Source organism: Acomys russatus, chromosome 21 (assembly GCF_903995435.1).
Source record: "Acomys russatus chromosome 21, mAcoRus1.1, whole genome shotgun sequence".
In the NCBI taxonomy this organism is placed as follows: domain Eukaryota; kingdom Metazoa; phylum Chordata; class Mammalia; order Rodentia; family Muridae; genus Acomys; species Acomys russatus.
The window spans coordinates 60,104,716-60,393,073 of NC_067157.1; the positions used below are offsets into that span (position 1 = coordinate 60,104,716).

At 40.0% G+C, this 288,358-nt stretch overlaps 3 protein-coding genes and 1 pseudogene across 3 annotated transcripts in view; 3 read left to right on the top strand and 1 right to left on the bottom strand.

Moving 5' to 3' along the window:
* Positions 1 to 53,715: 53,715 nt before the first annotated feature.
* Positions 53,716 to 75,069, top strand: LOC127205186 (ERBB receptor feedback inhibitor 1-like; annotated as a pseudogene).
* An 8,837-nt stretch (positions 75,070 to 83,906) lies between these two features.
* On the top strand, positions 83,907 to 102,966 carry Riok2 (RIO kinase 2). Its single transcript, XM_051164368.1, has 11 exons — positions 83,907 to 83,912; positions 84,296 to 84,655; positions 86,315 to 86,453; positions 87,763 to 87,879; positions 89,440 to 89,615; positions 91,608 to 91,696; positions 92,727 to 92,918; positions 93,414 to 93,506; positions 94,653 to 95,177; positions 98,998 to 99,094; positions 102,779 to 102,966. Exons 1-11 carry the CDS (start codon positions 83,907 to 83,909, stop codon positions 102,941 to 102,943), a joined length of 1,959 nt encoding a protein of 652 aa, XP_051020325.1. The 3' UTR covers positions 102,944 to 102,966.
* Positions 102,967 to 114,052: 11,086 nt separating this feature from the next.
* Positions 114,053 to 168,527, top strand: Lix1 (limb and CNS expressed 1). The gene is made up of 6 exons (XM_051164489.1): positions 114,053 to 114,438; positions 138,256 to 138,419; positions 154,373 to 154,513; positions 156,804 to 156,899; positions 165,666 to 165,743; positions 167,926 to 168,527. Exons 1-6 carry the CDS (start codon positions 114,357 to 114,359, stop codon positions 168,211 to 168,213), a joined length of 849 nt encoding a protein of 282 aa, XP_051020446.1. The 5' UTR covers positions 114,053 to 114,356; the 3' UTR covers positions 168,214 to 168,527.
* A 57,743-nt stretch (positions 168,528 to 226,270) lies between these two features.
* Lnpep (leucyl and cystinyl aminopeptidase) overlaps positions 226,271 to 288,358 on the bottom strand; it is an 82,555-nt gene continuing 20,467 nt past the window's right edge. The window contains exons 2-18 of the mRNA XM_051164570.1: positions 267,119 to 267,959; positions 261,498 to 261,636; positions 260,204 to 260,335; positions 256,059 to 256,179; positions 255,304 to 255,458; positions 251,748 to 251,861; positions 250,052 to 250,183; positions 242,991 to 243,122; positions 241,779 to 241,939; positions 241,481 to 241,569; positions 234,279 to 234,462; positions 232,870 to 233,026; positions 230,202 to 230,386; positions 229,242 to 229,403; positions 228,008 to 228,148; positions 227,304 to 227,385; positions 226,271 to 226,703 (exon numbers count right to left, since the gene is read on the bottom strand). Coding sequence (XP_051020527.1) covers positions 226,572 to 226,703; positions 227,304 to 227,385; positions 228,008 to 228,148; positions 229,242 to 229,403; positions 230,202 to 230,386; positions 232,870 to 233,026; positions 234,279 to 234,462; positions 241,481 to 241,569; positions 241,779 to 241,939; positions 242,991 to 243,122; positions 250,052 to 250,183; positions 251,748 to 251,861; positions 255,304 to 255,458; positions 256,059 to 256,179; positions 260,204 to 260,335; positions 261,498 to 261,636; positions 267,119 to 267,959 — 3,059 coding nt within the window. The 3' untranslated portion in view covers positions 226,271 to 226,571. The remainder of the gene's footprint in view (positions 226,704 to 227,303; positions 227,386 to 228,007; positions 228,149 to 229,241; positions 229,404 to 230,201; positions 230,387 to 232,869; positions 233,027 to 234,278; positions 234,463 to 241,480; positions 241,570 to 241,778; positions 241,940 to 242,990; positions 243,123 to 250,051; positions 250,184 to 251,747; positions 251,862 to 255,303; positions 255,459 to 256,058; positions 256,180 to 260,203; positions 260,336 to 261,497; positions 261,637 to 267,118; positions 267,960 to 288,358) is intronic.

Here is a 288,358-nt window from a genome sequence, read left to right on the forward strand (position 1 = left end):
GTCATACAATAATTATACCAAATTATCCTAATGGGTAAACATTTTGTATCAAAAAATAGCACTGTGATATGTTGTTTGTGTACGACTCCATTTAGTTATTTTTTTCAGCTTAGGAATATTAATATTTCATAGACTAGTTTATTCTATGTATTGATGATGGGTGACAATAGCACATGTAACTGTGATAGGCTTCATTCAACAACTATTCCTTTAAGTGACCACTATCAGGGTCAGTAAGATGGCTCCATGAGACGAGATACCTGCCATCAAGTGTAAAGAACTGAGGTCAATTGGCAAACTACATGGCAGAAGGAACGGTCACAAGTTGTCTTCTGACCTCCACACTCACACCATGACATGCACACCCATGGACCCTCTAAATAAACAGATAAATATAAGAATGTTTCCATTGTGACATTTTGATGATGGTAATTTCTAGCTGCTAGAAGTTTAATTTTTTTCTTTTAAAAATTATGTTTGATTTACTTAGTTGGAGAGCACATCAGAGGACAACCTTCGGGAGTGGATTCTGTCTTTTTACCATGTGGATCTCATGAACTGACCTCAGGTCACGAGGCCTGGCAGAAGGCACTTTCCCTTTTAAAAGTCTTTCTTGTTAATGCTTTGTTTTTCTTATTGCCTTTCTTAGACTTTAGAAGAACTGGTAGCGGTTTCATAAAACTGTTTCATTAACAATATTCACATTATAAAAAACAGAGGTTAAAGTATATTAACATGGATATAGCACGGATTGCAGTGATAGTAGTCATAGCAATAAATGCTTTGGAACTTCTTATTACTATTTAATTAGTAGTAATTTATTTATTGTTCATTATGAGCAAAGTGGAAGTTTCTATTCCTTTCTCAATGGTGCATTTAATCTACATATAAAAACCTTGTCTAACATGAGGAGGCAGGGTGAAGACAGCTTCTTTAATTCAAAAAGGTACTTACTGAAGAAATAAAGATTTATGTAAATGAAGTAAATATCTCTTGTCCCTTTATTCTTTAAAGAATATTGTTAATTTCAGCTGGCAAGTGGGTATTTGGTGTTTTTTAGATTACATCTGCCAGGTAGCAATCCATATCAAATAACTCTGTTTGCAGCTTCTTCTTTACCTGCCCCTCCCTCTATACCACTAAGGCTACAGTCCAGAGCTCAAGTGTTGCCAATATTAATAAACAGTTCCTCTTAAACTGCTGAGGCAGGAATAGAACCTAGCTTTACATGAATTAAATAGAATATATGGTGCTAAACCAAAAAATAAAAAATAAAAGTTATTCTATGCCTTTGCTAGAATGAGCTCAGATAAAAACAATGATCTGTAGGGCTGCCCAGAAGCTGTGGCGTCATGAGATGCAGAAAGCAGAGGCTGCTGTAATAGCCTGGTCATCCTGCTGACGACACTGCGTAAGCTCAACAGTCTGAGCAATTTCATCAGTCATGACACCATTCTCCTGTGACAGCAGATCTGAGCATGTCATTGCTTCTTAGCTACAAAGGTAAGGGGAAATAATTGCCCATCATGAATAATCAGAGTGGAAAATGGGTATCGCCTGGCTGAAATCTGACTCATTTAAAAGCTGAATGAGACTTTGGATATCCAACAACACATGTTCAGTGCAATTCACTGGATTTAGCATCAGTCATGGCTTCCTTCCTTGCCTTTCTTCTCAAACATATTCATGGAGTTCAGGGAAGAGGGAGGGAGAGAGGGTGGGACCAGGAGGAGAGGAGGGAGGGAGCTATGATTGGGATGTAAAGTGAATTACATACTTAATTAGTTAATTAAAAACAAAATAATAAAAATAAGTGACTTTGACTTGGCATTTAAAAATCTAATGGATAACAATGACCTATTAAAAGGAAAACTGAGGAAGAAACATCAGAATGCATTGTATGCGAGATTTGTGAAACATGTCTCTTTTCTGTGTGCCTATGTGCATGCCACAATGCGCGAATGTGAATGCAGCAGTGCCCCCACAAAGCTTTTCACCAGTTCTGTGACTGCTGTGCGTCATTGTGCGGAACCAACACTACAGATAGTTTTTAACCCAGACCGGCACAGTATGAGATGGGCATATCCTCGCTACATAACAGGCGGTGTGAATCCTTCACATTCAGCCACTATGAGGAGCTTCTTTCCCTTTGCTATGATAAAATTCCTGATGAAGGCAACTTCATCTGTCATGGTGGTAAGGCAGTGTGCATTTTAAGAAGATGCTCACAGTCAAGAAACAGAGAAACTAATGTCTGCCTCTGTTCAGCTTCTTTCTTCGTGTGTGTAACCTAGGACCCCCCGGCCCAGGAATGGTCCCATGCACAATCAAGACAAAACTTTCCATGTCAATTAAGGTAATCAAGGCAACCCACCACCAGCTGTCCAGAGGGATCCCTAACCCAGATAATTACTCACAGGTGTGTCTAGATGCTTTTTCCTATGGGTGATTCAAATAAGAATAGGTGTGGAAGTAGGCTTGGCTATTTAGGGGGGAAAAAAGTCCCCTAGGAAAGTAAATAGTTTCTTTCTTGACTTAAAAAAGCCAAAAAATACCCTTGAGCCTCTTGGTAAACTCTCCTTTTGGTAGAGGCTATAAATGCCAAAAAAGTGTTTCGGGGCTCTGATCTCATATCTGGCTTGTAAAATAATTTTAGGTTACTTCTCTGGAGGGAAGGATGTAACAGTTAAAAAAGAAAAAAAAAAAAGAAGCCTCCTCATCAAGAAAATGGATTCCACAGATCCTAGATGCCAGCACAGATCACAGAACAACCAGGACTACACAGTGACCTAAAGACCAAATGGAAAGTTACAAAATGCAAGTGCTGATTCCCACATTGTGTGGCGCACAGGTGGGTCGGACCCCTGACAGCTAACCCACAGAAAAGTTCCAGGAGGCAACCCGCATTCGCCGCCATCTTGAGAAAGACTGTAAGACACCTGTGCAGCTTTGGGCTCTCTCCACCCATCTGATGCTTACCTGTTCTGGGACACAGAGAAGACAGGCAGAGCTGAGTCCTGGAGCAGGCCACAATCCACATTAACTGCCAGCTTGCGAGCAGCTTCGGGCTTGGATCTCTCTCTGCCAACCAGCTGCTTACCGACCTAGATCATCTGAGCCACAGTGCAGATAGGCAGAGCCGTGCCATTCAAAAAGGCCTGTGGAGCACCAGAGCAGCTGTTGGCTCAGATCTCTCTCAGGCCCCCAGCTGCTTATCAGCCCGGCCCAACCGTGACGCAGAGCATACCCGCAGAGATGAGTCCAGGTGCTGGCCACAATCCACATTACCGGCCATCCTGTGAGCAGATTCAGGCTCAGATCTCTCTCCACCCACCTAAAGCTCATTGGCCTGACACAGCTAGGACACAGAGCAGACAGGCACAGCTGAGTTCTGCACAGGCCACAATCCACATTAGTTGCCACCCTGCCAGCAGCTTTGGCCTGGAGTCTCTCACTAATCGCCTGAAACCTACTGGTCTGACGGAACACTGAGAAGACAGGCTGAGCAGAGACCTGCATGGACCACACTCTCTCTACATTAGCTGCCACACCAAGAACAGCTCTGGGCTCAGACCTCTCTCCACCGACCTGCAGCTCATTGGCCTCGCCCATCTCCATCACAGAGCAGAAAGGCTGAGCTGAGACCTGCACAGGCCACACTCTACATTAGTTGTCATTCCTTGAGTAGCTTTAGGCTCTCAGATCTCTCTCTGCCCACCAGCTGCTTACCAGCCCAGCCTATCTGGGACACAGAACAAATAATCAGAGCCCTGCCATCTGGAAAAGCCCTGTGGAGCACCCCACAGCCTTGGGCTCAGATGCCCCATGTGGGACAGAGCATATAGGCAGAGATGAGTCTGGCATGGGCCACAACTCACATTTGCTGACATCTCAAGAAGGTTTGTGGGGCACCCGAGCACTTTGGGCTCAGATCTGTCACAGCCCCCAACTGTTTACTGGCCTAACCCATCTGGAACACAGAGCAGATAGGCAGAGCCTGGCCATCTTGAAAAGGACTGTAGGGCACTTGAGCAGCTTTGAGCTTGGAACTCTCTCAACCTACTCCTCTCCTGCCTGACCCAACTGGAATACAGACAGTGAAACCAGCTGATGTGGGTGCAGGCTCCAATATCCACTGTCCACCATCCTGAGGAGGCCTCTGGGGAGCCCTGGCAAACAACTTTTGGCTTGGAGCTCTTGTTGCTTGCTCTCAACCTGCCTGGTCCACATGGGACACAGACAGTGACCTGATTGGAGGAACCTCTAGGCCTGCTAACACCAGAGACAACCAGATGCCTAGAGGCCAATGCAAGAAGACTAGCAACAAAACTCAGACCACATAACACCACCAGAAACCAGTGGCCCTACCACACCAAACCCTGGAGATATGAACACCCATGAAGTACAAGAAGAAGACTTTAAATCTAAGGTGATAAAAATGATAGAAGCCTTGAAAGAGAAAAATAAATCACTCAAAGAAATTCAGGAAAATACATTAAAACAGATAAAAGAGTTGAATAAATTGTATAAAGAAATACAGGAAAATTCAAACGGGAGAAAGTAATGAATAAAACTATTTAAGACTACTTACTTTTTCTCTTCTATGTCTGTCTCTCTCTCACTGTCTCTGTCTCTCTCTCTCTCTTTCTTCTTCTTCTTCTTCTTCTTCTTCTTCTTCTTCTTCTTCTTCTTCTTCTTTCTTCTTCTTCTTCTTCTTCTTCTTCTTCTTCTTCTTCTTCTTCTTCTTCTTCTTCTCCTTCTTCCTCTTCTTCTCTACCTCTGGAACCCTTCCCCTTTTTCCTTCTCCCCCCATGCTCATTTAATAAACTCCTCTATAACATAAAAACACTATTCAATACCTAAAGAGGGAATTAAAATAAACATTAACAAAAACACAAGGTGATGAAATCTTAGAGTTGGAAAACATAAGGAAGAGAGCAAGAACTGCAGACACAAGCAACACCAAGAGAATACAAGAGATGGAAGAGAGAATCTCAAATGTGGAAGATACAATTGAAGTTATTGTTATGGCAATCAAGGAAAATGTTAAAGCTAAAAAGTTTCGGAAACAAAACACCCAAGAAATCTGGGCCATTATAAATAGACTAAATCTAACATAATAGAAATAGAATAAGGAGAAGACCCCAAACTCTAAGGCCCAGAAAATATTTTCAACAAAATCATAGAAGAAAACTTCCCCAACCTAAAGAAAGAAATGTTCATAAACATACAAGAAGCCTACAAAACTCCAAATAGATTGTACCAGAAAAAAATTCTCCCACAACATTACAATCAAAACATTAAATGTACAGAACAAAGAAAGAATATTAAAAGCTGCAAGAAAAAAAAGGTGAAGACACATAAAGGCAAACACATCAGAATTACACCTGACTTCTTAACAGAGACTATGAAAGCTAGAAGGGCCTGGATAAATGTCATACAAACAGTAAAAGACCACAGATGCCAGCCTAAACTACTCTACCCAGCAAAACTTTCAATCACAATATATGGAGAAAACAAGGTATTGCATGAGAAAACTAAGTTTAATCAGAACCTAGCCACAAATCCAGCCCTACAGAAGGTACTAGGAGAAAAACTCCAACTAAAGGAGACCAATTGCACTCAGAAAACAACAGGAAATAAATAACTCCACATCCACAAATGCAAAAGAAAAGAAGCACACACACTCTCTACCACCACCAACATCAAAATAAAAGGAACTAACAACTACTGGTCATTAATATCTCTCAACGTCAATGGTCTCAACTCCCCAGTAAAAAGACACAGGCTGACAGGATGGATGCAAAAACAAGATTCACCATTCTGCTGCATACAGGAAATACACATCAGCAATACAAATAGACATTATCTCAGAGTAAAGGAAAACTGTATTCCAAGCAAACAGACCCAAGAAGTAAGCTGGAGTAGCCATTCTAGTATCTAATAAAATAGACTTTCAATCAAAACTAATCAGAAGAGATAGGGAAGGTCACTTCATCCTCATCAAAGGAGAAATATGCCAAGATGATGTCTCAATTCTGAATATCTATTCTGCAAGTGCAGAAGCACCTACATTCATAAAAGAAATGCTATTAAAGATTAAATTACACATTGAACCCCACACATTAATAGTGGGAGACTTCAACACCCCACTGTCCCCAATAGACAGATCATCAAGATAGAAACTAAATGGAGAAACAAGGAAACTAATAGACATCATGAAATAGACCTAACTGATACCTACAGAACATTCCACTCAAACACAGAAGAATACACCATCTTTTCAGCACCTCATGGAATATTCTCCAAAACTGAACATATAATTGGTCACAAAGAAAACCTCAAACAGACTCAAGAAAACTGAAATAATCCCTTACATCTTACCAGTCCACCATGAATTGAAGATGGAACTCAACAACAAAAGAAACAACAGATTGACTGAGAAAAGACCTTCACCAACCCTACATCTGAGAAAGAGCTAACATCCAAAATGCATAAAGAACTCAAGAAATTAAACACCACCAAACCAAACCCAATTTTAAAAATGAGGTACAGATCTAAACAGAAAATTCCCAACATAGAAATCTCAAATGGCTGAAAAACACTTTAAAAAATGTTCAACATCCCTAGTTATCAGGGAAATGCAAATCAAAAACTCAGATGACAACACATGCTGGTGAGGATGTGGAGAAAAGTGAACATTCCTCCATCTTGGACTCACTTTGTAGATCAGGCTGGCCTCAAACTTGCAGAGATCCACCTGTCTCTGCCTTCCCAAGTGCTGAGATTACAGGTGTACACCAACACACCCAGCCATGGAATGCAAATTTACTTGTGGCTTAAGTATAAGCAATTTAAGCGCAGAAATGACTTTTAAAACTCATTAGCTGAGGTGTTTCAGAAATTATTATTTGAAAACAACAATATTAGAAAACTATAGTCCTCTTACATTAGGAATAATTACAGTGTGGTATATGCTCTATTTTTTAATTATTTGAACAGCTGGTGGATTTGAATTCCAGGCTAAAACCCAATTAAATCCCAATGTTGGTCTGTAATAGACACATTCTTTAAGTATGAGCAAGAGATGATCTCTAAAACCACATAGGTCTAGAAAATGGTAAATTTTTTGTTTTATATGTATTATTTGTTTATATTGTTTTATATTTATAAATTTTGTTTTATATTCACTATAAAATATGTTGAACTAAAGAGTTTATTGAGTAAAGTCTATAATCATCTATTAAAATTAAGAGCTGTAACAATAGACTGTGGCACTTTAAGAATTTAATTTAGTAGAAAAACATAAAGAACTGAAAAGAGAAAACCAAATAAAGAAATTCAGAATGTAGTGGATATGAGTAGCAAAGAGCGTCCATGACAAAGGTGAGAAATAAAGTAAGATGTAAATAAATGTAACAAGAGAAGAACCATATAATTTCATGAATAATTATGTACTATTATGGATATAAAGGAAAATTAAGATGTGTATAAAGTTGCCATCTAAAAACATAGCATACATGTAATATATAGAGAGATATGGGGGAATGAAAGACCAGGTTTTATACAGTTTAATAACAAGAGAAAAGCTATTTAAAACTACATATAGGATTCTGAGAGAGATAATTGCAGAATCTCAAATTATTTTTTGTTTTACTTTTTTAAATTTTTATTATTAAACTTTATTTTTTACATATACATTTATATTATTAGATATATATACAATAAAATACCAATAGCAAGAAGAATCATGACACAATCAGGAATTAGACAAATGTTACATTCTTAGTGTTTTGACAGCCTTGAAGAAAGCATCTTTTCTATCTTGGTGCATCTAAAATTCTGAATGTAAATCAATATCTATCACATATCAACATTATCAATTTTAAACATCTCTCTAGGCTTAAAACCCCTATTTTATTGCCTTCAAAGTCCTGAGATTATAGGGTGCACTGCCATACCCAGTGAAAATGTTATGCCAATCCTGCTGTAATATATTATACTAGAAATTATGTGTGTGTGTGTGTGTGTGAAAGTGTGTGTGTGTATATTCAATAGCATACCATATAAAAAGTTTATCCCATTAATCTCTTTCATATGTCTATATATTATCTATTCAAATACTACTCAGTAAATATTTAAATTTATAATGTACCATGAGAGAGACATGGTATAGAAGACAAAATTAAAAGGGCTCTTAACTTTGAGCTTTCAGCACAGTGAGACAGACTGTTATTAGAGAAAATGACACGTAAATACATATATAATTGCTAACTGGTGTTAAATAGCATGAATTCAAATTTTAACTTACAGAGAAATTATGATTGTCAAATCATATATTTGCTATGTACTAAATCTTTATTATTAAAATACTCAAGCTCATATTTGATATTCAGTGTTGGCCTTAATTAGAGAGCTATTTTACATTTAAATTTTTAATTGCAAACTATTTTATTTTTATTGGGAAATTTATAATTCAAATTAGCAGGAACAGGTCATGCAGATGTCCTTTCAGAAGAGGCCCACAGCAATATCCAGCCTTTGCTGTCACTAAAGCTTTATAGTTCCCTACTCAAAAATCTGCCTCCCACTTTGGTTATAAACTAATTGAGAGCACTAAGTGGAACTTATGTATTAGTACATCTTTAATACGTAACATAATTTCTGGAATATCAGAAGCATGATAAAATTAATGGATAAATAAATGAATAGATGATGACTAGCAGGAGAAAATTTCATGTTTTTAATTTTCAGTCTTTATCATCATCATTAGATAACTATGACTATAGATTGTGAATTGTTAGAATTACTAGATTAAAAGGAAAATTAAAATATAGTACATAGCCTCAAGGAACTTACAATTAGCCAACATGGAGATACGAAGTACATAGCTTTTCATGTTGTGCTCCTGTACTCACAACTGGCAGTTTTTCTTATCCACATAACAATCAGAGAGAAAAGGAGAGCAGACAAGGGCTTCAGAGTTGACCTATAACAGGAGGATGATGCCTCTTCCAGACACCACGGGCTAACAAATGAGTACCCCAGTGTCAGGACTGAGTTACTGCTTCTGGACATATTGGCTGGTAGAGTCTCATAGAGCCCCTAAATGTTATACGCTGTTGGCAATGCTCTGGGTGACCTTCCAGATCTTGGCAACAAGACCTTATTACTGAAGACCCTATAGTCATATAACATGGAAGAATCAAGCTGGTGGTGATCTGGAAACCTCATCCCTATCAGCTCTCTTTAATGGTCTGGGAACAGCTAACACTACCGGAGGAGAAAAGTAGTTGCCTATCCACCCAGCTGTGTACTCTGAGCTACAATGCCTGGCCTATCAAGCCACACCCACTGATGAAATAGTGGGATTAATGTCATAGAAGTTTCCAGTGGTTGCTTGGTTAAATTTAAGGCCCATTCTCCAAGATTAATTCTTGGAGCCATTAAAGGGGCCAGAGCCCCAGATTAGGTAGGTCATACGCCCTAGGAAAGAGTCTATTACCATAATGCTAATAGAGACATAGTATTAAAGCAGCCTCTCGACACTTACTATTATATTCATAATATTAGTGCAAAAAATATTCCGTTGAATGTTTTGGGTGGGCTGGTGACTCACTTGGCTACTACAGACTCCTTAACCCCAGTTTCCTGTACCAATGAATTTAATGCTATTTCCCATTATTCTTCTACGAGTATATTTGGTATATCCAGCTTTATGTTCAGGCCTTTGATCCACTTGGACTTGAGTCGTGTGAAGGGTGATAAATATGAATCTATTTGCATTCCTCTACACGCAGAAATCCAATTAGATCACACCATCTGCTAGAGTGCCTTCCCCCGCATAATTGTATGGATTTGTCTTCTTTATCAAAACTCAGGTGTTTGTAGGTGTGCGGGTTTATTTCTGGGTCTTTCATTCAATTTCATTGATTTAATTTATGCCAATATCATGCAGTTTTCATTACCGTTGCTCTGAGTACAGCTTGAAATCAGGGATGGTAGTGATTCCAGAAGCTCTTTTATTGCACAGGATTGTTTTAGCTATCCTGGGTTGTTTCTTTCATATAAAGTTAAGAATTACTCTTTCAATGTCTGTAAATATTTGTGTTGGAATTTTTATGGGAATTGCATTAAATCTGTAGATTGCTTTTGATAAGATGGATGTTTTACTATGTCAATTCTCCCAATCCATGAACATGGAAGATCATTCCGTCTTCTGATATATTCTTCAATTTCTTTTTTAAGAAACTTGAAGTTTTTGTCTTGTTAGTCTTTCACTTGCTTGGTTAGAGCTACACCAAGATATTTTCTATTACTTGCAGCTGTTGTGAAGGGTTTTGTTTCCCTAACTTCTTTCTCTGCCAGTTTATTGCTTGTATAAAGGAGGGACACTGATTTTTTTGTTAATTCCATATCCAGTCACCTTGCAGAAGGTGTTTATCAGCTCTAGGAGCTCTTGGTAGTGTTTTGGGGTCATTTACTGTCATATGATCTACAAATAGCGATGCTTTGACCTCTTCCAATTGGTGCCCACTTGATCTCCTTTTATTTAACTGGCTCGTTGCTCTAGCTAGAACTTCAAGTGCTATGTTGAATAGACAAGAAGAGAGTGGGCAGCCTCGTCTCGTCTCTGGTTTTAGTGAAATTGCTTTGAGTGTTTCTCCATTTGATTTGATGTTGGCTATTGGCTTGTTGTATATTGTCTTTATTGTGTCTAGGTATGGGCCTTGTATCCCAGATCTCCCCAATCCTGTTAGCATGAAGGGGTGTTGTATTTCGCCAAAGGCCGTTTCAACATCTAATGCTATTATCATATAGGTTTTTATTTCAGTTTGCTCATATTGTGGATCATATTGTGGATTATATTGTGGATTATATTTGCTCATATTGTGGATTATATTGTGGATCATATTGTGGATTATATTGTGGATCATATTGTGGATCATATTGTGGATTATATTGTGGATTATATTGTGGATCATATTGTGGATCATATTGTGGATTATATTGTGGATCATATTGTGGATTATATTGTGGATTATATTGTGGATTATATTGTGGATTATATTGTGGATCATATTGTGGATCATATTGTGGATTATATTGTGGATTATATTGTGGATTATATTGTGGATCATATTGTGGATTATATTGTGGATCATATTGTGGATCATATTCATGGATGTTTGTATATTGAGCCACTTCTTTATCCCTGGGATGAAGCCTCTATGACCATGGTGGATGATGTCTTTGATGTGTCCTTGTACTCGGTTTGCGAGTATTTTATTGAGTATTTTTTCACCAATGATCACTAGGGAGATTGGTATGAAATTCTCTTTCTTGGTTGAATCTTTGTGGGTTTAGTTATCAAAGTGTCTGTGGCCTCATAGAATGAGTGTGGTAATGTTCTTTCTGTTTCTATTTGAGGAATAGTTTGAGGAGTATTGGTGTTAGCTTTTTTTTTTTAACTCTGGTAGAATTCTGCACTAACACCATGTGGCCCTGGCCCTTTCGTTTGTTTGTTTGTTTGTTTGTTGGGAGGCTTTTAATGACTGTTTCTATTTCTTTAGGAGTTATAGGACTATTTAAGTAGTTTACCAGAACATGGTTTAACTTTGGTAAGTGGTATCTACCTAGAAAGATAAACCTTTAAAATTTGTTTGTTTTCTATCCTAGTTCCTCTTCTGTTTTGGGTGGGGGCGTTGTAAAGAATCATTAGGTTTTATTTAAAAAACCTGTACTCCACAGAATTGGAAAATATAAATTTTCTAGTCAGGCTATTATGATTTCTGAGACACCATGTAAGAAGTTAAGAAATTGCTAGGGTTTCTTTAATTCTATGCCTCCCTGTGACTTTCCACAAAAGTCAGCCACAGTGTCAAGACTCAACGCACAGTCAGTAGAGGGTCTGGATCACAACTCAAAATGAAGACATGCATGTGGAAATACTTCAAAGAATGAGACAAAACTAATCCTGGAATAAGGACAGATATGGAGGAAGAGAATGGCAAAGGAAAAATTCAGTATCTCTACCCTGGCCTTCCACTAGGTGGCTTTTCTCTCAGCCTACAGTTTTTACCTTTAAATATCTGAGGCAGTGACTATGCACATGCTAGCATAATTCAATCTAGTTGTAACATTACAGATGTTACATACAAACAGATATGTTCGTGTCATTTACATTATGCATACAAATATTTTGGACAAATATCAGGTTCCATCAATTATTTATCCTTCAAATACCTGAACTTCTAAGCAGCAGCTCTGGGTACAGACACTGCATTATGAACACACACACTATATCAGTGTCATGTTTATGTGTATGCATTTTGAATTGATTAAACAAACCATTTATTTCTCATATTTTTATTTAAATTGAGTAAAATTATCAAGCTCCTGATATTTTCAGAACTGAATATTTTAAATACACAAGTCAATACAACATGATAAAAATGAAATGCTTGACATCCGGAGCTGCCAGGGAAATGCAGAACCCAAACCGCAGTGAGATATGATCTCAGACTTGTCAGAAATGCTGCCTTCCTAAAAGCAAAGAGATAACAAATGCTGGCAGGGATAGAGAGAAATAAAATTTTTTAAGTTTTAACTTCATTTTTTAGTGCGGTAGAGTCCAAGGACCATGGCCTGTTGTGGTAGAGACATGGCAACTTTATTGAGGCAAAGTTGTTCTTACTTTTGTTTCATGGCAAGTCCCAGGCTAGCTGGTCCTTGAGCATCTTGGTAGCTCTCTAGTCTTTAACTCCCATCTCATTGTCGGAGTGCTGTGACCCAGGTCACTGGCTGCCATCCAGCTTTTTACATGAGTTCATTAGGTGCCCAAACTTGAGTCATCAGATTTACACAGCAAGTTACTTACCTACTGAGCCATATCCTTTGTCCTAGAAAAGAAAAACATAATCATTACAGCCATATGAAAAAGAATGGTAGGGTTTGTTTAAAACTAAACCCATGTCTACCATATGATTTATATATCCCTCTGGTGGGTATATATCCAGGGAAACCTGGACTCCTCTGTCAATTGCCATCATTCACGATAGCCAATAAGAAAACACTGGTGGATGAATGGACAGGAAAATGTGGCATATACACAGAATGGAATATTACTCAACACAGGAAAGAATTATGTCCTGTCACGTGCGGAACAATAGAACTGGAAAATATTAGGTCAATTACTGAAGTAGGACAAACACAAAAAGACAAACAACTTACTCCCCTTGGGGTAGAGGCCTGGTGGCACTCAAAGAAAGAATAAGCAGGCTACCAGGATGAGACTTTATAGCCTATGACCGTATAGTGGGGGAGGAGGTCCCCCTCGGTCATAGACCTAGGGGAGGGGAATAGGATGAAAGCTGGAGAGAGGGAAGAATGGGAGGATATAAGTGATGGGTTAACAATTGAGTTGTAATCTGAATAAATTAATAAAATGTTTTAAAAATTGGCAATTATATATATATGCATTTTAAATGGAAATTAAATAACTATAATGTTGTTACAGATTTTTTTAAAAAAAGCGTCAGGAATAAGGAATTCCCAGGGGATGCCCATAAATTCCAGGAAGACACTGAAAGAAAGGGTTTCCATCCATGTGGGAATTGGATGTGCGGCTGCCTGAAGGGATTGCTCCTACAACAAGCTCCTACTACAAGCATCAGGCAATGGGGGGAGGGGTAGAATGGTTTGTAAAAGGATTTGTTTGTTTATATTCATAACTGATGGTTCTAACTGAATACTGTTTAGGATAATGATGATGAATATTATTAACAATTGGTTATTCCTATATCGGCGATTATCCCCCTAAATAACCATACATGGTTATTTATGATTTATTCCAAAGCTAAACACAGAGCTGAGCCTAGTCTAATCTGCTACCTTATTATCTATTATCTTCCACCCATTCAAAGTCCCCAATATTTGCAGATATTATCTTCTCTGGAATCCGTCTTTTTCCTCCCTCCAGCATCTCCTTTCCTCTTCCTCTCCTCCTCTCTCAGACCCTGCAACCTTCGCTCTACCTCTTCTCTCCTGCTCAGCCAGTGCGAGCACTCTATTGGCCAGCCAGGGATAATTTGGAGAGTGACATCACACAAAGGCCATTTTGGTTACATGAGGAATTGCTCTTAGAACAGCAGGAATTTCAGAGAGCAAGCAAGTAACATCTGAATACATGGTGGTTCTAAATCTATCCCCATGGGATAAATCTTGGCTTTTTTGACTTTTTTTCTAATCACTAAATTCAGCCCTCAAATGATATTTTTTTATCATCCATATAATCACTCTAAAATAATGTGCTCTGTGAAACATTAAAAATAATTACTACTTTTATCACAAGAGAACATAAAACTATGATATTTTTTTTTTAATTTGGCAGTTCAAGCATTCTCATAACCTGAGTGTTGTGAAACATATTCCATCCCCAGCTTCATAAGAGCGTGGGTCATCAGTCTCAATACGCATACCAAATTTTGAGTTAGAGGATATTTTATTCTGTAAAAGAGCATAAAATGTCATTATAGTTCATGGAAATAGAGGCATACGGAGGTGTTGGTAGATAGGTCTTTTCTCTATACAGAACTTCTTGATTTCTAAATGTAGGTTTGAGTTTCACATGTTTGATGACTAACTTAATTTCCTGCATTTGTGGCTACTCACGTTCAGAGTGGTGATGCAGCCATGAGGATGCACCGGCATGTCCTGCCCCCATCAGGATAGGGACTGAAAACAATTCCCTCTGTCTACGGAGGCTGGATTCATTAGCATCACCATCAAAGACTTGAAAACTTCGATGTTTTGATTTATCCTTCTTTCCCATTTAAACTGCCTCCTTGGCTTGTACAGCTGGCAGGGTGACCTCAGAGAACAAAACTTAACCAGGTGGTGAGGGTGGTTGCAGCTGTTTCTTCTGTTTAGAGTCTTGCTGGGAAGTCAACAGAATTGGCACCCGGTACACAGCTTAGCTATGAGAAAAATGTCTTTTCTCTCCACACAATTTTTAAGTGTGGTTGGACAGAAACAGCTCATTCTCATGTACAATGAACAGACCGCACTTGAATGTTCACCTCAGTGAACTATGCCAGTTTTCTGCTCTCCTAATGTAGCTTGTGGAGATTATCGCACCATCATCCCATAGAAAATCTGGCCCATTGTACAAAGACATTGTTTTGACTGGACCAAATAAGGAAAATATGGAGAATACCTTTAGAAGACATGCCTGTGGTATAAAATATGAAATACATCTGTGAAAATGGAGCTTCGCCACATGGAGTATCTAGGAACGCAACACCCTAAAGCATCTCCAAAGTCCTTCCAAGGGCAAAAGACCAGTAGTTACACCTTTTATTGACTGTTGCTTAAAACATGAACATAAGGACTTATTCTCACTTAGTGTTGAAATAACATATAACCAAACTGAGTGCTTGTCCAACCCGTCAACTGAGAAGGCTGCTAAATGTCGGTGTGCTTAGAGAAGAGAGGGCTGTGTGATAGCGACGGCGCTTTACAAGCCATTTGCCACTCAGGGCATACGCCACAACAAACTTAGTGGCACTTCCAGTGGCAAATCAAGGTCTTCTACAGATTTCAGCATCCTGAAGGAAGGAGTAAAGTGTGAACACTAAGATTTTTCTGGAACAAAGCCATATCACTTTCTGGGGGGGGAAATCTGTTTCAAGATAAAACAGTGTGTATGTGTGTGTATGTTAATCAGTGTGTTCCGGAGAGGTATGAAATCTCCTACTTGCAGAAAAGACCAGAGTTACATGTTCTCATTCCAGTCAGCAATATTACTCTGTAACTATATCTCTCAGACGCCTTTGCTAGCAGGCCTGTCATTCGCTTATCTCATTAGGATAACTTATGGAGATGTTGTTAAATCTGAATCTCAGTCTTTCATATATCACTCAGAGTGAAAACATATTTCAATGCTAAGTTTGGTACATGGAATTTACTCTGTTGTCATTGTCCTCTAACTATATATGGAAGGTGGGGGCAGTGTGTATTTTTATTTTTAATTGGTAAACTTTGCAGTAAGTAAAACCCTCCATCATAACCATCTTTCAGTGTTCATTTAGTTCACTCATGATGCCCACCAGCCGCCATGCCTCTGTCTGCAGGAGGCTGTCATGCACCTGAGCCAGGTCTAGCAGTCTCTAATACACACCTTCGCTATTTGCTCAGCTGTTTTCTAGAACAACCCTGCCATATGTACATTTTACTGCTCCTGTAACTAACGGCCTACAATACTAAGGAGGCTTTAGCTGTGTTAATCTGGAATTGGACTGATTAGAAACAAATCATTCTTTCTCCAAAAAAAATAATACTATAAAGTTAAAAAGGATTAAATCAAAATTAAACCGAATACTGAGCATTTCAACTCTAGGTGTAATGTGCTGATTGCCAAATATATATATATATATATATATATATATACTCATGAAATTAACTGATTATTGCATAGTCTGCATGCTTAAAACATAAGTACTGTCTCCCTAGTAAAAGTCTTCAACATATCTATGTCATAAATTAAATTTAACCCTCTTCCACTGAGAAGCTACTATATACTTGAAACTACTCAAATCTGTCTGTCTCTGTGTGTGTGTGTGTGTGTGTGTGTGTGTGTGTGTGTGTGTGTGTGTGACCTGCGTGCATACAAAAAGAGAGAGGCAGAGAAAAATTCCATACATGAGCTTTAAAACATAATCTTAAATATTTTAGCCATTCAAGGTACTAACATCTCTGTGAATGCCAAAATTAGCAAATCACTGCAGAACTGCCTGAGTCTGGTTGCGATTCATTGCCTGATGAGTTTTCTTGGTCTGAAGCAGGGACTTCTGCAGCACTGGCTTGAGACACTGTTGTCCTGGGGCTGAGTTTCGGGGTTGGGGTTTTCCTTCTGGCATGCAGGTGTCTGTGCTGCTTGGTTTGATCCCAGAGGCACTCTTGTGAAAAACAAATGTTAAAAAAAAGGGGGAGATATGGTAAACAGTAGGAGTGAAAGGGAAGCTAATTGTGTCAGGTGAAAGGCCACAGAAATCTACTTTAGCAGCTGCAAAAGTATGTGGGTATTTCTACAACAGTCTCTGGGGATCTATGGGGGATGTCAATGTAAGATACACTACCATCCTTTTGGTTGCTTCTTCCAGCCATCTGTGGGTAATATGTTCAGAGAGTGGATGATCTGACAAAACAGGAAACACAGCAAATGGTAAGGTTTGGAGCCTTGCATAACCAAATACAAATACAAAACAAAGATCAAAGTCCCAGAGCAAACTGGGTGATTGTTTGGTTTTTCTAAAAGAACAGCCCAAAGCAAGGAAAAAAATCACAACTTCTAAGCAACCAGACTATCAGTAAAACATAAACAAAAGTATGTTTATCTTATACCTACCACAGAATTTTCTTGTGTCCCATTTCTGTTTAAGCCTTTGGGCAGCTGGACATACTACACTGGATATCCTGCTTTAATTTGCTCAGAGTGAGAGACTATTTTGAAATTCTGGTGGTATCTCCTATGTAGCCAAGTCCAAGGAAAAAAAGACCTCATATATGTAAATGTATAAAGTCTATGGAAACCCGGCATACAACGCAAAGAGAAGAAACACCGGAAAACAACAGAAACTCCAAATTTAGATTCTATGCTGATAAAGAACTTTCTGCCTTTGAAAAGAAAAAGTTGACTCTGCAAAGAAACTTTTGCCCACTCAGTTAGACTCCTTCCTCCATAAGCACATAGCAGAACATGAAATACATGTTTTTCCCAGCATTTCAGAAGTGTTCACAGCCAGACATTAAAATGCTTCACCGCCCAGTTTTTCTGCATGATTCCTTGAAGTCAAAAGAAGGTAGTAAGAATAAAACCGTGTTCTTTTATCAATTTATTTCTCCAACTTGATAAAAATTTCTGTCCCATCAATTCTATAGGAACTTTGAAAAATTACCTTGGTAGCCAGAGAACGGAACTCAAAGGGATTGACACGGTGTCTTTCCCACACTAAGCTAATGGTCGATAGTATCAAAGTGTTTCATATATTTAATATTGATCAACACAAAGAAGGCTGAAGCAGAAAACATAATGTGCAACTCAGCAGAAATTTAGAATTTAATATAGCATTACATGAATTACTAATGATATTTATAATCAAACTATATATAGAAGCAGTTCCACTTATTATTTTAACAATATTCTTACACTTTGAAAGTCCCCCCAAAAATCCATCCTTTACTACAATTTTTGAAATTCTTTAACATGGTCTTAGAAAGCTTAACATGATGTCATAGTTTTATTGCTGTGAAGAGACACCATGACCACAGCAACTCTTACAGGGAAACATTTAATTGGGGCTGCCTTACGCTTCAGGCTAGTCCATTACCATCATGGTGGGAAGCACGGTGCACATAAGCAGACATGGTGCCGGAGAAGGAGCCAAGAGTCTTACATCCAGATCACCAGGTAGCAAGAAGAGAGAGACACTGGGCCTGGCGTGAGCACTTGAAACCTCAAAGCCCACCCCCCAGTGACACACTTGCTCTAATGAGACCACACCTACTCTAAAAGGGCCACACCCTCTAATAGTGCTACTCCCTGGTGACCAAGCACATGAGTCTGTGGGGGACATTTCTATTCAAACCACCACACACAGTGTGAATGAAGTGCACATCCAATGAAATGACGACCTGGTGAATAGGAAGAGTAGCCGCATTAGCTCAGTAAGGAAAGAGGAAGAAAACCTTCCAACAAGCACTGGAAAATACTGTACAAGAATTGGTGACAGTTACTGGCAGAAAGGAATATGCTGAAAACACATCCTTTCTCTATTCAACTTCCTAATTTTCTTTTTTTTTTTTTTAAAGCCATTCAAGATCAGTTTAAGCACAGATACATACTTTTGAAGTGAAAATAGCCTTAAAGCTGTGACAGCTGCCCTTTTCTTTTCTTATCTCCTTCTTAAAAATGCAATCAGCTCCTTAGGTCAGCATTAGGCTGAACTCAGAGAGCAGCAACACACTCTTATAGTTTAAGCATTTCTCAGAGAATCAGCTAATCATAATGCAGGCTTCTGCCACTGTGTTTCCTGCCATGACACAAGCTTCGGGCTCTATGCAGAGAACCCTGCACTTGTCTTCTTGTACTGTACCAACTATGGGACTGATCCTTGCCACACATCTTCCAGAGAGATAAGCAGGTGTTACAAATATTCACTTTTTGTGAGAATTTCATCCTCAGAAAACCATTCTTTATAAGTTCATATTGCTGTGCATGTAATTAATATTTTTCAAAATATAAACCATCTAGAATGACATGTAAGGCATAACTCATAGCAGCCTTGAAGTATGGAATAATAACCATATCTGAAAGCTTACATAAGATATGCCAAGGAGGTACAGCTCATCCCTTGACATGTAAAAGGCCCAGTATAAAAGGAATGTTCACAGTCATCCTTACAAGCACCAATTCTTCTGTCCTTTAGATATGTCTGCTGATGAGGCTGAAGTGATTTCATGTCTCCTATGAACCTGACCAGATTGTCCCCACTACTCAGTCATGTTAACAAAATGCCTTTCAATTCCAATAAAAATTAATTAACAAATGAAAAGAGAATTAAGATCCTAACAACTTTACCAAATTTGGCAGAAAGAATTGTGGCTAAAGCTGCAAGTCTGGAGAAAAATCATGGGGGAGTAAAAAGTTATGTCTGCTGTCTTATACATATCTGAAAGATGCAGACTTTGATTATAGCAGAAAAGTTGTTTAGGCATTAGGTATTTGGCATTAAGAAAATAGTTTCTTCATTTTTTTTCTAAGTTGAGTCATACTTTCCAAACCACTGCAAACTATTTGGATACATTTCACAGTGCATACTTGTAGTTATTAATTCCATTTTATAGTTTCCACCACACAGTCTGCCTTGAGGACATGTACACCACCATACAAATATCTCAGCCTTGAAAAACCTTTTCTGGTGACGTCAGGTAATATGATGAATCAACAAGGCCCATAGAAAAACAAACATCATAACTTCCTGAATTAGAAATCAAATATCATAGGGATTGGAAAGTTGGCTCAGCAGATAAGAGCACCCAATGCTCTTCCAGAGGACCCAGGTTCAATTCCCAGCACCCACATGGCAGCTCAAAACTGTCTGTAACCCTAGTTTCAGGGTATCTGGCACCCTCACACAGACAAACATACAGGCAAAACACCAATGCACATAAAGTAAAAATAAATGAATTATTTTAAAAATGATTTTTAAAAAGACGTTAGATTTAAAAACAAAGAAAGAAATTGTATACCATAACAGGCTGCTCAAAGAAGCTTGCCTCCATCCTAGGATCTAGAAAGTTGCATCATCCTATAAATCCACTCAGGATCTAGAGAAATGACAACAGAGGTCATCTCCCAGGCTAGTCACAGCCTGATATGGAAGTTAAAGGGGTGCAGTTCATTGTGTGGTGAGGGAGTGGTTAGAACGCCAGGCATGGACAAGGAGATGACATTTTCCTGAAAGGATACAGAATCTCAGTAAAAAGGAATTACACAAAAACTACTCTTCAGGTATTGACATCGAGCCAAGATTTATTTTATTTTATTTTATTAGAATAGAAGAAAGGAAAATGCTAGCATAAAATAAAACGAATGTCACGAGTGAAGTATTGTATTCACATAAGCCGGCCAGAGATGGCACTGTGAGTGGTGATATGTTAAGTAACAAAGCTAAGTCAGTTGCTCTGCATTTGAGTCTAAACTTTATTGTCTTAGCACACCAAGCAAAGTAGTTCTCATTTTATAAACACCTAGAACAAAAAAATGTTCCTGAGCCAGGTGGTGGTGGCACACGCCTTTAATCCCAGCACTCAGGAGGCAGAGGCAGGTGGATAGCTGTGAGTTCGAGGCCAGCCTGGTCTACAAAAAGAGTCCAGGACAGTCAAAGCTACACAGAGAAACCCTGTCTTGAAAAACTGAAAAAGAAAGAAAGAAGGAAAAAATAAATGTTTCTGAATGAGCTAGGTCTTGTCTCTACTCCTAGAAGAGCATTTTGGCAGACTAAAAGAATAACAAATTTGGGATGCAAAAGGCAGGAAGTGGCTGGGATTTATTCTAATGGTTGAGGGTGTATCAGGGGCCATAAAAACACAGATCATTAGTAAGTTTAGAAAATAGTTCAGTTGTCTTATTGATGAACTCATACACTCAAACCTTGAAAGTGGATTACAACTTTCTATTACAAATATCAGAAGCCAGTATTAATCAAACTGGTTTGGTACTGTGAGGGCTGATTATGTATTGAATTCTTCAGTAACTGAATAAAACGTTGTCATTGTGTGTGTGATGGCATAAGATTATTAACCTTCTTTGTTTTGTGAAGATGTAGTTTAAATAAAATTACCTTGATTTCTCCTCTCAACTGAGAAAGTTGGTGACAATGTGTCCAGTCGGAAATGAGGCCTGGGAAGGGCTAAGTGCGGTGATAACGCAGACGGTGCTGTGGTGGGGCCGTTTCTCCTGTAGCCGTGAAGGAAGCAGCAAGGCGCAAAGCATGAGCAAGTCCTTCTTTGGAATCTTTGTTGATTCACTCAGTCGAACAGTTACTGAGAACCACTTTGTACCAGATGGGATGTGCCGCGCTGGTGAATACAAACAAAGCAACAAAGGGGGGAAATGCTGTTTCGCTCAAAGAGCTAGTCATGGAGCTGAAAGGGGGCTCAGAAGTGAAGAGCATACTTTGCTCTTTCAGACAACATAAGTTAGCTTCCTAGCACCCACATCTGTTACTCCAATTCCAGGGAGAGTCTGGTCTCTGTGGGTACTGCACTCACTGCACAAACCTACATTCACATACATGCAAACACAAACACACACACACACACACACACACACACACACACACACACACAAAGTAAATAAATGCGGATTTTAAATGTACCGCTCTGATCATTATCTTCCACTGTTAAGGCCTGCAGTGGCTCATCACTGTCTCAGTTAAAAGTCCCACACTTTATGACACTACAGAATCTGGTCCTGATCTTATCTCCCACCTCCATGCTCTTGGCACGCTGGGTTCCTAAACTAGATGTGCTGTTTCTTGTCTCTTTTGTTAACTCTCCTTAGAATAGTTGCCCCTCCCATCACATAACTGCCTGGCCTCACCTTTACATATGTGCTCCGGGAAACATTAGCTGTCCCTCCCCGTACACCTGAAGGCTTGAGGTGCCTCATGTCTAAGGTCCCAAACCACCCCAGGCACGAATCAATCACGGCAGGGTTCCAACTGTAATAGAAATGTGATGCACAGCCCCGTCTCTGCCACTGATCTTGAACTTTCTAAAACTGAAGCCCATTTCCATCCCTGCATCAACAGAGCTGCCAAGCACAGTGACCGAAACTGAGTAGGTGAAGAAATGATTGTAAATGAGTAAATGAAAAAAAATGAATATTTTAGTACTTTTATCTTTTACTAAATTTGTTCTTTGAAACATTTCATACATGTATATAATGTGTTCTGATGACTGCCATCCTCATACATGTATATAATGTGTCCTAATGACGGCCATCCTCATACATGTATAGAATGTGTTCTGATGATGGCCATCCTCATACATGTATATAATGTGTTCTGATGACGGCCATCCTTCATACATGTATAGAATGTGTTCTGATGACAGCCATCCTTCATACATGTATAGAATGTGTTCTGATGACAGCCATCCTTCATACATGTATATAATGTGTCCTGATGACGGCCATCCTTCATACATGTATAGAATGTGTCCTCATGACGGCCATCCTCATACATGTATAGAATGTGTCCTGATGACAGCCATCCTTCATACATGTATAGAATGTGTTCTGATGACAGCCATCCTTCATACATGTATATAATGTGTTCTGATGACGGCCATCCTCATACATGTATAGAATGTGTTCTGATGACGGCCATCCTCATACATGTATAGAATGTGTCCTGATGACAGCCATCCTTCATACATGTATAGAATGTGTTCTGATGACAGCCATCCTTCATACATGTATAGAATGTGTCCTGATGACGGCCATCCTCATACATGTATAGAATGTGTTCTGATGACGGCCATCCTCATACATGTATATAATGTGTTCTGATGACGGCCATCCTTCATACATGTATAGAATGTGTTCTGATGACAGCCATCCTTCATACATGTATAGAATGTGTTCTGATGACAGCCATCCTTCATACATGTATATAATGTGTCCTGATGACTGCCATCCTTCATACATGTATAGAATGTGTCCTCATGACGGCCATCCTTCATACATGTATAGAATGTGTTCTGAAGACTGCCATCCTTCATACATGTATATAATGTGTCCTGATGACGGCCATCCTTCATACATGTATAGAATGTGTTCTGATGACGGCCATCCTTCATACATGTATATAATGTGTTCTGATGACGGCCATCCTTCATACATGTATAGAATGTGTCCTGATGACGGCCATCCTTCATACATGTATAGAATGTGTCCTGATGACGGCCATCCTTCATACATGTATAGAATGTGTCCTGATGACGGCCATCCTTCATACATGTATAGAATGTGTTCTGATGACGGCCATCCTTCATACATGTATAGAATGTGTTCTGAAGACTGCCATCCTTCATACATGTATAGAATGTGTCCTGATGACGGCCATCCTTCATACATGTATAGAATGTGTCCTGATGACGGCCATCCTTCCTTCATACATGTATATAATGTGTTCTGATGATGGCCATCCTCATACATGTATATAATGTGTTCTGATGACGGCCATCCTTCATACATGTATAGAATGTGTTCTGATGACGGCCATCCTTCATACATGTCTAGAATATGTTCTGATGACGGCCATTCTTCATACATGTATATAATGTGTTCTGATGACGGCCATTCTTCATACATGTATATAATGTGTTCTGATGACGGCCATTCTTCATACATGTATAGAATGTGTTCTGATGACTGCCATCCTTCATACATGTATAGAATGTGTTCTGATGACGGCCATTCTTCATACATGTATATAATGTGTTCTGATGACAGCCATCCTTCATACATGTCTAGAATATGTTCTGATGACGGCCATCCTTCATACATGTATAGAATGTGTCCTGATGACGGCCATCCTTCATACATGTATAGAATGTGTTCTGATGACTGCCATCCTTCATACATGTATATAATGTGTCCTGATGACGGCCATCCTTCATACATGTATAGAATGTGTCCTGATGACGGCCATCCTTCATACATGTATATAATGTGTCCTGATGACGGCCATCTTTCATACATGTATATAATGTGTCCTGATGACGGCCATCCTTCATACATGTATAGAATGTGTTCTGATGACGGCCATCCTTCATACATGTATAGAATGTGTCCTGATGACGGCCATCCTTCATACATGTATAGAATGTGTCCTGATGACGGCCATCCTTCATACATGTATATAATGTGTTCTGATGATGGCCATCCTCATACATGTATATAATGTGTTCTGATGACGGCCATCCTTCATACATGTATAGAATGTGTTCTGATGACGGCCATCCTTCATACATGTCTAGAATATGTTCTGATGACGGCCATTCTTCATACATGTATATAATGTGTTCTGATGACGGCCCTTCTTCATACATGTATATAATGTGTTCTGATGACGGCCATTCTTCATACATGTATAGAATGTGTTCTGATGACGGCCATCCTTCATACATGTATAGAATGTGTTCTGATGACGGCCATCCTTCATACATGTATATAATGTGTTCTGATGACAGCCATCCTTCATACATGTCTAGAATATGTTCTGATGACGGCCATCCTTCATACATGTATATAATGTGTCCTGATGACTGCCATCCTTCATACATGTATAGAATGTGTTCTGATGACTGCCATCCTTCATACATGTATATAATGTGTCCTGATGACGGCCATCCTTCATACATGTATAGAATGTGTCCTGATGACGGCCATCCTTCATACATGTATATAATGTGTCCTGATGACGGCCATCTTTCATACATGTATATAATGTGTCCTGATGACGGCCATCCTTCATACATGTATAGAATGTGTTCTGATGACGGCCATCCTTCATACATGTATAGAATGTGTTCTGATGACGGCCATTCTTCATACATGTATATAATGTGTTCTGATGACAGCCATCCTTCATACATGTCTAGAATATGTTCTGATGACGGCCATCCTTCATACATGTATATAATGAATGTGTCCTGATGACTGCCATCCTTCATACATGTATAGAATGTGTTCTGATGACTGCCATCCTTCATACATGTATATAATGTGTCCTGATGACGGCCATCCTTCATACATGTATAGAATGTGTCCTGATGACGGCCATCCTTCATACATGTATAGAATGTGTCCTGATGACGGCCATCTTTCATACATGTATATAATGTGTCCTGATGACGGCCATCCTTCATACATGTATAGAATGTGTCCTGATGACGGCCATCTTTCATACATGTATATAATGTGTCCTGATGACGGCCATCCTTCATACATGTATAGAATGTGTCCTGATGACGGCCATCCTTCATACATGTATATAATGTGTCCTGATGACGGCCATCTTTCATACATGTATATAATGTGTCCTGATGACGGCCATCCTTCATACATGTATAGAATGTGTTCTGATGACGGCCATCCTTCATACATGTATAGAATGTGTTCTGATGACGGCCATCCTTCATACATGTATAGAATGTGTCCTGATGACGGCCATCCTTCATACATGTATAGAATGTGTCCTGATGACGGCCATCCTTCATACATATATAGAATGTGTTCTGATGACGGCCATCCTTCATACATGTATAGAATGTGTCCTGATGACGGCCATCCTTCATACATGTATAGAATGTGTTCTGATGACGGCCATTCTTCATACATGTATAGAATGTGTTCTGATGACGGCCATCCTCATACATGTATAGAATGTGTTCTGATGACGGCCATCCTCATACTCTCTTGTTGCCTTTCCCACCCCAATTATTTACCCCTTCTTCACAACGAGTCCCTTCCCTCATTTTTTGTTCAATAGAGTAGAATTTCTATGAAACAAATACATAAAATTACAATTGCTATATGGACAAGCAACAGAGGAAAGTTTCTGATACACAAACCTAACTGATAACAGACATATGTACAACCTTGTGTCCATGGAATTCAAAAGAAAAATATGAATATTTTTTTTACAAATATGCTTAACAGTGGGCTTCACCTGCATTTTGACTGCCTTGCTGCTTTCGATAGCATCGTAATCCTCAAAACAAAAATGTTCAGTTTTATTCATGAGATTCCTGGTCAAGCCAAACAGCTTGTGAATAGACAATATGGGAAATTGTCTTCCATGGTTCTTGCTATGGGCAAGAGCTGTGGAACCCTTATACAGAAAATATGAACTAATTCTAAAAGACACTATGAATGCAATGGATAAGAGATTCAATCAAAAGAAAAAGAAGTGTCCCTCGCCACTTCAATCTGTGGCTAAATGCCACAGAAAGCCTTCCTCTGATCTTTTCTGTGACCTTTTCAAATACTAATTAGTTTTTTTAATGTTCTATGAATACAAATACATGTTTGTCATTTCTCTTCCTATGATGCATTATAAGGCATTAGCAAAGCAAAATAAATTTGATAGTGAAGGTTTAATTGCACAGCTTGCACACACACTCCAATAGGCAATGCAAGCCTTCTCAGCAGGTGCACTATGAAATGAAGTGATTTTTCATGAATAATTCATTTTTATTACAAAAAGAGCACTTCTGGTAAGATACAATTTGCAATAATGTTTTCCAAGATAGATCAGTGAAAATCTGAAGCTGTCATTGTCAATTTGTTTTAGTTCAGATTCCAAAGGTCACCTACTTGAAACAATGCAAATTAAAAAATGCCCTTTTGTTTTTCCATGTCAGTATGTTACCTTCCTTGTTTTTTCTGTTGAGATATTTTTAAAACCATAACAGTAAAGATTTTTGCATTACCTAGTAAGAGATTTATGCTACCTCAAACAAAAAAGAAATTTATAAAACTCTCCAATAAGTCATGTTCAATTCAATTTTCTAAGAAAATAGAAATCGTCCCAGGACTTCCTGTCATAAAGTAACCAGGAGAATGCATATAAAAATGTATCTGCCTCTCCCAGAGCCCAGGGAGCTAGGATTCAAATCATGGTCGTCCACGTGGCATGCTATCTTTAAGATAGACTGTTTGAAATCCCAGCACTCAGAAAGCTGAGGCAGGAGGTTGACAATTTCCATTCCAGACTGAAACTACACAGTAAGGCCTAGTCTCAAAACAAAATACAAAAAAGAAAAAAGAAGAATCTTATGGCGGATTTTCTTTTTCCTGAGAGAAACATAATAACCTCCAGTCGGAATTTTTGCACACAGAGATTTAACCACCCCGCTTGCTGTTTATAGAAGGCAGAGATAGTAACAGTGTAACTGTGAAGGTGAGAATGCCCACAGCATAAAAGCTCTGGGCGATGCACTTAGAGATTTCCACTGAGCAAAGCACTAAAGTCAAGAATGTGAAACACCTTCTCCTAGCACTGCTGGTTGGGACAGACAGCAAGATGGCTGACTACCCTGTCAGGTTTCCTTTTCTACAATATACACTTGGATTGCAGGTAATAGATTCCATGCTATGTGCATAATGCAATAAGAAATGTGTTCTTCTTAATTTTTGCTTTTCAGAAACAAAATGAAGTCTGAGATATTGTCTGAACACACACGCTCCGAATGTTTTACTCCTATATAGGAAGTATTGTACTTCTTATCTCTCTCTATTCCTTACCTAACACAAGAGCATTATTTCCTAAAAGCTTAAGTGCTTTTAATCTCAGCTATGACTTAATAACAACATAAAAAAGTGAATTCTTAATCATTCTAAGCATAACAGTATAGATTTAAACTTTAAAAAGGTGAAGAATTCTTTCCAACATATCAAAACAGGAAAAGAAATGACCTTTGTTCTCTGTCAAGCAGTGAGTTAAGACAGTCTCAGACTATAGCATTTGTCTCAGCTTTGCCTAATTGGCCTGACAACAGAAACAGCATATGAGCCTCTGCTGACATGGAAGCATTTCTGAAGCTCTGCTTTCCTAAAGACCAGCAGGTTGCAGTGGTTGCTGACACTGCCCTCGTAGGATTCAACAAGGGACTGTTGAGGAATTGCCTGTGTCCAGGAAGTCTATAGGGCACTGTTCTGATTGAATGACTGATATAGGGGGACAACCTACTGTGGGAACCTCCATGCCTGGCCAGGAAGACCTGAGCTGGGTAAAAATGGTAGCAGAGACCCGGCCTGGGAGCAAGTCAGAGAGCAAGCCAGTAAGCTGCATTTCTCCATAGTTTCTGCTTCAGTCACTGCTTAAAGTCCTGTCATGACTTCTCACAATAACAGGTTGTAACCTAAAATTAAAAGGTGAAATAAATCTTTTTTAGTTTTAGGTTTTATTGAAGATAAAGAAAAAAATAGGTCATTTACAAAAAATGGATACAACTGGGATGATCATAGTGTAAATTAAGGCAGTCCTAAACAAATATCACTGTTTTCTCCGAAAGTGTATTGATTTTTTATATAGATACATAAAGTCATGCAAATGTGTGTGTGATATGACTTGAAAGTAGAAGTAAAACTGTTTAGGGGAAAAAGTACAATTGGGAACGGGGGAGCAGGAAAAGGGAAGGTAGAGAGATATGGGGGGTATGAGCAACATAAACTGTACACTTGTGTGAAAACTTAAACATATACCTTTAAACACTGTACCTTCAGGGAATCATGTCTCCAATTTACTAGACGCAAATCACCATAAATAACTTAATTACACATTCAGAACATTAGTAAGTTTTCTAACAGGTTATCCCAAATGCAAAATTTTATTCCAAGTTGGAGACTCAGTTACATAATTTAACATATTAATTGAAATATAAAGGATAAAGTCATATGAATTAATTAAGAGATGGAATTTACAATTGAATACTTGTTGGAAATAGTAAAAAATAATGACCAAAATCCATTTATTCCTCTTGGAAATTGTATCAATCCAAACTTTCAGTTCCTAACTTAACTAACAGTGAAACTTTTAGTGTCCAAGCATGGAGATCCTAGTCAATGCACCATCTATGCAGCTAGATGTTCAATCAACTAGATGTTGACTAAAACCATTTATTTTTGGTTTGTTTGTTTTTCTGGTGGAAATTTTTATTTATTATTACATTAAGGTGACTAGTCACAAACAACAGAACCCACATTTAGCATCTACAGACTCTTGAATGTGGAATCAGCATCTGAGAAATTTCTCATAGTTCTATGCGAACAATGATCCTAAAAATAAACTACTGGGCTCTCATTAAACTCCCCTTTCCTGTCAATCACTGCCATCTTTTAGCTGAGCTGAGAGAAGAATTAATGAATTCTGCACAGCATCTAGATCAATATATTTGTAATCTATATGCTCACATACTTGTCTACAAATATGTAGATTTGGTGACTATTGGATGAAGGTGTACTACATAATTCATTAAAACAGAGACCATCAATATATAATTCCTGTCTTTTATTTTTTATTTTCTTTTTTATTAATTTATTCATACTACATCTCAATTGTTATCCCATCCCTTGTATCCCTCTGTTTCTCCCTCCATCCTGCTTTCACCCTATTCCCCTCCCATATGTCTGTGACCGAGGGGGATCTCCTCCCTCACTATATGGTCAAAGGCTACCAAGTCTTTTCTTGGTAGACTGTTATACTTCCAGGCTCCCCATCAAGGAGACGTGGTCAAATATGGGGCACCAGAATTCATGGGAAAGTCAGTCCCCACTCTCCACTCAACTGTGGAGAATGTCCTGTCCAGAGGTGTGTAGGGATTCGATGTTTACTGCACATATTGTCCTTGGTTGGTGCCATAGTTTGAACAGAACCCCTGGGCCCAGATCAGCCCATCGTAATGTTCTTCTTATAGGTTTCTAGGACCCTCTGGGTCCTTCTATTTCTCCATTCTCCCATACTTCTCTCACCTAAAGTCCCAATAGGATGTCCTCACATTTATCCCACTTTCCTAGTAAGTGAAGACTTTCATGGGACATGCCCTTTGGGCTAGTGTCCAATTATAAGTGAGTATATATTTGAGTCTTTCTGCTTCTGGGTTAACTCACTCAGTATGATCATTTCTAGTTCCATCCATTTGTCCAAAATTTTTGGGAATTCCTTGTTTTTAATAGCTGAGTAGTATTCCATAGTGTAAATGTACCACAGTTTCTTTATCCATTATTCTACTGAGGGACACTTAGGCTGTTTCCAGGTTCTGGCTATTACAAATAAAGCCACTATGAACATGGTTGAGCATATGTCCTTGTTGTGTGCTGGAGCACCTTCTGGGTATATTCCAAGGAGTGGTATAGCTGGTTCTTGAAGAAGACCTATTCCTAGTTTTCTGAGATGGTGCCAGATAGATTTCCAAAGTGGTTGCACTAGTTTGCATTCCCACCAGCAATGAAGAAGTGTTCCTCTTTCTCCACATCCTTGCCAGAATGTGGTGTCACTTTAATTTTTTATCTTAGCCATTCTGATGGGTGTAAGGTGGAATCTCAGAGCTGTTTCAGATCACATAAATCTTTCGCTTTTTACCCTAAAACCATTTAAAAGCTGATCTAAAGCTGTCTTTTTTCAATGGTTTTCACTTTTTACATGTAAAATTCAACAAAATCAATACATAAAATATTATTACTATAATCCAAGTTTGCATGGGAGGGTAAAATAATTGTCAGATTATTATGAAGAAAAACTTGTGCATTAGAAAATATAGTTTCAGCTTAAGAACACGTGGAGAGCTTTGGATACAGCAATCACCATCTTTGTACTATGGGCATAGTAGTGAGTAAAAGAGACAAAATACCTGCTTTCTTGAAGTTTGCATTCCAATGAAATGGAGTACAGGGTAAACATTAATGGTAAGAAAATAGCTAATCCATTTTAATAACAAAAATTGGGGTATCTAGACAAACCAAACAGAACATTTGTGAAATTTTGTTGTTGGAAATTATGGGATGCTATTAGCAACCACAGCAGCTAAATAACAAGAAAACGTGCAGTAGATGAAGTTTTGTCATGAAGTCAGTTCATCTTAAATGAAATACAACTCCAGCCAACACATGGTAAAGTAGACAGTAGTAAAAGCAACATGGACATTTCAAAAAGATCAATAGTAAAAGATTTTAAGAAAAATGCACCTTCAGAAATCAAGACTGGGGCTGGAAAGTTTCCGCAGTTAAGAACACTAGCTGCTGTTCCAGAGGACTTGGGTTTAACTCCCAGTGCCCACATGACAGCTCACAACTCTTTGTAAGTCCGGCTCTATAGACTCCAACATACACAGACGTACGACCAGGCAAAATGCCAACAAGAGAGAGAGAGAGAGAGAGAGAGAGAGAGAGAGAGAGAGAGAGAGAGAGAGAGAGAGAGAGAGAGAGAGCGCATTATCATGCATGCGTACACATCTCATTATTCTCAGAGGTGTAAAGTTTACAAAATAATCTCAAAAAGAAAGACAGAAAGAGAAAAAGAAATCAAGACTGTTGACAAAGTGAGTGTTGCTTTAATCAAGGATAGGAAAGTCAATGGAATAGGCTACACAGTCCCTTCTACGCTTGAGTTTTATTTAACTTTAAGACTGAGGCCATACGAAAATAATCCAGGACAGGGACAGAGAGGTGGCTCAGCACATGCAAAGTACTTGCCAGAAAACCTGACAACCTAAGTTCAGTCCCCAGAATAAAAATAGCAGTTGCCTTCTGACCCTAACATGTGACATGGCATACACAGGCACACATGTACACATATGATATTGATAGACAGTAATCTATTTTTAAATTAATAACAGAAGGTATGGTTTCCATTCTACAAATAGATCCCAGTGAAATATTTATTTACATGGGAAAATGACTAGAAGTGTTAAATGTTTGTCCTCTAAGGACATATTTTATTTACTTTTTTGTTGCTGCCGTGGCCAAATACTTCACAAGAAGCAAACTAAGAAAGAACATTTTCTTCTTACCACAGTTCAAGGGTGTGCAGCCTGTTGTGCTGGGAGAGACTTAGAAGCAAGATTGTGAGGTGACACTTTATAGTTAGGAAACAGAAAGACCACAGCTCTATGGGCTGATAACCCTCACAATCAGTGTGGGTCTTTTCTCAGAACTTGAAGGCTTTATGGGAGACAGCCTCATAGACACACTCACAGATATGTCTCCATGAAGAGTCCAAAGCTACTCAAATTGATAATAAATATTTACCATAGCAGAGCATACAAAATATTAAACACAGACAACAAAGGGAAATGCTTGGTGCATTTTACGTCATTAAAATTACAAGCCTATGCATGACAGCAGATGTTGTAGAAAGGTGAAATGGCAAGGCCACCTACCAAGAAAATATTTAGAAGATAAAGAAGCTTTGGATCCTTCCCAGGCAAGACACACAAATCAACATAATAAACAATCCTATGGGAAAACGAGCAAATGAGGTAAACTGGCAGTTTTCAAATGAAGAAACATGAATGAAGAAAAGATGTTCATATTCACCAGTAGTCAGAGGAACTCAAAATAAAATAACCACCCAACTGAATATTTTAAATATATCCCAATAACAAGTGTAAGTAATAACAAATTACTTAAAGGCACTTGGAGATTAACTTAGTATTACCCATTAAACTTAAAAATATTCATCACTCATGACCCATGGATTTGTATTTTGTTGTTATTTAAAAAAAACTCAGAGCACATAATTGAAAATATTTTCATGGAATACTACAGTTTTCAATATTACTCTTACAAACTAAATTCAGAAAATCTACATGAAATAATAAAATGGGCTCTTAAAGCCTTTGAAAACAGTAGATAGGAATCAGTGGGAGCAAGCAGGTTAGAGCAAAGCATGAATCTGGTTCCTGTCACCCCAACATTAGGAGACTGAGGCTGTAGGATTGCTGTGAGTTCAAGACCAACATGGGGCATGTGTGGTCTGTGCATTATTCTGGGCTACAGAATCAGACATATTACAAACAAACAAACCAAATTCCATGCCAGCCACCTGAAGTTCCATTTCCACCATTTCCTCTGTCTGGAAAAGAAACAAGGCACCATTCTTTTTTTTAATAATTGTTTTTAGATAATAATATAACAATATCATTTTCCTGCAAAACCTCCCATGTTTCCTCTTTTATTTCTTTCGTGTTGTAACAAAGATAGATAGATAAATGGATGACAGATATATGATAGATAGATAGATAGACTGATTGATTGAAGAAGAATAGATAGATGATGATGACAGATGGATTGATAGATAGATGATAGATAGATAATTGTAGATAGATGATCCGTATATGACTGACAGATGCTGATGATGGATATAGATAGATATGATAGATAATAGATGACAGATGATAGATAGATACATAGATGACAGGTAGATAGATGATCGGTATATGATTGACAGATGATGATGACAGATATGGATATAGATAGGTGATAGGTAGGTAGGTAGAGATAGATAGATGATGGATAAATGCGTGTGTGTGAGTGTGTAAAATATGCTCATTCTATGTAGTATTAGGTGTGTGTTTTCAGGGCTGACCATCTAGTATGTGATAACCAATTGTTACAGTCTTCCTTAATATTATATATATATTAATATATAATAAATCCCAACCATTTGATTTTTACCAATGAAGACTCAGGAGCCAGATACTAGGGTGAAAAATTGCTAGTTCAGAGCGGCAGAGAAAGCACCAGCTGACCTTCCTACTCTGCTCAGAAGGAAAAGGCCAAAAGCTAAAGAGACAAAGAGCTAAAGGGCTCCTTCTTCTTCTCCACGCTGTCTAAATCCCCTTCTCTCAAAGCCCCTCTTTCTACTTACCCCGTCAGCTGGTTTCTTGCTCCGCCTCTTGACCTAGGGTCAATTTTATTAAATCCTCTGTACAGAAAGCTCTTAAATTAACGGTGTGTGGTAGGTGGAGCCACACCATAATCACTTGTTTACAATAAACAGAAAGTTCTTGGACTAAAGGTGTGTCTTAGAGCTGAACTACACCAAACAAAGACAGGTTTTTCTCAGGGTTCACAATGGGATCAAATATTCTGCAACAAATCCTTCACGATTAATACATCCCTATGCTTTTTAATTAGTATCAAAACTTGAGTAAAATCACTCTAATTTCCAGATCAATATTTGACATTTTAGCCACATGAAACTTTACTTGCATCTCTCATTCTGAGTTTTCTAGAGAGAAAGGACTCTGATTTTATTGTCTTGATTATTTCTGTTGTGAATAACATATTTCTGATAAAAGGTAGACATTGCTTTTTAAAGGTATTTTCAAGCACATTTATTTCTTCTATTGGGTTGTTTGTTTGTTTTTATTTTTTAATTATTTTGTATTAATTTATTCATATTACATCTCAATTGTTAGCCCATCCCTTGGATCCTCCTTTTCTTCCCTCCCTCCCATTTTCCCCTTACTCCCCTCCCCTATGACTGTGACTGAGGGGGACCTCCTCCCCCTGTATATGCTCATAGGGTACCAAGTCTCTTCTTGATAGCCTGCTATCCTTCCTCTGAGTGCCACCAGGCCTCCCCATCAAGGGGGTGGACAAGGTCAAAAATGGGGCACCAGAGTTCACATGAAAGACATTGTTTTTTTTACTATAAATCCTTTCTATTTTTCAGTTTATTTTTGCAAAAAGGAAAAAGACAGTAACATAAAAATAAACTTTTTTAAAGTAATGTATGATTACAGAAAGCATGCCAGAACCACGGGCCTGGTGGCACATGCCTGTGATCCCAGCACTACGGAAGCTGAAACAAGAGTCCAAAGTTTGAAGTCAGCATAGACTATGCAAGACGTTGGCTTGAAAACAAAAAATAAAAACAAAGGAAGGAGAGAGGGAAAGGGAGAAAGAGTGAGAGCAAAAGAGAAACTATAGACTACAAAATTAGAAAAAAAAAAGATTTCATGTGCTAATAATGATTTGCAGAGCTGTGACATAGTGTTTGTCTTTGTAGCATGTTGAAAGGTGAATTTAGTCATGTTAAAACTGTAAAGAATGTGTTGCAGAAGGCAACGAGACAAGCAGCACCAGCCATGGAAGGGGCTAGGGTGGGCATCTTTCATAAAATGTTACTGGACTGGAGACAAGGAAAATATATTATTATTTAAAATGAAAACGTAACATTTTGTCCCCGTTTGAGGCTAGCTGGTGGTTTCTGACTCTGATGGCTTCAGCTTCATGCTCCTAGAATGTTAGTTCAACTCCTGCTCTGGGTTGTTTCCAGCTTTTCTAGGTAGAGATAGGGGTACTAGGACTCCCTTAATATAATGCCTTCGTTAATTTTAATAAGAGCTAGAACTGAGGAAACTGTAGTGTTTATATCTGATTGATATGATGCTTTCTCTTCAAAGTGTATTTCAATAAAAATTATTTAAGTTCCAAGTAAATACACACTTGCCAAAAGTGAACAATCCAAAGAGAGGACACAAGCCCAGGGTCCTCAACGTTTCCATGCTACTCCACAGATAGACCAGTAGGTGAAGCATTTTTTTATTTTTTTGTTCAAAATCCTTGATTTAAAATTTAAAAATAATTAAAACCAAAAGTTTAATTTTACTGTTTTCAGAAGTTTAAATCATTCTGTCTGTCAAACTACATACAAAAAAATTATTAGAATATTTTAAAAGTCAAAATTCACAAAAGATCACTAAATTATCCCCAAAATATAAAGTAAGCTAATTAATGCCACCACCCATAATGCACTCAGACACAATGTGCTCAATAGTATTGTTTTAAAAGTAGAAACTTTAACATGGGTCTAATAATGAAATCTTACTTTGTTTCTCAAAGTTGATCAGAAATCTAATCACAGTGGCCACCAAGTGGACAAAGCCTGGTACTGCATCTCAATCTTTTCACGGCAGCTGTGGTTCACTGTGGGCGGCATGAAAAGATATATCTGAGAGCTTAGTAATTAAATAACGCATGTTATGCAATTCACGTGTACACCAGCACTGCAGAATAGAGAAACTATCAACTCAGAACCTATCAAAGTTCAGGACTCAGACGAATGGACTAAACGACCTTATAAGATAAATACACTTTAAATCAGTAGTTTCCTGATTGACAAACCTCTCTCGGCAAAACTATTTATATTGTGATTCATAACAGCAGGGAAATTACAGTTATGAAGCATCAACAAAAATAATTTTATGGTTGGAGGTCACCACAGCGTGAGGAACCATATTACAAGGCCACAACATTAGGAATCTTGAGGACCACTGCTTCAAACCAACTGATCCTATAATAATTTATAATACCGATAATTATTAAGTTATTCAAAACAGACAATAAGGCACAAGGTCACAAATTCTATAAATGTTGAAATATCCCGCATTAAGGAAAACGTCTGTGCCCACACAGTATTAAACACGGTAAGTATAGCACACAATAGGGAGCCAGGTGCACCGGGGCCGTGCCTGTTCCCGGGCCGGCGTGCCTGTTCCCGCGGCCGCACCTGTTCCGATGGGCCTCTTTAGAATCCTGTTGTTCAAGGCAGTGAGTCCTGTCTAGCCCATGAAGTAGATCTCCATGGCCAAAAGAATAATCCCACCAACAATATCTAATATCTAGTAGTGTTTCTAAGCACTTCATACAAATTAACTTATGTCTTCATAGTAATAAGCAACTGTGGTGGAGTGAATACTGTACAAGTGACACCAAATCCTCATTCCTAGACCTGGTATATGTTACCTTGTGACGGTAGAGAGTCTTTGCAGATGTTATTGAAGCATTGGATACGGAAACTATACTAGATGAGTTTACATGTAATTACAACTGTCTCTACAGGAAAGGGGCAGACGGAGGTAAGATATGCAAAGAAGAAAAGACACGGAGAAAGGAAGGTGATAAAAGGCGAAGGCAGAGGCTGCCCCTTGCTACAAGTCACCCTCCAACTTATTTTGTTCTGAAAAGTGGAGTTCTAATCAGTTAACTGAGTGAAATAATGTCACCTTATAGAGTATTCCCTTTGAATGCCAATAACTTCACATTGTTTTACATAACTTTTTTACACAATAGCCAGATTTTTTCAGTGATGCTGGGCAAATTTTTTATTGGTTTCTTTAATGAAATGTAGTTATTACAAAGTCATCAGATAAGATCTACTTTGCTTCACAGTACTGTAACCCTCTTCATTAACGATGGTACTTACAGGAGCGAAATGGGCTTGACCCAAACTAAGACAGAAGTTTCTGGTTTCTTTGAAGACGCAGTTGTGTCATGTAAATGTGTTTTTTGTTTTGGTCCCAAGTGTGGGATGTGGGAGTGTTTTTCCACGACTGAAAACAGACACATGAGAGGGTAAATGATATTTTGCTGAAAGCTGTCTAGTGTGAGGGACATGGTTTTTTCCAGCAGGAATAAGTCATTAGATCTTAAGTAGAATCTAATTACTAGTCAACCTCCTTTAGAAAGACAATTGAAATTTTCTACATTTAGTAATGGTATGCTCATGGTATATTAACTTCAAAACAATCAAAATACTTCACTATTTCTAAAGTCATAGAAGAGTTAAAGTTGAACAAGAACATAAGATTCATTTTCATTTTTATTTAATATGCAATGGTGTTTTGCCTGCATGTATGTCTGTAGGCATAAGGTTAGTGTGTAATTCAAATGTTGGTTTTTGTACCCTCCATATCTGGTTTCAAACATTGTTCTGAGACTCTCCTGTCTCAATGCTGTGTAAACACTGCTCCCCAATTGTGCCCTGGTCAAGAAAGCAATTTATAGCCGATTGTTAAGCAGGGGAGACAATAGGGCTGGACTTCCTGTGAGCTAGGGAAAGAGGAGTTAGAGGAGGAAGTAGGGGATTAAGCCATGGGCAGAGGTCCAGGAGAGACCAGGAGGAAAAGCTCAGCAAAGAAAGCTACAAAATGCAAGCATCTCTGGGACATATGCTCAACTACGTTCATAGCATCTTTATTCACAATAGCTAGAATCTGGAAACAACCTAGATGTCCCTCAACTGAAGAATGGATAAAGAAACTGTGGTGCATTTACACAATGGAATAGTACTCAGCTATTAAAAACAAGGAAATCTTGAAACTTGCCAGCAAAGGATGGAACTAAAAGAGATCATCCTCAGTGAGGTAACCCAGACCCATATGGTAAATACACACATGGTATACACTCACTTATGAGTGGATATTAGCCCAACATAGATGTCCTCTGAGAGACTCCAGCCAGCAGGGGATCAGGACAGATGCTGGGACTCACAGCCAGACTCGGGGTGGAGTGCTGGGAGTCATATGGAAGAATGGGGTAGGCAGGATGGAAGGACCCGGAAAGGTCAGGAGCTCCACAAGGAGACCATCAAGGCCTGTGGATCTGGATGCAGGATGGCCTCCCCAAACTGATGCAGCAACTACGGACAATGCATGCAGAGAACCCAGGCCCCCCCGTTCAGATAAGACCAATGGACATCTCATTCTCCATGGTTGGGGGCAAGGAGCGGGGACCGCCTCTGACATGAACTCTAGTGCCCAAACTGTGATCACTTCCCTGTGCAGGGAGGTCCTGTGGGCACACAGAGGAAAGGCAGGCAGGCTATAGAGATGAAACCTGATAGGCTGTGGGCAGATGATGGAAGAGGTGCCCACCCCAGGGAAGCAGGGCAGAAGAGGGAGGGTCGGAAGGATAAGAAAAGAACAAGGGATAACTGTCAGGATTAATATGAAGAAATTACAATAGATTTTTTAAATAAAAAAAAAGAAAACCATTGTTTCCATGAACTTTCCTCAGCCTGTTTTTTGTACCCTGCTACTTTGCTGAAAGTGTTTATCAGCTGTAGAAGTTTTCTGTACCCTGCTACTTTGCTGAAAGTGTTTATCAGCTGTAGAAGTTTTCTGTACCCTGCTACTTTGCTGAAAGTGTTTATCAGCTGTAGAAGTTTTCTGGTGGAGTTTTTCATGTTCCAGCATCAGTGAGGTAAGACGAGAAGATCATGAGTTTGAGGGCAGCATGAGCAACAGAGTAAAGCCATGTAAAACAAATAAATAAAGGTTAATACTTTGGGCTTTAAAGTCAAGCACAGGTGCTGGAGAGGTGGCTTAGTGTTTTAAGAGTACATACTGATATCGCAGAAGACCAGAGTTCTAATCCTACCATATACTCCACAGCTCACGAATACATATCCAGGGACTCTAATGCACTCATTTGAACACACACACACATCTAAAATCTAAGAAGTTTTCAAATTTGCTTAAATAGATTTCCTGGCCAAGAGTCACATAAGTTGCCAACTGGCAATGAAATGATTTTCCATTCAAATCTGGCAGCAAAAGGATTTAAAAAGAAAGCCAGGGAAAGGGCAGAGGAAGTAATATGCTTCCTTCCTCAAAGGCAGTTTTTAGATTCTTTGGTGCCATGGAGAAAATAATGTAAATTCTGTATGAGGACCCTCAGTATTTATATTTATCAAAAATCAAATGAGAAAAAATGCTCATTAACACCAGGGAAAAAGCATGTCCTTTTTATCACCTCTTTCTCATTTTGTGAAGTCCTTTTTGAAACCATCAGAATTTCTCCATTTGGGTACTCTCCTGCAGAGGAAGTGCATCCGGGCATTCTGGCTTGGAGTAGGGCATCACTTGACTTCAGTGAAACTATCAAAATTTATTTCCTCAACACACAAAATAGAAACCATCTTCAAAACAACTCATTTGCTATTTCCATCACTCTTGAGAGTCAAAGAAGAGAAACTGAGGCAACTTTAAATGGATTTTATTTCATCTTCTCTGAGCAGAACCACAAGTAAACTTATTCTGGTAATTTTTAACCAAGCCAACAAGCTCGCAGGGATGAAGATGACGTATGCCTCCTCAGAAAACAAGACTCAAAGGCACTAAAGAGAATCTCTTGTATCTGTGAATATTGCTGAATTACAAAACAGATTTATGTAAGTCATAAAATACACTAAAACGGGCCCATTTGTATCTTGTCAGCCAACAATATGTGGAGCACTGTCAACCTGGAAAACTGCTGGCCACAGTGGACTGGGAATCAGATGGAGACCCACACTCTCCTTCCAGTCCGCATTGGAAATTCTTCACTCTTTAGCCTCCATGTCCCCTGCTACTAGGAGTCTCAGCTAGAGTCAGCTGCCCCGCCTCCCGCGCAAGCTTCTGAGCTTGCCCTGTCGTAGGTCTCCAGCTTGTCACAAAGATGCCCCCATCCGCGGTATCTCTTCTCACTTTGTCTTCCCACCTCTGCTGTCCCCAAGTCTGGACTCCACCTTCATCTTTCTCACACCTTGGTCCCTCTCTTCAACCACTTCTGCTGTCTATTCTATTTCCCATTCTGAGTGGGAGTCAAGCATCCTCCCTTGGGTTCTCCTTGTTACTTTTCTTCTTTGGGTCTATGGATTGTAGTATGTTTATCCTATACTCTTTGGTTAAAACCCTCTTATAAGTGAGTATGTACCATGTGTGTGTTTCTGGGTCTACCTCACTCAGGATGATCATTTCTAGTTCCATCCATTTGCCTGCAAATTTCATGATTTCCTTGTTTTTAGTAACTGAGTGGTATTCCACTGTGTAAATGTACCACAGTTTCTTTATCCACTCTTCAGTTGAGGAATATCTAGGTTGTTTCCAGATTAGTGGAAAGAGAGGAACACCAACCCACCCACAAAACTTCAACCAAAAAACTTCAACATCTGCCTACAAGATGTTCAGAGATAAAGATAGAGCAGAGATTGAGGGAATGTCCAACCAATGCCTGGACCAATCTGAGGCCAACCCCTGACACTATTAATGATATGCTATGCTCACAGACAGAGCCTAGTACAGCTGTCCTTTAGGCTCCACCCAGCAGCAGAACAAAACAGATGCTGAGACTCACGGCCAAATACTGGACAAAGCATAGGGAGTCTTGTGGAAAGGTGGTGGGAAGGACAGAAGGATCTGGAGGTGACAGGAGTTCCACAAGAAGACCAACAGAGCCAACTAACCAGGGCCCAGGGGCGGGGTCTTGTAGAGACTGTAGCGCCAACCTAGGAGTATGCATGACCTGGACCGAGGCCCCCACACAAATGTAGCCGATGGGCAGCCCAGGCTTCATGGGGGTCCCCTAGTAAGAGGATTAGGGGATGTCCCCACATGGACATTGTTGTCTGCTTTTTGGTCACTTCCCCCTGGCAGGGCTGCCTCAACAGGCCACAGGGAAAGAGGATGTGCTCAGTTCTGATACAACCTGATGTGCTGCAGTGGGTTGCCGGGGGAGACTCCCCTTTTCAGAGGAGTAGAAGAGGGAGGGTGAGAATGGGAGGAGAGAATACAATAGTAACTAATTTTTAAAATTTCCTGACACAAAACATATAAGAAATCTGGGGTACTATGAAAAGATGTAACATAAGAAGTTTAAATCACACATCAAACCCCACACATTAATAACAGAAGACTTCAACACTCCTCTCTCACCAATGGACAGGTCATCAAGACAGAAACTAAACAGAGAGATAATAAAACTAACCAATGTTTTAAATCAAATGGACCTAACAGACATCTACAGAACATTCCATCTAAACACAAAGAATTTACCTTCTTCTCAGCACCTCATGGAACCCTCTCCAAAATTGACCACATAGTCAGCAGAGAAAGGAGGAAGGGAAGAAAGACAGACACTGGAGAGATATCATACTAGCAATTTAAAAACATACCTGAAAGCTCTAGAACAAAAAGAAGCAAATGCACCCAAGAAGAGTAGATGACAGGAAATAATCTCAGGGCTGAAATCGATAAATTATAAACAAAGAGAGCAATACAAAAATTAAAGAAAATAAAGAGCTGGTTCTTTGAGAAAAATCAATAAGATAGAAAAGCCTTTAGCCAAACTAATCAAAAGGTAAATGGACAGTATCCAAATTAACAAAATTAGAAATGAAAAGGGGAACATAACAACAGACACTGAGGAAATCCAAGGAATCATTAGGTCTTACTTCAAAAACCTGCACTCCACAAAACTGGAAAATCTAAACAAAATGGATGATTTTTTTGGTAGATAAATTAAGATCAGATAAACAATTTAAATTGTCCTATAACCCCTAAGGAAATAGAAGCAGTCACTAAAGTCTCTCCCAAACAAAAAAGCCCAGGGACAAATGGTTTCAGTGCAGAATTGGACCAGACTTTCAAAGATCTAATATCAAACTCCTCAAACTATTCCACAAAACAGGAACATAAGGAACACTACCAAACTCATTTTACAAAGCCACAGTCACCCTAATACCTAAACCACACAAAGACTCAACAAAAAAAAGAGAATTTCAGACCAATCTCCCTTATGAACATTGGTGCAAAAATACTCAACAAAATGCTCACAAACTGAATCCAAAAACATCCTCCACAATGATCAAGTAGGCTTCATCCCAGGGAGGCAGGGGTGGTTCAATATACAAAAATTCATCAATGTAATCTACTGTATAAACAAACTGAAAGGAAAAAAACAATATGGCTATCTCATTAGATACTGAAAAAGCCTTTGACAAAATCCAACACCCCACAGGGTTTATGTGCATGACCCTGACTGAGACTCCTAGCAGCATGGTTAAGGAGCCTGAAGTGGTCACTTCTGTATCCAGGTGGGACTTTCGTCAGAGCTGGGGAAGTTTTATGGAAGCCTGGGAGGAAGAACAGAGGGAGCAAGAGAGGTCAAGGACACCACGAGAACACCTACAGAGTAAACTAACCTGGGCCCATGGGGGCTCACAGGGACGGAACCACCAACCAAAGAACATGCATGGGCTGGACCTAGACCCCTACACATATGTAGCAGATGCTCAACTTAGTCACCATGTGGGTCCCCTAACAATGAGAGTAGAGTTTGTCTCTGACTCTGTTGCCTGCCTCTGGATCCCTTTCCCCTAGCTGGGTGGCCTTGTCGGTCCTCAGTGGGAGAGGATGTGCTTAGTTCTGCTGGGACTTGAGGTACCAGGATTAGTTGGCACCCCCTTGGAGGCGTCCTCTTTTCTGAGAAGGAGAAGGAGAGGGGGAAATAGTGTGATGGGAGTGTGAGGGTGAGACTGGGAGGCGGGGAGGGAGGGGGCTGGAATCAGGCTGTAAAGTGATTAAACAAATTTAATCTTTTTCTATATTCTGGAAAGCTTACCATAATTCTAAATAATTCCAGACAACAGTCTTTTATGTGACACTGAATTAATCAATGTCCATCCCCAGTTTTATAGACAATACATTTTGGACAGGTATTTTGCCACCAAAGAAAAACAGTTACAAGTGTATACTTTCTTGGAGTCCTTGCCTAGTTCTCTTTTTGTTGCTTTGATTGAAAACACTGACTAAAAACGACTTGGGGTGGAAACGGTTTCTTTGGCTTACAGGTCCCAGTCCCTCAGTAAGGAAAACCAAGGCGGACCATAGCACCAGGAATGAAGCTGTGAGCAGAGGAACACTTCACTGGCTTGCTCCCAGGCTTCCATTCAGCTATACCTCAGACAACACAGACCCTCCTCCCCAGGTGTTGTACCATCTGGAGTGAGCTCATCTCTCCATCAATTAGCAATCAGGGACATGCTAGTGGGGCAGTCTTTGGGGCAATTCTCCCACTAAGATACCCTCTTCTCAGATGTCTCTACTTATGAGAAGTTATCAAAAACTAACTATCGTAAGCTCTTATTTTAAGACTTATTTACCAGGTATACTTAATCAAACTAAATCTACATTGATTTTGTCTTGTTTAAAAGTATGCTTCATTGCACTTAGTATCATCGTTTAATTTCCATTTGATAGACGGCTTAAAATAGAAACCTCACATTAAAAACATCCCTCGCAACGTATACGATACACTGCAACTTGGAATATTTTAAAAGAAAATTACCTAAACAAAAGACTTTTTTTTAATAGCTAGACAAGCGAGTGTATTTGTGAAAAGAAAGCTGTAGGAAATGAAATAAAAAGAATGAACTCTGTTATAATTGCAAATTACATTTCCAAAAGTTTTGTGGTCATGATGCTGAAATAGTGATTAGATGGTTTCAATGAAGTACTGGAATTGTTGACTTAATGGAATTGTGCTTCTCACAGCCAGCTTTGCTTTAACGTCAGATCTTATATTGCATTAGCTATCTTAATACACAAAGAGGAAGTGCTGCCACTGATTGTTGAAGCTGTTAAAAGACAATATCATGTAATTTAAACATCATTTTTAGGAGACTCTATTAGCAACCAACACAGTTACTTCTCTCTACGTACTAGAGAGCATTAACTGCCATTGTACTAGAAAAAAAACCGCTCCTCCTGGATACCTTGAGTAATGAGGAGCGAAACAATGTTGCCAGACTTTGGTTGTGTTTTTTAATGTGTCCACTTGATGGAAACCATCTTTTTTTTTTTTTTTTTTTTTTTTTTACATTTTAAGCCAACAAAATCATATTAATTCCAAACTTGCTCCTTGGGAACAACTGGGAGCACTAGGCACGATTTTCCTCAAAAAGTGGAGATTTTTAAGAAAATGGGTCATATCTACAAATGTTCTGATTTCAATGTGTTCTGTAAATAATTTAGAACATAAGGAGACATCCCATGAGCCCTCCTGAGGGAGGCTCCTCCACCCTTCAGCTGCTCTCTTAGAGGGAAGCCCTAGGTACCACAGCAAGCAGACTTTTCTTGAGTAATATCCTTTTGCAATGTTCTGTGTTGAAAAATGTATCATACATGCAACTCCCTTTCGGGTGGCTCACAACTGTCTGTAACTCCAGTTCCAAGAGATCTCACAACCACTTCTGGAACTGGTAAACACACACACACAGACACACACACACACAGAGACACAGACAACAGACATACACACAGACACACACACACACACGCATATACACGTTAAGCAACTTACAAGTGCCTATAATTCCAGCCCCAAGGAACGAGCCACCCATTTCTGGCCTCTGTGAGCATTCACATGCATGCAGAGACACAAACTTAGACCTATATCTATACACACGCATTAAATAACCAAAACAACAATAACTTAGGGGTGATGGGTATGACTACGTTACCAGCATTTGAAGAACTGAAGCAAAAAGACCCTAAGTCACAGCTACATGGTGAGATTCTGAAAAGAAAGCAAACAAGAAAGACCTCAAAGAAAATTAAAGTAAATATAAAAATAGACCTTAGTAAAAAAATAGCTTTAATGATATAATAGTTTGCCTTCCATTTCTTTTTCAAAAAAGGGGGTTAAATGACATTTAATAAAATTTCAAAAATATCAACATAAAATTTTAAATATTTGTGCTAATAAGTGTGTGTTTTTTTATTTCCTATAGTTTAGTGGATTTCTCTGTGTGTGTGTGTCTGGGGGGTTGCTGTATATGAGTGTGCATGTGGGATCAGGGGTGGATGGGTGTTTTCAGAAGAAAACATGTTAAAATCCCTTTTTTATTTCCCTTCATTTTTTTGAGTCAGAGTTTCTCTGTGTAGCCTTGGCTGTTGTCCTGAAACACTCTGTAGACAAGGCTGGCCTTGAACTCACAAAGATCAGCTTGTCTCTGCTTCCCCAGTGCTGGGATGAAAGTGTGTGTCACCACTGTGCAGCTTAAAAATCTTAATAAAATAAAATTCCTTTCCTCTGGAATTCAATAATTCTGACATTTAACATAACTTTTTTAAATTTTTGAGACATCATCTACTTTATTTATGTTCAATCAACTTGTATTTGAGAACACAGGCCACCAAAGCATAGATGTCATGAGTTCCACAATTAGAATGTCAATCAACATGATGCTATCTCAGTACGTTCATTGTTGTTGTGAAATGTGAAATCTCTTAGGAAATATACTTCCCTCAAGAATATGAGAACTGTACATTTGTTTAAAACTTTTTACAATATACTTTCAAAGACAAAGACGTAGCCAAACATGTAGAAACTAACCTTTATCTAAAATTAACCTGTGAATCAAGCAGCCGAATACATGAATATGGTAAATAGACAGATGATGATTGATAGATAGATAGATAGATAGATAGATAGATAGATAGAGAGATAGATGATAGATAGATAGATAGATAGATAGATAGATAGATGATAGATGATAGATAGATGATAGATGATAGATAGATAGATGATAGGTAGATGATAGATAGATGATAGGTAGATAGATAGATGATAGATAGATGATAGATGATAGATAGATAGATAGATAGATAGATAGATAGATAGATGATAGGTAGATAGAGAGATGATAGATAGATGATAGATAGATGATAGATAGATGATAGATAGATAGATGATAGGTAGATAGTTAGATAGATGATAGATAGATAGATGATAGGTAGATAGGTAGATAGATAGATGATAGATGATAGATAGGTAGATGATAGGTAGATAGAGAGGTAACAGAGAAATAGATAGATGATAGAGATTCGTGTAGATCCTTCATTAATAAAACAAAGCAATCCCCCTGCATCATCTCTGTCAGCCCCCTGCTCTAAATAAAGGAAGCAAGGAGGAGGCTGCAATCAAACAGAAGGCAGGGCAGAGCTCTCTGGGTATAATGGTGACGAATACAAGGTCTGTCTGTGGGGTCATCCTTTCTATCCTCATAGCTGAATGACAAACTGTCACTTGAGAAAGGAGCTTTAAATGCTATCTGTAGGCTTTGGTCTTTTACAAGCCTACTTTTCTTGGGGTTCTTTAATGCCTATACCTCCCTTCCAACCCATCTACCCTAGATAGGAGAGAAAAGAGGCTAATGGGAACAGGAGAAGTAGACCTTTTTAGACTCAGTTCCTTGGAGCAATTCCACTCTTGGTCATCAGGATTACAGAAGACATGTTGAACAGCGAACCAGAAATTCAGCAAAGGGGACCGCAACTGCAGCAGCCGGAACCCGGAACCTCGAAGCTTTCTCTGGAGTATTTCTCTCTAGGAGCATCTCCAAGGCGAGCAATGAACAGCCAAATGATGCAAAAACCAAACGACAGGCCTCTGGTTTGGGGCTCATTTTATCTCCTCTCAGAGTCTGTACTAAGATGTTTACCAGCTGGGAAAGATCATGCCCCAGAAAGAGGCAGCTCTTCTTCTAGCAAACAACCGTCATGTGCCCTCTCAAAAGTCTGTTTCCAGTGGACAAACATCACACAGCCACACACAAATCTGTTTCACATCCCACACTTGGGATCAAAACAAAAACATGTTTACATCCACTACAACTATCCCTTAATCAAAGAGGAAAAATCCACATGATGTGATGCAGAAGTATTGCATAAGCCAACTTCGGGCTACCCTCATTAATTAAACCAAAAGAGAATTGTTTTCTTATCCAAAAAAATAAGAATCAAGATTTTCTTTCACAAATGTGAAGTTAAATTATATTGGCATTTTTAAAAATTGTCCTTGGGAGGGATAAGAAGGACAGAGAGAGAGATTAGTGGAAGACAGTTGGATTGGGGAGTGAGTGGGACATCTCTGGGATGCGCTAGAAACCTAGGACAATGGAAACTCCCAGGAATCTATGAAGGTGACCCTAGCTACGACTCCTACTAATAAGGAATATGGAGCCTGAAGCATCCACCTCCTATAACCAGGCAAGACTTCCAGAGGAGGGACTGGGACACCAACACAGCCACAAAACCTTAGACCCACAATCTTTCCTGCCTGCATGTTGTGCAGGGGTAAAAGGTGGAGCAGAATTTAAGGGAAGTACCAACCAATGACTGGCCCAGCTTCAGGCCCATGCCATAAGAGCAAGCCACCCCTGACGTTATTAATGAAAGTTGGCTATATGTAGACAGAAGCCTAGCAAGACTGTCATCAGAGAGGCTTCACCTAGCAACTGATGGAAACTGATGCAGAGACCCCCAGGCAAACATTAAACAGAGCTTACGGAATCCTATGGAAGAGGAAGAGAAAGGATTGAAGGAGCCAGAGGGGTCAAGGCACCACAAGAATACCTTATAGAATCAACTAACCTGGGTCCATAGGGGCTCATAGAGACTGAACTATCAACCAGAGAGCATGCGTGGGACAGACCTAGCCCCCCTGCGCATATGTAACAGTTGTGCAGCTCGGTCTTTGTGGGAGACAACCAAAGCAACAACGGGGGCTCTGACTACATTGCTTGCATCTGGATCTCTTCCGCTAGCTGTGCTGCCCTGTCTAGCCTCAATAGAAGAAGATGCACCTAGTCTTAATGCAAACCTGATATGCCAAGGCTGTCTGATACTAATCTCCTCTTTTCTGAATAGAAGGGGAGGAGGGGTGAATGGGGGAAGGGAAGGTGAGAGAGACTGAGAGGAGAAATGGGGAACATGTAAAGTAAATAAATAACCTAAATAATAAAATAAATAATTAAAATTGTTCTTGGATATTTTTAAAGAGTTTAAAATTTTAATAACTGTTTTCATTATTTTTGTTACATTGTGCCAATGTGGACCTCGCTCATACTAAGAAGGTAAATGTTGTAAGTGAAAAATAATTTTTAAACTGCTCTGTATCTCTCATCCAGTCCTACCTAGAGCCTGTTAAGTGAGTTGGCTGTATAGCCAGCGAAAAGTTCACCACATGGAAAATAGTAGACAGTACCCTACTGTCATCTATGGTCCTTGGTCAGTTAATGCTACTGAACAGCATGCCTCAGATCACAGCAGGGAGGATCTTGGACATGACACATTTAGTGACAAAGTAGAGTCTCTAATTAGTGAAGGTTTCTGGTTTGAAAGTAAAGGGCTTAACCTTTCTCGGGAAATAGAAAGCCAAACAATGTTTAAAGCTTCCATGGAAGGTTTCAAGCACAATGTGGTTGCTGAGAATTCTCTTACATCTGTGACTGACAGACACAGGTGACCGAACAATGAACTGTACAGTTGGCAAGGAATAAAAAAAAAAAAAAAAAAAAATTGACCTATGCTAGCATCCTCTAAGGTAGCATTTCTTTTTTCTTTTTTTTTTTTTTTTTTTTTGTCCCTGAATTAAGATGAAGTAGTTCCATAGGACATATTATTTAGCTGAGTTGCTTTAATTTTTAAAAATCTGAAAAGGTTTTGGGTTTTTTTTTTTTTTTTCTGAAAAAAAATTTACATATCAGTTTTTGTGTTAAGCAACATCTGGAAGCTTGATTGACCATCAGAAACAAGGTTCACATTAAAAGTAAAGTTCAATAGCAAACACAAACATTCAGTGGTGAGAATTATCTAGAATTATACCTAGAGCAAGAATCTAAAACTGAAATAAAGGAGAACCCAGCCTTTTATCTTCAGATGAAAAGCACTTCCCAGTGCTCCCAAGTTGTTTGTTGTATACATGACTTTTCTTTCTTCCTTGTTTTCCTTTTTCTTTCTTTTAACACCACAAATGCAGAACAGAAAATCAACTCTTTTTATTAAACTCACTGGAATGTGAAACGTACTTCTTTTTTGATTATTTATCAAAATAATATACATTATTTAACAAATAAAGTAGATAAGTATTAAATCAATGGTTCAGTTTTCCTACTTCACCCCTTCAGTGTGTTTGTTACACCACAATAGCTACTTTCCAGGATATTTATAAATAAACTGACACATACACTGTTTCTGAAAACACTAATGCTTTTCACACATTCTGATGAACTGCCTTCCAATATTTGTTTAGGAGCCATAAAAATTCTTGGCTCAGCAATAAAATACTAGCTGTGTTTTTGAACTATTCACACTCAAGATTGTAAACCTCAAATAAAACAAGCTAATAAATCACCAATAATAACCTTTAAGTGTAAGAGCTGGGGATCAAATTTCAAGTGAAGAATATTGTAAAACAAACATGTTTTGGGTGCATTACGCATCACTCACACAAACGCTAAGAAGTACTGAGTTATGAAACGTGTCTGTCTCCTAGGGTTTCATCTTAATGAAAACAAGGGGGAGTTGTATATTCATTTTGACAGCCAGGACACTGAGAATCAGGCTGATTATTTTCTCTAAGCTTTTGAAGAATAATGTGCAAAATATGCTACGTCCTTTCCTCCCCTTATGGGTACAGGCAACATTCTGCTCTTGTGGTAGAATAGTGAAGCTCTGCTTTGCTGAACTACAGAAAACCAAAGGCACGTTATCTGCTGCATCTCTTGTAAGATGATGGGTAAATTACACCCTGGCACGTGTTCAACAGTACCCTGACTTCCATCAGGAAGGTATGTCCAACATGGAATGTGGGTTCAGATTAACCAATGTCTTGATCAAATAACCTGGTAATTTTAAAAAATAAGCTAACAGATGTGAGCTACATTATTAAGGGAAATAGTACTGAATTTGAAACTCAAATGCTTATAGATAGCAAATATAAAGATTGAAGAGCATCACCAAGTTTCACAGTTATACAACTGGCTGCTATATCATTATTCATTCATTCATTCATTCATTCATTCATTTGCTTTACATCCCAATCATAGCCCCCCTCCCTCCTCTCCTCCAGTTCCACCCTCCCTTCTTCCTCCCCCCATCTCATCCCCTACTCCTTCCTCAGAAAAAAAGGAACCCCCATTCCAACTCACCCCAGCACATCACATCGAATCAGGACTGAGCACATCCTCTTCACTGTGGTCTGGCAAAGCAGGCCTGCCAGTGGGAAGGGATCAAAGGGCAAGGTAACAGACTCCATGTCAGAGACAGCCCCTGTTGCCCTTACCGGGGACCAACATGAAAACCCATCAGCTACGTCTGTGTAGGGCGCCTGGATCCAGTCCATGCATGGTCCTTGGTTGGTGTTTCAGTCTCCACAAGCCTCTCTAGTTAGTTGGCTTTGTTGGTCTTCCTGGAGAGCTCCTGTTCCCTCCAGATCCTTCTATCCTCCCTGCCCCCCCACATCCTCTACCCCACTTTTCCACAAGACTCCCTATGCTTCACCCAATGTTTGGATATGAGTTTCAGCATCTGTTTTGATTGCTGCTGGATGGGGCCTGTCAGAGGACAGTTATGCTGTAAAAAATAGCTGAATGTCATTAGTAGTGTCAGGGGTTGGCTCTCTCCCATGGGGTGGGTCTCAGGTTGGGCCCAGCATTGGTTGGACATTCTCTCAATCTCTGCTCTCTTTATGCCTGCACATCTTGTAGGCAGGGTAAATTTTGAGCTGAGGTTTTTCTGGGTGGGTTGGCACTCCCCTCCCTCCACTAGGAGTCATGTCTAGTTAGAAGGTGTCATCTTCAGTCTTCATGATCCCCACTAATAGGAGTCTCAGCTGGAGTCACCCCCATATCCTACTCAAAAGCTTAAACAGCAGTTCCTCCACCCATGGTTTCTCTTCTCTCTACAGGCCCTCAGTCCTCCCAAGCCCCCTCTGCCCACCGCCCCCGAGGTCTGATCTCCTTTCTTACCTTGTTTCCTTTCTTCAACCACTTCTGCTGTCTATTGTATTTCCCTTTCTGAGTGAGATTTAAACATCTCCCCTTGGGTACTTCTTGTAACTTATCTTCTTCGGGTCTGTGAACTGTAGTGTGTTTATAGTGTACTATGTGGCTAAAATTTGCTTATAAGTGAGCACGTACCATGTATGTCTTTCTGTGTCTGGGTTACCTCACTGAGGATGATATTTTCTGATTCCATCCATTTCCCTGCAAATTGCATGATTTCACTGCTGTTAATACCTGAGTATATTCCATTGTGTAAATGTACCATTGTTTCTGTATTGGTTGAGAGACATAGCGGTTGTTTCCAGATTCTGGCTATTACAAATAAGGCTGTTATGAACATAGTTGAGCAAGTGTCCTTGTTATATGGTGGAGCATCTTTTGGGTATATGGCCAGGAGTGGTATAGCTGGGTCTCGATGTAGGTATTTTCCCAAGTTTCTGAGAAAGCACTAGATTTATTTCCAGAGTGATTGTACAAATTTGCACTCCCACCAGCAATGGAGGAGTGTTCCCCTTTCTCCACACCCTCTCCAGCATGTGCTGTCACTTAAGTTTTTGATCTTAGACAATCTGACAGATCTAAGACGGAATCTCAGAGTCCTTTTGATTTGCATTTTCAATGAGCACATTTATATTAATCCAAGACTGAAAAGAACACAGGAACATTTTTAAACCGTTAGTCTCTTTATATCATCTAATTTTACTAAATTATTAAAACATTTCCTCCATCCAACCCTCCCATATACCTAGCCATCCTTAGTCTCTTTCAAATCCAATGGCGTCCTTTTTTTAATTGTTGTTAAATACATAACCGCAACTAGCTCAATTCATATAATGTTATTTGCACGTTTGTTTTCAGTATAACCATTTGGTATTTGGTAACTCTCTGGTATGACCTCTTCCCTGGGGAGACTGTTTCTCCACTCTCAGCATTCCTCAGTTACCAGTGTGCATCACTTAATCTTCTAATATAAGCCAGAGACCTGTGAGAAACGTCAGAATCACCTTTGAGTCTTCAAGGCCCGTAAGCCTCGGCATTCTCATCGCCAGGTTCGGAAGAAAGCAAAGGTGTATGCACCCCAATCCCAAGGTTCATTCAGATTAGAAGTGCTTCGGTTGCATCTTCTTGGAGTAGTATTCTCTAAATGGTATGAGTTCACTGGGTCTTCCCTGTGGAGATAGGCAACCCCACAGCAAAGACTATAGGGAAAAGATGCTGCAGGCTGGCAAACCACCACAAACTGAGCATTGTTTCATGGCTAATCATGTGACACTTTGTACTTTTCCAGAAACTCCTTACACGTGATATTCGAGAACTTTACTTACTTTCCACTGGGTTTCGACCACTGCATAACAACAATCTTAGATTTTGGGGGCCAAGGGGGTTTCAAGACAAGTTTCTTTGTATAATCTTGGCTGTCCTGGACTCACTCTGTAGACCAGGCTGGCCTAGAACTCACAGTGATCCCCCTGCCTGTGCCTTCCTGAGTGCTGGGATTAAAGGCCTGTGCCATCAGGCCCTGCTTAATCCTAGATTCTCAAAATAGTCACTACACCTAGTTATTATTTTATATTTTTATAGACCCAAAGACTAGGTGTGGCTAAAGCTTGTTTGGTGTGTCACGAAACTGAAGTAAAAGTTCTACCAGATGTTCATCCACACCTGGAGCTCGGGTCTATTCCCATAACTACTCGTTTTTCTGGTCTACTAGGGACTGCCCTCAGCCACTAGAGGCCACTGGAAGGTCATTGCTTTATGGCTCCCCTCCAGTTCAAAACATCAATAAAGACCTTTTCTTGAACAGAAAGCCTGTTACTTTTTCAATATACCTACCAAGCTTCTAGTTCTGATTTCAAGACACAGACTTAAAGAGTTCTCATGACTAAATGAGCTCCAGTAGAAAAAAAAAATCTATTCACAGAAGACATAAGGGCCTAGAAATATTTAGAACTATCATAGACTTTTGCCTATCATATAAATAATTCTGTATTTTCTTTTAAGGATAATGAAGTGGGTAAGCCAGATAAAAGAGATTTTTTACTGTTCTTTTAACGAATCTATCTGTTTTGTGGACATTTTTAAAAGAAGAGGTGGAAGATCTGTAAAGGGAAAAACAAGAGGTTGAAGAGAAGAAGAGGAAGAAAGAAGATGGCTATGGGCTTCTTCTTCCTCGGGGAAACACCAAATGGCGGATGCCGCCGGTGCAGCGGGAGGGCCCGGAGGACCCGGGGGCCCAGGATTAGGAGGGCGAGGCGGCTTCCGCGGAGGATTTGGCAGTGGTCTTAGGGGCCGCGGTAGTGGCCGAGGCCGAGGCCGTGGCCGTGGCCGTGGTCGAGGCCGCTGGGCTCGTGGAGGAAAAGCCGAAGACAAGGAGTGGATCCCCGTCACCAAACTGAGCCGCCTGGTTAAGGATATGAAGATCAAGTCCTTGGAGGAGATTTATCTGTTCTCCCTGCCCATTAAGGAGTCCGAGATTATTGACTTTTTCCTGGGCGCATCCCTAAAGGATGAGGTTCTCAAGATCATGCCAGTGCAGAAGCAGACACGGGCTGGCCAGCGGACCAGGTTCAAGGCTTTTGTCGCTATAGGGGACTACAATGGTCACGTTGGTCTTGGTGTTAAGTGCTCCAAGGAGATAGGCACTGCTATCCGAGGGGCCATCATCTTGGCCAAGCTTTCCATCGTCCCTGTGCGGAGAGGCTACTGGGGGAACAAGATTGGCAAGCCACACACTGTTCCATGCAAGGTGACAGGCCGCTGTGGCTCTGTTTTGGTGCGTCTCATCCCTGCCCCCAGACGCACTGGCATTGTCTCAGCTCCTGTGCCCGAGAAGCTACTGATGATGGCCAGTATTGATGACTGCTACACATCAGCCAGGGGCTGTACTGCCACCCTGGGCAACTTTGCCAAGGCCACTTTTGATGCCATTTCCAAGACCTACAGCTACCTGACACCCGACCTCTGGAAAGAAACTGTGTTCACCAAGTCTCCTTATCAGGAATTCACTGATCATCTTGTGAAAACCCACACCAGAGTGTCTGTTCAGAGGACCCAGGCTCCAGCTGTGGCTACCACATAAGGGTTTTTACAAGAAAAATAAAGTGGATTACTTCTGTTAAAAAGAAGAAGAAGAAGAAGAAGAAGAAGAAGAAGAAGAAGAAGAAGAAGAAGAAGAAGAAGAAGAAGAAGAAGAAGGAGGCTATGGTACAAAAGGGATAATCTAAAATGTAATGATAGTAAATATTATAACATTTATTACAATTATTTCACCAGTTTCTATAGCTATATTTAAAAGACTAGGCAAAAATTAAGGGAAACATATAAATAACAAGTCAGAGGAGAGAAATAAAATATTGAAACCAGAAGACAAAGAAAATTCTCTTGGGTTTTGTTTTAGTTGGCTTTTTAAATGTTTTGTTTCATAAGCATGTCTAGTCACAAATATGGAAGGTTAAGTGAAGCATATTTTAGGAATAGAGAAAATTTATTTTTCAGAAAATAGAACTCAGTTATAAATGAAATGTGAAGTATAAAACAAGCACCTTCTACACCTTCTTAGGAAACAGAAGAAAAGCCAAAGAAATTGTCCTTAAAATTCCAAATCAAATATTAGCTTATGGGAGCTGTAATCATCTTGGATATTTTCTTGTTCAAAGTCTGTCATGTTAAATGACTGTTTTGAAACAAGAGGCAGTGAGCCACAAGAACCACATCCATCCTTTCTGGAAGGCAACCTGGCTTCCCTGGTTTGGGATGCAGAAGTGGAACACTGCCCTCTAGAGGGACCAGTGCCTCCGCGCAGGTAGCTATGACAGCAATGCAACACAGCTATCTTCACACAACATCCATTTCAAGTAAAAGATTTTCTGTGAAGTATTGGGAAGAAATACAAAATAGATTACATGTAAATAGTGGAAATTGTTTTAATACTTTTAAGATTTTTTTCAAAACTTTGGTAAATTTTTCTCTGGAGGTACATGAAATTATATTTTCAAATAAAGTGCTTTCTAGATGTAGAGTAAGATGTTTTTAGGTCTAGATAGATGTTTTAGGTTGATAATGATGAGATATGATAGATATTGATTTATATTCAGCATTTAACACTCACCAATATAGGAAAGATGTTCTCTTCAAGGTTGCCAAATATAAATAGCCAAAACACTAGGAATGTAACTTTTATATGATTTCTGATTGTGTCATGTTTCTTCCGGCTGTAGGTATTTTATTGCACATATGTGTAATATATCATCTACTATAATCAGCTCAGATTCATCCAAGAGATGCAGGGATAGTTCAACATCTGTAAATCAATACATGTATTACATAAACAGACTCAAGAACAAAACCACATGGTCATCTTCGATGCACAAAAGGCCTTTGACAAAATCTAACAGTCCTTCATGATAAAGGTCGTGGAGAATATAGGGATACAGGTGACATATCTCAACATAATAAATATAATATACAACAAGCCAATAACATGTAAATGAGAAAAACTGAAAATATTTCCACTAAAGTTAAGATAGGTCCAGAATGTTTTCTCCCTATACTTCTGTTCAATATAGTGCTTGAACTTCTATCTAATAACAAGGGAAGGAGATGAGTGGGACTACAACACCAAAGAAGTCAAAATACCCCTATTTCCCAGTGATATGATTCCACATACAAAAGGCTCTGAGGATTCTGTAATAAAACTCTTGCAGCTGATAGACACATTCAGCAAATAACACAGAAATATCAGTAGCATTTCTATATTTGAAGGGCAAAGATACCAAGAAGATCACCCTCATTCATAAATGATAAAGATGTGATATGATAGATGGATAGATAGATAGATAATAGATGGATAGATAGATAGACAGACAGACAGACAGACAGACAGTCGTGGGATATATAAGGAAAAGAAAGACTTGTACAATGAGAACTTTAAGACACTGAGGAATATACCAGAAGACTGAAAGAGCTCTGATGCTCGTGGATTAATAGAGTTAGTATGTTGAAAATGGCCGCCCTACCAAAAGGAATTTTCAGGGTCAATGCAATCCCCACCAAAGTCCCAATGAAGTTCTTCACAGGAATTGAAAACATAATCTTAATTTTAATATGAAAACAAAAAAGACCAGGAGAGCCCAACAAATTCTGAACAGTAAAGTATTACTGGACATATATGTACACCAGTTAGCTTTTTTTCAACTTGACAAAATCTAGAATCATATGGGAAGCGAGATCCTTACTTGAAAGATTTCCTCTATTTGGTTGCCTGTAGGCAAATTCGTGAGGGCATTTTCCTGAATACTGATTGATGAGAGAGAGCCAGTACCCTAGGGACAGTGCCAATCCTACGCAGATTGTCCTGGTTTGTATAAGAAAAAAGCTAAGACAGCCATGGGAAGCAAAGCAGTGTACAGCATCTATCCATGGTCTCGGATTCCATCCTGACCCCAGGTCCTGTCATGCTTGAGTTTCTTCCTTGGCTTCTCTTAATGATGGTCTGACTAGAGTGTGCATGTCAGCCAAATAAACCCTTTATTTACCAAGTTGGTTTTGGTCACAGTCTTTATCACAGCCACAGAAAGCAAGTTAGGAAAAATACTATCCATAATTTCAAATTATACTATAGAGCTATAGAAATCTTTTTAAAAGGCATGCCAATGGCACAAAAAAAAAAAAAAAAAAAAAAAAAAAAAAAAAAAAAGACATAGTGATCAATGGAATAGAATTGAGGACCCAGATATGAGTCAACACTTCTACAGCCATCTGTTTTTAGACAAAGAGGTCAACTGTATACACTGGAGAAAATATAGCACCTTCAACAAATAGTGTTGGTCGAACTAGACAGCTATACATAGAAGGATAAATGAGATCATTCTCTCTCATTCTACATGAAACTCAACTTTAAATGCCTCAAGAACATCAACAAAAATATTGGATACCCTGAATTTTTTAGAAAATAAAATAAGGAATACATTTCAACTTACAGACACAGAAAGGACTTTCTAAACAAGACTGCTTTAGTGCAGACATTAAGATCAACAATTGACAAAATGAACCTCATGAAACTAAAAAGTTTCTGTACAGCAAAGAGGAACATTATTCTAGAGAAGAGAAAAATAAATTTACTAGTCATACACCTGAATATAAGACATACAAAGAGTTCAAACAGCTTAACACCAAGAAAACAACCAATTTAGTGAGATGGTTCAGCAGTTAAGAGCACTGGCTACTTTTCTGGGGGTCCTGAACTCTGGATGTCCCAGCAACCACATTCTGGCTCGTGGCCATGTATAAAGACATCTGATGCCCTCTTCTGGCATGAAGGTGTACATGCAGACAGAGCACACATACATTTTAAAAAATTAAAATTGTGGCAAGAACCTAAACAGATAGTTTTCAAAGGAAAACTGCAAATGGTTGAGAAATATTTTTAATATTCAACATCCTTAGCATCAAGCAAATGAAAATTAAAAATACCTTGAAATTTCACTTTACTCTAATCAGAATGATAATAATAGTAGTAACAACAACAACGAATGCTGGCATGAATATGGAGGAAAGTGAATGCATCCATTGTTGATGATGTAGCCACTTTATAGAGATTATTAAAATCAGTGGAAATAAATGATTGATCTATACCATTCTTGGGCATGTTCCTAAGGGATTCTGTCTCCTCTTTCAGAGATATTTGCTCACCCATGTTCATTGCTTCTTTATTCATAATAGCCAGAAAATGGAAATAGCCTTAGATGTCCATTAATTGACAAGTGAGTAGCAGTAGTGTGACACACACCAAAAAATGAATAATAGTCAACAGTAAAGAAAAACAAAATTGGCAGGTAATCACCCTGATTGAGATAACTCATGCATAGAAAGATGAATGCTACAGGTTCTCTCTAATATACTAGCTTTGACCCTTTAGATATGCATGTTTGAGATATTCTATTGGGAAGGAAACGTGGGGGTGGAAATAAGAAGAAATTGAATGGGAGGGAATGGTGGGTGCATTTGATCAAAACACATTGTATATGTGTGTGTGTGTGTGTGTGTGTGTGTGTGTGTGTGTGTGTGTGTATGAAATTCTCAAACAATTAAAAATACATAAATAATGAGGAAATAAAATTGGGAAAGATATCAGATGGGGTCCTAAGGTGGCTGGAGGAGGGGAATAATTGAGGTACATTGAGTTAAAAAGCAATACTAGAAATGTTGAAAAACATTTTTTAATGTTACAGTCCACCTTTTAATCCAAATCTTACCCATGGATTTTAAATATTATTTCCTTTATTATTTTGCACATGAGTGGTTTTCCTGTAAGTATCTCTATGCACCACACTTGTGTAGTGTCCTTCAGAGGCCAAAAGAGGGCATTGGTTCCCCTGGGACTAGAGTAACAAACAGTTCTGAGCTGCCATGTGGATATTGGGAATCAAACCTGGGACCTCTGGAAGAACAGCCAATGCACTTATAAGAATAAACTGCCCAACCTCAAGTATTTCCTTATAAGAGCCCCAACAGCTAAGGCCAAGGATAAGTACTATTCCCTACTGAGAAGCAAAGCCCACCTCAAGTTATTATTTTTATGTCATGACAATACAAACTCACAATTACTGGGTATTAATTATGTACTTGCTATAGTGTGAATATACACTCTATAACTCATGTGCTGGAAAACACAATCCATCATGTGACAGCACTGGAATATGGCACTAATATTTCAAGGATGATCTTGCATGCATCAATGTTATGGAGTGAGTTTGACTATCTTTAGATTAAGCTTATTATAAAAATTAAATCTTTGCCCTCTCACAAGAGGGAAAATCTCTCCTTCATCTTCCTCATTCTTCATACTTGCTCTACTCCTCCTCCCCTGTCTCTTCCTGTTCGTTCTTTTTTGCTCACTTTCCCATTCCTTTCTTCTTCCACCTTCTACCATAGGTGATGCAACAAGAAGGCCATTTACTAGCCCCATGCAAGCCCCTGATCATGGACTTTTAGTTCCCTAGAAATGTAAGAAATAAAGCTCTGTTCTATTACCTAGACTCGTATATTGTGCTAAGATAACACAAAGTGGAATATAATAGGCTGGGCATGGTAGCTCAGTGGTACAGCACTTGACTAACATGCCAAAGGTCTTGGGTTTGAGCCCTAGTACCACAAAAGAAAGGTAAAGAAAAGAACAAAAAGTATTGTAAAAAAAAAACACTGGCAAAGGCAATGTCACAGACTAAGAGAATGATTTATTTACACATTAACTAAGCTTAAAAATATGGTTATTGCTGGCATTTAGAGATGAGAAAAAGTAGTAAGCAGGTTTACTGATCTACCTAAATCAATAATTAATGAGTGACATAGCCCTGGTTGAAATCCAGGCTGTCAGCTCCAGGTCCTACTGATTACTGCTATGGTGAAATGCCTCCAAAAAGTCTAGCAGGAAAATATTATCACAAAGGTTCTTAAAATACTTCAGAGAAGAGCCCTCACCAAGTTACATTATAAGAGTTATGCATCATCAAATTAGTTTTCTTTAGAATAAAGGTAAATATTTTCTTCAAACATATCAAGAGAGGTTATACGTAAAACATGTAAAATACTTTGACTAACAACACAAAGAAAGAACATTTGAGTCATGAACAATGGTTCACTCTGGTAACCCTGGAACTCCAGCAGCTGAAACAGAGATTGCTGTGAGTTCAAGGCCAATCTGGTCCACAGAGTGTGTTCCAAGGCAGCCAGGGCTAGGTAGAGAAACACTGTCTCAAAAACAAAAAAAAACAAACAAGCAAACAAAAGCCCTGGTTGCTCTAGCCCTGTGCCCTGATTGGCTTGCATTCTGTAACATTTACGTTCATTCCACGGTCAAGGTTAAGAGTCTATTCTGGTTATCAATCTTATCTTAAACCAGATTTTCCAAATCTCATCCTGAGAGGTGAGGCAGTTTCTTTAACCGCCACTCCTTCTGGAAAGCACTTCAGGTGTGTGACGCAATCCCCTATTGACCTCTGGCTCTTTATAACTACAAACTAAATACTGTATTGACTTACTGTAATAGTTGCTACTCAACTGAATAAAAGAATGTATATAGTTTTGATTTTGATAATTTCTCCACACAAGTTTGGATCTCCAAAACTGGGATTTCCCAACAGACCTCTTAGTTTCACAGAAAGCCTAAGAGAAACTGCATGCTAATTTGTTTAGAGCTCTTGAAAATATCATAAATGTAAATTTGGATTATATTATTTCTGTTAATATTTAATTTTATATAACTTATTTTGCTTGCATACAATAACAGTCTTCATTCAAAACAACTCATCTACCCTCCCATCTTAAATTTTGTGTGGAAATGCACACCTATGTTTTGGAAGCAAAAATATGAAATTCAATTATTACCAAAATGTGATCTGATATCCCATTTTTTATTATGGGGCAGAGTAAAAGAATATACTTATTCCAAAATGTCTATCAAAAGCATACTTTTCTTTTACTCTGTGCCAGCCAAAATGATATTTTAAAAACATGAAAAGAAACTTTGGGGTTAAATAACTTTTGATTTAAACTCAGATAGTATATATTTACATAATAGTTCAAATTGACAGATATTTTTCATCAAACTCATAAAAGTAATGAAAGTAAAGTGTGAAGGAAAAGATATAATGTGAATGAAACTAAGTTTGAAGTAAAAAGAATTGACAGAAATTCTCCAAATAATATAATAATAAAGTGTTCCCATCAAACTATCAGTTAAACAAATGTATAAGGTCAAGGATAAAGAATCTATGCACAAGTGGGTCAAAAAATGAAAGAAGTCAAAATTACATCTGGAAACCACATATTTTGTGGGTATAGATAAAAAAAAATATTTAAATTATCCAAAAATGTAAGAATGCCATTTTGTGCATAGCACTCAAATAGCGATCCTCATTACTTCTTTACTTCTGCATGTTTTAGCAAAGTTAATACTTGACTTTTTAGCTACACTAGCAAAGTAAATGACTGTGGTATTTATTTATTTACTGTGTGGTTAATGTGATGAATAAAATATGCTCCAGCTGCACAGTACCCAGGCTCAAATATTTAACTGGAAACTGCCAAAACTATCCATTTTTTTTTTCAAAAACTGCAAGTTGGAAATTGTTTTATTTTAATGGAAATTTGGTGGAATTTTTTTTGTTGCTGTCATTAATGTCATTTTAAATTTCAAGGCTCTCAGGATCTGGTAATTGGATCCAAATTTCACAAGTCACATTCATAAGCAAGCATTCAGTTTGGAGGCTTCTATTTATGATTCTCAAGTTATCATAAAAGGCTTATTTTTTTTAATCTTCCTGATGTGTGATCATAGCAGAATGTCCTTACGAGTTACATTACTGCTATATTCTTCTAGAAGAACAGTACTGTGTTATCTTCCCCTAAGTCAGTGACATAGTTAGTTTCATGTTCATGGACACCTGAGCAGTGCCAGGCATGGCTTCTGTCTTGTGGAGTGGACTTTAAGTCTGATCAGATGGTAGCTGGTTACTCCCACAACGGTCTGCCATACTGTACTCATGTATGTTATAGGCAGACCACCACTGTAGATCACAGGGCTTGTAGCTTCACGGGTGTCCGCCTGCTTCCTCTGTTAGTATGGAGAGCGTCTTCCAGTCCCATGAGCAATAGTCTGTAGAGGTGAAGGCTCTAGGTAGACACCAGCTCACCTTCTCAATTTTCAGTGAGTCATATACATGTTTGCAGCAGTAGGGCCTTATCATCAGTTTGTAGGGAGCAAGCAATATCCTTGGCAACCGCCTGAGTTGTTTGGGGTCTTCCATGGGGCTTCTTTGGCCAACAACTCAATTTGAATTATCTCCATCAGCCATCGTTAGAGAAGCTTCCTGCTGCAGCAGATGGGAATTAATGCAGAGGCCAACACCTGGGCAATGTGTAGGGAGCGAGAGACCTTAGTACACTCTAATTGTAAGTGGAATGTCTTCATCAAATCTCTATCCTCCGGTCAGGGAATCATGCAGAAGAGGCAGGAAGATTATAAGAGCCAGGGGTGGGATGGGGGATGGGAGAGTAGGGAGTCAGAGAACACCTAGGAAAGAAGGCCTTCTTGACACAGGGGAACCTATGCACATATGAACTCACAGAGGCAGTGAGTTCGTGCACGGGGCCTACACAAATGGGGTAACAACATTGAGATAAGTAGACACAAACACTCATTCCTATACAGAAGCCATCTCTGATTGACAACCCTCAAAACTCACAAAGGAAAAATCAGTTTTCTGCAACTGACTTTTACTGCTATACAAACTATCCTAACAGCAGAGAGCCAACACAATGGATTCAATGCTACTTTTGGAGGTGGTTTTTGGTTTTGTCTTACAGTGCTTTGTCTGGGCATTTTGCTTTTTATCTTATAGAACTTTTGCTTGTGTATTATGGTCTCTAATTTTGTTGTTAAAGATTTTCTGTGTGCTAATGTGTGTGTGTGTGTGTGTGTGTGTGTGTGTGTGTGTGTGTGTGTGTGTATACGCATGTGTGTGCGCATATGTTTTTCTTGTGCCTTGTCTTTGGCTCACTTTTTCTATTGGTTTGGTTTTATTTAATCTTTTTATTTTATAATATCTAGATGCCTGTTTGTAGTCTCATGAAAGAGAGAAAGAAAGGGTGTGGGTTTGGGTAGGTGGGAAAAGGGGAGACTCTAAGATGAGCTGGGGGAGAAGAAAACATGATCCAAATATATTGTATGAAAATCTATTTTTAATTAAATACACTTTCCTATTACTTTTGTCTTTATTGTGTAAAATATCAAATGAAAGTCACATTTTATGGCCAGATCAATGGTTTTTGCTTCCTGGTAAAGAGTGTGGACTGTTTTTCCCAGGAAAAAAAGCCTCAATTCAAAACAAATAACTACTGATAAAGTAATGTTTAGCTTTCCGTTTGCTATAAAAATAAACAGACACAGGGATACCCTATGATAATGGGCCCAGTGTTGATTTTTTAGCCACGTATATACTCATACAAATCACTCAGCCTACAGTTCTTGAACATTCGGGTCTCATTTTATTATGGTGCATGACTTTCTCATCTGCATTTTAGCAGAGCACGTATCCCTTGTGTACAGCTTTCCAGTGCACTAGTAATGAGTAGACTTTAGATAGCACATATCATAAAGCAGTGAGCTAGGATAATGTGAGAACTGTTACAAAATGTAGCCTAAAGACAAAGCAGCTGCCGGGAAAGCAGCTTTGTCATCACCCCTCCTCTCAACAGCAGGTGCAATCAAGACTGCCATGCTGTTTTGTCTGTGGCTAGTCACAAAGATCTCAAGAGCAACTGTATCTGTTCTTCAGTAATGTTACATACTACAATGGTCCCGTATCATGTATAGTTTCCTCAAATTTGTCATCTTAATTTTAGAGAAGGTAACTCTATTTTTGTTCTAGTTACAACAAAATGAAGAACGCAATTTGGAATCTGGCAAGTGTTAGTGAGTCCGCTGGTGGTGATATGTAGCCCTTCTGTGAGTGCACTGTAGCTTCACAATTTCCCTCAATTTTTTTTTTTTTTTGTCATGCTCTGCATGACCAACAGGGAAGTCAAGATTTATAATAGTTTGCAAATACTGAAACTAAGGATAAGAAAATGTAAGCCATTTGATCAAGTCACGAGATCCGTAATGTATAGTAGAGAAAGAAGAAATAGTAGAGAAATAGTAGGCCAATTAAAGCGGACACTATAAAGAAGTGTTTGAGAATTCTCTGACCATTTGAATACTTTATTTCACGACCAGAAGTAATGGTCTGTGCTTATAGAAAGGAAATGAGCATGTTTTTTTTATTTGAACAAGAAAATTCTACATACTGCAACAAACTGATAATGATGAAAAGAATACTCCCCTCTACAATTTGAAATGTAAATATAAAAATTACTTTTTCATCCAACCCCTAAAGATGTAAACTGTTGGTTAAGCTACATGTGTTGGCACGTGCCATAATCTCAGTATTCCAGAGACTGACACAAACATCTCACAAATGCAAGGTTAACATGGGCTACATAGTGAGTTTGAGGCTAGCCTGTGCTACAGTCAATTAAGTAAACGTTAGTAGTCACAAGCCAAATACTAAAAACAGTGCATTTTAATTTAGTCTCTAACAGCCTAACTGAATGTTTGAAACTGTGGTTTGTTAAGGAAATAGTGAGATTTTTCAGGAGGATGATGAAGGATGGTGTGCTGTGTCCTACTCTATTCTCTCACTCCTCAACCTTTTATAATGCAACTTCTACTCATGAAACTAAAGAATAGTCTCAGCATCAACCAGCAATCTTTTTTCTGTAGCTTATCTTTAGTTCTTGCCTCACTTGAGCATTCAGCAGCCTACCACCTACTCTTACACACACACACACACACAAACACACACACACTTTTATTGAGAATAGTTTTTTTTTCTTGTACAATATAATCCTGATTATGGTTCCACACCCTTCTACTCCTCCCAGTTACTCTACACCTCCCCTCCTATCCAAATCCATCTCTTTTCTGTATCTCACTAGAAAATAAACATGTTCCTAAGGGAGTAGGGGAATAAATTCCTCTTAAGGACCTCTATTACTTTCATAAATGCTATTTTAAGGTTCTTGTCTTGTGGGTCAGCTCAGTTGCAAGTCTCAGGCCTCCTGCAGTAGTGCTGCTGGGCTCCAGTGGAGTCATATTGTCCTAGCTATTACTGATAGTGTTTTTATGCTGTCATCCAGAAATCTGGCTTAGGGATAATTGTAATTCTAAGTGCTGATGTGTGTCTTGTGTTGTTGGGTGGGTGTTTTTGTTCTTTGGGTTCTGATGTACTCTCTCGCTCTTAGAAGGGAGCAGTGAGTGGGTGTTGCCTCATTGGGAATTCTGGGATCCTGACAGATGTGGCCACTGGAGTTTACAGATAAAATTTATTTCTGGGTATTGGAAGCTAATACTTAGGAGTTGAAGGGGTTCCTGGGAGGAAGGAAAGAGAAGGGTGTTCTATCAGGATTTGCTTAATCCCCTGAGGACAGGCAGCATGCTGCAGAGCTGGGGATAAGACTGGGGAATTAGAGTTGGAGAAGAGGAAGAAGAGTTAAGACATCTGAAGTTCAACTGCCTTCTACGTTGGCTGGCCTGCTTGCTTCCCTGGTGGGTTCCCAGGGAATGCCTGCCGAGAGGGTGGCTTGGATAACAGGATGAGTAGGAAGGAAGTTTGGAGATCTCTGTGCTCCACTAGAGATTTGGGAGAGGGAGGGAAGGGGGCCCATTGAAGGTGGTTTGCTTCAGAGTTGGGGGTGAGCCTGGGAGATTTCTTTTGAAGGAGACTCATGGTGGTTAATTTAAAGGTATGGCCTAATAATGCTTATTATTTGCCTTACAATTATTATGGCGGTATTATCTAACCCTCTATCACAACCAATAAAGACATAGGCATGATGCATTCTAGAATAGCCTTAATTCACCTGGGGCCCCCATACCATGGCATCTGCTCTAATAATTTCTATCTGGGCTACCTCCTATCCAGAATTCCAAAATCCTCACTAATGTTCTTCATCTGGGTCATTTTCTTCCATCTATGCCAACCGGCCATGTGTTCTTCTCCACGCTAACCCATCATTCTCTCTGATACCTTGCTCCCAAGATCCCTCTCTCCCAAAGCCTGTGAACCTTCACCACGCCTTTCTCTGATCCTGCCCAGGTATTGGCTTCTGAATGGTCAAACATAAATAGTTTTTTAGGCCAGGATTACATAACAAGGATAAGTGTACATGACGGTGTGCTTGTCTGGGCAGCAACTAGATCCTGGGATATAGTAATTACCATCAGAACACATATTACCAGACCAGCCCCCAACAATTCTCCCTTTCTGCCTAAATAAAAAGGCCATTTTTATAGAATAACGTACAGCAAGAACAATTATAAAAATAACAATAAGTAAGACTTACATACATAATGTTTAGTCAAAAGATATTTGGAAACCTTAAAGCAAATATTATCTATTCTATCTTGATGAGCCTAAGGTTTTATACCTAAATTAATTTCTATCATGTCTTGTATCTAACAGATTAAAAACATCTATCCAGACTTTAAAACTTCTTCTGAAATCCTAAGCAACTAAGCTTAATTGTAAAATTAAAATTATTTGGTCTTCAACCCCATCAGAAACTTGAGAAGGTATAAAATTAATTATCTGAGTAAACAGGACAGCCAGGGCTACACAAGGAAACCATATCTCAAAGAACTAGACAGATAGATAGATAGATAGATAGATAGATAGATAGATAGATAAATAGAAAGAAAGAATTCATGGTTACTGACCAATTAAAAGAAAAGATTTCAGTAATTAACAGCCATAAATGGTACTCTGCACTATACCAGTATCTAGGAAGCAGTGGTGGAATTAGGGCGCACAGCCCTACTGTCCATGTACACCATCACTCAACTCAGCGAACAGCTACTCTGAAGGAAAGCAGGTTTACTGTGGTCAGATTGTACAGTTTTCCAGAAATTGAAAATGAATCTGTCTATATAAAAATTCTCCACTGCTAATTACTTGCCATTGGTCCCACTTTTCAGAACCACCCATGCAGACCAAAGAAAATGCACCCTTAGGCAAGATCCAACAATTAAATTGGCTACCTAAAATTCTGCCCTATATTTCTTTTTGACTCTTGTATATATTTAGGGATTCGGGATACAAATATTCAGATTAAATACAGCTTCCCAAATATCTGAAATGCTTGACTTTACTTCTCTGAGTGTGGCTTTCACAGGAGAAAGAACCATGATGCACATACAAAGAACCTCTGTACTTCACCCCCCATGTTCTCCCTTCCTCTCCCGTAGTTCTAAGAAACACAAGATGATCAATACTTCTACCCTCAGACTCCACTGAAATGGAAAAGATACCCTCTATTAGAAACACCGTATCAAAGATGAGCACCAGATTCCTGTCAAAATGTAAATGTACAAAATAGCTGTTGTAAGGTCGAGTCTTTTAAAATATTGTTTTGAAATGCTTCTAAAAATAAATGAAATTTCAAAAGGGTTATAATTATGGAAATACAAGAAGAAAAATGGGTGGAAAATCTCAGTTGTTTAAGAGCTGATTGCTTTAGTTTCCATCCTGTTAATTATCTTTGATTCATCACAAAATAAGTAGATATGGCATTTACAAAATAAGGAAACATCAGCCTATTCTTTTTTAAAAGGGTGAGTATAATTTAGTACACATTGAGATATAGCACTGCAATTATAATAAAAATTCTCTATTTAACACTACCCATAGCTGGAAAGATTATAGACTTGAGACATTTACCCAAACCAATATAATTTATAACTGTACTTCCAATGCTTATCCTAACACACAGATAAGTATATCTCTCACCTCTCATGAGAGAACCTACTTTTCTCAATAGATAGAGACTATTACAAAGACCCACAAATGGTCAAAATGCAGAGAGGAAAGGACTCTGGGGTGCTGAACACCAGCTGATACAGTTGCAATCCAACCCCTACACCTAAAGCTCAGAGAATATTATGGAGTAGGAGGAGTTTATGAGCTGAAGCTCTGGACACCTGTTACTAGACACTTTGACCTATGATTTCCCTATTACATGAAAAACTGTACCAATGAAATCTCAACACTATGGTTGTCTGAACAAGACAAGCATAATAAAAATAATAGTTAACATGTGTAAGCATGGAAAAGGGAAGTTCTATGTGGTTCCACCCCTAGATGAAGAGCTCTAGATGGCCATGGCTGCTGAGAAAAAAAATTCATTTTCTCCAGGCATGAACTCCTGCAGAAGTAGTCCATTCATAAGGGGTTAGCAAACTTTGATTACATCATAAAAGAAATGTTAGAAATATTAAAATAAAAACTATTTTGTGGGTCTCCAAGACTGTTTAAACTCAGAGATAGTTCAATAATTAAGAGTCCTGGTTGCTCTTATAAAGGGCTCCGTTTCAATTCCCAGCACCTACGTGGTGGCACACAACCATCATAAGTCCAGAGCACCAAGCTTGCATGTGGTGTACACACACACACACACACACACACACACACACTGATGATAGATGATTAGATGGATGGGTGGATGGATAGATAGATAGATAGATAGATAGATAGATAGATAGACAGATAGAAAGAAAGATAGAGCCGGGCGTGGTGGCACACACCTTTAATCCCAGCACTCGGGAGGCAGAGGCAGGCAGATCACTGTGAGTTCGAGGCCAGCCTGGTCTACACAGTGAGTCCAGGATGGCCAAGGCTACACAGAGAAACCCTGTCTCGAAAAACAAACAAACAAAAAAAAGATAGATAAATGATTTAAAGAACTCCAAGAAGAAAGTTAAAAGAACAAATTTTCTGAACCATCAATGCTTCAAGAGTCATAAGCTCCTGAAGAAACAAGATTTTGCTGTGTGTTGTGGAATTGTGGAATGAAGTTTAAATGTTACGAGGACATTTTCTGTTTCCAATAACAAAGCAAGATGTGGGTGTCAAGAGGAGGGCAGGTAGTGTAAACACCTTTCAAGACCTGTGATGATTTGTCATCTTTCTCAGGAGACTACAAGCTCTGTAAGGGTAGACAGAAGCCAGGGCAGTTCTATTCACCATGCCATACATAGCTCCTAACACACGGTTAGGTACACAATATTTTAATAAATGAGTAGAATTAAAAAGCACATTGGGTACTATAAATCTACTAAGTATAATAATATGAAATTTCTGGCTAAATAGTAGACAATGGATAAAGTCTTTACCAAGAAGAGGCAGAGTTAAAAATAAAAGGATGTTGAACACTGGCTGATGACTTCCTTCCTAGACAGCCCTCTTGAATACACACTCTCCCCTTCCGTTTCTACACTGTTTTGTGATACGTGATGAGGCCCCTTGACAGAGACCAAATGGATGCTGACCATGCTGGCCTGGTCTGTTAAGCAATTACTGTTAGGCAGTAACCTGTTTGTCACAAATTACCAGCCTTAGGCTACTCAAGAATCTAAAACAATAAGTAGTTAAACCAGACAGTGTTCTAAATCATAAAGGATAGGTAAAGCCTATAGCATAGCATGTGGTCAAAATGGTAGCCACCATAATTTGAATAAACAATAATTTTAATAAAGTAAAATCCATACCAGCAGTCTTTTTAGCTCACTCTTTCATAATTTAAATATCTTCCAGGGTTTTCAGTTTGAACTGCTAAGAACCGGAGAATAGTAGCAAAAATGGCTGTTAGCAAACTTTATTGCTAGCATTTCAGGAAACTAGAGTCCTTGTAGCATACTGGAGTCCTCTGCACCAACCCACAAGACAGAAACTCTTTAAAGAGTTCGTAGTTGGAAGGAAAAGAAACTAACAATAAACACAAATTTGTAATATATGTATGTCATCAGATCACAGCTACTCTCAAAGAGAAAGTACGCAATGGGGAAGATTTGGAGTTGAGTGTGGGTGAGGCGATGTAAGCATCCTTGCAAATTCAGCAATAAGAGGTCTTCTGGGAAGAGGTCATCTAGGGACATAATGAAAGAGAAGGAACTTTGCCATATGGATATAATTCTGTAAACAAATATTTAATCAATGTCAATTTTTAAATTAGTTATCTAATTATTTTAGTTAATCATTTATAATCATTCATCCTATTTCAGTCATATCAGAGTTTTATTAGATTAAAAATGGGTAATTCATGTGAAACAATAATCAAAAAGAAAGCTGAGGCTGAGAAAAGGTAGTGCCAGTGTCTCAGGAGACTGAGGCAGGAGGATGTTCTAAGCTCAGAAATTTAAATCCAGCCTGAAAAACATAGTGGAACCTCATTTTTAAAAACTAAATAAATAAAAAGTTACAACTGTCACTTAGTGAGCACTCAATAAATATTTTAAACGCGCACCTTTAACGAAGTAAATTAAATTAGCTTAAATTTCAGAGACCAGCTTCCATGTCTAGCAGAATCCATATAACACCAGTTTAAACTGCGGTCAGTATTTCACCGAAACATAAAATATGCCCACGACTCTAAACAGACCGACCCACATATCTGTGGTTCTTCTGAAGCAAAGCACATACGCTATATAGTTCCTATTTTTTAAAGGTATAATAAAAAGAGCTGACAAATAAAATTATTGGGAAAATTACATGGATTGTTTTCAGTACTCAGATTTGGTAGGTATTCCAAAATGAAGAAATTATACAACTATGCCAATAAAATAATAATTTAATTTTTTCAAAAGAAATAGAAAAAGAATAAAAACCATTTGACTAGAAATGTTCAAGAAAGAAAATGAATCATGTAACAGAGCACTGAGCTGTCGCCTAGTTCTGAAAAATGTTCATGTTGGATTGTAAAATAAACATCAAAATATATTTTTAATATCCTCCCTAACACATTTTAGTATTTCCCTGAACCAATTTTATTCATGTGTAATTTATGTTTCTATGTCAAGCACCTGCATGTTATAAATATATTAGTACAAAAACCTATTTTAAGGTTTTTATTAAATCAGAAATATGTATGAGCACACTTACAGTTGAAGAAGTTAACGCAAGAGTTGCTAGCTAGTTATGGTATAAACTGAGCCAAGGAAAACATTCACTTATTTATATACTGCAGCACCTGAAAATGTCTCATTTACACTGTGCCCAGAACCACAAAATTGATCAAATAAATTTCCATACCCCCAATCTAAGCAAGAGCCATATTTTCAAAGACACTGTGAAATTGACATTACACTAAAAATAAAACACTAGCACTATGCACTTGTATCCACACACAGGAAAAAAGAATGAGGTCACAGTCTACAAGCAATGAACATAACAACTTGCAGAAGAGTTTTATAAAGTGGGATAACAGTGAACGTTATTGAATATTTTATGCCAAAAGAAAGAAACACCACATAAAACAAAATTTAAAGATGAGAACGCCCAAATATTAAACCAACTGATGCTATTGTAAAAGAGGCTGCTGAAAACAGCTTAAAGGAGTTATTTATAGTAACTAAACCCAGCTGAGCACAATGGAGTGCACCTGTAATCCCAGCATTTAGGGAAGCAGAGGCAGGTAGATCTCTGTGAGTTTGGGGCCAGCCTGGTCTACAAAGCGAGTCTAGGTTATCCAAGGCTACACAGAGAAACCCTGTCTCTAAAAACCAAAACAAAAAACACACAACAAAAACAAAAACAAAAAAACCTGCAAATAGTCTTTTATTCTAGCATGGAAAAACTAACGTCTGACTGCTTCTATCAACTCCATTAGCATGTGGGACGTCCAACTAAAGGTCACTTTGTGATAATTCAGCACTGCAGACGATGTCACTTTGCTCTCTTGCCCAACTAGAGACATGCTGGGTTGCCATACTGGGGTAGAGAGGGAGGAGAAGGCAGTGCCACTGTATCTTGTTGACACAGACTAGGGCTATTGCTAAACATGCTATAGTAAACAGGACAGCCCTTAAGAAACAAAAGCAAAAATTAAAAAAAAAAAAAAAAAAAGCAATGGCACCAATAAATATCCAGCCTTGGATATTAGGAGCACCAAGTTTTGGACATCCTACGTCTTAGTTGCTTTTTTTTTTTTTTTAAGATTTATTTATTTATTATTATGTATATAGTGCTCTGCTTGCATGTACTCCGACAAGCCAGAAGAGGGCGCCATATCACATTACAGATTGTTATGAGCCACCACATGGTTGCTGGGAATTGAACTCAGGACCTTTGGAAGAGTAGGCAGCGCTCTTAACCACTGAGCCATCTCTCCAGCCGTCTTAGTTGCTTTTATGTGGCCGTATAATAAAATGCAACTTAAGGAGAAAGTGTTTATTTGAGCCCACTGTTCCAGGTTATGCTTCATCAGGATGGGAAAGGCATACAAGCAGGCGGGGAAGGCATGCTGGCAGGAACAGGAGGCCGGGTGGTAACATTGCACCCACAGTCAGAAAGCATAAAGTGAGTAGGAAGTGAGGTTGGGCTATAAAGCCTCAAGGTCCATCTCCTGTGATCCACTACCTGCAGCAAGGCTCCCTCTCATAAAGGTTTTCATACCCTTCCCAAATAATGTCTTTGTTTAACACACACACACACACACACACACACACACACACACAAAACCCCTTGCCTGAGAAAATCAACTATGACAAGAAATCCAAAGTGAAACAACGATATAATCTTTAGAAAGAAGTTCTACGCCAAGGACAGCATATAGAAAAGGACAGCATATAGAAAAGGACAGCATATAGAGAAGGACAGCATATAGAGAAGGACAGCATATAGAGAAGGACAGCATATAGAGAAGGACAGCATATAGAAAAGGACAGCATATAGAAAAGGCACGTCAACAAGGCACAGCGTACTGCTCCCAGCCACTCTCCATCCTTCCTACTTAGCTAAAAGTTAATGTACTCAACTCCTCTCTCTGTATTTCTGTTTTTCTTCTGATTGTGAAAATTCCTATATAACCACAAAATAAAATAATGTATCCACCATCCAACTTTAACAAGTGTCAACACAGTGTCATTTTTACAATCTATACTTCTGTCATTTGGGGAGTTGGTTTTTCTTGAGTATCTAAAAGCAAATGCCAGAGAACATATTCTATTACCAGCTGATATTTAAGAGGGTTTTTTTTTTCAATATTTACCTTTGAAGAAAATTGATCCGTATGAGCTAAATACAGGGCACAGGAGAAAGCTCCAGCAAAAGAGGGTTACTTCGATGAACTGAGGAAGAGTCAGCAAAAAACAGAGCAGCCATCCCAGATCCAAACAAATAGTACGGAAAGTCCTCCAAGAACCCGTGACACAAGCACAGGGCTGGACAGAAGGCTGTAGAGGCATTGGTAGCAGATGCACTCAGACATAAAGGCAAGATGTAAGAACTCTGGACAGAGAGGCAAAAGTGAGGCGATGCCACAGAGATGCAAATAATAAAAATTCTAGGTCAGGAATGTTAATAAACCCTAATGCCATCCCAGGTTTAACTATTTGAGAGCTGTGTGAAGTCAGACTATAAAACTGATACTCGGGCTGCGGAGTGAGATGCAGGGAGCGCGATCCGAGTGGGAGCAGGCGGGTGAGCTGGCTAGCTAGACCACAGGGAAGCCTAAGAGCTAGCAAAGAAGGCAAGAGAGCTGCAAGGCGCATGCGCGATGTTTGGGGTTTCCCCCCCCCCCAAACTTAGCGCTGAGCCAACCAGGAAGGATGTGCACTGGAAGGGCGCCATCGCCCCCTCTCCCCTAGGGGAAAGAAAGCTACAGGTTGACTTAAGACAAGCAGATCTGGGTCCTGGGGTCCACCTCAAACTAAGGCACCAGCCAAGGAGAATATAGGCAGTAAACTTCGAACCCCTACCCAGACCTAGCCGACGAACCACCGTTGAGTGGAGAGTGAGATCTGACTCTCACACGAACTCTGGTGCCCCTTTTCTGACCACGTCCCCTGGATGGGGAGGCCTGGCGGCACTCAGAGGAAGGATATCAAGTTACCAAGAAGATGTATCTCTGGATGAGGCCGACTGTGAGGTAAAAATTCTGACCAACTTAGACACAGACTTCCTTTTGGAAGACTGTGCACCTTCGGATTTCAAATACGATGTTCCAGGCAGGCGAAGCTTCCGGTCGGTGTGGACGGATCAACTATGCATATTTTAACACCCCGACGTTTCTGTGGCAGATCTCAGCTGTGCATCTGACCAGAGCAGAGTTGTTCCAGATCCAACTCCTCTCCCACCTCAAAGCCATCACAGATTAAGGAGGTCTCACTCGGGACCAGCTGGGTAATTTAACAAGCCAGCCAGCCGGATATCCAGCTACACACAGAGAGCTTCTCCTAGCTCGGATGGCTGGGTTCCTATACCTCCTAGGCCAGCAAAGCCAGATTACAGGTGGTCAGAAGTCACCTCCAACACGTACAGTGATGAAGACAGGCCTCCCAAAGTTCCCCTGAGAGAGCCTCTGTCCCGGAGTAACTCCTGTACCCCAAGTCCTAAAAGCCTTCCTTCTTACCTCAATGGGGCCATGCCCCCAACACAGAGCTTTGCCCGACCCCAAGTACATCAGCAGCAAAGCCCTGCAGGGACAGAGCAGCGAAGGGTCTGCCAGCAAGGCTCCTTGCATCCTGCCCATTACTGAAAATGTTAGTTCAACACATTATTATCTACACCTAGATAATAGAGACCACCGTCCCTAGACGAGTATGAAATGTATTTTAGGGAAGCAGAAGAAACAAACCCAAGCACTCAAATTCAGCCATTACCTGCTGCCTGTGGTATGGTTTCTGCCACAGAAAAGTTAGCCTCAAAAATGAAAATGGATGTTGGAAGTCACGTGAAACGCAAACACTCTTCCTACGTGGTTTCTCCATAAATATGGGGGTCATGGTTCAGCAGAAGTTACATGGAACGGATGGCTCCCAGTTTTCCAGTTTGAGGCTCACAGAACAATGTCAGGTTGCAGGAAGCTGGTGGACTCCGCCTTAAGGAGAAAGGCTTGGAGCGGCTGGGAGGTGCTGTCGCCGCTGGAGTCCTGACTTACCAGCGTGGGAGAAAACAGTCTGTAATTTAGAGTGCTAGAGGGGAGGGAAGAATGGGGAGACTTTGTCATTTGACTACACTATATACCTATGTATAAACGTGCTGTGTAACCACAGACCATAGCTGCAGGGTAGCCAATTAGTCATATCTTAGAGTAGGATATATTCAGACTAATTAAAAACAAGCTGGAGGGACAGCTCCTGATAGTGTGAAAATTGAGCAAATGGACGAAAGCAGTATTGTTAGATCAAATTATAAATTTGTTAAGTTTAAAGCTTCCTGGCACTCGGGCCTGCTCTGTCCTTTGTTTCCTTCTCCCTCTCCAGGCCCCTCCCCCACCAGCAGTCTTCTCCGCACAGGACAGGGCATGTTCTTCACCAGGCCTGGGCCATCTTGTTGAAATCATCCTGTGGCCTAGTACTTCCAGCTCTAGGGTTTTGTCTTGTTAAGAAGGAGAGCAGTTTCAGGCGATGTCATCACCTGTGTGTGTCTCATATCCTGAAAATTGACAGAATTAGTGAATAGCTTTTCCATACTATTCCTGCTTTTCCTGTCCACTGACATGGCCTGTTGTACCAAGAGGCTTGCAAGAGAGCAATGGTGTCATACTGCCGTCAGTGTTCAGGACACGAGTTTTATAGACTACTGCAGCGACTGGCTATGGGATTGATTGAGAGTTACTATGTGGGGATGTACAGTGTGTTTTTGTTTTAGACTTAATAAACAAGTACAACACAAGCTGGTCTTGTGTTGCTGGCTCCTATTCAGTATTTCCTGGGGATTGTTTGTTTCTTAACAATTAAAATTTATTATACAACCCAACTATCTTACACAAAAAGGAAAAAAGGTTAAAGGGAAACGAGAGTGAACCTTCCAGTATCCGTTCCAGAGGATGGCCTGTGTGCTGGTCCAGCCTGTTTGTTGATCCTTTTCTGATCCACATGCACTCAAGCTTGGTCTGAACCTGCTGCCCCTCTAGTCCTCTCTGCTTGTCTGTCTCTCAAGTACAAGGGATGGTCTCCTCCTCCCATCCAGGGTCAATTAGAAACACAATAATTCAGGCGGAGTCCCCCAGTCCGCTTCCTGAATTCCAGGCCCAGGATGGCTCCACCCAGTCTATCTCAAGGTTAATCTCAGGGAGTATCCACGGTGTGTCCAAGAGCAAAGCCCGCCAAGACCGCTTTCACCTGTGACAAAGCTTATACTCCTTCCTACAATTGTTTGCTTTTTTGTTTGTTTGTTTTGTTTTGTTTTATCGAGACAAGGTTTCTCTATGCAGCCTTGGCTGTCCTGGACTCACTTTGTAGACCAGGCTGGCCTCGAACTCACAGCGATCCACCTGCCTCTGCCTCCTGAGTGCTGGGATTAAAGGCATGTGTCACCACTGCCCAGTGGATTGTTTGCTTTTTAAGTGAAACACTTTTGACCAATAGCACAGAACGTCTTAATGCTAGAGGTCACTTCAGCATCTCCCTGCTTTGAGAACTCACAGCCGGCTGCTTCACTGCCCTGAGATTCAGTGAGACACGTAGCTTGTGTTCTATTTTTTTACATCCTCTGATGTGTTTATCTTGCCTAGGTCATCACAGAGAGAAGGTGCTTGCCAACAGAGGGACCATGCTGCGGTGTCCCACCAAGCTGTTCAGTTTAAACTGCTGAATGATGTAATTTGAGCTATTTGTAGCTTACTATATTTTAGTATAAACTAAATGAAGGTTAACACATGCCTTAGAAAAATGCACTGATCCCCATACTGTGTGTACAGTACTGCAAAAGGGATTTATTCATTGCATTGCATTGTTTTGAATATTGTCTTTTCATTTTAATAAAGTTATATTACTTCAAAAAAACCTGATACTCAAGGGAGGGGTAAAAATACAGAAGAGTGTGGAATGTGGAAAGTATCATACCTAAACCACAAGAAACCAGCTAAGGCTTCTTATTTAAGAACTGAAATAGTTGGCGCATGCCTTTAATCCCAGCACTCGGGAGGCAGAGGCAGGCGAATCGCTGTGAGTTCGAGGCCAGCCTGGTCTACAAAGTGAGTCCAGCATGGCCAAGGCTACACAGAGAAACCCTGTCTCGAAAAACCAAAAAAAAAAAAAAAAAAAAAAAAAAAAAAAAAAAAAAAGAACTGAAATAGTAAGTGAGTAAATAAACTAATGGAGAGGGGGAAAAAAGCTGAAATAGTAGAACTTGGTTTAGGACATCTACAGTACTCTCCTATCAGACTTGGAGAACACTGCAGAAGAAGGGACAGAAAGAATGTAAGAGCCAGAGCAAGGGGGTGACATGGGGTACTAGGGAGTGACACGTGACCATTTCATTCTTGAATTCACAACAGCTTTCATCTGTTGGGGTTTGGTCTGGGTGCTACCCAAATGAGCAGACTCACATATCACAAAATGATTTTAGCTTTGCCTAAAAACATATTCCTGTTTGACCAATAAAAAAAAAGCCAATACACCCTGACAGGGCAAATGAGATAGGTGTGGCTAAGGTTCCCAGGCTTGTGGGACAGAGAGGATCTTGGGAAAGGAAGCAGTCAGAGACCTGAACAGGATCTTGGGAAGAGGAGGAGGAAGAAGAGAAGGAAGAAGGCCGCCACCGTGGGTTAGGTGGAGTAAGAAGCGTGGCCAGTGTGGATGGAGAATTTGGCCCAGGTGAAGAATATTAGAAAAGTATCTGGGATAACAGATGGGATAGAAATGATTAGATGCAGATGGCATGGGATTGTGGCAGGGAGGTATGGGAGGTAGTTTAGGAGATTAATATCTGCCCTGCCCCAGGTGAAGCAAGGCTATTTTAAAATATAACAGTGTAGTGTTTTTTTTATTGATGGTGGGTTAGAAAATACTGTTGTAGAAATTATAGCCTAATAATAAGCACTTATTAGGCTATACCTTTAAATTAACTGCAACACTGATCATCTGCACAAGGGGCCTGCTAGCATTCTGTCATGGAAGTGGGAGGAGTCTTACAGGGTGCCCTCCTCCCTGAGGACGTATACACAACTAATGGTTGATGGGTTGTGAGAGACACAGGGTGCCCTCCTCCCTGAGGACGTATACACAACTAATGGTTGATGGGTTGTGAGAGACACAGGGTGCCCTCCTCCCTGAGGACGTATACACAACTAATGGTTGATGGGTAGTGAGAGACACAGGGTGCCCTCCTCCCTGAGGACGTATACACAACTAATGGTTGATGGGTAGTGAGAGACACAGGGTGCCCTCCTCCCTGAGGACGTATACACAACTAATGGTTGATGGGTTGTGAGAGACACAGGGTGCCCTCCTCCCTGAGGACGTATACACAACTAATGGTTGATGGGTTGTGAGAGACACCACCACACTCAGCTGTTTCTTTTCTAAAGAGAAAGAGAGAAAGAAAAAATGTAGTCTTAGGTTAGCAAGGAGGATCTGGGGTATTTGAGGGAGGGGAAACTGTAATCTGAATATGTTATATTAAAAACATATTTCAATAAACATTCTATTAAATTTAAAAATCCCATCTGTATTAGTTGCATGTGACTATTTTCATGTTATCAAGGTCTCTACAGTAGTACAAATATAATGCCTTTCTCTTTCTTGTGATGTTCAGGTAAGCAGGTGGAGCAAAATGAGAAGGAAGCCTCTCTATGAGGCTACCTAGGGATGAGAGTCCTACCTTAGCCTTCATGCATTGCCTTCGAATAGCTGCTGTCAGCTGCAGGGCTGAGGCTGGTTCAGCCTACAGGTGATTAGACTGAAACAGAGGGAAACATATGACAATTTTTAAAATATAACACACATGCTGTGCTTTTGTAATTTATACAGGCATGCCCTCAACAAAACTTAAGTACACGACCCAAAATTAACTCTAATAAGACTGGAAAAGATAGTCACTGGCTCAGGGAATATGTGTCCAGGTGGTAATCAGTAGCTGTTATTAAAAAAGGAAAATGAAATAATCAGTATTTGGTATAATTAGCTGATTCTGCCAACAATCATGAATTAGTTCAAAATAAAAAATGAGGGCTGGAGAAACGGCTCAGTGCTTAAGAGCATCGCCCATTCTTCCGATGTGCTGAGATCAATTCCCAGCAACCACATGGGGGCTCACAACCATCTACAGTGAGATCTGGTGTCCTCTTCTACAGATAAAGCACTCAATAAATAAAATACATAAGTATTTAAAAAACGAAATAAAATATGAATATTAAAAAGATATTGTGAATGTACTTCTCTTTATTAACATATATTCATTGCAAAAATGGTGACGTTGACTGATAAGTTTCTGCACATGCATTTATGTGCTTTAATTATAGTCATTGCCCATCACCCTCACTTATCTCCCTTCCCCGTCTTCTTCCCAAATAGGAGCTCTTCTGTTATGGGTATCTGAAAACTCCTGAGGCCCAAACAGATAGGATGGAGTCTTCATTGGCCACCAGTGGGACTGTCCCAAGCAGATTAGCAGGGAGCAGCCGTGAGTTCCATTTGGTTTGAGTTTTTAAGGGCAAAAAACCCCACAACTGTGTTATATACAGAAAGCAAGCATTGCTTGCAGAAGCTTTTTACAGAAGTGGATAGATAACAGTTAAGTGGTCAGGAAGTCGACCTTTAACTCTAGATGACACTGTATAGAAATATAGGATGGGTCCAGAGACAAGTTCACCTTAGGAATTTAGGGCTAGTTCAGAGACCAGTTTTACCTAACATAGTTTTAGCACTGGATGTATTCTTAGGAATATTTTAATGAGATGGCATGATTATAGCTCAGGAGCCCACTATACTACATCCATGTCTTTTTAGAACCAAGATTCAGCATGGATTATGTTTTTCTTTCTGGATCTGGACTATTTTGTTAACGTGGTGCTCTCCAGCTCCACTCATCTTCCTACAAATATAATGGTTTCATTCATCTTGGAGGGTGAATAATATTCCATCGTGTAGCTATGTCACGTTTTCTGTATCCATTGATCCATTGTAGGAATATAAATTTGTTCAGCAAGTTTCCTCAGAAAACTAAAGATAAAATATGATATGAATTACAGGGGTAGAAAACTGACCAAAGCAGAAACCATGAGAGTAAAGCCCAATATGGGTTCAATGTATTCACAAACAATAATCAGTGACTTTACAAGGGGTACAAAATGTATCAACAATAATATTTATAGAAATAGTGAAAAGCCTAAAAATGGCCAAGAATAGCTGGGTTTTGATGCACTCTACTGTGAAAGCTTTTATTGCATGTAAGCATATGCTGTATTTGCTTCTGTGAAACAAATCATCTCAACAAGAACTTCCTTGGCAAGCGTGCCCCAGGTTCAGAACTGGGTTTGGGGTATCGGGGTAATAGTGATGTAGGAAACTCCCTTCACTGGCTTAAAAAGCGGATCTCAACATTTGTAGGTGTCCTTTGAATGTTGACAGCAGCTTAACAGAGCTGATTGTATTCATTGAAGACTTATTGGAAAGGGGCAGTCACACTCAAAAGAAAAGTCTTATGAACCCATCTCAGGAACAGGTGCTTACAAAAACTAGCATGAACCATCCTCAGGTCTAAAATTGTTGCAGGGTATTCACAAGAGAGGACCACTAGGACATGGATTTAAGCAAATATAAATATTTATTACCTGGCCAGTAACTAGTCTGGGTGTTTAGGATCCCAGGGTAGCACTGAGCCCTTCTCAGAGTGAGCTTTTAGGCACACGCACACATCAACAAAACCCATGTTCTGAGTTGCATACTTCAGTTAACAGGAACAGCCACAAGTGGAGCTACAGGAGCTAAAACACAAGGTTACTATAGTTTGATATTTTGCTAGAACTAGATGGACTTGGATGAATTAGACCTTTGTTTTAGTTTTGGCAGGTAATGCATTCTAATGGCTGAGGGTTTGTTTTTTGTTTTTTGTTTTTGTTTTTTTGGTGTGGTTTTGTGTTTTGTTGTTTTGGTTTGGTTTGACTTGGTTTTTAGAAACAGGGTTTCTCTGTTTAGCCTTGGCTGTCTTGGACTCACTTTGTAGACCAGGTTGGCATGGAATTCACAGAGATCCGCCTGCCTCTTCTTCCCTGAATGCTGGGATTACAGGCCTGTGTCAGTGTGCTTGGCTACCTGCTGAGTTTTACAGCCTGAACAATACTTCCATCATGGAGTCAGTTGTGCTAAAGTTTGAGGCCCTGTTACAAAACTTTGTAGAACATTTTGGAGTTCCAGCAGATATTTTGAGGTACTTACAAACTTGCCTGGGGGGGAAACTGTACTATGTGGAGTTTTGCCATAGTGACTGCCTTTCATCAACTATAACTAGAAGCCTTTTTAGCACTTCGAAACTTAGAGAAAGTATTTTTGGACCAGTTATATAAAATGAAAGCTTGGGGGTGGGGCGTTTGAGATATGTTTTCTCTGTGTAGCTCTGGCTGTCCTGGAACTCAAGAGATTCACCTGCCTCTGCCTCCCAAGTGCTAGGACTAGAGGTATGTGCTACCATCGTCCTGCTAAAAGATTTTTCATAGATAATTCTGTAATAAAGTTGTAACCAGTCAACACAAGTGAATAGCTACATATTTATGATTGCTTTCAATAAACATGTTAAGGCACTGTTCCGGTTTTTGAATATCATTTAAATTTTGTCTGTTTATCTGGCCATTTATTACTGGATGTTTAATATTACATTTTATATGAAGTCTACTTCCCTCAGAACTCCTTGTGAACTAAAGTGGATTCTCTTGATTAACCTAATTGGACTTTCTGCTTCCTTCTTACACATACTTTAACGCTATGCTACTTCCTGCTACCCTTTAGTTTTTCCTCCCCTTTGGTGATTCCCATCTAGTTTTATAGCCTACATTCATCCATAATCACATTTCACACAATATACTATTTTAAATCCAGGTTCTGCGAATGAGACACTATGTGGTATTTGTCTGAATTTGGCTTATTTTTTCACTTAATACTTAGGTTTTTAGCCTAGTGAAAAATGACTTCGTGCTTCTGGCTTTAAGAACTATGGGAAAATCCATTTCTACTGCTTTGAGTCACAAATGTAGTAATTTATTGCATCTGATCTAGGAAATTAATATAAATAAAAATAATAAATGCTTCCCATTGTAAGTAGAATTTGAACCATAAATTACGATTGGGGAAATGTGAAGAGAACATTACAGGTGAAGGGGAGAGAGGTAGTGAGGAAAGGGAGTTGTACAAGAAAAAACAGACACGTTTACAAACTGATTCAAAGGGGTGTAGATTGTTGTTTTTGTTGTTGTAGTTTAAGATTTATTTATTTATTTTGTATACTGTGCTCTGCTTGCATGTACACATTTAGGCCACTCTGCTTGCATGTACACATTCAGGCCAGAAGAGGGCATCAGATCATGTTATAGATAGTTGTGAGCGACCATGTTGTTGCTGGGAATTGAACTCAGGACCTCTGGAAGAGCAGTCGAAGCTCTTAAAGTCTGAGCCATCTCCCTAGCCCAGCGATGTAGATTGTTAAATACACTGAATTCCAAACTAAAACAGTGGAACTTCAGACACTCAGGACCCTCACTTTATGAGCAGCAAGTGTGTATGTATGAGCTTGACTGAGGTAGAGAAGTCTGGGAAAAGGAATTTCAACATCCTGGAGTCCTTGGCTTTTCTGTCACACCTAGTATTTTCTACACTGCTCCTTCCCTCTAAGTTTTAGGGTTTGGGATTGAGTTTCCCCAAGGTCTAGCAAAACAAACAAACAAACAAACAAACAAAAACAAAACAAACAAACAAAAAAAAACCTGGTGTCTATATTTAATGAATGGTGAATGAGGTTAGAATAGGCTGTAAATTTAAGACAGTGGTTCTCAACCTGTGGGATAGACTCCCTTCCGTAAACCTGCCTCCAAAAATATTTACAATGCATAACAGTAGCAAAAGTACAGTTATGAAGTAGCAATAAAAATAATTTTATGGTTGGGGATCATCACAGTTTAAGGATCACAGCATCAGGAATGTTGAGAACCACGCATTTAAGTCAACATTAAGTATGGTGAGAGACGAAGATTGAATTAGAATCTTTTACTCATACATGACTGGATTACTAAAATAATTTTATTTTTTAAAAACACAATATTGAAAAGATGAGAAACCTGGACTCTGATTACCCCTGACATTCCAGAACTTGTACCCAAACCCACTCAATCAGTGGTGGCTCTCTGCAACATTGCTGAGAAGAGAAAGACTGACAATCAGTGCAGCTTCTTCAAACTTTTTGTTTTTATATCTTAATGTTAATGTAGAAAAACCCCGTTACGTGGAACAGTCTCAATTAGTTAAGTCTTAATTAGATAAGCCTATTAGAGTCCTGTATTCAAGTATGCAAGACCCCAAAGGTAGGGGCAGAAATGACAAGAGGACTGTTCTTTTGTTTTGATTCCGTGATTTCAGAGTACCAGCTACTTTAGCTGGAAAGACATGGGACCCGATAGCCTGCTGTCTGCCCCTAGTATATGCTTTAATTAAAGAGCTACATACTCTCGGCACACATTCTTGAAACGGAGTAATGAATACACTGGTTCTTCGAAACAGGAAGGAGTGGAATATGCGTGAGGGGGGACTCGAAAGTATCTGAATCCTAACATTTAAAGTGTACATATTGTGTATTCCGCCCCCCCCCCAAATGACACACCAATGGTTGGCAATCTATCAAGGATAAAGCAGATCATAACCCTTGACGATAATATGTAGAACCCACGCTTAACCTAAGAGTAGATCAAAGGATCTGTTGCTTAAAGTCTTAAAATATAATTAATTCGTAAAGTGAGAAACACAAATACTGAATGTCAGGTAAGTCACACTGTCGTTACCACGCTGCAGCTGTCGTGATGAAGGTAAAGATATAAACATATATATCTTGGGTACAGTCCCTCGGTTACCGGTGGGTAGGCATAGCGAGGAATGCAAGTCCAGTATGGGAGTCTCCCAGAAAGTCTTCCAAAAGCCCTGGACCCCAGGGACACCCAAACGCGCGCTTCCTGTGGAGGCGGACACCGGGCACAGGCGCTGACGGCGACCGAGAGGACGCGCTAGGTGCCCTGTCCCCGTCCTTCTACTGGCTTTGCTTGCCTGAGATACAGCTAGCTCAAGCCCCTCCATGGCTCTATAGTAACAGGCTGCCGCACTAACAGTAGACGTGCATCTGAAAGGACAAAAATCTGCCCCTCCCCTGACGTCACGGCGTGGCTTGCGGAAGCCGGACCTTATTTCCGATCAGGTCCTGGCAGCTCTGAAAAGCAACGTGGTATATTACGTGAAACACTTGCAACTCGCCAAATCAGTCGCGTGTAAAACTGCTACTGAAAGACTGAGTAACGACTTTCCCGAACCTTTTCGTTCTAAGACCAGAAAATACAACACTTTCCATTGCCAGCCCAGCGTGTGTTCTTACCTACCAGCACCCGTAAACCCAGAGCGCGTGCGCGGGCCGGCAGCCGCGGAAATCCCGCGAGATTACCCAGCTGCTTCGGTCTTCCGGGGGAGCCAGCGTAGGTGCCGGAGTTCTGCAAGCATGGGGAAGGTGAACGTGGCCAAACTGCGGTACATGAGCCGCGATGACTTCCGGGTCCTGACCGCGGTAAGGAGCGCTCTTTTCTTGCTTATCCTCTGGCAGCGTCTTCATCTTGCTCCTCTGCGGCCTATGGGAGCTGAGCGTGAGAGCCCTGGGGGTGTGAGTGGTCGCCGAGGCTGGGATCTGGTTCAAGGGTACCAAAGTCTAACTTTTTTCCTGTAGGGTGCAAAGCCTTCCTTCGTGCGTTTCCTTTTACTGTAGAAGCGCTCGCTTTTGTATGGCTTCCAATTTAGGGGAGAGGGTTTAAGTCCTCTAAGGAGGCCTGTTAGGCACCTAGTAATAGACCCAGTCGCCTAATGTTCCGTCTGACTCACTCAGAAAAGCACATTTGTTAGGTTTTACTCAAAATTTTAGGCTGTTCAACAGAGTGCAGAACAGACAAGGGGGTAAGGAAATCTGAAAGAACAATCGTTAATCCCTATCTTCTATTACCATTACCGGTTGGCCCAGCTCACTTACTGTTTTCATCTCAAAGTGCTGTACTAATTTCTAGTACATTTCTTCCAGGTTTTTAATTTGTATATTTTTACCAGATTAAAGTCCTAAATGTAACTTCTTATGTATCTCTCCCCTTTCGTTTTTTTGTTTTCCTTAGCTCTGCCTGTTCTGGAACTCACTGTGTAGGCCAGGTTGGCCTCAAGCTCAGAGATCCCACCTGCCTCTGCCTCCTGAGTGCTGGGATTAAAGGCGTGCCACTCTGTATGCCTGGCTTTCTTACGTATATCTCTTTTGCAAAAGCATCTTCAGAAGTTTCCCATTTTCCTTGGTGTAAGACTCCTTGCCCTTTTGTTTCTTAGGCAGAAGTGTTTTCTGGCCATATGTCAACTACTTCTGTCAGTGCTTTCTTACATAGATACCATTTCCAACCCTTTTTCTCCTTCGGTCAGTGCTTTGTGTCCTTTCCTTGCATTCACTCTCAGATGTGTCTACTTTCATGAAGGTCATCTCTCAGCTAGAATTCTTGTTCTGCCCTGAGCTGCTGCTTCTGGCTCTCCAGGGATAAAGACTCTCCCCCAATAACTACCAAAATCCATGTCTCCGTATTGTGCTTCCCCCGTGCCCCCCCACCCCACCCTCACTCCCACCCCCACCCCCAGACAGAGTTTTCTCTGTGTAGCCCTGGCTGTCGTGGACTCGCTTTGTAGACCAGGCTGGCCTCGAACTCACAGCGATCCACCTGCCTCTGCCTCTGCCTCCCGAGTACTGGGATTAAAAGTGTGCGCCACCACTCCCAGCTTCGTATTGTGCTTTCTTATTTATGCTTAATATCTGTACTTTTAAGACAGGAGTTTAGGTGTTAACTTCTCAAGAACTAAGAGTTTTTACTCTTGAGAAATAATATCACCGATTAACTCTTTATCAAGAACAAATTTAATATGCTGTGATTATAGTCATAGATCTGCCTTAGCCTTTTTCTTTGGCCCAGAACATGTGTTCAACAATAATCCCCTAAAGTCATGCTGTCTAGTGACAGCGTAGCCGTTTTAGTACCCAGTAGTACTTTGTAGCCTACAATTGCTTAGCAGTATATTTCTCACACTGTAGTTCCGTCAGGCCACACAACTATGACTATGGAAAAGTTTCAAGAGGCTGGCTTCTTAGCAAGGCTTTAATAGACATGGCTTTGTATTGCTTGTTGCGGCAAAATGATTTCTTTAATTTCAGGTTGAAATGGGGATGAAGAACCATGAAATTGTTCCCTGCAGCCTGATTGCGTCTATAGCCAGCCTGAAGCATGGTGGCTGTAATAAAGTCTTAAGAGAATTGGTGAAGCATAAGCTCATAGCTTGGGAACGTACTAAAAGTAAGTATTTTGTGCTACATTATCTGTCAATCTTCAGTTAATTTGCTTGCTGTAGAGCTGACTTTCAAAGGGCATGAAGTACAGGTTGCCTAACTAGTCAGCCAAGAACTGACACCTTCTGCTGTGTTGAATTAGTCAAAATCAGAGTGTTAAAGTATCTTTTATTCTCATGATTTGTCTCAGAGGCTCACTGCCTCCTTCTGCTAACCTAGGCCTAGTCCTAGAAGCTTCTAGCCTCTGTAGAATCTAACCTAGGCCTAGAATGTTTTCAGCCTCTGAGACTTACTGCTGAATAAACTCACCCTTTCTTGTTCTTTCTGAGCTCTAGCTGGCTGTTCTGGTTCAAACTCCTCTCCAAGCTGGCTTCTCTCTCAGCCTCTGACTGAATTGCTTTGTGCTTGACCTCATACTAACTCTAGCAACGTCTTCACCTGTGTGTGGCTTGTTCTCTCTTCACCTTCTATATGTAAAGCTCTCCCTGTAAAAAACTGCCTCTGAATTCCACTAACCGAACTGTCACGAGCTCACCTCCACTGCTCTGCCTTTCAACTCAACTGACCCAACCAAACTGCCTGAACAGCACTGACTAGCACTCAGAGGTCTGCACACCCGTCTCCTGAGTGCTGAGATTAAAGGTGTGAACCACCACACCTGAACCTAAGCTTTTCTTTATCTGAAACTTGCTCTAAACCAGGCTGGCCTTGAACTCAGAGAGCTCTGCCTCTGTCTCCTGGATTGAAGGCATGTCTATATTCCAGCCAGATCACACAGACCCAGAGGTCTTTGGATGTGATATCTTGCCTGAATAGCCATGTTCTAAATTAAAATTCCTCTACATCAGAGTCCACACAAATCAAAGAGCGCATAGAAAGTGGCAAGATCACACTGCAGGACGAATGAGATAGTACTACAGTTACCACCACCTTTGGAAAGTTCAGCACGTCACAGGACTCTAGAACATTGCTTCCCACGCCATCTGTGATAAGGGTTGAAGGTTTAAAAACCTGTCACAGATCTTTCATAACTATAAAAGAAAGTAAAAGTAAAGAGGATAATGACTATCTACAACAACAATTGAATTTATGGTCAAATCAATATACAATGGTTTGAGCTGTCTTGTCACAGGCTCTCACACTGGCGTACATACATGAGTCAGTCACACTATAGCAGAGAAGAAATTGGGACTTACAAGTCTGGGTGATCGATCTCTCTCTTCTAAGACTTCCTGTCTTTTAATGTTTGGCTTGTGTTGATGTGTCCTGGTTGCTACAGTACAGCTAAATAATTTTCTTACCTAATTTTTGTCCAGCTGTCCAGGGCTATCGGTTGACAAATGCTGGCTATGATTACCTGGCTTTGAAAACACTGTCTTCAAGACAGGTAATTGAGTCTGTTGGAAACCAGATGGGTGTTGGCAAAGAGTCAGGTATGTACTAATAGTATTGTTGAAAGCATTGTCTTTGCTTAAGTTTTTATTTTACTTTGAGAAAGCATTCTTTCATTTTGTTTCATAGTCCAACAAAACACTAAGAAAGTTGACTGTAAGCAATACAAATGAGGGACGTAGTGAGTTACCTCCATAAGTCCATCACTGTTAGTTCAGTAATGCCAAGAGTTAATTCCATCTGGTTTTTTGTTTTGTTTTGTTTTATTTTGTCATTCCTCCCAACTTAGGTGCTCTGGACTAAACCCAGGGTTCCTTCATGCTAGCACATGCTTTAGCACTCAGCTACACTTCAGGCCCTGATTTTCTTCTAATATTTTAAGTCTTTGGTAAATATTTCACTCTTGCTTATAATTACTCAGCAATTTTTCATAATTATACACTGTTACAGTGGATGTGTACTCTACAGTTTTGTTTGTTTTTTTTTTTTAACCAGTTTCTGAGCAGTAGTGATTTGAGTTTCATTCATTCTTAATTTTGAGTAGTAATGGAAGTCCCTATCTTTAGACAGATAGAAAATTTAGTGCTTTGGTGTGGGAGTTTTGTTTGTTTGTTTGTTTTTAGAGAAAGGATTTCTCTGTGTAGTCGTGGCTGACCTACTTTGTAGACCAGGCTGGCCTTCAAACTCACATCGATCCACCTGCTTCTGCCTCCCTAGTGCTGGGATTAAAGGTATGCACCACCACGCCCTGCTTGGTGTGTGAGTTTTTGAGGAACACAATTCAATCCATAACAGGATTTTTTTTTTAAGTATATAAAATTTGATATTAGGATGTTTCAAAAAATATATAGATTTATATTCTGTCAATAAGATATGAAAGCCTGTTTTTTAATAGAAATATGATTAAGATTTCTTATAGCACTGAGAACATGTTCTAAATATCAGCATTGTGTGTTGGCGCACATCCTTGAGCTCTTGGAGCAGAGGCAGGCGGATCTCTGTGAGTTGAAGGAAAGCATGGTCTACAGAGTTCCTTGACAGCCAGTGTGCTTAGACAGAGAAACCCTGTCTGGGTGGTAGGGGAAAGTGGAGGAAGAAAAACAAATAACTGACTTTGATAGTTGGTAAAACTGCTTAGGAAAATTACTGCTTTACTTCCAAGGTTATATTCTACCTTACAGGCCAGCAAAGCAGTTGAATGTGTTGAAACAGAAGGTGTTAAACTGACTCTCCTGGATGGAGGTTGTCATCTCAGTCATATGCAAGGCCTGTGTGGATCCCTAGCACAGAGGGTGCAGGGACATCTCTGATTTCACTAGAAATGCTTTCTCAATGAATTGAGTGGTTGTTTTGACATAATGGTAGGTGTAAGCACTGAGCATCTTTGAAAGCAATAGTACCCTTTGCTGAGTACTTCTCTGCTTTCTTCTACAGTTCCATATGAGCATGTACTGGGTTGTCATTTAGGATATAAAGTGTTTTGCTAAAGAAGTATTTCTAGGAGGAAAGAGAGTAGACACAGGTGAAGGCAAAAAAAGTTACAGCTATTTAACCGTTGGGGCCAAAGTATTCTAACAGTGCTTGTCCACTTTTTGCTCTAGATATTTACATTGTAGCAAATGAAGAAGGAGAACAGTTTGCACTGAAGCTTCATAGACTGGGAAGAACCTCCTTTCGAAACCTCAAAAACAAACGGGATTACCATAAGCACAGGCATAATGTTTCTTGGCTTTATTTATCTCGTCTCTCTGCCATGAAGGAATTTGCGTATATGAAGGTATTTTTACCCCTAAAAAAAAAAAAAGAAGAAGAAGCCAGGCGTGGTGGCGCACGCCTTTAATCCCAGCACTCAGGAGGCAGAGGCAGGTGGATTGCTGTGAGTTCAAGTCCAGCCTGGTCTACAAAGCAAGTCCAGGACAACCAAGGCTACACAGAGAAACCCTGTCTCGAAAACCAAAAAAAAAAAAAAAAAAAAGATGCCTGTAGTTTGTTTTAACCAAACCTTATAAAGACCATAAGGACAAGCATCTCTCTGACCCTGACTTAGTCCCTACAGTCAACATGAACTCTGTTGATTATGCTCTTTTCCTAGTGGCTTCCTCTTAATGAAGGCATTTTATTGTTATGCAAATCTGTGACTATATAAGCGCCCTCATTGAAATGTTATCTGGAAAACTTTGTGTTTCACAACTAAATTTAACAAAATAACATAGTTATTCTGTCTAGTAGTGTTTGTTAAAATTTACTTCATTTGTATTTACATTTTGACTGTGTGTGTGTGTGTGTGTGTGTGTGTGTGTGTGTGTGTGTGTGTGTGTGTGTGAGAGAGAGAGAGAGAGAGAGAGAGGGAGAGGGAGAGAATTTCCTTCCACCATGAGGGACTCTGGAGTGGAATGCAGGTCATTAGGTGCCTTTACCCACTGGGCCATCTTGATGACTGGACTTTTGTTTGGTTCCCCACACAACAACAACAAACTCTTTTTTTTCAGTTACTAGGGATTACTGTAGTGTAGAAGCGCTGCTTCTTGGGAGCTCAGCTTGTTTTCTTTGAGTAGTTCATTTAATCTGGCATTTAAATGTTAATAATGATGGAGAATTTCTTACAACAGTATAAATAAGCAATTCTGGTATTACATGTTACATTCTTTTGTACTATAAGGAATCATCTTGGCAGAAATCATTAGCCATTTCCTCTACACGATAGTGGTTGCTTTTTAAGTGTGTTCACATTGGAGATTCAGAGAGAACCTGGCTGCACAGAAGTGCTCTCTCTAAATGCATTGATATTTTCCCAAGAGGAAAAGAATAAGATAAAGTTTAAGCTGTGACTTGAGAGTTGCACTGTACCTGTACTAGGCAGCTGAATTAAAGAGAATTTTGAAAATTGATCAACAAAAATACAAACTTGGTTCAGGCTGAAATAAAATAGCTACATACATTGTAGATTTTTGTTTGTTTTGTTTTGTTTTTCGAGACAGGGTTTCTCTATGTAGCCTTGACTGTCCTGGACTAATTTTATAGACCAGGCTGGCCTCGAACTCAACAGAAATCCACCGCCTCTGCCTCCTGAGTGCTGGGTTTATAGGAGTGCACCACCACACCCTGCCATTGTAGATACTTTTAAGTTATGCATTGGCATAGCATCTGGTCTGATACTGGTCTGTGGATAAGGTGTGGTGGCATGGGATTGAACAATAGTAGAATAATCTTGCATAAGTGCAAAAGGTCGAATAGAAATGTTGGCATTCCAGCTATCAGGGAGAAGATGTGTGAATGGTCTAAGGCAACATCTGGCTCTGACTACCATGTTTGTCACTTATTTGCATCATATTGTAGTCTAAAGAGCAGCAGCAGCGATTTACAGACTAAAGTGCCTGACCTTCAGGACAACTTACTTCTTATGCCAGTAAACCTAAAACAAAGTTTGTTTTTATTTCAGTATTGTAAGCACATATCAACAAGTGACAGAAACTTAAATAAAAAGGAAATATCCTAAGGCACTAAAGTCTTACAAGACTTCTTCTATTCATTTTTGTGTGACTTAATCATAGTACAGAATACATAACAATTGTGCATTTAAAGAAGGAAAGCTAATTCAAAGAAACTTAAATGTATTTTTATGTTCAGCTGATTTTTGTAGTAAGTAAATCATGAATTAAATACCCTTAGGTTGACTAAAGTTTTGCAAAGCCTTGTTTTAGAAAGATAGATTTTTTTTTTTCTTTTAAAAATCATGATTTTATTAACATCTCATATTTTTCTGTTTCAGGCATTATATGAGAGGAAATTTCCAGTTCCAAAGCCAGTTGATTACAATCGCCATGCAGTGATCATGGAGCTTATCAATGGGTATCCCCTGTAAGTGCTCAGTAAGCTGCAAGCACAGGTCCTAATAGGTGAACTGGAGGTTCAGGATTTTTAAATAAAACGTTAAAATTGTTGAAGTGTTTCTGAGAGGTTAGAAATTTCTAAAGAGTTATACAAAAATAAATTGAGAACTCAGTTTCATTCAGACATCTTGTAATCTCTGCCATTTGTTCAGTATTTATGAAGAATCTGTTACATACAAAACACTTTCAAATTCGGCAGCATATCTATTGTATCAGTAAATGCCATTGATAAAGGTCAAGGAAGAGGCTCAAGGTGGAGGCTTCCAAATTAACGAAAGATAGTCACAGAAGTGCCAGTCACAGGGTGAGAGCTTAGGCAGAGCTGAGGCTGCGCTCCAGCCGTGGCTGGAAAGACAACAAGCCAGTATTTAGAGCATAATGGCTGAGGTGGATGGGCAAAGGGAGAGGGAGGTGTGGACAGTGAGATCTGAGGGGAAACGAGGGGAGATGAGTTAGGAAGCTTAGAGCAGCCCAGGCAGGACATGGTGACAGCTCTGATTACAGCGACAGTCAGAAGCATGAAAGGCAGTGTGTTCACAGGTAGCAACGTGAGTTCCTCCAGAATAGGATTTGAATGAAAGTGGAAAATCGATGCTAGTGAGGACTCTGCCTCAGTAATGGACAGCGAGGAAAGAAAGCCTGAAAGGCATGATGCGTGATAACTAAAGTACTTCAAGGAAAGGAAGGGGTCAGCTGACTAGAAATGGAAATTACTAAGAATTTAGATATAGCAGCATAGAGGAAATTAAGTCTTGAGTCGCTTTATTTAAATAAGCTGAAAGGAAGTCTGTTGAAAGTGGATCAGTCATTGGAAGTAGAATGAATGAAAATTTTAAAAGCCTGTGTAAAGAGAGTGGAGCTGTAAGGAAGAGCTGAGTGGAGCAGAGTGTGAGGAGAACGAGGAGGAGACGGGGAGGATCAGGGACGGGACCGTCACATAGCATTTCTATACTCATTGAAGTCAGGAACATGGACACACAGCCTATTCATACTTGCAGCTCTCAGGTGCGTCATGTTGAAGACCCTGCGTCAGTCTATGATGAAGCTATGGAACTGGTAGTCAAGCTGGGAAGTCATGGGCTGATTCATGGAGATTTCAATGAGTTCAACCTCATGCTGGATAAGGATGACCACATCACCATGATTGATTTTCCACAGATGGTTTCCACTTCCCACCAGAATGCTGAATGGTATATGCTAACCCTGCCGCTAGTTGCCATGTGTTTGTATATCACAGGGCCATTTTTTATTCATAATTCTCCAGTTTTCTATTTGGATCAGTAAATGGTTTCAATGATGGGGATTTGTTTTTGATTAAGGGAAATCTAACCACTAGACTTTTCCCTATGAGAAAATCTTTAAAGAAGAGAAAATATACTTAGATCCAGTTTTAAATCTAATCATTATGCTTATCCTATGTATTGGAAATCTAAATAGAACTGACTGTTCCTCTTATTTATACATAAACTACAATGTAGATAGCATTAAAAGAATTTGGACTTAACATTCAAACCCAGCTTCCTTAGCTGTGGAGCCATTTGTTCAAACAGGACTTTAAGAAGGAGTCTGAGTTTTAAAACCAGAGCTTGTTCAGAAGTAACTACATAGGGAAGATATGCACCCTCTAAAGAAGTAGATGAATGAACAGTAGATTGGAAAAATTAAATGAATGTCCACTTTTGCAGGTATTTTGACAGAGACGTTAGATGCATCAGAGAGTTCTTCATGAAGCGTTTTGGCTATGAAAGTGAGCTCTACCCAACCTTTAATGATATTAGGTCTGTATTTAGTAAGTAACAGGTTATTTCCTTAATTCTGAAGTTAATTCTTTAATCTGAAATAGTTTCCAGACACATAATTGCTATTGAGTAGCTAGAAGATTTGAAAATACATGCCATCAGACGTTAAGATACAATTGAACTTTTTGTGTTGAATTTATATTTTTATGAAGTCAATACCTTTAATTGAATTTTGAATGCTGTATCAAATTTCATAACTCATTTTTAAAAAATCAAGTAACTTAGTGAAAATGTTTTCTTTTTTAAGATTTTATTTTTTATTATGAGTATTTCTATGTGTTAGGGTTTCACTGTGATAAGACACCATGACCAAACATAGCTTGTGGGGGAAGGTTTATTTGGCTCACAGGGTACAGCTCATCATCAGGGAAGCTGAAGCAGGAAGTCAGGGCGGGAACTGAAGGAGAGTTCTGTTTGTTGCCTGGCTTCCCTGTGGCTTGCTCAGCTTACTTTCTTAAGCCGCCTTCTAGGAGGTGGCACTGCCCACAGTGAGCTGGGCTCTCCCATGTCAATCATGACGGGCTTGCTTACCGGCCAGTGTGCTGGGGACATTTTCTCAATGGAGGTTCCTCTTCCTGTATGACTCTAGCCTGTGTGAAGTTGATCCCCTAGAGCTGTGCTTGTGAGCCAACCCACATGGGTGCTGGGAACCAAACTCCCTTCCGCTAGAAAAGCAGTATATGCTAAGCCATGTCTCCAGCCATAAACGTGTACATAGTTATTCAAACGATGTGTATTTCTAGAGTTAATCTTTATTGGTTTTATATACACTTTTAAGATATTTCTGGGGTTCTTTTTTGCAGAGGTGGTTGGTTGGTTTGGTTTTGGATTTTCAAAACAGGGTTTCTCTGTGTAGTGTATTTACATATTTTAAAAAGCAGCCATTAACCCTTTTTTGGAAAGTTAATTTACTAAGTTAATAAAAAGTCAACTGGTACAATATTTGAATTATTGTGTTGCTTTTTAGTCATTTTATTCAAGTATCTTTTGTATCTGCATAGTTAAGTAATTAAATAATTGTTTAATATTAAAATATGGCAGGCCCTTAGAACTCAACTCATCATCTGTTAGTGTTGCTATTCATCTTTTTTCTGTATTACTCACTGCTAATACCTTCATTCCTAGGAGGGAGGGCTCCCTTGATGTTGAGGTCTCTGCCAGTGGCTACACAAAGGAAATGCAAGCAGATGATGAACTGCTCCATCCGGTAGGTCCCGATGACAGAGTTACTGAAACAGAAGAGGAATTTGACTTCTCATTTTCTGATGAAGAGATGTTAGAAAAAGCCGAAGTTTGGAGGTCAGAGACAGAAAAGGCACCAAACTCAGTAGATGAGTCTGGCAGCTCCTGTTGCCGCTCCCCTGCAGACGGCAAGCAGATAAAAGAAGATGGCGCCTCAGAGGGGAGCACTGATGGACCCAGCTTTGAAATGACCGAATTAAGTCAGGCTGTAGAAGAAATGAAACTGCCTGTTCTTACACACGGATCTGTTACTGAGTTTTCTGAGGAGAGCAATAGAACTGAAAGCGATACCAGACATGATGGCCAGACAGGTCAGTGCAGAAGCCCGGCTGGCTCTGAGGAGGATGAGGATGACTACCCCCATCTGATTGCCTTGTCATCACTGAACAAAGAGTGCAGGCCTTTCAGGTATAGATTTTCATTTGCCTTTTAATTTTAATCTTGAGATCAATGTCGTCTTTGATTGTGACAAGGGAGCATATTTGAAAAGGAACAAATGCTGTGATGTAATTGTGTTATATATGATAATGAAAGTCAGCTTACTATACTTAAAAAAATGTCTTTTCAGTTAAACTGATTCTCTGTAATCTAGCAACTAAATAGGTCTATTTTTAGACAAGGTAAATTGTTCTGTTTCATTAATACACTTCCTGTATGTTTAAACTACAAGTCATGTAAGTATGTGAGACATGCAGTAAATGTGATTTCTGTGTTAAATATCTACTGAGATTGATTCTTGGTGCTTTGGGCCTTTTTGTTTTTTGTTTTTTTTTTCAAGACAGGGTTTCTCTGTGTACATATGGCTGTCCTAGAACTCACTCTGTAGACCAGGCTGGCCTCAAACTCAGAGACTTCCACAGCCTGGCACTTTGGACCTTTGACTGTTTTGTTTGTTTGTTCATGTGCACTTAAAGATACATAAAAGGATTACATTTTAAGGCTTTTTTTTTTTTCTTGAAGGTGTTAAACTCAACTTAGCAAAAATTCTGAAATCTAACTTTAAGATTTGGAATAGTTTGTCCAGAAGCAAGCAATAGTTTACTGCAGTAGTGATTTTTATTTATTTCAAACATTAATATAACTAAGCTAGATCAGCAGAACATTGTTAAGCACTTGCTAGTGCATGTTCAGGGGTGTATCCCTTACTCTTTTTGAATTACTGTATTAACTTTTAAGTGTTCAATGACTTAATTTTTAAAAAAGAAAAATTTTATGTCTTTTTATATCATGACCTCAACTAATATTTTTCAAAACCTTGAGAAACTTTAAAAGTTACACATCATCAAAAAAGGGATCCTTTCTACACTCTTAGAAAAGAAAATTAAGAAGCTAAGAAACTGTCTCATTCTTTTCTCCACAGAAAGGTAATTAACCAGTTAACAAAATGGCTCTCTCTGTCTGCTCTGCTGTCTTCTGCCATGTCACTGCATGGTTATGTATGAATGAAGTAGACATTACTTAACACTGTCATTTCAGTAACTGGAAGCAGGTTGTTCCTCTGGGCTTTCATCGTCTTCTGTTTTACAGGGCGCCCATGGCAAGTTCTCAGCATAATCCCCGTTTCCTCCACCATGTGGTCACCTGCTGTTCCTTCTACCACAAAACTTCCCATTGTTCATTGGCCATCTTTATAGTGTTGCAGTTTACACAATGTCCAGACGCCATAGCTTCCTCCTCCATAATTGTCATACTAATTCCAGTCTGCTCTGTTGCCATGGCCAGGTTCACCACCATTTTCTTTTCCTCTGTTTCTTTCGTTCTATTTATTCACTTTACCTCCCTACTCTAGCACCCTCCCCTGTCTCCTCCTGGTCCCCCCCCCATCTCTACCTTCTGCCCCTCCCCCTCCCTCCCCTAGTCCTCAGAAAGGGAGAGCCCTCCTCCCCTACCTCTGACCCCAGCCAATCAAGTCTCATCAGGACTGCCTGCATCCTCTTCCTCTGTGGCCTGGCCTGGCCATCTTGCCAGGAGGAAGTGATCAACAAGCAGGCAGCAGCCCATGTCAGAGACTGCCCCTGCTCCCCATGTCAGAGGCTGCCCCTGCTCCCCGTGTCAGAGGCTGCCCCTGCTCCCCGTGTCAGAGGCTGCCCCTGCTCCCCGTGTCAGAGGCTGCCCCTGCTCCCCGTGCCAGAGGCTGCCCCTGCTCCCCGTGCCAGAGGCTGCCCCTGCTCCCCGTGCCAGAGGCTGCCCCTGCTCCCCGTGCCAGAGGCTGCCCCTGCTCCCCGTGCCAGAGGCTGCCCCTGCTCCCCGTGCCAGAGGCTGCCCCTGCTCCCCGTGTCAGAGGCTGCCCCTGCTCCCCGTGCCAGAGGCTGCCCCTGCTCCCCGTGCCAGAGGCTGCCCCTGCTCCCCATGTCAGGGGACCCACATGCAGACTCTAAGCAGCCTGTGGACTACATCTGAGCAGGACTAGGTCCTCTAGGTCCTCTCCGTGCAGGGTCTTCGGTTTCACCATTTCACTTTCCTAGCCAGAGCCAGCTCCAAAATTTCTACCTCCAAATCCTCTTCCAAACCCGTTATATCTGTGCATCTTAAGAACACCTTTATCTTCGCAGTTTTGTTTATGAGATGAAATGTAAGAATTGTGTCCTTTTGGGCTACTGCCATTAAATAAACTTGGAAAATTAAAGCAGAAGCATAAGAAAAAGTCAGCTTGTGGAAGAGTTAGCTGTGACACCAGACTGTGATCTGATTGGGTCTGTGTTCTTTCTCAAGGCCAAATGCAATGAATAGGAAATTTATTTTGAATAGTCTTACTTACCTTGGGCTTACGTCTTAATAAACCAGTCATGATTTGAAGGAAAATTTAAAGTGTGTTTGATACAAGTAAACTACCAAATACCATAGCCTAGAAACAGAATAAGGTGTGTAATTTCCCTTTGTGGTTGCATAGTCATTTAGATCTCTGATGGCTTTCCCAGCATCTCAGGGGTAGCAGTACCACTTAGCAACAGCCATGCTAACACTTCATACCGTTAAAAAGTTGAAAACTTATAAAATCAACCATATTAATTCTAGGATGGGCTTTATAAAGAATTGGCCTCAGAAATTCTATAAACTGAAGTGCCACATCTACAGTGAGCAAGCTAGAAACTCGGGACAGACAGTAGTGTAGATTCAAGAGACAGAAAAGTATGTATGTCCTGGCTTAAGCATAGCTGGGCACAGGGCATTCTCTTATTCTACCAGTATATTCCAGACTCAACACCTACCCACACTGAGAGGGCAGTTTGCTTTATTTGGTTTACCAGTTCAGAAGCGCCTTCTCAAATACGCCTTGAATTCTGTCTAGCAAATGCCCAGCATACAGCTATGTACAGTTAATAGTCTTATTAAGCAGGGTCAGGGTTAATGATTTGTTCTTACAAAACAAACACTGCAAGATTTTATTTCTTGAGTAGTCACTTAAGCAGAATGTAAAGGCAAAGTAGATGTTGCAGGGCCAGGGAAATGGAGCAGTAAACAAAGTCATGTGATACCAAGCCCGACCGAGCTCCTTCCAGGACCCACATGGTGGATGGAAAGAGCTGACTACTGCAGATTGTTCTCTGATCTCCACGTGCGCCTTGTGGCATGTGACATCCACACAGAAAGAAACATGTAATTTGACAAAATAGATGTTTCAGAAGAATATTGGCTATTAGATGTTAATGTTTTCTGGGTTCTTGTATATCGTGTATGTTAAAATATTGAGCACTAAAAGCATAAACGTATCCATATTATAGATTTTATTCTGACTCATACTGCAGTTTTCCGAGAACTGTCTCTGGCTGGGCGTCATGGCACATATTGGAAATCCTTGCACTAGCACTTGGGGGTTGGAGGCCTGAGGCAGGAGGATCAGCCGTGGCTGCAAATGCGACCTTGTCTCAGAAAAAGAATGAGAATATTTTATCTGTACTGTGTCTGCTTTTGTTCAAGAAAGACATGCAGAGTGTGAGGGACAGATTTGTATAATTTAGTGAAAATAACAAATGAATTGTGGGGAAATGGATACATTTCACTCATGAAACTTTTTTTTGGAAAGTTTGGTGGTGACATGTTTACAGAACATCCCTCGAATGTCAAAATTAAGTGGACTGAGTTGCAAGTGGTTTCACTTTTATTTTTGTAAATATAATTCAGAGGCATTTCATCTTAAACTTCACCACAAAAAATAATACAAATTAACTTAATTTTACATTATAAGAATCAACAAGATAAATGATATATTTCTTAAATTTTATTGTAGAGATGAAGACAGTATGAGGAGCGTTGCTCAACATCGAACAAGAACCCTGAGTGTTACATCTGCAGGCAGTATCCTGAGCTGCTCCACCATCCCTCCAGTAAGTACCGCACATGTGCCAGCTGTGGGCAGAGCCGTCAGCGGGAATCACGTATGGTAGTGTTGCAGAGTTGCCTGCCGAAGTTTAGTGAGAAGCAGGAGGACTCGCCTCATCTGGAGTAGGCAAAGATTCCAGCGTATAAATTAGTTTGAATTTGAGGCATAAAATGTTACGTATTTTGGATCCAGATGGAAAATTTGTAGTTTCCCATGTGATCCAGTCTTTAATTTTTTAACAAGGAAGGTTATTTGACTCTGCACAAAGGTAAGGCCACATTAATAAGGCTGAAATGTGAAGGAATACCACCCTCAGTACTTCCTACATTCTGGGAAATAGTAATTTTAAAATGTCTTTGGTATCAAATTTTTGTTGATTCCTCGGGCATTTAGCATTAGTGTCCAAACAGTTTACAAAAGGGACATTTTCTAAACAGGATAGTAAGCAAAATATTGCAGTCCCAACTAGGTTTCCAGCGTGTAAGCCAGCCTTTGTTCTGACCTGCCCAGAGGAAGAGTCGGGGTGGAGATGTGTCACATCACACAAGGCAAACCCTGTGGCGGGTGCTGCTCCAGCCGCACAGCCAGGCCTATGCACACGAGTCTCCTCATACCTGACTTTTGGAAAGAGCGGGGATCACAAGTTGTTATTTATTTCTCTCAGCACTCAAGCAAAACTTATGTTGGGTGTGCTTACTTTCCTGATTCTTTGGCAGTCAGTCACTGTGCCAGTTTGCAGCCCACCACCTACCTGCCTTATTTCAGTGTTAGGCAGTGCTTTGAAGACCACTATTTAATTGTGCTTTCTAAAAACTATGTTCTGTCAAACATAGTAAAATAATAGTAATTTATCAGATTTTCCATAAATCAAAGTCAATTTGTCATGTTGTTTTTTTCTTTCTGTGTTATTAAAGCTAGTTTTTAGAAATAATTTACTTTATACTGAAGAAACAAGGAAACAGTCTTGAAGAGAAGAAATGAGGAAATGAAATGGCCACATACAACGTAAATTCAAAAGATAAATAAGTTTGTTTTTCTAAACTTATTAAAAACTCAGATGTGTGAATTAGATGTTTACAATGTTTTGTTTTGGATAGAATGAAATGAGAGCCATTAAGAATAAAGTAAAAATTCAAGCTGGGAAGATTCCTCCATGAATTGTATCTCCAATGCCCACGTAAAAAGCCAGACGTGTAGTGGGTATGTCTGTAGTCCTACCACAGACAGGTGGGGGGGATAAGAGTGTTCCTGGAGCTTGCTGACTAGGTAGTCAAATAGTGAGCTCCAGGTTCAGTGTGAGACCCTATCCCCAAAAAATAAGTTTGGAATCTATTGTAAATATGTGTAATAATATAAATGTATATGTAAAAAGATAAGTTGGGGAGTGATGAAAGGAGACAATATACATGAACCTGTGACTTCAGTACACACATATACTCACGTTTGCACACCCTCATGCACACCTGCACACACACAAGGATGCATATGTGTACTATGCATGCATGTACACACAAGAGTAAAATAAAAAGTAATTAATAGAAGTTTAGCTAGGCACTGTAGCGCACGCCTGTATCCCAGTGCTTGGGGAGTCAGAGGCAGCCGGATCTCTGTGAGTTATAGGCCAGCCTGGTTTACTTAGCAAGACCAGGACCACCGAGGCTACACAGAGAAACCCTGTCACAGGAAAAACAACAAAAAGTAGTTTATATTATAGTTCTGGGGCCTTTCAGAGCCAACTAGAGTTTGCCAGACCAATAAAGGTAAAATTCTCATAATGTAATTGTCTTCATAGTCTCTTTCTGACGGTTGGGTAATTAACATGATTTTCTAGGTATAAAATTGAAATCTTTGAAGCATGTATTACATTAAAAGATAACAATGTTACTATAGAGTTCTCACAGTTCATGATAACCTTTCTGCTCTTGGTTTTTATACTTGGCTAGGATTTATTTGACCTCCTTTCTTTGATTTCTCAGTATCATAACAAAATGATCTAGGTTCTAATAGGTGCTGCCTTCTGCTGGGCTTACTCACAATTGTGCCTATTTAAATAGGTCTTAAGCTGCTCTGTTTCTTTTCTCTTTACCAGGCTCTCATAGCCTGAGGCTGGTCTTAAACTTGGGTTGTGGTTTCATTGTCTTCAAGTCTTTTGTCTTGAGCTTTGTAATACATGAACCTGTGTCCTAAGAAGGGGATAAGACTCTCAGCCTAACTCCATGAACGAGAAGGCTTCTGTGTAGACAAGGCTGGCCCCTAATTCTTTTTTTTTAATGGAAAATAATATTTTTCATACCATGTTATGATCACAGTTCCCCTTACCCCAGATCTTTAATTCTCTTGTATCATTCCTATTTACTGGCCATTTGCATTGCTAGAGGTCAAATCTAGGTCCTTCTGAATGTTATACATAAACTTTTTTTTTCCCCCCGAGACAGGGTTTCTCTGTGTAGCCTTGGCCATCCTGGACTCACTTTGTAGACCAGGCTGGCCTCGAACTCACAGCAATCTGCTATACATAAACTCTTAACAGCCACTAGTCATTTGTAAATTCTATTCTTAAAAACATACAACAGACTTGATTAAGGCATATTACCTTTTAATAAATACATATGTAGCTAGATCTAATGGGAGATTGTTTTTACCTTTAACAATAAATGAGATAATTTTCATTCTTTGTTTGGTTTTTTGAGACAGGGCCTTTCTATGTAGCCTTGGCTATCCTGGGCTCATTATGTAGACCAGGCTGGCCTGGAACTCACAGAGATAGTACCTGCCTCTGCCTCCCAGAGTGATGGGATTACAGGTGTGAGCCACTGCTCACGGCTTTTCATTGTTTTTTTACGTGGTAAAAATAACACGTAATATTTTACTTCATGTTGTGCCCAGGTTTTTCTTACACAAAAAAATTACCTTGTAGGATTTGTAAATTGGTCTGAAGTGGGGCTATAAAGAAAGAATGTTATTATGAAATTAATTTCCCAAAAAAAAAGGTGTTGGTTTTTTGGTTTTTGTTTGTTTGTTTGTTTTCAGTCATGTTGATTTGTACAAATGGCATTTAACTAATGAGTGACTTAGATTTTTGGTTGTTAACTCTAAGACAATATTCTGCATCTCTAGAAAACCCTATGAAGACTTTCCATGAGTGACTGTTGCCCCCAGTCTGTTTTCAATCTCTAGTACAACAAACAAGGTGTGGTTATGGTTCCAGCATTTGGAGGTGAAGGCAGGAGAGCCCCAAGGTTATCTGGCTACGTCTCAGTTTAAGGCCAACCAGGCACTAGGCTACATGAAACTTTGCATCAAGAACGAATGAATGAATGAACAAACAAACAAATAATTCATTACTAAATCATTTTTTTTACCAAAAAGAAATAGTTTTCATCTTGGTTTTTCCCTCCGTGTTCATGATGATCGCTAGGTGGCACTATGGTGGTTTATAATTTCAACTATTACACTATCTTGACCCCTTTTGTTGTATAATCTGTATTTCTGCAAAGAATATAAATTTTTAAATTTTACAACAGCTCCTGGTTTATCTACTAGTTCACACAGTATCATTAAGATTTTAAAAATTCATTCTCAACATGCAATTTTGAAATATATTAGCAGCATAAGGCTTTGTTTTAATGACTTTTCTGCTCCTTATCAGAATGATTATCAGTGATACTAATTTACAAAGTGTTTCCAGGACCTCGTGAAGCAGAAGGTGAAGCGCCAGCTGACAAGGCAGCAGAAGGCATCTACCAGACGCCGGCTGCAGAAAGGAGAAGCCAGTGTGTTCACCAAGCAGAGGAGGGAAAACATGCAGAATATTAGATCGAGTTTGGAAGGAGCCAGCTTTTGGGGAGACTAATACATTTCTGTGATATATGTATGTATATACTGTAATTCTATTTTCAGCCAGTATATTGGTCTTTTTTGGACTAAAGTCAATATATATGGAATAATTCTTTTAGACTACAAATTGGACTCATATGGCTAATTAATAGTAATTCTGCTAATTATTCTGTTTTTATTTCATTGTGATGTTTGGTCTCTACCTTAAACTTGGCTTCAGGTCCTGGGATTTACATGTAATAAATAATAATGAAACAATCCATAGTACGATCTTCCTTTCTTCTTCATTCCACCACTCTTGGGTTTTTTTTTAACTACAGTGATGAGTTGGTTTTAGGATTACATGAGACAGTACACAATTATTTGACCATTGAAGTGAACTAATTGCCTTCTGTTTTTTTAGACTTCTGTAGTCAAGATAAGTCAGTAATGGATAATTAATCAGCCTTAAATCTCTTCGGTGCTGTTTTCATTGGCTGTGTAGTCACGGGGAAAGAAACTTGAGACAGTCCTACCAGGATTTTGATAGTTGTTGGCGTTTCCCCGCGTTTGAGCAGAGATGTGGCTAAGGGAGGTGGAAGAGTGAGAGGGAATGAAGAGTGAAATGTTGTTCCTCACTTTCTTGAATGCATGACTCTAGAATGTGTTCCTACCTCAGTATTAAGAATACTTAGTCCAGGAAAAAAATAACAAGCCACTGTTCATTGGAGGTAAGTGTAGGTAGAAGATCATCTGCATCAAGAAATGACCACCAGATGGCGACGTCTGCCAACAATAGTCCTAAGGAAGGCTGGGGTGAGAAACAAGAAGAAAAACATCAAATTCTCTTCTACCTAAGTGAAATTAGTTGTTTCTTTAAGCTGAGGTACTCATTTTTTCTACCAAAAGTGTTTTTATAACAAACTAATGTTGAAGACAGTTTAATATCACAGAATGTTTATTTTGTAATACATTTTCATACATCCAAAGTGTTGAAAGCGAATTGGGAATAAAAGTGTATGACCTGATCCTTGTCTTTACTTGCCTGAGTTGATTTAAGTACCTGTTACATAGAAAGCTCATTTCTACTTGATAAAATTAGAAGACAGATTTACATGGATCTTATCCTTAATAGCTTAAGATTTCAAGTGACCTACTCAACAAATTCAAATCAGAAACAGGATTCAACCTAATGGACAAAGATTTGTAGTTACTAAAGCTATAGTACTAAGTGATAAGGAATTTGGTTTTGGGGGGAAGGGGATTATTTTGGAAACTAGGATCTAATTGCAAATACACACACACACTGTTGGGAAGATAGCCACTGGGGGCCGGGGCACTCTACAGACAAGTTCCAACCTACAAGTTTCAAAATATCCATAGTTAACCATGAACAATCAAAGCTAAACCTATGCCTAGTGCATCAAATCTATGCTGCGAGTATAAATTATTCCTTGGGGAGCCAGGATGTACAGGCCATGTTTGGTTCACAAGACAGGTTGGGGATAGACTAGTTTCCGGTTTCAGCTCTTTGCATGAAGTACTTTCTTTAGCCTCTTAGTTCATTTTGATTTGTAAAGGAGGAACACTTGGGAGTGTGGAGACTAGATGGAAGAGTATTTGTAAAAAGGACTAGGGATGTAGCTCAGTGGTAAAGTTTTTTGTTTTTTGATAATTCAGTTTGTGTATACACTCAAACCCTTAAAGTCCCAGGGTGGTGATGCTTTCCTTTAAATCCCAAGCACTCAGGAGGCATCTTGGTCTACATAGTGCCAGGAAAGCCAGAGCTATGTAGAAAGACCCTGTCTCAAAAGTAAATAAGCATGGTGGTACACAGCAGGAGGACCTCAGAGTTCTAGGTCAACCTGGTCTACAGAGCGAGTTTCCAAGCCAGCCAGGGCTACTCAGAGAAACCCTGTGTGGGGTGTGGAGGAACTTAATGTGGTGCAACAAGCAGAGTGTTACTTTAGTAGCCTAAATGACTCCTTAAAGTTACTAAAGAAAATTCAGTAGTCTAACCATCTTTCCTATTTCTTTCATACTTAAGTAGTGACCCTTTCTAGCCTTATCACAACTCAGACCAGATTGGCATAGTTGAAGCCATAGGTCAGTATCCTCCCAGGCCTGCACTCACCAAAACATGCCTGATAGAAGTTTTCTTTGCAGTTTCCTGAATAGTTAACTTTGTTCCCATTAAACTAGCTTTTTCCATGCAACATGTGGGTGATATTTGTACTCACCTGGTCTTGGTAGCCACTGATTGAGTCAGCATGCAGCTGCCTTTGAACTTGGCCCAGAACCATAGACTGTTTGGAGGGTACTAATCACAGAGTTAGTGTAGCTTAAAATAACTGTTCTTTTTGCCAAGTACTTGATAAGTTTTCTGACAAACAGCAACCCAAATAATCTCTCTGATGTTATCTCCAGGTTCACCATCCACTTTCAGGATGGGCAGAGGCTCATTAGCTGTGGTCTTTGTCCCTCAGAACATCTCTCAATAGAGCATTGGGCTATATCTTAATTTGCCATTGCTTTGCTATATGGAGCACTATCTTAACACAGCCGAATAAGAGAGTTGGAGGTTAAAAGAATGGACCTCAGAGTTGTGTGATAACCAAGAGTATGGGAATAGTTCCAACGCCCAGGGGACTTAGAAAACGAGCATTTTCAAAGATACTTGGTATAATTATTTTGAAGTCTTACACGTAGATAGTAATGTCATTAAAACATGTTAAATTGTTTTTTAAAATATAGTTATGTAGAGGATGGAAGTGGTTCATTGGGTAAAGTGCTAACTGTGCAAGGAAGAGAACCTAAATTTTGATCCTTAGTACCTGTGTAGGAAAGAAAAACACATACTGTGTTGCATGTCTGTAATTCCAGTGCTGGGGTGTGTGGATTCATTCAGAAGTAGGTGGGTCCTTGGGACAAGCTGGCCAGCCAGTTTAGCCAAAACAGCAAGCTTCCATCTCACTGAGAACTCTCAACAGGATGAAGAAGAATAGAAGACAGTGTTGACCTCTAGCTTACACACACACACACACACACACACACACACACACACGTGCACTCAAACATGCACACACAACAATTACATAACAAAATCAAGTTAGTGTCAATGAATTCCCTTAAAGTATACTTCATAATATAACTTTGTTGCTTGGTATGATTATCACAATATATGCCTCCCGTTAACATTAAGTGTTAAGCAGTGCTTGTCCTATATTAAGAGGTTAAAAACGTAAATTATTCCTATATGCATTTTTCAAAACCTTGGTAGTGTCAAGTTACCAGGAGAAATGGACACAGGTTTTTAGGATACAATGTGTAATTGGCTGATCACCTCAGCCTGATTAGGACTAAGCACACCAACCATGTGACAGAAGGAAGTCGGCCTGAGAACTGATGAACAAATCTCAAGGAAGTCTGACGGGTAGACCTGTGTTACTGGGGGAGGGGATCTGTGGAAGAAGGGTTTGGTTGGACAGATGGACTGGAAAAGACAGAAAATAAAGGAGGGAGTTGTGCAGAAAATTTGGAAGACAGAGGTGTAGTGTGATTGCTTTGCTGAGGTCAAAAGGGGCCAAGTCACAGAAGACTTTTGTGGAACAGGAAATGATGCCTTAGTGAAAAGCAACAGAGTTTTGAACAAGACGATGACTAATTTAGAGATATAGGTGGGGCTCAGGGGCACTTGCTAAGAATGATTTGCGAGGGATCTGGACTGAAATTTAAAAGGCAGAAAGCATCGTGGAACAGGGTCTTATTCTGTCATTCCAGAGCTACAGAGAGTCTCTATGACCTCATTTAATTATAGCTGTAAGCAAACATCTTTAAATGTCAACTTTCCTGCCCCAAGTCACAGACTGAGTAAGGTTAGGAGAGAGTTGATGGCAAGATGGAACTGATAAATAAGAAGGTGAATTGCAGGACAGCTGCATTTGAAATGGCTTGGAGCTTGCATCTGATTGGGAGCTCTGCAGAGTTACTGGGTACCACATCTGGCTTATCTTACAGGCCCTAGGAACTGCTAAGGAGACAGGCCACACAACCAGATTCTGATGCCTATCCTGCCATACCTCACTTTTGAGGAAGCACGGGCTTTCTTCTCTCTACATGTTCAAGAAAACCCATCCCAATAGATAAAAATCCCATTCTTGGTATTTGGGGAAGAGGGACACAGAAGGGAGTAAGATTACCCAAGAACTTTCTTTTGTTGTTGTTTGTTTGTTTGTTTGTTTGTTTTTACTCAAGTACTTTCATAGGAGCAGAAGAATTTATTAGTTTGTACTTTGGGCTTCTCTACTTTATAACATGGGAAAATAGGTCCCCTTCTGTGTGCAGTTTTCTATTCCTCCTTAAACCATATTTTTTTTAAGACAGTTCTTTGTCAGCAGAATGCTTGCTAAGTGCAGTACTCTGGTCATGACAGCGTATGAAGTATGGGGAAATTATAGTTTACAGTGTGAAATGGGAGGGCATGAGGCTTTTACCCTAATGTAATCATATCCATAAGGAGCTGGAACTGAGTTGTCTACTGATGATGCGATCTTTACAGGAAACTTCATCTGAAATAGAGGAAGCTGTGAGACTACTGGTTGCTGGGACCTGGCATCAACAGCTAATTTTATACTTAAGTCATTTGTCTGAAACCAATAAACATCCTGTGTTTTAACCCAGTTCTCATTCTCTCTCTCTCCCTCTCTCTCCCTCTCCCTCTCTCTATATGTATGTATATATATATATAATGAATATATGTATTCGTTTTAATTCATTCACTATTTTGCAGAATTTAAGCATTCTGCACAACCATACCTTCATAAACATGACTTTTAAAAATGGTGCCTCAGCCCCCAGCACACTCTTGAAAAACCCTGCCCTCTCCATCTCAGAAGGGGCTCAAAGACTGCAGGAGCTCAGTGGTCTCTCCACAGACACATCCCACTCCACAGCCACATCTTGTGTCAATTTTTTTCAGACAAGCAACTGTATAAACCCGAGTCCTGGAGGGGAAAGTTTGAGAGACTGGAAGGAGAGAAACTAACAATTAGATCAACTTTGAAGGTAAATATCATAATAAAAGCCACTGCCAAAATATACTCCATAAACCAAATTTTTTTTAAACTATCCTTTTCGAGACATGAATTGTTCTGGAAGTCAGCCAGCCACCATTAAAGTATCAGTTCAGGTCTCACAGATGCGTATCTAAGGACCAAGTGGCTTTACCTCATTATCTTCAATCTTATAAAATGCAACAGCCAAATTCTTCCAGATTTAAATAATTCCAAGTTTATTCCAAAAATGTTAACCTGTGAGCAATACTTTCCCTAATGATATGCTTGATCTGTAAAGTATTTTTTTTTTTTTTTAAAGAATAAACTGTGCTTCTTTTGGAGACCAAATTCAAAGATAGAGTTGAACAATTGGTCATGTTAGAAGACTACAAGGTAACACATCCATGCAGGGCCCTCAAATATGTTCACCAATCAAGAGGCTCTAGTAGGTGAAAACTTCATTTTTATTGTGTTTTCTGGATAGGATGGTGAACTCAGACATCCTAGCAAGGACAGAGGACATTTTTAAACTGCTTCTTAAGGGTATTTTTAATAAAAATGAAGCCAAATATCAATGGATGAAAGGCCTGTCGTAAAATCCCACCATGTTACTTGTTATTTTAAGCTTCCTTTATAGAAAGTGTCAGGAATTACCTTTTCATCTGTCTCTCATAAATGCCTCTATTTGAACATCTCCTTGTTCTCCTCCCAACAGACAATAAGTAGACTCTGGGTGATCCATTCACTTTCTTTAATTACTAAAGTTGCTGCTTAGCAGCCACTCATCCCTCCCTCTATTGCTGTGGTGAAGCAAAGCTGACGCTAAACCTCAACCTTTCAACTTCTGAGTCTTCTCCTTTCCCCTCCCACCCTTTCTAGGAAACACTGCCAACCATAGCTTTGGCCCTCTTTGGCCAGTTCCTCATGTGGCCCTTCCAGGTCCCCTGCCTGTCTTCATTGCAATCTGTCAGTCTCTGTAAACCACTCACTCTGTCTTAACACTTTAACTCTATGCTTTTTGATTCCTCTTGATTTCACCTATTTTGTCATAAATATATTAGCATAAATGCACAAGCTGGTAAGTGAAAAAATTATTTCAGGGAGGATAATTATCCTAGCTCTCACTCAGGAACTGCCTTCCCTTCCTCCCTCATTCAGTGTTCATCGCCTTCTCCAGGGCACAGCACACTAGTGGTGTGAGAAGTTTCTTTTTCATCTTTAATTCATGCTGACCCTTTGGTACATTTAGTGTCTCTCAACTCCAATTGGTGGCTCCCGTCTCCATACCATTTTTATAAATGTATAATGAGTTGAGTTTGTTTGTTTGTTTGTTTTGTCTATGCTACTAGGGAAATGAGCAAACTTGTTACCTCTCGTTCTCTGTGTTCCCCTTGGGAGCTTGGAATGTGTTTCACTGATTCGTTGTCTTCTTTCACCTTTGAGTGCTGAGCATGTCAGTTTGATGGCATTTCTCAGCCTTTACGATAGTGCTCTCACAGTGTTTGTTAGCACATCATTTTCTTTACTGTAAATCTCTTACCTTATTTTCATGTTTTGATTGTGCCTTTGGCATAACCTTCAGGTAGTTAATGCTCACAGTGGAGACTGAGATTTAGAATCCCTGTTAAGAACAGATCCATTGCACAATGTTTCTGTGGCCCTTTCATCCCCACCACTTGCTCTTAACATCAAAGAAAGTAAAGAAGCCACATAGTAGTTTTTCTGGCTGCTAATAACGGATTGTTGTTGTTTTGTTTTGTCTTTTTGAGACGGGGTTTCTCTGTGTAATAGAGCTTTGGCTGTCCTGGACTCACTGTGTAGACCAGGCTGGCCTCGAACTCACAGAGATCTGCCTGTCTCTGCCTCCTGAGTGCTGGAATTAAAAGCATGAGCCACCACTGTCCGACCTAAGAAATTTTCATGAGCATTCAAAGAAGAATGTGTAAGCAGAGGCTTCAGCAAACTGTTATTGAAAGATTGGACTTAATGAGGAAACGATGCTAACTGTGATGTGTAATCTGCCTTTACTGAAATTACTGCTTTCATTATTGAATGTGAATCATTAAAGACTGTAATGCTTCTTTGAACTGCCTTGGCAAATTTGCTTTGAAAGTTTTCTGAAGATGTTCATGGCTTTCTTACAAATTCCTATGTAGCACTGGCAGTGAGCATCTTTGGGGTCATCACATTGATAATAGTTGTCTCCTACAGATAAATGATTAGATTGACTGGCACTAGAAGTGACTTCTGAATATCAGTCTAGCATTTGTGAAAGGAATATATGGCTCTCTAAACACTTAGAAAGTCTGTGCTAATATTTGTGTTTATTTATAACCATAGAATCATAGGTGTTAGAACTTAAATGGGATATTCAGATTAACTCCCTGATTTTAGATGCATGAGAAATGTAAACTCAGAGGTGAATGGCTTTTCAGTTAGCTGACAAAATATAATCCTAGACTCTATTGAGCCTGCATTTATTGTTCCTTCTACCATGCTATTTTAAGATTAGAATATGAATCTCAAGAGATGGCTCAGTGATTCTCCCAGAGCACTGGCTGCTTTTCTAGAATATTCATATTAAGTCCCAACATCCACAGACACCAGGTACACATGTGGTGCAAAAACATATATGCAGACAAAAACCTATACACATAAAATAAGCAAGTGCATGTTTTAAAGAATTATTATTTTCAATTTAAATCTACAGGGAAAGCCCATTCACTGATCAGTCTCCAGGCATAGATCATTTCTGACTTTTCTGTTTCTTATTATCAGTGTCACTCCTTTGGGAAACCCGTATTATTTGCCCTGATTCTGTAATCAAAGCATTAATTGTTGCAGGATATTTGATCCTTTTGTGAACTCTGAGATTTTAAACTGTGAAAACCTATTTCTTGTTGGTGTGGTTCAGCCCTTACACACCTTTAATCCAAGAGCATCCTGTTTATTGTAAACAGATAATTATGGTGTGACTCATCCCTAACACACACCTTTAATCCAAGAGTTTTCTGTACACAGGATTTAATAAAGTTAACCCTGGGTCAAGAGGTGGAGCAAGAAACCAGCTGTAAGGATTAAGTAGAAAGGGGCGGGGGCCTTGAGAGAAGGGGATTAAGACAGCGTGGAGAAGAAGAAGGAGCTTTGGGCTCTTCAGTTCTTAGCTTTTATCTTTTGTCTTTTCCCTTCAGGAAGTGGGCTGCATGGGAAGGTGAGATGGGTGGTTTCTCTGCCCCTCTGAGCTAGCAGGTTTTCACCCCAGCATCTGGCTCCTGAGTCTTCATTAGTGAAATGGAACAGTCTGAGACTTTTCTTTCTTTATAACAATTAACTGTCTTGGTTTGTAATACTATGTCACTCTCAAAGTACGTAATTCACTCATTACACAGTCTAATCATTGTTTAACAGGACTTTTCTTTTTTCCTTTTAAAATTTATTTATTCATTTTAAATCCTTCCTCCTCTCCTCCCAGTCCCACCCTTTCATCCTTTTCCCCCTCCCCTTCGCCTCAGAAAAGGGGAGCCCCCACCCCTACCAATCCACCCCTGCACATCTACTCGCATCCTCTTCCTCTGAGACCAGACAAGGCAGCACAGCTAGAAGAAAGTGATTCAAAATCAGGCAACAGAGTCCGTGTCAGAGACAGCCCTGCTCTAACTGCTGGGGGCTCTCATGAAGACAGGGGTTTCTTCTTCCGTCACATATCCAGTTTACTTTTGATATTAGAAATTTATTTCCCCAAAATGAAAAATAAAATTTAAACTCTTGGATTACAGTAGCGTTAATTTTTTTGTTGTTCTGAAGTTATTTCTCAATGATAGATTGATTGTCTAGCCTGTGCAAGTCTCTCAGTTTGGTCTTTAACAACAACCACACGCGCGCACACGCGCACACACACACACGTATGCACACATATGCACCCGCACCGGCTCACAACTTTATGCAGGCCATATAAAGTATACCATGTGACCCAAAGCAAATCTCCTCACATTAGATTTAAGCGTACACATGAACTATACATAAGTCTATGTATGGCTTCATCTGATGTTTCTGTCCATGGGACCACGCTGAATTTCTTCCCTGGATGGCCTGTGCTTCCTAGGGGCATTTGCCAGGGAACAGTCATTACACTCTTTACTATTTACGTTATCGCTGCTACATTTTTCCTTTTCTCTTTTTAAATTAAGCCCACCCTTCTACAATTAACTGAAGAAACTGATCACATGAAAGACATTTTATTTATACAGTCTTTCTTATACTAAAGGACTGGTTTCATAATAATGAAATGTGAAAATAGGAAGGAACATTAGAAAACAATCCATGGTGAGTGCTGTGTACAAAAGACTTTAAGCAAAGCAAAGGAGCCCTGCACAGCTCCTCAACAGCTAGTAGCTTATACCCATTAACATCAATCCTTTCAGTTCTGATATTACATATTATTGCAAGGTGATCACATGACATATTTGTCTCTTGTCAAAATACTATTTTACACATAATTATGGATGTTGTAGAGAGTATATATAGGAAAGAATCTTATTTACTGAATTATTTTAATAACTTTTTATATTCTTTTTAAAGGTAGCACTTTTTGCTCTTGCTCACCAGAAATTCTTGTTGCTGTTGTTTTGGTGGTGGTGCTGGTGCTGCTGCTGCTGCTGCTAGTGGTGGGGTGATGGTGATGGTGATGGTGATGGTGGTGTGATGGTGATGGTGATGGTGGTGTGATGGTGGTGTGGTGGTGGTGGTGTGATGGTGATGGTGATGGTGGTGTGGTGGTGGTGTGATGGTGGTGTGATGGTGGTGTGGTGGTGGTGTGGTGGTGGTGTGGTGGTGTGGTGGTGTGGTGGTGGTGTGGTGGTGTGCTACCGCTGCTGCTGCTGGGTGATGGTGATGATGATGTGGTGGTGGTGCTGCTGCTGCTGCCGCTGCTGCTACTGATGATGATGATGGTGATGGTAATAGTGATGGTGATGATGATGATGGTGATAGTGATGATGATGATGATGGTGATGATGATGGTGATGGTGATAGTGATGATGATGATGATGATGATGTGGTGGTGGTGATGGTGATGGTGATGATGATGGTGATAGTGATGATGATGATGATGGTGATGATGATGGTGATGGTGATGGTGATGGTGATGGTAATAGTGATAGTGATGATGATGATGATGGTGATGGTGATGATGATGGTGATGGTGATGATGATGATGATGGTGATGATGATGGTGATGGTGATAGTGATGATGATGGTGATGATGATGGTGATGGTGATGATGATGATGATGATGTGGTGGTGGTGCTGATGGTAGTAGTAGTAGTGTCTGTGGTATATGTTCACATGTGTATGCAGGGGAATGCCAGAGGACGACAATGTAGGATTTCCAATGTAGGATTTCTTCCTCTATCACTCTCCACCTTATTTTTTTAAAACAGGGTCTTTCAGTGAGTAGGAAACTCCCCATTTCTGCTAAAGTGACTGGTAAGCAGGTTCTGTGATCCACCTGTCTGTCTCAGCTTCCCTACCCTAGCGTTACCTGTATACACAGCCATACCCTGCTTTTATATAGGTGCTGGGGATTTGAACTCAAGTCCTCTTGCCTTCACAAGAGTTGTTACACACTAAGCCATTTCTCCAGACCTTCACCCTAAGATTTTTAACAGAATAAATTATTATGAGTGAAGGATATCAGAATTATTTCAAGTCAGTCTTGGGAATGATTTGTCTTGGAGGGTAATAGAAGTAGAAATGTGGTCAGGCATGCTATAAAATAGTCCACCAGGTGTTGCTTGCCACTGATCACCAGAAGTGACTGTCGCTGGCGGAGGATTCTGATTTCAGACACAGAGCACCATCTAACTCCAATCATAGTCTTTATAGCAGCCCCTTTCCAAAGAAGAATTTAGATTATATTGGTTGTAGTGAGTACACAGTGATGGGAGTCCCAAGCCTTTCCTTTGTAATTTAGAATACTGTTCTTCTTGAGTCCATATTCCTGGGGCAGCACATTTGAAGACAGAAGACAGAAAGAAATGCCAAGTGGGAAAGCAGCACAGCATCCAGGCAAAGTCTGGCTGGAGAGGAACTCTGTTCCCATGGTTCGTGAGCTTCCCCAGCTAGCCTGTAGGTGGGTGTGTTCAGCAGAGTGAAGCAATGAGAGCCAGCCTGTCAGCCAGCCTTTCAGGCTAATTAGCTCAGCATACAACAAAGATAAGTGAGCCTGAGAGGAGGGCCCCCGAGGGTCTGTAGATTCTGGGAAATGTCTGATTGGCAGATGTTAAAAGGGATTCTTTGGTAATCCAGTGCATCAATGAGCTGCACAAATTCAGTCCAGAGCTGCAAGAATTCAGGCATGAGGACACTGTGCAGGAGGCTGGCGCAGGCAGACCCGAGATGGACAGAACCTTGGAATCTCTGAGGCACATCATTGCCCAAGCCTTGCCTCACAGAGACCCAGCTTTGGTCTTCAAAGACTGTAAGTACTGAAGGAGAAAACCTTGATTTTTTTTTTTTCTGACTCTTTAGAAAATAGTCCTAAGTGTGTAGTCACATCCTATTTAACTATGATTTCTGTTAGATCTTTGTAGTCCTGTGCTGTGGTCTAAGCGATATTTAAATTGTTCCCGACTTCAGTCAGGAGAATGATTTCATTTTACCTACATCCATAAGACAACTACTTTGTAGATTGACCCTTTTTCTAAACTCTAAAACCTGTCAAGTCTTAATGAACTTTTCCAGGTGCTTTTTAAATAAAGCAAAGCTGATTGAAATTTGATGGAAACTAAAAATAACTTGGAAATGATAATTTTAAAAAATGCATTGCTAGTTGTTAATTTATTTAATCTTCCATAACATAACTGATCACATTGAATCAAGTATTGTTTTTAATCTACAACTATTTGTAGCAAACAAATTTTAATTTTAAGCACTGAGACCCTAAATCTCAATGACAAATTAGAACTCCAATAAAATGAGATGCTTCTTCCAACTTCAGCCGGATTCCCCACATCCCCACCCCCACTCCACATGGTGTGGCAAAGTTATTTTTAATTTTTTTTTCTAAAATGATTGTGAAAAATAATTCAGTCAAGCTTTCCAATTCCAGCAATACTATTAAACCATTTGTCACATAACTTCACTTCTGGAACCAATTTGATTTCTCGCTGCTGCAACACAGGCTATCTTCACAGCGTATCTTATCTACAGTGGGGGTCGGATTACAAAGGGCTTCTGAAACAGAACTGTGCTCTGGAACTGCCCAAAAGGTGAAAATGCATATGGAATGTTTTTAGCCCACAATACGTTACAGCTTTCCTCCCTGTGACTCTAGTGATGTTTGTCTCCATCAAAGTATCAGTGGTTTGGATTCTGCTTTCTGATTAGTGAATAACGGCCCTTTCCAGATGTCCCTGCAGCTTATATTTCTCATATGTGTGATGAAAAAAGAGAGAAATGTCTGGCTACTTCTATAAACTTTCCCTCTTAGAAATGAAATTGTAACCAATCTGTCCTCTAAGGCATAAAAATGAAAGCTATTTTTTTTTTATTTTTAAAAACATTGTCTTTAAGCATCTGTCAATAGCTATGCTAGAAATAATAAAAATCACTTCATCTTCAAGCTTAGCCTGGAGTCTGTTCTGGCTTGGTATATTCCCCTCCGTGAAAGAGAAGGAAAGAATGCCTTTCTCCAACAATGCGTTCGATTCTTAGTGAAGGGTAAAAGGCTTTGGCGCGTCCAAAGCTGTGGATAAATTGTAAGGACTTAAGTCTAGATTTTGAAGACTAGAAGTTTAAAAAAAAAAAAAAAAAAAAAAAAGGAAGGAAGGAAAGAGGAAGGAAGGAGAGAGAGAAGAAAGAAAAGAAAAGAAAGAAAGAAAGGAAGGAAGGAAGGAAGAAAGGAAGGAAGAGAGGGAAAAGTTCAGATCTGAGGGTGCATGGTCCAGTTTTTAAGCTGAACTCTAAGAGTTTTTAAAGAAACAATGTTTGTCGCCAAGTTTTTTTTCCCAAGAAGACTTATTTTTTCTGAGACCCTTGTAATCCACACAGAAATGCTTTCATATGGGGAAAATCTGTCACTTTTCATGTATTTCATTCATCATCATCATCATCAACTCCTAACTTTGACATCTCTCGTTGCCCACTTACCCTGCAGTGACCTGCTGCTCTCCAGCTGCTGTCTCAGTGTGTAGAAATGTTAGGGTGTGAGATCCTCGCCCTTCTGGCTTTTCTAAAGTGGAAATAAAATGAATGAATGACCTAAGCTAGATGGCAAGTGTCTCACCAGTCTTTGTGGATGACTTGTTTTACTTTCCGAGTTCAGAACATTAGGTATCTGTCTGGGGACCAAGCCATACCTTGGCAACTGTGGGTGCCGCACATGTCAAAGTCTGGCTCATGAACCTTGTTTCTTTGGCACCACCATAAGTTGCTGCCACCCACACTCCTACTGGCAACATAAAGCTGCCACCAGCCTTAAGTGGCAGTTCTGAGAAGTCTCCTTCCTGTCCTCTTAGCTCACTCCAGGCTCTGCCCCTGCCACCACCCACATAGTCTCTGCCAGGAGGGACACATAACTGCTAATTATTTAAAAAGAATTGCTTCCTTGCTTTCCTGGGAGATGTAAAGGGACTTCAAGAAGTTACAAAACCCAACTCAAGTGAACAAAGGAGAACTGAAAAGACACTGTTGGGTTGTTGCTAAACTTCTGTTCTGTGAATGCAAAGTGGTTTTTCCTTTACTCTTTAGACACACAGCACAGAGAGAGAGAGAGAGAGAGAGAGAGAGAGAGAGAGAGAGAGAGAGAGAGAGAGAGAGAGAGAGAGAGAGAGAGAGAGAGAGAGAGAGAGAGAGAGAGAAATGACCTTCTGGGTCATTTACCACCCTCAGTTGGCTTTTGATTTGCTTACAAACAAGCAACAGTTGGTAAATTTTCTCTTCAAGTTGATTAGAAATGCACTCTGAGAGTTTTCTGGTCTGAGACAGGTCCATGTGGGAATAGTTACATTCACTTGAGGAAATAATGTTGAATGCGTTGCTCAACCATGGAGGCCCTTCAAGGTGGCACTTTACAGTATGCTAAGTCTGTTGTGGGTTAGATAACTTGCTCATCTATGATAGCTGTGTATTTTTTAAAGTGTTTTTCTTAAAAGGAAAGGAATCCCACAGCATTTTTCTTTACTTCCTAGTTGACATTCAAATGAAAGGGGTTTAGGATGCAGTGGCCTCCAAATCTGAAGTTTTCTCTTCTGCACAATAGAAGCATCCCTGCAACAGGCAGCACTGGATAGCTCCGGACGACCAGACAGGACCCGTTTGCAGACACACTGTGGCATATGACCACACTGTCTTCCATTCTGAGCTCTGTGCCTGCCATCCAGTGTCATGCCATGGGTCATAAGTCACAAACAAGGATGAGCTATCTTGAGAGCAGCCCCTGCCCTTTCTTGTGGAACATGTGCTTGTTATTTGTTTGCTACTGTTTGACTGTTTTTTGGGTTTCTCAAAAGAAATGAATGAATGATTTCAAGATGGCTGTGCAGCAGATTCTAACCCAGGCACTAATTCTTCATGTTCAAAAGTATAATATACTTACCTATTTCTAAGCATTACTTCATCCATTTCATAGAAACTAGGATGTGAAATGCTTATTGTACAACTATGCAAGAAACATTTATTCTTCATAGCAAGTCAGTAAATGTAGACTGTGCTGTAGTAGCACTGTAGGTTCTGTTGTTTTAAGTGAAGAAACAGAGGCAAATTGACCAAGTCTCATTGTGGTAGGGTGGTAATGGCAAAATCTGTTGAGAAAGCAGAGAGGGGATAGAAAGGAGCTTTTCTGGGAGGTGGGGGTGTCTAATAAGCAGTCATACCTGAGCAGAGTATGGCAGGGATGCCAACATGGGGGAATTTTCAGAGGAGGAGAAGCCACTGGGCCAAAGGCCACATACAAGAAACATGGATTGAAAGAGAGCAGAGTAACAGCAGATCTGTCTTTCTGACACACAGGCCATCAGGATGTTCCACTCAGCTATGATCCTAAACTATTTTTGGAAGTTTATGGCTTTGTGTACACTGGGACAGTGCATGGACTGTTGGAGGTGTAGGGACTGACGTAGGTATCGGCTGGGGAGAACTGCAGCTGTTATCGATGGGGAACTATTTGCCAAACCAGGCAAGGTATAATGGTAAATACGCCAAATCAAAACAACTTTCTCCAAGAGACTGTTTAAAAGCTATCCTGATTCTCATTTTAGCCACGAGAGTTAGTGGGTTACTGGGTTAGCTTTACAAAGTTATATGTTAGATTTCACTAGTATTTCTCCACATTCTATGATGAAAAGGTAAGATGGAGTCTTTGCTAAATGATGCTCAGTTAAACGCAAATTTCTCACATATTGGAGGTGCTTTACCGTATTTTTTGGCCTGTAAGACCCACTTTCCCCCCAAAGTAGGAAGGGGGGAAATTAGGGTGTGCCTTATGGTCCAATTGCTGCCCATCAGGCATCAACAAAGAGGTCAGTTACCTATATCTTCAGTGTGCCAGCCAAGGAACACACGCAGGGTTGTATGCACAGGAACAGGAAGAGGCATGGGTGGTATCCCTGAAATCCCTTCTTACACTGAGCTTGGTCTCCACCCCCACCCCCTACCCCACCCCCACCTCATCACTCTGATTTGGACTGAATGCCAATCTTAGCCTGCCAGGTAAACACATGTGTGTCAGCTTGCTGCAGGGAGCGCGGCAGGAGCAATAAGGAAGCTCTAGCTACCATTTGTCCCTCCTTGACTCCAGTGAGGCCACATTTTTGGGGTTTCCAGAAAACTAGAAAAGTGCTTGAGTCTCTAAGTCTTGGCTCCTGTTGAGTCACCACTGTTTAATATTACCGTATTTTGTTATATTTTAATAAATATTTTGTTATACTAGTACTGATTTGGTTCAGAATATTTTTTTTTCTCGGTTTACTGCTCTAAAAACTGGGTACACCTTATGGTCAGGTGCATCTTATGGTCTGAAAAATATGGAAACTTTTTTATTTGAAAAACATTTCTCTGCATGGCAGGATATATATATATCCAATAGGTGAATACTTAACATCAAAGAGCACATTTCTACCCTTTGGGAAACTCAGACCAGACTACAGGGCTATTAAAAACATCTTAGTAATCATGAATCTGGCAGTATAAAGCCTGGGAGAGCAAAAATTCTCAAGAGTCAAGTATTTTTTCCATCCCACTCTCTTTAGTGTAGTTACTTGAAATCTATAAATTTGATGATCCATTTATAGTTTTCACATTTCTCAGAAAGGGATGGATGTAAGAACTGTAAAATCCCTGCGCATACTACAGTGCATTCCACCATATAAACTGCCCTTGAAAGAACACCATTTCATTTCAGAGCAATGATTCCATCTTAATTGCAATAAAGTAAATGTTGATACTTTTCGTATTAAACTAGAAATGCATGTTTTATGGAAGCCTGTTCAAATGCCAGTTTTACTTTATTTGTAACAGGATACAATGACTTTTACTTCAATTTATACTGAGAGAATGAGAACTCAGCTCAGCTATCAGTGGTATAAAAGATGTTCTCCTTATTTTTTATCAGCAAATACTCATTTGGCAGTTAAAACATTGAAAGACAGCCCACGGAGAAAATATTTCAAAGTCTTTTAAAGAGGGAGAGTAACTCCTCAGCCACATAAAGGCCATATCTGCCTGAAACCCTTTTTACTCATATACAAATACATTTAAAAGATCAAAATAAAATATGATAGACACTTAGCCCATGAGATCAGTCCAGGGCCTCTTCATAGGCTGCTGTCCCATCTCACCAGAGGCTTTTTATTTTATTTTATTATTTTATTTTAACAATTGAGATTTGTTAGCTTGAACTCAACTTTAACAACTTCTGAAACTCATGTGCTAAGTTACAACCCTGAGTAGGATACAGCTGCCCAAGGGTGAGGTTCTAAGTTATGATCTTTTTGTTTAAATGGTATGGTTTTACTGATTATGTGCTACAGATTGATTTAAGAAATGTTAGACAACTTTAGAAGCCTTTCATAAAAGAATTTTTATTTAATATATTTCATATTGAAGTTTTAACCCCCAAAGGCTTTTCTTTCTTTTCCTCCATGTTCAAATGCCTATCTAAGTTTAGTCTGTAGAGGTATTTAAAACAATTCTACTTTAAAAGAAAAAGAATTCTATAGAAAGTTTAAAGCTAACAGAAGAGACAATGACTCCATCCTGTACTTCTCTCGACTGTCTCTCTGGAGTCAATGGCATGTTACGGTTCTAAGTTTTTCTTGGCTTTATTTCTCCCCCATGATGCGATGATAATCAGTTGATCCTTATGTTGACATCTTGCTGAGCAGCTGTGAGAACCCGTCAGTAACCTGGCACTCTGTTGGCACTTTTCCCTCTGAGTTTTTTGCCTATGCTTCTGTTATAATTTCTCTAGGTGGTTTTATCCATAGTTGTAAGTCCTTTTGTCACATGGCAGATGCCTTCTGCAGGGCCAGGGACCTGGAAGGTACATGACCCACCAGAGGGGAGGATGGGGAAGCTTTCCCGCTGTCAAGGAGTCTCACAAACGCCCCAGCACTCTTCTAAGCCTTACTCAATTAACACAATTATCAAAGAATAACTACATTTAGGAATGATTTGACATCAAAATAGGCATGAGAGACCATAAAAGAAGAGACCGAAGATAAAAAGGAAGCCATCTTAGAAATCTCAGCCAGGGGGCTGCCTCAAGCTAGCCTTATACTAGCGCAGAGTCACGCCATAATGTCTGAATTTACCATAGCTGTGTTCACCCTCCAGCTGTGGGTCACCAGGGCAGTTTTCTTAGGGCCCAATTCTATTTGTGCCTTACACACTGACCCTGTGGCAGTGTTTTCCTTTTTTTTTTTTCTTTTGTTTCTTCATACTTTCTTTTCTTTCCTTGCCCTTGCAAATATACATAAAATAAATGGATGACTTAAATCTCTATTTCAGGAGTAAGACATTATATACCTAAAACCATATTTTTATGGATTTGACCATTTTCATAAACCTGAATTGTGAGCCTGATCTTCAGCTGCTTATCTCACATCGCTGCTCCCATGCGTCTCAAATACAGTGCCATGCCAGTGCCCGAACATGGGGACAGTGCCATGCCAGTGCCCGAACATGGGGACAGTGCCATGCCAATGCCCGAACATGGGGACAGTGCCATGCCAGTGCCCGAACATGGGGACAGTGCCATGCCAGTGCCCGAACATGGGGACAGTGCCATGCCAGTGCCCGAACATGGGGACAGTGCCATGCCAGTGCCCGAACATGGGGACAGTGCCATGCCAGTGCCCAAACATGGGGAAAGATACATACTCCATGGCTGGTAAATGAGTTGCATCAGGTTTCTATTCCAGGCAGCTTTTAAACCTGGATGACATCATCTGACCCCTGCTACACAGGTAAACCACACAGGTGAGCTCACCATGCCACTGCTGCTGCTGTTTAGGAGCAGATACATACAATGACTTTATTTAATTTGCCTTTGTTTTCCTTTTGTTCCTTCATAATTTCATTTTCCTCCCTGTCCCTGGAAATATACATAAATAAGATAAATATCACCTTACTTTTCTTACAAAAAATTTTGAAATTCAGCCTTTTAAAATTCAAATTGTGAAAAGTAACACACACACACACACACACACACACACAGGAAAAAAAAGAAAGATAATACTTTTAAAACATTTGTAGACTTTCCTGAAAGGTTAACTATGTAAAACAACTCAAAGGATCTCTATTCCTTCAGAGAAATGTTTGGCGTGGGGGATGGAAGAGTAAGAAGGAAAGAAAAAAAAAAAAAAAAAAAACCAAACAAAAGCCAGCCAGCTCTCCTGCTGCTGACAGAACTGGAGTACGACCCTTGAAGAGTTGCCACTGCGGGGAACAAAGAGGGCTCCAACTGCCTGCCCCGCTGTGCCAGTGCAGCTACCTTAAAAGAACTTTTACACAAAGGGAAGGGGGTCAGGGCCTGCCCTGTGCTGCAGCACACAGGGGCAGTGTCAGTAAGAGTCCGTTGGTCTGGCCAAAGCCAAAGCTAGGGATCATTGAAAATGCCTGGACAGCTGGCATGGCTGGTCAGTTCCTGGGTCTCAGACAGATCCAGCACAAGACTCCAAGGCACCCCATTTTTCAACCTATTGTGCATGTACAATAAATTAATATATCATGAGTTTGTCTTTTATGTTATTTGAGGGTCCTTTTCCTGTTTTTCTTCAATAAAATTAGAAAATCTCACTAATAAGAACACGTTGCTGGAATAGTAGATACTATTTAACATTATGTAAATGTCACTTGTTAACAGGTATTTTAATTAAAGGTGATATTAAAATGTTATAAATCTGTCTGTTTAAAAGCAGAGAACCAATTTGAAAATATGCTAATTATCTCAAGAACTGCTTAATGATTTATTTGTAAACGGCAGCCTTTCCAATTTGTCTTAATTGCTTTTGGCAAGAGATATTTACACAGCTAGAAATTTTTCTGATATGAGGTTGAAGAAATTGGTTCGTTTTTTGGTGGTAAATTTTATAGCAGACTGTTACGATCCTTTGTGTGTATGTGAACAAATGGCCTCCTCTGGGACTTGCATTTTAAGCAACTGAACTGGGCTGTGAAATATATTGTTTCTTCTTTCCTGAGGTATATGAAGTCACTAAGTAGTCATTTAAAATAAAAGTTAATTCCTCTTTAGTTTTGGCTAAGAGATGATCCACTGCCTTTAGTATCCATCAGAAAATGAAAATATGGAGTACTAACACTCAAAATATTAAGACATGAAACATTTTATCCACTTATTTTTTTGGCTATTCTGAGTCTTAGTTAACCAGTGAATGTCTTTAATCTCTGAACTGCTCCTGTAGTTGGGCAATGCCTAGCACAATGTATTTAATGAGAGAAGTTTCAGACACGTAGACTATTTTTAGGGCATTTAATGATAAGGTTTCCAAAACTCTATGAGCAATTAGCTTCAAAGATGCAGTGTACAAACATATAATCATGTCTATCTTCGACATCTCTGATCACAATAGCTAAGGCACTAAAACTCAGCATTGTGGAACCCTGCTCTGAGCATTCCCCCCACCTCCCCTCTCTTCTTTTCCTCCCCCCCAACCCTGTCCCTTCCCTCCCTCCATCTCTGTCCCCCTCCCTCCCCCCTCCTTTTCCTTCCCCCTCGCTCCCTCCCCCTCTCTCCCACCTTTCCCCTCCCCTCGCCCCCTCTCTCTCCCTCCCTTTCATTGCCGCCCTCTCCCTCTCTCCCTCTTTCTTCCCCTCATCTCTTTCTTTTCTTTCTCTGTGTAGCTCTGGCTGTCCTGGAACTCACTCTGTAGACCAGACTGGCCTCAAACTCAGAGATCCATCTGCCTCTGCCTGCCAAGTGCTGGGATTAAAGGTTTTGTACCACTACCACTGCTTGCATTTTCTTTTTTAAGACACACTGCTTTCCTCAGATGAAAAAATTCTGTTTGGATCAGTTAGATATATCTTACTATAGTACAAACAGGATTCAAACCCAGGCTGTCTGAATCTGGAGCACAGGCGTCTAATTATTCCGCAACCGTCCACCTCTTAATAATAAAGGAGGAGACAAAACGTAGTACATAGTTTAGTATATCAACTAGTGCTTATCTTTCAGTGGACATATAAAACACACTTTACAATCCACAGAGCACATAAAGCCTCACACTTCCTTTCTTCCTTCCCTTCCTCTCTCCCGACCCCACCTCCATATCCATGCTTGCATATGTCTGTGCGTCTACATGTATCTATAGCCTCATCTTGTTCTGTTACCATGGTAATCTGGCTTTGTAATGAGTTTGGCAGTATCCTTCCTTTCCTCTTTATGGAACAGTCTGATGATCATTGATGTAAGGAGGGGGAATATTTTCTCCTCGTCCTCGTCCTCTTCCTCGTCCTCTTCCTCCTCCTCCTCCTCCTTCTTCCTCCTCCTCCTCCTCCTCCTCCTCCTCTTCTTCCTCCTCCTCCTCCTCCTCCTCCTCTTCCTCCTCCTCCTCCTCTTCCTCCTCTTCTTCCTCCTCTTCCTCCTCCTCCTCTTCTTCCTCCTCTTCCTCCTCTTCCTCTTCCTCCTCCTCTTCCTCCTCTTCCTCCTCCTCCTCTTCCTCCTCTTCCTCCTCTTCCTCCTCCTTTCCTCCTTTTGGTACTAGGTATCAGGCAAGGGCTGTGTACATGCTGTGCATGTACTATATCACCAAAACATTCTCACACCATGGTCACTCAAAAGAGGATGTGGCTTGAACATGCTTTATAACCCACTCTAGTCTCAAACTCAAAATTTTTGTGCTTTTGCCTCTAGGATTACAGGAGTCTGACACTGTCTTAGTCACCATTCTGTTGCCGAAAACACACCATAGTCACGGAACTCTTATCAATGAAATCATGTAATTAGGATGTGCTTACAATGTCAGAGGCTTAGTCCACTATCATGATGGCAAGGAGCATGGTGAAGCACACAGACAGGTGCGAGAGAAGGAACAGGGCTCTCTAGCTACAGGCAGCAGGGGGACAGAGCCACTGGGCCCCAAGGCAGCAGGGGACAGAGCCACTGGGCCCCAAGGCAGCAGGGGACAGAGCCACTGGGCCCCAAGGCAGCAGGGGGACAGAGCCACTGGGCCCCAAGGCAGCAGGGGAACAGAGCCACTGGGCCCCAAGGCAGCAGGGGGACAGAGCCACTGGGCCCCAAGGCAGCAGGGGAGAGAGCCACTGGGCCCCAAGGCAGCAGGGGGACAGAGCCACTGGGCCCCAAGGCAGCAGGGGGACAGAGCCACTGGGCCCCAAGGCAGCAGGGGAGAGAGCCACTGGGCCCCAAGGCAGCAGGGGAGAGAGCCACTGGGCCCCAAGGCAGCAGGGAACAGAGCAACTGGGCCCCAAGGCAGCACGGGGGACAGAGCCACTGGGCCCAAGGCAGCAGGGAAGAGAGCCCACTGGGCCCCAAGGCAGCAGGGGGACAGAGCCACTGGGCCCCAAGGCAGCAGGGGACAGAGCCACTGGGCCCCAAGGCAGCAGGGGAGAGAGCCACTGGGCCCCAAGGCAGCAGGGGGAGAGAGCCACTGGGCCCCAAGGCAGCAGGGGACAGAGCCACTGGGCCCCAAGGCAGCAGGGGGACAGAGCCACTGGGCCCCAAGGCAGCAGGGGGACAGAGCCACTGGGCCCCAAGGCAGCAGGGGAGAGAGCCACTGGGCCCCTGCTTGAGCGTTTGAGACCTCAGAACCCACCCCCAGTGACTTACTTACTCTAACAAGGACACATCTTTTAATCCTTTTAAACAGTGCTGCTCCTGGTGACTGAGCATCCAAATCTGTGCGCCTATGGGGCTATTCTCACTCAAGTCGCCACAGACACTCTATCCTTCTCAGCCTCAGTTCTTTCTCTAAGGGTCTGGTAGAATTTAACAGTGAATCTATCCAGTCCTGGGCTTTTCTTATAGGGAGACTCCTTATTAATGTTCCAATAGTATAGGCTGATATAAATATGGTTGGACTTTTTTTTAATCTCCTGGTTCAATTTGATAAGTCATATATACCTGAAAATGTATCCATTTATTCAGAGGCTTTTAAATTTACTAAATTAGAATTTTTCAAAGTATCCCCTATTTATTGCTTAGGACAAATGGTATCTGTTGTAATCTATCATGCCTAATTTGATGTGTTTTTATCTTCTCTTTCTTTAAGTTCATTTGGACAAGGGATTTTCTTTTTTCTTTTTCTTTTCTTTTTCAAGAACCAACTCCATTTCATTAGTCCTCTGTATTATTCTTTTTATTCTGATTTCATTAGTGTCAGCTCTGATCTTCATTATTTTTTCCTTCTATTTTGTATTTTAATTGAGTTATTCTTGATTTTATAAGATCTAGAAGTATATCATGTATTATTTAATTAAAATAGCTTTAATTTTTATAAGTTTGGGCATTCATGGCTACAAACTTTGCTCTTAGACATGCCTTTATTATGTCTCATAGGTTCTACCATTTTTTTTCTAGTAAACCTCAAATTCCCCTCTAATTTGTCCAGTTATCTACTAACTTCTCAAAAATACATTAGTTAATTTAAGGGTATTCTTATATTTGTGTTTTCCCTTGCTATTGATTTTTAGTTTTACCCAGTTATCATCTGATAATATGCAATAGGTTATTTTAACTTTTTGTATTTGTTGAGATGGTCTACAGTGTGGTGTGTTTTGGAAAGTTAAACAATACGCATTAAGCACATATATTTTACAGCTGTTGGGTGGAATATTCTGCAGTTGTCTGATAAGTCCGTTATTATCTGTGGTATTATCTGAAGTTTTAAAAATATTTTTATAATTTATTTATTTATTTACATGTACATGTGTGTATGCCCATGTATGTGCCTGGGGTTGGAGGAATCCCCTGGAGCTGGAATTATAAGCATTTGTAAGTTACCTGATATGGGTGCTAGGAATTGAACGCCAGTCCTCTGTAGGAACAGTACATGTTCTTAACCTCTGAACCATCTCTCCAGCTCCCTGAAGTTTTTTTTCCCCCGAGATAGGGTTTCTCTGTGTAGCCTTGCCTACCCGATTCAATTTGTAAACCAGGCTGGCTTTGAACTCACAGAGATCTCCCTGCCTCTGCCTCCCCAGGTGCTGGGACTGAAGTTTTGTTTTGTTTTGATTTGGTATTTGACTGAAGATTTTTAAATTGACTTTTTTTTCTGGATGATCTATCTATTGATGACAGTGATATATTAAAATCACCCACTGTCCCTTTTTTGCCTAAGGATTATGGCATTAGGTACCTGAATATTTGGTTTGTATATTTTTACAATCAGGTTTTCTTAATGATTTTCCTTCTATTAGTACTGTCTTATTTAGAGTTTCTATTGCTGTGATGAAACACCATGACCAAAGCAACTTGGGGGTGGAAGGGTTTATCTTGCTTACATTTCTACATGACAGATCATCATCAAAGGAATTCAGGACAGGAATTTACACAGGGCATGAACCTGGAGGCAGGAGTAGATGCAGAGCCGTGGAAGAGTGCTGTTTATTGGCTTGCCCCTCACAGCTTGCTCAGCATTTTTTCTTCTAGAACCCAGGACCACCAGTTTAAGATTGGCACCTCCCACTGTAGGCTTTGAAACCCACCTTATTCAGGGGTTCTTTAACAGCTTTACCTTCCAACTCACCTACCCTTGACAAAAGAGAAAGAAGGCTCATAGTGACAGTGGAGGTAGGCCTTCTTAGACTCAGATCCTTGGGGCTGATTTCAGCCTTTGTTGTCAGGATTTCAACAGTAAACACAGCCGTAGGAACAAGCAGCAGCGGGAGAAACATCAAGGACCAAAAGCAGCCTCTTAGAATTTTTCTCTGGAACATTTCTCTCAAAGTGGATTGATGAGCCGCCAAGCAACAAGAAGCATGAGAATTGATGCAGACGTGAACTGTATGAGTTTTGGGGTTATCTTATAGCCTCCCTGAGTCTTTAGGGATGTTTTCCAACTGGCAAAGACCACCCTCTACCCCCCACCCCACTCCCCTATGGAAGAGTTTGTATTTATAAGTGAGTTGGTATTTTTTTCTTTTAATATTCTTTATTTGTTATCTTGGCATTCTGGCTGCAGTGTAACCTGAAGAGGTTTTTTCCTTCTGGACATATCTATTTAAGGATTCTACATATTTTTATTAGTTTTTCTATGTCTTTAATTTTGTATCTCAACTCCTTCTTTTATGCCAAAGAGTCTTAGGTTTGGTCCCTTGATAATTTCTTAGAATTCTTAAAAATTATGGTCATTATTGCTTTTACTTCTTTATTGTTATTTGAATAAAATAATCACTCAATTTCTTTGTTTTTTATTAATTTATTCATATTACATCTCAATTGTTAGCCCATCCCTTGTATCCTCCCATTCCTCCCTCCCTCCCTCTTTCCCCCTACTCCCCTCCCCTATGACTGTGACTGAGGGGGACCTCCTCCCCCCTGTATATGCTCATAGGGTATCAAGTCTCTTCTTGATAACTTGCTATCCTTCCTCTGAGTGCCACCAGGCCTCCCCATCAAGGGGACAAGGTCAAAAATGGGGCACCAGAGTTTGCATGAAAGTCAGACCCCACTCTCCACTCAATGGTGGAGAATGTCCTGTCCATCGGCTAGATCTGGGTAGGGATTCGAAGTTTACTGCCTATATTGTCCTTGGCTGGTGCCATAGTTTGAGCAGGACCCCTGGACCCAGATCCACGCATCACAATGTTCATCTTGTAGGTTTCTAGGACCCTCTGGATCCTTCTATTTCCCCATTCTCCCATGCTTCTCTCACCTAAAGTCCCAATAGGATGTCCTCCCCTCTGTCCCACTTTCCTGGTAAGTGAAGACTTTCATGGGACATGCCCCTTGGGCAAGTGTCCAGATATAAGTGAGTATATACCATTTGACTCTTTTTGCTTCTGGGTGAACTCACTCATTATGATAATTTCTAGTTCAATCCATTTGTCCACAAATTTCAGGAATCATTCAATTTCATCTTATTCAATTTGCAGAATTTTTTGCCCGAGTTGTTTCTTTTGTTTGTTGGTTGTTGGGTTTCTTTGTTGGTTTATTTGTTTTCTTTTGTTTTTTCTTTCTTTTCTCTTCTTCTTTTTTTAATGTAAAATCTCTGGTGGCCCAAGGAAACTCAGACACCTAAGGATGACCCTGAACTCCTGACTCCCAACCCAACCCTTCTGATTTTACCTCCCAGGTTCTGGGGTTATTAGCATGAGCCACCCGCCGCTGCTCTCATCTAAGTCTTTGGATGTCATTCACCTCTTTACTTCACCCTCCATCTGCTTTATTGAATTCTCTTTGAGGCCAAAGATGATTTCTAAAGCTATACTTTTGAATTTTTTTTATCCAAAATCTTAACTATTTCAATATTATGGTATTTAGTCACTGAAGAGTTATGGATACTTGAAGAATCTGTATTGCCTCATTTTTTCATTTTTTTGTGTTTCTAAATCTCAACTTGCATATATTTTAGGATATATACATATCTATATTCCTTTATATGTCTCATATTTTATAGGAGAGACCTCTTAGTGAGTAGTGTTCTCTTGATGTGTGAATCTCCCTACCATCCACTGAATAGCATAGATCACAGTTAACAGCAGTTCAAAAAGAATTGGACTAACTAGGAATTTAGAAACTAGTGAGTGGAAATAATATTAATAATTAATTAAGAAGCAGTGGAGGAAGGAATAAAGAATCAGATAGGAGAGTGCATTTATTCCTTTTCTCATTTACGTGTGGCAGTACCTGAGAAAAACAAATAGAGAAAGGGAAGGGTTTATCTGGGATCACAGTTTTAGGGTACAGTCTACGTCAAAGAGAAGGCATGATGGGTGAGGTAGCTGGTCACATTGCATCTACAGTCAGGAAGCAGAGAGAGACTGAGAAGCTCGTGCTCTCCTTCTTTTCCGTTTAGAACCCCTCTAGCCTGTGTGGTGGCACCGCCTGGATTCAGGGCATCTTTTCTTTCAGTTAAACCTTTCTGGAAACAGTTCCATAGATACATTCAGAAGCGTAGGTCTGTAATGATTATAATCTACTGAAGTTAACAATGAAAATTAAAAATTATAGTGAGAATAAAAGCATATGGGATGAAGGTTTGATAAGATATAATAGATATTGATTTACATACAGGATTTTAGATGCACCAAGATTGGAAAGATGTTTTCTTCAAGTTGTCAATACAAATAGCCAAAACACTACGAATGAAACATTTATATAATTCCTGATTATTTTATGGTTCTTCTTGCTGTAGGTAGTTTATTGTATATGTGTGTAATAATATAAATGTATATGTAAAAAAATAAAAATAAAAAATGAAAGAAGTGAAAAAAGAGAAAAGAATAGTAATGCAAAGGATAAAACACAATAAAACCAACACAGAAGCCAAATGATTAAAAAATGCTGACAAGATAAATGCCAATGTTCCTCTTTGCCTGAGGAATTAGAAGATAGAATGTTTACTTTTTTTTTCAAATGTTTTGCCAAATAGTTCTGCAGTTTACTTAGCATGGAAGAAAGATGAATATTGAGTCATTTTTGCTCTAAAGTCCTAACTGATTAGACTAGAAAGGTCTTTTTGCTATGTAAGCCTTACTGTAGTACCCACAGTAGCATGGCAGTGAGAGCAAAGGCTGGGGTGGTGAGACCTGGATACCGTGTGATCCGTGTGCCTAGCTATGTAGTCTCCATCCTAACATGTATTGACACTTGATCTTGCCTCTTTTTAGAAGCCTTACTGCAGTTTCCAAATGTAGCCTTCCTCTATGTGTCATGGGCATGTAATCCTATATGCTGCACCTACATACATTCCCATGCACAAAGTAATTATTTGGTAGTTTTCTGTTTATCCAGTGCTGGCTAGAGGGCTTTGGACCGCAGAGATATAAGAATGCAAGTGTAGGGCCTTCTCATGCCAGAAGCTCACTGTTTGTTTGTTTGTTTGTTGTTTGTTTTGTTGGTTGGTCGGTCGGTTGGGGTTTGGCTTTGTTTTTAGAGACAAGGTCTTTCTGTATATCCCTGGCTGTCCTGAAACTCACTCTGTAGACCAGGCTGGCCTCAAGCTCAGCCTTCTGCCTCTAGAATGCTAGGACTAAAGGCCTGTGCCACCATGCCTCAGGTTATAAGCTCACTCTTGAGGTGGCTCCCCTCCATGGCCCTGGAGAGTAAGCTAGGATGTGCAGGGCCCTCTCCCCAGCATCTGCTCCCTGTGTAGACCACACATCTCCCTCCTTAAACTGTATTTTTGCAGAGTTTCAGATCATGTGTCTGAGGCCTTCCTTGCTCTTCCTTAAAGTGCTACAGAAAAGCATCCTCCTCTTTGCCACTACTTTATCTGCTGCTCAATGTTAAGAGCCATTGTTAACTTTTACAAATCTGAAGTTAAATCTTTCTGTGTTTCACCTGGCATTTGTCTACTGTTCCCAGTGTCATTCCTGTGCCTTTCTTCACCATCTACATTCCCTTGTGGTCAAGCAATCGATCATAATTTCAAACTTGTAAAGACGCCAGAAGCTGCCAGATATCTCCAGTCTACTTTCTTATCATCTTATGTAATTCTTTTTAAAATGAATAATTGTTTCTCTTCATTTTTTAACTTTAACATCATTGTTTCTGCTCTGAGAGTATAATTTCCCTTTTCCCCCAGTGTCTGTGTATCTCATTTCCCTAAGAATTCAGCATAGATTCTCCTCCTACATAGACTTTTCTAGAACTCTCGGCCCACATCCATCTTCTTGAACTTATTTAATTATGGTGCCATGGTTTCTTAAGCTTTAATATTAACACTCACTCTATTCAACAGTTGGTGTTCTAACATTTTTATTCACTAAATTATAAGTTAATATATTATTTCTCCAGACACACTGTAAATCTATGTGAGCTGAGATGCCTGTTTTGAAGTTTCTTGTATTTCAAGGTTAAGGGTCACACATAGACTGTGACAGTGCATAATTGCTTGTTAACTGGGATGTTCTGTTCCACTGATCTCAGAAGATATTTTTCAGTAGAGCAGTGCAAGCAGGGAACATAAATCAATTAAAGTTGGCACTCAAGACAAATGGACCCACCATCCCCATGCACAATTTCCTGAAGCCACAGTTAATAAAGACACAGCCTAAGTGAGGTTACTGCTGCTCTCAGTCGTGTGCTAATTCTGGCTAGGCGTCCCATTTCTCACTCACTCCACCATATCTAGCTGGGCAGGTTACAACTGTCTCAGCTGTGATGTTTTAGAACCACTAGGGTTCATATGTAAAATCTACCACAGAACTCTCCTGTTCCTTCTATTCTTCTCTCTATTCCTGTTCCTGAACTTTCCAAGAATCAATGAAATCCATTTACTCCCTGTACATTCTGGCAATTGCACAACTGCTCAGGCTATGCAGTGTTGTTTAGACACAGAATAAATGTCCCGACTGTTTCTAAGAGGACACGTCTGTCCTCTTCGTGAGTGCCCAAGCAAGGCATGGAGTAGAATGAAATGGAGTTTATCCCTTCATGGATCCCATAGTCTTCTGTGATTTAAATCACAGAAATCTGTAGTTTTATCCGAAGAGTTGTTACCGCAATACATTCCATTCTTCTAGCCAGAAGAAAGTCCAGCAAAGTCTGACTTGATAAATTTAGCCAGGAGCACCATATCCATTTTATGAGCATGGTTTATAGGAGATTAAGTGCTAAGACACAGGGCCACTAACGGAACAAGAGCTCAGGAAAGAAGACACATGTGCGCTACACTCAGTGAATAAGGTGTGATGCAGGAGGTGGGGTTTCTTCAGAAGTGTAGATGTAAGCTGGGGCAGAAATGTTCAAGGTAGAAGAGAAAAATTGAATTAAGCCAGGGATTAAAAAAAAAATAAGTCTTGTGAGTTCAAAGAAAAAGAGAATATTCATGCTGAAGCCAGGGAGGTTAGATAGCCAAGGTATTTTACACTGTTCATATTCTCTCTCTCTCTCTCTCTCTCTCTCTCTCTCTCTCTCTCTCTCTCTCTCTCTCTCTCTCTCCTCTCTCCTCATTGTTTGTGAAAGCTTCAATACTGGGTTTTATAGTGAAAACAGAAACCTGACAAAGAAGAAAAAGAAAAGCATGCTATGTGGAAGAGTATCTGGGTAGTCTAATTGCTACTCTAAAAACACAATTATTGTCAGATTTTATAATACATTAAAAGGGGATGATATTTTCCACAGTAATACCTAGAAACTGTATAGCAAATTGTTTTATTGATGTACAAAACATTCAAACTGCTGAAGAGATTTATCAGTATACCCAAGGAAACAATTCAAGGTAGGGGGACAGATTAAACAGTTTGACAGTTATTTCTTCTTCTTCTTCTTCTTCTTCTTCTTCTTCTTCTTCTTCTTCTTCTTCTTCTTCTTCTTCCTTCTACTCCTCCTCCTCCTTCTTCTGTCTTTTTCAAGACAGGGTTTCTCTGTGTAGCCTTGGCTGTCCTGGGTTCATTTGGTAGACCAGGATGTCCTCAAACTCACAGAGATCTACTTGCCTCTGCCTCCCCAAGTGCTCGGATTACAAGGGTGAATCACCATGCCTGGCTGCTTCCTTTCTTCTTAGACGCTCTAAGATGATAGAAGTTATGAAACAGCTTTGGATTTGCTATAATTTCTAGGATCACCTCACAGTTCCTCCACCTACTTCCTCTTACATTGTTGCCATGGCCATCAGACACCATACTTCTCCATGCAGCTGTATCATCTGGCATCAATTTCCTTGACAAAAACAAAAGTGCTTCTCTTTTGATTCCAGCATCAGCCAAACTGTCTCCTTGTGCTTTCTCTTGGTACCCAGCCACGGCTCACTAGCACACCCCTTCTCTTGGCTGTTGATAAAAACTGTTTTGCTCTAGTATCCATTGAGAGAAAGTAGAGTCTATAAAAGCAACCTTAGTAAACTTTGAGAGAAATAGTGCATACCTTCAAATAATGTGCCACAGACAATACCTCCTCAGACTGTTGTGCTGACTCCATGTGAAGTCAACTGAATGTGGAGGCTGAAAAAAAAAAAAAAAAAAAAAAAAAAAAAAAAAAAAACCATTGGCAACAGCAACATGTTTCAGATGCAATGACCAAAAGTTAATTTAAAACCAAATGAATGTTGAATTCAAGTTGCTTAGGGCACTGCTTGTTTATGTTGTATCACATAACTTCACTACAACCTTGGTTCACAACATGCATAGCTCACACTGTGTGTACTGTGCACTGTAAGCATAAGGTTATTATGTAGTTTAAATACTGATTTCTGTACCCTCCAATGTCTGTCAAGCTTTGTTCTGAGAATTTTCTGTCTAAATGTTGTGTGGACTCTGCTCCCCAATTATCCCCAATATGTCAATAAAGCATTTTACATCCAATTGATGAACAGGGGAAAGAATAGGGCTAGACTTCTTGCCAGCCAAGGGAAGATTAGTTAGAAGAACAAATATGGAAGCCAGGCATGGTGGCACACATCTTTAATCCTAGCACTCGTGAGGCAGAGGCAGGCAGACTACTGTGAGTTCAAGGCCAGCCTGGTCTACAAAACAAGTCCAGGACAGCCAAGGCTAACACAGAGAGACCTTGTCTCAAAAAAACAAACACCAAAAATAAAAACAAAACAACAATAACAAAAGAACAAGAAGAAATACGGGATTCAGCCATGGAGAGATGTCCAAGGGAGATCAAGAGCAAGGAGTTGAAGCCCGGAACCTACAAAGTGCAAGCAGTGCTGGGATGTTTGCTGGGAGTAAGACAAAATAGCACAAAGGGTTAAGAACCTACTTAAACTGCTCAGATTGTGTTGTGAAGCCTTGTATTACAAAATAATCTCGATTATCTGTATGATAGCTGGGTTAAGAAATAAGCTAAAAGAAACAAACACATAAAAATAACTTCAACAGTCTACCATCAGTCACAAGAGGAGATATAGACAGAAAAATGTACTGTCAGCTAAGAAGTCAAATAAATGAGGCCTGAGAAATCATGAATTGGGGGTATTTGTCAAAAGTCTTTCACGAAATAGTGCATAAGAAAGCAAGGACATCATGAGTAAAAAACAAAAGCAACATTAAGGAAGCAGACAGTTAACATAGAATATTCTTACTGGCAGCCTGACTATAACATGAAAACTTCAATAACCAATAGCCACAAATAGTTCCATGGCTGAGTGATATATTTAATTGATTAATTATCTTAATTCATTCATTATCTCAAACATATTTATGACAGCTGAGAAGCAGTAAGTAAAGAGTAAGCATTTAAAAAATAGGTCAAGAATATGACTAAGGAAACATTCAAGAGAAAGGGCATGGATCATTAGAGAGCTGGCACACACAGAGACGAGTCCCTAGTCACAGAGATGAGTTTGCACACTTGGTAGCTCAAGTTTATTCCATAACGTTGGAGGACAGGAGTTGGGCCTGAGGTATCTAGAGACCGAACTATGCAATGAATCCGTACCCTCTTCTTTTTTTATTTTTTACATATACATTTAAATTATTACACATATATACAATAAACTACCTACCAGCAAGAAGAACCACGAAGCGATCATGAATTTTATTCATGTTACATTCATAGTGTTTTGGCTATTTGTATTTGGCAGCCTTGAAGAAAGCATCTTTCCTATCTTGATCTATCTAAAATTCTGAATGCAAATCAATATCTGCCATATCTCATCACTACCAACTTAAAACATCTATCTAGACCTAAAAACATCTTAACCCCTAAACAACTACGTTTAATTGTAAAACTAAACTATCTGGTCTTCAACCCCGTCAGAGATTTGAGAAGGAATAAAATTAATTACCTGAGTAAACAGGAGGTGCAGATTAACAGAATCCCAAATGAGAAGATGACAGAGACAATTTGCTGCCTGAATAGCCACCCAAAACTCTCACTAACGTTGGAGCATCATCTTCAGCCTTCGGGCCCAATATATCTGACAGACATATTTGTGAGGCAGGAACTACTGAGGACTTGCCTACCCTGTGTTCTTTGCAATGGTTTATAACCCTTACTGATGCACCCTAAACAAAAAGGAAGCACGTGCTTTATTAATAGAGCACCCTCCGATACAACTGACCTTTAGAGTTGTAGACAGCAAGCGTTGCCCTTTTCCTCATGCACTCCATACGTCCTGATTTCCAGTTGCAAGAGGAGATACAGCTAGAAATAGGCGCCGTCTACGCACAGGCACACACATGTTGCTCTTCTAGGGGTGATGACATCTCCAGTGCTATCAAAGGAATCTTTTGTGGTTACATAACGAAAGGTTGAAAGATGTTCATTTTGTTCATGCAGAAAGCTAAATCTTTATTTTCAAGCTCTTTTGCTCAAGTAATTTGTTTATGTGGGCCAAAATTCCTGTGTGTGTGTGTGTGTGTGTGTGTGTGTGTGTGTGTGTGTGTGTGTGTTACCTAGATAATCCTGAGCCTTCAGTTCCCTACTCTAGCCAGAAGGGTAATCTCATTTGAAGATGAACGGAGAAGGGGAGGGTAATAGTCTCTGTTGACTAGTAGACCGAAAGGCTACTAGTTTCCATTTTAGGCTTGAGGCTTGAGTCTTCAGAGCATCTTTTGATGAATTCAGTGGCTCAATTGCACGTAAAGACATAAACTAGATTCTTCGCAAATCTTTGTCTTCTCAGAACTGGAAGACAGCAGAGGATGTGGGCAAAGAACAGCTGAACATATAAAAATAGCTAATTTCTACTTTGAGTTTTATCAACTAGTATAAAACCCTATTTTAAATTTGCAAATGAATTAAAAGTTCCATATTCACCAATCTTCAATTTAATTCCCTCCATATATATTAATCTACATTTCCTGTGTTAAGCTTACTTTTTCTAAATATTTCCAGAACACTTAAATACTAAACCAGTTTTGTTTTTTTTGTTTTTTTTTTAAGATAGAAAGGTATCCAATTCCTTGGAGAATCTCTGGAACTTTCCTTGTACACCAGGAGCTTATCAGGAATGTAAGGAGGAGGTATAAATGCCTGTAGTCCCAGGACCAGCTCAGAGCTGTGGGTGAATGGTGCTCTCGCTGTTAGACCAAACTCTGTGGCAAAACCGCAGGGCCTCACCTTGCCAGGCAAGCAGGCTGCCACTGAGCAAATCCACATTCCCTGGGCTGCTGCACTTTAAATTGCAAGTAAGAGAAAGCAGTTCAAAGGGGGCTTAAGAGAAAAGCAGATTAATTGTTTCAGATAACTCACTGTAAAGCAAGGAGCCTGGGTTGTGCAAAGGTGGATGAAGGTGCTCAGCCAGCAGCATTTAATGTCCCGTCTACTGTGCTGCCTTTCTCTGTATTCATTTTCCTCTCAAGCCATTTTTCTTTCTTGACTGGACAGTGCTGCACCTACCTCCTATTCCTCTAACACACACATTAAAAGAAGAGAATTTCCAGCAAAAGTCTTGGACTGTTGCCTCTAAATGTGTACGTTTTGGCCACATCCCCAGCCCCAACCATAAAGACTATATGATACTTCAAGGGAACCGTTTGTCCCAGTCACACACAAAAGTGAGCAAATACCCCATGAGCAACACTGACAGATATCCAGTGTTACCTTCTAGAAAGGGAGGTGGACCCCTTGCATTAACCTTAAAGGAAAGCAGAATGCAGCTCATTTTTCCACAGAAACATCAGCAATTGAAGATGTCTGCGTTGAGTGTGGCTAATGCAGGTACAGGCCAGACTGACAGCTGTTCCGGCAGCAGGGCTGGCAAGGGATTCCTGGATCGGGCAAAGCTTAGCCGACATGACTCATAAGGTCACTTTCGACTCCACAATTCTATTATCCTTGTTAATTTCCCCAATTTAATTTGCAGTACAGGATAAACAAACCAGCCTAATTTGATCTGGAACCTCTGCAGGCTATCACAGGTCATTTAATCCAAAACACATGGCTCTAGCCGATCCTGCGTTTTCTAAAAATCACCTAACGGACTTTGTCTCCACAAGACTCTGTGCTATTACATTCGTGCATGACTTTTTCCAGGCTCTTGATTGTTTGACAATTGCCTTTGGCTTTCCTTTAGATTGGTGTAGAGAGAACACAAGAGTTTTCTCCTTTCTGAATGTTTCTTAAGTCATATGAATTGTGAGCCCAGATTAATGTTACATTGCTTACATCTCTACTTCACAGTGTGGCTTTCTCTTTTCAAGTTCGAGTCTGAGAAATTGGATATGGCCTATACATAATCACAGGCCTGGAAAAATCTACCAAGGCAAAATTTCAGAGTTGACTGGTCAGATTTAAAATTTTGATATTAATATAATTTATAAAATAAATTTGATATACTACAACCTCATTAGAACTGGGTATTAAAACCACCTGAGTCTCATTATTGTGAAACATACACATAGGCCAGTCAGATGGCTCAGTCACCAAACCTGACAACCTGAATTTGATTCCTGAGTACCACACGATAGAAGGAGAGAGCCCCAAAGCTGTCCTCTGTGCTTTATACAGATGCCAACATATGCACATGCCCACACATACTCTCTGTAATTCATAAAGAAAATACAAGCATGTGTTAAAGTTATATTTCTTAACATTCTCTAAATATACTTAACTAAAGTGTCTTCACAGTTGAAAGCAGCTGCCACAGTGTACATATTCTGTTTAAATGACTACTGCCATGCTGCAAAATCCAGCCAAACAGTGGGCTCCTACCAGTGTACGTCCTCTCTTATAACTGACACTATTTCTTGTCTTTTGCAGTGAATGTTGTGTCAATGTTACAGGAATTTTGGGAAAGCAAGCAGCAGCAAAGAGCCACACTGTCCAGTGAGGGCCTGGTGGTCTATGAGTCAACGCCGTCCTCCGGACCTCCCTTTGTGAGCTATGTGACTCTCCCTGGAGGGAGCTGCTTCGGCAACTTTCAGGTAGGAGCAGCTGGCCCCTTGTTATCAAACGGTAACCGAGCAGAGTTGGCCTCTCACAAAATAGCTATAAGTTTTTTTAGATATAGCAGATAAAACTGAACCATATCCTATAACATATACTGGAAAAAATCAGCCCCAATTTAAAAAAGAAAGAAAGAAGAGGTTTTTATTGTGATGTGCCCTGATACTTTCCTACAGAAAACGAATTTTATAGCATAGCATTTCATTTCCAAGATACCTGTTGTTCTTTCCCTCAAAAATATTCTGGAGTAAAATGTATAGAACTAGAAAATAGTTACAAAGCTTTCCAATACGGCCTTTTTTATCAGTTGAAAAGCTGCATTACCATGACTTTGTTGTGATTAAGTATTCGTTAATTTGACCATCCTGCGGCACAGTCTTTAATCCAGCACTCAGGAGGCAGAGGCAGGTGGAGCTCTATATGTCCAAAGCCAGCCTGATTTACACATAGAGTTCTAAACTAGGGCTACATAATGCAACCCTGTCTCAAAACTAACCACTAACTAAGTAAATATTAAAATAAAAAAAAAAAAACTTAAGTCAATGTAATCAGTCTACTTTACACCAAAGCATAGACCAACAGCAGAGAGTTGAGCGCTGAGACCAAGTACCTACGCGTACTGCAGGCCCTGCCTCTGCCTACTTGTAACCCCTTGGAAAACTTATTTATGCTTCCAATTTTCCAAGCTTTGAGATAGGAAATACCCACAGGATTAGCCAGAAATCATAGCAAGTACATTTAGCATGACATATGTGCTACACTGCCGGCTTTCCAGGTATTATAACCCTCACCCACTAGGTGATACTCTTCTCTCTTTATGTGTAGATGTAGGCATATTTTAAATGCTCCTAGGCAACGGCGGATTCGCCTACATTATACTCAACATCTGGTTATCCAGTGAGTCTCTGGGAAACATCAAGCAGGCTGAGGATGTGTTCCATACCCTTAGGAAATCAATATTTTTTTAAGTTATGGTAATTATGGAGTTATATCTAAGGGTCACTGCAAGCACAAGCAAGGGAGCTTCTAAAATTACCGGTCCTCTTTACAAGTTCTCCTTAAATGCAGTAAACCATCTCTCATTCAGGGACTAACACTGTGGCTTCACTAACATGAAAAAGCATATACAGCCACGTTTCTTTCTGAGCCTTGGCAGCTAAGAAGCCTGGATGAAAAATGTCAGTGTATATATATTTATCATGTATGTGTACAGAACTCAACACTTTTAAAGCTATCCTCATACCTGGTGTTATTTTTATTTCTACTTAAATTCTCCCTTTGAATTAATTATATCACTCCACTTTATATTATTGCCTGGTATATCTGCTTTACACTGTCTCAAATGCTTTGTGTAATGAGAGAAGGGTACAGTGTTTTCAAGCTTTTAAAACTTTCAAAATACTGTGTGTGTGTCTGTGTATCTGTGTGTGTGTGTCTGTGTGTGTGTGTGTTCTTTCTCACTGTGCCATGCTGCTTGTGTGAAAGTCAGAGAACAGCTGGTGGGAGTCAGTTGTCTCCTTCCATCATGTGGGGCCTGGGGCTCAAACTCAGGTCATCAGTTTTGGCGGCAAGCACCTTTACCAGCTAAGCCTCCCCACGACCCCCAAAAAGTATAGTTTAATAAACAAACAGACTAACAAACCCATGCTGTGTAGATGTTGGAGATTATTGGGGGATGTAAATTGAAGCTGAGGTATATGGTTGAAGGTATCTTAGCCAACTGGGAAAGATAAAGTGTTCTCAGTATAAGGAATGGTGTGTGCAAAAGCACACCAAAAGAGGGAACCACAAACACTTTCAGGATTATCAAAGTGCAAGCTTGGAAAAGACTCATGGAAGATTACGTTTAAATACTTGGCCATCACATTTTACAAAGGAATATAGATTCCATACCAAGTAAGATCACAACCCTGAGTGTGAACAGTATATTCAGATGTGTTTCTGAAAGACTGCTCTTGTGGCAACGTGAAGACGCTTTAGAACTAAGCGAGGCTAAGACCGGCAACTCCAGGAAGTGAGTCCCTAACATCTATGGGGTGGAGCTGCAGCATAGCATGGTTGCCAAAGAACAGGGAAGGACAGAGGCTGGCAGCTGGGACGTTGGGAGGAATGCTCCGTTTTATCTTTAGCCATTGGCCAGGGAAGACGAGGCAGGAGCGGACTCTGGAAATCGTGGTCAGAGTCAGTGAGTAGTGCACTCTGCTTAACAGGTGTGCTGAAGAATTGTTTGATGCTGCGTTTGTCCATTAATCTGGTTTTTAAAATTATATTGAATATATTGAGTATATAGTTGGCTTTTGGGAAAACTTTAAGGTCACTGACATCAAAATAGGTCAAAATACAGCAAACTTGGTTAACAAAATACATAGTTCATTGAAAAGATAAATAAGAAAGACATCTTTGAAATTTCTGACTAATAAAAAACAAAGTAAAAATTTTAAGAGATGTTTCTCACTACTTAAGAGACAAATCATACACTCATAGGAGTGTAATACAAGCACACTACAAAATATCATTATGTTAAAAAAAACATAAGAGGTCTGTAGAAATGCCTATTACAAAGGACATAAGTTCAATTCTGTACACCCTCATCAAGTAGCTCACAATCACTTCTAATCCCATCTCCAAGGGGGTCTGATGTCTCTGGCCTCTAAGGGCCCCTACACACACACACACACACACACACACACACACACACACACACACACACACAAACACACACCACACACACCACACACACACACACACCATGCAAATAAATACATCTAAAAACCTACCATTTTTGGCTAGTAGGAAACTATATTATCTTTATAACTCCTCTCTAAAATTATTTCCAAAGAAAAAAGCTTGGCTAGAGAGGAGAACTGTCAGTCTAAGTCCCTCTGCGGCAAACGCCTGTTCAGCTGGCTCCAGCTCCCCTCCAGGCTTTATCTCCTAGAATCCTTTCTCCCACACTTGACGTTTTGGCATCACCCCACCTCCACCCCATGTCTTCATCTCTTCTAGTCACCCCCACACTCACGGTGAGACCCATTCTTCAGTGATCCTGCCCCGCCTTCCCGGTCTCCTCACAAGAATGTATATCCTCTGTGTCTTCCACTGGAAACAATCTACCTTTTCAGATTCCCCAAAGCAGTTATGTGCTTCTTCTCTGTTAGTGTCTAACCCGTGCGTGTGTCCGGTCTCTGTAATAAAACACACACACCCCAGAGAAGGGGCCCATAGCTTTACACCCTTCACAAGCTTAAGTACTGCTGTGTCACATAGTAACAGCCTAATACATTTTGTTGAAGCAATACCCAAAGGAATGAATAACAAACCCCAACAATAACTTTATGTCATTATCCTTGTATATAACCAATAATCTGCAAAGACATCCCACTACAAGGGCTCAGTACCCCTGGAATGAACCAACACTGTCTTATTTATACCTATGGTGAAAGTACTGAAAGTAAATCAATGTGAAATAATTCGTCTACAACCCCTTCATTTTCTCTGGATTTTATGACCATGAATAACCAATGATGGCTATGCTTATACCCAGGCATGCATTGTGTTTACAGTCAATAAAAGCACTTATTATAATCTATCTAAAATGGAATGCATTTGTCGTATAAAGTATATATATAAAGGACATGCGTCTAAAATTTCTAGTGCCCTTGTTTTTGTTTTAACTACCATGAGAATTGTGACTTTCCTTCTTGTATCATAAATTTTGACTCAGATGATAGGACTGCCTTTAGGTGGTGGATCCAACATCCTCTTTGTGGCCTTAAAAAAATAAAAGTGAAATCCATCAGCAGGGAGGCTCTGTGTGACTTCTCTGATCATCTCGAGGTCTCTGCTTCCTTATGTTTAAGTTGCCATAGTTTAAGGTTCTCAGGGGGATTGTTAATATTTTTGCTTTAATAGATCCAGAACTTCCTGAATTGAATACATTTTGAACAGTGTTTGGGTGGCTGGCAATCCAATCTAGCCCCTTAATCCATTTGTCCCTCCAAAATATTATTGGGAAAAGAAAAATTAGAAAAGAATAGAGGACTGAAAATTTCTCTAACGATGATATCTTACACATTTTCTTTTTCAGTTCAAAAACCATCTAAAATGCTTTTTTCACCATATAACATTTAACTATGTTTTGCCAACAGCTGGCCTATACACTTTGTCCTTCTGTGCATTTTCTCATAACCAAATGCCACCCGTGTACATAGCAAATCATCTAGTGACGGATTATTAATGCCAAGACCACGAGCTGGAGCGTGGAGAAGCCATTATGCCTGAGTAGGCTTCTTGCTACGCCATGGGCATCGCCTTGAGCGGTGCCAAGTAATGGGAAATACTTAGAGTACGGGCTACGCTTAAAGAACTAATCCCTCTGCTTTCAGCGATTTCATGAAAGCTGTAAGAAATTACACTCATTCATTTCTTTAAAACAGTGGTATTCAGAATAATCTTTAGTTCTCTGACCAGTAAAAGAAAAGCCTTCCAAGGCTTTGAAGGACAAAAACTAACACTGTTTTTTATGCAAAGCACCTCTCCTTGGAGTAAGAGGGAAGCTTGTGTCCATGAGGCCAATTAAGACATTTTCAGTTGATCTTGACACCATAGTCCTCCCTCAACAAAAATCCCATTAGATGGGGGTGGGATGGAGAGAAAGCGAGAGAGAGAGAGAGAGAGAGAGCAATCACTGTAGTCCTGCCTTTAGATCAGACCTTCATACATTACTACAGTATAGAAAAAGAGAAGTGCAAATATGGTGTTATTCTCAAATATCTAAACAATAAACAAAATAACCTATATGGATACAAAACTTTTCCCAAGAAATTATGCTGGAACACACCAACATTGCTTCTTTTAATTGAAGAAAACATCAAATATTATAAGCATTAAATAGAGATTCGTGCATTCTGAGCATATTTTCATTATCCCACTTGTGGGGGTGGAGCGTCTAGGCAGTTAATCCTCCCGTAGCCACACATCACAACCATGAAAGCCAGCAGCATTTCCCACATTTACCATAGAAACAAGCAAGGCCCCAGCTCATCTTCCAGCCCCGCCATGAATTCAGAAGGAATCCCACCCACTGTTCCAGCAGTTGGGTTTTTTTTTCCTAAACCCAAAAGAAAACTCGAGTATGTTATTTTATATTTTTATTTTAAACGTTTTTGATTTTTTTTTTAAAGGCTATCATGTGGTCTTCTGTATAAAATTGTCTAGGATAATTTGGAATGAGGGATTACATTCTTATCTTTAGTAAAAGCAAAATTTCCCTTACATATAGTACTATACTATGTAATTATTTACATATGTAAATATGATTAAAGAAAAATGGAAATATTGATGTGATAGTTTTACATATTTGAAATGTAGAATGTTTAACTTATTATGGTAGTATATCTTTCTTAACTATTGGGGGGCTATTGTTAAAAGTGTTACATAGAAAATAAGCATAGGTGTTCAAGGCTACAGTGTGATTCCTCGACTAGTCGTATAATGCCAGGTACGTGAGGTTGAAATATTCGGTATTTCTACCAGCGGACTTTTGATTGGTTCCCTCGACCCGTGTTTAACTCATCTCTGCTGTTGTACAATGGCCTGTACAGTAGGGAGCCCAAGAGAGACCACTTGGAGCAGGTTTGTCCTTGCAAAGCTCTTTCTCTTCATTTCATGGACTTTATTTTGCCACTCTGCTTTTCAAAGTCATTCCTTATGAAAATACCTAAGAAAACTACTTTTACAAAGATTATACTGAGTACAAGGAAAAGTGGAATGCTGTATGGAATTTCTTTCTTTTTTTTTTTTTTTTTTTTCTTCTTTCTTTTTTTGTTTGTTTGTTTGGTTTTTGTTTGTTTTGTTTTTTGAGACAGAGTTTCTCTGTGTAGCCCTGGTGGTTGTCCTGGACTTGCTGTGTAGACCAGGTCGGCCTCAAACTCACAGCAATCAGCCTGCCTCTGCCTCTCAAGTGCTAGGATTAAAGGTGTGCGCCACCACACCTGGTGGATTCTTTTACTTAAGGTGGTAAGCATGCTTTGCCTGTATAATCAGGCACAAAAACATGTTTTATACTTTTATAAATTGCTCGAGTCTTCTCAAAACCCAAGAAAGTAAAGACATATCTAAATCACAATAAAACTCAGCTTATAAAACTAAGAATTTTCTCCCCCACGAATGGGAGAATATTTGATAACTCACATACTGTAAACAGAACTGCAATGCTTTTTTGCTAGTAATCACATAAGCCCTTGCTTTCACATTCCACTCTCCCCAGAGAAGTGAAGGTCCTGCTGTATCTATGCTGCTTTAATCCTAAATATTTCTGTTTGAAAGAATTGTTGGCTTTTTCCCTGTCTTTGGTACTAGGCTCAGATGCACCCACACACTAAGTATGCATTTCCTGGTGGAAATCTGCACAGAAAAACATCCTAACCCTGAGACACAAAGATAGGAGGGTAGTCATGACCCCATTGCATTTGAAAGGCATGCCAGCTAATCCTCAGACTTAACTACTTGTATGTAGCTTGGAAGTGTATATTATTTTAATAAAACCCTTTATTCCTTTGCATTCTTCCTTAGTTCTAATCTGCTTCTGTTCTTATTAAACAAACTGAATAGAGAGATGTTCACCTCCAGAGAGAACAGCCGCATACAGAGAAAGGGAAGCTTAGAGAAGCCCATGGTCCAACAGGGATGTCAGGATATCTCCACAGGAGTCTCCTAGCCTTGCAATACACCGTGGGAAGATGGCCACTGTCTTACTAAGTTGCTGAGCACGGAAGATTGAATTCTCTCCATGACCTCCTCCCATCCCTCTCGTGTAAACCATGTACACCAAAACTACTATAATGAAATAAGCCAATTGTTTCTGGGAAGCAAAGGCAGACAGATCTCTGTGAATTCGAGGCCAGCCTGGTCTACAAAGTGAGCCAAGGCTACACAGAGAAACCCTGTCTCAAGACAACAACAACAAAAAATTAAACTCTTTTTATCTAAGTGTATGTGTGTATGTCTGTGTGAGTGTATGCTGTGTGAGCAGGGACCCTCTGAGGTCAGAATCGAGTGTCGGGTCCCCTGGAACTAGAGTTACAGGTGGTTGTGAGCCATCTGATGTTAGGGATAGGAACCAAACGTTGGTCGTCTGGAAGAGCAGTAGGGGCTTTTACGTGCTGAGCCGTCTATCTCTCGAGCCTCCAAATAAGCCAAAAATTTGAGCTTTGATTAATTCATCTCGTCTTCACTTTAACTTGATAAAAAGGAAAAAGGAAGAGAGAAAAGAAAAAAAAAAAAAAAAAGGAAAAAAGTCTGGGAGAGAGGGAGGGAAAGAGGAAGTGGGAAGGGAGGGAGGGAGGGAGAGTCCTAAAGGAGCACAGTAGAAATTAAAATTATAATGGTTACCAGGGACTGGTCTGGGTACATGTGTAGAATAGCGTTTCAAGCAGAGGTAAATGGGGGGGGGGCAGGTGGTTTATATTATGAAAATAACATTCTGACCCGCCATATGCCTCATATGCCTGAAATATTCCTCTAAGTTGACAGGAATTTGTGATTTTTTTTTCCCTGAATGCTGGACTCTCAAACCAGCCCCCTCCCCCCATGTCTAGTAAAACCCCTGTTCTTAGTGCACACAGAGCTCTGAATTGTCCTACACACTTGCCTCCGGCCTGACCTACAGAGATGATATTAACCTGAGTGATGGAGGCTCAAAGGTTGCCCTTTTCACATTACCATCTGGAAGGGGCAGATGCTAACACATCCACAACCGAATACACTGGAACACATGTGAATGCTCATGCTCTGGCCTGAACGCAGCAGGGCCTGGCTTGTGGAATTCTTTTTGTTGAAGGCTTGCTCACTCAGGGTGAAGCTGAGGTGTTGGTGACACTGACCAGAGCCCACAGGCCATACACACAAACTCTGAAAGTCACTTGCAGAAACTACAGGTTGCAAAGGCAAAATATTCTCGACCACTTGAAAGACAGACATTAAAACATTTAAGATTTGAACAAAAATTCTCACCTCTCACAGTCAGTTTGTTTCTTCACTTGTGAAATCTGAGTGCGAGAGAGCCCCTTGGGTACTGCACTGTTGAGTGAGTCGTTCCTAAATATCATTGTTTTGTCCTTAACCCCAGCAAAGATGCATCTTTAACTTGAGGTCTCACGTCCTCACAGTCTGTGGATTTGCTGACACTTTACAGTTATTCAGAACCCTCACTTGCTGAGCCTCTGCAGCCCCCCAGCCGGCATTCACATGCACGGAGCATGCTTGGTTTGGCTCTATAGGTTTCAGATCATTTTTTTGGCTCTATAGATTTCAGATCATTTTTTTGGCTCTATAGGTTTCAGATAATTTTTTTTGGCTCTATAGATTTCAGATCATTTTTTTTGGCTCTATAGATTTCAGATCATTTTTCTTAATCTTGAAGGAACATAGATGAGTGATTTTAGGAAGTCTGCTAATATGGAGGTGAGGTCCTTGTCTTGACGTCTTTCCACATGCCTTCCAACAGGACCTGCCACAGGTAGGACATATGTTCAATAAAATCTTGGGTATAAAAGTGGGAGAGTCAACACATGCGTGCCGCTTACTTTCTAAAACAAGTTATGGATGGAAATTAATCCACTGATAGATACTAGGAAAGTTACTCTCCATTCTGAATTGTGTCAGACTGCGAAGATGTCCTGGAAGGAACACGCCTACAAACAGGTTTTAAGTGTTCCATAAATTATTAAAAATGATACTAATTTCTTTTTAGGCACTTCTACTTAAAATTTGCCTATGATTACCAAATTTTATTTAAGTTATTTTAAGAACCTCCTTGCATTCTAAAACAAAACAAAACCACTGACTGGCTTTCATTTGATTTGTGGACAACCTACAAATTAATCTTAATCGTATCTTGACACTGTGTTGTTTGCCACAGAAGAAATGGAAACCCCTGAGAAGGAAAGCAGAACTTCGACGTAATTTAGAAAAGCCAGTGACCTTTAGAAGGACTGTCAAAGAACTCTTTATCCTGGCTATGGCGTTGACTGATTCTTAGATAGAAAAGTTCCTCCATTGAGAAACTAGCCCTGTTCTACGTTCACAAAGGAAGAGAAAGAAGCTTCTACATAGGACGACCGAAATATATTTTACTTGGAATTTTACGCTGCTTTTCTTAAATAAAGTTCATAAAATATTTGTAAGTCCCGGGCCCTACAAGACCTGACTCTACCTCTACCAATTAGAAATGAGACAGGCAGAAACAGGCCGAATTAGTGTTTTTTGTAAGAACAGGACTTCAGAGTCACCTGGAAGGATTATTAAAATGCCAATCTGGGAGCTGGAAGGCTGGGTCAGTTGATAAAGACTTTGCTGCATAAGCACCAAGTTGTGAGTTTGATCCCCTAAGACCCACATTTGAAAAAGCCAGGCATAGAGACATGTGCCTATGATCCCAGCACTGGGTCCTCGAGCTTGCTAGAGAGCCAAGCTAACCAAGTGGTCATGAGATCAGTGAAAGAGCCTGTCCAACAATGGCTTAGCAGGTGAGACTGCTTGTCTGATGCTAAATCTCTGGGACCGATGATAGGAGGAAAGAACCAAGTCTCCGTGTTTTCGGCTTCCCTCTAGGCACGTTCTCCCAAAGACTGTCCTCCAGGCATGTTCCATGGTGCACATGTGCCTGAAACCAGTACCTCCCACCCCAGATAGCATTCACCATGACTCACTCATCTAAAGTATTTTCACTCAATCAGTTTGGAGCCTGGAAATACACATATTTAACAAGTCTCCAAGTAACAGCAACATGAGCATTAAAGGTTTTGAACTACTGGACTTGAGTTTTGGGGGTAGGTTCAGTGGGGGGACTCTACTAGGTCATCTGTGGGCTCCTGATGACTGGATGATGACTTAAACCACCAAATAAAATACAAAGCCAAAGGGATTTGAGCTTGGGGGAAATTTCTTACCCAGCAGAATTTGGAAAGTTTAATGAAAATGACTTTTACTGTTAAAGAATTACCAGACACTTCTTAAAACTGTTGACCAATACTCACACTATACAATAGCACTTAACCCCAAGGTATCTATAAGGGCATATCCAGCAGAGACAGTGTTTCATGCTCTCTGGTCAAGCCATAGCTGACCCTTCTGTCTTTGCCTTCCCTGCAGTCCAGAAAAGCAGAGAACAGAAAAGAAGACATTAAGGTGACCGTCAGCACATTGCCCCCCGCCCCCACAAACAATGAGCTAGATTTTTGTTACAATGTATATCATTTTCTTCACTTTTTTTCTTTTAAGTAAAGTCAAGTTTGGGATCTTCTGTCAAAGTGATCCATGGAATAGCAAGTGAAAAATCTGTCTAGAGTACTACATGCGTTTAAGGAATGGTAGGTAATCTTAGCTATGTTTGAGTTAGCCTTTCTACAAAGTACAAAATAACCTGGTCAGATATACTTGAGGGAGAATCTTTATGTTTACTTCTTAAGTCACATGACTTTGGGACACATAACCTTTGCGAAATAAGGATAATAATAAAACCAACCTCAGAGGGCTGTTGTAATAACTAGACATGATACTAATCATAAAATATTTTGCACATTGCCAAAACACTCAGCTATGAGATCTCTGCTGTTAAGCTTTCCCCAATAGTGTGCTAAGAAAATTCTTAATTATCTGAAGCAAGCAATGCCTCTGTAATGGTTATCTTTTGCTGCATAACAAATTACCTCAAAATCTACAAACATGTTCAGGATCCTGGAATTAATTATCTGGGCATTTCTGTCCCACTGTCTGCTGGAGGTGCCAGCCAGGCTGTCAGATGAGACGCTGTCATCTGAAGGTCGCACTGGGTCTCCTTCCAGACTCACCAAAGTGGCTATTGACATAGGTTTCTTTTTCCCGTGGCCATGTGTGCCTTTCCATAGGGCTACTCACATGTATCATCCAACTTTTCTTCATGCAGGTAATCAGATAAAATACAAACAGGACCAAGTTGGAAACCACAGGTTTTTTTATGAACCAATATTAAAAAAATATAGTCACTTCTGCCATGTTCCATTGACTAACACTGGAGTGAAGATATGAATTCTGGGAAAATGGATGGATTGCTGAGAGCATTTTTTAAGCCTATCATGCTTTTAAAATGGTTTTTGCAACCAATACCACAATCTGTGTTTTTGTGGAGGGGTGGGTTACTAGAGGGGAGAATTTGTACTTGTTTTCCTTTAGTTTTAGAGGGCATTCCTGATTGTAATGCTTTACAATCTGCCAACAAATAAAAGGCAGCAAAGTAGCAAAACAAACACCTAAGTGGGGTCTTCTGGCCACTCACAAAGTGCCCACTTCCACATGGCTAAGAAGTCCACAGCTGACTTCGCTAAAGATTTTGACTGTTGAGTATTCAAGCTCAGAGCCTCCACAAAGTGCAGAAGATGGAAGCTGTCTCCGTGTATTAGCAAGTAAGCATGGTAAACACATGAGGCACAGTTACAGATCTGTGTTTATGATGAGGTGTTGAAGGTTATTTTTATATAACTGTTTTTGTTTCTCTTAGTTTCTCTCTGAACCTGGTTTTCACACAAATAATTAAGACTCTTTTGTATTTGTTTAATAGTAAGCTTCAAAGCACAAGAACTAAGCAGTTATTAATCTATTCTTAATGCTCTAGGCTAATGTGGCTTCCTCCCAGAGTACATCCCAGAAATACTTGCACATTGCACATCCAGCTCCTTCTCCTAATTTTTTTTTCTGGTCCTCTGCCTGTGGCTGAAGCTCTCATTTCCTCCTCTAACTTCTCCTCCCCTAACTGGGAGGATGTCCAGCCCTATTCTCTCTCCAGCTCAGCAACTGGCTGTAAGCTGCTTTACTGGCCTACAATTGGGGATCAGTGTTTATACAACATTGGCTAAAGAAATCAGCATTTAAATTACACAATAACCTTATGTCTGCATTGAGGTCTGATGGGAAAGTAACAAGAAGAAAACATACAGGGAAGTCTAATTCTAGCAGGAAGCTGCTCTGAAATAGCATCATCCTTCTCTTGCCTTAGCTGATGTTCTTGATAACCAGTTTGGAAAAACAATGAAAATACCCTGTTACTTGCCCATATTTTGCTTTCTTACAGTGGCTCTGAAAGTGACTGTTCTTACGGGAGCACCTAGGCCATGATTTCGACACCCCAGGCAGACTGCAGATGGGTAAATCACTTGCCCAAGTACGAACTCTTAGAGTGAAAGGTCCTGCTTAAAGCTCTCCAAAGCAAAACAGGCCTCGGTTACTGGCTGTGATTTGTAGTTTCAGCAGAAAGCAGCTGGCTAGCATTATTGGCACTCTGAAGTAGTTGTCGCTCAGAAATATAAAGAACAATAGGAAGACAAGTTCTTTGATGGCTCAGAACTGATTCTATTTTATGTACTTATTAACAGGTACACTTTCTCCCTATTGGAAGAGGGAAAAAAAGTATGCCAAAACAACAAAATAAGTAAAGACAGGTGTCTGATTTCACATCCGGTTATTAGCCGAGTCTCCCACCTTTGTCCAGGCTTCCCTGTCTGTTGCCTGCCTGCCTGTGCTTTGATCTGTGAGGCGGTGCCATCGGGCTGTAAATGTGCATGCTGCCTTTGATCTAGTACTTAGCTGCTCTTACTTAAATAGATAGCTTCTTTTAACTACACAGTGTTTACTACATCTCTCTCTCTCTCCCTCTCTCTGAAAGTTGGCTTAAATTTCTATTGTTCGGACAGAAAGATATTTCTTAAGAGTGCTCTGATCTGAATTTTATTTCCTACATTCGAAAATCCCAAAGCTCTGTTGTAGATTTTGTAAAGCTATTAAAATGAGCTGCTGTTACAGATATGTAATATTGGCAAAACCATTGCTCTTTAATAGGGAGCTAAGTTTTCAAAGAATAGTAAACATATTCAATACATTGGCAAAAATGCTCATATCAGAGTCTAAACACAATAGCTACTTATGAATATTAGCCCAGGGTTAATACATTTTCAGATTGCTGGATTGCAATGCCATATAAAGTATATAGGAATGGAACTTTTTAAAAATAAGAAGCATATATATATATATATATATATATATATATATATATATATATATATTCTTGAATTTCTTGCACATTTTATCAGATATTTTATGGATTTGTTACTGAGTATCCTATATTTCAGTCTGTTATTCATACAGTAAATCATAATAGGGCAGAGATGTAAAGAAAATTACATCACAAGTACATAATAAGGTGGGGACACAAAGTAGATTCTGTAACAGTCAAGGCAGGCAGGTAGGAGACAGCAGGCAAAGGCCAGCAAACAATTCCATTCCAGTGTGGCCAGTGCCTTCTGCCTGGCTTGAGAGTGGCGGGCAAAGCTTTCTGGAAGAGGCAGCATTTAGCCATCGCTAAAGGACGATGACTCAGATCTTCCGGCCCTGTATTTTCCCGGTCAAATCTACAGCTCAAAACAAAGCTGCGTGTGCAGAAACTCTCTGATTTAATACAAGTCATCTAAATCTTGGAAGATGTCTGAAGTTTGAAAGGCTTGCTCCCTAAAGCTATAACAGAAGCCTTGCTTGCCATCTAATGCTAAGGAGACACGACGTACCCCCCTACCCATGCAGAGTTCTTTACATGTACTTTAGAGCTTCAGCTCTATTCACTGAAGGCGTGTCCTCTTTACTATACCAAATATCCGAGAGAATCTACTTTAAAAGAATAAAAGTTCGTTTTTTGCTTATGGTCTCAAATGTCTATATGGCCTCAAAAAGCCCATAGCCATTGGCTGTTCTGTTTTGGGGCCCATAGTGAATCAAAATATCACAGCAGAGAACATGCGTGGTTGCAAATCAGGTGGCAAAAAGAGAGAGAAAAGGTGCGGGGGGGGGGTCCCTATATTTCCTTCTGGGGCATGTCTCTAATGACTTAACTCTTGATTCCACTAGGCCCCATTTCCTAAATGATACAAGGGCATGAGTGCCTGGGGACAGGGCAGAAAGGTCAGTAGGGGATGGACAGTGCTGAAGGCACACAGAAGGATTTGAGTTTTTCATGTTGGGGAAATAAAAAATTGCGGGCTGTGAAACTGAAAACTGAGATGTGACCCTTGCTACTGTCCCTCTCCTTTCACACCAGGCATCATTATGTTTCTGAAAGCCTCACATTTTAGGTAGAAGAAGCTGTGTATGAGGAAAAGCAGCTACCAAAGCTGAGGTGGACTAGATCTTAAGAGCCTGAGCTTCCTGGTTGCCCCACTGACTTGACTTGGGGCTGAAGTTTTCTTCATGAGACTAGTTTCTCACTAGAAGCCTTAGTGTCTATAGCTCAGGGTTCATAGGAGCCTTTTGGAGAATTGTCATCACACCTTGAAATCTCTAAACGCTCATTCTAGTTCTTACAGGGTTCTAACACTCTCTGGGCATCCACACCAAAGCAGAACTTGAAGAATAGGAACTTTTAAGGACAGAGAGGACAGAATGGAAGCAAGATATACAGACAAGCTCATGGGCACAGCGAGGGATGCAGGGACAGGGGCAGGGGGCTGATATTACATGAGAAGCACTGGAAAAATATTTTACAATATTGGGATTCAAACCCAGGCCCTTGTGCATACTAAGCAAGTACTCTTAGCTGAAGCCCCAAACTCCCTCTCTAGCCTAGGTTAGCCTTAAAATAACTACCTTCCTGCTTCAGCCTTTAAAGTGCTAGGATTACAGAGGCTTGTCACTGTGTCAAACTTGAAAGAAAACAAACAAAATACTTTTTTTTGACATTTTTATTGCTTTTTAAAAAAAATTTATTATTTATTTATTTATTTATTCAGATTACAACTCAATTGTTATCCCATCACTTGTATCCTCCCATTCCTCCCTCCCTCCCACTCCACCCTATTGCCCTCCCCTAGGTCCATGATTGAGGGGGACCTCCTTCCCCACTTTATGGTCACAGGCTACCAAGTGTCATCTTGGCAGCCTGCCTATTCTTTCTTTGAGTACCACTAGGGCTCCCCACCAAGGAGAGGTCGTCAAATATGGGGCACCAGAATTCATGTCAGAGTTAGTCCCTGCTCTCCCCATAACTGTGGAGACTGTCCTGTCTGTTGGCTAGATCAGAGTAGGTTTTTACTACTTGTGTTGTCCTTGGTTAGTGCAATAGTTTGAGCAGACACCCCTGCGCCCAGATCCACCCATTGCTCTGTTCTTCTTGTTGGTTTCTAAGATCCTCTGGATCCTTCTATCCTTCTGTTTCCCCATCTCCTATATTTCTCTTACCTAGAGTCCCAGTAGGATGTCCTAATCTCCGGGTAAGTGAAGACTTTCCTGGGACATGCCTTTTGGGCTAGTGTCCAATTATAAGTGAATACACACCATGTGAGTCTTTCTGCTTCTGGGTTAACTCACTCAGTATGATCGACAAACAGAATACTTAATGAGTTACTTAGCACAGGCTGTCTGTGACCTCTAACTCTAACCCACCCAAACTACATGAGAATGCAAAGGGCAATCCTCAAGAAAATCAGGATGCCACTGCTAGAAGAAAGGTGAAGAACAAATGCAGGAAAAGTCACAAGCAGTATGTACTGACTGTGGTACCCTTGCACCAACTGACACATTCTTACAGTATCATGATGGCAATGTATATACTGACATGCTTTTATGGAGCGTGACAGTGTATCACACGCCACGGTCATGCTTGGTGCTTTTTCCATATCAACTAATCATTTTCAACTCCAACCATACTATTATTTTACTAAGAAGGACATTGAGGCACAGAGAGAATTAATTAGTTCAAAGGCTTACATGGCTTAGAGTTGAACACCAAGAGTCTGAATCCAGAACTTGTGCAAACGTGTAAGTAGAAATGCAGAGAGGCTCACTGCTGCGGTGTTCGAATCGGGAGATGCTGACTCTTTCATAACGAGCTGCCTCTTTCTCTCTCCTTCTCAAGTGCTGCTTAAGCAGAGCTGAGGCCAGGAGGGACGCCGCTAAAGTGGCGCTCATCAACTCTCTCTTCAATGAGCTGCCCTCCCGAAGGATCACCAAGGAGTTTATCGTGGAGAGTGTCCAGGAAGCAGTAGCCTCCACCAGTGTGAGTATGAGCGGGAGGCGAGACATGTCCGCTATGAGAACCCGAGGGAATTTGAATCTTGGGAAATACTAAAGTAACCATAGTCCTCATTTCAACAATGCCCAGGTTAAAATTTTGCCCATTGACTCATTAATGCTCAGCAAAATAAATCCTCAGGTTGGAAATCCTGAAGGTGGAGCTGGCTCCCCATTGTGCGCCTTGCTAATACTCTTGACATCCCCGGACCGAAACCAATCAAGTTTCAGGCTGAGAAGGATCACATGGTCACAGGATTTCAATGTTTGCTTTTTGAGGAATATAGACATTCTCATGGTCCAAGAATGTATGCAATTGAAGAATGATTTACAATCTAGCGATAAACTAGTTTTACATTTCCCCAAACTTAATTATACTAATTATTTAAAATCCTAACTGTAAATCCTAATTCTCCAGCCAATTGCAGCCTTGCAAATCATAGTGTTGAGAAATTGTGGACTGCTTAGACAGCCCTATATGTAAGAATAATCAGGACTCCTAGCAGCTTACATATATATTTTGATAAGCTCTGAAACTTTCTGTGATACAATTAAATACTTTGATATGAAAATGCAAACAAAATGTGTCTTAGAATTTAAAGGGATATTTCTCAGCAATCCAGGGCTGGATATTTACTTGTCCAATGAGTGATTGAGGGTTCCTGCCCAATTTCACCAATTGTAAGCCACAGAGAAAACCTGGACCCCGCCTATAGCAGATATTTTTGTGTTTATGCTCAAGGACAGGAGTTTGAATCACAGAAGAGCAAACTTTGTCACTTTTCTCCTGTTTCTCTTCCCCATGCCCCCTCCCTTTCCTCTTCTCTACTCCCCCACAGTCTTCTGTCCTTTCCTTCCCCTCCTCCTTCTCCTCCTCCACTTCCTCTTCCTCTTCCTCCTCCTCTTCTTATTCTACTTCCTCTTCCTCCTCTTCCTCCTCCTTCTCCTCCTCCCCCACCCTCTGAGAAAAGGGTTTTACTAAGTAGTTCTGGCTGACCTTGAACTCACAGAAATCTGGCTGCTTCTGCCTCCTCAGTGCTGGGATTAAAGGCCATTGTGTCCCCCCAACACCACCCATTTTTTTTTGCCTTCTGAGCTGAACTGACAGGCTCTGTCTTTACAGGGACAGCTGCTGCTATAGAAGATGATCAGATTATCAGTGACCGGTTCCCCTTATAAACTCTCTCATCACTTAGAGAAGAGCCGTGACAGCAGGGCAGCAGGGCTCGTAGCCTGGCTGGGAGACGGTAGAGAGTTCTGCACTGTATCTGGGAGACGGTAGAGAATTCTGCAGTGGATCTGGTTTGAAGATAAAAGGAAGCTTTTATTTTCTGGCCCTGTAAATTTCAAGTGCCTTTGAGGAAGAGAAGTTAGGAAAATAATGCCTGATTTATATACATGTGGAATTTACTTAGGAGCAGGAAAGGGCGCTCAATGTAAATGTAATTTGTCATTTTTTCATGGAAATTTCTAAAGAGAGAGAATATATATGGCTTACAGGCTTCTGGGTGGATTTCCCCTAGGATATTTAAAAGGCCAACATAAATATTTCAGGAGCAGTGTGTTAATGTTATTGCATTCAATGCTATACATTTGCTGCTGTCTGATGCTGACAGTTGTTTGTTCAGTCTCACAACATTGCTATTGCCGACCATCCTGGGAGTCCATGGCCGTGGGATAATGAAGTCCTGAATGCCATTCCAGAGCTTCTGTTTGCTGCTTAGCATTGTTCCCCTCAACCAAGCTTTCACCTACATTGCTTCTTAAAGATTAAGTGGTCTGACAGTAAAAAATACAAACCGACACCCATGTTGCCAATAGCAGCTTACTATAAAAACTGTCCTTTAAGAGCCATGGCAGGAGGAAAGGGATGGGCCATACAATTGCACAGTTGTTTCAATCTCTATTATGCAGTCTGGCCTGGTTATCATTGAAATCAGGGTAAGGTCAATGTTGTAAAACTTCAGTAAGCCATGAAGAGCAGACACACAAGTATTAGTGCACCACTGTCAAGAAATTCTTAAAAAAAAAATACAGGAATTCTTGCTTTTGGATTATTATTCTATCAGCAGTTACACAATGTGCTACCATTTTAAACAAAAGACACATCCATGCTGATTAATCAGACACACTTTACTTGAATCACAGTGAGGTTAAATATCTTATCAAAGAGCAACAATGTATCAACACCATTAGATCAATGATAGGATTGGATCCCCATCCTTCACAGAAGGTGAGGGACTATTAGTGATGGTTTGTCTTCTTTCCTTCCCAAGGGCACTTTAGAAGATGCGGATGACCCCAGCACGAGTGTCGGAGCCTATCACTACATGCTGGAATCAAACATGGGCAAGACTATGCTGGAATTTCAGGTGCCTGATTCCCTGCCTCCTATCTGTTTGATGATCCAATCCAGAGATGTGCAATTCTTTTCATGTTATTTATTTATTTTTAATAATGTGAGTCTCTCTCTCTCTCTCTCTCTCTCTCTCTCTCTCTCTCTCTCTCTCTCTGTGTGTGTGTGTGTGTGTGTGTGTGTGTCTAAGTACAGGTGCTTGTGGAGGGTAGAGCACCAGCTCTCCCAGGAGCTGGAGTTACAGGACACACGCTCAGCTACTGAGCCATTTCTCCAGCCCCAAGACATGCAACTCTTATCATTAGTGCTAATGTCTTCTGCTTCAACAATCTGCTTAAATTATTTTACCCTTTTAGAATCCAGCATGGTGACTGCATTTTTCCACATTCACTGACCCAAATCAACATGTACAACCGTGTGCAGCCATGGTACCCTGCATTCACGGAGCTCCCTGCCCCAAAACTTCAGAACCTCCGTCTTACAACAAAAAAGGGGAAATATAAAGAGTCTATTTGGTTTTTTTCAAAACAAAACTAACCCAAAACGTAGATGACCATGACAAGGGGAAAGAGAATCGCACACAGACCTACACATGGCGTCTGTTCTTTTACAACTCTTAGAAACAGGCGAGCAATGCCTGTTTTACAACCCAATAGCACTTCATCGGCTCTTCAAGACTAAGATCTCCTTTAAACAAAGCCAGATTGTTAAAAATATTGCTTGTGGTGAGCTCTTTCTAATTTCCAGAAGTCGCAGATAAGAGTGTCCATGGGAGTACCTTTGAAAGCACTACTTCAGTTGTGATATTTCACCCACATCACCAACATGTCATCCACATCTGATGAGCAGTAGCAGCTGGAGAACCCTGTTACTTATCACACACAGTCCTCAGTTTATGATTTCCCACTTTTATGTTGGCATAAAAACATTGTCACTCCTTGTCTCTTTAGCATATTGCTCAATAAATCACAGAAGATATTCAATTCTTTTTATACATTCTTGCCGAACTGCAAGCCAATGTATGTATTTTGAACATGTTGTAGGTACATTCTTCTAGGCTGTGAGATTCACTGGGTTAGCTATACTATATATATTTTTGGCTTAATGATGTTGTATTCTAATTGCAATTACTTTATTATATCTGTATTTTTAAAATGAAAAATTACATTAATAACAACAGTATTAGTATCTGATTCCTATGTGATACTTTTGGGGGGGGCATAATATTGAGCATTTAACCTTTACAACAGCCATATAAAGTAGTTGTTGTTGTCAACATATTATAATCCAAGGAAGTTTATGTTCACTTAGCAAGCAACTGAACCCCAGCTTCAGGCCTATACAAGGCAATCTTTCTCCTTCCTCACACCTCTGACTCTCATATACTCATCTGAGTAGATGAAAATTCAGTAGATATTTGGCAGGAAATATATGCCCTTCTGACCAGCTAAATGTGAGTTAACTCAAATATCCAAAAACACAGAGTATCAGCAAAAACCAGTATATAATAGCAGAGCCCTACCCAGGTGTCTATTTTCTTAGGCTTGATTTCCAGAAATAATCAGACCTACAAACTTTTATGGACAGAAATGTTTATCACGGTAAAACTTAATCAGCTGAGGCCCAAAGCCACCAACTTTTCTCTGGGTGGACAAGGACACGTAGGACGGACTGGCTGGTTTTAGTCTTACCCTGTTCCTTACCTCTAAGTCTGTTCCTTCACTTGTGTGTAAACCTGAGGAAACACCACTACTGCCTTACAATGCCAGTGTGAAGGCCTGACAGGACCTAAGGAGAAGAGTCTAGACCAGCCTGGCGTGTGGTACGCACTTCGTGAACGTCACACATGACTCTGAAAGGTTGTGTTTCATGAAGTGCCAGCAGCTATTTGATGAGACCTTTATGTCTCATAAGCTTCAGGAGAGGTTAAGTAGCTCTCTGCAAATGCTTCATGCCCCCTGACAATAAAAGGGGGGCTGTAAAGGGCCCATAATGCTCCCCCACAATCTAACACCGAACAGAAAATAACAGGAAGAGAATGGCAGAAGGGAGAGAAAACATGGATTTAAAGCCATACAGAGCTGTGTGTAGGAGCTCATCACCTTACACCTGAGCCTGCACATTCCAAAGCTCTTCTAAATAAACAGAACAGTGCCATTTTGTAGAGCCAAAGACCTGGACATTTATAAATCAAACAGAGACAGGGTTTCTCTGTGTAGCCTGGCTGTCCTGAGCTCACTTTGTAGATCAGGCAGGCCTCAAGCTCACAGAGATCTGCCTGCTTCTACCTCCCGAGTGCTGGGATTAAAGGCGTGTGCCACCACTGCCCGGAATTTATTTATTTATTAAGTATACAGTGTTTTGCCTGCATGTATGTCTGCATGCCAGAAGAAGGCACCAGGTCTCATTATAGATGGTTATGAGCCACCATGTGGTTGCTGGGAATTGAACTCAGGACCTTTGGAAGAACGGACAGGGCTCTTACCTCAGAGCCATCAAGGAACCTTTTTTTTTTTTTTTTTTTTTAAGTTATAGAATAAATACTGCCACCTCTGTGGGGGGAAAAGTTCTATGGTCTGCTGGCCTTGCTGGCCTTGCTGGCCTGCTTTCTGTGTGGTCCGTAATAAGGTAGTTAAATAATCACTTAAATCACACTCTGGAAATGCTTCATAAAGAAAGCTGGGGGCAGGATAAGGACAAAGGGAAAAACCCAAATCCTCCCGCCAGGAGGGAGGACCCAGGGAGGCATGCACTTCCTTCTGCCTGCTTGCTGGGGCCTAGCGCGTTCCATGGGGCCCAGGCAGATGTATCCGTTTGTGTCTACACATAAAAGGGAAATGGATACAGACTCTGACTATTTGTGCAGAGGCACAAATCAGTGCCCCCTCTCAGAGTTGGGGGCTGTTAACAGACGAGTGTTTGGGTCTAGGAATGGACGACTATAGCGTAGGAAAACAAGGCTGGTGTCTCCTGCCTGCCCTCGGGTTTTTAGGGTCGGTCCTGCTGGGCTGAGGAGTCGCAGTAGGCTTCTGCTAACCTTCACTACTTGGGAGGGAAGGCGCTGCCTGTTGTGAGGTAGGCTCGCAGGAGAGAAAACCGCCTGCTGTTAGCAGGAGGGACAGGAGCAGCAACCAGCGGGCGCTGGGTCTTGTCAAGGTCAGATTCTAGGCAGAATTTGACTGAAGCTGGTTAATATATTTATTCTGAAGACTAATGCAAGCCAAGGAAGAGTTGTTTATTTACATCTGTGCTAAATTCTCCAGGTCGCCTTTTAAAGCCTCGTCCCATAAACAAATTTCCTCTTAAACTCATTCTCTTGGGTGGGGAGACGGTGCCCACCTGTTTTCCAAGTTCTCCATTTACAGTGTTTGTTTTTCTTATTTCTGATGAATCACAGAACCAAGCCAGTCTCCCAAACTTCCAGAAGAGGCAGTGAGCCTTTTCTCCCACCCAAAGTGGCTGAAAGGCCGTTGTCTCCCGTAGGTGAAGCCAGGCAGGCCGTTTCCAGGACAGAGGCCAGTTGTTGCAGGATTAAAGGAAGTGAATGACAAAGTACAGCAGGGAGCTGTGGGCTGCGGATGGAGAGCAGCAACTGCAATTTTCTCTGCAAAGAAAACACAGGCTTTATTCACCATTCAGTTTACAATTTACTTCGCTGGTCAAGACCAGTTATATAATTGGTGGGACCCAGTGCAAAATAAAAATGCAAGGGCCTTTGCTCAAAAACAATTAAACTGAGTATACAACGAAGGGCAGTGCCTCCAGACTAAGTAGAGCTCACAAATAAGAAGCCAGGCTTGATGCTGAGACAGATCCGAAAGGCCCAGACAAGGAGAGATTAAAACAAAACAAAACAAAAAGCAAACAAACAAACAAACAAATTGGCACGAAGTGAAAGATGCTTTAAAAAGCTCAGTGATTGCAATAGATATTATACTACAATATATATTAAGTTCAAAATGAACGCAAAAGGCACCCTAAAAACAGCAACAAAACTTCTTTTTGGAGACAAGGTTTCACTCAGTAGGTAGCCCAGGCTTGACTTGAACCCACAGAGATCAGACCCTGGTGCCCCAGTACTGGAGCTGAATGTGTGTGCTACAGTGCCTGGCACAAAATGCCAATTTTTTAAAAATATATTTTATTAATTTATTCATATTACATCTAAATTATTATCCCGTTCCTTGTATCCTTCCATTCCTCCCTTCCTCCCATTTTCCCCTTACTCCCCTCCTCTATGGCTGTGACTGAGGGAGACTTCCTCCCCCTGTATATGCTCATAGGGTATCAAGTCTCTTCTTGGTAACCTGCTGTCCTTCCTCTGAGTGCCACTAGGTCTCCCCATCCAGAGGACATGGTCAAATATGAGGCACCAGAGTATGTGTAAAAGTCAGACCCCACTCTCCACTCAACTGTGGAAAACGCCCTGTCCATTGGCTAGATCTGGGTAGGGGTTTGAAGTTTACTGCATGTATTGTCCTTGGCTGATGCCATAGTTTGAGCAGGAACCCTGGGCCCGAATCTGCCCATCATAATTTTCTTCTTGTAGGTTTCTAGGACCCTCTGGATCCTTCTACTTTGCTATTCTCCCATACTTCTCTCATCTAGAGTCCCAATAGGATGTCCTCCCCTCTGTCCCAGTTTCCTGGTTAGTGAAGACGTTCATGGGACATGCCCCTTGGGCTAGTATGCAGATATAAGTGAGTATATACCATTTGACTCTTTCTGCTTTTGGGTTAACTCATTCATTATGATCATTTATAGCTCAATCCATTTGTCCACAAATTTCAGGAATTCCTTGTTTTTAATAGCTGAGTAGTATTCCATAATGTAAATGTACCACAGTTTCTTTATCCATTCTTCTACTGAGGGACACTTAAGCTGTTTCCATGTTCTGGCTATTATGAATAAGGCTGCTATGAACATGGTTGAGCAAATGTTCTTGTTGTGTCAAAATGCCAATTTTTAAGAGATCCAGAACATTCATGAATCACTCCACCCAGTTCGAATCTTGCCTCACATACCTCACCCTAAGGAGCTAGCTTCTCTCTTTCCTTTTGAAGGGCCAGCATGAGCTGGATCGGAACTCTACTGTTCAACTTGTGGTGTTAAAATGCCAGTATCATCAGCCCTTAAGCCCCACTCAAGGATTTGAGATGGAACAACACTTGAGGCGGGAATGTGAGAACCAGACATTGATAGAAGGACGTGGCTAGAGTCATGTAGCCTCCATGAGCACCAGCCTGCCTCCACAGGCACCCACCCCTTCCCAGTGAGAGTCACATAGCACAGACAGAATTCCCCAGAAGCCTTTAAAAGAGCCTGCGAGCTCCCCCTTGGAGGAGTTGTCGCAATTTTGTACGGATGGTAATCCTCAAATGCAGGCTGTTTCCAGAGAGTAAATGCTGTTTGTTTTTAATATACTGTTTGAATTTGGGGTCTCCCTTCAGTGATTTTTTGGACCCTTGACTTCAGTCAGACTCCTTAACCAATGCTAGAAGTCTCAGCTAGGGTCACCTCTATAGACTTCCTGGAGTCTCCCCTATTCCAGAGATGGCCCCACCCCCACTGATTTCCAGTCTCTCTCTCAGTCCCGCCTCATCCTCCCCTCACTCCCCCAAACCTGATTCCCACCCCTGTTACCCTCCTCACCTCCTCTCCCACCCAGTTCCTTCCCTCAGTCTGCTTCCGATGTCTATTTTAAGTCCTCTTCTGGGTAAGATTACAGCATCCTCCCTTGGGTCCTCCTTGGCTTCTTTGGGTCTGCGGATGGTAGCATGGTTATCTTGTATTTTATGGCTAATATCCAGTTATACATGAGTACATACCATGCCTATCTTTCTGGGTCTGGGTTACCTCACTAAGTGTGGATTGTTTTAGTTTCATCATTTGCCTGAAATTTTCATGATGTCCTTGTTTTTAACAGCTGAATGGTATTCCATTGTGTAAATGTACCACAGTTTCTTTATCTATTCTTTGGTAGAGGGACAGCTAGGTTGTTTCCAGATTCTGGCTATTATGAATAAAGCTGCTAAGAACATAGTTGAGCAAATCCTTGTTGTATGGTGTAGCAGCTTTGGGGTATATGCCCAGGAGCGGTATAGCTGGGTCTTGAGGTAGATCTATTTCCAGTTTTCTGAGAAACCTCCAGACTGATTTCCACAGTGGTTGTGCAAGTCTGCAGTCCCACCAGCAATGGAGGAGTGTTCCACTGTTTCACATCCTTGTCAGCGTGTGCTGTCACCTGAGTTTTTGTTCCTTTCTGATGGCTGTAAGATGGAATCTCAGAGCCACTTTGATCTGCGTTCCTTCTGTGACTTGAGATGTCAGAGTGGGTGGGCGCCCCGTGGAGGGGGGGGGGCCTTCTCCTTCTCTGAGAAGAAGGAGAGAAGGAGAAATAGGGGAGAGAGCATGAGGGTGGGACTGGGAGGGAAGAGGGAAGGGGCTGGAATCAGATTGTAAAGGGAATAAACAAAGAAACATATGTCCAGTCTGTCTCTTTTGGTGGCCAAATTTACACATTGACTGTGAGTATAGATCAGTGGTAGGGGGCTTGCCAAGCAAGTGCAAAGTGCTGAGTTGGATCCCCAGAACTGAAAAAAAAAATTAAATATAAAACCTACAGATTTGGGTTTTGTGAGGGGTCCATTGAAGAAACAGAGTGGCTTTTTTTTCTTCATTAAAAAAAATAAATATAGGGCTGTAAGGCTAGCCAAGGCTAAAGTGCTTGCACACAGACAAGACTTTAACTCTACCCTCAGCATCGACACAAGAAACCAGGTATTAGGAAGATGAAGACAGGAAGATGCCTAGGGTTTGCTGGGCAGTCCAACCGAGTCAGTGAGCTCCAAGTTCAGTGAGACTCTGTCTCAAAAAATGAAGTGGTGAGCAATTGAGGCGACCACCCACTGCTAACCCACTAGACTTACTCATATCCATGTACACACCCACTCACACATGCACACACGTAACAACACACACACAGAGTGCAAAACTCAGGCAGATTTTTATGTGAAATCAAATTTCAAATATTGGCCTTCTATTACAACATAGAGCATAGAGAATTCATATTCATTTTTGTGACCTCAAAGTATTGCTTGTGTGGGTTTGAAGGGAGCACTGGAGAGAGTAGCAGAAGTTTACTCTCCTGAGCAGCTGGAGATACTTTGAAGAATGGGTTGACAGGCACAGTGACAAGAGCCCTATTAGGCAAAATTTAGTCTGTTGAAATTCTCCAACTTTTTCATATTAGTGCAATGATGTGCTGGAGTGAAATTGCATGGGGCCAGGGAGAAGGGGGCTGTAATGGGGCAAGTCTCTGGGCATTTGACTTGGGATGCTGGACAGTGGAGTCTTTGTTTGGCATGGAAGGAGAAATTTGGCTTATATTTGGTTTATATTTAATTGATGGAAACAAATGGTTTTGCTTTTACTTCCAGCTCAGTGTCTCCTGGGGCACTCATTGTATGAGACAGACAGGATCTCAGGGTGAAAAGCTGTGGCACAGACCCACAATGGCAACCTTAGTGTAAGAGCAGCGCTGCCATTCCTCCGCTAACCCTTCATTTTGGCTAATTTTTGTTTTGTTTTTGTTTTTTTTTTTTTTGGTTTTTCAAGACAGGGTTACTTGGCTGTCCTGGATTCCCTTTGTATACCAGGCTGGCCTTGAACTCACAGAGATCCGCCTGCCTCTGTCTCCTGAGTGCTGGGATTAAAGGTGTGCACCACCACCGCCCGGCTGTGTTCGGATAATTTTAACATGCCTACAGCATAAGATCTTTGTGTACCTTTCAGAACAAGAACATGTTTTTGAGCAAACAGAAGTAAGCACTGATTTATGGTATTAATCCACAATTGATGTCTAGCAAAACAAAACAAAACAACAAAAGCAAGAACCAAAACAAAATCTCTGAATAAGTGAAACATAGATGATATCAGTGGAAAACTGTTCAGCCTGCTGGTCCTCTGCTCACCTTGACATCAGGCAGGGAAGTGGGAACAGAGCTGACATGTCAGTGTTGTGCTTACCGGGGGCTGAAAACAGAACACAGAACCCTTCATTTGCTTTGAGGCGAATACAACCACCCTGTCCATATTTTAAGGCATACCTTTTGTTTGGTTGGTTTTTTGGTTTTGGGTTTTTCGAAACAGGTTTTCTCTGTGTAGCCTTCACTGTCCTGGACTCGCTTTGCAGACCAGGCTGGCCTCGAACTCACAGCGATCCACCTGCCTCTGCCTCCCTGAGTGCTGGGATAACAGGCGTGGGCCACCACGCCCAGTTCTTAAGACATTCTTAGAGCAGAGGGACTTACTTCTCTTTTTGTGCTGGCTAAGATTCTTTCTCCCCTCTCTCCGATCTATCTCTCTTCCCTCCCCTCCCTCCCTCCAACCCTCCCTCCGTTCCCCCCCCCCCCCCCCCCCCCCCCCCACACTACCCGCCCAAAGCAGGGCAATGAAGACTCTACTTCTGGAACCTCAGGGTTCTATTCTTTGCAAAGTGCCAAAGTTTCTGACAATATCGTATGCCTGTTTCCTTTATTTCTTTAGGGGTCAGGCTTATATCTGCTCAGCTCTTACTGACATGCACTTCGGCTTTAAGATGAATGACAGCAGGTGGCACACGCCTTTAATCCCAGCACTCCGGAGGCAGAGGCAGGCAGATCACTGAGTTGGAGGCCAGCCTGGTCTACAAAGTTAGTCCAGGACAGCCAGGGTTACACAGAGAAACCGTATCTTGAAAAACAAACAAACAAAGATGACTGACAGATGTTTGGGTTTGTAGGAACTGATGACCGTTTTCCAACTACTGCACTGGAATGGAAGCCTAAAAGCGCTCCGTGAAACGAAGTGCTCTCGGCAGGTGAGACTCTCCAGCTGAGACAGGTTAGGGTGCGGAGGGCGGGGCCAGGAGCTTACCGAATTTTGAAGAGGCTTCCTTTATTCAGATTCTTCTGTGTATAGTTTACACATATTGACTGAAACCTCCATTGTTTATGCATTTCTTTGTGTTAAATTTATATTTACCTGTTGAGTAAGAGCAGGGGCAAGTGAAGGAAGATCGGCAGGAGACCGCCACACACTAGGGATGTTGACTTTGCATAATAAAGTTGATCTGAATGCCCATTACACTGAATGCAGAGCTAAAAAGCCACTAAGACAGTGTTGGACTCTCTGCGAGGTACTGACTTACCTTGTGCATCCGACCTGCTTACCTTGGCTCTGCGCACCCTTGTACTCTCCAGCAAAGAAGATGAGCTACTTCCAAAACATCCTTATTAATACAAGCAGAACTGTTACAGCAAAAGTTATTTCTCAACCACAAAAAGTTCCTCAAAAGCAGAAGAATGGATCATGAAGTTGGACATGCTGGAGTTTAGTCACCTTAGTTTTTTATTTAGGAGTTTCCTCTTTGTTTTCCACTAAACTCTGTCCCCGTGTGTTTAGTGCTCCCCCCCAGCCCCCCCCCCATTGTCCTCTGAGATGTAGTGTTTCCCCACCCACCGTTAGAACCTGAAAGACAATAGTTAACTTTTGAGAATTTCCTAATAAGAATTTATATGAATGAGGTCTCTAATAGTCAGCAAGATGAGGGCAGAGGCACTGCAGCCCCAGTAGTTTTCAGTTGTCCTTCACTTAGAAAGTCTGGCTCTCAAAATGTCAAAAATGGAAAAGAAATGAGTAGCTGACAATGATTTTGGCTATTTTTTCCTTCCCTTTGATTTTATGAAAGTCCTTTGAAATATATTGGGTTGGTTATAAACACTTTTCCATGATTGTTTTTAATTTGTTAAGGTCATAAATAAATACCATATGTTCTTTAAAATAAAAATAAGCAATGCATCCATTCTCCATGATCAAACATATATATGACAGCATGATGGATTGATTTTTTTCACAGAAAAATTGAAAGGAGTGGTTAATTTTTAATTGTTTGCAAAAGCAAGAAATTGTGTATCATAAAAGTGTCATTGTGATAGGAATGATGATAATTGCCCATTCCACAATACATTTTTGAAGTTTTCTTTTTTTTCCTATGCTTATTGTGAGCCACTTGTGTATTTGTCTTCCTTACACTAATAAAATGTTTACCGGTCTAAAGGCAGTGAGACCAGGGAGAATGGAGCCAATTCATGAGGTAAACTAATGGAGCCAATTCATGAGGTAAACTAAAGTCACTTAAAATATCCACTTTATTCAGAGCATCAGATAATTTCCACTCTGAGAGCTGAGAAGAGTCACATGATTAATGCATGCAATCACTGTGGCAAGCCACACATGGCAGACAAGCCACACATTTCAAAAACATATTTTTCCCTAAGAGCCACTTGTAATGAATAATACAAAGCAAACTCACTCCTATCCATTATACCTAGAAGGAACACGATAACACATTCTAGGAATGATTTTTGTGTTTTTTAAGAAACTGAGGTCACAAGGCCCTTCTTTTTTTTTCCCCCCCTCGGAGTTTTCTCACATGCAATCAACATTTTCCTCACAAGACCACATTCTTGGATTACGTTCCAACAACAAAGTACAGAAGCTAGGAGCAGAGTGTTGGGCTTCAAAATCTTATTCTAAAGTCCCCTTGATTGAATGCATCCTTGATTGAATGCGTCCTCATTCCTGTAATAGGTGCGTCCAAACCTCATTCTACCTCAACTGGTGAGTCTAGTGCCTTCCCTCTTTCTGTCTGGTCGAAGACAATGGTCCTGGGACCAAGAGCCCAGGGAGGAATTAAGCCCTATTTACAGCAGTTGTTACAGGAACATGTTCTCAAGGGCAGGCTTGTATTTTCCAGAGCCTTGTTTTGTGAACATTGTTGTCATTCCTCGTATTATGTTTTGACTCCGCCTGGAGGGAAATGATTTGCAGAATCAGATTAGTTCATCATTTCTTTTTCAGAAGTATATGCGACTAGGTTTCAGATTTCAAAAGGTAGAGTTGTTTGAAGACTATGTGGCTGGGGAGGCGTGGAAGGCCTTGCACACACATACCTATGTTCCCCTTTATTGACACTCTGAACCGTTGTTTCTTGGTTCTAGGAAGTCATCTCCTACTATTCCCAATATTCTTTAGATGAGAAGATGCGCAGCCACATGGCCCTGGACTGGATCATGAAGGAGCGCGAATCACCGGGAATTCTCTCTCAAGAGCTACGTGAAGCCCTGGGGCAGCTGGAGGAAGCCAGGAAGGCAGGGCAAGAACTACGATTTTACAAAGAAAAAAAAGAAATCCTGAGCTTGGCTCTGACTCAGATCTATAGTGACCCTGAGCCTTCCTCGCCTGGTGACGACCAGCTGAGCCTCACTGCTCTGTGTGGCTATCATTAGCGAGGTCAGTCATCAGGTTAGCTGAGGACTGTCCCATCAGGAATCTCCTTGGAAGAATTTGTTATAGATTTTGGCATGATAGTCAGTACTCAAAGGCTGTTCACAGTATGGGAGGGTAGGATTGACTGGTCCTGACTCCAACTTCCCACTTCACGTATCTTTTCAACTATGTCCTTAGCGGGTCTACTTCAGAATGAAAGAATGACAACAAAACTGCTTAAAAAGTATTATTCAGGATTGATCCGGTCTAAAACCTAGATGACATGTGCCTTGCTAAATTTTATTGTTTCACACAATGGGCCAGTACAACAACAGCATCCAGGACAACAGCTAGGACTAAGGAAAATAGCATGTTCATACTTTTTATTTTAATGAGAGGGTTCCTCTGTGTAATCCTGGCTGTTATGGAACTTGTCTGTAAACCAGGCTGGCCTTGAACTTTGTGATCTGCCTGTCTCTGCCTTCTGAGTGCTGGGATTAAAGACACTTGCCCCCATCACCTGGCTGATGACAATTTTTTAAATACTTAAGGTTAAATAAATAGTACAGGTTTTGAAAAATGTACAAGTCAGCAAGTTCTTGAACCCTCCTGAAAATTACTGTATTCTCACCATATATTTTGAAATTAACTTTAATTACAAAAAATCATTACATATCATATTTCTCAGACAAGAGGAAATTAAGCTACGCAGCTGCCCTATTCCAACATCCTAAAAATGGTAACAGTGTATAATGTCAAATGGATTTCATTTTAAAATGTTATTTTACAAAAATCACATCACTTCCCATAATGAGGCTAAATGCCATCTAGAAGAAACCTTTAGATCTTCTGTAACCCTGAAAAGGAGCTAGGATTTTTTTGTTTGTTTGTTTGTTGAATAAATTTTTAAATGAAAGAAATTTCAATTTATTTTTTTTCATAAAATCCTTGTCATTTCAAATCCAGCACATTTCCCCATGTTGACTGTTGCCTTTATATGCAGCACACCTCTACTGTATTTGCAGCCTTTAGTAACGTTCACCGTAGAAGGATGGATGTCTAGACACAAGAACAGCATCCAACTCATCTTCTGTCTTGTAGTTATGACACTATGCAAATTCTGTGAAGTGATAATTGTGGACACTGCTCTTTCTCTTGGAATATTCCCAGAAGCTTCAGAGAAAGTGACAAAGGCCATGGCTGGTCCCACCTCAGCCAAGGTGTTGTGCACAGAGCATCACACACTTCTGTAACCCTGGCTCAGAGAAGCGCAGGTGAGGAGGAAACCAACAGCACCTCTGTCTTGCTCTCGGTTCCACACCGTGGAAAGGGACCAGAGTGAAGAAGCCTCTTGGAATGTGCAGCCCTGAAGCTGGCTGCTGTCGTTACAAACTCCTGTAAGAAGCCGGAGGCCACAGACCAGCTCATAGCAAAATATAACCATGTCTGAAAATATATGGACCCCATTCTAAAGTTTATGGATTGTCCTGGAGCCCTTAGCTTGGAGGTCACAGTTTTAAAAGCATATAGTCTTACAAGTCACACCTTAGATCTAAGCCATAGACAACCTCCCCCAGCTTTTTTTTTTTTTTTTTTTTTTTTTGAGACAGAGTTTCTATGTGTAGCCTTGGCTATCCTGGACTCATGTTGTAGACCAGGCTAGTCTTGAATTCGTAGAGATCTTCCTGCCTCTGCCACCCAGAGTGCTGGGATTATAGGCATATACCAAGTGCCTGGCTCATAGACCCTATGTTTAAGACTACTATCATAATTCTGATAAATAAAGGATTGCACTGTTTGGGCAAAGAAGTTTAATTTTTGCAAAATCAAAATATACCACGTTATGAAAAAACAAACCAAAACAAACTAGTCACTAAACTTGGGCAACCATCTCCAAGGATTACAGATTTAATAAAATCCCTATTCCTTCAATATTCTGAACTTGGCTACCCATTTTTTTTTTCTAAATTTACAGTACACATATGCTTTTGCTTGTAACATCAACTGTTTCTAGCAAAGGAAAAGAACAGATCCTTAGACAAGCTCTTCACTGGGAATCTGATCACTTCAATCTGGACATGAACGAGAAAAACCCAAAAGCTTATAATTCTTCTTTTTCTTTAGGAAAAATGTTTTCAGCTAAAATAATTGCTGTAGCTGACTATAGTGGAGATGCTTTAGACTTCTTATTTTTATTGCCTTTCTTTGTAGCCAAAGCCCAAAAGAAGCCAGACTATCGGTGTTTTCCTTACCTTTGACCATGCTCATGGGTAAACGCTAGTCCAGATATTGTCAACTACTGTTTTTGTGGTGTGCACAGCCTTCTTCTACGCTGAACCTTAAAGTCTAGAGTACTGATGCCGTTTTCATCTAGCATTCTAGTGTAGTAGAACTTGTTTTCTCTTACTTAGTGTTTTTGTTTATGCACGTAAAATACCCAAGGAACTTAAAAATCTTAAGTAGTCAGATGGATACGAAGCTGATGAAACCAGACTTCTTGGGTGCACGGTCCAGGCATCAGCATTGTGTCTGTTTCATCAGACAGTTTTAATGCATAGCAAAGCTGACAGCTACTGCTTGCTTTTTGTAGTTATCACTGACTTAAATCCATTGTCTAACCTATAGAGCCGCTGCCCACTTGATCTGGAACCATCTTGGCTACACAGGAATAGCTACTTTCTTTGGACATGTTTTCTATGTAACCCAGAACTAAAACAGGGAAAGTGTGCACACGCGCGCGCACACACACACACACACACAGGGGTGGGGTGGGGTGGGGTGGAGTAGTTTACATTATGACAGCTAAGAAACAGAAAGAAGGAGTATAGGAAGACGCCATGGCAAAATACAACCCCAAAAACGCACGTTCAGTGACTCCCTCCAGCCACTGTACAGACGCACGTTCAGTGACTCCCTCCAGCCACTGTACAGACGCACGTTCAGTGGCTCCTCCAGCCTCTGTACAGACGCACGTTCAGTGACTCCCTCCAGCCTCTGTACAGACGCACGTTCAGTGACTCCCTCCAGCCCACTGTACAGACGCACGTTCAGTGACTCCCTCCAGCCTCTGTACAGACGCACGTTCAGTGACTCCCTCCAGCCACTGTACAGACGCACGTTCAGTGACTCCCTCCAGCCACTGTACAGACGCACGTTCAGTGACTCCCTCCAGCCACTGTACAGACGCACGTTCAGTGACTCCCTCCAGCCACTGTACAGACGCACGTTCAGTGGCTCCCTCCAGCCACTGTACAGACGCGCGTTCAGTGACTCCCTCCAGCCACTGTACAGACGCACGTTCAGTGACTCCCTCCAGCCACTGTACAGACGCCGTTCAGTGGCTCCCTCCAGCCACTGTACAGCCGCGGTTCAGTGACTCCCTCCAGCCACTGTACAGACGCGCGTTCCGTGACTCCCTCCAGCCACTGTACAGACGCAACGTTCAGGACTCCCTCCAGCCACTGTACAGACGCACGTTCAGTGACTCCCTCCAGCCACTGTACAGACGCACGTTCAGTGACTCCCTCCAGCCTCTGTACAGACGCACGTTCAGTGACTCCCTCCAGCCACTGTACATACGCACGTTCAGTGACTCCCTCCAGCCACTGTACATACGCACGTTCAGTGGCTCCCTCCAGCCACTGTACAGACGCGCGTTCAGTGACTCCCTCCAGCCTCTGTACAGACGCACGTTCAGTGACTCCCTCCAGCCTCTGTACAGACGCACGTTCAGTGACTTCCTCCAGCCACTGTACAGACGCACGTTCAGTGACTCCCTCCAGCCTCTGTACAGACGCACGTTCAGTGACTTCCTCCAGCCACTGTACAGACGCACGTTCAGTGGCTCCCTCCAGCCACTGTACAGACGCACGTTCAGTGGCTCCCTCCAGCCACTGTACAGACGCACGTTCAGTGGCTCCCTCCAGCCACTGTACAGATGCACGTTCAGTGGCTCCCTCCAGCCACTGTACAGACGCACGTTCAGTGGCTCCCTCCAGCCACTGTACAGACGCACGTTCAGTGACTTCCTCCAGCCACTGTACAGACGCACGTTCAGTGACTCCCTCCAGCCTCTGTACAGACGCACGTTCAGTGACTTCCTCCAGCCACTGTACAGACGCACGTTCAGTGACTCCCTCCAGCCTCTGTACAGACGCACGTTCAGTGACTCCCTCCAGCCACTGTACATGTCTTATGAACTCCCAAGAGCATCTTCGTATTATAAACCCACCGAAGCATTAATCCATTAATTAGGTCAGAGCTCGAATGGCCTAATCACCCCTGGAAATGCTATCACAGACTAATCTAATCTAGGTGTTTCTCAACATAACCAAACAGCTCATCTGATCCAGATTCTGCCCCAGGGCATGTGTGGACTCTTTTCTCATATATCATATGTGAACTATCTACACAAGAATCACCTGACATTCTTGTTCTTTTTTTTTTTAAGCTACTGTACAATATTTCAGAACTACTGAGAAAATTCTGGGAGGTTCTAGGTTACTTTCCATTTCCTCTCACACTTCTGACCGCATTCCAATCTTTGACACCCCAGCCTGAAATTACTTACTCCATCTTTCACTGGGCAGTGTAGCACTGGCCTCTTAGGTATGGACAGACAGATGAGCATCCTTCTGGATACTAGAAAGTAGCAGAGGGATCAAAGAGCTGTGTTTTTTCTCTCAAAAGAGCATGTTGGTACCATATTCATTATTACTTTTTAGCACCCTGCTAGGAAGCAAACCGTTACAAACCTCCTGTTACTCATGGTAAAACTTACTTCTTTCATTCTAAGTAACCCTTGGCCATGTTTATGTCTGAGACCAAAGCTGGTGGTGGGAAAGCCAGCAGAACTTTGGTTGGTAGCTGCTGGTTTCTAATGAACACTGGGTCCCAGTGGCAAATGCCAGATTGCAATTTACAGGCAGGTCCTAATTTCAGCATGAATTGCGTTCTATAAGTTCATTTGTAAGCAAATTAATTCAACTCTGAGGTGCTGTGTGAGGGCTTGGGGGTGTTTGAGATCAAGATCAGCTTTGGTTGCAATTTTCCCAGACAAGACTACTTACTATAGAGTACCTGAAATTTGGTCCATGAGACCTAACATGAACAGTCATGGTTTAGCTCAGTGGTGGAGCACTTGCCTAGATGGTCAAGGCCCTGATTTGCTCTCCAGATTCACAAGGTAGAACAGGGAACAGCTGTGGCCTCACACTAAAACACCTCCTTGGGGTAATTTCTAATTTCCAAATTGGTTGTCTTTTTTCCTTCCCTTCACTCCTTGCTTACCCCAGTTAACCGTGTTTTTTTTTTTTTTCTACTAATTTTTAAAAAACAAAACAAAACAAAATGGCTCTTTCTACCAGAAACAAAACAAAACAAAACAAAAAACCCAAACAAACCAGGATTTGACTGCTTTCATTACTTGTTTGTTTGTTTGTTTGTTTCACAAATGTGTGCACACAAACGCATTGTTGCTCATGTCTCAGGATCTGCTTTCTTACATTCTGGGTCCATTTTTACAATGGTTCTTTCCTGATGCAACAAGATGGTAGCCATCTGAGTGAGTCACCCCAATCAGTTCTAACTCAAGAACAGAGTACCATCTTGGTGCTTTGTCACAAGTCTGCTTCTGAGTTCATCAACAGTTCACCAACTGTCTGTGGTCAGACCCATGTTTCTTGTCTATCTCTCTAGGAAAGCACGTCTGAACAACTTAGACACAGTGGACAAGGAGGAGGGCAAAGTGTGAGTTCAGTTACCAGAAGGGAAATAATAACTTCCCGAGACATTTAAAAACTATTTTCTCCTCAAGGACCTTCAAAGACAACACAGACAATAACAGAAGAAAACAATAGGGGAAATGCAGCCCCTTCTACCAGAGATTGAGAAAAAGGCTTCTGGGTAGAAAAAAGCAACAGATATACACTGTTGAGTACATTGTACCATTTCCAAAAAACAAAGCCTTCCTCCAAGGACAAACTGCCACTATTAAAGAGTCTCAAAAGAATATTCTCAGCAGAGGGGAACTCTAAAGGTGCTTCCAGACCAAGCACATAGGAAAACACAGACACTCTGAGGACCCCTCAGACGGACAATGCTCATTTATATGCAAGAGTTCTGTTGCCCACAGAAACCTAATCACTCATATTACCCTGTTGTCACTCTTTGTCTGTCTTCAGAACTGATGAACCGGTGCTGTGCAAGTAAGTCAGAAATTTTCCTCTACTGGACACTGACTTTCATCACCAGTGGCTGCTAATGCTCCTACATAAAAGGAGAAATAGTTATCCCAACAAGTGCAAACAGTTGGAGCAAAAATGCACAGTTCAATAGCGCAGATCCATGGTTCATGCCTACTTGAGAGTAAGTTACTTAAAAATCAGAAGCATGCCTCGCTGACCTGTGAGTTGTGACTTAGACAGGCTACTGTGTTTGTTTACCCAGACATTGTACTAGCTCCAGAAGTGATTTGTGGGTGATACCTGGAAATAAATAAGTAGTATTTGGTGAAAGCTGGTTTCCAAAGAGAAAGTTTGAAAACATAGATGATCTACTGAAATTCCAAATTGCTAGGAAACTGAAAAGTCAATTTGAGACTATACTTACCTGAAATTAAAAAGAACAAGGTATTTTACCCCGTCAGTTAATCAGTCAAATGATCTGGGCGATCTCATCAATCTATCAATCTACCCATTATCATCTACTTGTCACCTATCTATCTTCTATCTATCTATCTTCTATCTGTCTGTCTATCTATCTATCTGTCTGTCTATCTATCTATCATCTGTCTATCATTTACCATCTCTATTTGTTTATTAGCTAAAATGCTTGAACCACTAGTGCAAATAGATTTTTTAAAAATAAGAGAGGACATTTCAATTATCATAAGTACCAAAATATAGTTTCCTTTATCATAAATGATGACATTTATTAAAGATGAAGTTCAATAAATTAAGACAACTTTCCTTCAACTTTGCTTTTTATTTTGGTGCATTATTGGCAACATGTCTGAGATCTTTTTTCATTCCTCCATGTTAGTCAAGAACAGTATCTCTTTACCCAGTTTATCAGTTGTCTGTAAAAAGCCAAGGGGGCTTGGCTTATAATCTATGGAAAGGAGTCTTCAATGGGCGTGTTCTGCCACATGTGCAACTTCATCCCAGGCAGTGCAAGTGTCACACATGTTGACAGTAGCATTTACAGGGCCTAAAATAAATGCTCTAAAACAAAGCCAGAAACTAAATATCCACTTAGAAAATAGCGTGTTAAAGTAGTAAGTTAGGCTGAAAGTTTGTCTGTGCAAAAGATGGGAGTAAGTCCATGGAGTGAGAGGTTAATCGTATTACTGGCCTCAGAAAATGAGACCTGGAAGCACAGTGCTTTGCCCTGTTGTGTTCCTTGAACTAAAGATGTAAAGTCTCTCTGGTCTCATGCCCACTCACCCCCAAAGCAGAGGGGGGCTTCTGACATCCTCTTATTTTCAAAAAGACTGCCCTTCCATAACAGAACTCACTGTCTTGTCCTGACCCCTAGGAACTGCATCAGCCATGGAAGAGGAGCCGCCACACCTGACAGGCTCCTCTGGGAAAGTTTGTGTTTCTCAGAGACTTTTTATCTTCATAATCTAATCCAACAATTTTTATTTTCTACACAACCTCTTCCCTTCTCCTTCCCAAAACTTGTCACCACTACCCAACCTGCCAAACCCCTCTTTAAGTTTCATTTTGTCAGTCGTGATGATAACGAATATGATTTTTTCCTGTCACTCCTCTTCAATTTATGTCTTGAAATTAGTTTAAAAAAATTTTCAGAAAAGAATGTTTATTTTCTCCCTCACAATACTTCCTGCAAAACATAAAGCTTTGATTCTAAGTTTGCCATTTTTACTTTCCCTTAAGCCTGAGAAAACAATTCTTCGCTGGACTCAGTCTTCCATTTCTTTTTCATGTTGTCTAATTACACATTTCCATTTGTTTGATTCAAATTACTTTCCGGTCATATTGAGAATTAAAGTTCTGTAGGACTAATCAAAGCAAATTGACTTTGTAGTAATAAAGATGTTCTCGTTAACATTTACTCCCAATAAAACTAATCTCCGTTTTATTTTCTCCCTCTCTCCTGCATTTCTTCCTCTTCCTGTTGTTTTGGCTTATTATCCATCATTTGGAAGCAGTACTGCCGTGTGTGGATCATTTTACAGCCATCCGATTTGCTAGAAAAGTGTGTAAAGCTTTTCCTTGCCCAATTTGTTTTTATAACTATGAAATATATATATGTACATAATTTATATAGATCCTGCCAGCTTCTGTGCCTTGATAGCAAAAATAATTCTTATATTTCAACAGGAAGAAAAAATGGCTAACTTGTATTTTTCTGTTTAACTTTTACAAAATTGGAGGACTTAGAACCATAGCATGTGTGCCAAACAATGTCATTTTCTACAACTGGAAAAAAAAACAACAAAAAACAAAACAAACAAACAAAAAACAACTTAAGAACTGCCTCCAGACTGAAAAGTAAGGGCTTTCCCAGGGAACAGTTTTCAAGTGTAAACCATGAGGCGCTCCAGTGTGTAAGAGGGAGAAGTCGCTGGAATTAGACCCAGATGAGAACCTGCTTTATGACCCCCCAAAGAAAGTAAGAAGTACTTACTCCATTATAGGAAATACCAAACTCAACAGAAGTTACAAAAGAAAGATTCCAGCTCCTGTAGAAGTTTTCTGGAGGATAAATTTGTCAACGTGAGCATTTGAGAATCGAAGGACAAAGACAGCAATCGCACTAGAGCTCACACTTTCTCCAGTAGCAGATAGATTATAATTATTCGTTGCCAATCTGATCCGGGAAGTGATAAGCCCCCAAAGTGAAATTTCTTCTTCTGTAACTCCTGTTACGCTTGAATGTTTCCCATAATGGAATGCTGGTCAATTTTAGTTTTATTATTCAGTTTTAATTTTATTATTCATAACAGAAAACACTGAAATGTTCCTCAGCAGGAGGTTAAGTAGTTCATAGTCTATCTCTCCTTGTGCTGTGCAGTGTGGGTAGAGACTAGGTACCATGTCTACTAATCGTTAATGTATAGCTTGCTTTCCTGAGTACATAGTAGAGTTTTAAAACATAAAGTAAATGGCTTCAGTAGTAATTTGTTATGAGTTTGTCTGTGTGTGTATGTGTGCGTTTGCGCGTTTGCATGTTTCTAGTCAACACTGGGAATGTCTGTGAGGCCTGAGGTTGGGAGTCTTCCCTGGTCACTTTCTCCCGCGAGGTCTCCCGGATGAACCCAGAGCTCACCACAGGACTAGTCCACCTAGCCAGGCAGCTCTCGGGATCCTGTCTCTACAGTTAGAGAGTTAGAATGAGAGACTAGCTGCTGCACCAGCCCTCTGTTATATGCACTCAGCTTTTATGTAGCAGCTGAGAACCCCAACTCTGCCTCATGCTTGTGCAGGCAGCACGTTCTCCATTTGAGCCACAACCCTAGTCCTATTAATAATCTTTATGTAGCTATATATGCAGAAATTATGTCTGTTACATGTATTAGATAAATATATTTTTAAACTGGTTTTATCTGTATCATTTTATCTTTAAAATTCATTTCATTGTTTGTGTATGTAGGTATGTATGTATATATGTATGTGTGTGTATGTATGTATGTGTGTGTGTGTGTATATATGTATGTGTGTGTGTGTGTGTGTGTGTATGTGATGCGTGAGTGTGGACACGCATGTGCCATAGAGCACATGTTGAAGTCACAGGACAACTTTATGGAGTCAGTTCTCCCTACTCCCCTTTATAAGGGCTGTGGGATCTGACTTAAGTAATCAAACTTGCATGGCAAGAAGTTTTACACATTAAGCCATCTCTTTTTATCTTTTGTATGTGGAAAAACTGATATGCAATTGCATATGTGGCTCACATTTAAATCTCAAATTATATTTATCTTAGGATGTATTTGTCTGTAACATGCAGTTTTTAAAATAAGTTAGAAATATATATATACATATATATATACACACATATATATATCCCTTAAACAAATTAAACATGAATGAAAATAATAAGTTTTGTGGAACATGAGGCTAACATTTCGGGAGAGGTATAAACCTGGGCAAAGAAAGGCAGTGAGTTGCCATTTCACACACAAAGGGAAAACATTGTCAGGAGATTGGGATAGCTGTGAGGACATCCTACTCGGACTCTAGGTGAGAGAAGTATGGGAGAATGGGGAAATAGAAGGTCCAGAGGGTCCTAGAAACCTACAGGAACATCGTGACAGGGAGATCCGGGCCCAGGGGATCTGCTCAAACTACTGCACCAACCAAGGACAATACATGCAGTAAACATCGAACCCCTACTCAGATCTAGTCAATGAACAGGACATTCTCCACAGTTGAGTGGAGAGTGGGGACTGACTCGGACATGAACTCTGGTGCCCCCTATTTGACCACCTCCCCTTTGTGGGGAGGCCTGGTGGCACTCAGAGGAAGGGTAAGCAGGCTACCAAGATGAGACTTGATAGCCTATGGCCATATAATGGGGGAAGAGGTCCCCTCGTTCACAGACATAGGGAGGGGAATGGGGTGAAAGCAGGAGGGAGGGAGGGAAGGAGGAATGGGAGGATAGAAGGGATGGGATAATAATTGAGATGTAATCTGAATAAATTAATTAAATAAAAAATAAAGCTGAAGACAATACAAACTTAAAACAATGTGGCAGCTTCAGGGTTTCCTGCTGACTAATATCCAATCATGTTTTTGCCATGTGTTGGTCATGAAAAAATTTTAATGACATATTAAAATAATGTAATGGGGAAATATCCTTATTACTATTATTAATTTATTTTTTTTTACCTCAAAAACAGATAATAGAAAAAACAAAGTTTCTTGCTGTGGTGGTAGACAACACACAGGACTACTGTTACGCAGTAAGTTGGTTCTCGTGATGTGTCCGTCGGCAGCTGGTAACAGGGCTAATGACCAAGCCCCACTCTGCTGCAGCGCCGACGCTCCCATTGCTAAGGCGAAACCGTAGCTGGACGTTCTTTAGGCAAGAGAGTCTCGTGTTATATGAAAGTACATTTAGAAAGAGGGAAAGTCTAATAAACTTTAAACTACTTTATCTCACTTTTTATAGCATGTTTACGTATTTATACAGCTCGGTTTGTGTTCATATTATTTGGTGCTCTATCTTAGTCATTTAATGCCATTTCATGTACACCTTTCTGTTTGTCACCGTGTTTACCAAACTTGTCCGGAATAGTACATCATAAGCAAGTTTATTTTCTCTTCAGAGAAATTTTGTTTCCAGTGTCTGGTATCTTTAGTGGCACCATACTGTACAAATACTGTCTCTCTCTGATTTGTTTTTTTCAAGTAGTAGTATCCAAACTCTTGTATTAAATATTTTTAGTGTTCTTTTTATGGCATGTATTTCATCTAAATGGACTTCATCACTTTTTGGAATCATATTAGTAAACGCTTATTTAAAGTGAAACTAATGAAATGGTTTGACAATTTTTAAATCCTTCACATGTAATAAATTCTGGGCATATATTACCAGATTACTCTCCGTAAGAGGACCTAACTATAGATGTGACATATATGGTGCAACGTCCCCCAGAATTGTTGTGATCGCTGTTCTAACAGGCAAGTTTCTTCTAGAAAAAATAAATATGCTTTGTTACAAAAAGCAAACATGTTAAATTTCCAAACCAACCCTAGCAGAGTGAACCAAGTGAAAGTTGGTACAAGAAAACCTCTCCAATGAGGAGTCTTTCTTCCTCCTGGTAGATGAAGTTGGGCTTTTATTTTATTATTTTATTCTGATAATTTCTAGAACTTTCTTCCCTAACTTCTCCTGTATCCCCTTCTCAAGTGCACGACTTCTTTACTAATGTTCCACATATGTTTGTATATAAGCTAGTGACTCCACCTTGTGCCGCTAGTAGGTACCTGTGTTAAGGGCTGATCACTTGGGATAGGACAACCTATCACAAACCTTGTTCATGAAGAAAACTCTTCTTGACGCCGTCAGTGGCCACCAATTGCCTGCAGCTCTTCATCTAGGGTGGGAACTTGTGCTATTTCCACATCCATGTTTGCATGCCAAACGGTATTGTCGTTAAGCAGGTCCTTATTTAGGCTACTATAGCGTTGACATTCGTGGGTGCAGCTTTCCTGTGATATCTAGAGGATGCTGCTTAGCAGGAGGTGCCCTGATACTCTTAACTTTCCATCCCCTCTTCCATGGTTTTCTCTGATTCTTCGGTGTAAAGGTTGATCATTAGGGTAAGGCCAAGTCTCCCATGGTCACTTATTCTCTATATTTTGGTTAATGTGACAGTCTCCATCCATTGCTTTCTACCCACAGCTGTAGAGGTCGCAGACCCTAGAGGAGGGCCTATTACTCTAATTGTCCACAACCAACACAATGTCTAACTATATTCCAAATACTTATACTTACACCAGCAGAGGGAATTTATTTCCCTCTCAAAAGCATATTGCATTATCTTAGGCAAATATCTTGTAGCACAGAAGGCAAATAGTAGTCTGGTCTCTGTTTAGGAATTTATGTAACTCTTGGGATTGAGAGGACTTGCTGATGTCACACAGGACCGGAGGTAGGTTCCTAGCATCCACATTTGTTAGGTCACAGCTGCATGCTGTGTCAGCTCCAGAGGATCTGATGTCTTCTTCTGGCCTATAAGGTCAGCTGCGTTCAATATTCATACACATATACACATGAATAAAAATAAAAAACAAATCTTAAAAGAGAATTTGTGTAACTCTCATTTTGTATCTAAATTGCAATCAGCTACGTACTTATATCTATGTAAAGGTATGTGTGTGGATTTACACAAGAGTTCCCCCACTTGGCTAGTTAAAGGAATTATATGTAAAAAGATGGAGATGATTTGAAAGGCATATATTTAAGTCAAACTGAAAACAATTTACTTCAGTTACCATAGATTGAAAGATAAAACTGTATTAAAAGTGTCTATGATGAAATAATCATCTATAGCTTAACATTTCAAGTTTGTAAAATATTAACTCAAGATGGCCATGGTGGAGCAAGTCTGTAATCCCAACACTTGGGAGACAGAGGCAGGTGGATCTCTGTGAGTACAAGGCCAGCCTGGTCTACAAAGCGAGTCTAGGACAGCCAAGGCTACACAGAGAAACCCTGTCTTGAAAAGAAAATAAGGCTCTAATTATGTGCTATACAAATGTTTAGTGTCTTTTCCCATAGTTTCCTTAATCTTTCCTAATTATATTAAGAATCTATTTTGCATATCTTTTTATGTTTTTGTCCTTCTTCCCAAAATAATGGTCATACAATGAATCTAATACTTGATAACTGTAGCAAATTTGGATTCTACAAATTGAATTTTACCAGGTGCAATGGCCTGAGCCATAATCTCAGTTGCTTAGGAGGAAGACGCAGAGGCATCACTTAAGTCAAGGCGATTGAAACGAGCCAGGGCAACTTCATGAGGCACTGTTGTCAGGTGAAATATAACACGTGCACACAATGTACATATTTAAAAATGCCTTTCTCTAGATTCTTAATTTTTAGTGTATCAGCATGTTAACTACTATTATACCAGTTCAGTTGGTTAAGGCCAAATCAGAGATGTAAACCTAGATTGTTATCAACTCCTATTGTAAACATGGGTGACATTCTTGTATGTGTCATTATAACCAGCATCTAACCCTCAGAGTTATTAGGCATCTGTCGTGAAAATTATTAAAAACAGACATCTCAGTTTTAGTGGGAAGCACTTTGCTTTTCTTAGCAAACTGTTTGAAATGAAACTAAGGTTTATGATTATGAAAGACAGAAGAAATAATTTGGCATGCAATTTGTATGTAGGAAGTTTGCCGACCTTTCCCAAGCTATTGAAGAAGATTTCATTTCACATTTCACTCAAAGCCACTGAGTCATTTGTTCTCTTCAAAGTTCTTTACCTGCGGGAACCAAAGTTAGAGGCTTCTGAGTTAATGGTTGGAGCTTGTAATTTCTGTTTCTACTGTGTGTAATGTGAATTTGTAAAACACAGACATTCGTTTCCCTCACTGTACATCAAGTGCTGTGCCAATGTTTGATCACTGTCAGAGTATTTGTTCTTCCATGGCTCTGTGGTATAGAAACTACTATGTCTTCAATTCATAGCGTGTGAATACAGTCAGAAATTAAATAGCTTGTCCAAAAATGTAAAGTGAAGCTGGATTGATCTGAGTGTAAACCTTTCCTCATCGCTGACAAATTCAGTATTTCTCAAACTTTTGTGAGCATGAGTCAGCTGGGGATCTTTTAAAGTCCAGTCTCTGATTCAGTAGTTCTTGACGAAATGCATGCAGTTGCAAGTTTCCAAGTGACACAGACATTACTGGCCTGAAGATAATATTTAAAGCAAGGCTGTTCTTAACCATATCTGTCAATGTCATGGCTCTGGCCTACATGAAGGCCAGTGAGCCATGCTATGAGCTTTCTGGTACATATGTTAAATGTGGGTAGACTCATATTGACATGCTGAGCCTTGCTCTGACAATTAGCAATAATTGTCTTTTTTCAGTCTTTTTTCAATTATTTCATACAGCTGCACTCAAAACTTTTTTTAAAATTTTTTATTATTAATTTATTCTTCTTACATCTCAATGGTTATCCCATCCCTTGTGTCCTCCCATTCTTCCCTCCCTCCCCTTTTCCCCTTATTCCCCTCCCCTATGACTGTTTCTGAGGGGGATTATCTCCCCCTGTATATGCTCATAGAGTATCAGGTCTCTTCTTGGTAACCTGCTGTCCTTCCTCTGAGTGCTACCAGGTCTCCCCCTCCAGGGGATATGGTCAAATGTGAGGCACCAAAAGATTTATTTATTACATATACAACATTCGCCTGCGTGTATGCCTGCACACCAGAAGAGGGCTCAGATCTCTTTTTAAATGGTTGTGAGCTACCACATGGTTGTCAGAATTGAACTCAGGACCTCTGGAAGAGCCTACAGTGCTCTTAACCTCTGAGACATCTCTCCAGCCCTCAAAACATTTTCAAAATGATAATTTATTCAGATTATATCCTGAATGTTATTCCTTCAGGTGTATCTTCCCATTCCCTCCCTCCTTCCCTCTTCTTCCCTATTTTCCCTCCCCTAGTCCACAGCCTGTCAGGATAGTCTGCTTCCCCTCCCCTTTGTGTGCCCTAGGTGGGCCTCCCTACCAAGGGGAAGTGATAAATTGGGGGCACCAGAGTTCATCACAGAGGCAGGCCCCACTCTTCCCACAACTGTGGAGAATGAGTTGTTCATTGGCTAGATCTGAATAGGGAGTCTAGGTTTACTGGATGTACTGTCCTTGCTTGGTGCAGACCCCATGGGTCCAGATCCACAGGCCTTGATGGTCTCCTTGTAGGGGTCCTGAACCCTCTGGGTCCTTCCATTCCCACATTCCTCCATACCACTCTTGTCATTTCACCTGGAGTCTAGCACCAAGTCCCAACATCTGTTCTGATCCCCTGCTGTATGGAGTCTTTCAGAGGACATCTATGTTGGGCTAATATCCACTTATAAGTGAGTATATACCATGTGTGTCTTTCTGGGTTTGGGTTACTTCACTCAGGGTGATCTTTTCTAATTCCATCCTTTTGCCTGCAAAATTCAAGGTTTCCTTGTTTTTAATAGGCGAGTGTCTTAAAGCCCTAGGAAAAAAAAGAAGCAGACACACCCAAGAGGAATAGATGTCTTGGAATAACCAAACTTGGGGCTGAAATCAATAAAATAGAAACAACAAGAACAATTCAAAGAATCAACGAAGACAAGAGCTGGTTCTTTGAGAAAATCAACAAGACAGACAAACCCTTAGCCAAACTAACTAAAAGGCCAAGAGACACTATCCAAATCAACAAAATCAGAAATGAAAAGGAAGAGCAAACAACAGACACTGAAGAAATCCAAAGAATCATTAGGTCTTACTTCAAAAGCCTATACACCACAAAATTTGAAAATCTAAATGAAATGGACAATTTTCTTGATAGATTCCACTTGCCAAAGTTGAATCAAGATCAGGTAAACAAATTAAATAGTTCTATTTCTCCTAAGGAAATAGATGCAGTCATCAAAAGTTTTCTAACAAAAAAAAAAAAAAAAAAAAAAAAAAAAAAAATCCAGGGCCAAATGGTTTCAGCATAGAATTCTACCTTCAAAGAAGAGCTAATATCGATACTCTTCGAACTACTTCACAAAATAAAAATAAAAGAACATTACCAAACTCATTCTCTGAGGCCACAGTCACATTGATACCTAAACCTTACAAAAACCCAATAAAGAAAGAGAATTTCAGACCAATTTCTCTTATAAACTTTGATTCACTCAAGAACTTTAAGGTGTAAAATTCTGCTGTTTCTGTCCTGGAAGATTTTTCCAGCTTGAAAGCTACTGACAGAACCTTAAATCCTCAAGACAATTATGCAGCAGATGCTCTTGGCCAGGAATTATGCCTTTGAAGCATGCTTACAAGAGAAAAGAAGCAGCGAAAGAACCTGGTCACACCTAGGGAGATCATATTATCTTCATAATATTCATGAAGCTGTGGACTTTGCTGATAACTTCAATTATAATTTGCATTTTAGTGATCACAACTGTCATGTGGTTATAACTTTTCCATTCCTGTTCTACAGACAATAAAAACTAAAGCTAATGGCTTTATGTGATTTTCCCAAAGTCATATGAATTGTTGGAACACAGTCCAAGAATGGAGTCACATGAGGAGAATTCTGAGTGCTTGCTTGTGAGAAAACTCCAAGAAAACAAGACACGCATATTGTGACCTTAGTTTCTTCAAAGAACCAAAATTGGTCTTGGAATGTGTTTTTATGCTCATCCCGTGTAGTGGGTAGGACTGAGATTATTTCAGATGTTTGTAATACCTGGCTATTGCTATTTGTATGCCTCTACAGGGGGAAATCTCTTTCCGCCATGTGTGACTTGTCCACCACATGTAGCTTGCCCTAGTGATTGTATACTTTACTCACGTGACCCCTCTTAACACTCAGAGAACAAATTGGCCAATGCTCCACCTCATTTATCGACGCCATTCCTCCAGGTCCCACTTCCAAGCAGAGTGGTGAAAAATGGATAATAGGAAATAGAGCTGGGACTTACTTCTCAGCCAAGTATGGACCCCACCCTATGTAACTCTGACATTATATCCATCTATGCAAGACCCAGGAATAAAACGAGACTGACTTGGCTTTGCATGCCTAGCTCTTGAACCCAGCACAAGTTTCTTAAATCCTTTGTTCAATATTCAAGCTGAAGATAGTATTATCTTTTCAGATTTCTTTCTCATGTGAAATGTATCAAATTTAACGCAACGAGAACAATGTAGGATATACAATAGGTGGCATGTAAATCCAGGATTACGCCTCCCTCATTAATAAGAAGAGTGGGACCAGAGGTTAGCCTGGGCTACATAGTGAGTCCCAGGCCAGTCTGGCCTATCAGTTTAGATCTTATCTAAAAAACAAAACAAAGAGAAACAGACTGGCATCGCAGTTTGGCTCCAAGTCCACTGTATTCCTGGCCATGGCCAGTCTTGGGATGTGTCATTCCAATAAATCATCAGTGTCTCACTGAGATTGGTGCTTGAGTGGCTTGTGTGGCAATGTTTGTGTTATAGCAATGGAATCTCCCTCTGTGCCTAAGGAAAGTTGCCGAGGTCAGGGGTGTGGCAGGGATGTCCCTCCATGGAGGCCCAGAGGGCTATTGTGTAAAGCTGTGAAGGTGAAGCCTGGATTGCCTTGGAGACCCCAGGATGTTAGAAGTGTCAGAGCCACAGGAGACCTCCTGAGGAGAGCTGCTAACAGGGAGTGGAACCTGCTCAAGAGAAGGAAATGTTTTGCAGTCAACAAAGCTGTTGGAGTTGGAGATCTGTAAAGCATTTTGACATCAGACATGGAGATGCTGAGTCTGGAGTTTGTCCAGTTAGTTTTCAGTCTTGTTTTCGTCCAGCATTTTTTCACTATACTCTTTTTCCTTCATTTTGGAACAGGAATGTATATCCTGTGCCTTTGCATGTTGGAAGTATGTGGTCTGCTTTTTTGATTTTGATTTTGCAAAGGATTACAGTTAAAATACTGCATGAATCTCAAAAGAGACTTTGAGCTTTGGACTTTTAAACAAGTTTGAGATTTTAGAGACTATAGGGACTTTTGAAGTTCGACTGAATGAATTTTTGCATTGTGTTATGGACACAAGCCTATGGGTGCCAGGGAGTGGAATGTGGTGGTTTGAATAGGTCTGGCCTCACAGACTAATGTGCTTGAATGCTTGGCCACAGTGAGTGGTACAATTAGGAGGTGTGGCCTTGTTGGAATAGATGTGGACTTGTTGCAGGAAGTGTGTCACTGTGAGGGTGGGCCTTGAGGTTTCCTATGCTTAAGCCATGCCCAGTGTGGCACACAGTCTCCTTCTGCTGCCTGTGGATCAAAATGTAGAACTCTCAGCTCCTTCTCCTGCACCATGTTTGCTGCCATGACACTAATGAACTAAGCCTCTGAAACTGTAAGCCAACCCTAATTAAATGTTTTTCTTTATATGAGTGGCCATGGTCATAGTGTCTTTTTACAGTAACAATACCTTAACATAGTGTTATTGTACTCAAAACAACAACAAACAAACAAAAAAAAAACCCAAATATAATTACCTTTTATAAGTTTAGCAAGATTATCAGAGCCAAAAATACCTAATAAAACCCCAGACTAGAAGTGCACCCTCTCTTTCTTTTACTCATCTGACATTGGTTCTCCCCATGGCGCCCTCTCAAGGTTGACATTACATTAAAGCTGCTTATGGATTTAGTACTTCCTAGAGCATAAACTTTGCCTTACTCAGATTTGGACTTTCTGTCATACCACAGTTCATAAAACTCATTAGGCATGTAACACATGTACATCGGCAGTTAAGGCTTGAGCAGCACTGTCCAGAAATGTTCATGAGTAAGGCGATTAACTCAAGAAGGCCGCCATGTTCTATTGCTGTCTGGCCTGAGAGGATAAGACCAGTGTTACACGCATTTACTCTCTTAGTTTAACAAATAGATGCCGGGTAATGCAGTGGTAGGCACATTGGTAAACCTTATATGAAAGGAACTCAAAATGGAGTGGGCAGCCACACCCAGCCAGTTACTGTATGAGAGAGAGGATTGTGTGCATAGAGGCCCAGGGTTCTACAGGAAGGAAGAAGAGACATATCTGGAAAGCATTAAGGAAGAAAGCCATATTTGATTGGGGGGGTTATTTTTATTTATTTATTTGGTCTTTCTCTTTAGCTTGGGCTGATCTGGAAGTTACTATACAGCCAAGGGGGTCTTGGTCCTCATGGTAACTCCCTTCCTCACTGTGGCTTCACCCTAGCCCTACCCCAGGATTACAGGTATGAGCTCTGAGCTGTCTTAATGAATGAACAGGAATATTCAAGGATGAATGAAATACAGATTTTCTAAAAAGTTGATAAATGAAAATTCTAGGAAATAACAAAGCATTCAGAATTTCTGTCTTGTGATCTCTTTCTCTACCAAATGTGAGGCCTCATCGGTGCAAAAATCTTGATTTCCTGATTCAAGACATACTCTCCTGTAACTTCTTAATGACAAAGATATACATTCCAAAATACTATCTATAATGTCACAGGGGTGGCTAAAGGCAGTGCTGTTCCTGCCACTACCTGGGAACTAAGACCAGTAAAGAATGATGCTTTGGAGCTAGGGTGTCAGGGTGAATTTTGGTCCCTTAGACCTGTGGGACCATCAGGCTCCTCTCTGCTTCTCAGCCACCTGAATGCTACCTGCTGGCACTCAGTCTGTAAAGCAGGCCTTCCTTAAGTTCTGGCTGCCTCAGCCAATGTCTCTGCAGTACTTTCTTCAAAGACAGAGCCACGAGCCCACAATGCTCGAGTCTTCAACACCTACTTTCTTCTTACTGGAAGTGTATCTTCAGGCCAGCACTCCAATACCAACTTGCCTTTTCTTTTTCACAATGCTTCTTTGCTCTCATGAACCTTTGGAACTGAGTCTTAGTTCTGAGTGAAGCTTAGCCCTAGGCTTGTGTTGAGATATTTGCTCACAGACAAAGCTCTCTTCATGATTCATACTGCCTTTGCAACTTTTCTCTACTCTGTGTATTAGACACATGAATCATACTTAATTCCTTTAAAATGAAAAGCTGCTAGGATACATGCAGCTTATGAATTCTCATTGACTATTTATGTTTTAGGCTGGGATGCAGCTCCACACCTGTTTAGCACTGGATCTTTCTCCAGCACCTAATTAATTAATTTATATTTAACATTTCTTTTTTTACTGCAGGGAGCCTGGTTCTGCAAGCCTAGTCAGTGTCCAATGTCAGAGTGATCAGTCATCTAAGCATTCATAACAAGCAAAATACTTTATTTGAAATAAAATGAAGCACTTTGGAAGGTGCTAGCCTCAGGACATCACAGTAGGCCATGACCTAAAAAGAATGACTATTAAGATTTTCACTACACAGAAAAGTGAATCTTAAAGACAATGCATATTCTTCCTAATCAGGAGCCTTAAAATAGTAACAGGCATGGAAAAGGAAATATTAAGAAAAAATAAAAGCTTGGGTAACTACAGTAGGCTGAAACAGCTTCCTGAGCTTTGCTGCTAATAGGATCACCTTGATTCTTGAAAAAGATTGACAACAGCTCTCATGCCCAGATATCTTCATGTAATTGATATGACACGTGACCAACTATCTCATATTTCTTTTAGCGCGCACGCGTGTGTGTGTGTGTGTGTTGTGTATGTGTGTATAAGCACTTATGCATGCAGAAGGCAGAGGAGGATATCCATCATTGAACATGGAACTACTTCGTTCTTTGGACTGCCAGCTCCCAAATAATGACGCAGAGACTTACTACATTTATTATTAGCTGAGACGCTATAGCTGGGCAGATTCTCATCTATTCTAACCTGACAATGCTGGCTTGGCCTACATCCAGCCACATGGCCCATTACCTCTCCAGCTTAGTCCTCAAACTTGTTTCTTCCTCTGTGTCCAGCTGTGTCTTTTGTCTTTGCTGTAGGCCGTTTAGTCAGTTCTTTATTCAACAAATCAGAAGATGATGGAGAGCAATGTTTACAGCATACTGAAAGAGGCAATGCTCCATAACAATGACAGTACCGAAGTCCTGGTCTGTACCCAACTCTCTGGCCACAGAACTCAGTGAAAGTTCACTCTAGCAGGGATCCCCAAGACTCTCCTGTCACCCCATCTGAACTGCCAGAGTTACACAGCCCATGGCTATACACCGTTTACACAGGTGCTGACAATCCACGTAAAGCAAGAACTCCTATCCACTGAGCCACCTCCTCAGTCTTTATGCTTGCATTTAGCAAGGAAAGATTCTATGCTACATACTGGTGGAACCAGCAGTAATATTTAAAATACGGTGCCCTCATTTTAGGTTTTAAAAATCACCAGGAATTCCAAGAGACAGACCAATGTAATTTGAAACTAAGATTTTTAAAAATACATGTAGAAATAGACCCTTTATTGGCCCAAATATTGGCATAACAGGTAAATAATTTTAATTAGTTAGTATGTTCAATGAAATAGAGGAAATGGTGGTAAAGTAAATCAAAGTTAGAATTTACATCTACGCAGAGTTGAACAGAAATAATAGAGCTAAAAGGACAATAGATGAACAAAGAACTTTATAGATAATTTATAAGAAGAGAAAGAATAAACTAATTAATAATCCATAAGACAGACAAATAGATATCTTCCAAAATAAAATTAAAATATTTTATGTACAATATTTTATTTAAATTAAACAGATTTTTTGAAAATGTATATCCCTTGAATAGAACCTTTTTGAGATAACATCTCTATATATAGCTATGGCTATCCTGGAACTCACTATGTAAACCTTAAACTCATAGAGATGTGCCTGTCTCTGCCTCCCCAGTGCTGGGATTAAAGGTGTGACTCACCCATAGTCAACCATCAGAGAAGAAACATGACATGTTCATGGCACAGTCTACTTAGAAGTTCAGATTATTACACGCACTCCCTGGTTTTCAATAATAGTGAAGAAGAGTGCAGCACCCGGTGTAGATGGTGTCCAGTTCCTGGGATTCCCTGAGGCTTCATTTGCATGCTGGGACCAGAAAGTGAGTGACATACAACAGTTGCTATTGCTTGCAGGGTAAACCGTGGACCTGTTCCAAAGAATAACAAAAGCTTTCCTCATATCCAACTCTTAAAATAAAGTAACTGAATCACTCTAAAAATAACAGCAACAAACAATATATCACCAAAAGCCAGGTATCTACTGAAATAATAAACTTTTTCTCTCAGTGGGTGGGAGTCAAAACCAGTGTCAGACGCACATGTCTGCTTCTTTTCCACTTAATTCAGTGTTCCTTCAAGTGAATTTTATAATAGTCCTGCTGTTCTGGGTGGCAGGAAAGAAAGCCAGGAAAAGACTGGCATGTACTGACCACAGCGCATGGACCAGCCTTGCACAATCAGCCTCCGCATCCTTTTCCCTTCACCTTGAAAGCCCATTTCTTTCTCCAAATGTTCCTCTCTGGCCATTAGAATCATTTCACAAAACAAAGTATGGGATAAAGTATATTTCAGGCTAATTTAAACTATTGTCCTCTTGAACGAATCACACAAATGAGCCAGCATTTAGTAGGTACAAGGCAAGGACAGTGCTTACCTGGGGATTCTGTTCAACTTTAAAAGCTTTTTGAATTAGATTATTTAATGAGTTAAAAGGGGAAAAGGGAGTATCAGAAAATGAGCTTGTTTGTTTTCAGTAAGAAACAATTAGAGTAAATGGGCCAGGTTTTTCAAGGCTATTATGTTTCACGGATTCTACTTTAAAATTCATTAAAGAGTTATAAGGGAATAAAAACTTCAAGTATCACATTTTTTCCAAGACAAAGGTGCCTGAGATACAAAGGAGGGGAAAAGTAAGAGTGCCCCTGTAAGAGCCTTAGAAGTTTCGTGCGCAAACAGCATATGATAAGGACTTAGCAACAAAGAGCAGCAAGGACTCTGGTTCCAAATTACACCCTAACTTGTCCATTAAAGCATTTTGAAAGACTGTTAGCTGCCTAGTTTAATAAACAGTAATAGCAATGGTGTAAGGAATCCCATAGTTTGCACAGCTGAAATGTGTGTGTGCACGTTTGAGAGAGAGACAGAGAGAGAGAGAGAGACAGAGAGAGAGAGAGACAGAGAGAGAGAGAGAGACAGAGAGAGAGAACAAAACAATGGGCAAAATGACAAACAACTTCTCCCACTTTTTCTTCTTTTCTTTTCCTGTCCAGGGTGTGATTTAAACTGAAACTCCATCATTTCCTTTTCTGCCTTAACAGCCCCAATATACTTCATTATGTTCACCATAATGAAGTCATCTGTCATCTCTACCTAATTAGCAAAATTTAGTAGGTGTTTGTACTCCTAAAAGTACTGTTTTTTATTAAAAAGCACACTCCGGCTAGTTCTCTACACTCAATGGAAGCCAGAGTGTGGTAATAGACCCATTATTTAAATTAATAAACAGTTTGGGCACATTGTTCCAAAAGATTGATCTTAGTTTGGAATCTCAGTGGCACACTGCCTAGACTAGTTTTCCTTAAGGAAGAAAATATGTTATTCACATTACAGCTCATTTATCTGTGTCTTCAAGTGAAAGATATAAAAATGAAGCAGAAAAATAAATAATGTATTTGGGGTGATTTTTTCTATTTTCTTATTTTTGGTTTTATTTTATTTTGTTTTTGAGACTCGCCATAAAGTAGGACTGATTAGTTAAACATCTGAGGCAAAGGGACATGTGTCCACTCCAGGAAAGTCCCTGCATCAGGAGACCAAAGGACATTGCTGGAGGGAATGTTTATCAGACAGTTGTGTCTCAAATAGAAGTACCTTTCCTACCCTTTATGTTTGCATTCCTCAGAGTCAGATTTCAGCTAACAGAGTGGAAATTAAATAAAGGTGCTTTAGAGAACACACACTTAGCCTTCAAATCACATGGTCTCAAATTCATGAACTTCATCAAAGATTTAGCCAGAAGTCTTTAAGGAAATAACTCTGGGTCAGTCTCTCCAAGTTTTCACTTCAAATGTAACATGAGCACCACACACAAGTGACTATTTCTCAGAATTGTGCCTGTCTACAATGCTAAGTGTTTTCATAATACTCTTTTCCAAATGAGGAATAAAATAATTCACAGAAACCCATTTTCTCAGACTTGTTTCCATACAAAGACTGTTTCAGTTTCTCTCTTTGGGCTTTCAACCTTTCTCTCTGTTGTTTCTTACAGTTGTTTCCATCAGCAAACACACCACCGAGTAGCACTATACACTACAGCAATCGCAGCACTACAGCGATCATCTCAGAGCTTCTCTGCATGTCTGTGCCCTGTATGTAAGAGCTACCCTAGGAAGAAAAAAAGATATCATATTCTGTGAGGAAACCTAAAGTAAAGGGAAGTACAGCTTTCAATTTAGCCCTTTAAAGGTAAATTAACATTGAGAAATACCTTAAGTGTGTGCTAGTTTCACTGCTGGGTTTGGGGTAGAAGCCTAGAGAATTCATTTTGGATGTAGAAGCTTAAAATGAAAACTTTATTTTCTGAGCTCAGGGAAATGGCCAGTTTGGGATCTGAACAGCGCCCTTGAAGGAAAGTTGTACTGCACATTTTAAAGGTGAAAACCACAATTAGGTCATACAGGGGGTGGGTGGTGGAAGAAGATGCTTAGCTCTGACTCAGGTTTGGTTGACTTGGTTTACTAACCTTGAAACTGCCTGGTAGTTGGGGGTGGCTAGGCTTGTGGCTGTGGAATTCTTGCTAATTATTATGGCCATAGGGTATGTTGAGTATAAACATAGTTTATGGTCAACCTGACCTTGTATAAAGATTTTTTTTACATTAGCAACAAGCTGACATGATGTGGCTGGCAGGCCTGAAATAAGAGTATCTGTAGTTATATTATAGGAGGCCTCAACATTTCCCCACGTCTTTATGTATCTGAATTAAATCTTTGATGATATGTTTTTTGTAAGGGGTTGTATTATGTTCATTTGAGGGGCAAAAAGCAAAACCAGGAGGAACAGGGCTAAGGGCCCATTTGCCCCATATGCCAGACAGCTCTTTTTGACATAGCATTGCAGCCTGTCAGGTAGGGCAATGGACAAGGAATTCCCTTCTGTAACTGTTTCCAGCTGACATTAGGATGTTGTTATCAGGATAGTCAAAGGGCAGGCAACGGGGCATTTATCAAGAGCATCCGATTAGTTGATCCAGTTGAAAGACAGGGAACAATCACATTGACTGACTGGTTTATTGCAGCTTTAAGGAAGTCCAGAGCTCAGCCACCTGCAGTCCTCAGGTGATCCCAGCATGAAATCCATCAGCCAAGTAAAAATATGCAGAGACAAATATAAACTAGGGACAGAATTAAATTTTCTAGTAATTGGGTAAGGTGAAGCATCCCAAGACCTGGGAAAATTCCCATTTTCAGGAACAGGTAGGTATACTTATATGGAGTTCATTTTATCTGTGGCAGGGAGATCCAGGTCTTATGACTTTTTGGCTCCCTGAAACTTATATAAATTGTGTGTGTGTGTGTGTGTGTGTGTGTTTTGTGAGACAGGGTTTCTCTTTGAAACCTTGGCTCTCCTGGAGTTGCTTTGTAGACCAGGCTGTCCTCGAACTCACAGCGATCCGCCTGCTTCTTGCTCCAGAGTGCTGGGATTAAAGGCATGTACCACTACACACCACTAAAACTTTAGTTTATAAAAGGAAGTATATTAATATTACCTTTGAACTGAGATATATGTTTTAGAAAAAGCAGTTAACAGTTGTCTGTAGGGCAGCAGGGATAGACTTATGTCTGTGAGACTAGTAAGGAGAAGTCTAAGTCCAGAGGACAACCAGAGGGAAACTAAAATCTTGAGTGTGTGACCGAATAATAAGCAGTCAGTGCTCCACCCGCTATTGACCAATGTTAAAATTTTGTATGTCTTAAAAGATCTTTTTAGACTCTCTGTTTTTTTAAATTTACATTTATCAATCTTTAAATATTTTCTTAGAATTTTAAATAGTTCTCTAGATTTTAAAATATTTCCTTAGGAGCTTTTTAAATAACTTGTATTTATCAACCCTAAAATACTTTTTTACCTCCTCATTTTCTTAGAGCCTCATAACTTAACCTTTTATATTTTTAGATCTTACATAAGTTTTATGTTTTTTCTATCCAGTTTTTCATCAGAAGACACAGGCAGTTGATTATTGGGAGCAGTTGTTTAAATAAAAGAATAGTGAAACGTTACATTGAAATCTGTCTATCTTTTAACATGAAGCCTGTGAGTAAGGCAAACCTGTTTGCCTTTTAAATAAGAGATCTAGTATTTAGTAGTTTTACTATCTAATGAGTTGATTAATTAACTAACAGTGGATCTAATTGTCCTCTAGCTGCCAAGATACCATTAGCTTAGTTGTCAATGTGATCAGAGACCTGAGAAGGATAAATTGTAACCTAGATGAATTTATGTATCAATTAAAATGACAGAGATGACTAGTCAGTCCACCACCTAGACAGTTGTCTCCTGTGGTTTTCATGGCACCATGAGCAGAGGCAGTATGGCCATCAGGCACAGAAGAGGCTATTTCTGTGGGGAAAGGAACATGAAAGAGATTGACCTCACCTCGCTTTTTTAGCAACGTGAGACAATAACACTCCAGGTATCTAGTTTGTCCACAGTCCAGGCTGGGCCCCAGCAGTGGATGAGGCATGGGAGGCAGTCTTTCCCAGTGGTTAGAATATCACAAACCAAAGTTGAAGTCATCTATTGTTGTGTCCAAATCTTTTTGAAGACCTTGGGGAGTTACTATAGGATTTGGGGAGTTTCTGTCATAATAAGCTTAAATATGTTTAATGCTATATTCATCAGATCTCTGACAAACTTGAGGGTTAGCATACCTGAGTCAAACAATCTCTGTCTTTAATTTTCTGCTCTACACTACATCTTGTTTTCTCCCTGACCAAGACCACTGACTTGTGACCAACCCCCCTCCCCAATGACTACCAACATCCATCACCCACTGAACAACTAAAACTATGCCTCCCACGTTGAGAATGGGGTGCCGTTTTCTTCTCCCACTCTCACCTGAGTTGTTTTGTTCCCTCCCTCTGTCTATCTCTGTCTCTCTTTCCATCCATTTATGCTCTCTCATTGTTTATTTTTCTTTCCATCTTCATATAATAAATCTCTTTGTACCAGATTTGTTGGTTGGCCCCTATATTTTTATATATTACAACAGTTAATATTTTATCAATAGTTAAATTGTTAAGTAACCATCTTTGCCTAATATAACCATAAACAGTGATATCCAAGTCCTAAAATGTATTGGTATAAACAAGAATATTATTCTCTTTTCAGTTCACAAAGTGAAGCAAAGGAAGACCAGGCACATAAGCCTGATATGTTTCAGAAGTCATGGATGCACTTAACAGAGACAACATAGCAAGAAACTACAATTTAGTAGTCATGTCTTCCCCTGAGATTTTATAAGCTTTACCATTAGTAGGGAGATTCTTTAAAAAAGGATTTTGTTGCCCCACTTTCTTCTTTTTTTTTCTTTAGGTGTAGCCTGAGTATATGAAGACCCAATATCAACATATAAGCAAATGTAATCTTTAATATCTCCCTTAATTTATATTAAAAGGGACAGGTGGCAGTCTGGGATTTAGCATTAGCAGTCTTATATGTTAGTTGCTTGAAAATAATCTTTCCTGCCTCTTTATTAATTATCAGGCAACTGAGGACCTCATATGGCTGACCATCAACTTGCATCTTCTAGTTATCCTTAACAATATATACTATAATTTAGTTACTTACCTTTGTTTAATTTTGAAAACAAATATAGGAGGCCAAATAAAGGCCATCCTAGCAATCAATCATGACCATAAGCACAGTCATGGATATTTTAAAGAATACAATCATTCGCAAAGCAACCAATAATCTGCATCAATTATCTTTTCTTGTAACAATCCATAATAAATGACAACCACTGAACTGAAGCTCCTTCAGCATCAACATAACTAAGTACAGAGACTGGGAACTCTTCTGACCCCCATATGGCATACCATTATAGAACACAACAGTTCCCTGTGTGACCCAGTTTATAAAAGATAGTTATTTCTTAATATTGTTAGTAAAAACAAGAATATATATAATTTTTAAATCTGTCTTTGTTAGCCTGAATAAACTTTATGAGCCAGCGCCTCTCATTTCCTCCCCACCTTGGGAGGAGTTTTATATCCATACTGACTGGTAGTCAGAGTGTTTCATTTTTATTTATAGAGAATTCTGTTGGAAAAAATAGATGCATGCTGTTTTAAAACATAGATCAGATCATTTTTGTTCCTGGACATGTGTTTTAACCTTTCTTGGTCATAAGTTTAGTCATCATTGGTAAACCATGACTACAGAGGTTTTTTTTAACAATCATGTTTTTATCAATCCCCTGACCCAATTTTTAACAGTCTTGTCATGTTAAAGGCATGCTTTGTCAAAGCATGACAGCGTGTTTTTCAGGCTGGTAGTTTGTATGGTTTCAAGGGCATTAGACAGAAAGAAAACACCTAAGCCAGCCCAGGCAGGTTTTCATGTCCCAAGAAGTGTATTATCAGCTTTTAATAGTCAGAGTGCGAACTGTGATTAGGTCCAAGAAAAGTCTTCAGGCCAGCGTTGCTATAGCTATTATTTACAACATCATGGTGGCCTGAGGTAATGGTGTCTTATACATCTTGGTGGATAGCGTGTAGGGCATTTCTCAGTCCTCAGATGGTACCCGGGATAAACAAGAATCAAAACAAGCTCAATTCCCAGATTTATCCCCAAATTGATGGTGATAGGCCAAAGGTCATCCTGAGACAAAGGAATGAGAGGTTGTTAGAATCTGCAACTTTGTAATCTGAGGTGGACTCCAATTGAGCTGAACTAATGGCTGTAACTTGTTAATATAAAGATTGCATGTTTATGGCTAACTCAGGACTGTCCCGATGCTCATGGAGGTGGGACTTAACCTGTAACCAGGTCACCTTAAAAGCATTGTATGGATCAAAGGGTCATCAAACCGAGGTTGGTTCAGATTTACAGGGTAATAAAACGTAAGAAGGCTGATTTATCCAAACAAAAGTTCTTTCTTTTCCAAGAGAAATTAATACAATTAGTAATCATTTAAGAGAAACAATTTATAGAAAAAGAGGAACTAGATTTAGACATAGTCAAAGCATTTTTAGTTTGTCTATCAAGAGCATATATCAAAAAAGACATTATTACAAAACACTTGATAAAATTTAAAATGTCTCATATCCTTATCTATTTAAACATTTTTAGAGTTGTTTTTGCAATATCAAAATTAAGTACCTTTTAAAGAACAAAGTCATGAGCATAACATAATTTTTATAAGATAAAACCAAATTATAACAGTGTAAGCAATCCAGCGTCTCTAAAATCAATACCAAGTGCATTCTTTTCATGTTACAATGTTTGTCTGGCAGCAAGAAAAGTTTTTGTACATGAACACATAGAGGTGCAGCTCTAATGCCTCATTAATCAAGCATAGTTTTAAATCTAATTTTTATAAGCCTGGTTTTTAAGACAAGACAAAAATTATGTAAAATCATATCCCAATTTAAAAGTACATTTGGAGGCCTGTTTCTTTAGTTGGCTTATGCCAGTTGATGTTCAGAATGGCTCTAACCCTAAATTATGAGCTTAAGTTAACTTTTTGTTACAGATGTTATAAATTTTTAACCATACCCAATAACCAATAATTTACAACCAAGATATACAGAACATAGTAAATTCATACATTTAAAACGAGTGAGAAGTAAGCATGTAGTAAAACAGACAAAATATTTGTTGTTGTTGGTTTGCTGCCTGCCTGGTCAGCATATTGTCTATGGGTGTTTTGGAGAGAGTTCTCAATAATTTTATTCTTTTATAGCATAACTCTAGATGGATCTCACACCCAAATCTTAAATGCGAAGTGCAGAATTTGTGGGAGATAATAGAGAAACTAGGGCTCTCTGAGTTTGGCATCCTGCCCAGGAAGTTTCTATCCACAAACCCCTGTTGGAAATGCACAGCCCCCATAGAGCCCGTGGCCAAGGTGTCCTCATCTGGTCACTGCTTACCCCTGAGCCTGGGAAAGACCCACCAGTGAGCTCCCACTGCTCAGTGACCCTGCACTTACCATGTCTAGGCTTCTGGGCTCGCCAGAGCTCAGATCACAGCATCCAGCGGCAGAGCTCAGAGCACATCATTGGAGTTGAGGCAGCCCTGTCCTTACTGTGGCCTAGGTAGGAGACTCCCAGCTGCAAGTGCTGGGCTCCACAGTTTAGCTGCCTCCTCAACACTGGGATTATAAATATGTGACACTATGACCTGATGATCCAACTACAGTCCTACACTTGAAAGGCAAACATTTTATTGAGTGGACATTTCCTCAGCCCAAATATTAAATTTTTCTAAGGAAATATTAAGATGTGTTAACATTATGCATTATTAATATTAAACAATATTAATATTAAAAGCAGTAATAATAGTGGCTTAGGAGTATAACTCACGGGAACAGCTGATAACTGACATGCATAACGCCCTGGATTCAAGCTCTACAAAGAACAACAGGAACAGGAGGGAAGCCGCGGGGCCATTACAGTTAGAATACCATCCCTGCGTACAGCCCATTTTCCCTCAAGGAACTTTTCACAGAATGGCCTGCACTCTGTGCACAACCTTTCCTGGACATTGTGATGTGCTGCTGACAGGGAGCCCATCAGCACAGCACCTAATTACTTCCACAGGCGGTTTGCTTCAGCTTGCAGCAGAGCCCTGGGGAAAAATGCTCACCTCCTCTGCTTTAAATTCCCTTCGGCATTTCTTCACAAATCTGGTCAACTGTGAGCCAAATCCGTGGCCCTGCCTATGTAAAGGCGCTTTTTTTCTTTCTCCTCGGGGCCAAAATTGCCAACCTTAATGGGTTCCAGCTGTTGCATGGTTGGTTGCCTGCTCAGTCAGTCTGTAGCTTGTCCTGGCATTTCAAAGGACTCCTACTACCAGGCCTGTGTCCCCCACCCCCCCGCACCTCCCCGCCCCCCATGCAGATGGCGAAGCTACCTTTGAACATGTGGTCCTACCCAGTTGCTGAGCATTGCCTCGGAGGGAAAGGAAATGGCTTCTTTCCGCTGCCTGGGATGGCCAGAGAGCTGGGGAGCTCAGGTTACCGCGTCACTCCGGAGGCCCGCACCGGAAAGCCAGGCTGGATCAGCGCAATTAAAGCTGGACTCAGAGGACTGGAGACAGCGTGGATTTTTGCGTCTGTAAATCTCTGTAGCCCTTGGGAACTTTCACACTCCAACATATTATGAGGTGAAAATCCTGTGGACATTTGGGCTTGCACCGCGAAATGATCAGTATTCGATATTCACAAATGTGTATGTGGAGGGAGGAGACAGGACAAGCACTGAGTTCTGTGTGTAGATTATGTCTAATTTCTCATCATTATTGTCATGTTATGGTAACTGAAAGCTTCATATACGCCCCTCTCCCACCCCTACCCCCTAACGTAGAGCATCACCTGAATCAGTGGACTTTATTTTCCAGTCTTAACCGACTTTTTAACTCTTAGGCAATAGCTGAACTTCTTAGGAAACTGAGATATTCCAACATTTTTATACCAGGAGACACCCCCTCCATTCCCCTCCCCCACTGCACACACTCACTTCTTCAGTTTACTAAATTATTTTAAGTTTCAATATGAAAAAAATATGCATCTTAACACTTATCAATAAAATCACCCCAGGGTAAAGATTTCCAAGCTAAGCCATCTGGTCTGAGCATCCCAAACTGTGATTCCTAGCCCTTCTCTGCCAGTAGAAGAGTAGGTTTGGCCTTACAGAGGTTTCAAAAAGTGACTGAGATGAGGAAACTGAGCAGCAGAGGCAGAGCTTTAAACCAGAATCTCTCCCAGGACTGAGAGCTCAGCTTTCACAGGAAGGGACCCAACTTCTGAGCTGCTGCTGCTGCCTTCAGAGACTACAGCTCTTCAGGAGCCAAGATTCCAACGCAGCCTCGATGAAATTCCATAGAGGAGCAGCTCCTGGCCTTTAGCGTGACATATGTGAGCTGTAGTTTTGTGTCATAGATGCTCCCAGTTCATAGATGGTCTTGCCCCATGCTTTTCAACCAAGCCATAGTTTAGTACCTGCAATACCAAGTTGATGTCAGCATGGGACCTGTCCTTCCATTATATTCAGTCCTCTGAGGGGTCAAGTTTAACCTGTTATTCCATCTTAGTCCTTTCCCTTAGAACTGCACTTCTGCCTTCTCGAAGCTATGATGTGAATAACAGAGTCTCCGGAATGAGAACAGCCCACACTTCTGACTTAACTTCTGCAGGAATCGCCCTCATGTCTGACTTCCTGCTGCCATCTCTGGCTGGGCCTCCCAGACCTAGGCTTTGGCTATATTGTTTCCTTTAGCAAGGTCAACTTCTTCCATAGGTGTGGTTCTTTAGGATTGTCCCCACTCTAAATTGCAAGACACGTGCTGGCTCTCCCTTCTTCCCTCTCTGCTTCCTACTCCTAGAAACAGCCAACAATGTCTTGCACTGAAGGAACACGAGAATATGCTTTTAATGCTGCCTGGGCAACCACAGAAGGGAGTCGGCTGGCATTTGTTTTAGTGGCTCTATTGTACTTCATGTTCCTCCCACGTGAGGATGAAGTGCTTAGCACACACCCTACATGTGCTCGATATCCTTGTAGCCACGTGCTTCATAGTTCGTCCTTCCTTCTAGCCTTTTTCCAGTTGAGCCTGTCATGCATAGACTGAGAACTAACAAGAAACTATAAAGGTCTGCCGGTCTAACTTGGTTTCCACAAAATGCTTCTATTCATGAGCATAGTAAATATTAATTCTGTCCTCTAAAGTTCTTGAACACAGCATTGTTTTTCTGATACAGACGGAAAACTACTGCAGACTTGGTAAGAAGTCAGCCACCGCAACACTGCTAAAAGGAAGTTTTAAAAAATATTCTTTTTAGATTTTTTTTGAGGTTATAATTATATTTCTCTCTTCCATTTCCTGCCTCTAAACTGTCCCATATATGTCACATGTGCTGCCTTTTAAATTCATGGCTTCTTTTTTATTAATTACTATTATATGCATATCTATCTATATAAATATATAATTCCTAAATACAACCTCCATTGGCATAATGCTGTTTATATGTATGTTTTCAGGACTGACCATTGGTATTGGGTGACAACTGATGTGGAGAAAACGAATTCTCTTACTTTCAGCATTCCTTTGTGCCTGGAGTTCATTGTGGAGGGTTGAAGTCTCATGGGCTTTCCCCGTCCACTTTGGCATATCTCCTGGTGTCATCCTTGTTCCGGTCTTGTTTAGGTAGTTGTGTTGATAAGACTTTATGGGTGTAGCTTCTGATATTAGTAGGGGACACAATCTTACAGCACACTCCTTGGTCCTCTGTTCTTAGAATCTTTCTGTCCCCTCTTGTGCAGTGTCACCTAAGCCTTAGGTGAAGGAGTGTATTATAAATATGTCCATTGGGCTGGAGATAGATTTTTTTTTCCTCTTAAGCAAGTACGATGGGATTGTACTCTTTTCCTGAGCATTGCTTTGGGATTTTGGACAAAACAGATAACCTAATCTGGTCTTTGTTTATCTTGTGATATGGGGAAGAGGGTAGAGAGTTGAATCGAAGTCAGATCGAAGGTAAAAATTGAACCCTTGAACTTAGGCAAAGGCTAAGAAGTGAGAGCAAACAACCTAGGAGTCTGGAAATCATATCACTACAGGATGCATTTCATAATAACAGTAACAATACCATTAGCTGCTATACGTAGTATGTCAGGGCCTACTAAGGGCATGCAAGCCCTATGAGGTGGCGCCTCATAGCTGAGAAGACTGCAGGATTACTAGAGGACCACAGCGTTTATTTTTAAGTTTCTCTGATAGTGAAATTTTAAAATTCAAATTAGTATTGTATAGACAAGTTGGAAAAAAATCCCCATAGTGTTTCCGTAGTATGTTCTTGGAACTTGTCCCTCAGGAATTCATGGCCACTTTCTTCATATCCAATTTCTTCAAGATGCTACCACTGAAAGTGAGAGTTCAAGGTTGTATTGCTCATAAAAATCTCTCCTATAGCACTCAAAATTACTCAGGGTTTTCAGAGTCCACATCTTTTCCAATAAAGTAGTTAAGTTAGATCTTATTAGTGTCAAAAGGCAAATATCATCAACCCTTCAATGAAAATCTAGTTCCTCAGAGTTAATTAAAAATAGTTGTTATGTCTGTCCTTGTTGGTTCCTCCAACCCCTACAGTCAACTTGGCACAAGCTGGAGTTATCTGAGAAGAAGAACCTCAATGGAGAAAATGTTTTCATGAGATTACCTGGAGGCACTTTCAACGGTACCACCTCTGGGCAGTGATTCTGGCTTGTATAAGAAAGCAGGCTGAGCAAGTTCTGGAGAACAAGCCAGTAAGCAGTACTTCCTCATGGTTTTTGCTTCAGTCCCTCCCTCCAGGTGTCGGCTTTGAGTTCCTGCCCTGACTTACCTCATTGAGTACAACCTGAGAGTTGCCAGGAGAATAACCTTTTCCTCTCCAGCTTTTGGTCATGGTCTTTATTACAGCAACAGAAACCTAAGGCCATTTCTTATGTTGACTACACATGAATCTTTTATAAGAATTTTATTTCTCACTAAAATAAATACAACATGTTAAAATTATCAGTGTAACCAGCTATAATATGGGCCTACACACATTATAGATACTGGAAAACACTTAAAACACAACCTTTGTTTTCAAGTCTGTATTTCTCAAGAAAGTCTCAAGTAGATCTATGGTTTAAAAGACATGAACAACTGTTGACTTAGATATAATTGTTTCTGAAGAAATTCTCCGAGTCCCATTGTTTCTCTACTTCTTACCACCTAATGAATTCTCATATTTGAGAAATTTGCCATGAGAGACACTACTTACATATCATGTGAATTCATCTCTGGATTTTTTTTTCTTTCCAAAAAAAGAAAACAGTTAAAGATGAAAAACATTAGGAATTTGTACCAAGAGACAGGTCTGGAAAAGGCTGATTCTAGTTTCCAGCTGGCTGCATCTGAAACTGTTTAGTTTTTTTCTTTTTCTTTTTTTTCCCCTTTGTTGCCAAGCAACTCGACTTGGAATTAGTAATAACTTCCTGAAGCTTAGCGTTCCTTTCACAGGGTTGTGTGTGATTTGTAGTAGCCAGCTCTGTAGCAAGTGATTACACTCAACTTTTCTAATTATAATCACAGATAAATTGTGCATATTAATTTTGTATTTGCTACTGTACAAAGTACCATGGGTTTTAGTGGTACATCATTTATAAAATCCTTAGATTCCTGTCTGCTTCTGGGAATCCTGTGATTCCAGTGGGAACAACCAGAAAATCCAAGGTAACCTTGCTTTCAGGTCAGCAGATTAGCAGGCTTGATTCCATCTGCAAACTCAATTCTGCTTTGTTATGCTAGGTAACACATTAACAGGCTCTGGGACAAGCACTCGAGCGTCTTTGGGGTCTTTACTTATCATATAGCAGTGCCAAACCTCAGTCAGAAACAGAAGTGAGAAGGCTGAGGCTGCTGCTTGTTGGCACAGCACGCACTTAGGAAGTGTGGAGCACTCGGTCCAATCTCCAGCACCAAAAAAAAAGGAGAAAAGAGTTGAGTCCAAAATTTACCCACATAAAATAACAAAGCAACAACAGTTTCCTTCCTTCCTTGCAAACATTTCTGTGCTTAATTGATTTTGGAGTCCTTGATAAACTGATTGAACATCAATAGCTGCTGCCTGGGGATGCAATTTTCTCAGAGGGGTAGTATTGAAATTACCATCTATATCTATATACATCCTGTGACACTACGAAAATGAATTAATTTAGTGGGTTATAAGCACTAAATAAAAGAATAAAGGGCAACTAAGATAGCTCAGTAGTTCAACAATTAAAAGCATCTGTGGCTAAGTCTTAGGACATGGGTGCAACCTTTGGTATCACAGCGTGGAAGAAACTGACTCATGCACATTGGTCCTCTGACTTAAACACACAAGAAAAGAAAAGAACAGAAACAGAAAGAAGGAAAGAATAAGACTACAGATCACAGCCGGGTGCCACGGTGCACAGCTGTAATCCCAGCACTTGGGGAGGCAGAGGCAGGAGGATCTCTGTGAGTTCGAGGCCAGCCTGGTCTACAAAGTGAATCCAGGACAGCAGAGGCTACACAGAGAAATCCTGTCTCAAAAAACAAAACAAAATAAACAAAAAGACTATAGAACACTTAAACACTAGTGAAGGCAAATAATTATGAAACAATTGTTACAGCTAAGTATGTTTATTTGTATTTTGAGTTGGGAGGTAAATTAATTTTAAAAATCAGGATTATATTATTACCTGTTTCCTTTTCTTGCTTTGTTCTTTCTCCAGTTCCCTTCCTTTGTTCACTTCCTTTTCTCCCAGGCAACAACCTCAGTGTGTTTAACATGCTATCTGTTTTACTATGTTTTGGCGTCTTTAAAACATATGTTTTATTTGTTTGTTTGTTGTTGTTTGTGTGTGTGTGTTTGTTTTATTTTTTTGAGACAAGATTTCTCTGTATAGTCCTGGCTGTCCTGAAACTCATTATGTAGACCAGGCTGGCCTCAAACTCAGAGACCCACCTGCCTCTGCCACTCAAGGACTGGCATTAAAAACATGTACCGCCATGCCTGACCCACTTAAGAAAATTTTTCATGAGCATTCAAAGAAGAATGTGTAAGCAGAGGCTTCAGCAAACTGTTATTGAAAGATTGGACTTAATGAGGAAACGATGCTAACTGTGATGTGTAATCTGCCTTTACTGAAATTACTGCTTTCATTTGTTGAATGTGAATCATTAAAGACTGTAATTTGAGCTGGCCCTGAGGATATGAGCATGGGAGAGCTGGCCTTACCACCCATCTCCTTTGGCTGGATGAGAGAGAGATGCCCTCCTCTCCCCTTATCACCTGAGGCAGGCAGGAGACCTGTCTCTGGGGTGCAGATCTGTTCCTGACCATCACTGGCTGTAGCACTAGGGAAAGCGGGCACTGTACCTTGCCTGGGCAGCACAGCAGAGCTGACCTTGGATTATGGGGGCTTAGGCAAGGCCCAAGGGTGTGAGCATGGGTGAGTTGGCCCCACCACTTGTCTGCCGTGCCGTGGCATCGGAGAGGGAGAAATGCTCCTCACCTTGTCCCTTGCCACTTACTGCAAGCAAGAGAGCTAGCCCAGCCTCTCACATGCTGCAACACATGGGAGAGCAGGCACTGCACCTCATCTGGGCAGCACAGCAGAGCTGGACCTGGATGTGGGGGTTGCAGGTGAGCTGGCCCTGAGGGCATGAGTCTGAGAGAGATGGCCCTGCCTCTTGTCTGCTGTGGACAGAGAGAGAGAGAGAGAGAGAGAGAGAGAGAGAGAGAGAGAGAGAGAGAGAGAGAGAGAGAGAGAGATCTCCTCTCCTTTTTTCCTCACCACTGGTGGCAAGTAGGTGAGTTGGGCGCAACAGGGTCATGAGAGCAGAAGAGCTGGCCCTGTGCCTCACCTGCTCTGGGTGTGGGGGTTGTGGGTGAGATGGCCCCAAGGGCGTGAACATGAGAGAGTTGGCCCTGCCTCTTCTCTGCTGTGTGACAACGTGGGTGAGGAAGAGATGCTCTCATCCCCTTCCTCATCCCTCCCTTGCCATCTTTGGCAGGTGAGAGAGCTAGCCCGGAAGTCCTGAGAGTGGGAGAACTGGCTCTGTCCCTCCTCTTCTCCTCCACTTGAGAGAGGGGGTCTGCACCTCACCTGGGTAACACATAAGAGCTGGCCCTGGTTGTGGGGGGGTTCAGGCGAGCCAGTCCAAGGGTGTGAGAGAAGGAGATCTTGTGGGCCGACCAGTTCAGACATCTCTTGGCCCAGATCCAGGCTTTTGAACTGGCCCACACCGACATCTACCACATGGATGAACTGCTGTAGTGTATGAAAGAGCCAACAGATCTAGAACTACACGATCTCCATGACATGGCAGCAACGGGCTATCTGAGCGGAGTCCCAGTGAGCTTCCAGTACTGACAGGGAAGTACAAGTCAGAGGACTCATACCAGACCAATGAGTCATTGCCATGAGCATTTGCAAGCCAAAAAGTGTGGACAAAAAAGTGTACTGTAGGACACACTGTGACACAGTATAGCTTCCACAACAATATTTTTCTTTATTTGTTGTTGGGAGAGGTTACAAGGGAGGAGGGTGGGTATGAGGAGAGATGGAGATGAGTGGGTTTGTGTACATATATACATAATTTTTAACTTTTTATTAGTTTTTATTATATGTAATATGTTACATATTTTGTGATTAAATATATTAAATATTGCTGTAATTAAATATTACAAGTAGGAGATAGCTTGGTTATAAGGAATAAAGACCCATTCAATGAAAATGAGGTTTATTGGAAAGACAATAGACATTTGGAAAAGTGAGAAGTGCCCTTAGGACTCAAAGGTCTTCCTCTCCTATCAGGTTTCCTGGCATTAAGACAATGCTCACTCAACAGTAATTAAAACAGCATGGTACTGGCACAGCAATAGGCTAGTGGATCAATGGAATCGAACTGAAGACCCAGAGATGAATCCACATCCATTTGGCCACTTGATTTTTGACAAAGAAGCCAAATCCATCCAATGGAAAAACGACAGCATCTTCAACAAATGGTGCTGGTCTAACTGGACGTCTACATGTAGAAAAATGCAATTAGACCCCTATTTGTCACCATGCACAAAACTTAGAGGAAAAAGTGGGGAAGAGTCTGGAACACATAGGCACAGGAGACAACTTCCTGAACAGAACACCAACAGCCCAGGCCTTAACGTCAACAATTAATAAATGGGACCTCATGAGGCTGAGAAGCTTCTGTAAGGCAGGTGACACTGTCAAGAGAACAAAGCGACAGCCTACAGACTGGGAAAAGATCTTCACCAACCCTTCATCTGACAAAAGTCTAATATCCAAAATATATAAAGAACTCAAGAAATTAAACACCATCAAACCAAATAACCCAATAGAGAAATGGGGCTCAGAACTAAACAGAGAATTCTCAACAGAGGAATATCAAATGGCTGAGAAACACTTAAAGAAATGCTCGACCTCCTTAGTCATCAGAGAAATGCAAATCAAAACGACACTAAGATTCCATCTTACACCCATCAGAATGGCTAAGATCAATAACTCAACTGACACCACATGCTGGTGAGGATGTAGAGAAAGAGGAACACTCCTTCATTGCTGGTAGGAATGCAAACTAGTACAACCACTTTGGAAATCTATCTGGCGCTTTCTCAGAAAAATGGGAATAGGGCTTCCTCAAGACCCAGCTATTCCACTCCTTGGAATATACCCAGAAGATGCACTACCACACAACAGGGACATATGCTTAACCATGTTTATAGCTGCCTTATTCATAATAGCCAGAACATGGAAACAGCCTACGTGTCCCTCAGTAGAAGAATGGATAAAGAAACTGTGGTACATTTACACTATGGAATACTACTCAGCTATTAAAAACGAGGAATTCCTGAAATTTGTGGACAAACGGATTGAACTAGAAATTATCATAATGAGTGAGTTCACCCAGAAGCAAAAAGAGTTAAATGGTATATACTCACTTATATCGAGACACTAGTCCAAGGGGTACGTCCCCATGAAAAACTTTACCTACCAGGAAAGTGGGTCAGAGGGAAGGACATCCTATTGAGACTTTAGGTGTGAGAAGCCTGGGAGAATGAGGAAATAGAAGGATCCAGAGGGTCCTGGAAAACTACAGGCGGGTCTGGGCCCTGAGGTCCTCCTCAAACTATGGCACCAGCCAAGGAAAATATAGGCAGTAAACTTCGAACCCCTACCCAGACTAGCCGATGGACAGGATATTCTCCACCGTTAAGTGGAGAAGGAGATCTGACTTTCACACAAACTCTGGTGCCCCATATTTGACCATGTCGCTTGGATGGGGACGCCTGGTGGCACTCAGAGGAAGGATAATAGGTCACCAAGAAGAGACTCGATACCCTATGAGCATATATAGGGGGAGGAGGTCCCCCTCAGTCACAGACACAGGAGAGGGGAATAGGGGGGGAAGCGGGAGGGAGGGAGGAATGGGAGGATACAAGGGATGGGCTAACAACTGAGATGTAATATGAAAAAATTAATAATAAAAAAGGGAAAAAATTAAAAAATAAATATTTTGGAACATTCAAAAAAAAAAAAAAGACAATGTTCACTCAATTAGCTTTGTTACAAGTGGGTAAATGAATATATGTTGATGAGAGGACAGAAAAGCATCAGAAATCAGGGTACATCATTTTGCTGGCTCTAATTTTGCCCATGTAGTCTTACAGTTCTGCTTACATGTATCAGCGCCACTTGTCTATTTCTGATAGATATGGGCTGTACAGGATAGACAGAGACAGACTGCCAAAGGGCGGTTCTTCCACGTGATGACTAGCCTGTCCATTTTTCTGTGATGGAGCTCCTGGAATGTGGGACTTTCAGAGCTGACATAAGGAAGTCTCAGGTAAAACAGCATTCTTTTTATTCATTGCTTCAGGGTACCTTACATTCATACTGCATAGGCTCCTTGAATTAATTCTTAAAGTCTGCCTATGACACAATGCCATGATATGCAGTGAACAAACCTCACTGGTTTGTTTCCTCCACAGCTGTTTTTTATGCCTGGTTCAATTGGTGTTTACTAAGATACAGTGAAAGCTACAGACAAATACAAAACTCACTCACAGTCCAGTGCATCAAGTTCTCCAGGAAGGGGCCACGGAAGCTTGTGGGCACTACTAACCCACAGACACACCAGTGTGTTGCTCAGAGGTTCCCAACAAAAGCGACTGTCCAGGGTCAGGGGAAAGGCTCAAGGAACATGGTGAGATTGCTGGGTATCTTGAGATCAGTCCCCTCCCTTATGTCTTCTATCTTCTTTTGTCTCCTTCTATTATGGATCTACCTTTACTTTTATGTATTTGATGACAATAAGCACCAGTTATTTTTATATTTTTCTAAAAGTAGTGATATGTGGATCTTTGCGCATATTTAACAATGGTTAATCTTGATTATCAACTATATGAGCTCTAGACTCTGAAGACAATCCTCCTGATACACCTCGGAGAGGCGACCTAGCTTCTGGGCATGCTTGTAGTGGTGCTACCTAGTATAAGTTAATTGCAGTAGGAAAACTCACTCACTGTAGGCAGCACCGTTCCTTCAGCTCGAATTCTGAGCTGCATAAAGAAGAGAGAGCTGAGGGCCAATGTTCATTGTCCTTGCATATTGATTATGCATGAAATATGATCAACTGCTTCAAGCTACTGCTTCCTTTACATCCCCCAGCACAGTGGACTGCACCCTTGAACTGTGAACTAAAGCCATTTCTTTCTCCCTTGAGTTGTGTCTGCCAGGGTATTTTATTATAGCCACAAGAAGAGAAACTAAGACAACACAAAAGGTTCTTTCAGGTGAATCCTGGCTCAAAACTACTTTCTTAGTATTGTTCTTACCTTTTACTATGTTGACATTCTTGCTGATAGTGTAAAAATCACTGGTGGATAAAGCTACTGGTGCTTTAGAATTAGTTAGACAGTGATACCAAACAATACTAGTAGTTATTTTATTTTTCAAAAACATGTGGCAATAGAAAAAAGAAAAAGAAAATGGAGAAGTATGGATATATAATTCTCTAATTTTTCTGTAAGCCTAAAATGTTTTTAAAGTAAAGTTTGTTTAAAAACAAAATATACTGGTTTCTTAGTACAGTAACTCACTCACTTGGTATTCATGGTAAGGTATTCAGCTTACCAAATCTAAACCTCTATGTTTGTGTATTTTAAATGTTTTTCATAGTGGACTAGAAAGAATTTATAGTGTAGTTATTTCTATTCATTTCTTAAGCAGATGGTTATGTAAGGTAAAATTAGTTGCACAATTAAAATGTGAGCTAAACTCGTCAAGGACACCATTGATAATTGAGAACATTAGCAAATCATGGTTTCTCAATCACCAGTATTGAGTGGATAATTTCTCACAAATCAATGAAATAATAACACATAGAAGATGTTTCTTGTAAAAGATACTCTGTACTAAGGAAATGCAAACTAGAGTGATAATATTAAGTAATCGAACATGAAAACGAATGGAACCCCCACAGGAAAAAGGCTAAACAAACTGCATTGTATTCACAGCGTGCAATGCTGCCCGTCAAAAGAAAGGAATAAACTGCTGAAAGATGCAACCACTTGGATGGGTCTCAAGGGAACTATGATGAGTGGGAAAAAAAGCAAACCATTTATTAATATTCTAGAAATCAAATTATAGATGGAAACCGGATTAGCTTTTGCTAGAAGTTATGTTCTAAAGGGAGAGGGGTAGAAATTAGAAGGTTCTATAGGTTAGTTATCACAGTAGTTACACATAAGCTTGCACATATAATAAAAATGACACCCTATACCACTGCCAATCCCTTGCTTGGAATATTGTACTATAATTACGTAAGCAGCCACAAGAGGACATCTGACGAATATATAGGGTCTTTCCTGCTCCATCTTTGCAATTTCTTATGAAACTATAATTATTTTAAACTAAAAATTTTAAATCTTAAAAAAAGGAAACAAGTGCTGCAGATATAGCTTAGTTGGTAGAGGGCTTACTTAACATGCGTTAATCCCTGGTTCACTCCAGACTATTGCACAAGCGGCAATGGTGGTGCGCACCTATAACTCAGCACTGGTGAGATGAAGCATTCATATGAAAAGTTTAAGGTCTTCTTTGGCTACACAGCTAGTTCAAGGACATCTTGTACTCATGACATGAAAGAAAGGGGAAGGAGATGAGAAAAGAAGGAAAAGAAAACAAATTTAAGCGTGTTTATTTAAGAGACAATGTTACCTAAGGCAACATTTGTACATCTGTTACTATACACGGACAGCTACTCAACAGCTACGTCTTTTATTATTGTACAGTAAAGGTAGTGACATTAGCAATGTCTTTTTGATGATATAATGAAACCAGTGGCCATCTTGAGGATCTCAGTAATTCTAAACAAAGCTTTTGTAAATGACCACTACGTAAGTTAAAGTTTTACACATGCCAATGGTCTTTAAATAGACAGAAGACAAAAAGTTCATTGGAGTGATGTTTCATCCCATTAATAATGCAATTAATCTTTCAGAGTTACAATTGGTGGGTCTTTGGTGATCCACGAGGAGTCCTAACAGTTATCTGAAGCCCCCAGATCTACTGCACACTTACATGAGGATGGATCTTCTCTTCTACCTCAACCCAAAACTCCATGTAACAACAGGTGCACAAAGAAGCCGACCTGAGAAGCCAGCTGCCTTCTGTTAGGTCAGACATTGAAAGGGGCTTACAACAATGTAAAACAATAGCTTTTTGTTTTGGAAAATGTAGTTATTTGACATAAAAATGTAATTTATGTTAATAGATAATCATATTCTTCTGTTACAAAATAAGTTCCTAATTCAATATTTTTTCAAATTCTTAGTTTTCATTTCCAATAGGGATAGTATTAGTTCTAATGCATATAAATAAAATCTTACTGAGGTCTTCAATAACCTGGAAAGTGTAAAGCGGTCCAGAGAACAAAGTCTGAGAACCGCTGTTCTGCTATACATAATTTCTGTTTTTGTTGAGTTATAATTCACACATTATAAAATGTGGATAAAATATAAGATTCAATAGTTTTGAGTTCATAAGATTGTAAAATCATCACCTGTGTTCAATTTCAGAAACATTTTTCATCACCTCATAAAGAAACCCCATGCTCATTAAAATTATTCTACATACACCTCCTCCCTCCATCTGGCAGACACAAATCTGTTTTCAAATAAATAGTTTTAAATAATATGTGGGCTTTTGTGTCTATCTTTTTACACTCAGCGCAGTTTCTAAAGGTCGTATTCCTTCTTATACTAATATTTTATTGTAATAATGTACCATATTGTCTAAGTCCAGGTAATTGACATGGCAAGTTTTGATTTGTATTTTCTAATGATATTGATTATTATATTTTTAGTATCTATTTGTATATTTTCTCTGGTAAAGTGTTCCAATTCTTTGCCTGTTTTATTCTTTAACCTTTTTTTTTTTTGTTTGTTTAAAAAACTTGTTATGTGTATTTGATGTTTTTCCTGCATCTGTGTACGAGGTGTGTGCAGTGCCTTTGGGGGCCAGGAGAGGATGTTGGACCCCATGAGACTGGTGGTTGTGAGTCAAGCCCCAATGTGCTCTTAATCACTGGGGCCTTAGCTCCAGCCCCTCTTTGCTTGCTTAATCTGGATTATCCTTTCATTGTTGAGTTCATTATGTAAGATTTGGAATCTTTTTATGTTTCTTCATCTTCTTCAAAGTATCCTTTGATTCAGCAAATTTTTGATTTTGGTGAACTTTCTTTTCACTTATTATCTTGTGGTTCGTGCTTTCGTTTTCACATATTAATAACTGTTTCCTAATACAACGTCATGGGGATTATTCACATTCTTCTAAGAGTTTAATAAATTTCCCCACTAGAATTGTGTTTTTAATCCATTTTGAGAGACAATTTCTAAACTATGTAAATTGGACTATAAGTCAGTTCACTATGTTCTAGGAGTGAACGGGCTAGCCTTTAAATCCCTTTTAAAATATAAAGGGAACAGTGTCTATTTTAGACTACTTTACTTGAAACTGCTTCCCCAGCATCTTCTCAAACAAGAGCATTGTTTTCATTTTCAAGAGTTTTTAAAAAAAAGTTTTATTAAAAAAATACATACACAAGTGCTTTTGTTAGGATTCCTTGGATTTCTGAGTTTTTCCTGTTCTGTTTTGAGTCTGGGGTTGTTTCCGTGAGGATTAGAGACTTTAAACCATCTCAAGAAAAACAGGTACTTTTACCTATTTCTGTCCACCTGTGGTGAGAATTGGGTAGGAACAAAAAACTATCAACTCCCCCCCCACCACACCACACACACACACACACAGAGACACACACACACAGACACACACACACAGACACACACACACAGACACACACACAGACACACACACACACAGACACACAGAGACACACACACACATACACAGACACACACACAGACACACAGACACACACACACACACACACACAGAGACATGTCTAGCTACATCCCAAGCAGAGTGCAAGAACCTTGGAAATACAGACTGTGGCAATCCCTTCCCTGACTACCGAGGCGAGAGGTCAGTGAGGTTAAGGTGAGCAAGCAGTTGTGCACAGGATCTGGAAGCCAAGTGTGTTAAAAGGTGCGTTTCACGTTTGATTCATTTAACTGACTATACTCTAGGCTTCAAGTGCTTGCAGACTCATCTCCCCACGAGGTCACATTTAAGTTAAGATTCCCTGCCTTGTGATTCTGAAAAGCTAGCCTCGTTCTAGCTTCACCACATAGAGGAAAGCAGAGCAGAAAGATGCCCTTATAATTGGAACTAAAGGGAACCCTGGGGTGAAACTGCAACGTGCAAATAACACCTTGCCCCTTGTCCTTCACTTGGAACACCCTTAAGAACCAGTAGTTAGCTGTGTGGTTCACTCAGTGAGGAGCAGAGTGTGTCTGGGTCCCCGTCAATGACACAGATGCTAAATGTGGAATTCACATTGCCTCTGTAGGGAGGACTCGCCCTCTGACATCCCACTGTACACCCAAATGGGTAGAGGGGAACCCTGGCTGGGAAAACACCCGGTTCCCCCACACCCTGGGCATTTATTGCAGTAGACTACACTAACATCAGCCTCATAGCTTACAACATCCCCCTTGGGACACGCCCTTGTGTCTGCTTCTCATGAACTCAAATGCCCTGCACAGGCTGCATGTATAAAACCCAGGGGGCACTTGAAGCTCATGTTGTAGCTAAGCCTCATGCACTCAGCCTGTGCATACTAGATAGATTACTTCAGTTACTGAATAAATTACCCATGAAAAACACAAGTACCTCCTGCATGCCTCTTCAGTCTGAGGCTGGTTTCTCTTACCCAAAGACTGGGTATGCTCTGGGATTATAAGGCAATTTTCATGTTATCCTAGAAAACCAGAAGAAAAATATTTACCAATATAAAGATTTGAAGTTTCCTTTTACAAGAACAACAGTTTTCCTCATATTAAATACTTAGTGACTTCTGAGAAGTAACTCCAAGATATGACCAAAATACAAAAGGCCACAAAAACAGCCTTTTAAATTTTGAGGCCCATTTTGCTGAGCTCCTGATAGTCTGGCCATGTGCATCTGCATTTTGACACTGAGACACAGTGCTCCAAACAAGAGAGACACTTCAAGTTCAAGGAGGTGTTCTGAGTGAGCAATCAGCAAGGGGGGGGGTCGTTCTGTGACTATATGCCTCTGTGTGTATGTGTATGCCATGTGTGCACACACGTGTGTGTGTGTGTGTGTGTGTGTGTGTGTGAATGCACAGGTGTGTGTGTCTATGTAAGGAGATCCCCCAGAAAGAGCCAGGTAAGGAAGAGGCTCTAGAGAAGATAAATTTTCTTTTGGATTTTCTCACTCGCATGCCTGGGAAATCCTACATTTCTCAGCAATTGGTTGGCTTCAGTACATTTTGTAGAGAGAAAACTTGAACTAAGTGTTAAGTTCTGAGTTCAAGTTGGCTAAAGGCAGAAAAGAGCCTTTAGCACGTACACAAGGCAAAAGAGGGACATCTGACATTCAGGGTTTGCCCTCTCAAAAACAAAACAAAACAAAACTGACTTCAAATGCCTTTCTTAGAACTGAACTTTGTGAAGGCTCTATCTCCCTGGCAATAGAAAGCACAAGAGTCTGCAGCTAAGGGTAAATGGTTTACTTTGGTCTGAATTCAAAATAATTTAGGAAAAACGGACTTTCAAAAACCTAGTTAGCGAGGCCAGTATTTATTTTCCTTCTACTTGGCTTGTCACACATTACATAATTTCCCTTCACCTGTGGTGATCACTCTCCTCACTATAAATGATTGGTCATGAGACTCAGAACCTCCTGACATTACTGCCTTCCACCGAGACAGTGCCACTTCTGTGCAATGCACGTCATCCAAAACATACAAAATGGGCTACCTTGTCAAGATCATGATATTTGGGTGATTTACATCATAAGTTCAACCGTTTAACTCTAAGCTCAACTTTACAGTAATGTACCCACCTCTTTTGATGGTAAATTCCTAATAGGATAGTTTTTCTTCATTGAAGCAATTCTTACTATTTTCCAGGCAAACAGTGTCCTATGGGCAAGTGCGCATCATCTGCATCTAGGCTAGACACACATACAAATTAAATATATGTGAAAATTTAGCTAAGGTGTAATGTTAGTCAATAAAATGATGAGGGTAGACTAGATCATTTAGAAGTTTCCTTCTAGCACTCACAAAGACCCTAAGACATTTGATCAATTTCTGTTCATATGACATAATTTGCATGCAATATTTTCTAGCTAGAATCTAATTGCTTTGCCTATTAAAGGCAAATAAGTTGAGGAGTAAATTTTTTGATGCCTTTGAAGTACCAGGCCCATCTTCCCACATATTTATGCCTCATACTTTGATAGCCAAGGAAATATTATCTCCATTATAAGTCAAATCAAGAGTTTAGTTTGCAATTTCCTTGTAATTAACCAAAATTCACCAACATTCATGGTTTTCAGTTGTGAAAACAATGTAACTGCATGCATTTGCATTTTCTCCTTTCTTATGTGTCTATGTGGGGACAGGATGGACGTACCACAGCACATCTGGGAGTCAGAGGACAATTTGTGGGAATCAGCTCTCTTCTCCCATGATGTGGGTCAAACTCAGGCCATCAGGCTTGGCAGAACATGTCTTTACTGATTGAGCCGTCTCCCTGGCCTGTTCCCTAACATGTAACACTGTTCTTCAAATAAAATATAAGAAAATTCAAGGCTCAAACTTGCAAAAGAAAAGCATATTACACTTTATTCCTATAATTCCTAGTTGGTATGTTGTATACTCTTATTCAATTTATAGGAATCCTCTCCATTTGTTACAGAAAATGTTAACACACAGACGTCCCAGGAAGCAGCTGGTACTTTTGATGACCAAAGTTGAATTTATGCTTTTTGGGACAGGCACCACCATTCAGTTCTAGATGGTTTTATCTTATGTTAACACTCCTGAAAGACAGGTGTGTGTGGAGTATCCTAGATAGTAAACTAAAACTACCTTAAGTAGAAAACAGCAGGTGAGAAAGAACTCCTGGTTCTGACTAGTGTCCCTCTGTCCTGAAGCTTTTCAATTTAATTTCTTCAAATCATGCTTTTAACCATGTGGAAGCGGTAATATCTTAATAACTTCTGCTGAAATAAAAAATTAGGCACCTTTGAGATAGACAGAATGATACCAAGATAGGGCAGTCACTGTGCAAAACTGCACATGGCAGCAACATGCATGAAGAAGAGACACCGGAAACAAAATAGCTTCCCAGTTGCCAGATTCAGCTTGTACATCAAGAGCTTGTTGTTTTGATGAGCCATACACTAGCTTCTTCTAAATACTCAGACTTCCCTTTCAAACTATAGCTGCCTGGTGCTTGTCAACATTCTAATTTTGATAACTGTTTTAATTTCATTATGTTCTTTTATAAAAATTAGTGGGAAAGACTGAAAATTGCTCTAAGTGAAGGTCTTGAATATAATTCAGTTAAGCCCAAACCAAAAATGTGGTTTTTAAATTGCATTTAACCTCAACTAGACTTTGACTGGTCAACTGGATGTCAGACACAAAGGAAAAGGAAAGCACACAAGCTCAGGGCATTGGGAATTCAACCACCAATGCCTGGATTGGGGTGAGTGAAATTGGTTATTTAAAGGGATGTTTCTGCTCTGATAAAAACCACCACTCTACGGCATATGTCAACAGTTCAGTCCACACACAAACCTAAACACTGGAGGCGCTCTCTCTCTCTCTCAAACCTAAACACTGGAGGCGCTCTCTCTCTCTCTCTCTCTCTCTCTCTCTCTCTCTCTGTGTGTGTGTAGAAGAAACACTTTATGGAAAATTTCAAAGAAAAGCAGAAGGCTAACATAAAATTTTTCTGCAACATGATTAACGCATTTCCCCCACCTCAATCTAGTAGAATTTAGTGCTCTTTACTTATAAATTTTAGTTCAATTGTTTACTGTTGATATCTATGAATATAAAACATGTAACCAGTTTTTTAAAAATCCTTGCAATTTCTGAGCAATTTATAAATACTGACAATGATCTTTATAACTTTGTTTTTTTAAAAGGCAAAGCATAAAGGCTTTCAAATCTCCCAACATGGCTCATTGGGAGTGGAAATTAAGAGACTCACTATATTTGTCTTCAAATGCCCAACATTAAACATTAATACTTTAGACTCTAATTACTGTAAAAGACTAGTTTTCATTCCTGTATCTACAAACCTAAAAATTTCCCAATTCTCAATCAAGATGACTCATGGAGATGAACTAGGCTACCTTTGTGGATCTACTTATTAACGTAAGTGTAGCAAGGTCCATCCCGAAGGGCTGGTGCCTGTGTTCCAACTTACATGATCGAAGCAGGGGCAACTGCTAGCTTTGAGTGGGGAGTGTACTACTAAGGAACCCATTGCTACTTACAGGAGCTGAGTGATTATGAGGACTGCAGCTGTGCAGAAGTAGGTGACTGTCCTAAAACCATCTCCCCTGTTACTGAGCCTGCTGTCCCAAGCATCCACATACAGTTTTAATTGTCAGTCCAGGGAACATTTGTCTATATATAAAGTAAACTTTTTGATTCTTACAAGGGCCAGAGAGTGTGGGGTTGCTATGGGCAGCTGGTTATCTGTAGATGCAATTGGCATCAATACTGAGGGTGAATGTTGAAACTGCTATGGTCTGCACAACAATCTCTAAAAACAAATAATTATCTAGCCCAAATGCTGACAGTGTGAGTTTGGGCTTCTTTGAGTTTTACATGTTAAGGATATTGGAGTGAGGCAGGAAGCAAATTACATAAATTAAATATATGGGGACAGCTCTGAAGAAACTCAGAATCTGAGATGAAATACTTTTAAAATATATTTTGTTTAATTATATGAATCCACACTATATTTGTATTTAAATACTTTTATTTGCATTTCACAAAGAAAGCAACATTGTTTGCAGTTAAACATGCCTTTCAATCAGTGCTGGTCATATGCAAAATAAGTACAAAGAAAAATAAGCATTTTCCCTTTACAAGTAAAACAACACACTTGTTGCATATACAATATTACACATACATACTATCTTCAAATCTTTCCACAAAAGACAGATTAGAATACAAATTTATAATTCTGCTTGCAAATTCATACTGAATAAACTGAAGGTCTCTACTGGTGTTTAAATAAAAAAAAAAAAAAATAGTGATACCTTTGTAAGTTCCCAAGTAATCGCTTTCCGAAGTATTTGCAAGAAAGAGATTCTTCCTCACAGCCACAGGGAGCACTTGGCTTCAATCAAGTCAGTGCCTACAGTTTGTCTCAGTGTGACTTGTTGATGAATGCAAATGCGCCAATTATGTGGAAGTTTTCACACACACACACACACACACACACACACACACACACACACACAATTATTGTACTGATGATTTATACAGCCCAACTTCTGGAGCATTTCTTTGAGCTAAGCCATGACCTTTACTTCCTTTGAAGTATTTCAAATTAAAAACAGTTCAAAAATATCACTAATGACTACCATGACTAACTCCAAAAAGGTGGCCCTTCTCCTTTTATTTATGATCAAAGGTAAATGTGTCATTAATAAACTTTTTCCTACAGCAGCAGATATACGTAACAGCAATGTTACTAGGCTAATTTTCCAACACATTCCTGAGAGTTTGATATGGTAAAGAATATGTCTTTGAGAATTTCTAGAAGCCCTATCTATGACTCAGTGTTTCTTAAATGGTTATGGCAAATCTTCCTCATGAAACATCAGTAAAAATGTGGAAAAAAACCAAGTTACATGCTAGAAGGATGAGGAAGTTTTCACATGCGCTTTCTTTGATGCAGACAAATGTGTGGCAATAACATTTACCATGTGGTGGATGAAGAGACAATGTGAACTATAAGAATTCTGAGCTCAAACATATAGGCTGGGTGCACAGAGCCACAAAGCTAATGAAAAGGCAGCAGTGGCTTAAATTGTGAGTGCAACTTCAGATAGCATGTAAAAACAATGACAGATCTGAAGGCAGAAGAAAAACAGAACAGGAATGGTCCAGTTAAGAGAGAACTGGGGAAAAGATGCAGCCACACAAAAGAGTTCTGGGTAAGAAAGGGCCAATGTGCCCTGCCACATGTGGATGTTTTAAGATAGAAAGGGCTCACCCCTGAAATTCTTTTGGGACCATGTTGTCTGTCAGACACCAGAGGAGTAGCAAGCATTCAAATGGCCCATTCTAAGAATCACAATGACTTTTCCTGGGTACATAAGAACATTTAACAGAACTCTGGAGATAAATCTGAATTTCATGCCTCACAGTAGCATGACTCTTCAAGGCTCTTCAAATCAGTTATAGGAAACACTGATACTGGCTCACAAGCTGCAACATCTTACCTCAAACAGTGATGACATTTAAACACATTTTTACTCAGCACAGCCCTCTATTTTTCTGGTATTTACAAAAACAAAGCTCACCATCTCAGTTTAAATCAACACTAGAAATGCTGGATCTGATTAGTTTCCACAGTGCAGCCATACTGAGTGTCTTCTCCCGTCTTATCTGTTGCATGCCCATTGCTGCTGTTAGACATGGAGTCACAGGCCTACACTTCCAGGTGCATGTAGAAACCCTCAAGGGAACAATATTAAAGGCAAACAATGAGGGAAAGGGAGAAAACTGAGTATGTATGTGTTTGTGTTTGCATCCTTAAAGATATATATCCTACAGACTAACCAGAAAAACAAACACAAAACAATTGCACTAGCTACTGCTAAGTGAGAAAATATGCAAGAAAGGATGTGCCCTGTCATATTATAAAACTAATTTTCATTATGTCCTTTACAGTTAGGCAAAGGACAGAACACAAAATGAAATAAAGAAATGAAAACCTTATATTAATAATAGTCTACTACCAAAAATATAAATCTAAAACAATTAAATAAAAAAACACATAACTGCTCTACTCACTATTGCCAATACAATTTCGATTAGGTGGCCATTTGCCCATGCAAAGGACTACGGGCCTAATCAGTACCATGGGAAAATGTATTTTAAAACCATGCACTCATCCCTTTCCCCTAACCACTACCCACCCAAGCAATCCCACCCCCTTAAAAAAGTTATAAAATCACTGCCTCTGCAGGCGATGAGGAAAAGGGAGCAGGGGAGAGTTATCATACGTCTGGACCGCAATGTTTTATTATACACCTACAAATCCCAGCAAAGAACTGGTGCTACGTGAAATAACATATAGAAAGTAGCAATTATTTATATACATTAAAAATATATACATCCAGAATACCCCAAAGCAAACAAAATATAAGTAAACAAAACATCTAGTCTACCACTGCCCACAAGGCAGTGCGGGACAGGGAGTGTGGAGAGTTTTCATAGAATCAATCTCAGTGTTCATTAAGTACATATTAAACACAGTCACGCCAAGGACAATGACAAGGCATTTACACTCATTCTCTAGCAAGCACGCTATAAGCAACAAACAGACAACATAAGAACCCAGGCCTAAGAGCAGCTCTGCACTACTACAGGGTGGCCCAGGTGACGGAGTGAAGGATGGGCGTTCCATGCTTCTGGGTATAGACTCTTGCTTCGTTTGACAACATAAAGGATTGGGAGTGGGAAATTGAAATAACTGGCAAACTTTTAAACACATTTAAAAAAGTAAAAACCCAGAGCTCTTTCACTCCATATCCCCATGCCAAAGCTACACAACTACTCTACAAGCCATTGCCCAGACAGGCAATGAGGGAAGGGGAAGGGGACATTTTTCATAGAATGAACCTCAATATTCCTTATGTACCTAAGTGTCCACAGATAGATTTAGGTACAAAAGAAGTAACAACAAAAAGATTAAAAAATTTATATTTACATTTTAAAGTATATACATAAAGCTCCTCTGGGTGGAACAGAATTAGAAAATCTATGCTACTCTACAACTATTGCCCACAGAGGCAACGAGGAAAAGGGAAAGGGGAAGCTTTCATACATCCGGACCTCCATGTCTCATTAGGTACTTATACACCCATATAAAGGATTCAGTACCAAATGAAATAACACAGTATAGTAACTATATTTATATATGTATAGTATATCTCCTGCCCTTAGTCCCCACTAAGTCTAAGAGAAAGAAAATGAAAAGAAAAACCTGCCCACATAGATGGAACAGGAACGGGAGGACACTGAATCCTGAATTCCACGGTTCATCAGGAACCTACGAGTCTAGTTCAGGACAGGCACCCAGTGAATGCAGTGGCCAAGAAGTAAAACACACAGTGAAGCCATGTGCCAGCCTGCACCCCAGCCCAGCCCCAGCCTGCACCCCACCCCAGCCCAGCCCCAGCCTGCACCGCACCCCAGCCTGCACTGCACCCCAGCCTGTACCCCACCCCACCCCAGCCTGCACCCCAGCCCAGGCCCAAAGCACTGTCTGTGCTACTAGACACTCACTGCATAGCCAACATAAGAGAAGGAAGAAACTTCTTAGAGAAAGACCCCCAACGATCCTCATAAATTCATGGAAAGGACAGGTAAAGCAAGGAAGTAAAAATGCAGCAACAACATGTTTATACACTTAAAAAAGTATATACTCTTGCCCCCAAACTATTTTTCCAGCCAAAACCCCAAACACAGCTTTTTCAAAAAGCCAAACTACTTTAAAAAGTATTGCACTCAGGCAATAAAGGAAAGGGAAAGAGGACACTGTTACACATCTGCACTCCACAGTCCACTGAGTGCCTTTCACTCTGAGCACCCAGTAGTAAGAAATACACACACCTAGACGTTAAGTACACTTCCCTGCATCGCCCACACTCCACTCACACACCCGCCCCACCAGCTATTGCCAACAGGTAGTAGAGGTGGCTGTCCACACCTAGTCTTCCACACGTCATCAGGTCCTATCACATGCGTCCGGAGGGCACAGGACCAAACGGATTAGCAATAAAAGGCCATAGCTGCTCCACTCTCTTCCACACTCTCCCAAACAGTTAGTGACACTGTTAAGAGGCGACAAGAGAAAGGAAAGAATCTGTCACACTCAATCACAACGGTAACTAAGTGTCTACACAAAGAGATGAGTCTAAGTGAAATATAAAAAGTGGCCCTGAACTTATGATAAGCGTGAAAGGATAAGAAACAGACGACTAAGTCCCTAAGACTGGAACCAAACAACAAGCACTGTTACTACTACTTTGTTACTGCCAGGGCATCCGTGTGCGTGCGCCTGGCTCACACCCATGTCCACAGGAAGAGTGTACGGAGGGCAACAATAAGTAAGGCCCAAATAGCAGCCCAACTATTTCTACCCACTTTTAAAAGAAGCTACCTTGCTCCCCTCTTGAAACTCACCCCATCTTTTCAAAAATTAAGACCGAATTACCCTGAAACTCTTTCTCACAGTAGACACCATGGGAAGAGGAGAGATGATCAGAGGGCGGTAGGTAGTTCACTCTTTACCAGGACAAAATTTGTAAAATGTAAAACATATAAAAGTACTTGTATTTGTTTCAAAAGTATGCATAGGCCCCTCAAGAACTCCTACCAACACTCTAAAAGTCAATCTCTAATGTTCTAGTTATTGTGGGCTCATGCAGTAAGGGACGGGCAATAGAGTAGGTTTGCCATACTTTGGGACCTCATTTGGTATTTCTTTTATATTTCAGAGATTTAAGAACAAAACTAAAAAAGCTCCACAAAACCCAGCAAAATATATCTACCTGAGTTTCAAGAAATATAAACATAAGGAGACAGAACATTTCTAAAAAAGGAGAATTAATTTTGTATAAACAAAAGTAAGGCAAAGGTGAGAAAATCCACGTTATACTCATGATCCCAATTCTTAGAGACCTTTGTAAACCAATCCATTCCTGGCTGCGAACTCAGCCCTGGGACCGCAGTCCTTCTCGACTGCGTATCTGCAGCTTGTATCAGCCGAAGATGAGCATTCCAGGTGCTTTACTTTAGGTGAGCACCTTTAAAGTCCACTCACCACCAGGCTATCTATCATTCAACAGCACGAGACTTGATTTTAATTTCTTGCTTCCCAATAATGAGGAAGTATTATGTGGTACCCAGTAAAGCTGATGCAGTTGGATTTTTTTCTGCCCAGGACTCTTCTGGCAGCTGTTGTTCTAATGGTGGCTAAAGTCTAATAAAAACACATATGGCGAAGACAATCAGTTAAGTAGAACCTGTGATAGCAAAAATGTCTGTAAACACTGAAGCAATGACATATATAATTTCATCTGAAAAAAACAAAATGAGACAGAAGAAGGCACAAGCTTCTTGGAGGCCGGGGTGTGGGTGTGGGCGGTGGTGTGAGTGTAGGTGTGGGTGTGGTGTGGGTGTGGTGTGGGTGGGGGCTGCCACTACTTTATTATAGCTAACTTCATATTAGCAGAGTAAACTTGTCTCCTCCAATTCCTAACTTAATAATAAACTTTCAGATCTCCAAATCAAATTTTCCACAAATCTAGATTTCCAATTCTATCTTTCATAATAATCAAGATGTGCATTTCAAATTCCATTCAATACACTTTCTCTGTGGTAAGCAGAGTGTTCATTCACCTGCCACCCAGTGATGTCAGGTGTGTATGTGCTTATACCACAGCCCCAGCGGACACCTGTGGTTCACTCTTCCTTCCTAAAAGTACAGAGTGCAGGATTAAACTTCCCAGGAGGAAAATCTGAATGCTATCAATACACTTATCAGACTATAAATGCCACCCCTCAGCCTTACAGCCCTGACATTGAATTAGCTGTAAGAAGTTGACATAAATAGGTTAACAAAACAGAAAAAGTGGAGAATTCTGTGAGGGAAACTAAAAGGAGGACTACCAAATTAAAAACAATGGAGATGAAGGTTGTCGGGAAGACTGCAAATATTACAGCTCCTAGGAACGGACAGCTTCCGAGAGCAGTGGATCAAGCATTTCCTCTTTTAAAGCCCACACCCTCCTGCGGCTTTAGTCACAACACTACACGCCACACACATTCACACTCAAACATGGAAAACATTGTTAAGACAAGATTTGCCATATGCAGAGTTGCAAAGACTTTAAGATGGGCAGATAAATCTCAAGATTGAACTGGTCCTGAGAAGTAGCAAAAGTTAAACTCTGTATCAAAGTAGATTTAGTAAAACAACATGGTACAAAACCAAAGAGGGGCAACCAGAACCCACAGGAGTATTTTTCCTTCACTCTAAAAATACAAAACCCCAGTAACCTTCAGTATGGACTGAGCCATCATTCATTCACCAAAATCACAGGGAGATAAAGATGCACAAACACCTATTTCACTACGACATCAAGACGGTTCTGTGACTCTCAGAAATAACAGTTTTTACTAAAAAACACAAACATGTTTAGAAAAGACTAAATTGGGATCGAACACTAGGATTAAAGCAGGCTAAGTTTCAACTTGTCAGCCATTAAAATTTTGTTATATAAAAATATTCTCATAAAATAAACTATAACTTTGTATACAACTCCACATATTCTAACTTTACAACAGCTGAATAAAAAAGTGGCCTTTCTATGGTCTGACTCTGTGGAGTGTTTTCAGTGTTCACAAATGAGTAATTCCCTTTTTATGTACATGGACACTGTTTTCAAACAAAATATAGGTTTCTCGTGAGTTATTAAGAAGAAAAACGTCTCTCCTAAGAATCAAAGAAACACAACAATCCCTAGGAATAAGTCTGCATAGCTCAAAAGATTCAAGTACAGTATTTCTCCTCCAGAAGGAGTGAGAACGCCCGTATTCTGCTCGGGATACCCTCCCTCACTTTTCCTTTGCTATTCTGTTTAGTGTAGTTTGGCCATGATAAGAGAAAAAAAGCCTATAATTTTTTTTTTTTAACTAAACAAAAACACTGTTTTTAACAGCAAAATAATAATAATAATTCATAGCCCACCATATTTTTAACTTATTACTGTTCCACATCCTCATTGCCCCTTTAAGGTACTATGGTGAACTTCGAAATAAAAAGCTTTAATTTCTTGAAGACCCTACTTAAGAAATGCTTCCAATACACACAGTAACATAAAGTAGAAACCCGCACATGGCTATGATTCACAGAGAAAGGGGTATGATTTGTTAGGTTCAAAAGGCAACTTAAACAAATTACATTCTTGGTGAGAAAGTAATGACAAAAACAGCAGTGCTTAACAGAAAGCTTGCCAAAGTGTAGGAATGCTCCTCTACAGCAGAAAGTCTGCCTAAGGTCTTACCAGGTGCACGGAGTTGGGGGTTTTTGGCATCATTAACAAAATAGTTAAGATTAACCCGGTTCAGAACACCTTCCTACATAGTGCCATAAAGATGAAGCAAAAAGTGTTAGGTATTTGGAAAACTGAAAATTTGGGCCTGTTTGTTCATCTGTTCAACTTAACAGAAACATGAGAAATTCTTTAGAGCCTGGCTATTTTGCAGGAAATATTATAGACACACACCTTTTAAGAGAACCGCAGTCAGGGTAGACCTGCACACCTGAGGTCAGTGTCTGCAGCTGCATCTTCAGTGCTCTGTTACTGCACTTCCAGGCTAACTACCACAGTTACTTGCACCTAACAACAGGAAGTGGCAGCTGACCAACCTGCCCCAGCGGTTCTCACAGCAGACTTCCTTGGTTGTATTGTATCAGCAATACTCTGGCCACTAAGCAACACAACAGAATTTCAAATCTGACCTTTTTTTTCTCCATTTCTATGACAAAGAGAAATTATTCATTATTTTTGTAGATGGTTGGCATAGAGGTGAATATAATTTTGTAATAAATAACTACTTGCTGCCTAAAGACATTTCAGAAAAGACATAAAAAGTACAATTGGGCCCTGAGCTAACTAGAAGTCCTAACAGTGCAAACAACTCAGCAGCAGGCCTGCCTTCGCCTCAACCTTTGCAAAAACCGCAGAGCCATGGGCGCCAGAAGGTCAGCTGTGAGTGCTACAGCCACCACGGCAGTGTTTTCAGATTTCTCGCCATCCACTGGATATTCAGTTGAATAACTTCCAAAGCCTCCTGGACACACCGAAGCTGCAAGGTTGCCTCTGACTGATTTTCAAAGAATGCCTGGACCTGCAAGTTCAATGAAGAAGTATTTTAAACAAAGAAGTGCTGAGGCTCCCTGGTGGGCCTTTTGAAGTGAGTTTTAACTATGTGCTTGTAGCTCCAGGGTCTGACATGTAGGAAGCAGGAGGGATATGGTTAAGTATAGGAGCAGCTTATACTTTACCACCCAAGGTATTCGCCTCAATCAAGTGTGGTAATCCAAAAAACAAAACAAAAGCTTTCTTCCCTGCTGGTGCCTCTACTCCCATGTCTCTTACTTCTTCTTTCCTTGTTATTTTTAAAAATATATAAAGAACTCTGAAAAACATGAGTCAATCTAAAAATAGGTTTGATACATAAATCACATTTTGAATGCGAGTTCTCAAAATAATTACATTACTACTAAAATGATTTGTATTGAGGAGATGGCACGTCATGCTGAGGATGGAACCAGAACTTCACCTCCTGGCTACATGCAACCATCTAGGAATAATCTCAATGTAGAGGCATTATCACTGATGAGAGAAGACGGAAGGGACTGGAATTAGATGAAAAGCCTCCACTTCACACAGCAGCCTAAGGAGAGAACACCTTGCAGTTCCTCTGCTAGCATTTTATACAACTAACCTCAGACAAATGTGTCTTTGTTGAAAACAGGTGAGTAGATCCAGCAACAATACTTTGGATGGTATAGGAGGCCAGATGGAACCTGAAGAAACACAAATATAAGACAAAAAATAAAATAAAATAAAATAAAAATGAAGCCTCTGCTGACAACCAAAGCACTATTCTAGAGCATGAAGGAAATCCTTCAGTGTAAAGGTGGAGTGGGGTGTTCCCTTTGGAAATTCAGTTCAGAAGTTGAGGCACCTTTACACTTATGCAGGAAAGGAGGTTGAGGCTTGGGATATTCTGATAGAATTTTAATCTAGTTCTCAAAAATCATCTATGCCCAGGGGGGAAAAAAAAAAAACCTCATTATTGCTTTAAGAGAAGAAGGAAGCACCTAAATGGGCTACCAAGCTAATGATTCCTTAACTGGTGTCTTGGCAATCAAGACATATTCCTAACACATATAACTGAACAGCTATTCTCAAATAGTCCATGGCCATGCTCAGGTGACTAGCTTACCAGGGTCGCACTCCAGTGGAACACCACTGTTACGTGCTGTAATGCTTAGAAATATAGAAAGCTGTTGCATACGAAGTGCTTCCCTTAGGAAGCACATGTTAGGACAAATCATAACCTCAGGGAGCCAGTAAGGCACTATGAGTCTTTTGCAAATGCACAGTCTGAGAATATGAAAGTCAGTCATTCCCCAAGAAACTTACTTATGTACAAGCTTATTCCAGTTTTCTTTAACAAAATCCCATGCCAGCAAGTGTCCAGGGAAGTGTCTGCCCACTGTTCTAATTATAAGTGACAACTTCTGTGTTCGGATAATACCACCATCCAGGCTACTTTTCATTAACCTGTAGAAGAAAACAGAGTTAGCCTTCAAAATAATTGTTTGTGAGGTGATGACCCAATGCCAAGCTCTTTATCAACTCAAGGTAAGTCAGGTTGGCCTAGCCTAAGATTAGGACACAAGTTAACAAGATAAGTCAGGTTGGACCAGCCTAAGATTAGGACACAAGTTAACACGTGTCGGTTACCTTACTAGTCACGACACACATATTCGTGCTTTGTTACCAAATGATTTATGATCAAGGAAAAACTGCAACTTACTACACTTTTGGAAACTAGTACATTTTCTGGTTTTTCAGGTTGGGAATACTCAGCCTGTACATTTCTGCATATAAATACACAGACCAGTACTGAAACTACCAAATGGCAAAGAAAAATAGTACAAAGCATAAGGGTCCTATGAAATATTTTCACATTTTACACTCTATGTTCAGGTGGTGTTTGACTATTTACAATGGAAGTGTATAGTATACTGTGCTAAGGTCAGAGACTAGCCACTGATTTAAAGATAACGCTTAGTAGAAAGTGGGTCTGGGCAGGGCCAAGGATGCCTCCAGGAGACCGTTAGGATTTACTTGCGAGGCTTTATGTAAGAGAAGAGCCAGGCTAAGGTGGTATGGCTTTCACTGTCTACCTGAAGCTGCAGGCACTTTTGAATTTCCCTTGGCCACTTGAATCTTCCTGTTCTCTCTGCTGGGTCTTCCCTGCCTGCCTTTCACCCACATGAAGCTCCCAGTTGGACATTAGGAAGTATAAGCAATAAACTCAAGGGACTCCAACAGTTGTCTATTTCTGAAGTGTTTGCATTTTCACAGTACAGCATGCACAGATCAGTATCTTGTACCACAGAGTTTAGGACATCATGCTAAGGGAGAGCGACACTTCCAAGCAGGGCAGAGATGGGACTAAGTGGATTCTGCACATCTGTTAAGGCTCAGTCCCCAAGATAAAGTCAAGCTCATGTGAACTCCTTACCACACTGTCCAACTCAGGAAGAAGTCACAGTGAGAACTCAAGAAAAAGTGGCTCCTGTCCTATAGAGCAAAGAGCATTTATCTTTTGGTTTTATTGTATCACATTCTTTGAGTGAGTCCATACCAGTAAAGTTTCTGTACATCCTCTGAGCTGGCAAGAGCTTCAAGTATTTTGTTCTTTTCTGCTTCAGAGCCCATGGAGGAATACATGTGTAAGAGGAACAACCAGCCTGTCTCGGTTCTTGCTCCAGCTTTGAACACAGTGACCATGACATCAGTCGGCAGGCTAGAAGAGACACAACGAAGCAGGAGAATAACAAGAAAACTATCTGACCCTATCTCAAAACCAGACCCACCAAACAAAACCAGAAAATGTGTTGGCAAGGATGTAAAAAAATTGGAATGTTTCAACTCTGTTAGTGGAAACATGAAATCACACAATTACTATGGGAAACTCTTATGAGAAATATCATGAAAGTTCCTTAAAAATTGAGAATTAAAAATGCTAGAGGAAACAGTTCTATCAAAAGAGCTTGCGAGGCAAGCATGAGTACTGTGTCTGATCCATAGAAGCCACATGGTAAAGTCAGGGGTTGGTAGGTCCATGAACGTCCAACATTCAGGAGACAGGAACAGGCAGACTCCAGGGGGCTCTCTAGCCATCCAATCTAGACTATTCAGTGAACACCAGGCCAGTGGAAGCCATTGTCTCAAAAATAGAGTGTCTTTAAGGATTAACACTAGAGATGGTTTTCTGGCCTACGTACGTACGTATACACACACACACACACACACACACACACACACACACACACAGAGAGAGACACACACACCAAAATGAAACAAATAATAAATTTTCTATGATCCAGCAATACCATTTTTGGATATATACCAAAAGAATTTAAATCAGGTCTGCAAGAGCTAAAATTTGTATGCTCAAATTCATGGCAGTAATAAGTAGAAGCAATTCAAGGGTCATGAAAACAATGTATTAAACAGGGTATGTGTACACAGGGGATGTCACTCCTTCCTTCCTTAGGAAGTAACGAATGGGAAGAACCATTTACGTAGATGTGCACTTCACCTCTGAGTCCCGTTTGATGCCATCCAATTGTCAAACAGCTTTGCAGCCATAGTGGTACAGTTCCCTAGGCTGTGGGCACAGGCAAACTCCAGCAAGGCTGAGCGAAGCCCTCGCATGGATGGCGTGCCGTCATCAGTCCAAGTCTGCTGCTGGATTTGGTTCTGGAGCAATTTATATACTCTGGTCTACAGAGATGAAAGTTGAAAGGTACTTATAATCAAAAACAAAGAAACAATGTGTGGAAAAGTTAGTTTGGAATCCCATTTTTCAGACACTTCCGTGGAAACACACAGCAACACTAGTGGGATTGGCACTTTGACTGCAGCAGAGAAAAGTCTGAGACTTGAAGATGCTTAGACTAAGCTCTAAGCACTCATACCCTATAATCAGACAGCATGGTTCTGCTAGTCTCCTTACACCTAATGATCAAGAGAGGATCTCAAAATATTTTATATGTATTTGAAAGTATGACAAATATTTTACTACAATAATTCTATTTTCATAAAAATCCTGATGTTTTAAATGTGATCATTTAAATAAGCAATTGAGAGTATGACTTCAATATTATTTACATAGCAGGTGCCTCAAGTTGCCTTTTCCTCTTATAAAATGAGATATACTTCTCATAAATTAACCCGAAGTTAAGGTAAGTAAACAGCCAGTACTAATTCCATAAAGAACAGCAGGCAAGAAGAGGAAGGGGATAAAGAGATATATCATATAAGCTACCAACACCGTCTATCCAATAAAATGCAGCAACAGTAACAAAATTACTTTAAAAATAAAACAAAAAATGCTGACACTTTGCTATATATTACATTTTGATTTACTGCTTTAATTATACACCAATACACCCAGGAAGGTTCATCCCTAAGTTAATGTAGTTTTAAAAAGAGAACTGTCAGTTTTATAGCAAGGGTTTATACCACCAATGCTTCATATGTAAGAGAGTAGCAACTTGGTAAGTTATAAAACAGGAACATGACTAAAACTAGACATTAACTTTTGATGTGAACAATTTAATACAACTCAAATGTACCTCCAGACCCTACCCACCAAACCATAGCTTTCCATAAACTACATAGCTTTCATAACAGGATGACAAATTAATATGTACAGTGTCCTGGTTATAATGACATAAATATTAATCAGACACCAGTATTAAATATCAGTACACTTGAATACTGAATTTAGGGGTTGGAAATGCCTGCCATCCCACTGCCTAACTACAAAGTGGTTTCACGGTTTGATAGTTTTGATGCTATCAAAATGTTCTAAGATTGAAAAAAGAATGTTAATGTTTTCCCTCTTTATGAGTTAAAGCCAAGTTAGTATTTAACTAAAAATTTAAAGAGTCATAGCACTAAAAGGGTCTAAGTCTTAGAAACAGAAGCTAAGCTTCCTTGCTCCTCACTCATCAGTCCCCTGGATCATACTCTCTAGCATGCTCCAAACAAACACCTGAAACCTTAGATGATGAAGATGCAGCAAGAGACAAGTTAAGTACCAAGTGCTTCCTAAGACTAATCTTAAATAGAATAGAGAAAGACACACAGGAGAAGGGCTTCTGCTATCAGGCTAGACAGAACAGGCAGGCGTTCTGCCTCCCTTCAGGATATTTTTAAAAACCCTTGAAATCAGTGCCCTTCAAGAGTATTTTGAAAGTGAGTGAGGTGCACTAGTCTTGTCTGCTCCTATGTGTATTTGACTAGTGTACCTTCCCCAACTCATATAATCTTAGATGGCAGTAGTGTCTGTAGATATAATCGAGTAATAATGAAGCTATACAGGGTTACTATGGGTTCTAAACTAAGGCTGGTATATCTATGACAAATGGCAAATTTGGGCACAGAAACACAATAGAATGCTTTGTCAACAGAGATAACTCAGGAGTGACATGGATTTAAGGAAGGGACACCATGGATTGGCAATATTCGGTTAAAACTAAGGGAAAGGCAGGTAGTAGATTGTCTTTTACAAAATACCCTACCAGCTAATACATTGACTGTAGCCTTTTACCCTCCAGAGGCATAATAAATACATTTCTGCTATTTTTATACATTAAATTTGTAATAATGCATTAAGAGAATCCTTGGTAACTAATATATTACCTTGGTTATTATTGAAGTGTCAAAAGTAACAGCTGCTAAGAGTAGGTGAGGGGTTTTAAGAAAGGGGATGTCTAATACTAAGAGTCCTTTGGAGCGTGTGCAGTCACTACTACCTATCAGCATCATAGCCCATGGCAGAGTAGTCAGCAACAACTCTAAAGCAGGATACTTTCAATACAAACATGTTGCATTTTATAATGGCCACTAGCAAATTAATAGGACATCTACTTTCTAAAATACCCTATTTTATGTTGTGTAAAAACAAAGAAGGGCTCCCAGGGGCATCTTCTTTTTGGACGGCTCCACTTGACAGCAGTCAGCTGTCTGTGTTCTGACACTCACACAACACTACTTCACATAGAAGCTGCACCAACTCTCCATTGCTAGGAATGGCATTTTGATCCAGACTAGAGATTTACAACCAGTAAAATAAAAAATTGGAATTTAACTGCTTTTTGAAATTAAAAAAAGGGGGGGGGAATATTAAGAGTTGAATAGACTTGTAAGTAACAATTTTAAAGGTAGGCCAAAAGAGAAACTTCAGAAAGAAGACTTACCACCAATCTTGAGGCCAGGTCCATGTGACCCAGTTTTTCCAGGAGGTTATAGATGAGACCCGTCTGGTACAATGCTTCAGTGATAGGTGCGGTGTAGGTCTCATTTCTAAGATAGTCAATCAGATCAAACGCCATTCGAAGAGGCACTTTGCCAAGGCTAAAGAACAAATGAATAGGAAGTACAAATCTGCTGAGACACACATAGCTTCATATACATGGAAGGAAATTCTATAGTGAGTCGGTAAGTTCTGCAGACAAGAAAGTTAAGTTTACAGTAGCATCAGGCAAAGTTAGACTCGAGTAATTATATTTAAATTGCTTACAGGTAAAGATGCATTTTAACAGAAAGATATACAACAGCTCATTTTTGGATCCAGAAGTCATCTATTATTTGCCATTGACTAAGCAAAAGCATCACACTGTCTTGGAAAAGACGACTGCTATTAATTTTAATTACTGATAACTTCTAATTACCACTTGATTGGGAGTGAGATAATCCTATCTGAATTGGTATCTGATTCAGGACACCTGAATCAGAAAACAGACAAATCTTATTTCTTGCTGTAAAGAAGTCAGTCTGACAAATCTGTTAAGACAAGGTCTATTTTGAATTTGTAGTGAATGCCCTTTAAAAACTAAGCAGTTATGCTGGGTAGGGTGTTACATGCCTTTAATTCCAGCACTCAAGAGGAAGAGAGCTGGGTCTCTGTGAGTTTGAAGCTGGCCTGGACCTGGACCAGGCTATGCAGTCACACCATCTCAAACAACACAGCAGGTAGTTTGTAGAAGTCACGGCAGTAACGGTTGGAATGATATAACAAGGCTATTTCAGATTTAAAGCACAAGTCAAAATGAAGATAATTATGAGTTTCCTTTGTGTTTCTAGGCCTAGAATCAATCTATATTTGTAAACTATTCAGAAGATAGCTTTACAAAAGTCCACTATCATTCCTGGCTTTGGGTTTATATAATGCATATGGCGGTTGGTGAGGCAAGCCACACACATACAAGGAGGCTCCATTGCCGGGGATGATATTCAACCAATAGGTTAGCATTAAGCCTTAGGCAGAAGCCAACTGCTTCATGAAGAGAATTCTCTCATGAAATAATGTGAAGTCTGAATTCCTACAACATTTTTACTTAACAAGATATGTATCCCCCTTGTTGATAACTACTCTTGAACTAGTAGCTGATCCTACTTTATGCTAATTATTCAATGTTTATAGCTGACGCTTTGAATACATTATAAAATTACTTACAGCAGTGAACATGCCTTACATTTTCCAAATTTTCTAAAACTGTACCTGATTGCCAATATATACTTGTTCTTTCAAACTGTTTTCTGAATTGTTCCTTAGTGCAATAACATTTAAAAATGATAATAACAATGTAAATTGTGCATACTCTACCCTGCAAGTTCAAAGATGTTATTGATGAGGTTGGCTCGGTCTTTGTCACTCAGAACATAAGGATTTCTTTTTAACTGATTGATTAGAGCTGCCCAGTCATCATCAGCATAATGAACAAGGTAATAGCCAGTCATGTTGGTATTGACTTTGACCCACTGCACCTGCTCTGTAAGATTGATGACATCTAGAAGAGAGGAAAAGTTAAAACACCAAGAGAGAAGACAATAGGGGGCACTTTAGGTTTTTCAAATTTAACAAGGTATGTTTTCATACCTATGACTCTTTTATGAAGCTAAACACCTTGTGCGAGTACAGTTAGTGTCGTGTTAATGAAGGCTGCTACTCATTCATTTAACCATTATTTATTCATCATATATTATTAGCTCTAGGACAGGCACTGGAAAAAGAATGAAGGACAAAGAAGGCAGAGGGATCTGTTTTTTAGATATAATATCACCTAGGTGTCACTGGTGGAAAAGGAAAATACAACATTCCCCGAAAGCATACAGACATTTCACTCTGAAGGGCAGTCTGGAGAGGCTTTGTAAAAGAAAACATGTCTAAGATATGATTCTTTTCAGTTACTTCAGAATACACAAGCCTTACGGAATTAGGTATGGGGAGACTGTGCAGAGTGGAGCAGCAGCTAAAATAGTCAGTGCAATATAAAAAATATGTCCAACTTCAACCTTTCTCTTTTATTTTACTAGTAAAGAAAACAAAAAGTTAGAAAATAGTTCATAGCCATTAGAACAAACATTAAGGAAAGCTTAAGATTTTGTTAGGCACCAGATAAATAGTTAAATCAAAATAATAGAATAATTGCAATTAATTTTTAACCCATGCATACATACGTGTGTGTGTGTGTGTGTGTGTGTGTGTGTGTGTGTGTGTGTGTGTGTTGAGAGAATTGTTTCTAGGGTGGAGAACGTACAACAACAAGGAACTGACTACTTATATTTTCAACATGCTTAAAATTACTAATAAAAATGTTCATATTAAAAACTGAATGATATATTATCATCTGATCTTAAGGTAAAAGTATACGTTTTTAATTATAAAAAAAGAAAACTAATCTACACCCAATGATACCATAGCGAAGTATATTTATTGCCATGCTTTTCCTACACTTATTCAAACTACTGTAGTATTCCCTACAGTTGTGCTACGTGTATTGACAACTCTCGCTCATCCTGGGTTTTCGCCTTGAGGCCTTCCACACTCCTTCACTTCCATTGTCTTCATATGCAATGCTCAAATATTCAGCTTTTCATTTCAGGACTTGTCCCGCTTTAGCCAATATCCTTTATTGAAACATTTAAAATTTTTCCCTATCATAATTCTTGTATAATGAATTTTTTGTACAAACTGCTTTAGAAACACATTTTAAAATGAAAGAAATGTTAGTACTTGAAGTTATACTTATATTTGGTCAAGTTCAGAAGCATAAATTATTAGAATTTATCTGATTCCTTTTATTCCTCTAATTTTGATGATATTGTGGACAATGAAGATGGAAATACTTCTAATTATGTCTTAATAGAACTAACAGCCTTTTCATTAAAGGTTCAGTATTAATTTCTGTTGTATTCTTGACATAGTAACAGATGTGAAAGGTCAGTTAGATGAAATACACTCATGTCTGTTTCCTAAGCAGTGTGTAGTTCTGGATAGTGTTTGTAATGGAAGAAGTTGTGGTTCCAAGTTAGAGTCAGGTAAACAGACTTATAACTGATGATGGTAGTTATATCATTAGCTAATCCAAAAAGTACTAACATTCTCCATCTGGGTTAGCAAACACAATCTTCTATGGAGCTTTTAAAGATAAAGCCCTGGGGAGAAGCATGATAAGCCTGGATCTTCGCTGACCTAAAAGGAATGAGAAGCAGGGCAACCATTTCATCGGATAGGTTCCGCAAGTGCTGAAATAATGAGTATTTTCACTGATGAGCATGTGCTGTGTTGCAAACCCGGCCCACTCCAGATGTAGAGAAAAGGAATACAGTGGGATTATATTTCAAATTATTACTGTCATCAAGTTGCCAAAACATAGGCAACACAGCCAACAGCAGAAGGAGAGAAGAGATTTATCATTTAAAGAACAGCATGAGGGTTGGAGAGATGGCTCAGTGGTTAAGAGCACTGGCTGCTCTTCCAGACGTCTTGAGTTTAATTCCCAGCAACCACATGTGGCTCACAACCACCCACAACATGAACTTACGCCCTCTTCTGGCCTGCAGGTGTGCATGAAGATGGATCAACTCGTACATTAAATAAATAAATAAATCTATTTCAAAAAATCACCTTATACACAAGGGACCTAAAGTGGTTGCTGGCTCAAATGCAGATGAAATGAGACTACTTTTATTTTTTTTGAGACTACTTTTATATGTTTTTAATTTATTATAATTATTAACAGATTACCAGTTCAGTTTTCATAGTCTATTGTATAGTAAAATAAAGAATGAGCAATTTAATTTAAATGGCAAAAACCCAAAGTAATCTAATTGTGATTTTAAAAGCCATTTGTCAAAAAGGTATGAAAATCAACTACTGTTTTATAAAAAAATTGAAGTCTTGAAACAAACAAAATACAAGTTTTTACTATAAAATTAGAATATATGACATCAAGTCTGCTCTAAAGCCACTCCTTCTTTGTATCACTTCCTTTACTCTTTATCTTATAAAGTAGGAAAAAAAAAAAAAAAAAAAAAAAAAGATCAAATAACAGCACACAAAGATATTTTTAGCAAATCTCCTTTCTTTTTCTTTCTAATTGTTTTTGCTCCAATGATACATCTTTTAGTTTCATAGAAATATTTCTGGTGTGCTGATTCACTTTTTTAGAAAAATAACATTTACTGTTAGAATTAAATATCTCCTACAGTTAAGGTTTTCAAACCTTAGGTTTGAAAAAAAAATATAGATAACAGAAAGGTAGGAAGGACAAAGTAGAAAATTTTAGCAAACCTAAAAAATTATCCCCCTTAGCCTGTTTTTATGCGCAACAAATATTAAAAAAAAGTGAGTGGGAAAAGGTGGCAAAGACACTAACTGAACTCAGCTACTACACACAACTGAACCAGCAAACTAAGCCTGGAGCCCTGCTGTAGACTAAGCCTGGAGCCCTACTGTAGACTGAGCCTGGAGCCCTGCTGTAGACTGAGCCTGGCGCCCTACTGTAGACTGAGCCTGGAGCCCTGCTGTAGACTGAGCCTGGAGCCCTACTGTAGGCTGAGGCTGGAGCCCTGCTGTAGACTGAGGCTGGAGCCCTGCTGTAGACTGAGCCTGGAGCCCTGCTGTAGACTGAGGCTGGAGCCCTGCTGTAGACTGAGCCTGGAGCCCTAGTGTAGACTGAGCCTGGAGCCCTACTGTAGACTGAGGCTGGAGCCCTGCTGTAGACTGAGCCTGGAGCCCTGCTGTAGACTAAGCCTGGAGCCCTACTGTAGACTGAGCCTGGAGCCCTACTGTAGACTGAGCCTGGAGCCCTGCTGTAGACTAAGCCTGGAGCCCTACTGTAGACTAAGCCTGGAGCCCTACTGTAGACTAAGCCTGAAACCCTACTGTAGACTAAGCCTGGAGCCCTACTGTAGACTTAGGAAACTAGAGGATCCTGTAGTGCAGTGACACAGCCTGGAGCCCTACTGTAGACTAAGCCTGGAGCCCTACTGTAGACTGAGGAAACCAGAGGACCCTGTAGTGCAGTGACACAGCCTGGAGCCCTACTGTCGACTGAGGAAACCAGAGGATCCTGTAGTGTAGTGACACAGCCTGGAGCCCTACTGTAGACTAAGCCTGGAGCCCTACTGTAGACTAAGCCTGGAGCCCTACTGTAGACTAAGCCTGGAGCCCTACTGTAGACTGAGCCTGGAGCCCTACTGTAGACTGAGGAAACCAGAGGATCCTGTAGTGCAGTGACACTGTATGACAAAATAAGCCTAAAGTCATCTTCTCTGCTACATTTTGAGGATAGAAAAAAATGCAAGTAGGTTGGAAGTAATTAGGATTGGGGTATTAGGAGCCAAGATGATTCAGCTGTCCTTAGGGATAAATGTTTCTCTCTTTCTCTCTCATGGTTTTTTCAAAACAAGGTTTCTCTGTGTAGCTGTGACTGTCCTGGACTCACTTTGTACACCAGGCTGTCCTAGAACTTACAGTGAACCACTTGCCTTGGCCTTGCCCAGCTCAAATATTTTCTTGTAAGATAGAGTATTTTAAGTATATACTCTTAAAATCTGAGTGCCAGAAATTAAAGCAGCACAGCCGCAGGGGAACTGCATTGTTAAAGGCAGAGAGCACACACTACTTACATCAAATTGGGCCAGTCCCTGCTTACACTCATCAATTCTACCCCTTTTGTGTATTCTCTTTGACTATGAGTCTTACCAGTGAAGGAAAATAAGACATTTCATTTGACTTTAAATGTTCTGTCCTTAGAAGTTTCTATAATCAAAATTAAAATGGAATGATTTCATTTATTCATTCAGCAACTATTTATGTGCCTACTATTTCTAAATTCATTAATGTGACTTATAAACCACAATATTTGCCCTCATTGGAAGATAAATTTAACATGGGGAGAGACCCAAGTGTACAGTACTTACAGAATATCCTGAGTGGTAAGAACAAAATGATATTTGGGACTATAAACTAGAAATCCACCTGGTCTTGTGATGTAGAAGTCTTCCTGGAACAAGCCATGGCTTAGCTAAGTGCTGAGGAATGAATGAATAGGAGGAAGTCAAGAGGCTGGGGAGTCAGGGCATTCTTCAAGGAGAGGCAACAGCACACAGAAAGGTTTAGATACAATGTGCAGTATGGCCTGTTCAGGGCGCTGAGAAAATTTCTGTGCAGCAAAATCAGAGGAAGGGGTAACGGAGATGGAGATGGGAATAGAAGAAAAAAGAGTGGGAGAGGAGGCAGAGGTGGGAAAGGGAAAGGCGCAGGACTGAAAGAGAGAGCACAGTGGGAAGAGGGGGAGGCAGGCTAAAGTACGTGTATGTGTCTCTTCCACACTCGTGTGTTCAAAGCTCGGTCCGAAAGCTCGGTCTAATCACTGAGAAGTAAGTGCTTAGCTCATTGGTAAGTTGGTAGAGAATGGGCACCTGTGAGGTATAGGGTGTGGCCAATATAACCTGCTAGTGTTTTCCTTTTCCTCTTCCTCTCCCAATGTCAATAACTGAAACTCCTCTTTAAGTTATTTGTTATACTGTTATAGTAACTAAGAGTTGACTATTGTAAGGGATAAGTAAGAAAATTGGAGCTATTTTATACATCATGAATCTCAAACATTTTTACCACACTCACATATAAACAGAGCTTTTAAAAGCGCCGACAGAAGCAGTTTTCTCACTGTCTATTTCTAATCCCAGCAAAAAAATAAATGCTATTATAAAATTTGCAAATTTTCCTTATTGGTTCTCGTTATATGCTGCATTGCATTTAGACTACCCTGCTAGATGCACAGAGGGGAAGGTGATTCCTCTTCCTTGGGCCAGAGTGCCCCTTTAAGAATTCCTGTTTAGAGTTCTGTTTCACCAGAGAAGGCAGTACTTTTTCACACATTAACCAAAGAGATGGTGGGATCATTTTCTCTCCCAAGGCTTTAAGTAGTGGCACTGTTGTATGGCTGCTGTGACTCTGCTATAGTAAGCCTACAATGCAAGCCTACAATGAAACGGCAAATTCATATGTTGAAGCTGGCGGCTTCCACTGTTACACCACACAGAAGAATAACTTAGTTTTAAGTACCTGATCACAAAAGGTAACAGACTTCAATTTTGAAAAGCTCTGATTTAAAAAAAAAATCCACACAATAGAAAAAAAAGCTTAACATCTATATTTTATTAGGGAATATTTTAATAAAGACAGTTGATGAGTCAGGTGCCGATAAGAATGAAGGACTATGTCAATTGCCATATATGTTTTTAAAGACAAGATAAGGAACTTGTATGTACATGATTTCAAGTAGAAAAAAATGTAAATGATAAAAAAGCATAAAAGGACTTCTACCAGTGCGAGCAGAGTGTCCCCATAACTCATGTAATGTGAATACACTGCCTAAGGGCACTCATCAGTTATGGTGTCTAACATGGACCTAACACGTATCAAACATTATTTTAGGTGCTCCATATAAATAAATTCTAAGAATCTTTATCACAACCCTAGTAGGCTCAGAGAGGCCGAACACCGCATCTAAAACCCAGTTAAGTGGTAATGAGAGAACCACAGTGTGAACCCGGGAACTGGGCTTTACTCACCTATCAGTGTAATCTTGAAAACAGATCCAAATCTAAACAAGAACTTTCCCTTTTCCACAAATCTAAAGTATCCATTGATGATTCTCACATAACCCAAGGGCATTATGTTCTTTGGAGATTTAAATGAAAAGAACAATATTTGTAGTATCACAGATGTATCTTACAAATGTTTTGAAATTGTATTTTAATAGTTTATATGGACAAACATGTGCAGAGCAACTATCCCTTGTCTGAAAAGCTTGGGACCAAAAGTGTTTCAAATCTGGGAACATTGTAGATTTTCTACCATTTGCACAGATTTTACTAGTAGAATATTATTAATCTGGAAATCTGAGTTAAAATGAAGGATACAAGGGATGGGCTAACAATTGAGATGTAATATGAATGAATTAATAAAATATTTTTAAAAAGATGCTCAGCCTGTATCACTATCCTGACTTATTATCTTCTTATGATAGTTCCTTGTCCCATTTTTCATTACCAAAAAAGGTAGATGTCTACAATCAGTTTGTGCAGGGCCCCTGGGTCCAAATCCGCCAGCCTCAATAATGTCCTTGTGGAGCTCCAGACCCTTCCTACCCCACTCCCGTCCTTACATCCCCCAACTCTTCCATACAGCTCTCAGCTCTCAGAAAAAGAAAGGAGGGTGGCAACAGGAAGATAACGGCGAGAGTATTACAATACGTATGTAATGTGGATTAATTATAATATATATATATATATAATGCTATTATAAGAAAAAATACAGTAAGCTTTCTTTATACTTAACTAAAAAAAAAGAGTTGGTCTTATTGTAGTCAAGTATTGGATGATGATTTATGACACTAGATGAGAGATTGTGCACACTGGAAAATGTAATCTATTATCTGTACTATGTTCAAAAATTTTAAATTACATTATTAGTTAATTTTTTTATGACAAAGGTATTAACTATAGTCACACCTGATTTCTTGTCCAGTAGTGAAACTGATCGGTATTCTGAATAGTTTTTTCCATCAGTGACGTAGGATATTGGAATATGCCAAAGGTGGCTGCAGAAGGAAAACATTGAAGGTTAGCTCTCCTCGTAATTTCAGTTACTTCAGGACTTGGTGGTTTGGGACAGTAACTGGAAGTTTCCAAACTTATTCCAGAGAGGGAAGACATCAGGTTTCACAAGAATGATGGTATAAAACCTCTAAAATCCTTATTATACCTGAAGGTGGGAATAAGACAGGCTGGGAAGAAAAAGGGCTGATACCTCGCATCCGAAGCCTGAGTTTCTGGTTGCATGCTTAGAGAAAACCGTTCCTGTTGTAGATGTAGCTCAGCCCCCTTCCTCTGGACCGTCACTAATGGGAACCCCTTCTGTAGGGTCCAGGTTTTCATCATTTTCTTCACATCTAGTGTTTTGTTTGTGACCTATGAAATTAAGAAGAATTTTTAATGATCTCTTTAAAGCAGGAAGATTATGATTTAGCTTGCTTTTCTGGATTATATATACATGTAAATTCTAGCTATCTCACCACCATAAAACCTGCTCTATTAGATCACTAAGGCAGACTCTACCTTAATAGCTACACAGCTGTTGAAAGTACAAAAGTATGGAACAATGCTTCCCAATTTTATTGTAGCACTGAACTTACCTTTCTCACAGCTCCAACCTATTTATTTTAGGACCAGAGGCTGGGAAGAAGAGGCTGAGAAGTTTAAAGCACTAATGAAGAGACTAGCGTTTATTTTGATCCGGATGTTGAAAAAACAGAATAATGTTAGAAACTAGGTTGGGATAGGACAATACCATTATTTGCGGTGAGTGATAAAGGCAGGCATATGTTCCAAATGTCAAGATATGTGTGACTGTGAATCAAACAGTGATGGCTCTCAATTGGAATGCCAACATATGACTAGAGAAAAAAAATACAGAATCAAGTGCTAGGTAGGAAGAATTAATTCCTTTTCTCAAGCAGAACAGTAGGGAAGGCCTATCTTCTGGGCAAAAACTTAATACTAGAAAAAACAACACTATCCAGAGTGGGCAATGAGACACAACAAAGCAAGGGCTCTTGACCCAATACCTACTGGACTCTGAAACTTTGTGTGATGTTTTACATGCATGTGGTTTTTCTGAGGCAAATGATAGGAACTTCTATATTTTTTTTTTTTATCAGATTCTCAGATATATCTGTGATCTTGCAAAGTACACAGAATCACCAATCTAGATCAGAGTAACAAACTTAGAAGCCTATCACAATTGTGCAGCCAACATATGTGCACAGGCAAGCTGGGCTCATGCACTGCTCTGAAGAATAACTTCTAATGACACAGCTTGTCAGAAAATGGACGTGTCAATAATCTATCCTTTTCTCTCTCTTAAATAACTGTCATTGGTACTATTTTTATATGCAATAGAAATATAAATGGAGGACCTCTTAAAGTTTGTAGACAGGATGGAGTTGTGCAGTTTACTTACCTCATTAAAGCTGTCCCAGAGATCATCACTTTGAATGGACGCATAGCTGTGGTTGTGCAGGTATAGAATGATAGCATGCTGAAACACATCTTCACTAAGGTACGTTTTCAACATCAGTAAGAGAGAAGCTCCCTGTTGAACAAATTGAGAAGAAGAGAAGAACAGATCAGGCTATTACAAGCCATAGAATAAAGAATCTAAGATTGAAAATATACTATTTCTACAACATGTTGACTTCATATATACAACATAATATTACTACATTATTAGTCTTGTACACATAGATGTAGACCATATTCAAACACAATTATTTAAAGATATAGACATTAGCAAAGGGAGTTGGATTCTTGTGCTCAATAAATTGACCATGAGCCATTCTTTGTGTCCTATCAGTTTACTTTGCTGCTTTTATGTCAGTGTTGAAATTGCCAGCATTTGTGTATTTTTAATAGAAACATAAGACAAATTGTCTATAGTAGTTCTTAGCCCATCTCCAGTGCTTATACTGCTAGCTGTACCAATGTACAAACCCTGAGCAAGACACAATCAGCAGTCATTACATTCTAATTTTAGTCTCCCATGTTGCTGAAATAAAGCACACACTAAGACTCCAGTACCAGGCTTACACGTATTCAGGCAATAATATACTGCTTCACATGCACATCACATTTCCAACCAGGAAACAAATACCTATTTGGTGTACTTTCTGACTTGAGAGAGAAATCGGGTTAGATCATTAGCAATGGATATTATTTTATGTATCTGGTATATGAATATTTCTTCTTCTATACTGAATGCTAGTTGAGTGAACAATTCAAAGATGCAACTACAGAAACATTGCCTAGCAGCAGGCACTAAACACAGTATTTTAAATGAACTTTACTTGTGATAAAAATGTAGCTAAGATAGGTAACATTTTATAGCTATTATATCCAATTTTCATTCTATAGCTGTACTTATTCTATAAATTTAAGCATTCATGTTCTCAATAGTCCCATCTTTTTTCCTATATGATTTTCTCCTCTATACTATACTATTCCCATCAACATTCTTAACTATATATAACACATATATGTATGCATTATTGACTATATGTCTTTCCTAAACTTCATGCCTTCTCTAGCTATCACACTAGTTATTGCTTCTCATCTGTAGTAAAACTCTTCAGGCATCTGCAGTTGCTCTCATGTTCTTTTGAACCACAGAGTAACCCTTACTCTACTAGCAATGGTCACTGGTGAATTTCCTGGTGCCAGATCAATCTCAGTTCTCTTACTCACCTTATCAATAAGGCACCAATAGCAGTTATGCACCCAGCCCTGAGTACTGCTCCTAACTTTACCTCTAATCCAGGGCTCTATCAGAATTTTTGGCGGAGTCTTATTTCCCCATGACTAGAGCTTGGTGTGCCTGCCATTTGCTCTTTGGACCGCCGGGCCTCTCTCTTTCTCCATCTAAATTTGCTTTCTAGTTGCTCCCTACTTTAGGGACTTTAACCCCCTGATTTATATACCTAATTAGATTTTACTTCTGAATTCCAGACTAAAATACAACTTGGTGTCTCTACTTGTAGGTATAACATACATTTCATACTGAAAGTTCAGTTTTTTTCTTTGTTACAGTTCTATTTATCCAGTAGTCTTCTACATTTCAGTAAATGACAATTTTAATTTCCAGTTGTTGAGAGAAAAAATTTAATTATGTGTGTGTGTGTGTGTGTGTGTGTGAGAGAGAGAGAGAGAGAGAGAGAGCTGAGAGGAGAGAGAGAGCGAGGGAGAGAGGAGAGGAGAGGGAGGAGCGGAGAGAGCGGGAGAGAGGAGAGCGAGGGAGGGAGAGAGGGAGAGAGTGGAGAGAGAGAGGAGAGAGGAGAGAGAGAGAGAGTGGAGAGGAGATGGAGAGTGGAGAGAGAGAGAGAGAGGAGAGAGAGAGGCGAGAGAGAGAGAGAGGCGGAGAGAGGAGAGGCGAGAGGGAGGAGAGAGAGAGAGAGAGAGAGAGAGAATATGAATATGTGAGGGCCAGAAGGTAGTGTTCAGGAGCTGTTCTCTCCTTCTATCATGTGGATCCCAGGAATAGAACTTAGTCTAAGCTGGCCCTTAGAAAAAAGTTGTTTTGGCACAGGAGACAACTTCCTGAACAGAACTCCAACAGCCCAGGTCTTAAGGTCAACAATGAATAAATGGGACCTCATGAGGCTGAGAAGCTTCTGTAAGGCAGGAGACACTGTCAAGAGAAGAAAGCGACAGCCTACAGACTGCGAAAAGACCTTCACCAACCCTACATCTGACAAAGGTATAATATCCAAAATATATAAAGAACTCAAGAAATTAAACACCACAAAACCAAATAACCCAATTGAGAAATGGGGCTCAGAACTCAATAGAGAATTCTCAACAGAGGAATATCAAATGGCTGAGAAACACTTAAAGAAATGCTCAACCTCTTTAGTCATCAGGGAAATGCAAATCAAAACAACTCTGAGATTCCATCATACACCCATCAGAACGGCTAAATCAACAATTCAGTGACACCACATGCTGGCGAGGATGTGGGGAGAGAGAAACACTCCTTCATTGCTGGTGGGAATGCAAACTAGTACAGCCGCTTTGGAAATCTATCTGGTGCTATCTCAGAAAACTGGGAATAGCGCTTCCTCAAGACCCAGTTATTCCGCTCCTTGGAATATACCCAGAAGATGCTCCAGCACACAAGGACATATGCTCAACCATGTTCATAGCAGCCTCATTCATAATAGCCAGAACCTGGAAAAGCCTAAGTGTCCATCAGTAAAAGAATGGATAAAGAAACTGTGGTACATTTACACTATGGAATACTACTCAGCTATTAAAACCAAGGAATTCCCGAAATTTGTGGACAAATGGATTGAATTAGAAATGATCATAATGAGTGAATTAACTCAGAAGCAGAAAGAGTCAAATGGTATATACTCACTTATATCTGCACACTAGCCCAAGGGGCATGTCCCATGAAAGTTTTCATTTACCAGGAAAGTGGGACAGAGGGGAGGACATCCTATTGGGACTCTAGGTGAGAGAAGCATGGGAGAATGGGGAAATAGAAGGATCCAGAGAGTCCTAGAAACCTACAAGAAGAACATTATGATGGGCAGATCCGGGCCCAGGGGTCCTGCTCAGACTATGGCACCAGCCAAGGGCAATACGTGCAGTAAACTTCAAGCTCCTACCCAGATCTAGCTGGTGGACAGGACATTCTCCACAGTTGAGTGGAGAGTGAGGTCTGACTTTCACATGAACTCTGGTGCCCCATATTTGACCATGTCCCCTGGATGGGGAGGCCTGGTGGTACTCAGAGGAAGGATAGGCAGGCTACCAAGAAGAGACTTGATACCCTATGAGCATATATAGGGGGAGGAGGTCCCCCTCAGTCATAGTCATAGGGGAGGGGAGTAAGGGGAAAATGGGAGGGAGGGAGGTTGGGAGGATACAAGGGATGGGATAACAATTGAGATGTATATGAATATATTAATAAAATATATTAAAAAAAGAAAAAAGCTATTAATGTTATGTTTTACTTTACTCTTATATTCCACACATGATTTATCAGTAAATGCTATAGGTTATTTTTTTTTTTACACTTATCAGGTCCAACTAACTACATGAGTGACCATCATAGCCCATCTATGACAACTACCTAATCAATCATCCTGGGTCCATGTGCTGCTGTTAAACACCTGACATGAGTTTTAAAATAAGATGTATCATGATACTTCCCTGGCCAAATATTTTTCTTCACCTAGAATCAAAGGTCCTTATCACATATTACACTTCATGACGACTTCACGTTATAATTCTGTGGACATTATCTATTTTCCCTTGCTTACTCTATTCCAAATATCCTGCTCCCACTTTATGCTTGAATATGAAAAGCAATCTGTTACCTTAAGCTGTGCTGGGCTTCCTAACATCAGTCCCAGGTTTGATGCAGCACTAAATGGATTCACACAACTCAGCTGATAGGCACACACACAATTATAATAACTATAACCTAGTACAATGAAAAGATTCAAGGTAAAATCAGCCGAGGAGTAGTTACAAAGTCTAAAAGATGGCAGTCCTCAATGTCCCTGAGCCCTCTCCTAGTAAACAAGATACACTTCTTTCCTTTAGCAAGCTGTGATAATGTATAGAATACTGTTAACCAGGGCAACTGTTTAAAAAAAAAGAAATTCAGAAAAAAAAAGAAAGAAAAAGAAATTAAGGATCCAAATTTTGTTTTGTTCCTTCTGCCTAGCAGTAAAGGGTCAGCATAGAAGGGCCTTCTTATTCACATGTCACCAAATTTAAAGCTCCCAAAGAACAGTAGACACTCAGTATAACTACATTTTTGGTGTAGTGTAGGCTGAGTAAATAATTTTCATCATGAACAGTACAAACTGCCCCCAAACTGGACTGCCAGATGCCAGGCAGGGAACAGCCTTGTGGGGAGACTACCAAAGGAAAGGTGTTCTAACACTGTGGTATCAACTCTTCTCTGCACACAAGGCCTATACTTTAACTGTCACTGTGAGCCAATATTGCCTCCTTACAAGTGGCCTTCCCTAGCAGTGCAATAGCAAATGGCATTTTCTTTGTTACTTTAATTTCTCTTTTTTTATTTCATCTAATACAACACCTATTCATTCTTTTGTCTATCTAATAGCTACCTCTATATTGTAACTATGAAATGGATACTCCATAGAAATGCTGCCCCGCTTGTCTCCTGAAGAATCTCCATCATCTAGAACAGTGATTGGCACGTGGTTTTTCAAAACTGGCTAATGAATGAACCACGTGGACAAGGCAACCTGCATCAGTGACTTCGTGACTATGAAGAAGAAATGGAATAACTCTTTTAAACATGCTTCCCTAGGCATTTGTATCTTCTTGCACAAAATACTGGAGTTATTCTGTGCTCTATTTTCCTCAGTGATGTGGGACATTAGTCAAATAAGCAGATGCCAGACTGTCAGGGTTAGGTATGCTGCTAAAATCTCAAGATCAGAGGTATGAGTTCTGGGTTTAGATGGACGATTGGTGTCAGAGCTCTGTCGTAACAGGTCTTGAAATAGCAACTTTGTTGACCCTCTGTATAGCAATAGAACACATGGTTTAAATGTTTCCTTACTGACCATTCAAGCATGGGCTTTAAAAATCATTATAGCAAATAACTGGAATACAGAAGCTTCCTTATCCACAAGGGATATTTTCCAAGACCCCTAATGGATGACAGACATCACATAGCACAAAACTTTCTATATGCTATGCTTTCCCCAATAACACAGTTTAATGAATGAATTAGGTATATACAATATTAATAATTCCTAATAATAAGATAATTTTAAGTATCACACTGCACTAAGTCATTTGAATATGGTCTCTTTCAAAATATTTTACTGTAGTCCAGATGAGATCTTAGCAAGAAATGCCTATGATTTTATTTCCTTATAAACTTAAGAACTTTGACCTAGTCACTTATAGGGACTACTTCATACCTTTACTTTGGCAACTACACAACTCTTGTGTATTAGGGATCATTACTAAATAAAATAAGAAATACTTGACCACAATCCCTAGTTGAGCCAGTTAATCTGACAATTAAGATGATATTTAGTGATGAACAGGAGGGTAGCATATACAACATGGACATACTGAAGAAATGACTGATTCATGCCAGGGCAGGGCAGCACAAACTTTTCCCATTACTCAATATGACATGTACTTTAAAATTTATGAATTGCTTATTTCTGTGCTTTTCCTTTTAGTATTTTTTCATAAGATGGTTAATGATGGTAACTTTAGAGCAAATTAAACTCCTGATTTCTTGTTTAAAGTACTATTATTTTATCAGGCTTGAATATGGAAAATATTTCTGCCTTCTTCTTTCTCTGTCTTACCCTGTCACGCTAAGTTCTCCGAGTAAAAAAGCAGACTTTATTTTTAGACCTATTTTCTTCCCATTGTTACGGTCACTCATTTCAAATGTTCAGCACTGCATGTCTGATTTCCAGTGCCATGTCCTTCTTTGGTCTCTCTCTACTTGAATATGCTTAATAAACTGAGTCCAATGTAAATGTTCTAAATATTAAGTTTAGTCAGGCCAGCCTGTGTTAACAGAAAAGCTTCGATTTCTTACTGCATCCAGGACCTCCTGAACCTTCCTGACTGCAGCTCCACCTCTGAAGGAAGCCCCAGCCATCAGCACTCCTGGCTCTGCTCTGCAGAAACCCTGTTCCATCCTGCCCTGCCCTGTGACCTGTGCTCTTACAGGTAGTGCAGATCTCAATTTCCTTCAGAGTCTCTCTTTAGCATGCATACATTTTCTGTACTATTACAGCACACACAACCTCTCTTACTCCTCCACATGTATTTACTACCCAATTTTGACCTTTTTCATAATATGGGTTCCACTGTCACATGTTTAATGTATTTTCTTCACTATCTAGCACAGGGATTTACTAGCCAAGTAATATGACAACCAAACATGAAAGGCCAATCAGTTTTAACATCACCCTTCTGACATCATGTATCTGAGTACCACTGGTACCACACTTCCTCTGTTCTAAGCTGCTCAGATCCCAACAGAGCTTCTATTTTCCATCCACGAACCTGATGTCTAGGCTTCACATCCTGCAGAGTAACTGTGAATTATTAAAATACCTTTTTTGCATAACTGTTTTGGTGATATTGATTCTAGACAATACGTTGATTCTCAGTAACACAATAAAGGACTTTGCTACAGACCCTCTAAGCACATGTTCTATTACTAGATCAATAGAGAAAACAGGTTCCTGAATTCTTACAGGAACTACTTTCCTGACTGGATACTAATTACAATAACTAAAAGGGAGACAGAGGAAGAAACACTCACAAAAGTTAAGAGCAAAATTTAAACATTTATGTGTTTAAAATTTAAACAGTTTAAAGTTTAATAGGATATTAAAAAGCAATCATTATTCAATCTTTAATGTGAATTAGGCTGTTTACTGACTTACAAAGTTGAGTTTCAAGTCTATGAAAAGTATATTTCTTTGTGCACAGTAATACCTTAAAATAGGAAAGAGAGTCAAACATCTCTTCTATTTGTTCTGAAGACTGAACAGATGATGATATTGGGTGAGATGAATTCAAGGAATCTTTCCTCATGGTTTTAAATCGAGCATCTAAGAAGTCTTCATACTAGCAAAAATAAATAAATAAATAAATAAATAAATAAATAAAGCAGTAGGAAATCATGACTAGTATAAAGGCAATTATAGCATTTATACGAATTATACAAATTGCTACAGAAGGAAAAAACTTGGGTACACTTAAGTTCAGCATATAAACAAATGAAAATATATTGTATGCATATTCCTTAAATTTAAAGCTGCACTTAGAATTGAGGGATGTGAGAACCAGCATTTCTGAAAGAAGAGCACAACTGTAAATTAAGAATCTATGACTATCAAAAGAAAATTCCAAACAATTAATAAAAAAAAATACTCAACATAGGTTAAAGGATATTTTTGAAACTTAGAGCCGAAACTTGTTCCTTGCCTTGATTTTCTATTAAAACAGTTACAATTCTTAGTTAAGGTTATTTTAAATGAAGTAAAACTCTTATTCTGAAAGCATTGAGAGGTTAGCCAAGAGTGTCCCTGGAATCTATATGAGAATTTTAAGCATTCTGGGCACCCCCAAGTGGTAAAACTGTGTATTTCATTGCTTAGTTAAAAAGCACAGATGGTTTAAACTACCTACTTAGTATCTCAACTAAAAGTAACTTGCAGTTGTAATCAAGCAGAAATGTCAGCCTGGACACTCTCCAGCCTTCCTCCTGCAAGCTCCCGAACAGTGGATGGAGGGAGTCTAACAGAAACTCACACAATTTTAGGGTAGAAACATTTCTATGTGGGAGATTTCCCTGTAACTTGAGGGGCCCGTGTTTCGTGCTTTCCTTCAGCTGCCCAATAACTCTTGAATTACTTCAGCAGGACCTGTGAAAAATGCCCTCCTATGTCTGAGCAGTCTGAGCGCAGAAAATACCTCCAAACGCTAATGGCATACTCGTAGCACCCTGCCTCTCTATAACAGGGCGGTATTCCAGTCTTTGGAACAAACGTGTGGCTTGTACACAGCAAAATAAACTTATTTGTTTGTTTATTTAAGCAACTTATATGCTGTTTAAGAAGAGTACACTCAGTAACGGAATGAAAAGCAGTGTGGGGTCAGTCTTCATTTCATTTCTCTTTTTTAACCAAAGGATTCCTAAGTTATTTCTTGAATTATATTTTATTATTTTATGTGTATGAGTGTTTTGCCTTCACTTGTGTCTGTGTGCTATGTGAGCTGGTGGTGGGTGCTGGGAACCAAACACACATCCTTTGCAACAACAACAATTGTTCTTAACCACTAAGCCAACTCTCCAGCCCTTAAGTTGATGGTTTTGTTGTTTTTAACAAAACGTTTTCCAGGTTTATCCTTCAAAGAAAAGAACCATACTGTAAAAATAAAATGTAGCACTTGAAATATTAATCCTAAAGTAAAAATATAACCATTTCAATTTTGAATGAAATACATCAATAAAGCAAGAGTGGCATTTTCACTGTTAAATCCCCAGAATTAGAGATTCTATTAAAGCTTTAAAAAGTATCATTTCCTCAAATGCACAGAAAATATATGGTAACTATAGCTTATAATCTGGCTATTCCCTCCTCAGAGGGCAAAAACAACAAACAAACAAGCAATCCACAGTACTTACACTGTTGAGCTCTTTGAATATTTTTTCCACAGAGAAATACTCCATGAAGGTGGCGAAGCCTTCATTTAGCCACAGGTCATTCCACCACTGCATTGTCACCAGATTACCAAACCACTGTAAGAGAGACAGCTAGTGACCAGCGTGACATGTGCTTGCAGGGACTCTTTAACTAGATGCACTGTCAGCGTAACTAAAGATAATCACATTAAAATATCTCAAATTAAAGACTTATAAAAGTTATCCAAACTATACCGAAAAGCAAAGGATTTTTAAAATTATATAAATTTATTTTAGAAGTAAAATAAAAACTTCAACATTTTACCTTAACTGAATGGGAAAAAAAGGAAGGACTGCGAATCTATTATTAAAATACTGAAAATATATGAAAATGTATGAATTTTTAACATGCTATATATTATTATTAAAATACTGAAAATATATGAAAATGTACGAATTTTTAACATGCTATATATACACATCACTCTATATAAATAATGAAAATTTTCAGCTGTTTCATTAAAGTGAGATTTCTCAGATAATAAAATTATCTGATATAATATCAAGTTAGTAATATTATGTCCCATTATATACACAATCACCTATGACCTCTAAAGATTTTCCTGTTGTCAGAGGGTCTGGATTTCATGTTTCTCCATTACCTGATTCAAGACACATGATTCACAACAGAACCCAAGTAAAATTCTTATAGAAACCTGGCAATCAACACGGGCACGCATGTGCGAACACGCGGACACACACACACGCACGCACGCGCCACAAAGGAAATCAGGGAAATCTTTACATGCTTTCTTATATATGCAAGTAAAAAGACGAAAGGAGATAAGATTCCTTCATAAATACTTTTAGATATGGAGAGGTGGCTAAGCAGATAGCACTTGCCCTGAAACCCTGAGGACCTGAGTTTGGATCTCGGCATCCATGTAACAAGCCACCATGCAATTCTCCACAAATGTCTGCAATCCCAGTTTTAGGGAGGTACAAACAGGCAAATCACTAAGGTTTGTTGGCTCTCAACCTTACTAAGATGTGAGTTCCAGGGTTATAAAGAGACGCTGCCTCAGGACAGGTAGAGAGTGACAGAAAAGGACACCTGATAACACTCTTCTGTCCTTCACATGTGCACACAAATGCTCAGACACTCACACAGTCTGAACACAGACAGTCAGACAGACACACACTTGCGTGTGCGCTCTCTGTCTCTGTCTCTCTCTGTGTCTCTCTCTCTCTCTCTGTGTGCCTGTCTGTCTGTCCCTCCCTCTCTCCCTCCCTCCCTCCCTCCCTCCTCCTCCTCCTCCTCCTCCTCCTCCTCCTCCTCCTTCTTCTTCTCTCTCTCTCTCTCTCTCTCTCTCTCTCTCTCTCTCTCTCTCTCTCTCTCTCTCTCTCTCTCTCTCTCTCTCTCTCTCTCTTAAACATACTTGCAATAATTGGAAGGGCCCAGAGGGTTCAGGAGTCCTACAGGGTCTGTATAAACTGTTGCTCCAACCAAGGACGATGCATGCAATAAACTTAGACGCCCTGTTTAGATCTAGCCAACAGACAGCTCATTCTCCATGGTTGTGGGGAGAGCTGGGAATGCCTCTGACATGAACTCTGGTGCTCCCAATTTGATCACCTTGGTGGGGAGGCCCACCCAGCAGCACACAGAGGAAGGGGAAGCAGGCTATAAGGAGGAGACCTGATGCGCTGTGGTCATACGGTGGGGGGAGGTCCCCTTCTGTCAGAGGTCTAGAGGAGGGGAATAGGGCAGAAGAGGGAGGGAGGATGGGAACGGGAAGATACAAGTGAGGGGATAACAATCTGAATACATTATACTAATAATTTTTAAAAAGTGGTCTTAGGGTATGCAAATTTGTCAATGTGCTCTGGGGCTTATTTCACATTAGTAGCAAAAAAATAAGATTATTAATAAAACAAAACAAAATTATTTTTGAGAGTTGCAATCATTTATTCTTCAAAGGCACTATTTTAGAAAATCTGTTGAACAGGAAGATAAGTTACAAGCCCTGAACAAAAGAAAAAATAAGAGGCATAGTCTATGAGGCTTTATGGTATCTTGTGCTGTCCACTTTAGCAGACTATTGGTGCCATCCATGCTGAGATCACCTTTGCTGTTCTACAGTTTAAGAGCATGGTCATGTATTCTAACTTGTTCAGAAGCAGCTCATCACCTGCCAAACATCAGCCCAACGTGTAAGGCCATTTCAGAAATCCATTGGAATAAACAACATGCAAGGAACTTAAAATGTACAGTACATATCAAACACTAGAATAACTGATGGTTAGTTTCATTGTCATTATTATTAATTTTGTAATTATCTGAAGTTATTATACATTCATAACTCAGCTAACTCTTTGTGTAATGTGACAAGTAGTAAATATGTGTCCTTTTTTCTGTACTTTTTACTAAAATAAAATTTACTTTATTCTCTTAAAAAAAAAAGAGGTATAGTCTAAGAGGTAATGAGTAGTTTCAGAAATAACAGGGTTAGAAAGAACCTCAGAGAAACAACTTTCCTTTCAGTTCATTTATAGCAGTAAATATATGCTGCATATATCAGCTGCCAAGAAGTTCTTACAAGGGTCACAGTACTCTACAGATGATTTTAAGACAGAGGTAAATGGCCACAGCACTTTCTAGACTTCCTTCAAGTCCTGCACTTCACAGCCCCTGAAACCATGGAAAAGCATCCTGTACCCAGAGCACAACATGAACAATGTGTTGGGAATGGAGATGCTCGTGGATATTTTTTTTTTCTTTTTTCCTTCTTATACAAAAAATTCCTTCACTCTGTAAGAGATAAAGCTCCTTTCCCCATATTAATAGAGAGCCCAGTTCTAGCAGGAAACAGAAAAAGAAATTTGGTCCTGACAACTGTGATTCAAGAATTGTTAGGAAGCTGGGTGTGGTGACCACACATATGATCTGGTACCCAAGAGTTGAGGCAGGAGAAATTTGAGCTACACCATAAGAAGGTTTTGTCTTAATGTGGGAGACAGTGTAACTGAGGAGAAAGTTGTATAGTATAAAGTTACACTGAGCATCTGGTCATTTCTAGATTTGACACAGATATGTACTATTAAGGGAAAAGTGTTATTCTAGGGTTGGGAATTTAACTCAGTGATATACCACTATCTAGCAAACACAAAGTCCTGGGCTTGGTCCTACCACTGGAGTCATAAAAAAGATAATCTGATGATACAGTCATCCTTCAAGGCTCAATGGTGGTACCATTTAATAGCTGTTTGAGTTTGGACAAATTATTTCTTAGAACTAAGTCTCAGTTTCTATACCTGTAAAATAAGGTTACCACTCACCTTAGGGTATTTATGAGATGAGATAATGTATGTAAAAATGTCTTAAATGTGAAGTCCTAACAGAAAATATTTTCCGTTGTTATTTGTTTTAAATGTGTTTAAAAAGCATAATTTTTATATAATAGCAATATTAAAACCACAGAATAGTAATGTACCTAATAATATACAGTTATTTCCTAAACTCTAGGGAGTGAGACATAATGGTCTGGCTGGGTAATACCTGATGTGCCAGCTCGTGAGCAATGATCTTGGTAACCAGCTTTCTATCTGCTACTGAAGAAGTGGCATTGTCATACAGAAGAGTCTCTTCTCGGAATGTAAGTAGGCCCCAGTTTTCCATTGCTCCCGCTTCAAAGTCAGGAATGGCCACCAAATCTGGACATGACAAGAGAGAAGAAATCAACTTTTTACCTATGGAAGTCCCTGAGTCGAGATGCTTTGCCCAGTAAAGGCAGTGAGATCCTGCATGACCCGCTGTCCTTTTCCTAGATGTAAATGCTCTGCACCTGGACAAGCCGAGGGGGACCTGATCAAACCCTTTCACAAGCGACAATTCCACTGTCCCCTAAAAAAGACAAAACAGCTCATTCCCTTCACAATGAATCAAATCAGAGTCAGCGAGTCAAAGCCAGGCTAAGCCCCATTACGCTCTTCAGAGCCAGCAGCACACTTGCTTTCATGGGTTGCCAGTATGTGCTTTTTAATCATTTGAATCAGAAAGTTGTTGGAAGTTAGTCTGTCAAACTCCAGATGGAGCCCTATGTGAATTTCTACAACCCCATAAACTTGTAAGTTATCTAAGCAAAGTCCAAGTTCAGACACATATAGATTATAAATGATCTTAAATAAAATGTTTACAGCATTAACAATGTTTCTTGATTTTGGCAAATGTTTTTTTCTAAAAAAAATCATTTGTGAAACAAATCCTTCATTATAAATTAAAATAAAAAATCAAAGGCACTATTTAATTCTTACCCAATTTCATAAGTGGGTATTGAATTTCAAAGTAATTTTGGTAAAACTCCAGGAGCTTCACAGTTGTGTCAAAGGCATGGTGAACTTGATCAATCTTTTCTGGGACAGCATATATAGAAACCTAAGGAGAAACATAGTCTATAATGTAAAGCATGTAAAATTAAAATGACATGGCACTCAGCTGAGTACTGTTAGGACTAGCAAATCCTTATAATTCTTCCAGTCACACAGAATAAGTCATTCATATCCACACTTACACAGAAGAAATTGCCTATTTTAATTTTTTAAGATTTCCTAATGTCCCAAATAAACTACTGTGGTAAATCTCAGAGCACATTATAGGCACTGTCCCATCTAATGTTACATTCCCGCACTGCTACGATCTACAGCTGTTCTTACTTATGAACTATGAAGATGAGTTATATGCAGCACAGAAATAAGGTGTTAATCCTTTCGGTGCCTATTATTGTGCCTGCTATCCAGTAGGCACTAAACACATACTAATAAACAAATACTAACTAAGTTGTTGGCTTGTTTTTATAGATCATGTAATATAAAAAATAATCACATGAGACACCCTCACGATGATTCGGGTCTCACTTTGTTCATTCACTTCCGGCTACACACTCAGAAGGAAATCATCCAGGCTGCTTAAATACCTATGCTTTCTACCTATTATTTGGAAGATAAATGCATAGTTTAAGTTCATAAGATATGATAATAAAATAAGCTGAAATTTGACCAAGTGATGCAATTCTCAATCCTCAAATACAATTAGGAGAAAGTGTAGTTAGGATTTTTTCTTCTTCTTCTCTACTTCTTTTCCTTTAAAAAAAACCAACAAAACCAACAAACAAACAAACAAAAAACCCAAATGCTTTCAACTTCTTAATACACACACACATCATCTGCTCATTCTATTTACAGCAACCTTATTCCATAAAATAATGACGGAGCAGTGGAAAATGAGCAAAGAGAACAGTGTGTATCAGCAGAGATATCTTTTGCCATCCTGTGGTCTGAGGGATTTAATCTATGGCCCTATGCAAGTCAGGCCAGCTCTCCATCACTAAGCTATGTCCTCAGCCCTCCTCCTACGTTTTGTTTGGACACAGCATCTCATTCAATTCTCCAGGCTCAGTCCTGAACTCATTTTGTAGCTCAGGCATGTCTTGGGCCTCAGATGCCTCTACCTCAGCATTTGAGTAGGTGGGACTACAGGTCTTCACTATCATGAATATGAGGGGGAAATGCCTTAAACAACATTTTTGGTCGGGTAAACGAACCTACTCACTAATGCATGGGGATTTGGGGTATAGCTCTATGGTACAGGACATGGTTAGCAGGCCTAAGGCTCTGTGTTGAAACTTAAAAAAAAAAAAAAATTAAGGAAAAAAAGAAAAAAGAAAAGCAAAACAAAAATATCCTAGTCTCTGCCAAATGAGTGTCCACTGGTAACTAGGCCTTAATAGTAACAGCTTAATGCTTTTTTGGCTATCTATTGCAAGAATCCTTTAAAGATTTCTATAACTATAGCTATGAAGGTCTTAACCCTAATCCTGGCTACTCACAGCAAATGGGTCGTTATGACTAAAGAGTAGAGAATTTGGTAGGTTTAACCTGTTTGTGCCTTAAAGTATTAAAAACAAAAACTAGCTAAGGAAAGCAGGACCAAACATTATCACCCCCATGAGCAGTAATAATAGGGCCTGTAGGAGCTAAAGGACACGCTGGCTTTCCAAAACAGGATAACTGAACACATTATAGAAAGCATAAGTTCCTAACATAAAGAAAGTGCTGAGTCTCTTCCCAATGACTGATTAGATGCACTAGAAGGAAGGATATTAAATGTGTAAAGCGTACTAGGATGATTAAAAGACACTTGGGATATGTCCTGGCTAGGTAAATGGCAACTTGACACAAACCAGAGTCATCTGAAAGGAGGGACCTTCAATTGAGAAAATGCTGCCATAAGATCCAGCTGTAAAAATTTCTTAGTTAGTGACTGATGGGCCCAGTGCACTGTGGGTGCTGCCACCCTGGGCTGGTGGTCTTAGGTTCTATAAGAAAGCAGGCTGAGCAAAGCCACAGAAGCAAACCAGTAAGCAGCACCTCTCCATGGCTTAGGCACCAGCTTCTTTTAGGACTCTGCTAAAGAAAAAAGTTTAAGAGATAAAATCTGAAACATAAAAAGGTTGAAAAATGGGGCAGGGTGTTACTGGTATTAAACCTAGGGCTTGGCTAATGTTCGCTGGACCATATCCCTATATCCTGTTTTTTCTTTGAGGTTTTGATATGAAAACAGACTTCATTAACAAACAGGACATATATAATAATCCTCAGTCATTGATAAAAATCAATTTACTAGTCAACTCTACATCTTTATTCCTGGATTTTGTTAAATAGTCCTATTATCTAATATAAAATAGAAACTGGATCTCAACTTCTTAAACAATAAAAACCTTCACTACCTTCCCCGTTTTAGACTTCTGGTTACAAACACGTTACTGATGTCAGGAATATACAGTGTGGACAGTAAAACTGTCTCCTCCCGGCTCTGTGGTCCTAGGTCACTCCCCCATCAGTGATATGAGGCTAACGCTGTCGCCATCTGCATTTTATAAAATAAAGAGATGTTTATAACGAGCTCCTAGCACAGCTGCTAACACAAAACACACTCCTATCCATTTCCTAAAAGAAGAAAAATAGTAAAACTACTGTTTATTCATGCTATTAAAAAAATACATTTACTACTAGGTAGCACTGATAATAAGATTGCGTTTCTTGCTGTGCAAGATTAGACAATATAATTACATATGGAAAAAAGAGAATGTGTACTCTACTTATGCATATATATGTATATATAATATATATTCATGTAGATGGATTTCCTTTTCTGTGTATGTCTGTATATAATATTACAGTCTTGGAAAATGAGATGCAGAGGGGAATAAAGTGTGGTCTCTTTAAGAGCTTAGAGCTAGTAATTGTGAAGGGTCGATTCCACACCAAGGTCTTATCCTTGTTAAACTGTGCTGCCTAATACAGACAGATGAAAGCCTCTACCCATCCACCTACAAGTTATATGAAACTTCTTTCTTAAACTTTCTTCCCAACGTCAAGCATACATGAGGATGGGTTACATATGTGATAATAAATTTTATAACACTGGGAGAGAGAGAAATTCACACTAGAGCAACTGAAAATATAGCGGAGCTTATAAAAAAATGTCCTGGATAGCAAAGTGATGAATTTCAGAGTAACCCTAGAGTCAATGCAGAGCTAACACCAGATGGCTCTGGAAAGGTATGTAAAGAGAAGTAGGTACTTAAAAAGAAACTGTCCTCCATCATCAGTGTTTATATCTCTACTATAAAATAAAAACTCAAGTCAAACAGCGATTCACACATAGATACTAATGACAAAGAAAAGCAAAAAGCATTATTAGTAACTAGGTTATTTCCTTAGTTAAACAATTGTACTCATTCTCTATAGATAAATCCAACCCGGATCTGCTTTTTTATTGTTTTGTGAGATTGGAACTAGAGCTTTACACGTGCTCAAAAACACTGCTGACCTCTAGCCTAGCACTTAATTTTTTTTGGTTTTGGTTTTGGTTTTTTAAGACAGGGTTTCTGTGTAGCCTTGGCTGTCCTGGACTCACATTGTAGACCAGGCTGCCCTCAAACTCACAGAGATCTGCCTGCCTCTGCCTCCCAGCGTGCTGGGGATTACAGGTGTGCGCCACTACACCCTGTTCTAAAAACATTTTTGAAAGAGTATTCATCTCATTATTACAACCAGTACAATATGAAAATCACTAGCCATACACACTACTATAACTCTTGAAGTATAGCAAGCAAAGACTCTTAAGCTTTATTTTAGATTAAACATAAAGAGCTGTATAAGGCTGCTGGCCACATAGTTTATAGTATAGTTCTAGAAATGCTGTCTTACTATACTTTTCTTATAAAATAGGAAACTTAAACTCTATTGACTTTCAGGTATTAAATGAATAACAGTAAATACGAGTTAAATAAGAGTACTATTTCTGGTATAAAAACGTTAGAATCTGATCTAAGATCTTGTCTTCAAAAGGTAGCCACCAGAGAACCACCATTTAGACAGTTAGTACACTAACGTACCAGGGTTCCATGTACATCCTGACTCAGGTTCCGCATCTCCCCTACAATGAAAGCAACCAGGTAGGTGCTCATCTTCACACTTTCACAAAACTCATCCTGAATAAGTCCTCCTTCTGCAGGGACTGATGACTTCTATAGCCAAAGAAAAACAGAGGACAGTTCTGTAATTAAAACAATCAACGACAAACTAAAAATTCATACAGGTAATAATTGCATATTTTAATCTTTCAACACAAATTTCTAGAGAGCACAGCCCCTTGTTTCAGTTTCTCCTACCACCCTTGTTCAAGCAGACACACAGCAATGAGAACTTCAATGCGGCTCTCAATATATTTCAGTTACAGGGAACAGTGGTTCATTCTGTCTTGTCATTTTAAAATTATAGCAAAACTCAAGTTCTTCCCTGACCCCAGAACCCTAGGATCACTGACTTCAAAAAGAAACTGTAAGTAAGATATCCCCTAACATGATCTAGCGCTCCACAGAAGATGACCAGGAAAACTTAATGGAATCAAAGGCATCAAGTCACGGTGGAGAAATGCAGGAACCCTCAGAATGTCCTAACCATGCCTAGGGCTTTGCTTTGGGTTACTAGATGAGTAGGCGCCCACCTCTTTAAGAAGCTGATTAAGGTGAAGAGTTTGGATATGAGTGGGGCCATGACAATATAAAATCGTGTTGCCTGCCTGTCTATGAGCGTAGACCGCATTACCTACTGGCTGTAGCTGCTCCTCACCTCTAGCTATACAGGTTCTAGGAAGCACCACACAGGCTGCACAAAGTCATTCAGCTGGACACAAAAGGAGCCCCAGTTCTGCTACATAAAGATCTCCTTGGTGTTACCCCTACTTCCTCCCACACAGCTAATATTCACGAAAGAGGCCCCTGTTCTTGCTGTCCATTTCCACATGACAAGAATCCAAAGTTTGATTTGCCAAAACACTAAGAACAATCCCAAGTCCATACTCTCAACAGTGCTTAGAAGAGAAAGTCCATTATGTCTCAGGCAATTTACTGGGCTTAAACTAGTTCACGGTGTTCATATTTGTGCAACTGTAGAACAAGAAGACATTTCACACCCCCCACCCATGTGTTCTAAGTCTTGCAGGGTCTTTTCCTTCCCCAAGTGCTCCTTGGAGCGGCAAAGTACTTTTCTTTCCATTTTAATTTAACTATTTAAGAAAGAATATATACACATATGATTCTAAATATCCCTACCAATAGTAAAGAGGAATCCAACTGTTCTCAAAGATAAGAGATCTACCCAAAGACTTTATCTTCATGTCAGCAGTACCTTAGGCATATTTGACAATGCAGTGTGGTGCTCATTCCTTGTGATCTTGATGATAAATGTGGCCTTAAATGCTGGTTCATCAAAACAAGGAAAAGCAGATCTCGCTGCCAGAGGTTCAAACTGAGTTGCTGCAAAGTACCTAAAAAACAAATGTGAATTCAATCCAATAGTTACTGAGTGCCTATTAGACAGGGGGAGCTACTAGGGGTATGAAAACAAACACATTTCCAGCCTTAAAGGACCCACAATTAACCAGGGGAGGCAGAGGACTAGAGCGGACAGAATCTTCCAGCAGGCTTCAAATCATATCCTAACTGTGGAAGCACGCTAGTGGGATCAAACGGCATGAAACAAATTCTGTTGGAGTTGAAGAAACTGTAGAGAAAATAGTTCAAAGTTTGAATTGGTCCTTGAGCATCAAGAATACTTAATAAAATACGGAATCGAAGAGTATCCTTGAGAAAGAGGACAGCAGAAGGAAAGAAGGCAGTGTGTGTCCACAAGCTGTGGCAGCTGCTGAGCGTGGTGGGATTTAAGGCAGGCCCCCTAAAGAGTTTTTGACAGAAAGTCCATAGGGAGGATTGCCTTTAATTGCTACTGAACGCCTGTGCTTGCAACACTCAGTCTCCAGTCTACAATGTGCATTAAAAACCAAGCCAAAGCACCTTGTTCTTTAACAGCTCTCTGCTTTCACGTGTCTCCTTTCAGAGATGAAAACGGCTTTCTCTCTTCCACACCACAACAGCGCCAGCTAAGGCTCTAATACATACAAAGCTCCTGAAATACAGGTCATGTGAAAAGCACAAAAAGAGGCAAGGACTAACAGGAGATTTTTAATCAAGAAAAAAAGCTGATCTCTATGTGGAAGACTATACAAACAGAGTAACAAGGCAAGAGCTCCTCTCCTGTACCAGTTTATATACCAGCCACAGACACTCTGGTCATGGCACCCTCTGTCCCTCAGTCTTTAGACTCCTCTTTTAGAAGGTAAGAAGAAATGAGAGAATTGGATTTGGAGTCTGCATTTATTAACCATATAACTTGTCAAGTCTATAATCTGTATCTCAGCCTTGCATATTATATATTATGATTGAGACACAATTCTCTGCACCAAGGCTGGGCTTTTTTTCAGAACCCAGGAAAACTTTACAATGAAACAAACCATTTGTGTAGTATGTAAGTGGTTCTATATAGGTGTGCATTACTAATGCTAGGTAATGACAACTTTCTCCCACACTTAAAATCGTTAAGGCAGAATGAACTTCTTGTGATGACATGATGTTTCTAACATTCATTCTTTTTGGTCACCCAGTGCCAACATTCTTACCCAATAAGCAGAACAAGATAAAGTCTAATCCTAACCCTATTACTCACATTAGAGGGCCTGTTTATGAGAAAAAGTGACATAATAATGTTCTTTGAGACAGGATCTTAAATAGCCTAAACTGGTCTCATACTCACTATGAGCGTGCGCGCGCGCGCGCACACACACACACACACACACACACACAGCTTGAATTTCTGATCCTCTTGCCTCTATCTCTCAGGCACTGGGACTGCAAGTGCATTTGATCATGCCTGACTATAGATCTTAACATTCTAGGACAAAACAAACAAAGAAACCCTTAAATTGCTGTTAAAGCAATATAACAACTATCTCATCCCAGTTCCTGAGAGGGCTAGGTTTTAAAGCTACTTACAATGTCTTCTCTATTCTGAATACTTAATGCCTATTCTTTCCTTGTGACTATGTTTCCTTTCAGAAACACTTGTTACAACATTTCCTCAAGACTATTCCAAGTCAGGAATCAGCTGTGAGTAGAGTAAGAGAACCCTAAGCACTGGCAGAAATAATGTGTAAAAGAGAAGCAGCATAACTAGGGAGGTGGTTCAGCACGGCGAGCAGGGTGAGGCCTCCTGCGCTACCTCCCAACACCGCAGCTGCTATTACTTTATGCTGCCTTGTCCTTGGCTCTTATGAAAAATTAGCATTTCTTAGTGAGACAGAACACAAACTGCTCTGAAGCAGTTTCCAGCACTTTAGTAAGTGCTGGCTATTGTTATCCTTAGTTTTAGGAAATACAGAGTTCAAGGTGACAGGAGAATAAGAGAGAAAGCAAAGGCTAGCTAATAAAAGTCTTCAAAGTGTTAGAAATCAGAACTGTGGGAGGACTGGATGCCAACGGCCACCATAAGCACCTCTACTAGCAGAAACAAGTGCAGAGACAAGAATAGGTGCAGATTACGTTGGTAACAGTGTGTAGTTTCCTAGCCACAAGCACTATCTATTCAAAATATGTGACATTTACAGATGTGATTTTCCAGGCAACAAGAGCACTGGTGCTACAGTGGGGAGAACAGCTGCCTTCCAAGCAACGAGAATTGCATCCCGATAATCACTTTATCAGTGTAAATGTTCACTCTAATTATAGTGGGGGCAGTATAAAATTCTCTTAGCAAAATTGTGAGGCACACACAAAATTGCTTAGGATTGTTTTCAGACATCTTCAAGAAAAGAATGATCTAAACCTTATCCTCTATCAAGACAGACAATCATGTGGGGCTTTCACTTCAAAAGCAAGTAAGTGAACTTACATTCTGTGTGTTTCAAAATTTCAGTATAGGGTACTGTTTTAAATTCTCTATTTCTTAGTTTCAAGGACCCACATTTTTTTCTAGCATGTGCCATAACTCAATCCAACACATGCCAATAATTTGCACATGTTCATACTAAAAATCACTGGATTCCACTACACAGCATTCATTTTTCCCATTATGTGGCAATAGGTCCAAACCTTGCAGAAAATAATCAGAGGAGATGAGATAGCTCTGGGGCTTCTCTTACAGTTCTGTTTGTAATATTAAGTCACTGTTTATTTATTTATTTATTCATGAAAGGGGTTTCTCTGTGTAGCCATGGCCATCCTGGAGCTTGCTCTGTACATTAGGCTGGTCTCAAACTCCAAGTCATTGTTTTATAATGTTAGTGGTGTGTATGTGTGTATCTGTTTATCTATCATTTCTCTATCTATATATGTGAATTGTTCTATATACAAAATGTGTAATGCAAATAGGGTGTTAAATACTTTATTTTCTAGGAATAATAGAGATTATAGACCAAAAACTAAAGCTAAAAACTCCAAGGCTACCATTTCTTTTCTTTTTAAGATTTATGTATTTATATGTATACAGTGCTCTGCCTGCATGTATGCCTGCAGGCCAGAAGAGGGCACCAGATCTCATTACAGATGGTTGCAAGCCACTAGGTGGTTGCTGGGAATTGAACTCAGGACCTCTAGATGTACAGCCAATGCTCTTAAGCACTGAGCCATCCCTCCAGCCCGAAGGCTACCATTTCAATCACATATTTATGTTCAATTTTAGATAATCATTCAACAAGTAAAATATACAGACTACATGTTATTTGTTTTAAAAGTTTATATAAGAGAAAAATAGTCATTTATCACATTCATATTAAGTAGTTAGTAAAATATAACCATGTTTCAAATTCAAACTATGAGTGTAAAATTATCAAATGTACGTGAAAAACAGATGCGCACTTTGATGTAAAAAGAAAATTGCAGCAGCTTTTGATGATTCTTAATTCCCAACAGAGGGCTGCAGCTTTGTACTCAAAAATCCATTTAGTACTTGAGTGTTTTGTGATGACTGAGAAAAAATAAAAATAGTATTTTCTATTGTTTGACAAAAGCTAAGAAAGAAAATGCCCCCACATTTGGTTTTTTGAGACAGCGTTTCTTTGTTTAATAGTCCTGTCTGTCCTGGAACTCACTTTATAGACCAGGTTGCCGTGAATTCACAGAGATCTGTCTGCTTCTGCCTCTTGAGAGCTGGGATTAAAAGTGTGTGCCACCCAGTCAAGGAGAATATAGGCAGTAAACTTTGAACCCCTACCCAGACCTAGCCGACAAACAGGATATTCTCCATTGTTGAGTGGAGAGTGAGATCTGACTCTCACACGAACTCTGGTGCCTCTTTTCTGACCACGTCCCCTGGATGGGGAGGCCTGGTGGCACTCAGAGGAAGGATAGCAAGTTACCAAGAAGAGACTCGATATTCTAAGAGCATATATAGGGGGAGGAGGTCTCCCTCAATCACAGACATAGGGGTGGGGAGAAGGGGGGAAGTGGGAGGGAGGGAGGAATAGGAGGAAAGAAGGGAAGGGCTAACAATCGAGATGTAATATGAATAAATTAATAATGGGAGGGAGGGAGGAATGGGAGGACACGGGAAGGCCTAACAATCGAAATGTAATGTGAATAAATTAATAAAAAAGATAAATAAATAGATGTATAAAATTAATAAATTTTAACTTCAATATTTGAATACCTTGTACCTTACATCTTGATATTTAATGGACAGTTTTTTTGATGGATGTGTAATCAAAGGATTATCATTAAATCTGTCATTCTGTGATGTTTAAAAAAAAAAAAGTGTGTGCCACTACACCCAGCTGAAAACGGCCACCCTATAACTAATTAAATATGTCTCTTGGGTAAAGAGAAAAGAACTAACAAGTTGTTTTTATTTTCAGCTAATGAAATTACTCTTAAAAATAAATTTTTTTCAATGAACTGAAAAAATTTTTAAAAATCCCTGAAACACTGATCATAACAATAACAATATATTAATGTATGTTAGCCAAGTAGGCAATGTCACTAGTTGTTAAACTACATAGGACCTGGGAGTATTCTCTACTAACATAAAGCACATATAGACAGTGCACAGGGAGCTGACATAATCGTTATTTATAAATATTCCACAGTATGTATATACTATATTTTTCATAAAACCCATCTATGATATAACTATGAAGACTAAACAACAAAGTACGATCAAAATAGGCTGTAAAATACTTATATTGTATTTTACTTTGGGCGGGATTTGAGACAGGGTTTCTCTGTGTAGCCCTGGCTGTCCTGGACTCAGTGTGTAGAACAGGCTGGCCTTGAACTCTCAGAGATCTACCTGCCTCTGCTTCCTGGCTTCACTTTTTTTGAGGAGGAGAAGGAGGAAGATTCTTTCCTACACCTTTAAAGACTCCACACTCAAACTGGCACTTTTTAAAGCACCAGACAGCTGGAGAGATGGCTCAGAAGGTAAGGTCTTTCAGAGGACCCGGGTTCAAATCCCAGGACCCACACAGTAGCTCACAACTGTCTATGCTCCAAGATCTGACACTCTCACATAGACATACACGCAGGCAAAACACCACTGCACATAAAATAAAGGTAAATATTTGTTTCTAAAGTAAACCAGTAAAGATTAAGGACACTAAGAATGAAATATGTATGTTTGCCACATTTTACACCCTCTTTCTCCAATCACTAAAAGCCTCATTAAAGCTCTACCAGAAGAATAGTCCGATACCCTGACTCTGCCTCCTACAGCTTCATGAAGGGCGACACCTAATACTCATCTCATAAAACACGAAAATCTCAAGAGAAGTATATTCTTCCATATTAACATTCTATTTTGCACATAACTTCCTAAATTTAAAACCATGTACAAAGCATCTAAGGTGTGGGCAAAGGGAGCCGCACTGCAGAAATTACATGCAGAAGAGCACAAAACAGGAGCCATTTCAGAGTTTTACATACTTTTTCTCATTATTTTTATCTGTGTAGGTGATGCCATAAAACCCATAATAAGAGTTAGATATGTTTGCTGAGTACTCCATCTTCACGGTGTAATTAAGCCCTGTCAGGAGGGCTTCAGGGGCAACAATGGCGATTTGTTCATGATATGGATATTCCAGGATTTCAACTGTTTTTTCTTGACTTGACACTGCTGACATAAATGTTGCTCTTGAAATATTATGTCCTGTGCTATGTAGGATGATATTCTGTGTGTCCTGAAGAGCCTGAAGCGAGATTGTCACCGAGCCCCTGAATGTCATTGTGGTGAGGTTCGGATGTATGCTGAGTTCATAGCGCTGAGGAATGACGGCACTGGGAAGCCTAATTTGTGCCCACGGAAACAATTTCCCATTTGTAGCAAGTGGCTGTATTAGGCCTGCCGACTGGTTTGTTTTGTGGCAGCCTTCTTTGGTAAAGGTACACCTAGGCAGTAAATAAATCACCAGGATGACAGAGACAGCAACCACAATGACAAAAATGCAGACCACCAAGGTCCTGGCAGAGGGTACTGAACAGGTCCCATCTGGACTCTGCCTGTAGCCCGCCGCACTGTTCCGAAGGCCTGAGCTTCTGTTCATGAAGGACATGCCCAGCAGTTTCGCAGATGACTCATAATCCTCTTCGTCTTCATCCATCTCATGCTCACCAAGGCCTCGTACCAGTAGCCTTGAACCCCGGGGCTCATACTCAACTTCATCAGGTTCCAGAGGATGTAAGCAAGGTTCTTTGGCTAAATCTACCACATCTGGCTCTTCTTCAAACATGCTGTTTTCAATCATATTCCTTGGAAGCTGAAGTCGATCTACAAAATTAAGACATAAAGATAAGACAGAAGTGGGGGAGAGCTCATAATACAATGTTTCTTGGAAACTTCAAATTTCATGTATTTTTTTTTAATCATTCAAGGTTTTTTTTTGTCACTAAGACTTATTTCCACTTTAAACTTATTTGAATTAAATAGAGGCTTTATGGAATTCTTGATTATTTATTAAAAACTCAAATATATATTTTAAAAAGCACACTATAGTCATGAACCAAAACCAACAACAACAAAAACAAAAAGCCACTAAAGTAGGCTAATATTAAAGAAAATAGGTATAAATCTAGTTTTTCTAGTTATAATTCTGTCACAGATTTTTCATTGTTGATGGTCTCTAAGTGCATGAAAAGTATATCTATTATACCTATACAGAGGCTTATTGAGATGTAAATAAGCTTGAGGCCTGTCTAATTTTCTTTTAATAATGAAAGTATATTAGTTTTCTAAAAGCTGTGATTTCATAGTACTTTCCTTAATACAGTCCTACCCAACACCCAGGTCCTTGGCTTAACTTTAGAGGACATCACTCTGGCTATCCCTAAATAGCTAGAAGCAAGTAGGATCAAGAAGAACTGTCCTCAAGGCCTTTCTTCTGGGTCTGGACTCTTGAAGGCCAGAGTTGTTGTCCAAATGCTGCAAACCAGGTTGTAAGGCTGTATGGGTGTCTTTCCTGAGGCCCAATCTCCCTCAGGCAAATCACAAACTGTCTTCCTGCTTCTGGGCTTAAAAGGGCTCATCAAGAGAATGGGAAACATCCCAGGAGAAGGATGTTTCCACCCTATAGTAAACTGAAAGCAGAAAAGTACTTACAGAATTTTGGTAAGCAAGAAATAGTAACATGGACTAAAAAAAAAAAACCTTTAAAAAACAGATCTACAGTTCAAACACCTGCTTTTTCACCCTTCCCCAGCATTCACAAGTACAACAGTTCTCATCCTTAAAAAGAGAGCAAACACCATGAGCACCAGCATATCGTGAGGCAAGGCAGTGGTGGGAGCCTTGTAAGCTACAACCACACACCCCCATTTTCCCAGAGACTAAGGAGAAAGGTCTCCAGAAGCAAAAGGGTAAATAATACTACATACCTATCAATAATTCTGAATTAGTGCATTTAATATTTTATATTCAAAAATCACACCTTTTAAGAGATTTCAAGGTTTTAACAACTTGAAATCACCTTTAACTTGTTCTCCAAGGTGCTTTATAGTTATCATTTCTAATCTTCACAGTAGTTCTATAAAGTAGCAAAAATTAAATTTAAGGCATGAATAAACAACAGAAATGGATTAATTTAATTTCAAAGTTGTGCAGATATTTAATTGTGTGTTTGACCCAGATCTAAGAAAAAATTTATTTCAAATTTTAATCTTCTCATTAATGTACTGTATCATCTAACTCATGTTAATTTAATGAAAGGGAAGAGGTTTTAACCTAACAATGAAATTATTAGAAATATTGTTTTATCATCAGCAGACCAAAATTGACATTAACTACCTAATATCCAGAAAAACATATTGTACAATAACAAGTAAACAATGGTAATTCATAACTCACAAAACAAAAGCACTGCTAACATTAGGGTAAAGTTTATAACTGTGCTACTGTAATAGTTTTTTTTAATATAGAGAATTATCAAATGATTTTAGAGCATTCTACAAAGGGGATTTCTTTGTTCTTCCCCTATTTCCCAGCAGTGCTCTGCTCTTTGCGGCGGACAGCGATGTCTGTGAGGCTAGAGAATGCTTTCTTAAACCCTGTGAGCCACAGACTTCCCTCAGGAAGGCTGTCGCCATGCAGCCCGCCCCTTCCTCTGTGTAGGAGCTGGAAATGGGGTCACATGAGCCCTCTTCCCTCTCAGAGTTGTGATACATCTGGCCCCGGCTGGTGAGGGCAGCGCAGGGCTGGTGAGGGCAGTGCAGGGCTGGTGGTGAGGGTAGCGAGGGCAGCGCAGGGCTGGTGGTGAGGGCAGCGCAGGGCTGGTGAGGGCAGCGCAGGGCTGGTGGTGAGGGTAGCGCAGGGCTGGTGGTGAGGGCAGAGCAGGGCTGGTGGTGAGGGCAGTGCAGGGCTAGTGAGGGCAGCGCAGGGCTGGTGGTGAGGGCAGCGCAGGGCTGGTGGTGAGGGCAGCGCAGGGCTGGTGAGGGCAGCGCAGGGCTGGTGAGGGCAGTGCAGGGCTGGTGAGGGCAGCGCAGGGCTGGTGAGGGCAGCGCAGGGCTGGTGGTGAGGGCAGAGCAGGGCTGGTGGTGAGGGCAGCGCAGGGCTGGTGGTGAGGGCAGAGCAGGGCTGGTGGTGAGGGCAGCGCAGGGCTGGTGAGGGCAGCGCAGGGCTGGTGGTGAGGGTAGCGCAGGGCTGGTGGTGAGGGCAGAGCAGGGCTGGTGGTGAGGGCAGTGCAGGGCTAGTGAGGGCAGCGCAGGGCTGGTGGTGAGGGCAGCGCAGGGCTGGTGGTGAGGGCAGCGCAGGGCTGGTGGTGAGGGCAGCGCAGGGCTGGTGGTGAGGGCAGCGCAGGGCTGGTGAGGGCAGCGCAGGGCTGGTGGTGAGGGCAGCGCAGGGCGTTTCGAACAGGCTGTTGAAATCTTATGTGGTTATTTCTCCATGCCAGTTTACCTTGCTAGCAGGTTAGCCGACCCGCACATAACTGTCTATATTAGACATCCCCAGCCAGTTTCTGGCTACTTGTCTTTGCTGCCACATCCTTTTTTACAAAAAGGGAAAAATTGTTATTTTTCATCATTTACTATTTATGATGTATATAAGTGTTTTATTCAGGACAGAGTTTGTAAGGGGTGGGAGGGAATACTTGAGGAACAGGACATGAGAGCCAACATTTGTATGGAGTGTTGCTATTTGCCTCTACTTTGTATTATTGAAACAAATGACAAATGAAATATAAAAGTAATAAATATCTGGTTTTAATCTAAAAAGGGGGGTAGGGACTGGAGGAATGGCTCAGGGGTTAGGATCACTGACTGCTCTTCCAGAGGACCAAAGTTCAGTTTCCAGCACCCACATGGCAGGCAGCTCACAACTGTCTGTAACTCCAAGATCTGACACTCTCACACAGATATACATGCAAGCAAAACAGCAATACACAGTAAAACAAATAAAAATAAAAATAAATATAAAGCAGGCTTCTTCCTTTCTAGGCATGGACTTCAGGAAATTACGCATCCTACAAGCACCAATCCCACTATTCTTTGGCGTGCTCAGGCCAAACAGAATGCTTTACATCTCTGGGAACAAGTCAGGTCAATTCTCTCCCCAACAGGCCTTTCTTCCTTAGTTCCTTTTACCTGGATGCCATGATTTCCTTTTTACCCTCATTCAGTTTGGTACACATCTGTTATTGTATAATTAATCTCACGAGAACATTAATCAAGAAAACTCATTTCCTTCTACAAGAAGACATCGTTCATACTTTTGTGCACTTCTGACTTAGGGAGCCCAGGAGCTCCGGTAAGATGGCGGCCAGCCACTCTCTACCTCTTCACTCTGACACTGGTGGAAGTTATGCTGCCATACAAAGATTTCCTTGAATAAAACTTCTACTCATAGTTGTGGATTTAGGAAGTGGCCACCTTTCCATCCCCTGTGAATGGTGGGTACAATATCCTTTTTTCATTATTATTCAATTTTCTAAGCTTCCAATAGAGCTCCCATTGCCTTGTGATGTCTGGTTTCAACAGATATTTGGGGTGTATTAGTTATTTTTCTGTTGTTATGAAACAAGAAGAACAAAATCAGCTTTAACAAGGGGGGTTTTGGGGTTTTATCTTTGTTTGTTGGCTTAGAGCCCACTTTAGCAGGTAATGTATAACGTACCTACAGGAGCAAGAAGCTGGCTGTGTCACATACCATCCACACACAGGAAGGAGAGAGAGAGAGAGAGAGAGAGAGAGAGAGAGAGAAGAGAGAGGGCGCGCGAGCAGGCAGCGGGGTGAGGCTATAAACACACTCTCAAAGCACTCCACAATGATAGACTTTCTCCAACAAGGTTCAACCTCCTAAAGGTTCCGTAACTACCCAAAGAGCATCACCAAGTGGGGACTGAATGTTCAAATACATGAGCCCACAGGGGTCATTTCTCACTCATACCAACAAAGGAGTCATTTCATTCATGCAATCTCACATTGAAATATTATTAAAAAGTGTTTGCTCAACTATGTTCATAGCAGCCTTATTTGTAATAGCCAGAATCTGGAAACAACCTAGATGCCCCTCAACTGAAGAACGGATAAAGACACGATGGTGCATTTACACAATGGAATATTACTCAGCTATTAAAAAAACAAGGAAATCTTGAAATTTACAGGCAAATGGATGGAAGTAGAAATGATTGTCCTGAGTGAGGTAACCCAAAGCCAGAAAGACACATATGGTAAACACTCACTTATAAGTGGATATTAGCCCAACATAGATGTCCTCTGAGAGTCTCCACTCAGCAGGGGACCGGGGCAGACGCTGGACTCCAGGTGAGAGTGGTATGGAAGAATAGGGGAATGGATGGACCCAGAGGGTTTCAGAGCCCCACAAGGAGACCATCAAGGCTGGCAGATCTGGGACCTATGGGGCCTGCATAAACTGTTGTACCAACCAAGGACAGTGCATGCAGTGAACCCAGACTCCCTGTTCAGATCTAGCCAACAGACAGCTCATTCTCTATAGTTGTGGAGACAGCAGGGGAGGGGGGAGGAGACTGCCTCTGACATGAACTCAGGTGCCTCCAATTTGATCACTTCCCCTTGTGGGGAGGCTAAGCAGCACACAGAAGAAGGGGAAGCAGGCTATAAGGAGGAGACCTGATAGTCTGTGGTCATATGGTGGGGAAGAAGTCCCCTTCTGTCAGAGGTCTAGGGGAGGGGCATAGGGCGAAAGAAGAAGGGAGGGTGGGAATAGGAAGATACAAATGAGGGGATAAGAATTGGGATGTAACCTGAATAAATTATAATAAAAATAAAAATATATTGTTTGTAAGCCCTTAGTAAAGTCTTAACCTTTCTGATGTGTTTACACTCCTGTGAGATGAGATTATGCTTCTTAAGCATCTCACTCACCCCCTACTAGATACAGACAACCACGAGCTCTAGTCAGCATGGCTTATGCTGTAAACGCCCATCATTGGGTAACATTAGAACTTCCTATTAGAACATTCCCGCTCACCAACTAGGATCCATCAGAAGGTTTTAAGTCTGACTGCTGTCTTGGGGTTTCTGTTGTTGTGGTAAAACACCATGCCCACACTTGGGAAGGAAGGTGTTTGTCTCAGACTCTGAGGTCACACTCAGCAGAGTCGGGGCAGGAACCTGGAGACAGGAACTGATACAGAGGTGATGGCAGTGCTGCTTACTGGCTGGATCCTCCTAACTTCTTGTTTTCTTATGCGTCCTAGGACCATCTGCCCCTGGGCAGCACTAATTACAATGGGGTAGGTCCTCTTACATCAATTATCAATCAAGAACAGACCCTGAGACTTGCCTAGACACCAATACTATGGGGCATTTTCTTGATTAAGATTCTTTCTTCCCAGATGTCTGTACCTTGTGTCAAGCTTACATAAAAATTAGCCAGCATAACTGCTTAGCCATGACTTGCTTAAAGCCAAGGAATATTTAACAGTTGATCATTTAATCTGTTCTTTCTTTATCAAATCTGAGAACTTGCCACTCAGCATTCTGCCAAAATGCAGATAACTTATTTTTTATTATGAAACACCTCATCAGATTATTATTTACATAGAAATTTAACTTTGCTCTTCCAGTAATAAAGCAAACCAAATTAACTATTTTACTGAATATTAGAAGCATGCAGTTTTAGTGTATATAATCATAGCCATTTAAATACCAACCTGGGGAAACCTACTTTACAAGGCCAATCAAAAAAATAGCACTTTAAGCCTGTTTCTTTCTTTCTTTCTTTTCGAAATGTCTTAATTCTCGTGTCAATACACTTACATAATTAGAAGGTTACTTTATACTGAAATTGGGCTTTTATTCCTTCCTTAGGAAAAAAAAATATCGAATAATATATCATTTTCCTCTTCCCTTTCCAAATAAAAGAAACAAAAAAGAAAGTAAAGTTCCACATGTACACATATAAATGGTAAAGGCATAATTTAATTTAACTGGAGTACAAATGTGTTTTCTTGCTTAGCACATATAAGTAGGTTGATACGTTACAATTCATATTACAAAGCTTTCATACTTGAAAAATAAAACAAAACAAACAACCAGTATCATAAAGAAACAGTGTATTTTCTTGATGTTTTGGCTGTGAGCCTGGCCTTAGCAGAATGTTTTTTGAAGCCTCCTAAAGCTACACACAGATGCTATCTATAACCCAACAAACTCCTATTTGAACTTTCATTTCTAAATAACATAGATCCATGTGTCTATAATCTAAGAAAACTGATGAAAGTTTCCCCCCGAGACAGAATTTCTCTGTGTAGCCTTGGCTGTCCTGGACTGACTTTCTAGACCAGGCTGGCCTCAAACTCACAGACATCCACCTGCCTCTGCCTCCCTGAGTGCTGTGCTTAAAGGTGTGCACCACCACAACCAGCTCTGAAGACTTTTCTATCCCTCAGATGCTGTGCCTAGACTCAACGATTATGGACGAGAGCCAATCTGCATTGTTTATTACCCATCTACGGCAGGAAAGTCATAGAAAATTAGCTTCTAAAACCTTTTATGACAATCTGAAAGAGTAATCTCATGTCTGTTGGATTCAATGTTAGTAAGTCAATGAAACTCATTTTGTACCTTTTCATTTTTCTAATAATTCATTTTTATATATCATAATTTTAGCAATAGATTATAGGTGTTAATAAAAATCCAAATTAAAACAAAAACAAAAACAGGAAAGTAAACAAGACACCCTAGTTGTTCTGGTCTGGTAATCTGGAAGCAGAGGGTCTAGACCATGGCAGTCCAGGTAAATAAGTCCTAGACTACTCTAGGGGTGGGTCAGGGGCTACTAATCACCTGAGAGAGGTAACCCGTACACAATGATACTCCTTTGGCTTCAATAGGCCAGTCGGGTGGAGACACAGGGGGAATCCACATCTGTCAAGTCCTACAAACACACTCTAGCTGAGAAAACGGAAAGAAGGAAAATCAGATCATGAGACTGAGAATACAGATTTTCACTTATCTCTCTGTAGTTTTCACGTCTCTCCCTGACCCTCTGTGTTACCCAAAGAGGTCCCTCCCCCCATCCTGCTCATGAAAGAAAGCAGTAAGAACAGCATATGGACCGTGATATATTTAACATGCTTTAAAATATTTAACTAGCAGCATGATATAGAGATTACAGACGAATGTTTGAATCTCAGCTCTTTTATTGACTTTTTCTTTTAGTCCCAGTCTCCTTACCCATAATGTAGGCACTGACTTTACATGACTTTCATAAGGACTATTGTAGTGAGTCTTGGGCTCAAAAGAAGGGTACATTCATATGATTAAGATTAGTAAATCATAATTTAAATCACACAGGTGGCTGAAACCACTGAAAGGGAGACAAGAGCCAGACAGTATCAGTTTCTAAGAGGTGACAGAGGACGAAGGACGATAGAGGAGAGTAAGGAAAGAGCAGACGAGGAAATCAGGAGAGTAGCATGCCCAAAACCAACAAGGAAAGAGACTGATCGTAAAACCAGGGCTAGACATCCTCTCCCAGTCCCTGCATTTGGCAACTAAAAAACCTAGGAACTTTTAAGATGTGCGTTCAGTGGAAAGATGGGAATGTAAGCCCTAGTCCAGATTCCCAAGCAATCAATGAACAAAAGGACTGTAGCCCTTACTGCAAGGGACACAGCTCTTTGTTAAGGAAAAAAACATAGGATTGATGTTTAAAAAATATAGTGTAAGTAGAAAAGATAAATCCTTTTGTATTTGTTAGTCTATGTTTAAGGTGGAAGCAACTTAAGCACGCATTGTTATGGGAAAAGAAAAATAAGAAAGATAAAATGTGGAAGTGGAGTAAGAGCTGAGGGAGACAGAGACAGCATCTCAGCAGGGCTGAGGGAGGTAATAAGAGCTCCAAGGAAGATGACCATGACTAAGCCAGATGCTTCTCCTCTGAGCCTGGAGGACTGGAGATGAAAACTGTGAAGAGTCACATCCCAGAGGTGATTCACAGACAGCCTCTGTGTCCTCTGTGACAGAGAAACAAGTCCGTATGGCCAGGACAACAGGCAAGAATGGAGGCAGTGGGCTGGAGAGGTGGCTCAGAGGTTAAGAGCACCGTCTGCTCTTCCAGGGGTCCTGAGTTCTATTCCCAGCAACCACATGGTGCCTCACAACCATCTTCAATGAAATCTGGTGCCCTCTTCTGGCGGGCCGGCACACATGTGGGCAGAGTATATATAAATAATAAATAACTTAAAAAAAAAAAAAAAAGAATGGAGACAGTAAAGATGTCTGAGGAATAAGAATAAGAAAAGAAAAGTCCTATAAAAGAGAATCAGGGAGTGCTGACTCAAGAACAGGGCGCAGCTGAGACACTCACATAGCCCGGAAAGACCAGCCCAGGCCTAAAGAGAATGTTTGTAGAACATGTAGAAAAATAGACAAAAATTAAAACAAAGAAACAAACCACGACTCCAGAGCTTCCCAAGCAGGGAGGATATGGTAAGAGGCTCAAGGAAGTGTCCAGGAAGGTGCTGGCCGGAGAGTGATGAACTGGGGTGTGGTTTGGAGTCAGGACAAAATGCAAACCGTGGCAAATAACACGGCAAGAGACTTGCATTGAAAGAAGCCAGCTTTCCACAGATACAATGTCTTTTAATGGCCATCGTATATCCTAAGAAAATGAAATAGTGTGTATTTTTAAATTAATATGCCAAAATCCCCCCAAAAGCTTAATCTAAACAGTTTCCCGTGGGCAGACACAAAGCTTGCTGTATTCAAATGAAGATATAATAGTCAATAAACATTGCTTTTCTTCTGAGCCACTACACCCTGAGCTACTGACATAAAGCCAAATGATGTAAACATGGAAAGCCTTTTTTTTTTTTTATTAATTTATTCTTGTTACATCTCAATGTTTATCCCATCCCTTGTATCCTCCCATTCCTCCCCCCCCCCCATTTTCCCATTATTCCCCTCCCCTATGACTGTTCCTGAGGGGGATTACGTCCCCCTATATATTCTCATAGGGTATCAAGTCTCTTCTTGGCTACTTGCTGTCCTTCCTCTGAGTGCCATCAGGTCTCCCCTCCAGGGGACATGGTCAAATGTGAGGCACCAGAGTATGTGAGAAAGTCGTATCACACTCTCCACTCAACTGTGGAGAATATTCTGACCATTGGCTAGATCTGGGAAGGGGTTTAAAGTTTACCTCCTGTATTGTCCTTGGCTGGTGCCTTAGTTTGAGCGGGACCCCTGGGCCCAAATCTGCCTATCATATTGTTCTACTTGTAGATTTCTAGGACCCTCTGGATCCTTTTATTTTGCTGTTCTCCCATGCGTCTCTCATTTAGAGTCCCAATAGGATGCCTTCCCCTCTGTCCCAGTTTCCTGGTAAGTGAAGGCTTTCGTGGGACATGCCCCTTGGGCTAGTATGCAGATATAAGTGAGTATATACCATTTGATTCTTTCTGCTTCTGGGTTAACTCACTCATTATGATCATTTCTAGCTCAATCCATTTATCCACAAATTTCGGGAATTCCTTGTTTTTAATAGCTGAGTAGTATTCCATAGTGTATATGTACCACAGTTTCTTTATCCACTCTTCTACTGAGGGACACTTAGGCTGTTTCCATGTTCTGGCTATTATGAATAAGGCTGCTATGAACATGGTTGAGCAAATTTTCTTGTTGTGTGCTGGAGCATCTTCTGGGTATATTCCAAGGAGTGGAATAGCTGGGTCTTGAGGAAGCCCTATTCCCATTTTTCTGAGATAGCACCAGATAGATTTCCAAAGTGGCTGTACTAGTTTGCATTCCCACCAGCAATGAAGGAGTGTTCCTCTCTCCCCACATCCTCGCCAGCATGTGGTGTCACTTGAATTTTTGATCTTAGCCATTCTGATGGGTGTAAGATGGAATCTCAGAGTTGTTTTGATTTGCATTTCCCTGATGACTAAGGAGGTTGAGCATTTCTTTAAGTGTTTCTCAGCCATTTGATACTCCTCTGTTGAGAATTCTCTGTTTAGTTCCAAGCCCCATTTCTCAATTGGGTTATTCAGTTTGGTGGTGTTTAATTTCTTGAGTTCTTTATATATTTTGGATATTAGACCTTTGTCAGATGTAGGGTTGGTGAAGATTTTTTCCCAGTCTGTAGGCTGTCGCTTTGTTCTCTTGACAGTGTCTCCTGCCTTACAGAAGCTTCTCAGCCTCATGAGGTCCCATTTATTAATGGTTGACATTAAGGCCTGGGCCGTTGGTGTTCTGTTCAGGAAGTTGTCTCCTGTGCCAATATGTTCCAGGCTCTTTCCCACTTTTTCTTCTAAGCGGCTTAGTGTCTCTGGTTTTATGTTGAGGTCTTTAATCCACTTGGATTTGAGTTTTGTGCAAGGTGACAAATATGGGTCCAGTTTCATCTTTTTACACATAGACCTCCAGTTAGACCAGCACCATTTGTTGAAGATGCTATCCTTTTTCCATTGAATGGATTTGGCTTCTTTGTCAAAAATCAAGTGACCATATGTGTGTGGATTCATATCTGGGTCTTCGATTCGATTCCACTGATCAACCAGCCTGTTGCTGTGCCAGTACCATGCTGTTTTAAGTACTATTGCTTTATAGTACAGTTTGAGATCAGGTATGGAGATTCCTCCGGAGCATCTTTTATTGTACAAGATTGTTTTAGCTATTCTGGGTTTTTTGTTTTGGAAAGCCATTTATATAAGATATTCTAGACTATCTCCAGTTGGAAACTCCATTAATGTTGTCCTAAGTCAGTGTGTTTATTTTGTGGAAAAATGAGTATATGGCTGGAGATACGAAGCAAGAAGATCATGGAGAAATGATTCAGCCATGGTAGAATCCAGATTTATTGTTCCAAGCCGAGTGCAGCGGCTGACACCTGTTGTTCCTGCTACTTCTCAGGCTGAGGTAGGAAGATCACCCCAGGGATAGAAAACATAGAAAACACAGCAAGACCTCATACCAGTAAGAAAGAAAAAAAGAAGGTAGGGAGGTAAAGATTTGCCCTTGTTTTTTATATATAAGCTACCACTACAGTTAAAATTCACTTCTACACATTAGAATTGTTGTTTCAATTAGACAAAACTGTTGTTGGTACTAAACAGTTTTTGTTTAGTTTAGATACTTGACTGCAAGCTTACACCTTGTAATCTACTACTCATCTGTGCCAGTGATGCAAGTGTTTTCACATACTGGACAACAGGCAAATCAGGAACGCAGCCTCTGAGAGAAAAAGAGGTGAGTATGGAGGTAGATGTGTTGCGCCATTTCTTTTTTTTTTAATTCATTCATTCATATTACATCTCAATAGTTATCCCATCCCTTGTATCCTTCCATTCCCCCCTCCCTCCCACTTTCCCCCTACTCCCGTCCCCTATGACTGTGACTGAGGGGGACCTCCTCCCCCTGTATATGATCCTAGGGTATCAAGTCTCTTCTTGGTAGCCTGCTATCCTTCCTCTGAGTGCCACCAGGCCTCCCCATCCAGGGGACATGGTCAAATATGGGGCACTAGAGTTCATGTGAAAGTCAGACCCCACTCTCCACTAAACTGTGGAGAATGTCCTGTCCATTGGCTTGATCCAAGGACTATACGTGCAGTAAACATCGAACTCCATTTCTGACTCAGGGCCACCAGACCGTCATTGCCTCCAGGACAAACTGTTGACAACCACAATATGCCTTTACTACAAGTGTTTCCAAGCACCATGACACTGAAAGGCTGCTTGGCTGCCCATCAGAAACCCCATATCCATAAAAAGCAGTCCCTTAAAATGCCTCTAGACAGTTTCTCTTGGCTATCTTGTTCACTGCAGTTTTGCCACAGTTTATCTAATAAACTCTACTTCTGCATTTTTCTTTCTTGGTAAATTCTGCATCTAAATCACAAGGTTGTGACCTTTATTCTACATAGTAATGAGCCCCAAATAATTTTGGTTCTCTGTCTTGGGACAATTTTCCAACCATAGGATGGCAAGCTAGAGTCCAAGTGAAACAGGATGGCAGATAAGAGATTGGGGCAGGAGAGAAAAGGAGTTAAGTACAGGGACAACATAGGCTTGTACAGGATTCCCTGAGAGCCCTTTGTCAAATGTAGCGCATACCAGAACAGGCTCAAAAAAGAGGAGAACAATACCCCTGAAAGGAAACAGAAGTACCAGAGGTCAAGCAATATAGGGAAGAGCCAAGAGCACAAACCAGTCACAGCACATTAATACCTCTGGTATTAAGTTGAAACACTAGGGAATAGAAGTTACACCCTTAGGCAAGGTCTACTGTGCACTCAAGGCCTAAGGAAATCTACAGGGGAAAACAAGTTTGAGAATGAGTCTTGCTAAATGACCTGAGAATCCACCCTGAGATAAAGCTAGGCCTATAACCAGGTGATTAGTAATTAAGCTGCCTTTAAAATACCAACACTACATTGAAAGAATTTTAAAAACCTGTACAATATTTCTTCAGAATTAAGCAGAGGACTGTGTGAACAGAAAAACTGAAACTATTTAAAAAAAAGGGACCAGAGGCTGGGGAGATTGTTCAATGGTCAGAATACTTGCTACAAAAACATGAAGTTTAAATATCCAGTATCCAAGTAAAATAGATGAGTGTGATCCTGAATTCCTCAAACTCCGGCCCTGGGCAGAGAAGATAAGCTGAATCCTACCACATAGCAACTATGAGCATCAGGTTCAGTCAAATACTCTGTCTGAAAGGAACAAGGCAGGAAGCAACAGAGGACACCCAGCATCTTATTCTGGCCTCTGTACATGCACATATGTATACACCCTCTACTTCCAACACACACACACACACACACACACACACACACACACACACACACACACACAGAGAGAGAGAGAGAGAGAGAGAGAGAGAGAGAGAGAGAGAGAGAGAGAGAGACAGACAGACAGACAGACAGAGACAGAGAGATAGAGAGACAGAGAGAGATATTGGAAAGGATCAAAATAAATAATTGGGTAACTATAGTCACCAAATACCCCAGGACTGAAATGCCAATAATTAAAATGGAAAAAAAAATCAATGAATATTCTGCTCAAACTATGGCACCAGGCAAGGACAATATATGCAGTGAGCATTAAACCCCTACCCAGATCTAGTCAAGGGACAGGACATTCTCCACAGTTAAGTGGAGAGTGGGGACTGACTTTCACACAAACTCTGGTACCCTATATTTGACCATGTCCCCTGGATGGGGAGGCCCAGTGGCGCTCAGAGGAAGGATAGCAGGCTACCAAGAAGAGACTTGATACCCTATGAGCATATGTAGGGGGAGGAGGTTCCCCTCAGTCACAGTCATAGGGAAGGGGAGTAGGGGGAAAGCGGGAGGGAGGGAAGAATGGGAGGATAAAAGGGATGGGCTAACAATTGAGCTGTAATATGAATGAATTAATAAAAAATTATAATGCAAAAAATCAATGAATAGACTTAACAACAACTGGAAATAGTGGCGGGAAGGAGGCAAATGAATTTGACAGGCCATTAAAAATTACCAGTTTAAGGAACAATGGGAAAAAGTGTTGAAGAAAAATGAATACTCCATCAGGTACTTGTGGGTTAACACCAAATACTGTAATATTAACAGGAGTCCCAGAAAAAGCATATGAAAAGAAATACTTGAATAGTTAAAAGCCCCTAATTTAATATTTAATGCAAAAATATTGAGTGTATCCATAATAAAAATAAATTTAAAAAATATACTACTAGACACATCATGGTCAAACTGCCTAAATCAAAGAGAAGCATAAACCCTTTAAAAGAGCCTCAAAACAGCACATTATCTTTAAGAAAAAACAAACTAACTTCAGTAGTTGGGCCAGAAAATAGAACAGCATTTTTAAGAGGCTAAGAGTAAAACTATGACATTAACTTTGCATCCCACCTCTGCTAACAACATCCTTCAGAAACAAGGCCAGTGTGTAGGTGCTTTACCCAAAGATGAAAGCTGACAAAATTCAGCCCAAACAATTATTTACTACAAAAATGTTTAGAGCAGACTTCTTAGAATGAACTAAAATTATATCAGACATAGTAGACATATAGAAATGGGGAAATAACATCAGAATAAAATGAAAGTATGTTCTTTATCCATAATTTTTAAAAGTATATGTTTAAAGTAAGAAATAACATTGTAGATATTTGTAAAACATGTAAATAAAAGCTGCACGAGGGACGTTGGGAAAGGAAGTGGGGTGATGGCACCAATAAGGAAGAAGTTGAATAAAAAGAATTAGATTATAAATTGAGAACGAAAATGAGTTATTTCAACAGAGAAGAAGTAGGAAATAAAAAGGGTAAAATGTAAAGTTATTCAATGTACTCTGCACACAGACTTCAGTAAGTTAAAAATAAATCCTATTAGCCCCATAACACTAAAACAAAACATTTATTAGAGATGTATAGTTAGCACAAAAGATAAAATACTAAATTAGATAACATAAAAGAAAATTTAAAAATACTACTGAAAATAAGATAGATACTAAAAAAAATACTCATAAACCTAAAAGATAGAATATAAAAGAAATAAGAGACAAAATAGTTATAAGAAACAAAAGCCAAAGGGTAAATGAAAATATGGTAAAATGGTAAACTCAACCTTATGTACAATTTAATCATAAACAGATTAAACAGATTAAATGTTGAACTAAATTCAACTAAATGCTGTTGTAAGGCATATTTTAAATTAAAGACACAGACAGGCTAACAAAGTGCATGGAAATCTTACAACTTGAAAATCCAATATGGTTATATACCTTCCTTAGTTACACAATTATCTAATTACAGAGTTCCCAAATCACTCAAGAAAGTGAAATTCAAAAGAGAAAGAGAAGTACCAATCATTATGGCTGAAGAACCTATCACCTTTCTCTTCATAATGCATAGGGCAAGAAGACAGTAAGGTCACAGAATTACCATCAGCTAATTCTGCCTAATTGCTATCTACAGAAGTTTGAGGCAAACAATTGTAGAATACAAATGAACCACTGAGCAAGATGGAATAAAAAAAAAAATCAGTAAACTTTAGAAAACTATATACATAGCATTGCGTTAATGGTAGCAGGGTTAGTAGAGTTAGGGATTAGCCACTGCGCCTCACAAATGCTATGCACAGCCTCTACCAATGAGCTACATCACTGGCTGTGGCCCAAGAAATGGTCTTTTATTGGCTTTGTTCTATAATCACGATGGAATCAATTAAAAATTCAAGCAACAATTTATTAGATAATTTCTAGGTACGTGGGGAAATAAAAGTTCCAAACAATCACTGGTCAAAGAAACCACAAGGAATTTAGAAAACATTTCAAACAAGTAATAAAAACACAAAATTTCTAGGCTTTTTTTAAAATGTCTGTATTTTTTTAAAAAATGGTCAAAACTTGTAACAGAACTTTTCATGTTAAGGAGCTAAAAAGACTAATAAATCAAATATCAATAAGTAGAAATAAAGAAGAGAACAGAAACTGGCGAAATACAAAACTGAAACAACAGAAAGTCAAAACAAAGCATGCTGGCATACAGCTCTCTCCTTCTTCACCCGGTATATTAGTCCAATGTAATTTTTTTCATATCTCTAATTTCTTTTAAAAATCAATCCAACTAATTTTAGAATGACTTCCTGTGACCAATTCTCTTCTATTCTGTAAATGAGAATACCATAAAATACAAGATGCAGAATTCTTAGGAAGAAAGGGGTAGAAATAGTATGGCAAAGAACTGTTATAAGCCCTAAAAATTAATAACCCTGATTTCCACAGACATTACTGTCATATAGTCCACTTTCTGTCTACATTAAACCTTCTGGTCAATCAAGGAAAAGCAACTTGACTTTTAGTAAACTTTATATTGTTATTCTGAATTAGTCCTGCCAATGTGAAAGATTATCCAGCACAGGCTTACTTCCTGGTAATCACTGTACATAGAGTTTTGCTTATAATTAGATGTAGGGTGCTAACTGTACCAGTAGGCCTGCCAATGTTCTATAGAGGCTACAAGGAGAGGCGAAAGCTTCCTTCCGGAATCATGAGTCACCTCCCTCCCTACAGCGCACACCACTAACCACCTATCAAACCTGGAGCCTACAAACTACACAGGGAACTCACCTACATGGCATTTAGAGACTAAGGTGGAATATATGTCCAAAATCTACATTGTATTTACTTCTAGAATAATAAGCACACTTTAATACTTATGGTTCCTTTCTTATTATTAAAACTTGAAGGAAGCAAGATTAATAAAATCCCAAAGTCTAGTTTACTATGTAGAACAGGAATTTTTCTACTAAGTAAATTGTGCTTAAAACATTTTGCTTCACTGGCAGGTAGTTCTTTGAGGGAGAGATCCACATCACTCACCTTGTTAAATGCTGTGCCTAAGAGGGGAGAAGCCTGCGAGAAACATCTTAAATAAAAGTAGCATCTAACACATTAAAATCAAGTGATAATTAATGAAGATTACCCATGCTTATGCACTAACTTTTCAAAGACTGAACCTAAGTTTACTGATACTTGGGCACGACAGAGTTCACATACTACGTTGTGAGGTTAGCAAGCTCCTTCTAATACCAAGTCTTAAAGAAGCCCTCACAATACTTCAGGGATTATGAGCAGTAGCCACATTTCAGCTCTGCAGGGTACCAACTTTTTAGATCACCAGCTGCATCTCCTCTTATCCTAGAAGCTGACTATAATTTAAACTGGTTATAGTTTATGAGGACTTAAGTATAGTTTTATGTTTAAAAAAAGAAAGAAAAAGAGAGAAACCTAGGGGATCTAGTTGTGGTTCCACCACAGTTACTACTGGAACCGCAGTTAAAAGCTGGGTAGAGTATAGTGGGGTAACTGGCTTACCTATAATTATCAAGAGGTCAAATAAAGTAGTATTTTGAAAACTATTACATCTCATATTAACAATGAGCTTGTTGCTATTTATATAATTAGAATGGAAACTTCAAATTTTATCATAAGTAAATAAATACACCATTATACTTTTCAGCCAAGTGTACTGGTAATTCCTTTCAAGATCCTAAGAATAATTACCTTGTCAAGACCTTTACTTTAAAAGATACTGCTAAGATGTCATTTGCATCACATCAGTAGATAAATTCATTTTTTTAAAAGTCTAGAAATCTCCCTTTTCCTAGAGACCCACAAATACCAACACATTGGTTTCTTGTAAAATTTACAACTGTGTTCATGTAGGACCTCAGTGACTATGGATTTATATTCTTGTTTCTAGGAAGTTTCAATGTCCACCTTTCACACTTTAGGTCACCTGACCTCCTAGGTATTGACAAATGGCTGTCTTGACATGAAAGGTGCTACAATTGTTCCGACTACTCCTAGAGACTGGGTTTTTCTAACGCTTTGCTCATTTGCTTTTACACTACAAAACAGGTAACTTGCAGCTACAGTCATACAACTACAATTTATAAGAAGGCAACTTTACACAACTCTCAGACGTTTCTGATTATTACACAGACACCAAGTATAATTTACCTGATACATTGAGTCAATGAAGTTTCTACCATCTGCAAATCATCTACTGCATTACATGAAGAGACTATTCACAACTTCTATTTCCTGTAGTTTTGTATATAATGAGCCAAAATTAATACTTCTGTATTAGAGAGAAGCACAAAGATGAATTCCTAGGTGGTCTAATCTTGCAGCTACAAAACATGTCTTAAGCATCCATGTAGGAAAGCATTTGACACAAAAAGAAGAAAGTCTGTTAGGGAATTGCAGGACATGAAGTATCAGTGCCTGGAGCTCTGTAAAGAGAACATAAAGGCAAGAAACGCAAGCAGCACACTGCAGTCCTTAACAGAAACAGACAAAAGAGGGGGGATTAAAAAGTCATTTCCTAGAGAGTGAGAAAAAAAGAAAGAACATTTTTTTTCACCTGGACAAAGCAGATGAACTCCCAAAAGCACATTCATATACAAGATAAAAATTTTAGTCAATTAGCCAATATAGCACCTATGTCTGTGTAATTTAATCTATAAGTAAAATGTTAACAGTTTTTTATAGTTTACATTTGCACCAACTTCTAGAATTTTCTCTTTAACATGATCTAAGCACAACAAACTCAACTCCACAAAATTACACCTATTGATGAGCTTATACCAGAGGATTCTTAAATTTATGCCTCATCAACACATATCAAAGTCTAAAATGTTCCACACCAAGTAAGTCCACAAGAGAAAAGTTAACATATACCCACACAAGGATATATGTTGAAGAATGCTTACACACACACACACACACACTGCATATTTTTAAGCCTGTAAGATGGCTCAGTGTATAATAATGCTTGCTGAACAAACATGACAACTTGTTTGAGCCCCAGAACCCATGGGATCAATGGGCACAAAGAGACAGGCATAATGATGACCCTGAGAGAGAGATTGAGTATGCTGGGTATTTCTACTACACATTCTCCTTTTATATGTGAGTGGAATAAACTTTCACACATCTACAAATAATGCTTTAAATATGCTAAGATAGAAAGTTAGTAATTAATGAAAAGACAATATTGTTGGCCCAGAGAGAAATCAAGGAAGAGTACCAGGACAGAATTTGCTATTATTCTTTCTTGGGATCTATTATTAGGAAGTGGAATTTTATCTTTACTACTTAAATTTTTACTATTCTTGTAACTTGGTTTAATCAGTGACATGGAGCATAAATATTTTGGCAGAATTTTTAGCGCTGGGCCTCAGGAGGCTATGTAAACTTTACTACTCATTACTACTTGAAGCTCTGTTAGAGAAAAACCAAAGCTAGCTTCGTTGTGGGTGGGGAACCACACTAAAAGGCACACAGCCAACAGCCAGCATCCATGCTAGGTACATGAGTGAAGCTGGCTTAGAAGCATCTCATCTCAAGTCAAGTCGACAGCCAACCACTGACTAAGAATGACTTTAGACAAGAGTAGGCGAAGAAGCATCCACATTGTTGACCTAAAGAATCATTAGCAAATAAAATGGTTGTTTTAAGCCATAAATTTTGTGAACTGCTACATTATAACATGGAACCTCCTTACTCCTTATCTAGTATAACCATCAATATTTCAGTATCTTAGTTTCTGATGGACTCAAGCTCTTCCACTGAGCTACATGCTCCTGAATTATTCTTACAGAACAAGCAAACTTAAAGCACGCTGTCCATAGCAGCTCCACAATTCCATGGCAGCTCTGAATGGCAGCACACACAGGGCTTCACTATTACTTCAGATTCAACTCAGAAACAAAAGGAAAAAACAGAACATTTGCCATTAGAACAATTTGTATTCTTCATACAAAAACTCCTGTATACAGATGGAGGCTTTCCATCCTAGGCCTAAGGGGTTTGATGTACATGACGTCATTAGCAATAAGCCCACCTTAATACCCAACAGACAGTGATGGTGAGCAGCAACATTTACCAAAGGCTCTTTCACATAATAACACTGGGTTGAGCAACAGAAATAGCGAAGAAGGATGGATAAGAACTTCTCTGGAACCAGATACTCTGCTACCCCCAATCTAACCTTGGGTGAGCTCAGTTTGCTCATCTGTAAGCAGTACCATTAACAATACCTATGTTGGAGAGGAGGACGATAATAGCATATATGATATATATACATATCACTATATATATTTTACATAATATATAATATAAAGTCACTGGGAAGAACTACCCACCTCAGTAAGTTATATAAGACATAAAGCATTCAGAATACAACCTAGTATTATTACTAGCCTCATGTATTATTAACAGAATTTTATATGGCATTTCATTTCTCATTCATAGATATTAAAAAATGTTTTTTATGTTGTCCACTAAATTCACTGTGTTACCAAGCAGAGGTAATAAGATGGACTTTCTTCTTCTCTCATTAAAATTAAGAAATTAGAGTTGAGAATGATGGCACATACCTCTAACCCCAGCACTTGGGAGGTAGAGGCATACAGATCTCTGAGTTTGAGGCTAGCTTAGCCTATACAGTGAATTCCAGGACAGCTGAGGCTATGTAGAAAGACACTATCTCAAAGAGGAGGGAGGGAGAGAGAGAGAGAGAGAGAGAGAGAGAGAGAGAGAGAGAGAGAGAGAGAGAGACAGACAGACAGACAGACAGGCAGGCAGGCAGGCAGGCAGACAGACAGACAGGAGAACCCATAGTGTCTCCTGTACTGAAACGTCCAAGTTTCAGTAGAAAACTAAGTGCTGTTATAAGAAAACA

Excerpts from the sequence above, each read along its gene's own strand:
- Lix1 (XM_051164489.1), top strand. The coding sequence starts at position 114,357 with ATGGACAGAACCTTGGAATCTCTGAGGCACATCATTGCCCAAGCCTTG. Across the intron at positions 154,514-156,803 it reads AAGCAGTAGCCTCCACCAGT|GGCACTTTAGAAGATGCGGA; the intron begins GTGAGTATGAGC and ends TTCCTTCCCAAG. Across the intron at positions 165,744-167,925 it reads AAACGAAGTGCTCTCGGCAG|GAAGTCATCTCCTACTATTC; the intron begins GTGAGACTCTCC and ends TCTTGGTTCTAG.
- Riok2 (XM_051164368.1), top strand. Across the intron at positions 84,656-86,314 it reads ACTTCCGGGTCCTGACCGCG|GTTGAAATGGGGATGAAGAA; the intron begins GTAAGGAGCGCT and ends CTTTAATTTCAG. Across the intron at positions 89,616-91,607 it reads AGGAATTTGCGTATATGAAG|GCATTATATGAGAGGAAATT; the intron begins GTATTTTTACCC and ends TTTCTGTTTCAG.